Here is a 216970-nt window from a genome sequence, read left to right on the forward strand (position 1 = left end):
AGGCTCCTTTGAAGAAGACACGAGTTTTGAAAATAATAGTTGCAGACAGGTTACTCAGCCTTAGCTGAACACTTGATTATGCAAGTATTTGTAGAGCACCCAGAAGAAGAGGGCATGTTGCTGTCTTTGCTGTGCTCTCGTAGGTGCAGTTTAGCTCAGTACCGAGCATTGCCCTTTCAGCTCCTTGCTTAGGTTTTATGTCCCGCTGCCTGTGAGCTGTCGTGGTGTGTTGTATTGCAGCGGCAGCCAGAGTCCAAATGTCTCCATTGCACAGGTGTGAAGCTGTACTTACAGGTTAAAAACAATCAGAAAATAAATAGCAATGGCTTTTGTGACTTCTGAGATACTTTAAGTATCTGAGATGTCACCTTCCATGTGGATCGAAGTTAGGTCTGGATCAGTCATGAAAATATATTACACGTTAGGTAGAATTCAATTTTGAAGATTCAGACACTAATTACGTCTTACAAAAGTTCTGTATCTGCATCAGGTTACCAGACTTTCAAATGCTGAAAACTTACTTTTGAGCAGAGGTGTTTTACAGAAATCAATGAGATGTGTTCTCTCTGAGCTGTAGCTGTTGAGCAGTGGCTAGGGAGTTGCTCTTTCTCACTCATTTACACACACAGCTTTGTAGCGCTCACTTGGTGTCTTGTTCAGTAGACAGTCACTGTATTGTCATTCTTGAACCATTTTTTCCTCTATGTACTCCTGCATACTTGCTTGAGTGGTTGCACCAGTGCAAACAATTCTTGTGCATCTTAAGCATCAAATGCACTGAGAAGGAAGAAGCCATTTTTTTTCACCAGCATCCTATTATGACATTTCTTAGCCTATACCATTAAGAGCTTGAAATTTCAACAAGAGTTTGTCACTTCATAAATATATAGTTTCAGAAAAAGAAGAATCTATATGCAGCCAAGCAGGTTTGTGGTCCTTAGGCTAGGCTGTTGTTGCAAAATCTTCATTAAAGAACACGCTGTAAATGAAGGCAATAGGGAAAAAAGAATCTTTGCACCATGGATGATGCATAGTATATGGAAAAACACAGTTTAAAAAGATATGGAGATACCATGATCAATGATCTCAAAATATTTGCTCAGCACTGTTAAGCAGCAGCCTTCACTCGAACATATGAAGAAAATGAAAATATCTTCAAGAGGCCCTCGTTGCTCCGTCAGGCTGGAAGAGACAGCAGTGGAACCAGCTCACGAGACATCAGGTCAGATGGTCTCTGCCAGTTGGAATGGCAAGTGATGTATGTCCCATCAGAGCAAATTTGAACATATTAGACATAAGGCCATATTTAAATTAAATTATGTGAAGACAAGCATGAAACTTAAGTCAAACCACGCTCACATCAATACTGTACGTACTGCCACGGGATTGCTGTCTTATGTATGTTAAAGGTAGCTGTGAATCTGCACACTTAACTTTAATCATCTGGATAGGACAGCGGTAACCCAAGACTGTAATCCCTAATGTGGTCCCTCACACACCTTGTGGTTCTGTGTTGAAAAAGGAGCTACAGTGCAAGCTCACTCACTGATCAGTTTAGTTTGTTTATTTATTTATTTATTTCCCTTTATTTCAAAGCAAGCTGGATCGTTAAGGTTAAATAGACTCAGAGTTACGAGATGGAAACCAGCACTGAACAATACACCTGAAAGCTTTTAGGAAGACCTCTTCCTGCCCTCCTCTCTCTCCCTCTCTCAGTGGGTGAAGTTTGTGAACCGTGAGGCTGAAATCACAGTCTTGGCTCAAAAACGATGCTTAAGGAACAAATGCTAAAGCAGAGAGGCAGGAATTCATCAGGGGGAGATTAGAGGGGAAAAATAAGTCTTCTAAAAACCAATTAGATAATGTGGAAAAGAGATGTTGCCAGAAATGAAAGAATTACTCCTCAGGTGGGAATGTAGACATACAGATAAAAGTTATTTTCATGGCAAACGAAATAAGAGGGAATTTTCCAGATTCCTCATGCTAAATGCAAGAATTATCTTACCTTGTTCCTTCAAAGAGACGGACAGCCAAGACTGTTGGAAATGTAATAACGGACTGAGAAGCTCTAGAGATTTGGAAGTAAAACTCTGAATAAACACCGATTAGTAAGCCTCCAATCTGGACAATCTCATCCTCTGCAGGTGAGCTTATATTTCATTAAAAGAGAATAAATATTTGCTGGTTTAAAGACCAAAATACAGAGACTGAAGTGAAGATTTGTATCCTTTGGTCCCACAAAGGAGTGATTATAGTGGGTTTCTGCATTCTCTGGATTGAAAGCAGAAGGTAAAGCAGAGAAGCACTTGTGTGGAAATTGGAGCTGGAAAACTCAGAAACAGCAGTATATGTTTATCCAGAGCATGAGAAATTGTCAAAAAGGAATCTATTACTTGCTTTGCATGAATAAGGGTAGCCAAGAAAGTTGCAGGCCTGGAAATACCCTGTTACATTTGCTTGTTGTTCCCATATTGTTCTGTAACCTACATTCACCAGGAGAACTTTTAAATGTCCACCTAACTCAAAACACTCCTGACAGTACGGCAGGCACTACAAAAAGTATCTCAAGTACAAACACATGCTGTTCCCTACGGACCCGATTCTATGAAATGAGTGCCTTCAGTATCTATTGGCTCTAGTTAGGGTATTTATCAAAGAGCATTTGGCTTGTGGGCAGGATTCACTCTTTTCAGTACGCCTGACCACTGTCATCGCCTCCTCACAAAATGGAGGCATTTGACCAGAAGATACCTACCTTCTGTTGTTTTGTACCGTTAGGCCGAGCTGCTCAAGGTGGCTCTCAGGAGACACCGCATAGTGCTGGTGGGGAGAGGGTGGAGGTCTAAGCCACCCTCTGCCCTTGCACTCTGTCAACACTGGATATTACGTATACTAAAGTAGCTATGACTTTATCATCCACATGCAAATGTATGACAGAATAACTGTTTGTAAATTATACATATTAATTAGAAATTCATGAAGGTGGGAGAGCTGCAGGCAATGAGACAGAGCCATCTACCTGTGACAAAGATGGTAATGTCATAGGAATGCCACTTGTGGAATAAAAAACTTCTCGTTCCATATGGCTTGACATAAAACACCATCCGTGAAGTCTTTTCATTGAGCTTAGTGGTGTCTGAATCAGTCTTTTTACCGTCTAAAGAGTCCTTAGGAATTTTAAAGAACTTGATGAAGCCCTGGAGCTTCAGGCTGTACCTGTGAGAAATTTGATCTTGCAGCACAAGTTTGTAAACAGTTTTGATGCATGCACAATTTATCATTAAGCTGGTTCCCAAGCCAGCCAAAACAGACATTAACACATTTGTTCAAAAGACTTTAAATTGGCTTTAGTTCCAAAATGCTACAATAAACCAAAAATAGTCCTTTTTTTTTCAAGGAAAAAAAAAGCATCTTTACTGTATTTCAAAATTTTTCAACCAGTACATTTTTTAGAATATGAATTAATCATCATTCTGTGGTTAGGGAATGGAGTGACAAGGCATCCAAAGCTGAATTTCACCATCTCTAGTTCTGCTGGAGAACCTCAGTAGAAAACCAAGGAAGCTGGGCTCCTGTCTGGGTTAAGCTAATGGAGAACAAACGTCTTTCAGTGAGGAAGCGCTAGCTGTGTTTTGAAATAGCGCCTTGAAGCACCTCCTTTATGTCCCATCATCTCTGTGTACTGATGCTGTCTTACATTCCCCTCCCCAGACATCACAATGTCTTTGCGGTATGTAAACTCATACCTTTGTCCCAGATACTTCTTTTGCTTGAGACAGAGCATTTATTCCAGTGGAAAGATAGTAGCCAAACGATTCTCAGCTGTTAGCCTTGCAGAGCAATGCTAAACCGAGGAGGTCTGAGGATGCTGGGACCAATCTTAAAGCATGTAGTCACACAAACCACATCCTCGAGTTCTGGGAGAGCATGCTTTCTTTTGGCTGCATCTTCAATGGCTATGTTTTTTTTGTGGCCCCAAGTCTGCTCTCTCTGTGGGCCTGAAAGCCTCTCTTAAAGATGTGATGTTTGTGGAATCTGAGAAGCAATTTTTATCTTGCTGTGGGCTTTCTTTTATAGGAGGAGAGAATATTGCCCCCAAGTCAGTCACTCTCTATCCCATCATATTTCTTCCTGTTTGATCTCTCAAAGATTAAAGTTCAGTATATTTCAGGACAGTTATATTGCTGAGGTAATATAAAATTATTAAAAACAGAGAGAGAGAGAGACAATATTGTGACTACACATCAAAAGCTCTTCAAGACAAAGGAGGGAAAACTGACTTGAAACTGGAATTATTAGAAGCATCTGTGGTGTCCTTTATTTTCCATTTAACAGTGCAACACATTTTGGAATGTCTTAACTATTCAGACTGGCAACCTGGTACTGCCCTAATTTTCTGATTTGTACCCTAAAACCCGTGGTTTCTCTGCTCCTGAAGAGGGAAATCGCAGCTGTTGGTTAATGAGCTTTGACCTTGAGGTACAAAGGAATGTTCTCCAATGCTGCAACCTGCAGCCAGTATGAAGAAGTTGGGTTATTTTTTCCAGTCAGTGGAGGAATTTAAAACAAAACAGAAATATCTATTAGATTCATAAGAAGCACGTAAATTTTTAAGCCACAGCTGGTGCTTGGAGTACAATGTGCATGTGTTTGTTTATATATGTGGGTACACATATCCATACACACTCAAATGTTTTTGGTACTTATTTCCATAGTTAAAAAAAAATAAAATCCAACAACGTTTTGAAACAGTAACTAACAGGAACCAGGATAACATTTATTTCCAGTCACCCTCAGTGTAAACACAGGCGTGTGTACTTGGGTAGATCCAGAGCTGAAGAAGGCAGAAAATGTTGCCTTTATGGTGCAATCTCTAATTTATGTGTCCCTCCAGCAGGAGCGGTGCCAGGTTCCTCGGGGTTGGATGCTGGCTCTTGGTGCAGCTGTGGGATGAATCAGCCAAACGAGGAGCCAGGCTGCCAGAGTGCTGGGGACCACGAGCAGGATAGCCCATGTTTGGAAAAAAGATCCTCTCACGTGAGATCACCTGCTTTCACACATGTAGAAATCTTCCTATTTTAAGGGCAAAATAGAAAAGGACAAGTGTTCATTCTGGCTTCCTAACAGCAGCCATAATGTGCCCTTCTTGCAGAAAGCCCTAAGCTCTGTTTGAGTATCTCCTTTTGGGCGTGCCTGGACCTGGGGAGCCCATTTAGTCTGCAGCATGCTTAATTTGTCTCACTGATGAGGGCTGAGGTAGGAGCTGGGTGTGGGGAGGCAGCGAGGGAGACGGGCATGTGGAGGAGATGAGGTAAAGATGGCTGTGGAGGGCTGCAGGGCCATGACTGCCCCAGCATGGCAGACGAGGGTGGGAAAAGGAGATGAAGGTTGAGGTGCCTCCACAACAGGGGATGGGAGCAGGAATGACCCCTCTGGGAGACAGGGACCCTGCTGGGTGCGGTCACAAGGGAACAGGGCAGCCGTGACCGCCCGATCCCCCTGACAGCACAACATGGCGCCCTGAGGTGGGTTACCTCAGCAAGGCCGCTCCAGGAGGCCCTGCTGTGGAGACGCTGGTTGATTCACCTCTTGATGGGGCACAGGACACAGATGGGACTTCTCCACACCCAGTCCCACCAGGGCTGGAGTCAGGGCTTGGCCAAAATCTGGAGCAAAGAGCAGAGCCCAGTGAGGTGGTGTGGAGAGGCAGCTGCATCCCACACCCCACTCCCGAGCCCCTTCCCAAGCTCTCCAGAACTGACTTACCGAGAAGTGAAATATTTTCCAGCCGAGCTCTGGGTTTCCCCTGTTTTGGTTGCATTCAGCTTCTCACACCCAGGTTTCCAGCAAATGAAGCAAAATCTCAGTCTGTGGAAGTCACAGCGTGTTTTCTTTAAATACTGCTGTCTTTGTTTTTCATTGGTATTACTCAAAATCATTATGCTGAACCAATGTTGTTTAAACAGATTTTGCTGTACATGACTCTGCTCCAGTAGGTCTTGCTTATTCTCAAATTTCGCTGTAAACTACAGGAAATGTGATAAGAATCTGAGCAGAGTCCAAATCACAGTTCATTCCCTTGTGCAAAAATCACAGTGGTTCTGGGTAGTTTCACATCACGAAGCAGGGGTTTAGCTTGGCTCCGGGGTCACCATAGAAAATGTATTTGCTGTTCTGTTGTAGTTACATTTAATACCATATTTTCTTGTCTCTAATACTTTTATGCATCAAAGAACTTGAGTGCATTAGAGATACTTCTTTAAAAAAAAAAAAAAGAAAGAAAAAAAAAAGAAAGGCAACATACTTAAAGGCAGTACAGGTGAGATTTACCCTCTTTTTCCTTGTTTCAGGCATTGTTGCCAGACCTTTAATGAACACTTCCTGGAAAAGTTAGCAGAAATCCAAGGATTCAAGGAGTCTCTCTGGGAAGGTCTGTCATGTTCTTAAAGACAAAGTGTTTGCAGTATCTTATGCAACTTGTCAGTTTATTTCAATTGTTTCATCATTTTTGATCCTTTCAAAAGATTTCTCTGGAAAAAAAATCAGTACATGCAGATTGAAAAGTGCAATAATATTCAGTTGTGTTATTATTAGTTATCACTAAAACACTAGTTTTTAGTGCAACTTATTTAACACACAGCATATTTCTTAGCATGTTCAGGCCGCCCTATGGGATGGATCCACTTCATCTGTCTAACAAAGTCCAAAGCCAGAACTTGCTGATTCCATGTGTTTTGGCTTAACAGCCACTTTCCACAGTGCACAGTGAGACCATGTGGGGCTGGAGCTCTGTGGATCACGGAGAGGGAAAGGGAGAAGCAGACAGACACCTCCGTCTCCTGACACTGGTATCAATAAAATAGCAGATTTCTCCTCCCTTTTGCTGGTAGCAGCTATTCCTGCAGCTCAGCTGCTCCTTGTCTACAGTGCCAGAGACCTGAGGAGGTTGTTACTTTCATTTATGACAATATCTTTTTCAAAAGTTCCTAGGGAATTTGTGCAAAAACGCCTTCTCTAAAAGTAGATTATTTCACTTTATTTAGGTTGCAAGTGTTCTCATTTTTGGAATCAGGGTTTGTCCACACTGGAGTCATTGCTTTAGCTTTACTGCAGTGCAGGCATAACCCAGGTACCAGCTGCATCTGCCAGTACGAGCCTCACCACGGGTGGGCTACGGAGCCTGTCTGGAGGTAAAAGCTCTGCTGAGCAGCCCAAGCTGAGCTCCAGGGTTCTGTGTCGGAGGTGCCGCTGGTAGGTGAGGTAGTCATGACTGTCCCAAAAGCTTGCAGTCCTTGGGAGGACAACTGCTGAGCAGTGCCAGCCTGACTGTTGCTTACTGTGAATACGGATTTCTACACATCAGGGCAGGTACTTTGTTGGATGGCCATGGCTGTCTTGAAGAATATCTGTGCTAGTGAGATAAGGATATTGCTGGACAAGCAGAAGGAGGAAACTGAACAATGAGGATTTTAACATGACTTCACACAGTGACGCTGACTTCTGGGAGAAGAGGAGGATTCAGAACAGTAAGGACCCCAGGCAGATTGTCAGCTGCAGCTGTGGAGGATCATGTTTTTAAAGATCTGTACAGAGTTCCCTGGTGAGCAGGAGCAATGTGAGCACTTCTAGCTGAGAAATGGGTGTTCTTCTCCTTCTGGAAGGTCGTTGCCTCTTCTCCCTTGGCACTCTGCTTGCAGAGCCTGATAGTTCCAGCAGCTCCTGTTAGGGGTTCATGCTGCTCAGAGGGCAGCAGGTCCCGGTGGGAATAGCAAAGCCCCGTGACCAAGCTGACGTGCTGAGGGTGGGTGGGATTCTGAGCCTGTAAAACCACCGTGAGTCCCAGCCGTAACGCAGCGTGTGTGTCTTGTGTGCTAGCATTTCAAAGAGGTCAGATCCAGGCAAAATAGCTTAGGCACATTAGAGAAGACACAAATAAACAGATGGTCTGGACGCTACGTTATGGTATAGCAGGAAACTGCCAGAAATGGAATAGTTATTCCAAACTAGATTCACATAAGCCTTATCTTCAAAAAAGACTGTTGTGGGTTTTTTTTTCCAAAGACAGTTGGCTTCAAATGGATTAGATAGAAAGGTTAAAATTGACTTTGTATATAGGTACAAGTTAGTTTATGCTAAAAAAAATCTCAAATTCTAAGGAAGCTGGCCTTCCTAAGTAGCCAAACCATGAAGATTGCACAAGAAGACATAAATCTGGCGTTTCCTAATTTCTGAGTGCTCAGCCTTGCAATATAAATAATGTTCCTTTCAAACATCGCTTTGTAGGCAATTTCTTTGCAATATAATTTATGTATTTATTTTCTTATCTAGTAGCTAGACTCAGTCCTGAAAATATGCAGACCACTTGCAGAGCAGGATCAAGACTTAACGCTGTTATTCGTTTGTATCATACAAAAGCTGCTGCTGTGCATGGTGCAGTACTTGAATACACTGTACATGCTGTATTCCTCCTTGCTGGTGCAAAAAGAATGGTCACACACTGTTTCTCCTTTATTCTGCCATTGCAGCAGCTTGCAGAAATATGGTCAGAGTCTGGTTTGCATGCTAGTGTTCGTCTTGCTGACTGCAAATGTGTGCTTATTCACTGCCAGCTGCTTTGTGCCTGTTCATTAGCTCCTCAAAATAATGCTGGTTGAAGTGGCTTGCAGAGGGTGGCAGGAGCCCAGCTGAGGTCAGCATTCAGTTCTTGGTTCAATCCCGCAGCAATTCAAAACATTTAGGCTGTTGATATATGAGGTGGATGGTGTCAACCTAACAGCTCTTTGCCATGGAGGAAAGGTCAGACCTACCACTTCACTTTTGCCAGCTCTTGTGCTTGTCCAACCTCTTGATGAGCCAATTTTGCTCACCAAGCTGGCAGAAAACTGTGTAAGAAGGAGGAAAAGCATGTGTGATCGCGCAGGGAAGAGAGCATTCCCAGTACGAGGTGGATGATGGTACTATATGGCCAGAAAGGGGCAGGGAGGGAGCAGGGTCAGCCCTTCTTGTAGAGGTGAAGTTAACAATCAGATTGCTATGGCAATGTCCATACAGGCATGCTGTTAACTAGAAGCTCAGAGGAATGTGTGAATTCCTGAAAAATCAGAAAGAAGGGAATGAGGAAGATAACTGATAGGTCACCTGGGCAGTGTCGCCATGGCTGTCTCCAAGACAAGAAGAAGGGACATCTACAGCAGGTAGGACTTGCTGCATTCTGCTGTTTCAGTGCTTTTGCCATCAAAATAGGGCTGAAATACAACAGGCTGGTTGGAACTGTTGAGCTCTTGTTCTAACCTGGCCATTAAATGTCCAAAAATCTTGGACAAAGATAGAAATATTAAGAGTTTTTGCCAGGACAGATTTCTCTGGGTAGAAAAAAATGGGCATATTTGGGAAACCATACAAATAGTCCTGTAGACGGGAAGTCTGCAAACAGGTTTTGAGTCATTTAAAAATACAAGATATATAGGGCAAACAGCAATGATCTCTAGTTCCCTTAGACTCTAGCAACGAAGTCAGTGTACCTTAAAGTTATACAGCATCTGAACGTTTCCCCTTCGTGCAGAGGATTGCTACAGTGGGAGGCCATGCATAGACCTCCCTGACAATCCCGAGAAATGGAAAGTAAAGTTAGCAATAAGTAACGTTTTACTTGCTATCCAGATGAGGAAAAAGATGCAGTTTTACATTCCTCTGTAAGAAAATGTTAAAATGTGCTTTACATAGTAGCTGTGAATTTTAAACTGCAAACTCTGGGTTGACTCCAGAGCTTGGGCTAACAGGATCTGCTGGCCAGTCTTTTCTGCACGCAGGAAAATTTCTTTTCGCTTCTGCCTTTGTTGACCAGTGGCTCATTTGGCAGTGTCTTAACTCTGATGAAACCAGATGATGAAGTGAAGGGCTGTTATTGGAGCTGTTATTAATGCTAATTTTAAGATAGACCAGCCTACCTTATTCCTTTGATCTTTAGAATTTAAGCTATTTTAACTCATGTAAGTCAACTGCTCAAAAGGTTTGTACCCACCCAGTTCTCTGTGCTTCAGAAAAATGCTTTAAAGAAGCTGATAACTTTACTTTAAAGTAAGGTTATCATGTTGCCAATCTTGATCAAGAGGGTTGGGATGAGTCTTAAGATCTGTGCTAATTTACAGTGTTGTTTCATTCTGCCACGTGGGCCTCTCTGTTTCAGATTTACTGCCCCCCTCCCCCCCTTTTTTTTAAGACAAAAAATAATCCAGATTTTTTGTGGAGCAGTCTTTGCCCTTCTTTATATCCTCATTTCCAGCCTCGCTGCCTGCCATCACTTTGAATAATATTATATTCTCCTCTCATAACTGAATATGTCCCCCAGGTGTATGCATGATTTTTCCAGACAACTTCATATTGATTATGAGTAAAACAAATGGCAAAGTCGTGTACCATTTATGGCTGCCTGCTGGGATTTATAAAAGAATGAAGGAAAAATTGAAAGAAGCAAGAAGATTGTCTCCTTTTTTTTTTTCTTTTTCAAAATACTAAAATTAAAAGGCTACTATGATTGTTCTGGCCACAAAGCAACCAGTTTAACAAAACAGGGTCATGTAATTTTACTAATTATGTATGAAATCAGGGGTTTGATAGCTCATGCATTAGAAAGTCATGTGTGTGTTCGTGTTTCCTAAGGTGACGCTTATGCTTTCAAATCCAGTACCAGAAAATGCAGCATCTGTGGATGCAGCAGAAATGCCAAAAACCAATATATATTTATATAGGCAAGTGCTTTTGCCGTGTGTGAGAAAAAGCCTGCACCCAGAAGGTAGGACTATCTCTTTTTTTTGTTGTTTTTGTTCATAATTAAAAGTTCAGAATTTTTAAAACTCTTAAAAAAGTTCTAGAACCTGTTAAACCAAGTGAATTTGAATGGTGATGCAATTTTAATGAAGAAGTAGTGTTTTGAAAGAAACTATATGGCCTGAGTTCAGGTACCTGAGCTTACAAATGACGTGGTGGTGAATGAGACCAGCAAAATCCATGGGCTCTGGTGAGCACAGCTGAGAGGGAACAGGGAGACGGGAAGCGCTGATATGTTCGCTGTGACACACCAGCTGGTTTCTCGACCCTCCAATCTAAGCACAGTGCAGCCACTCAACAAATACTGGCTTTATTTCAAGGAAACAAACAGAAAACAAAACTGTCTATTCAAACCATTCGGTGAAAGCAGCTAGAAACCCTCATTCAAGTCTTCTTCTCCTTCCCTGCTCAGATATTTCTGGAATGAAGGAAAAAACCTTCTTTCCCAAAGGAAAGTCCCTAAAAGTTCTCCGCCTCCAGAAACGCCTGTTTCTGCCATTCCTTCCTGCTCTGCCCTCAGAGAAGCCCTTTAGCCAGGAATCCCGATCCTTGTTGGTTCCCATAGCAGGGGCACGGTGCTTCTCAATGCAGGGGGACGAGCTCTTCTCCAGGGGTTGTAAAGGATGCTGGTGCCATGCTTTTAGCAGAGGAGCTGACCAAGCCCTGTGCTTCTGTTTTACAGTGCTCAGCCGCCAGAATGGATGGCCTGTAGCACAGAGAAGTGTCAAGAGGCTGCTGATCTTAAAGAAGTTCCCATCGTTCTGGAAGCAGGAAAGCTGTGCTTTCAGGCCACCATAATCACGGGTCAGCGGCCTCCCCGAGTTCCTTCCTTTCCCATGTTTTTGTTGTATTCTGCTGGGGAAAATATATTGCATGTAAATGGGAATCAACCCCAATCTCTATCCAAATACATGCGTAGTTCTTGTTCTTGCCAACGTGACTACTAGAGAGGGGGAAGGAGAGAAAATTCCTTCTCTGTTACAAAGTCAGCACCATTTTCCACTGAACAGATTCACATTATACCATGTAGGATCTGGATGAAAAATGATTTAAAAGAACTTGTGTTCCTTTGCAGAACTCCCTCCTGTTGAGAAGGACTGGATTTCTTCTCTGAAGTTTCACCAGCCAGCTCAAGGGTCTTCTCCTGGCACTGTCAGGTAACAAATTACAATGAACATTGTGATTTCACTGCCACTATTTCAGAAAAACCAACATAAGTCCAGGATGTTTTGGGTCTGTACCCTAAAGTGAGCAATTATTTTCTTTTTCCTGTTAGTGAATATTCTCAATTATTTAATTTCCTATGGAGACATTTGGCAAGCAGTTTCCTTCCCAGCTTCTGCCAGTAACTCTTGTTCCTAAATGAAACAAGTTCTTGGCCTACAGGAGCACAGCCAGGAAATTTGTCATTGTTGGGCCAAGTGATATTTTTATTTGACCTAATCAATGACATTTATTTCAGGCAATACATATTTTAAGATCATTTATTATATTAATAAATAGCATAAGGAAACCAGTGAATTCAATATAAAAAAAATACTAGGTCATTTTCATGATGTATTTCGTTTTGTACTTCTAGGGTTGTACGTGGCATCACTGTTGAAATATTTCTGAAGCTAACTTCCAAACTAGCAGAGGGAGCCAGATTCTGTTTCTCAGTTCAGTTGCCTTTGCCTCCCTCCAGAATTTGGCAGTACTTGGCCTGCTGACAGTTGTCTTCAGGACACGAAGTCCTCAGCCCCTGTAATACTAGTGCAGTGGATTCTTAACTCATTCTATTTCCAGACCGGAGTGATGTGGATGTATCTGGGACGTTAAGGATGAAATCTGGGCTCTGATAAAGTTAAATTCTAATTCACTTTGGTGAAAACAGAATGTCATTGTATAATTTTTGCTCTGCGTCAGAAGGTGCAGGATCGGATTGCTTACAAACCCCAAACAAATAGCTGGTTTGTCTGCACAATACAGTTGATCTAGCTGTGCCTTCAATGCTCAGGTACAACTTCCCCTGGTTTCATCACAAATTCCAAGTGTGGAATGGAAGGAAATTGAAATCTGTAATGGAATTGTTTCCTTTTATGGGCACAGCTTTGAATATTGCTAAAAGCAAAAGGCCTCTGGCAAGCAGTTTTTGACATTTTACAGGAGTACCATGGCAAGGGAGGTTGGAAGGATATCAAAGAGACAAAAATAATGTTGATCACTGAGCGCAAGGCTCCATGTTTTTTCATAACTGGTGTCTTCCTCTCACTTTCATTGGTACTTCCTGAAAAATAATAGACAGTAGCGGGATCACAGGGGATTTCACAGTTCAGACAGTGGGTGACTCAATGTTTTGTTATGTATAAAATTACATTGGTCCAGTATGTTTTGTTTACAATTTAGTCTGCCCCCCCAGTCAACTATTTTTATAGAAGCAGGAGCAATAAGAATGAGATAATGCAGAGCTTTAGGAGGGCGCCAAGTCAGACAAAGCTGGCTAGCTGGGAGTAGACAAGAGTCTGGGGCAAGTTTGCCAGGTTTTTGGTGGAGGCCAGTGAAGGGGATGCAATTTTTAATTTTCCTCCTTCCCATGAAAATATCTTGCCAAATAACCTTCAGCATTCTGAATTGTTTCAAAAGAAGTGCCCTAAGATGGGGTTCAGTGAAGTGATCAGTGCTGGCTTTCGATGTTCTTGGCAGCTCTTAGTTTTATGGTGACTGGGCCTTCAACCAGCCTCCCTCCCACCACCCCAGCCTGCTTGCTGCCCTGGCCCGAACCTCAGCCCAACAAAGGAAGAGGCTCATCCTGGGCTGTTAGATCAGCTCAGCTTCTAGCGGACCCCAAGGCTTTCTGTTTTAAGGATGACGCTCCATGGGACTCTTGCCCTCTCTAAAATGGCTGTGGTCCTGCCCCCTCCCTGACCCGCAGCCCTGGGGCCTGCCTGACCCCGCAGGGTCCCAGCTCAGAAAGCCGAACCGGGAGAAAAAGGATCCTTTTTTGTGTTTTATTTTCCCTTAGTTTATGATGGTTTCCCTCTCAGTTCACAGCAGGATCAGATGAGCCCTGGGGAGGGACAGGAATGCACGGACATAAGCACAGCAGAAGGTGGGGTCACGGCAGCACCGGCTCGGACTCTCTAAAGCTGCCAGGAAACCGAAGGTTCCTGTTTGGCCTTACCTTAAGTAGGTTGCAGCTTCTCTCACTTGGGTTAGAAGAAGATGAAGTAGGGATAGTCTAACCAAGGCAGGAACAAGGCCTGCAGTGCGAATAGCCCACCCAGCAACGTGAAGAGCCATGAAGGAATCATAGTTAAATAGACACTTTGCTTCACTTATTTTCAGTGTTTGTGTAGCAACCTTGAAACTAAGAGAGAAAGCCCATGCAAAAATGCCAAGTAGATTTTACAAAACTCTACCTAATGGCAAAAATATTTCTTCGCTTCATAAGATTTGCTTTTTAAACAATTTTAAGCAACATTTTATTTGCCTTGGCATAGAAGGAGAGGACAGAATGTTAAAAGAATCTTTGCTTTTAGCAGCAGTAATGAGCAGACATACCACTTTCTTGTGAAAGTCATTCCTCTTGCACTCGTTGGAGCTTTGTGCACCTACTTCTTTCTGTCATTGTCACCCATAAGTACTGTAGGAGTTTTAAATGATCTTATTTGAGTAAGTTCTTTTGTGAAAGTTATACTTGAGACTCTGTGTTACAATTCTGTAATTCCCAGTAACTCTTCCCTTGTTCTGTATTTAAGTTTTTAGAGGGATTAGAAGCATTTCATGTGAAGATTACCACAGGACGTGGTCTAGAATAGCTACATCAAAAGCAAGAGAGCGTTTTGAACTTTCATGTAAGTTGATATGCCTGTTTTAAGAAACTGAACATAATGGACTTGATGCTGTCCTCATGTCAGATTTATCTTTGTGTGTCAATTCTGACTGTACCCAGGTTGTTTTTGCAAACCTGTGTCCAAAATTTGCAGTCAAGATTATGTGTTGACGTGAACCCACGTGTGTCAGGACCCCGTGTCAGTTTGCACCTGCTAGGACTCAGGCCTTAATTATGTGATTCAGAATCGAGCAACGCGCTGGCTGCGTGCAAGCCCAGGACAGCCTTGGGAGTCTGAGTTTGAACTGGACACCATCATGTTGAGGAGACATTGATCACAAATATTAAAGCATCGAGAGCTGAGGAGAAATGTGTGTATGTATGTCAGCTGTGGTCTTCGCAAAGACCAGCATTCTTCTGTAGGATTTTGCTGTACCTAAGTTACTAACCAAACCAGGTAATTAGTAATGATTTACGAAGCTTTTTTATGGGCTTATTATTAATCTGGGTCTGCGGCATGAGGGTTTCATTATTATTTGTAGTACTGTATGGAAAACAAATAGCAGGCAATCCCCATTTGGGGTTTTCCTTCTGCCAAGCAACTCAGTGCTAACTCTGTACTGTCCTGGGAGGCCAAATCTGACCAGTTCTCTGTTACCTGGGAGACTGGGCGTCATGGAGGGTGAGGAAGCCACACAAGTAAAGGCAAAACCTCAAGCAGCACCCACCTGTTAGACCCAGGTAGCTGCTAATAAAGCTGCCTCTGGCACCAAAGTCCCCAGTGTGTCTGGGTTGAGGCAATCCCACCAGTGGAAGCAGCTGGGGTTCAGAAGCAGCATATCCAGGAGGAATCACAGTGGAGGCTAAGGGGACTAGATCATTCATCCCTTTCCTTGCCTCACACACACTTACATGGTGTCCACATTGTCTTTGAAGAGGTCTGTTCGTCTGAGGCCTCTGGAGAGTGTCTGAGCTCCCTGGGGTCCTGCAGAGCTTGAGGTGGGGACACAGCTTTGCACAAAGGCTGCTGCCTGCCCTTCCTCTCATCCTCCGGTGGCTTTAGATGTAGCAGAGCTGCATTTACATGGAGCGCAGACTGCTCTGGTCTACACGGAGCAAGTACAAGTATCTCTGAGCCTGGGGAATAATTTTTGACAGCCCAAATAATCCACTCACAGGCAGAGGAGACTGACTGGTTCAACTGTGTGTGTGCTGGGTTGCCACATCCTTAAGTGTAAGTGGACAAATTTATTTCTAAATTACACTAGGAAGTGTTAGGGTGATGTCTAGAAGGCACCAGGGTGATTGCCATAGAGCTCCTTTGAATTTGCCACCCGTGGATGTGAGATCAGATGTACAGCATGGGGAATATATTTAATTACAGTGCTCAGCAGTAAATCGGTTAGGTCCTTGTTGAAATTCATAGGAAAATTCATAGTGACTTATAATAAAATTAAATATGTGTAGCAAAGTATAATAAAAATGGTATTTTATTATCAGCACTGCAAATATCAGCAGAACTTACGCAGTGAATGGTTTTGGAGAATTTAATGGTTGGTCTATAATTCCATCTAAATGTAATTTTCTGTATTTATGCCATTTTAGTTTCTGAAGACACGGAATTTGTGGGGAACTCCTATGGCTAGAAGGCAAGAAGTGTGAAAAGAACAGAAGACTGGGAAGAGTATGCAGAAGTTTACATTGCTGAACATTTACACCTGGGGGCCTTTGTAAGTGCAGTGGCAATGTTCGGGTATCATGGTATTTTCAGATTCTGGATGTTTGTTCCCGTGAATCCTTAAGTTGTAGCAGCCCTCATCTTTTCTTAAAAGCCCCCCCGTAAGTCCAGTGTTCCTCTGTGAGGTGCATCTGCTGGGGGCAGGCTGGGAGGGAGGACATGGGGTAGCCTGGAGGCCACTTGTCCATCCGGCAGCTTCGCTGGGGCTCTCCGTACCAAACACAGCTCTGACTGCGGAAATAATTCCTTGTTGTAACTGTCAAATTACATGCTTCAGTTTCACTGAACATGTGAGCAAGTTTCTTAAATTCTTGAATTCTTCTGTGAGTCAGTTTGTGGAAAAAATGTAGGGAAATCTCAAAGCCAGGATGCTGCCTTGTCTCACACTGGTAAGTAGAGTTTTCTTTCTTATTATTTCTTATGCGGTAACTCTATAACAGTTCAACAAAATCCCTTTTCCCTTTGAATTCCATTTGTTTTCAACATCAATTAGAAAGATAAGGGCTGCTTCATTGAATTTGAAGGACAGCAAGTCCTGGATTCAAATGAAGATGACTTTTTCTTTCACAAGAAGCACCTAGAATGTAGGGTTACTTTTCCTCTGACATAGTTTCCTTGTTTTTATTTCCTTTAACAGAACTCCTTTGTTTTATATGTTTGATAATTGTTTCATTATGCAGTTGCACACCGTCCGACGGGACTCTAGAAAATGCTCCAAACGTCCCTTTTTGCGCGTACAGCTCCGGCAACCTGGACTTGTTTTAGGGTGGTGTCTTCAACTGGAGTGATTTTTTTCCCCCCATTAAATCCGTAAGAACTGGAGAGGAAATTGCGAGGGTGAACTTTCCAGCTTCGGGGAGAGGGGGACAGGACGCTTGGTCGTGTGGAAGAAGCACAGCTCGGTGCCACCTGGTGGCAACAGATAATATGTTTTTAACAGATTGCTGCTTGCCTTTGAACTGCTGGGTCTGACTGATCAAAGGCAGGTCCAAGCGTTAAGCTGCAGGTTCAAACACAGGGTGTCTCACTTTGTGTTTGGGGTTTTTTCCCTCAATTGCAAACAGCTCACAAAACATGCTTGTTTTTTAAAAGCTTGCAGTCTGGTCTTAACTCCTGGCATGGGATTAGAGAGGAAAGAGGCCAAAAATTTGCTGACATAAGTGCAGCAGAAGAAATCTTAATTTCAGTTATATAATAAGGCAAATGTTCGACTTAAATATGTTTTCTTCATAAAATTGGATCTCTAAATTCAATTACTTCTATAAAAGAGATTTGAAATATAGCTTGTTTTTCTGTAATATGCTGTTCACATTACTGTGAGCAGTTTGCCCCTGTTGAGTTTTTACATGTTCGCTAATTGCAGTGGCACTGAGTCAATTCCGACTTCATTAAATCAGTGTAAGCCTTCAGGGACTACTGATTTGTCCTGCTGTAATGAGCAGCTTGTTGCACATCATCCTTAGGAAGAACTGAGCAGTGTTAAAAATGATGGTGAAACACAAGCAAATGTGGAGTTGCAAGGTATAAAAACGTGATTACGATTTGGTGAGCTTTGAGACTTGTGGGGCAAGAAGCAGAGTGGATGGCAACGCAGCACTTCAGCAATCACAGTGGGGATGGTGAGAGGAAGAAGTGGTGCTTACTGTGCAGGGATAAAAGAATAAAACTGAAAACATGTTTTCAGGGAGTTGAACAAGCAGAGAGGACTGCTTCTGCTGCACTGACCGTCATCTGTGTCAGCTGAGAGTAAGATAGAATAAATACCTTCATAGGTATGGCTATCATATCGAGGGCTTCAGTACAGCTTGAAAAAGCCCTCTGAGAAGCTAGGTGAATACTCATGTGGCCAGACATGCTAATCTGCAGGGGTCTGAGGCAGTGCTACAAGACAGGTTACAGCCAACTGAAATATTTCTGCAGCAGCTTGGCCTTCAACCAGCACCAGCATTTGCATGCCCTTTCTCGTGAGTACCTACAAAACCTGTAAAACAAAAACATGCGCAGCAGAGACGTACTTAGCTCTTTTAGATCTCTTTCCTTTTCTCCCTCTGTGCTATAGCAGGCATTCGCTCTGCTCTCTAAAAACCACTGCTGCTAAGATAAGATAGCAAAGAGCATACAGGCAGCCTTTGTGGTGCGTTTTGCCAAGATACCTGAACCCAGAGGTGCTGGGGTTTAACTGCATGCTAAAAGCTAGTTTGCCATCTCGTGGCTGGAAAGAGAACGCCACGAGATACAACCAGATGCTCTGTTTTGATGAGTACTCAGTTTTGTTTCATGAGAGAGAAATCAAACATCTGAGCAACAGCAGTGTATTTAGGAACCGTTTTCCCCCACTACAAATAATTCATGAATGTTCCAGGAAGTGTGAACATAATAAATAACCTCTGAAAGCCAAGGCAGAGTGACAGGTATTAGGCAAGATAATGGGCTGGCCTGTGTTTTAAAGGATATTATTCTCTGATTTTTTTCTGTACAACAGTTCTCTCTACCAGTCCCAGTTATATTTTGACCCAGCATGGGAGACGTGTTGAGAAGTCAAACTAAAGAGTAATACTTTACTCAAGGGAGTGAAAGTGGAGGACATGAGCAATTTTTAAGAATTGTATTTAATCCCTCTTTTGTTCTGCTTCATCCCTAGTACACCACTGCCTTTCAGACTTGTGCTTTTTGTTTGTCAGATTTAAAATAGAAAAAGAGATTGTTTTGTTTGCTAAAACTGGGATGGATGTGGCAAGTCCAAGGACCATTTCATGTGACAGAAACAAAGCTGCATATACAAATGCTTGTATCACCTTTTTTTTTTTTTAATGCTAGGTTACATTTCTTGTGTTGTTTTTTGTTTTGTTTTGTTTGTTTGTTGTTTGTTTGTTCTCTTGGTACCCTTTTAACATTTCTCTTCTTTTACAGCATGTAAGTAATTTCAACCAATTTTGTATTTTTTTTAGACTCGGTCCTGAAAGGCGTTCAACAGTTCATGAACCAGCAAAGTCCTTACTGAATAATTATCTTCAAAATGGACAACTAGCTAATTGTCTCCAACCTCTTAACTTCAGAGTGCCTTAACAGTACTTGCAGAGTTTGCTGTGCAATTAGTGCTGCTCTGGGGCTGGGTCAAAGTTCTCAGCACTTCACAGGATAAAGCCTCTAAGGCCTGTGTCGTTTTCAGCCCTTTATTTGCTGCAGCTGCTCAGTCAGGTGGCTTTTGCATCTTCCAGAGGTTTCTCATTTAAAAATTGTTCTTAGGAGGAGGTCAGAGTAAGAGACCTGTATTTGTGCTGCATTGCTGGCCCAGGATATGAGATGTGATAGTCTAATTCTCTGCTTTGACTCGAGCATGAACTTTGATCTCCAAGACCAAAGAGAGGGGATAAAGCCGAGCACAGAAGAGGAAGGAGTTTTTTTTCTGAGTTTAGACACATCAAGATACAGAGATGTCAACAGGAATGACATCCTGGTCAAAACAAGTGCACGTGCGTGTCCCCTCAAGTTTGGTTCACGAACAAAGAGCGATCCGAAAATCCGACACATTCCTTCTGACAACTCCCACTCAGCTCTGCCTCCAAATGCATTTTGTAAGCACTGCTTTGAAGATCTTTTATATAAAATTGTCTTAAGCAAGTGTATGCTAAATTGATTTTGCCCATCAAGACATATTTTTGCTTACAGATGCAATGCTATCATCTCTCAACTCATCAGGAAGTGAAGGAAACAAACCGCTAGAGGAGTGCTTGGAATGAGCAAAATAGAGCCAGCAAAACACCCATCGTCAGGTGGAGTCTGTACCACATAAATTAATCTTTCCTACGAATATACATGACATTTTCCACTCTTTCTTTCCCCAGTGTGAATCTGCCACAACTTCATTGTAATTTAATGATATCAGGAGTCTTGAATGAAGTGTTTTAATGTTGCCATTTGTGGATTTAACTGTGCTTCCATCAAGGGAAAAAAATCACATTGGAAATTATGGACAGAACAAAACTTTATGGAAGAAAATCAATGTCACTATAAGTACACGTGAAGATCCCCAGCATATTAGTAACGGTCACAGGTAATTTTATTATTATTTTTTTTTACATATTGAGGATTGTAAATAGATGAACTTTTCTTCAGTGAGAGTTGACTAGAAGCCTGCCCTAAGCCAAGCAACAGATCATATTTTTACCAGAGTTTGTAGGTTGGGTTTTTCCCTACCAACTGAAGGAAATCAGGATCGACTTAACTAAAATCTGTAGAAGATTTACCGAAATAGAAGTAATACAAATGAAAGAAGAGCTGGGTTCTACATATCTGAAGTCAGGAGGTGGGTTACATGCTTTTATTAGCATAAGGTTTTATTTACTATTATTTTTTCATTTTCCAAGAGAGAAAAAAAGAACAGATGCAAAGTAGTTAGGAAGAGGTGCTGTTGAAGTACAGCTGTTGCACATTGGTTTTAAATATTTATTACTTTGTGGGAGCACTGTTAATGGCTCTCCAAAATTTATCAGTCTGCTGACAGTCTGCATAGGATTTTTGATATAATTTGTGTTGACCCCATATATTTTTCAAAAATAATGCTTACTCAGATTGCTAAGATCATCAGAAGCCTGAATAGTACTGCATTAAATCTGTTTGTTTTGGATGCCTCAATCTCTAAATTCTCTGTCTCTAAATCTAAATCAACCAGCGCCCTCCTGGCTTTAGCTGCGAGGAGCTGCATCCACATGGAGATCTACTGAAATGGCAAAATTCTGACTGCAGAGACCAAAAAAAAAATATATATATATATATATATTTCTGTAAAATCCTGCACCACAGTCAGTGCAGCTTGAACCCTCCATACTCAGTAAGAGAGGGGCAGGACTTGGGGCTGACAGTACAGCAGGCAGGGGAAGCTGTTTATTGAGAACACATGACTGAGCAGTGAACTCTGCAGCTTGATTACACTGTCTTATAATTGCTTTTTCCCTTATAAGCCTAACTGTTTTCATTACCAGGCCTGAGCTTGGAAAGAAAATAGGTGACACATTGAAACCGATGTTTTTGTCAGTACCTCAGAAGGAAAATCCTTACATGTACTTCATGGGAATATGGGCCATTCTTCACAACCTGAAACATTTTACCACATGTTTTGTGTGTGAAAAATACATTTGCTAAGCTCCTTTTTTTTTTTTTTTTTTTCAGAATAGTATACAAAGCAAGAGTTTAGTGGTTTGGAGCATTGTGATTTTTTAGCATTCAGAGTAGCTGACATCACTAACTGGCTGCAAATTAGTCAGAAAAATGTTTAAAAATAGCACCATTTTCTCAATAAATCTGTTCCTTGTTTGTATTAGAGGCATATGGGCTTACTTAACTGACAAAAACAAATTATAATACTGTTAACACAGCAGAGTCCTAGAGCCATAAAAGAGTAAATAGGAATCCTGCTGACAGAATCGTTAATATTGATAATGCTGGGAGCGGTAGAAAGGATATTTCACTCATTCAGAACAGAACATTGTCATAGGCAGAGCCTCAGATAGAAAGAAACTTTATTTTTGACAGATTGAAAAGCAGTTGTCCAAAATAGTTTGGAAGAACAAATGAAGTTTGAGTTTAAATGGATTAGTGGTCAGATTTCAGAACTGTCAGACAGATGAAAAAATGTAGTTTATTACATTATCCTGCAACTTGTTATACAAATACTTCTCTATTTATAGTGCATGTGAATCAGCTTGTTCCTTGTGTATTTCCAGCAGATGCAGTTCATGTATTATGACAAATCCGGGTCTGCATTTAAAATAAAAAATATGTTTTGGCTTGCTTTAGAAGCATCCTTTCTATTCATCCTGCTGCCCTTCATTTCCTTCAGTCATTATTAATCTTTCTTGTTTCAAACCACAGATGCACCTCACCTCCTGTCAGAAAGACAAACAGCTGATGAAGATGGTCATGACAAGCAAGAAGAACGATGGGAGAGGGAACGGGATAATCTAGTAGCTTGGACTAACTCTCTGTCTAACAAAAGATTAAGTGATTAAATCAGAGAGGCTGCATGTACAGGTAAGTCCTTTATTTTTTTTAAATATCTCACGATTTTTTTCTTACAATTCCTACCAGGCAAATCTTCAGTTCACTGCTTGTTTTGTTTATTTATTTGCTTTCCAGCATGGTGCTTCGGTTAGAGATTGAGTAGGAATGGAATAAGGATCTGTTCTGCACATGCAGGCCTGGCGTTTTATCAGGATTTATGCCCTCCCCTAGTCCTTGGTGGTCTGTTGCTGTAATTTTTTGAATCTTATTACCTAAATAGCTTGGTGTCTTTAGGTATTGTAACCTCTGCTGGTACTACAGCACTGACAGATGTAGGCAAACCTACGAAGAAACATCTAGTTCTGAATGCACAGAACAAAATATCTGTTGAGCGAGATGTTGTTGCTTGTTTCAGAATCAGACTACGTATTCGGAACTGAAAAACCAATAATGTTATTTTTGCACTCCAGCGTTAAATTAGATCTTGTGTTCTTTTGGTCTGTGTACTGTATATGAAATGTGTGAATGTGGCCTATTGTCGTTTTTCTGAAAGAACTGTACTCATCTCTTATCTCTGCCAGGCTTATCAGCTGTAGCCATCACTAAGTAATTAACACAGCTGTTTTTAGACCTATAGAAAGGGCAAATGACATGTAGGTAGACAGGACAGTAGAGATTCCTACAGCTTGGATCCAAGCTCAGGTTTCAAGAGGCAGCCTGGTACACTCATTAAGTAAGCCAGAGCCATGCGGTTACCAAGTCCACAGGATCACATTCACAGAAGATCTCTGAGATTACAAAAGAAACACTTTTACAGTCTTCAGGGCACTGGCTTCTTCACACGTCTGTACACTGCCTAATGAGAGATGTAAGTGTGCTTTAATACTTGTACACTTTGTCCCAGGGAAAAAATAAACCTCAGGACTGGAGCATAATGATGACAGACAAGAGTACTATGGTGTAGGAATCCATTAGAAATGTTGGTTGTGTAATTAAACTTCAAAAATACTTCCTAGCAGAATGTATAGAGATAAAAAGATATGAATGTCAGACCTCTGAAACCTGTTCCCAAGCTGACACAGCAGGCAAGCGGGGCAGCTATCATAAAACAACCCTATTCCACGGCCAGGGCTCTGTGTGTGTAACACACATGACATTTCTTCTCACTAACAGTCATCTTGGGATTTTTATGACTAGGAGGATGGTCCTGAAAGAATAAAAACATCGAAAACTGTATTATATCTATATACAGCCATGCCTGTAGGCACTGCAGTCTTTACGAAGAGAGCACAGGACTGAAGAGTAGATAACCTGTCATCTCTCCACAGCTGTGCTGCTACGATGTGACCGTGATCAAGTCTTTTCACCTTCCTAAGACTTCTTTCTCATTTGACCTCTCCCGTCTGTGAGGGCAGTAAAGGTATACAGTTTGTTTCTTTGATGTGCTCGAATGTTCGCAGCATGCTTTCCATGCTCTGAAAAGATTGCGGTATTTCTCAAGCAAAGCAGGACACTTGGAGCTTATCAATAAATTCACTTTGCTAAAAAAAATTCTCACACTGGGCTTGCAATATGAGGCATTATGATACCTTGTGTGCATCCCAGCCTCTGATTTGTGACATCTGCTTAGTTTGGGCAAGGAAAATAACTAAACAAGGTAACAAGGTTTGGTAAACAAGGGACAAAGCTGCATCCTTTAGAGACCTATACCTGTACTTCTGGAAAAATAATCATTCTTGACCTAAAAATGGCATTCACGGTAGCAGGCACTGAACATGCAATAGGTCTGGATAGGCATTAGCTCTGTCATACAGGTGTCTGAAGGCATGGAAGGGCACCGTGCTGTACCTTTGGTGCCTTTCTAGAAACTGTTCACAGCTGGGAATTCAAGGCGTATCTGCCTGAAACTGCAGCTTGTACTTCAGCCCATGGACGCGGATGATATCACTTAATCCTATTGACCATGTGTGGAAAATTATCTGTAGCTACAACTGCCTCACAGCTTTTCTGATGAAAATCCAGCTCCAGATTTTCCTGTGTGCAGGGTAATGGGACACTGAACTGCAGTCCTTTAAATTTCACACTTCTTTATGGGCTCTTATCTGTGACCTTTGCCTCTTCAACCTGCGTGCGTCTGCTGCGAGGAAAGGCGGCGCGGCGCTCGCGGCGGTTCCCCTAAGGGAGGAGGCTGTTCGCTCGCCATTTATCAAAGGCACGAAGTAAAACTAATTGATCCGCAGATCCCCCCGGGATCTGTTTCGGGGTACCGGTGGATCCCGGGCGGCCCCGGCCCCGCCGCTGCAGCCCCGCTCCGCTGGGTGGCACCGCAGGGCCGCGCCGGGCCTAGGCCGGCCTCGGGGCCTCGCGTCGGCGGCACCCCGCTCCCCGGCGGCCCTCGGCGCTCCCCGGCCTTTCGGGGGGCGACCTAGGGGCTTACCGCAGGGGGATGAGTCCCTTCAAAACACAGTGCCAAACGAGTCGGCTCCATGTGCGTCAGTGTCGTTTTGCTGTGCGCGCTCTGCTTTCTCCGGGAGCTCCCGGCTTGCGCGCTCACCTGCGGAGTGCTGGTAGAAGGTAGGGTGACTTGGTGCCATCCCCTACAAGTGATAAACGTCCATGTGTCACACAGCCCCTCAGAAAGCACCGTCTCTGAAGGACTGGGTGCTGGGCACGGTGCTGGTGAGCGCTGTGAAGCACTGCTGAGGGACACACACGCGACTTCTGGCCGCCACAACGAAGGGCATGCCAGTGGGACAGCAGGAATCCGTCTTATTTCTGCAGGGGTTTCTGGCCCTGTTGTTGCACAGCATCAAATGCACGTCTGCAAATTAGCACAGAAATACAGCAAAGATAGTATGCTGTCTTCAGTCTGCGATACAGATCACAGTGCTGGGGGGAGACACACACAGAGCTGAAGGTGCTTTGTCTCCTGGCTGCTGAACTTTCTAGCACTGTGCTATCCTCGTTCTGAATAACATTCCCTAAATAATCCTGTGAATAGCTGCAGGGTTACATGCAGAGGATATTACTCGCTCTGTGCAGCTGTATCACAATGACATTTCATGTTAAGGACAGGCTGAAAAATAGGTCAGAAAGGGTTAGTGAAGTACAGAGGACCTTGTTCGTAGTGACACCAGCCTGGGGGTCAAGTCAATAAACGATTTATTACCCCTGCTAGCAACTTCCACTGATAGGCAAAGTAATACACATGGCTACATGTGCTCTAGTTTTGTAAGATGTTTGTAACAATCGTGCTCCTTTTATAAATACGCTTTTCTTTACATTAAGGGTGACCTCTCTCAGAGCCTAGCCGTAAGCTGGGGTGACTTCAAAGTGCTGCCCTAGATTAGTAGAAAATTCTGATGGCAAGGGATTGCTGAAAGGCTTCCTCCGGTTTCTTTTCTCACTAGGGGTGTCCTGCGGTTTAACATCCAACAAGCAGGTTGATCAAAGGTATCCATTGAGAAACAACATGACTGGCTCAACCAAGGGGTGAGAGAATGAAAGTTGAAAGATCTCTTTTATCTTGAGCACACTGTAAAATATGTTAATAATTTAGAGCATCCAAGGACAAAAAGATAGCGCTTGAAAAGGAGGGAAAGAATGGCAGAAGTTTATGAGTTGTTTGCGAAGCAGCTAAATCAAACACATCTTTCATTTGACTCTAAGCATAAGAAAGAGGTGTGAACAAATTCTTAATGAGATTGATGCCCAAAGGCAAAGTGCTTTATGCTGAAGTTAGGCTGCCTTTTTTTATTTTTATTTTTTAATAGAAAATAAAATAAGAAACTAAAGTCTTGTGGCCAGATCCCCCATCGTGCTGACTGTTGGTGCGAATAGCCCTAAATGTTGCAAGATTTGCCATAAAGTGAAGCCCAGCCTGTGGGGAGTTACTGCCAGCATCATCAGCCCTATCTTGCCCCTCTCTCCCAGCTGCTCTGAATAGCAACCGTAAGGGCACAAGTCAGCCCTTGCATGCTGCTTTTCTGCAGTGTTCAGTCAGGGATTTTGGAGACTTTTAGAATAGCCCTGAGATAGCCAGAGGATATTTCTTGGATGCTCTGCTGAAGCCACATGGCCTTATACAGCCCCATGTTTTGGGATATGAGTAGGGAGGCAGACATTTTGTTTAATTTTATTTTCCTGAGAATAGCACCCCCAATTCTCATGATAACAACATCCTAGTAATGACCCATTCGGTCATCCTGAATTTGTTTTTTAGCCCCAATACCTTCCACAGGTGTTTCGCTTCTGCTAGAAATGGCTCTGGATCCTTTAATCTGGCCCGTTTAGCAGTTCTGAACACAGAGAGGGCTAAAAAGCTTTTCTCTGTGGAGCTTGGTGTAAATGAATAAAACGGAGCCTTTCAGTGGGTGAATTAAGAACAAATTCAAAATTACTCTATCTAGCTTTTGTCTGTATTTAATCACCCCTTGGATGTAACTAATACTATTCCCTCAATGTATTTGAGTGGTTTAAATAACCTGAACACATACACTTCTTGTAGTTAATGAAAAAATAGTATCAGCAAATACATGATCGGACTTCCTTGGGTGCAAGCAATGTTGTTCTGCCATGAAGGCAGAAATAATCCTAAATAGTTTTGGGGGAGGGTGGGGGACAAAACCAAAATGCTCATAGCTGGGCAAATGAGCCTCCCAGAACCCAAGCCTTTGAAAGCTTTCCAACTATTATCCCGTCTCTGTTGGATATTGTGGCTCTGATGATTTCCGTGTGTCTGCAGAGTAAGGACAGCTGCAATTTAAAATGATGGCACATTAATTGTTAAATTACATCGGAGAGCCCAGGAAATGCTTGTTAGTGCCACATTAAAGCCACGTTAATTTATCATGATTAATTGCACAAGGAATATCAAATGAATTATTGATTGCTCTCTTATTACCGCAACAGCTGCCTGTCATTACTGCGTGTGGTGGTTTGTGATAAGTATTACCCTTGTCATTTTCTGGGCTAAAACTCTGTGATGAACCATAATCTACATTCCCACAGCTAACAGATGCCAATTTTCCCACTTTCAGTGGTCAGATGAGTAGGTATTAAAGTTTAGTGCAGACACGGATTAAATAGTCTAGTAGCATTCGGTATGTTGCTAAGGTCTGAAGAATTATGTGGTCCTGGAGGTACAAGGGGCAGCAAGTGCCCCTGGGCATACCTATTGCTGCAGCCTTTGGAGAAGGAAACTGCTAGGTTCTGTGTGTCGAGGTCAGCCTTGACTTTGACTGCTCTTGCCTTCAGTTTAGTGTTAGGCAATGTGGATCGAGTCTGCGTGGTAAGGCATAGCTGGATATACAGTGATGTGAAATTCATCTGTGCTTGCTCTGACTGGGACGAGGTGCAGGAGCCTCTCTCGCAGCTGGGCACTGTTTCTACCTGTTGACAGCTCAGGCCTTGTGCCCAGCTCAGAGCAGGCAGAGGAAGGTTTTCACCTTGCCTTGCGAGGCACAGTCCTGCATTCACAAAAGGCACCAGCACGTTCTTAATTTCTAACCATAGGTTAGCGTTAGATCAAATTGCTGTTTGTGGTGATTCTCGCCAAACACAGCACCCGGCAGTAACTTCCTCTGGATGCTTCTCTTTTCGCGATTTTTTGTGAGTGAGCTTTGTTCCTAACACTATAGGAACGACTTGGTGAGATGCGATATGTGAGGATTATAATGCACCGAGAGGGTATGACTAATTGCAATGACAGGGCAGAGCTGGTGGATTCATTGCAGAGAAATTAAATAGCACATTCCACACCACTGTCTGATCAGCTGTCGGCAAGGGAGGAAGGCGCATACAATGGGAAAGAAAGGCCAGGCTCCAGAGACAACACCCAGATCCCCTCCTCAGCCAATCACCCATTCATACCGATAATTATACCAGGGTATGTATGCCAGAAGAAGCCGAGCTGACATAATGGCCATTGGTGATTGATTAGCGAAATAAAAGAAAAAATGCGGGAGCAAAGACAAGCAAAAGCATCTCCTTGGGGCAGGTATTCTTCGTGCTGCGCTGAATCTAGCATGTTTTTGTCCTCGTCCACCATTCTAAATTGATTTTAAGTAAAACTTCATTAATTCTCACAGGTCTCAAACTAAAGTGAAAGCCGCAATCTCCAGTGACAATGCATAGAAAAACATTATGTGCTTTACTAGGAAAAGCATTGTCTCTGAAGCTAAGTCATAAGAGGTGAATTAACTTACTCACAGTCACTGGAAGAGGTGGGTACCATTTCCTAAATCATACCTACGGGAACGGACTGCAGCCTCCATCAGCCCTGCTGCTTCTGACACCCCAAGTTGTATCTGAGCAAAACCCAAAGGATTATTTCAAGTTATTGCGTAACAGAACTTGGAGGTTAATAGCTTCCAGGCTGTGGCTCTAAATAGAAAACAAGAATGATGCTGGGTAAATTAAGAGTGGAGACCAATTTGGCAGCTGTTCCCCCTTTCTCTACGGAGTACACAACTGGCAGTCAAAAAAGAGCTGTGAGTAGAGCTGTTGCTGGGTGCTAACAGCAAGGGGATCATTGTTTACGACAGAGCCTCACACGCAGTTGGAAAACATTTAAAATGTGAATGATATTGCAATGTTTTTGCCTACAGTGGAAAGAAAAGTGAAGAAAATTTCAAATATAAGTAATTTACTGAGAAAACCTATTTAAGCTTAACCTGAATTGTTAGCAAATCTGCATTAAATTTGGCAAACACAATCCGTTGCCAGTTAAAGCGTTGAGGGGTTGCCATGCTCCAGTTAGGAGAAAAATACGGATAGGTGGAGTAGCAGCATCCTGCCCAAAACCGTTCGGGTCCGAGGGGGCTGCTAGCTGCAAATGAGCTCTGTCCCTGCGGGCTGTGTATCTTTTTTCACCGTACGCTGCTTCTGCTCTGCCCACAGGCCAGTTCTGGAGGCAAAACTCCACCAAGCAAACAATCACAGATCACATACTCCTAGAGCTCTTGACGTAAAGCCTGCTGACAACATTCAGCACTGCCTCCATCTCAGGGAGTAACGTGGCTGGAGAAAATGGAAAAATTATTCTCTTCTATGTAAAGAAAAGGCTCAGAGGCCAGGGTGTGGGGCTGGGAAGATGAAAGCTCCTTTCTTGGTTCTGCCAGGGGCCAGAAGTGCTGTGCAAGGTGCCTTGCTTCTCTGTGCTGCGTTTTCCCCAAACGCAGGACGTGATCATCACTTTGACATCTCAGGGTTCCTCAGCAGCTGTGGATGAAATGTGCAGCACTGTTATCTGTACATAAACATCGTTGTTTTGACTTGGTGACAGTTATGAAATGTTCTCCAAACTCTTTCTCCTTTTCCACTATTTTATCTGCAGAAATGAGGCTTTAAAAGGGAGTTGATGTGCATGTTTTTGATGTACCATGAGAGCTTCATTTCTTATAGAAGACGACCTCAGTCTCACGCTAACTTTTCCCTTCCTGTATAAGGCTTAAAAGAAAAAAGGAGGGGGGAAGGAATTAAATATTTAAACCTCTCAGGCTCCTTTTCTGTGCATTGATACTAAGGCATGCAAACCTAGACTCTACCTAATGGCATGCTATTTTTAAAATGCACTGGTGGATGGCATTGCAGTAACTGGATCCTAATTGGTGCAAATGGATGTGTTCGCATTAGCCGGGTGGAGCGGTGCCAGGGCTGGCTCTGTTTTGAAGGATGCACCTCGGTCTCTCAAGACGAACAGAACATCTTCCTGTGCCCAGAAGCAGATGACAAAGCACAGACTCCTCCTTTTTGAAATCAGCAGCTGAAGTCCAGTGGAGTTAAAGGAGAGCCAGATTGTACCCAGATGTGCACTGAAAGCTGGAAATGGAGAGGGGCTTCACTCACCCTCACATCCTTGCCGCGTGGCAGCAAGAAGAGGGCTGTAGACCCAAAAGCAGAGCTGTGAGGCGCAGAGCCGCGGCGTGCCAGCCTTCTGGCCCAGCTGCAGCAGAAGTCAGCAGGCACCCTGGGTTCCTCTGCAGCTCCCAGAGCTTGCGCTCTGCTGCTTCCAGTCCAAGTCCCTGGTGCTGCTGGGGCTTCTAATCTGGGTGACCCCTAGGTGGATGGCAGGGATTTTTTGGAACTGATGTTGTCAGAGGCAGCGTTAAAGCGAGAGGCACAGGGAAAAAACAGAGCTCAGAGATGAGGGAACGCAAGGAATGGAGACGTTTCTGTGCCGCCTTCTCAAAACAAGACCTAAGAATGAAGCCCAGCTGCCTTTTCTAGAGCACCACAGCAAGGAGCAGGCTGGGGCGAAGGAGGAGGATTATCTAATCAATCTAGTTGCTTATGGCCCCCACTACCTGGTCAGTGTTTTCTTAAGAGGCATCCTACAGGCTTGAGTGTATTTGGGAAATATCCCAGAGCTTCACCTCTCCCTTCCTGCACAGAAAGCTATTTGGCCATGAAGAAGAGACTTTGGCTTCCCAGAGTCATCTTTCGTCTGCCTGGCTTACAACATGTGGAAAGGAAGAGAAGGGATGTTTTGTTCTGTTCTGTTTTTCCCTTTCCTCCAATGTGACCCCTCCATCATGAGCTTGAAAAGAAAAGGCTGAACTTGTCTACATTTTACTGGCATCTTAGTATTTGGTTTGGTTTGGGTTTTTTTTGGTCCTTCCCTTGTTCTCCATACATGTAAATGTAAAAAGGCCAGGCCTGGGGATACGGTAAGGTGACTTTCCATCTTACCACCTGTATGTCATGTTAATTTAAATCATGTAAGAGAAAATCTTATCTAGACAACGGAAACCTGTGGTCTAGATTTTACTCTACCTCCAGTGTAGAAATCTGCATGGATCAGAGCCATTTTACGTGACCAAGTTAGTGTGCAAAGGCTAGAGGATGCTGCCCCATCAGGATGCTGATCCAGCTCTTGCAAGCAAAAACATCTCACGATCAGCTTTTAATAGCATGCAGCAATTTGTTAACATTTTAAAGAACATAATGTCACGTTTTATTTCATTCCACTGCTTTAATTCCTTCAGTAATGAAGATAGGCTTGTCAGGATGAATTTTTAATATACTGATTTTGGTTGCTTTGCTTTACTTCACGGGCTTCCTGCACCTCTCCGATGCATTGAAAGGACAGCAGTGCACGTTGCTTTTGCTCCTTTACCTGGAAATGGTTGCAGTGACTTGAAAATACGCTCACTTTTCTGATGTATTGTGAAAGCTCACCGACACGATAGTCTAATATCAAGGCTAATGAACGTGAACCATGTTTTAAAAATCTGTTAACCTGATATATCTATGATGCAATTAGAGGCGATAAGGAGAAAGAAGTTTTGGAACCATTATGTGAAAAACTGATTGTCAGAGGAGCTTAGCGGATGAGCTGCCTTCCGGATCATTTTTCCAAGTTTACATTTTCTTCTGTCCCTGCAGCGCAGACCACAGAATAAAGCAGTCAGCGCCGCTACCAGAAATATTCCCCTTTTGTTGCCTGCTGCTTTGGTAAGAGCTTGTGAGAAGTGCAGCAGGGAAGACAAACAAGTTATTACCCGGCCTTCTCGGTGCAGGCTGCAGAGCGGCTGCGGGACACACCTCTGAAGGCCATCTATTCATAGCCAAACGCCACCGAATGCATCTGCCCCTGCTAAAACAATTTACCGCCGCGGTGATTCACGAGCTGAGTCGTGCCACATGTTTTGCTGCTCGCATATTTCTGGGAGAACGGAAGGGAAATTCCTGTTTTTAGCAGAGAAGAGGGCTCTCCCCGTACCAGGCTGGAAATGCCTGTTGGCCCCGCTTCCCGTGCCTGCTGGGTCTGAGCTTTCTTGACAAACGTGCTCAAAGTTTAGGCAAGTCCAATTTTCCCTGGTCAGGACATTCTTAAACCTCAAGCCCTGAAGTACCGATTGCCAGACCCACGGGAGCAATTCTTAATACTTAAAATTGTCAAAGCACAAAAAGCTTTAAAAAACACCAGCTTTTAAGCACCCAAACCACCTTTGCAGAGAGCAGTATAATTTTGGAAACCAGAAACTTGCATCAGCAGAAAGCGGGATCAGTTCTGCAGAGCTGGTGATGTAAACCTGAAGCATCCTCTGTGCCTTGCTGAGGTCTGTGTTTAACATCTAAATGTTTAGATCAGGTTTGCCATGGCCTCCTGAGCCTTTTGATGAGAACCGCATGTTGCCAGCATTATTTCTCCTCCTCTCTCCTGAAACAGAAACTTGCAGAGCAATCACAAGAAGAATTTCCACTGGTTTCCATCTGTTTGGGACCCAAAGCCTTGAAAAGGAAATCCTTTGTCATGGTCTATCGCCTGTCATTTCAAAGATCCTGCAGATTTATCTAAATACACCTTTCATTTGTAGATCTGAAAGCATTTCTGGTTTGGTTAAGCTATTTATAATCTACTGTGAAAACAGAGATGTGATCTTTGTACTGTCACTCAGCAAAATACGCGGAAACGCAGGGGTCTGAGAAACCACCATTCACGTTGCCCTGTCTGAAGCTATTTAGAAATAAGTTCAAACTAGTTATTTAAATTATTTATGAAGCTACTTACAGCAAAGTCCACATAACATTTTCTATAAGAAATATCTGTGTAGACATCTCCTGGTCATTTGGGTTTTTTTGTTTGTTGTGTTTTTAAATTTCAGGTCTTTAAAATAGGATAATTACCATCCTGATAGGTAAGGGGGCTCTTTGGTTAATGCGCTTGTTAGTAGGCTGTATTGTTAGTTGCATCTATTTGTAGAGCAAACCAGCCCCTGTAGATTTTCTATCATTTGTGAATCAAAGCTGCTTTTGATGAATATTCAAATAGGGCAAAAACAATTTTCTAGCAGCTACAGTAAAGGCACATTAGGTCGTGCCATAATAGTCAGTAAGGTCAATCAGTTTTATCTTACTGTTCCTACCATTTAACCAATAGTTGCTACCTCAATTTTATTATTATTATAAGAAGTTTCTCTCTCTCATTCTTTGTATTTCCTGAATGTCTCTGTATGACAGAAAAATGAAAGGCAATCTTGCTTTTCCAAAAGAAATACAGAGAGAAAACACGTAGTAAAGAAAGTCCTTCAGGGCTACTCTGCACATCCCTCTTAAAATACACAAATGGCACAGCTGTAACAGCAGAAAAATTGTATTAAAGACAAGCATTAATTGCAAAACTTCATCTCACTTTTTAGTTTTTTAATGCTCTCTCCTTCCAAAATTAGATAATTAAGGGTGACTAATGAGTACAGGTTTGCTCCTGTATTTCTTAACCGTCCTAACCAGATGCCAGCAGTACCCCAGCCGATACCTGCTGTAATTGCATACCTACTGCATTCGTGGTCTGGATACTCTTTGTGAATAATTCGCATTTTGTCAGCAGATTGGCATGGCTCCATCAGAAAGTTTGGCCTGACCACAAACCGTATTGCAACGCCCAAGGAAGCCGAGCGTCCCAGAGAAACGAGTGACCCCAACGCGTGGCACTGCCTCTTGTCCCGGTGTTCTGCAGCAGCTGGAGAGGTGAGTTAGGGCTGGCCCAAAACAAGCTCTGACAACTCTGTGCTCCGACCTGTGGAGAGGGAAGGTGGCAAATCTCTTCTACTGCTTGGATGTGGGGTGCTGTTTTCTTTGCTCCTTAGTACAGAAATACACTACTCTGAGGAGTATCCCTCTTATCGGAAATCACTGCTTTCCGTTTTCTGAACACCCGTGTATTTTTCTGCACAGCACATCTTCACTGGGCACCTTTACTCTGAAGTCTGCTTTTGTAGGCTGAAAAGGAAGAAATATTGCTGTTGATTATAGCAACAGTTTGCTGGAGTGTAACAAACTGGCCGTGTTTGTGCAGCTGGTCACCTGGTTAGTGGCGTACCTCACATCCCATTTATTGCTTCAGATCATGCTCCATATGTGCAGGGATAACAAAACGTAATCCCGTATATCTGAGGAACGTTTCTGATACCACAGAAGCTCAAGCACTACACGTGGATTACTGATGGCATTGTCTGTTACTGACAGCCTTGTCTATGTAAATGATATTAGGCACTAACAGGGGAAAATGCGTGTGAAATGAAAAACTATGATTATGTTCTTTCTTCATCTGTAAAGTAGTTTAAATAGCATCATTCCAGTCTGAATATGTAATTTGGCATTAAAATCTCATAACAGGATTACCCCATCACTCACAGACCCTGCAAGAGTAATTTTAAAGGAAGTTATTTATATGGAGAAGCCAAGACACTTGCGCTTTTTATGGGCAGATAATGGAGACCGAAGAATGATTTATGCCAAATGGAAACAATTCCTCATAATTGCATGAAGTACTTAATATTCCATCTCCACCCCCGTGAACAGGAAACTGTCTGGGTTTCAATTTATGGTTAATTTGTAATAATCATATATTAAATCTATCAGTTGCACTCTGAAATACAATAAGTATTTTCCCCTGGGAGTTGTCTTCCCAACCTTCACCAACCCTTCACTGTCAGCAGCGTTGCTTCCCTTCCTTACATCATGTTTCTCTATTCGATCAGCCTGTAACCAGCAGTGACACATTTAATTCTGCTGACATTTGGCAATGAAATCCCTGCGCCCTCGTCTTGTCTCCCTCTATAGCAGAACACAAATTTCTGAATACACTGCGTACGCATCCCAGGTAGGGAAAATGCACTTTCTTTGGGCTACGGGCCGGGAAGTAGCAACAGGCATGGTGCGGGGCAGCAAGAGCTGTTTGTTGTTCACAATATCCTCTGCCGGCAGGGTCTGGCTGTAGTGTGAGCAGCAGCGTGGGTGTGCAGGCAGTGGCAGTGCAGGGGGATCCCCGCAGCCAAGCACAGCTGGCACCTCTGGCTTGCTACAGGCACAAATTGCTTGAAGGCAAATTGGGATCTGTTCCCTATCTGGCATAGGTGTCAGGGGAATCATCTCAAAATTGGATTATGTTAAGGTGGCGTGTTCATTTTTTGAAGCTCGGTCAGGATTTTGGCTTGAGCTCTGAATAAAACCCCATAGCCTTTAATGTAGGGGGAAGGCTTGAATCCTTGACTCTCCCCTCCAGCAGACCTTGACATTAACCATCTTCCCCACCACCTCTTCCTACCGCTATAATTACAACCTGCAAGAGCTGGCAGAGTGCATGTGCCCAAGAGGGCAAGGAGCTGATTTTTGAGGCTGCAAGAATGCAAATAGCCAGAAATATCAAAGCTGGAAATGCACTGCTTAGGTTGATCATTAGGGAGAAAAAAAATGCACAGGCTGACAGTGAGGCTTATGGGTTTCTTCTCATAATTTTCACAAGAAGAGAAGAAAAAGAAAAAAAAAAAAAAAGGAAAGATTTTTTTTCTGTTAGAGGGAAAATTAAAAGCCCTGGAAACTACACAGAAGGAAACAGCTCTGCCTTGACCTCAGGCTGACATAAGAGGCTTCCTTTGCAGTGAAACACACTGGATATTCATGCAGTCTCTGCATAAGACTCTGTATTTATTGCAAGCGAAGAGATACGAGCACGGAGCCTGCACGTGGCAAGTCTGGAAAAATCCCGTGTGGATGCTTTGTGAGAAGCCAAGTGGCTGCCAACCTACTGCCGGTGCGTGCAGCTGCTTGCAGCGAGGGTGCACCAGCCAAAGAGTTAACAAGGGAGATGTGCAGGGATTTGGGAGGGCAGAAGAGTTCGTCTGGAGGTTTGACCAAAGGCAAGCAGCAGTCCTTCATCCCCAGACGCAAAACCCCAAAGGCCCAGCCACGCTGCCATCCTGCCCAGCCCTTGCCCGTCGCTGAGTGTCTGGGGCAGAAGGGGCGCGGGGGGCGTAGGACAGCAGCTACGTGTTCCCTCTCGCAGCTGCTGCCAACTTCCTGATCCCATTGACGTGACGAGTCAGATTTAATCAGTCTGCCTAAACCATCCACAGCCCCTGAGGGGTTGTTAAGTCTGGGAGGAAAAAGGGCAGTCCGGCATCGGCGTGCGTTTACAAATAAATCTTGTGCAGCCCAGTGCAAAATGACCAGAGGGTCTGCACCCTTCCCAAAAACAAGATCACCAAGTCCCTCATATACCGTAATTTTTCTGGGTCAGATAAACACAGCCTGAAATCTTAAGGGTTATTTCTGAACAGTCATAGGAAAATCCTGAGAGATAGAGTGTACTCAGTCACAGCCAGATAAGCAATGGGTTTTATCAATGACTTCTTTGTGAGCCCGAAGATACCAAAACATCTGTATTATTTATAATCCCCTGTGGAATGCAACTGGGCTTAGAAATATTTTTCTCTCATCTTTTGATTCTTCGCCAGGAAGATGCTTCCCAGACACTGAAGCTGGTTTTGAGAAGCCCAGCTAACTGCAGGCCAGGGGTCTCTGCTCATTTCAGGACTTGCCTTAGAAAACACCTGAGGGAACCGACCATTTAAAAAACAGGTCGGCTTGGTTTGTCTTGCATTAACCACAGACTGGGAACGGAGCTTTGCGAACCCCGCTGCGCTCGCAGGCGCCCTGTGAAAGCACAGCAGACCCCGAGCCCCCTCCCAAAGCACCCCCCGGGCTGTTTTATCACACGAAGCCTCCCGCAGCCCCGCGCTGGGATGGGGCTGGGAGCAGCGTGGGCGTTTTGTGGTGACGTTGTGCAGTAATTCCCAAAAGCGAGTGTGCCAGCGAGTGTCTTATTAAACACGCACGGGAGATGCAGCCGAATTGAAGAACTCACTGGCAATGTGTACGGACTCGGTAATAATATTCACTGGGAGTCTGGGGGAACTCTTCCCTCCAAGCACAAAGGTATTGGGAGAGGTTGACTTGCAGTAGATGTCTGAGCATAGCGAGCAAAGAGCCAGTGTTCCCTGCAGACCGGAGTCCTGCGTCTTCCTTCTGATCCTTCAGGCAGCTCCTCTGCCCACGGCGCCACAGACAGGCACGGGATGCATTCGCAATATTGACTACACGGGACGCGGGGCATCAGTTTCAGTGCCTGAATCCGGTAGGAATCCCTCGCTGTGAATAATAACGCGGTTCAGCACGACACCCGCAGCCCTGCCCGGTCCATTCCTCACCCCTCCCTTTGCTATTGCTCTGGCAGCTTTTGCAGCTGGGGCTGATGCAGGCTGTGTCCATCTGTTAATGCTATTTCCAAAGGCAGCCGCTTGGCTATGGCTGTTCCTGCGAAGGCAAAAGCCGAACACGAGTCAGAAATACAGCTGTTGTCAGCAGGCTGCCGTTGTGATGAATGAAAACTTAACTTTTCCCGTATGCCGGCCCGTTCTACCCAGTTGCCCCATCTCCTGTCCTTTGCATTCATCAGCCCTTTCATCCTGCTGCTGTGCTGAGGACGCTGCCTATGGTCAGAAGAGCGCCAGCCCCTCGGAGTTCACATAATAGATGTCGACAGGGAATTGAACACCAAAGGGAGGGCTTCAGCCCGCAGCCGTGGCCCGAGCTGGAGGTTTAATGGTTCAAAGACGGGCTCTGCGCAAGGGGAGCATCTGGAAGAAATAACGAGCGGAGGTTTGCGCAGCTGGTTAGCACAGCGGCGCTGGTTGGCATGTTCTGAGCAGGTTGGGCAGTGCTCGTGCAGTAGGGTAGTGTTAAAATTGCCCTCTAATTTTGGCCTGCCCTTCCAAAGCAGAAGTCTACTGGACAACGTGCCTCCTGCTCTGCTCTGAAACCTGCCGTTGGGCTTCAGCTCCTGGCGAGGATCTGTTTGTAATGGTTGGAGCCAGAGTCAATCCTATTATTTCTTTTAGTTATGTATTTACCAAACATATGCAGAAGCAGTTGCTGGAGCAAAAGGTAGGGTTTCTAAATGATGAAAATTGAATTATATGGGCATGCATATGCCGCTAGTAATGTAAGGCACTGGGTTTGTATTAATGCAAAATGTGATATTATAGACTAGTACGTCTATACTTGTACGTAGCGTGCATGTGCACACGTACATACACTTACATATGGTTTATATACACCAACCATAACTTTGTGACATATCTAACCCTAGATCTGGCAAGGCTGGCCCAGGAATAGAGCAGACAGCAAAGGCACGTAGGAGAAGGCAGGCTCTGTGCAGCAGCAGCTTCTCCAGCTCTGCAGCTCTCATGCTCGACCCCTGCAAAACAAAGCTCCCGAGGTTTCCAGCTGCCGCTTTGCGCCTCGCCTTGCTCACCACCTCTGCTGCCCTCTTGGTGGGGAAGCTGGCTACACCTCAGCATAGATTTCAGCATCTATCCATGATGAATTCGTATTTTTCCCCCGTTCTCCAGTCTCTAAATTCTGCGTGATGCTTGCCGGGAGCCCCAGGGCAGCCCTGTGCCCTGGCTGAGCTGCAGCCTGGTGGGGCCCCGGCTCTCAGCCTGCTCTGCGGGCACTGTCCCACGGGCCTTTCGTCGGCCCACGCGGCATTCCTCTCCCGTGGGAGCGTGTCACCAGCTGTGGGCTGTGGGCTGTATCCTTAGCTAGGTACGGTAGCTGAGCACCGTTAGCATTTACAAAGCGATGCTATTTTACACCAACAGAGTATCTGCTTCGTTAAGTCTAAATGCGGGGGGAAGTTGTTTGGTTTGATCCTACAGGCATTGTCTCGCTGTTGATAGCTGTGATCACGGGATGCAGATTGCTATTATTCCCTTCTTGTGGGGAAACTGTGTTTCCAATAAGGAAGTCCCATTGATCCTTACTCCGACCCCGCACATCAGCTGGGTTGTATCCTGCCTGGCGGGCTGTCTCAGCCCCGGTGCCTCTGCGTAGGAAAACATCTGAGGGCACTTCGCTGTATTTATTTTCCCCATCTTTTTTGCAGATGCACCCAACCCAAAATGTGATCTCAATTATTTTTGTCATCATCAATGACAGTTGCAATTCATCATCTAGTTTTATTTTCTTGCACATAATAACTTCTATGAAGCAGAAATACACTTCAGCTGCACATCTGTCAGCAAACCACGGTTCCTTATCCAAGTAAACAAAATAACTTTATTTATTCTTACTAACAAAGACGTTTTCTAAAATGTGCTGTAAATATTTAGAATGAGTTGCGATGCTGTGTGATCTTTATGTGCCTCCCAGATATTTCCATCATTATGTTCTACACTAGAAAACCGGATTAAAATACAAGATCTGCGTCCCACTAAGGGAGCAAATAATAGCATCAAAGCCCTTTGTAGATGCACAGAGTAATTGCTTTTAGCACACTTTAGAAGTAAAACCATTTTAGCTTGACTATAATTGCTGTATATATACTCAAATAAATAATAACCACGTTAACACAGGAAAGAAAGGCTCTGACAAAGCCCAGCATGGTGCCCGGGCTGCTTCACGCGAGCTGGAGGCCTGGAGGCTGATGGCTGGGAGGTTGATGGCCACAAGGCTGATGGCCACGAGGCTGATGGCCATGCTGGCCGTGCTCGAGCCATGGCCAGGTGAAGCCCCTTCCCCATGAGTAGTGGAGCTCAGACCAGGCATGCCCCCGGCCCCGCAGCCTCTCTGGCTCCTGCACGTCCCCACGGTGCGTATCCAGCACCGTGCCTGGCCCTTGTGGCCTCTCTTGTGGGCCCACGTGGGAAGGTCGAGCGTGTGGTGACTGGAAGAGGACACCCAAACGGTTATTGTATCAAAACACAGGACTGTGGCAGAGAAAAGACTAGGATAAAGCATAAATACTCAAAACACTTGAAGCGCTGTGCTTAGGTACAAACACAACTGCCATTTATTCTTGACCTGCACTGAAAGGGAAGCGTCGCCGTTGCCGTTACCGACCATGCAGCTTTCTTACATGGGGATATTTGTGTGTTCTGGGAACATGGGCACCACATCACACCATAAAGTAATGTAACACAGTTATTTTTCACTTCTCCTTTCTTCAAATTTGGCAGCTAAAACCACCATCGCACTCAACAGACATAGATTATTTAATTCACCAGTTGTCCATTGGCTGCATTTCAAATATGTGTGAAATAAAGCCAGGGATCAGGAGCTATATTTTATAGTAAAAAGAAAAAATATAATAACTTTCCTCCCTCACAGTGTTTAAAACCCAGCTATTTCAGCCCAGTGAGTCTGGGACTGAGGCTGACTTCAAAGGTCCCCATTGTCTGAACCGAAATGTAAAATACAGCCAAAGAGCAAAAATAATGACAAATAAGCTGGAGCTTAATTTATTCACCATTACATTGACAGTTTCTCTTTAAATGAAGTGCTGTGGCTTGCATAATCTGGAGCATAGTCAGTAACGAGGCACTAGCAAGTCAGTGCGGGGTTTGTGCTGGTGTCGCAGCGGCAGCGGCCCCAGTAGCACGCAGTGACCCGAGCAGTTCGCATCCTGCACATGGATGGGGTCGAGCCAAATGAGGGAAATCCCTGCTGTGCTCCTGTGTCTTCCTCACAGGGCAGGACTCCCCTGCGGCATATCGTAGGTTTTGTCCGATATGAGGGTTTTTCACATGCTCGAGTGACTGCTGGTGTTGTCAGAGTTCAAATTTTATTCTTTTTCTTAGATGGGAGTAGAGAGCGACTGCCTGGATGGGGTTTGTGCAAGGCACACAGAGATGAGCCTCTGCAAACAGGGGTGGGATACAGGCACAGGTTAGGACCAGACAGGTTTTTGATGGGGATCTGTGTCAAACGGTATGGGTCTGAAGGGGACTGGCAGACGGGCCTGTGTCGGTTTGGAAGCACACAGTAAGCTAATAGCAAGCACGACAAGGGAGTCCACGAGGAAAATCTTTCTTCTCACACCAAAGAAGTGTTGAATTCGGCACTGTTTGCGTGGATTGACAATGGGAATGGAATAAATTATTAAATGGCTGCTCATTAGATGAGCACTAAACTAGGTACTGAATGTGTCAATGGTATTTCGAGGAGAAAATATAAATTAAAGTGTCGTATGAATTAGCTGCCTCCAGCAGGGCTGAGCTGAGCTAGCACAGAGCCTCACTTCTGGCATTTCCTTCAGTCTGAATGTTTATTTTTACAATCTGAGTACCTAGGATGTGTGTACGTGCATATGTGCACAGGCAGAAATATATATGGATTCATTAGTGTATAGATCAGTTAGCATTTCTGTAGTGTTATTGCCGAGGCATTGACCCGGTTAATCACCACAACAGCCCTAGGAGGGAAATGTGTGTGTCTGTCCATTCTGTCCCCCATGTTTTAAATTTTCAACAGCAGCCATGGTGTTGAGAAAGACCCGGTGGGGAAACCCCTGTGAGACCTCACGAGAGGTTTAGGGGCTGCCTGGCCACAGGAGCGTGCCCAGCACTCAGCCCCCAGCCCCTGGGTCTGGCTTGGGTTGGAAATGCTCGTGAGGTCCCATGCAACCTCCTCCTCTGCCTTCCTGAGCTTGGCAGGACTTGTGAATTACTGTGTGTTATTGTTAAATCTGGGAGCTGTAAAAAGGGGCCTAGGAAGGACCTTGAGGTGTGTCACCTAATCCTTTCTCCTGGTCCTGGCCAGGTACAAATGTCTATCGATCATCCTCAGCAGGCATCTGTCTCGCTCACTTTTACGGACCCGTGATGGGATCCACAAGCTCTGTGTCCTCTACTGCCATCCTTCAATTGCATAATATTCGCGTGTTTTTTTTTTTCTAAGTAGCTAATATAAATCTCTCTTGCTGTGAATTAAGCTAATTTCTTCTAGTTTTGTGCTTAGAGGACATGGAAACCAATTGGTAATTGCCTTCGGTAAAGTAACCTACAAGGATTGTTACAGTCTTTGATCTGTCTTCACTTTTTTGTATGAAGCAAAGTCAACATTTCCCAACTGCCCTCGTACGTCTTACTTTAGAAATCCATCAGCATTTCCACTGCTCTTCTCTGAGCCCCTTTCCTGCTGTCAGTTGTGTGGGTACAGAACAATCACATCCATACAGGTACAGCATTCCTGCTAGTGCTTGGCAGACTGAGCTCTTCCATACATTTTATAGCAATTCTGTGCCTGTGCCTGGCTCAAAAGCACTAATGAGCAGTTTATCTCTGTTGCAAAGCTCCCTCCTGCTCTGCCTAGACACTCACAGCCAGTTCTGGTCTCTTCATCTGGCATTTGCTTTTAGGTAAATCTTTGCATATCAGAAGCAGCCCAGCAGAGGGGGTGCAGATCTCCTTTTTAAAGAGGGTTAAGAGATGACTTGCATTGAAGTGCATTAATTGCTTTTTATTCTTGCACCACCAAAATTTCACTTTATAAAAAAAAATGCTGGAGCTGTAAACATTGCCAGATGGTCGCTATCACCCTACGCCACGCATGTAAGAGTTGATTGAAATATTTGCTTTGCTGATGCTTGGAAACAGTCAGAGGAGCTGAGGTCCCTCGGCAGTGTTTAATCAGTGCTTAATGGGGCAATATTCTCTTTGACCTCTGATAGTGCTGCTTGAGCAAGAATTGCAAAATTCAGCCTTTGGAGAACAGCCGAGCGATAGCACAGGTTCTTATTACCTGTCAAAGCAGTGCAATTTATAAAGCAGGCTGAGAGCCGAGGTGAGCCAGAGGGACAAAAAGAGATTTTGAGCTTTTCCCAGAGGCCAGGATGTAATTTCAGGTTTTGGATATATTTGTCCCAGAAAAATACTTGCAGCAATAGAGCTCAAGCTCTCAGCTGAAAACAAGTAACTACCAGGCAGAGTTCTCACGGTCAGCTCTTTCACGTGTGTGTAAGGGAGGTGAGCCTGGCAGAAGCTGTAACTGTGCTGGTTAATTATCAAGGAAAATAGCCCCTGCAAGGGAAAAGAAAATGTTTGGTGGAGTCAAATAAGTTACTACTAGAATATCGCGAAACCTAAACAGATCTGGATTGTCCTCTCAGTAAACTGGCACATCAGTGAAATTATCCACTGGTGCAAATGAAGAGAGACTTTGGAGCATCAGATAAAATATGTCTGGGCTCTGCATACGTCGACAGAGCTCCTGAAGTCCTTGAGATGCTTCCTGGCTAAGTGCTCAGGCTGCGAGCTAAAATAACAGTGGGATAAATGTGAACTTTGTTCGTTCCTCTTAATGGAGAGTTAAGATAACAAGTGGCCCGACTGGACAGGTTCTCAAGTTGACGCTTTTGAAAGGGCAAAAATGTGCTATAACACTGGGCTATGAACTGCAGCGAAACCCCTCCGTGCACTGCAGCTGGAGAGGCTCCTCGTGGCAGTGGGGACACTTTGAACTTTTGTTCTTCGCCCTTTTTCGAAGCTTGTGGTTAAACCACTTGCAATGAACGCGTAGCTCCGGCTGTGCCCTAATTCCCATTGTTGCCCTTTGAGTGTGAAAGGTTCAATAAGGACGGAAAGGAGGGCAGGGTGACAAAGGGGAGGCACGTTCAGGAAACCCCAGTCTTGGAGCTAATCCACGAGAGAGCCTCTGAGCCAGGAGATGCCCGGTGTCGGGCCTGGGGGAGGCTGGCCCAGCAGCTGGGCCTCCAGAGGCTGGGAGGGGAGTTGTGGATCTTCCCTTCCACGTGCGGGCCAGCACCGGGGCCTCGGGAGGCTCAGGACTCCTTCTGCAGGGCTGAGGGCCCGGATTAAACCAGGCCGACCCCGCGCTGGCAGCGGAAGTGTGGATTTGAGGCTCCGCTGGTTTTGAGGCTGCATTCCTTTGAACGGAGGTGATTTTAAACAAACAGCATCTCTCCCACCTCTGGCATCGAACAAAGGGGACTTGGCACAAAGCAAGAGGAGGTGGGAGGAGAAGCGAGCGCTCGGGACAAGCCAGAACGCGGGGCCACCGCCCCCGTCCTGCCGCCCCTTGGCAGGCCCGAGACCAAAGGCAGCCGGCAGCACGTCGGCTTTGCCTCGTCTCACACAAATTTCCAAACGCTGTGTCGTAGCAGGACAGCTGCCCTTGTGTCCCCCCATCTCTCCCTCACCCCAAACTCACACCATTGCTGTCCTCAATCTTACACTGGGAAATCCAACCGGCTGGATCTGCCACGTGTGCTCTGCCCCGGCACAAATAGCTGCAGCGGTGGTTGGATCCTCGGTGCACTCAGCTAGAAAGTGGAGGTGTGTTTGCACAACAAAGAAGTGAACCATAATTGTAGAGCGGGTAAGCGTGTCGGCTTTAATCTAGGTAGGAGCGCTGGCAAGAGTGCTGGAGGTGTGACAGTGCGGCTCAAGCAGTGGCCAGCCAGCAGGGCAGTGAGCTACCGTCCCCAGGGGAAAAAATAAAGAAAGAAAGGATATCTTAAAAATCTGGTCATCTATTTCCATTTTTAACACCTTATTTTCACAGAAATTTCTGAATGCTCTTTATCAGCCAGAGTCCGAGAGCTCCCTGCACAAGGACTTCGAGGAGTGCAGCCCCGGGCATGGCCAGCGGCTCGTGCAGGGCGGGGGTCAGGCCCCGCACCACACGGAGCAGCCGCCGCTCTGACGTTTCAGGGCCCTGCATGGAAAACAGCCATGAAAATGTCCGTCACAATCACCTCTTCTTTCCTAGTGCCAAATCATCATTCTCTAATGCAAATATAATCTTTTCACATCACCAGACGCGAGCCCCTTATTAGCCAGGGCTGAAGGCTCGCACACCACCCACGCACCGCACACGGCAGAGGGCTTGAAATGCTCCAGGATTCAAACAGGTAATAACGAACAGGAGCTGACAGGACTAATGAGTCCACCAACATTTTAAAGCAATTTAGGGTTTGTTTTGTAAGTGCATTTGATACAGGTGGACTTTTTGCTCATTATTTATAATGGTTCCACCACGAAACAGGAATCACAATCTTTCTGCCAGCTAGTAATGGCAGTTTGCACTTTTATGACATCTTCTGCCTGAAGATCTTACAGGACTTTAAGCGCATTAGCTAACTGTGACACCACGCCTGTCAGACAGGTAGGGGAAGGGATAAAGCAGCAGCCAACTTCCCCTGGCACTGCAATGCAGCCGCCTTTGGCTGGCGCGGGAGCGGTGGCTCGGGGAGGGAGTGGAAGGAGGGCATCGGATGCGGTGGGGAACGTAAATCCCTGCAGAAGGAGCTGACGAGGGCAGCATGAGGTAACCCCTGCTGGGATTTGTTCTCACTGCATTTGGAGAATGACCACAAATGCCATGGAGCCACACTGGCCCCGTGGTGCTTAGTTTGGATTTGGGCTTCTTTCGACATGAATAAGGCTCAAGCTCGCTTTGAAAGGACACTTCCTGAAAAAGGCGTTGTCCCGGCTTACAAAACCCCAAATGAGCCCTTTGTAGCTCTCTGTAATATGACGGTCTGAAATACAGAATGCCAAACATAGAGAAAACAAAACAGAAATAAAATTCATACTCATCTCTCAGAATCATAAACTATACCCACCACTGCCCCAACAGTTGCTCTACCCTAGCATTTGGTTTCCCTGCACACACATGCTTTGTTTCAGCTTGCCCGATGGATCCCGTGCTCTCAAGCAGCTCACACCAGCGTCGTGTGGTGGTTGCTTTGTGGTGGGGCAGTGCTTGGTGGTTTCGATTCGCTCCACCATTTGCTGCCAGGACCATCGCAATGTGGGCAGGGGGCTTGGGAGGGACTTCTCGGCCAGGCACCAGACCTTCTGGCTGCTTTTCTGAGCTGGGTGTCAGGTTTTCTTCCCACTGTTCTCCCTTTTGGGCAGCTGGTCCAGAATAGCGTGTCCTGGTGGCTACAGACCATCCGACCTCCTAGCCAAATGTGCTCGGGCAGTTCTTGCCTGCACGTTCTCTGTGCCGGCATTGCTCCCAAACACAAACAGCCCTTCTCTCCTCTCCTGCTCCCCCGCTCTGCCTCTGCTGTCACCTTCCTGAAGTTCTCTCTATTTTTATCCGTTGACCTTGTGCAAGTTACAGCTGAATATTTTCAATGCATTTACAATATCTGCTCATGATATTTTGGAAACTTCCAGGTGTTTTTGGGGAGTGCCAAGCATTATGCCCCCAGTACAGCCCACCTGCTGTCCTCACACCATCACGTCTGTGCCCAGAGCCCTCCCCATGCTGGCCACCTGCCTTTTCCCATAGCTCCTTTCTTCAAGCAGCATTCTGTTTATTCCCATTGTTTACTCGAAAGTTTGTACTATTAGAAATTCCTTTTTTGCTTTTGAAAATGCAATTTGTCTGAACGTCAGACATTAATTCAGAAGTGCCACGGCTGCATTCACACTTCGGGTGCCCCGGGGCCATTTCCTGCCGTGCACGGGCTCCCTGCTGGCACCACGGCTCTGCCACCGCAGGTCTTCTCCTCGTCCCCCACAACAGCCGCAGCCAGCAGATGTGCCGTGGGTGAGCCAAGCACCTCTCTCAGTCCTGCCCATTTGTATGGCAGGATGGGTCTGAATTGTTCCCATCCAGGGAAGTAAAAGCATCCCCAACTTGTTAGGTCTGGATGAGTTTATTTCAAGTTCTAAGCCAACTTGTTCCCTTCCATCTTGCCTGAGCCATCTGGGGGAGCTGATCAGGGTGGAAATCGTGTTTTTCCCCCCGGTGGTCCGAGTTTAGCCTGCCTGCACGGCCTTGGCTGGCTCCTCATCTGCCCGCATGAGCTTTTGCACCGCAAAATAAGTGCAGTGGTGGGACAAGCGGCCAGGGATAAGGAGAAGGTGGGGATGGGTTACACCAGTTTCACCGTCGCATCTCACGCAGGAGAAGTTTGCTGTGGCCAATGTGAGACTTTTCCATGGGCTCTTCATCTGCACCAATATTCAAGGCTGCTTCTTTATTTGCTCCAGATGGGCTGTAATAGTTTCCTATCTTCCTTCTTTGGTCTTTTTATCTTTTATTTCAATCCAAGCAATTTCTGCACTTCTTGCCAAACTATATATTGTATCACATTCTTGCTTTCTTCAGACACAATATCCTCCTTGACCCATGTTGGCAGGTTTCCATCCACCCTGTTGTGTCTGTTCCTTCTACAAACTCTTACTTGAACATGAATAGCAGGAGCAGACGGGATGCTACATCCCCTTCTCTGCCCACCTGGTTGCACACCAAATCTCCTGGGCACAAAGGGACAGAGTCCCACCCCGAAGGCCTGCAGCCTTCCATGAGGGCAGGATTGAGACCACCACATTCTCTTTAGCACCCGTCTTGTTGCATACTTCGCTTAAGCATCTCTCCAAAGTGACTCATCTGTTTGCATGTACACCCAGCCTATCTTTCAGGTTGACTCCTGCAGTTGCCTACTTTGGCACGTGCCAAAACTTTTGAATTTCTAAATTGCTTCTGCTCAGCAAGTCAAGACATTGTTTAAGTGTTCTGTGTAAGTACACAGGTACACTTCAACACCATCTACTTCAGACCAGGAATTAATTTTATTAGTTCCAATTTCTTGTTTCTCATCTTCAACGGCTAGGGAAAAAAATATATATATATCTGAGTATTTCTATGTATTTTTTCAATATTTCCAATGTAATCTCTGTATATGTTGGTTCTTTGAGGTAAAGCTAAGGATAGCCTGCATACAGAAATAAATGAAACTCCTACTGATGAAGAGTATCTGAAGTACTGATGCCGCTGTCTTGTTGCCTTTTCTCAGCACCTCTGAATGCCAGGCAATGCCATGCGACTACAGTCAATTTAACAGATGATGCTGCATTTTGCTTTCAACGCATCTCTTTTCTGTTATATTTTAAATTTATTTTACATGGACAATCCAAAAGAGAAATGAAAAGTGAGCAAATTATTAAAATAGTTGCAAGAAAAAAGAGAGAAACAGTTCTACAGCTAAGTTGAAACTAATTAGACTAATAAATCAAAACTAATTCAAGGAAATCATAATTCTGGGGTAATTTACTATAATGTCAAAGTGAGTGAAAAGATGCATTTGAGTAGTTAACTGGCCCACAGGTTTGTTTTTTATTTTATTTTATTTTTATTTTTTTTGAGATTAATGATGAGCAAGGAGGAAGAACCTGGATATGTATGAATATTTATGAGCTTGTTCCAGCATAACTTGCATAATTTAAAATAAATTTGATATCACTGTGGCAAATACTTAGTACAGAGCTAGTTACACTGGGTGAAGATGTATTTAAACTGACCTTTTTTTGTATAATTGTTTAAAATATATTTACTTTGCACAAGATGAAATGTTCTACCATAGAAGTGGCTTTTTAACCTGGAATAATTTGAGTCTGTTTGTAGGCAAGGGAAATAATTTTATGTTGCTATCTGAGCAGCTTCCACTCCGTGTTCTATTTTAACACATACTCTTCCTATAATAGAAGTGCAATTTAGATTTGTGTAATTGTTAAATAATACATAACAGAAGTGAAAGAATTAATGTCTCTGTGGAGTCAGAGCTAAACAGACGCCAGCTAAAAGATGGACTGTTATCTGTAGATTTGCTCTGATGTATCTGAGGCTGTTGTATCCATGGCCCCATCTTAATTTGTCATTCACACTGGAAAGCAGCTAAAGGGTCTGCTGGGAGATCTTTTCATTGCTGTTGTTAAAAAAGGCCATTTTATTTGCAAGACATTTGTCTCTGCCTTGTTTATAACAGCAGGAGGTATGGCTGCACGTCTATCATACTTTAAAGGGCCATTGGTGATAAGATGATCAAAAGAATGCAGGCTCCTTGCAACCACTTGAGTCCAGCAGGCTATATATATCCAGTATGACGAATGGATTTGTCTACTTTTCTTTCATTTTAAGTATACAGTCATTTCCAATAGGACTGTTGGGTACAAACATGTTCTGCAGAATATATACAGGGGCTACGGAGTGTTGTTAAGTGAATAATTAACTGACAAGGGTATCAGGAGCATTTTATAAATGATTTATATTCCTCTGTCTTTGATGAATCATTAGCAATACATTTTCAAGAGGCTTTGTGGAAATTCTCCACCAGTTTCCACAATGCAGCAATATTATTTTCCTATTAATTTGCTATTAGGTAGAGTTAGGCATACTGAAAATGCCCGTTCTATAACAACTCGTACTAAAGCAATTGGACATTAGACATTGCCTTTTGGTAAGGGTGAAGATCACCTCCATGGATGTATGGAGAACATCGCCTTATGTAGCACTCGTCAGACGCTCCCATCATGAAATACACTGGTGTTTCAAGTGGGGATTGAGACAAACCCCCAGCCGTTCTAGATGCTGTGGTTCCCATAAGGCATCCATGGCTGCAGCGCTCCAAGACCAAGTCTTGCCACTTGCATTAAAGATGATTGATGTTCTGCTGATTGCAGGCCACTCTGAGCCTGTATACCTATATGGATTCCCTCCCAGGAAGGCTAACAGCGCCTGGAATAGCCAAGAACCACTGCAGTATTTCCTGCAGAGCTGCGATCTCATTACTACGTAGCTATCTATCCTTATATCACATTTTTTGAATGTCCTGCTGCAGTGAAACCATGAAAAATCTTTAGATGAGTTCAGTGACATGCTAACAAAGGATTCATTACAAATGTTTGTTTTTCTCTTTTTAAAAAAAATGTGTCTTTGCCAGATTTTTGTCTTTCTTTAATGATGATCTCCCCTTTTCCCTCTGAATAGGATATCCTCCAGGGCCTTCAAACACCTCCAGACTGACCGTGCTGTCTTGACTGTGTACTTTCCAAACCTGCCAACATAGGGAGAAATTATGAGCAAAGTCAAGCTGTGATTACATTATTTATTACATTTGTTGCTACTGGCCAATCTACTAAATGAACCTTTTAAAATGTTATCATTCTCATCTGCCCTCTGACCCTACTTTCATCTTCACTCGTAAGGAGGACTGCAAATAACGCTCTCTGACGTTTCATTCAGTCGCCCAACAAGAGGCATTTCAGGTGAGCTAGATTCAGCCTTCATATTAAGGGCATGAATAACTGGAAAATAAAGGTCTATTGCTTTACCACATTTCAGCTGTTCATTAGGTGGGGGAGCTGAAGTCTGCGATAAGAATCAGCAGGCAGAGCCCAACTGATAAGTATTCTAATCCTGTTGATGGAAGAAGAAAAAGAAAACCAGCTGGGATTTTTCACTCTTTGTTTTTTAATTAAGTCTAGACTGTATGCGTTGTGCAGTGCGGAAATATCTGGAAATATTTATCAAATTGCATTCTGATTATTATGTCAATAATTAAATTAAAAGAATGAGCAGAGAATGGATTTAGGAAAGAAATGAAATATTAGCTATACAGATCCTGGTTGCTTAACAGAATATTGCTGAACTTCAAAGGCAGAAATATTCTTTCTCCCAGTTTGAAATTTATTTTAGCTACATAAAATAAACATTAAAATTTTATTTTTATTTAACTCCTTGTTTCCATGAAACTAGAATTTTACATCACTGATGACAAGGAAGCAATATGAACAAGCTGATTTTGCATCTTGCCCTCTTGGCTTTCCGTTTAAAAAATGGCATACCTGTTTCAGTCTTCAAAAAGATTTCTTCAGCAAATCTTGTGTATCATAGGAAAAAAGTAAGTACAGTTTTTTATGATTTTTTTATGAGGCAATGTAGTCTGAGGTTTTAGTTTTCACAGAATATACACAATTTCATTGTATTCCTATGTATTTCATTTTAAAAGACTATCTTTAAGATAATAACTCAGGCTTTAAACGTATAATGGCTGATGTATGTGTCTAACTTTAGGTTAGAGGAGAATTTCAGATGAGTATCGGTGTACTTTAAATACAATAAAATAGTGGCAGGATTGGAGCTTTGTGTTGGTACTTGCTGTAACAAAGAAGAAATAGCAATGGACAAAGAGCAAGCCAAAAAAACCTGTGGAGGCACAGAGTAGCTCGATGCTAATCAGGTATTCAGAAATCACTCGTCCCCCTGCTTCTTCATTAGCTACAGTACCAAAAGCAGCATCTAATCTAATCACATTTTGAATTTTAGAAGAGAGTTTCTGTACGTGCAATCTGTCGTCAACATTGACAGTGACATTTATTGGCTTTTTCCGCAAAAATCCTTTAACAGCAGATAAGTGACTGGATCCTCTGGACTCATACCAGAGGTGCATGTTTTGACTGTTATTTAACTAGGCTGTAAACAAGCTGTTTAATGAACACGTAGGCTAAGTAGTTTAGAATACATGGTTATATTCTGAATGCAGAATTAAAAACCATTCTCTCTGATGGGTTCTTTATTTTCTTCAGTGCAGGCAGACTTCTCCAGCTGATTGATCAAAAACCGCAAAGTTCAAAGTAAGTGTGTCATTATTTGCTATTTTCCATTAAAATGGAAAATCTTTTAAAGAAAAATATTCTTTTCTTTGTCTTGTAACATTACAAACTGCCAATTCAGGTGCACTGCAGTCTGTATTGTCAAATCTATATTTCTCTCCTTGTTACTGGTAGCAAAATTAATAACTAAGTTAAAATATGATCCTGATTATATCCTGACTCTAGAGTTTACAATCCTGCCCATGGGATACTGGCTATTTGCAGTGATGACTAAGGTCTAAGATTTTACAAGAATAAATTCTACTAAGAAAAAAAAAAAGTCATATATATCATGGTAGTGAGGTGAGATTATAGGGGGTACTTTTTGGAGGGACTTAAAGAAAAGAGATCATAAAATAGTAGTTAAAAATCTGACAAAAGAAATTTTTCACTCTGAAAAATAATGACAAAGAAGACAATTACACTGAGTTTCTTAATTTTGGTATTTGTGCACAGTCTGACACTGATTCTTTCTGATAACTTTCCCCAGAAGAATGCAAATTCTACCTTTTCATTCAGATCTTGTGAGATGCTGATATTGAAACCAGAATACGTGTTTCTGTTACTTCTGTAGGCCCTAAGAGTGGCCAGATTCCAAACCACTGGTTGCAGTGAAAATGTAACTACTTACAGATGGTGTAATTTAGGCATTTACTTAGGTGCACATTAGGTATTCCTAAAAATGCAATAAAAGAAAATTCCACTTACTGACTGCCTAATTTCAGAGCCTGTAACCAGCTCAAGGTGTTCCTGGAGCACAGGCAGTGTGGGTGAGGATGCCCTCGCAGCCCTGCTGCTAAGCGCTAAGGAGGGCCAGATGTTTTGGGGCAGAGCAGGAGCACGGGGAGGGGATGACTCCAGGCCACAGACGAGGGTGTTCATGAGGCAGAAAAGAGCCCTGGATTTTGGCCTTCATTCTCGGGATTGTATTTTTATCCATAGTTGTTGGATGTAAAATCCAGAGGGGAGGAGCAGAGCCCAGCGGCCAGGCTTGGAGTCCTTGCTGCTGAGGGACGTACCCGGTAGTGGATGTGTTGGCTGGAGGGCTGATGGTGCTGCACAGAGAGGGCTGTCACTCGGTGCTGTGAGTGGAGCTCCATCCTGCCGTAACTTCAGAAAGGACTTCCCAGGATATGGCTGAGAGATGGAGAAATACCTGTGTCCTGCTGAATGCACGATCCCAAATGACAAAAATGCCCCTCAGGTACCTGATCCGTGACTGCCTGCATCCCTGGTCCAGAAAGGCTGGTGGAACCTTTCAGAAATCAAGCTATTGATTTCTATTTCAGAAATTTCAAGCTATTTCAGAAATTCAAGCCATGGCAATCCCTGCTTGCAACCATTCTCAGGTTTTGTTCAGGTGCTGGTGCTGAGAGATTTAAACTCCGCTCTGCTCCCAGGAGCACGCTCGGTCCTTTGCCTAATTAGCGAGCGTGTTCCTGGGAGCAAAGATCTTGTCAGCCCGTGTTTACAAAGTGCCCCATCAAGCCCTGTCAGCAGGCCCAGCAGAAGTTATGACTTTGGCCTACAAGCCTGCCTCGCATGCGGCTGGGCCCTAGGTGCCGGCGATATTAATAGCAGTGCAGAACCGTGTGTAAAGTGCCAGCTCAGCACTTCGGGGGGGACTCGGCTCGGGGATCTCAAGGAATCCCCACTACAGGGACAGCTGAGGTGTATTCTGTTTCCCAAGGGACAGGAGAGAGATGGACGGCTCTCACGTTCTCCCTGTCGCCGCCACAAATGCTTCTGTCCAACTCATCTCCCTGTGACAAAGTGACACTCTTTTGGTCCTGTGGGAGGTCATACTCTTCTGCCCTAAAAAAAAAAATCACCTTTTACACCACCCCCCCAGTACGTGCTGGGTTCATTGCCAGTCAGGGAATAACTGCGTGGTGGGCACTGCTGTGCTCGTGCTCGATCCCGTGGCAAGACACGGCCCCCAGGCAAGAGAGAGGGAATCTGCACATTGTCACAAGACGGGAGGCTGGGAGCGCATGGAAGGCGCCCCGGTATTTTTTACTTTATTTCAAATAACAAAAATGAGGTGATTTTAATTTTGAGAGTGAAGCCAAAGGAAAAAGAAAAGAAGAAATGTTTTGGTGCCACAAGTTCCATGACATCAACACGAAGATAAAAGAGGAGATGCAGAGGGAAGATAAAGAGATTAGCCTATCAGAATTATTACAAATATTGCCAGTAGCAGTGCCTGTTCCCAAGGCTGCCTGCCATTTCTCAGGGATAAGATCCAGGTTTTCAGAGCTTTTTTTCTATTTGCGCTGGAAAGCTCCTAGCTATTTTTTTGCTGTAGACTCCAAGATATTCATGCTGAAGGGTTCAGCCATTTCCAAGACTGAAGTTATAGAAAACTATAAACAAAGTTGTTTCCTTGAAAAGAAAAAAGCTGAGGTTGTTTAAGTTTTGCCACACTGGCCAACAGCATGCCATCTGATACACCTTTGAAAACCTAGCCTGATTTAGCCAAATTACAAGTCTCTGAAAAGCTATGTCTTGTGTATAATCAGTGAGTCTTTACTGGAGTCTGGCAGCTCCAAGGGTGGAAGCGACTGCCCTCGATGTGTGGACTGTAGGAAACCCAAGCAGTGACCACAGAGGTCGCAGAGCAGCTGGACACGTCCTTGTCCCCAGCACCCTGCATGCTGCGTGACCGTCCTCACCCTGCAGGGCCGATGGCACTGGCTGCGCTGGTGGCTCACGCAGCCCTGCACCAACCACCTTCCAAACAGCAATAACTCACTTGGAATTTCAGATTTCTTTAAACTCCATTTTATTTCATTTCATTTTAATGGAAATTAAAATTTGGGTTTTAATGGAAAACCAGAATCATCGGTCCCCTCACTGGGTGCTGTGGAAATTGGTGCAGAATTAAGGCTTTGCCTGGAACTGGCAGGAATCTCACAGCATAAAGAAAGCCAGCGATTCTCATAACTAAGGAAGAGGCTTATATTTTTCTCACGATCAGTAAGAAGTCTGATGCTGAATGTAATGAGAGGTCCGACCCTGTACTCTTGGATACCCAGGACTGGTTATTCCAATAGCTGTTTTAGCCTTGTGAAGGTTCATGCGTGGTTCCTGTGGGTCTAACCTAGCATGTGCTGCTGAGGCAAATGTGCACTCACTCCAAGCCAGGGTACTGCTGGCGCAAGTTGATACTGAAATCGGGAACAAGTTTATAAAAACAGAGAAGGCATCTGCTGCCATTTTTAGAAATATTTTTCAGATTATTGTAAAAGTATAAAAAAGTGCAAGTGACACAATATTCTGATTTCAGCAATAATCTCATAAACAGTGTCTTCCTAAGCGTGTTTGATCTTTCCATTAGATGTGTGTAGATAAAAAATGATACAGAATGAGAACAACCACGGAAGAATGAAGATATCAAGAAATGTGAATTAGAAAATCAGCATCCTTTATTTCACAGCATGGGCACATCCTTTTATCCATAAGCATGAGAAATGATAATAATTCACACGGTCTTGATTCAGGACAGAACCACTGATATTCCAAGAATTCTTTGAACACGTTTCAAATGCCGTCTGACTCTCATTCACAATTTGCCAGGGTTACCATCTGGTCAACCACATCATTCCTTAGCGGAGCTGCCTCATGAACTGGGTGCCATGTCACTGAAAGAGGTTATCCCAGGTATTACATATATGCAGTACCTGTACTATACACACACATATATAGTGTATATCTCTATATAAGTATGTATATCACAACTATTCTGTGATGGGATGTTTTATACCCCTATTACTGAAGACGCTTCACCAGCTGTATTTTTGAAACATAAAGTGAAGCACATATACTTATGTACATATATAGAGATGTACAGCTGATGTAGAACATTAACTGACTTCTTCCTCAGTGATTTAAGATTACTGATCAGGTCAGGGCTGGCTCCAGGCGTGGGGTACAGGAGACAAATGCTGAGGATATTGGGCTGACAGAGTTAGGAGAGACTCTCAGCCAGAGGTTGGGCCAGCAGGAACAGGTACCCAGCACCTCAGGCCCCTTCCATCAGCTTCTAGCTTCCATCCCACCCTGTCTTTCTGCCATTCTCCTCCCACAGCAGGGATTTTCTTCCTTACATCACCTTTTAGTTAAAATTTAGTAAAAGGCTAGTTGACCTGAAAGGAGACCACACCAGTCATGCTGTGATCTAGCTATGCTGCTAGCATCAGGCTTTTTCCGTCCCGAGCTGTACAGCTGGGCACAATGCTCACTTTGAAATCCCACACCACACACTTAGAAACTACATAACGTGATGGTTTTCATTAAAAATATTATCTGGTGATGATGGTGTTATGGAAAGAACGCTCTCACAGGCACACTTACAGACCCAGGCTGGGGCGGGAGGAGTGCAAGGCATTTTTTCCATTTTCTTTACTGGTTGTAATCCATAGGGGAATGACAGATTAGGTGGGCAGAGGCTGCACTGGCCATGAGATAAATCTTGGAGTTTACAGCCTTATTGGCCCTGCCACATGATACATCTGAAAATAGGCGAGTATAAGGAGTGTAGATACAAGGACAGGTATACAAATGTTCTCCCAGTCAGAAATTAGTGAAGGATGTTCCAGGGACAGTTCTTTCTGACGTATAACACAGTTTGCAATCTGCATAAACAGAAACTAGGTTTCGAGAAGCAGATTTAAGATGCAATAATCAATTACTACTCGCAATCTTCCCTGCTAAATCAAAGAGTAAGAGATGCCACTCTTGGCTTGATCCTACCATGTCGGTATGTTCAGAAGTAACTCTCACCAGGGAGCAAAGATCAAACTTATGGAGAGAGTAAGAACTGTATCAAAACGTAACACAGAGATACAACTTCCAGAGCAGAAAATATTTAAAAACATACTGGGAGGGGAGTGAAACTAAACATGAAAATCAAAATGAGCAAAGTAAGCTCTTCTGACTTAGCTGTATACAACTTACTCAGGTTAGAAGACAAGTAGAAAAGGAATCAGACAAGCGAGTAAAAGCACATAAATTGGGAGACAGAAAAGGTAGATAGCAGAAAATCAAAAAACAGTAACCTCATAAAAAACTTAAATTTTCTCTATTTTAAGCCAGATTTATACAAAAAGATTCAATTTAGTCTTTGCTTCAAGGTCAGAAAGGAGAGGCACAAATACTTTCCCAGCTCCTTGGTGAGTGACCAACATCCCGCTGCTTTTGCGGGATGCAGCTTGCAGGCTGAACCATCCAAAAAGGGCTATGGACCGGGAGAGAGGATCAGGCAGGAAGCATGGGGCTGCCAGACGAACATTCTGCCTGCCTTTCAATTTTTGGAGTGTGTGTTGTATTGCTTGCAGGTGTGAAGATCAGTATCACCAAGAAGTGCCACTTTCAAGGAGATTTTCCAGAGATTAGACCATGCCTTTCCAACATATGATGCTCCTGACTTGCTAGGAGAGTGCAGGGACTTGCTACAAAGTGAAGCAAGTGCAGCAAGCTAAGGACATTGCTTTTTTCTACAGAGGAGAACACTGTACTCTTACAGATCCGTACTTGTATATATAGCTTGATTACAGTTTTGAAAATATAAATTAAATATTTATCAGTAAAGGAACTTCAGAAGATACATCAACAAAGTCATGATCACTACAGAGAGATATATTCAGTTAACAAACCTTGGCTCAGTACATTTTTAATAATATGCTACAGAAATAGGGCTTTTCATTGGTGTTATCACATGTACCAGCACTTGTTCTGTTACCCCTCCTGGCATACGCTAACCTATCTGCTCACGCTGCTCTCAGGAGAATGCTTACTCCCACCATGGCTCCGGGATTTATACCTGACATATGTTCCTCTTCTTCCCATACCCCAGCACTTAAACTCTGTGTTCATTTTTTCCTTGCTGTTTAGAAAAAGGACATTTTTTTTTTTCTAGCATGGCCTCATTTTTGCAAATCTGAATGGCTAAATTATTTATGCCTGAATGCTGGTAGCACAGCATAGACCTGATTGCATCTGTTTCTTCCCCATCCAGTCCCCTGCTCTCTGGGACTCCTCTTCTGGCCATGCCATGACACTACTGCACCAACAAGGCCATGTCCCTCTTCTCCAAGGCTTATTCTAAGGCAAAAGGAGGCGGATTTAATCCACAGCTGTGTAACCACATAAATGCATAGAGACCAGCCTGGCTTGAGAGACTGCTGGAGCATCAGGTTGTCTGCGTTGGCAGTTTTGGCTGATGTCCTGTGACTCCAATGATCACGCAATTTGAATAGCAAAGGTTTTTTTAGATATCATATTCTTATCCCGCCCCCCTGGCTCTTTCCCTCGGTATTTTGGAGGGAGTTGTTTCCTATTTTTCTTTAAAACTTCAGATGTGTGAAAGCTGATCTAGGAGTGGGACCGTGATGGGTACGGGATGCACACGGCTGTGCTGTGAGCTGGGCGGCCAGGCTGGGAGGCAGCGACGCTGCCACGGAGCAGACGGGAACTCGGGAGCAGCCCAGATTTGCCTCGAGGGCTGCAGGGTGAATTAGGTTAGGTTGTGTATGAAAATGCAAAACCTGTTCAGTTGGTTACCTTGCCGTAAGTAGGATCCTGGGGCTCTGGAAGCAGAAGGACAATTGCCTCATTCATTTCCTGAGGTTAGTTTGTTAAAAAAAAAAAAAAAAAAGACTATTTGTAGCATGAATGTTGGATTTCAGGATCAGGAGCATGAATTTGGTGCCTTGGATAGCTGGAGAGTCCGTGGTGCTGCTAATGCAGCTAGCTACTGACTTAGCTCCAGCTGTAGCCTTGATGGGATAATTTTTTATATAACAAAGTTTACAGAGATGGATTTTTCTTTTCAAACAAGCAGCTAGGGCCAGAAATGAAATAAAAAATAAAAGTGGGTAGCGAAGCCAAGATATTCGAAAACCACTTGGCTTTTCACTATAATTTAAAACCTTTGCGTCCCCCACTAGTGAATCTAATAAAAAAAACATAAAATGTAATATGAAAATGACTGGTGCTAAGAGCGAATTTGGCTCACTCTCTCTATCTCTTGGGCCCAGGGAAAATATTCCAACAGAAGTCCAAGAGCTTCAGCATGATGGAAAGAAAATTCCTTGTCTTTCAGGTAGCTAATGCTACTTTAGCAATGGAAATAAAAGATAGCGATTACAGCAGCTTTGAGAGGCGTCATTTTGGTTTAGTCCTAAACCATAATTCCTGCTCAGGATAAGTGAAAAAAAATATTTTAGGCCCATAAATCACCTAGAAGGACGAAAGCCAAGGATAAACTGATACAGCATTTGTATAGTGAGAATTATATTCCATTTATTAAATCCAAACGAAAGGGGGTTGCTGAATCCCGTAGAAGCCTGGTGGCAGGGGAACCTGGTGCAGGGAGGCACCCATGGGAGCAGAGTTTTGGGTCTGACCCAGCTCCAGCCCTACACAAAGAGGGCCTGGGAATTGCTGTGTTAAAGCTGCCTGAGAGAAGCCAACAAAACAACTGTTAAAGATGGTAGAAACTCGATTTCTAGAAAATAGGATCTTTTGTGCCCGGAGAAGCTGTGGACGCCCCATCCCCAGGAGTTGCTCAACGAGGCCACTGGCCTCTGGGCTGGGCTGGGCGCGCTGGATGGGCTTTGAGGTCCCTCCCAACGCAAACCGTTCTGGGATTCTGTGATTATGGGAAATAATATTGAGGCTGTATTGATTGTACTTCATACACCAGGAGCCGGCAGCATGCACTAAGGGGCAGTCACACGGCTTACACGAGGCACGGCACGAGTAAGAGCATGAGAGCACCGGGTCTGGTGGTGGGTGGTGATGAATCGTTAACTTGTGGAATTTCTGCTGCAGGACACAACGGGCTCTTAGGCAAAGTTATCTGAGCGTGTACCGGGGCCACTTGGCCGCTGCAGGTTTAAATGCGTTTAAAAACAGCGCAGACCCTCGAGGTTTTCCGTCAGGGGTGTTAACGGAGCTAAGCCTGGTGGGTGCCGCAGCGCCTGGCGTCCGGCCTCCTGGGCTGGGGTGCCCGGCGCTGACACGGGGAGGAGGGCTGCTTTAAAACAACCAAATAAAAGGCGAATAACAAAGGGCGCCGCCTTCCCAGGTCGCGGCCCCTCAGCGCGCTCCCCGCGGCCTCCTCAGGCGGCGCGGGCGGGCGGGAGGCGGCGGCCGAGGGGAGGAGCGGGGAGGGGAGAAGGGGCCCGGCCCGGCCCCGCGCTGCCCCCGGCCGCCTCCTTCTCCCCGCCGCCACTCCGCTGCCGGCCCCGCCGCTGCCGCTCCTCCCCTGCTCCGCGGTTTGCGGCTCTCCGCCGCCGCTCTCCCTCAGCGGCGGGGCCGCGGCGCGCAGGGTTCCCCGCAGCCGGCCGGGCAGCGGCGCCGCCGTCCCCTTCGCCGTCCCTTTCCCCCTCATGGCGGCCGCCCCGCGGCTCTAGCGAGCCCCCCGGCCCGGGGGGAAGTTGCCCTCCCGCCGCGGCAGCATGGCGCGGGGCGGAGGGCGGCGGGAGGAGGCCGCCTCCACCGCAGCCGCCTCAGCCGCCCGGGGCCGCCGCAGCCCGCGGGGCCGGGGGCCGCTGGGCCTCGTGTGCCTGGCGCTGCTGTGCGGGCTGGGCGCCGCCGAGGCGGAGTTCGCCATCCTGGAGGAAGCGCAAGTTGTGGCGGCGCAGATGAGGAAACTGGCCGCCGAGGAGCTGGGGGTCGTCACCATGCAGGTACGGCCCGGCCGGCCCCGCTTCTCCTGCCCCGCCGCCCTCCCACGCGCCTCCCCGCCGATCCCCGCGCTGCCCCTTTTCTCCCTTTCTCTTCCCTCTTCGCCTGCTCCTTTCCCTTCTTTGCGAACTTTCCTTCCCTTTGTGCGGCCCCGGGCCGCCGGGGGCTGCTTCGCTGCCGTCCCCGCTGCGTTTCCGCGGCCCCAAAAAGAAGGGGCCGAGCCCCGCGGGTCGCTCCCCGCGGCCCCACACGCCGGCCCCCGGGCAGCCCCTGCCATGGGGGGAGCGAATTCAGTTTGAAAAGCCTCCCGCGCTGAAAGGGAGAAGCTTTGATGCGGTCAGCGGGGGTCTCTACCCAAATGGCCTTTTATCTGCTCCAAACTGGCCCCGTCCTGTCACCTCCGAAGCATCTTTGTGTGGGGCGGCCTCCCCGGGCCGCGTTTTGTCCAGGGAAACGCTGAGGGAACGCTGCTCTTGTCCTCGAGGCTGGGAAGACGTGGGTTGAGACGGCTTCGCTTAACGGGGGAGGTTATTGCTGTACCCAGCTCAGGAGAGTCGCTTTTTTCACACCCTGTGCATCCCCACGGACGTATTTCTCCTCAAAAGATAGGAGCGTAATCCTTTAATGCTGGGGTGCCGGGTGGTGGGAAGTAAGTCAGTGTAATTGTATTGCTAAATGTGGCCTGGCGTGTTTTAAAGAAAATCAACTATTAAAAACACCTTAATATGATCATCTTCAGTGCATGTTGTCTTTAAAAAAAGCAACTTGCACAGCAATATACGTGGGTACCTTGCACACCGCGCCTTGCAGGGATGAGGGAGAGCCCCATCTCCCTGAGAGTCGCTTGTCCTGGCCAGGGAACCAGCTGGGTGCCGGTGCACAGGGATGCAAATAACGTTAGAAAGCCTTATTTACTATTACTTGGCTATTTAAGGCCCCAAAGTAATGTAATGCGGTGAAACTGGTAGTTAAACTCTGAAAACCCTTTTCATACCGAGCTCTATTTTTGTAAGCTTAATATTTTGGCTGCCTGAACTCCCATCAAGCTAACGTGCAGCCTGTCCTGTGCTCCCTCCTGTAACATTATTACAGCTGTTTAAGATTAAAAACCGGTGGAAACGAACCTCCCCCGATTTTAGAAGCTTCTTTGCTGACCTCCCGCAGTAGAACAAAAAATGTTATGACATGTGTCACTGCAGCCCGTGGTTCGTACTTGATTTGAGGGTAGAATTTGCCTAAGCCTGCCCAGACGGGGCCGGGTGGAGCTGGCGCGGAGTTCCCCTGTCCTCCGCTTGTGTGGGGCTGGTGGTGAGCGTGGAAACCATCGGAGCACAAGCGGGTGCTCTGCCCAGGCATAAGGGATGCTGGTGGGATTTCGGAAGAAGGGAGAGGGCTTTTGTGCTTTAATTGGATCTAAACCGATGGGTGTTGCCCTGGCTTTGGAGGCAGGTCCAAAGTCGGTGGGGAGCCATGGGGACAATGGGTGGTTGGTGCTTGTGGCTGCGTAGGGCAAAGGGAGTGAAGGGGCAGAGGTGGGAGACATCCATAATTGCAGGATGAAACTGGGGGAGATGTTTTGGGGAGGTAGGAGACAGGTGGCTGTGGTAGTGAGAAGGAAGGTTAATATCCAAACACTTGGCAGCTGTGGTTTTATTCAATCCTATACGTCGTAGAGGGGGAAGCGGCAGGACCGAACGCTGCTCTTGCACCCTGCCGTCACGCTTTGGTCCTTCTCGGTTGCAGCTCCCGCTCCGCGGGTCCCGGTGATAGGCAGGAGGAGTGTCACCAGCCGCTGGAACGGGACCTGCGTGGGGGAGAGGGCTGTGGAGGAAGGGTAGGTCTGAGTCGGGGAGGAAACGTCCAGTGGGTGGCGGAGCAGGTGGAAATGCTTACTTAAAGAGAGGGAAGGTGAGAGGGTGGTTGGGGCGTGTCTGAGCTCAGGGAAGAGTCTGGGAAAAGAGAAGATTGTAAAAGGAGCCTCCATAAGCGAGGGAAGGGAGGACGAGGGGGAGCCTACAGAGGAGACGTTAGAGGAGCAAGTGGAAGAGGTAAGAGGAGAACCCCCAAATTTCTGAGCCTTACATGCCTGTGAAGAAGGGCAGGGTGTAACGAGTATGGAAGCTGGGAGTTGGAGAATACACTGGATTTCTGCAGGAGCAGCAGTCAGCGCTATAAACAAGATCCGTCTCGTCTGCGCAGTGTCTCCTTCCTGTCCTGCATTCTCCTTTACCAGAACTTCACGTAATTAGTGCAGCAGTAAGACGAGCTTGGTGTTTTTAACCTAATCGCATTACTTTGCCCCGTTGGGAGGAACAAGATGCGTGTACGTCGGCGTTGTGATACCGGCTGAAGCCACGGGAAGAAGGAGGATGAGAGATTTCTGATGCCAGCATCGCCCTGACAATTGTTTTTGGCACTCGCAGCTCAGCTATTTATAGACGCCTGCTGAGTGTCTGACTGGTGCTTCTAAGCAATGCTTTTTCTCATACCTGCGAGTGCTCCGGTTGCACGTGTGAATTTGTTCCTCGCTGGGGCTGCGCGGAGCAGCTGAGGGTGCAAAACCGCGGGGCAGCGGTGTGGCAGCGAGGTGTCGCACGGTGTTCGCCGGGTGGGAGCCCTTGTGTGCCGCTGGGCTGGAGGTGTGCGGGCTGCTGCCTCTGCTGGGTGTTACAGGTCTCGGTGCTGCTCCTGGAAAAGACGTGGTCCGTGACGTCCATCAATAGCCTGACTTCTCTCCGGCACCTATTTATTGCCGTTCCTGCTCTGCAGGGCAGTTCTGCAAGAGCCGCACTCAGTGACGGTGCCGTGTTTGAACGCCGCGTGCGTTTCCTTTCGTGCATCGTAGCGTGGGTTGGTGTATGTGCAAATGTGTGCCCGTCTTTCTGCCCGGGGTGATCTGGTTAAGTTTCCCCCAAAATTCATCAGCGCTGCTCCCAGTCTAACCAGAAGCAGCCACCCCGCAGCCTTTCTTTCCTTGCTGTGCGGTGACAAAGGCAGGAGGAGAAGCCTCCGCTTGGCGTGCGGGTGGATGGACGCGACGTAGCAGTGCAGAAGACGTTTGCCGTTTTAAGATACAGCGTTATTGTTTGTAACTGCCCGTACTGAAGTACTCCAGTGCCTGGGAAATGAAATCCAAAGGAAGATGTCTTTGTGGCAAGATGCCTTACTGGTGCGTGCCCCCCAGCTTTGGTGGGGCTGGAGCGGGGAAAGGCGCTGCTGTGAGGGGCTCGGGCTCTGCTGGCTTCGCCCCGCAGGCAGGATCCTGTCGGGGTGTTGGGAGAGAACCACGCAAAGAAACGGGGTCGTGCACCAGCAGCAGGACGCAGGTACGGTACCTGAAATTACGCATAACCGTTATCCTCTTTTTGGTTAGTGAGAGCGCGTGGGGATGGTGGCCCTGTAGTTATTGGGAACAGATTTCAGTTTGGCGGCAGACTCCAGCGGTAATTACAAACTGAGCACCTCCTTGTGCTAAAACTACACCAAAAATGGGGGCTGTGTCGTGACCTCGTCTGCCAGCGGTATTTCCCTCGGCTCCGTTACCTGGCCAGGCTTAGCCAGGGCTCTGTGACTCAGTTGAAATTACCGAGTAGGTCGCTGCTTGAGCCAACCAAAATTCTTCAGCCGGGAGGTGAAGGCAGGAAAAGAGTAAGTGGGAACTTTTGCGAGCGTTTTGTTTTGGTTTTGGCAGGATTTAACCCTCCAAGCGGCACGGGGCGCACAAGGTGAGAACTATTGAACCGCGCTTTCTTGGTAGCGTTGGGCAAGGGAGCATCTCCGCCTACAAAATGGGGATATAATGCTTTCGGTGAGAGTTGAAAGGATTAAGCAACGCTTTGAAGATGAAAAGCACTGTTAAGTGCATTTATAACTTTCAAGATACACGCCGCGATGTTTCTAGCCAGATAGTAACAAAAGTTATAGGCCCAGAGGGCCTTGAATATTTCTGAAGACAGCTCTGCCATCTGAATCCTTTACGCTCACTCCATGAAGGAAGCAGGGCCCTTTCTCATTGTCTGTTGGTTGGAAGAAATAAATGGGTTTTGACTGTGAAGATAGCCGCTTGCTGCCCATTTTTTTCCATGCTGTGGTGGGTTTTGTTGCTCTGTTTTTGTTTTTATATTAATACTTGCTCAGATGACGTAGCGACATGTAAAAATAATGAACAGCGTAGTGCGTGCTTCTGCAGCCTGACTGGCAAATGTGTTCTGTTTATTTTGCTAATACCTCGCCCAGCCGCATGTTCTTCAAGACACACAGACTGAACGCGGACCAGAACGGTGCAGCAACGCGGAGATGTCCCGGGGTTCCTGCGGGGAGGATGAGGTGACACCTTCCTTCTGAAAAATCCACATTCTTTGAAGATTTCTGGGTGATGGCAAAGAGTCACAGTCACAAGAACTGTCTGCTTATTTAATCTCTTTGAAAAAGAACACTGGCAGAGTACAAATATATTTTTTTTTCTAGTGGGATGTCCTTCTGGTTAGTGACAGTGGATTTACAGCTTGGCAGAGAGAAATCCCATTTCAAGCTGCACTGCAGACCGGTCGAAATACCAGAGCCTTGGTTCTCCACCCCTGAAATAGGGGTTTCATACACTGCCCCTCTAATTTCTATAAGCATTTGTAAATAAATCTGTGGGTGACTGGGAAGTTCTTGTGCAGCAAGTGGTGTAAAATGCTGCGAGTCCTCAAGCACCGGATCCGAAACCTGGGCATCTGCGGACAATTTAGAGCCCTCGACCAAATGACAGCACGGAAAACAGCTTCCATTTTTTTTCCTTTTATTTTCACGTTGATTCCAGCTTGTGAAATTGAAATACAAAAGGGGAAAAAAAAATAAGGAAGGCTGATAAATGGTTGAGTAGATCCTTCTTGCAATTTGGCAGTAGTGCTCGCTTTAGTAATAATTACAGGGTAGAAATCAGTGGAGTAAAATCTCATCTGGTTTACATGATTATGTCTTGGTTTGAATCCAGCTCCGCCAGCCTTTTTCAAGGCTCTGTGAAAGCCCGAGACTGCAGCAGTTTTTCATCCTGTTCCACTTGGATTCTTTTTTTATTTATTTCCAGCATGAAACATTTCAATAGATCCAGAGAGGTCCTGGTGGAAGCGCGGGGAGGACGGCGGCGCGTAGGAGACCGAATCTGAATTTTTAATTAGGCTTTGAGTTGTTTCTTCAAAGCGGCGAGGCATCGTTAGCGCTGTAAGCCTGGGTGCAGTAGCGAAGACTGACATTTTGCTTCAAACAGGGAGAACGCAGCTGTCCTGCGCAGATAAAAGTTGCCGGATGCGGCGCAGCAAGGTGGGTCGGCAGATAGCGAGCTGTCCCCCTGCACCGCCGCGCCGAGGACCCTGCCAGGTGTGGGGGGACGGAGGAGTCGCTAACAGGAAGACGTCCAAGGGAGCCGTAAAGCAAGGGGGAATCTCTCGGCTGTGGCAGGGCTGATAACGCGTAGGTTAAGAAGGCAGGAAAGTAAATACAGCCAGCTTTTTTTCGTAGGTTCCTTCAGCAGCGGAGGTGCCTAATGGTCCTAACGCAGCAGAAGCTGCGGTGGCACCGGTAGCTTGACCAGGAGCTCGTGAGAAGAACTTTAATACTTATTGTCAAGTAAAATTGAATGCTTTTCACTTCATTTCAGATGGAAAGGCAAGATACGCTTGAGAATAGAAGATATAAAGTATTGAAGGATTTTATTTTGTTTGTCAGTAGTTTTTTATGTTCATGGATAAAAGGATGTATTAAGTATTAGCAGAGTCTTTTATTTAACAGTTACTCTTTTCTGTTTATCAGTTATTGATGAAGAAATTGAAGGGGGGAAAAAAAGCTTGGAACCTTACCAGTTGTGCACACTGCTGTGGGGGAGTGCCCGGCTGTAAGGAAGTGTCCCCCATTTCCCCGTTTCCCTTGCCAGGGCCACTCTGTGGCCTGAACTCGCGGCTGTGATGCCGGGCTGCTCGTGTGCGATGCTGACTGCTCACGGCAACCTGGCGTGCGTCAGGGTGCATGGGAAGCTCTGCTGGGGACTTCTGTAAGGGCTCGATAACGTCCCAGGAATGATTTATTTCCATGTGGTTGAATAGAAACCAGTCACTTTGGGTTTTTTCTCTTTCTTTTTTTTTCCTGAACATGGGTAATATAAGTTAAAAATCTGAGTAGCGCATTTCGTGTGTCAGTTTTGGTTTTGTATGTCAGAAATTCTGGCAGTTTGAACTAACAGCTGTGCTACCTCTCCTTGTATCGTGGGCTTAACACAGAATAAAGCAGAAAACTGTGAAGTACTGAGCATCGGGCAAAGCAGAGCGCTCTGCAGTCGTGGCTTTCCTGGAGCTTCTTGTTGTTGCATAATGCGCAGCGGTAGTGAAGTCTGAAGGGATATCCTCGTGCTTTCTTTCCCATGGAAAACGGAATTTAATACTGATATTTATCCAGCGTCTGTCGTTCAGTCGTGCCTTTTGCAGCGTGGAACAGAGTACGTGCGAAGTCATTGCTGGGATCCTGCTCTGTGTGTGTCCTTCTCCGGTACGGGTCTCTGTGAGGTGCTGTGCTAATTTTGCAGAGAATCTGAGCCGACTTGTGAAATAACGATGGTGACACAAGTCAATGGTAGTGGTTTCCGGGACCATGGAAAGGTTTCCCGGAGTCACTTATATCAGCTGTGGGTGAGGTCTCTCTAGAGTCTCCCGAGTGATTTTGCCAAAGTCTATTTGCACAATTCCAATCGTTAGTAAAAACAAACTATTACCTCTCCTTTTACCGGCTTCTCAGCCAGGAGCAGCTGATAAAACCAACTTTTCACTGGCGTCGTTTCCCTTTAAACACAGCTTTGCTCAGTTTTCGCTCTGTGCTTCGAGGCTGCAACCGTTCTCCTAGCAGAGAAGAAAAGCCGTAACACGCTTCTGAGAAAAGCTGCAATTTCACTTGCAGCAGTTCTGTGGGGCTGTCTAGCGAGTGCTCTTTGTCCGTTTTTGGCCCTCTTTCGCACGTACTCCTGCGATGCGAGAGGAATTTTTGGCTACGCTCACGATTGTCACAGGTGGGAATGAGGCCAGGGAAAAAGCCTTGAAAATAGACACATCTGGAGGTTCCTGTAAAAGCTTCTAGAAGCTGGGACTTCTTAAGCAGAGTTTCTTGTGCATGTGCCCTGGTAGGGCTGCAGGAGGATTCCTGTGCTGCTTTTGTGGATTCCAGACCAAGAAAATCCCCTGGAAGCTGCATTTCCAGAGGCCTCCCTTGGCAGCTCAGTGGGTTTCCTACAAAGCTTGCTTTGCGGCCACAAGGAGGATGAATGGAAGAGGCAACGTTACGCTCCTTATTCTGATGATTGGTGGTTTTTTTACACACCTATCAAGGCTGGAATTTGGTTGTGTGTTGTTGCTTGGGGGTGTGTGTGAAGAAGCAGTTAATCTATTTCCTATTTTGTTGTTAATGAGCGTTTATTTGGATTAAAAGTGGAGCTGTGGAAACCACGTGCCACCTGGCTCAGCCTCTGTAACTTTTCCAATTCTGATTGCTATAGCCTTAGCAGCATGTATAGTGCGAGCTAAATAATTGTTATTATTTTGAAAATTGTTTTTAAGTCGAAATCCCTGCTTGCATCCGCAGGTGAGCTGAGCGGCACAAGAGCGGGGTGATGGCACCACGACCCTTCGGTGTGGTGCCTTTGTGACCTCCCTGTCTCCAGTTCAGCTCCTGGTTCGCTCCCTTTCTGCCAAGGAACTATGAGAAATATTTCCTCCTGGGCAGTACTTTCACCTCAGGAGCAATATCGGACGCAGCAGGGGGAGGTGTTTGTGGTGTTGGGGTGGAGGGGAGAAGGTACAGATTGCCCAAAATAATTGTGGTGGGAGCCTGCTTGCCTGGAGCGAGCCGAGGCTGGGAGCCACGGCCGGAGGCAGCTCAGCAGCCCGCGGAGGGCTGCCCCGGGAGCAGGAGGGGTTTACAGCTGGAGTAAGAGGGGGAGCAGCTCGTGCTGATTCACTGATACAACCTGTTGGCTTTTCAGGTGCTGAGAGCACGCTCCTGGCGCGCTGGGGACTGTGGTCTCCACCGTGACGCCGCAGACCTTCCTGCGGCTTTGGGGGACTTGTGTGTATGGGGGCGGCTGCTCTGCATGCACAGGAGCTGCCCAGTTCTTGCCCAGGCCCTGCTGTGCCATCCCTGCTCTGTCCTTCCCCTGCTTCTCAGAGTTTATCCCATCTGTCCCTTGTGGTGGCTCTTCAGGTGCCGTGATTATCACAGAAGCTGCCGAGGAAAAGACAGGTACAATTATGCATTGTTGTGCTGAAAAGCTGTGTTAGCAACGTGCCTCTTAAAGATATTCTTTTGCACTTAGAGGCTTCTGAGCTCTGCGTTGCGTTTTATTTGCTGGAAAACAAAGGAACCCGAATTACGTGGGCCAGGAGCATAAGGTCTCACAGCAGGCTTTCCTACAGCGTGTGAGCAGCATTCGGTACTGAAATGGCTTGGAAAGTCTTATGGGGTGGATGACTTTGGTTTTAGAGACCTAAATACCATTTGGGCAAAAAAGCAGGTTCTGTCCACGTTGCGACAAGTGTAATACACGGGAGAAAAGTCCCCTCCAGTGGATCAGAAACTGCAGTTGAGGTAATTGTACGTGGTGGAGGCTCACCCGGTGCGAGCTCTGGAGGCTGAGCTGCCAGCAGCCGGCACAGGCAGGCCGTTGGCCAAACCAACGCTTCACGGACAGAACTTGTGTGTTGCATGACAGGCATGTGAAGGATAAAACAAAAGGATATTTAATTTAGGAATAACACCTTTAACAATTTTAACAATGAAAGGACATTTAATTTAAATATGCTGCAACCGTGGGCTAGGCGTTCAGACTTCCTTGGACATATTTTTGCCCAGGGAATTTGATGTAACGTGGGTTTTTTTAGTTGCCTTTCATTTCTCGCCCTGGTGGCTCCCCGGGGCTTGCCTGGTGTGATGTGGGATTTATTCCCTCGGTCTGGCTTGGTGGAGTTCGGCTACAGGAAACGATGTACGGGGCGAACTGCTCTGTCTGGTGCTGGCAGGAGGACGGGAGTGAGCGCTGGGGATGGCAGACTTGGCACGTCCCCCAGCTGTGGGCAGGCACCTGGTTTTAAACCGCAAATTTCAAAGTCTTTGGTCTGTTAGATTAAAATTAGAAAGTGTTATTCCTGGATACGGTCTCTTGTATTTTGCTTGTAGGAGACCGTGATTTAAAAAAAAAATCACATTTGGAAAAAAGTTAGTAAATACATCGCAGAGGAGGATGAAAACAGCAATCTTCAAGCTTTTTTAGCTCTAGATTAGCTTCGCCGATGTCAGGTTGGCAAGCGACTAATGGCATTTAGAAGCCTACCTTCCCTCATGCGTTACTGCTTGGGTGTGTGATTTGCAGTAAGGTGAGGGCTGTTTCTCTTGTTTGTTGCTTAGTTTTGACTGAAACGGAGCTATCGCTTCAAATTGTAATATCTGGTGCTTTTACAGCAACGTCCTTCCCCTTTGATTCTCACAGTAGTTTCGGGTGTTGAGTTTGGTGAAGGGAACAGAGTGCAGTGACTCCTCTGGCTTTCTAGGGGGTATTTAATGGTTGCTGAAGGCAGCGGGTGGAAGACCCGGCTGTGTTTGGCTGAGGTGCCTGCGCTGTGCTCAGCTCTCGGCTGGGAGTGTGGCGTTTTATCACAAAGTTCCAGTCAGTTTTTAACAATTTAGATACAGACCTACTTACAGTACGGTATTTCCATTAAAACTTGTGGATGCCAGGCCAAAATGAAAGAAAAAACCTCAATATAACCCTAATAGCAGATATCTACCTTGATAGAAATGGCTAGTCATTTGTTTCTGTCTGGTAAGGAATTGGACCTAATGAATTTTAAAATAGTGCTTCATCATGATGATGTAAGTATAATTTTGCATCCCCCTTCATATTTATGCATTTATTCAGTAAGTTGTTTGCTGTGGGTCTAGAAATACCTCAAAAAAATACATTCAGGACCCATGAAAAAGCAGCATTTGAAAGTCTGAGGTTGCAGTGACCAAGAATAGAATAACAGCCTCCAAAAATAAATGAAAGCCAACATCCATAACCACAGATCTCGGTGTTTGAAGTGGAGGATTTCTCCTGAAGGAGCAGAGGTGGGAAGGGAAGGCTTCGAGTCGGGCCCGCAAGGAGGGAACATGGACGTGCTCTGGGAGGGCGTGTGAGGAGCGGGGCCTGCTGCCTCGTGCTCTGCTTCACGTGTTGTCATCTGAATGCTTTGGAACGGCTTGAAAACCCGTGAAAGGAAAAAATAAGCAGCTAGGATAGGGTAAGATAGTCATTATAAAGGTTAGCAGAGAAACGGGCATTGTTTTGGGGTGCTTTGAAGATGTAATGAAAGCTGTTGCCACCTCTCAGCCAAGTTAGAAAGGGCTGCTAGGCTTTGATGTGCGCTTGGATAGCTGAGGCTTCTTCAGGCTCTTAGCTGTTTTTTATTCATCTACGCTTTGCTATGGGTTTGATACAAAAAGAAAAGTTCTTGTGTATTCAGGGCCTTTGGACCCGAACCTCGGCCCGTCTGGAAGCGCAGGTGACAACTTGGGTTCCCAAGAAGTGGTGCTCGTGTTCTAAGGCCCTAAGTCTGATTGCCTGTGTGTCCAAAAAGATATTTAAAATATTAAAATCTTACTACAGTAAGTCTGTGGGCTGGTCGTGTGGCTAGCTGCAGATCCTGCAGAGGCCGTTATGTGAGGCTGGAGTAAAGCCATACCCACGCTGGTGAAGACTGTCAACTTGTGGCCTTGCTTTGATGCAGAAAGGAAAAAAGGTGGATTCTTTCTGTTCTCCCCTTTGGGTTGAAAAAAATAACTTGTTTTTTCCCAGGTCTGGCAGGAATTTTTTATCTACCTGAGTTATTCAAACTCTTGGGAGATCCCAGTGGGCAAAGGAAAGGGAGAAGAACGTGTAGGAAGGGATGTAATGGAGAAGGCAGGTAAGATGGCTGTTTACTGCTTTGGTTTTGGTGAGAGCAGGAGCAAATGCTAAGGAACGAAGGGCAGCTCACCGGTTGATCCTGGAGCCACCACAGACAAGCAGGATCCACATCAGTCTTTTTTTTGAAGCTTCCCGTTGCCAGCCTGCCAAAGCAGCGATGATGCTGTGACTTCCCCAGAGCGTGTCTTGGGACGACAAGAAGTGACCGGAGCAGGGCGGGACACCCCAGTGTCCTCTTTTCCACTGTGCCCAACGGAACAGGTCAGTGAGAAGTTGCCAAAAGCACTTCAAGAAGGGAGGGCAGGGACTGCACAGGTGACTTCTAGCGTACCTGCAGCACCCCAGCTTTTGGCGTGTGTTCAGTCTGAGCGGTGGTGGCGTGCGGTGGGGTTTTGCGTGACACAGCTGTCACCCCAAAGGCCCTCGAGGCAGAGGGTACCGATATCCTCCGAGCATCACGTTTGGTGCGGGGATGCTGTTAGGGCTCGACTCCTCCGTCTCATTTCCTATCTGAACAGCGCCAAATGCGGCGGGATCGTGGCCGGAGGTGCCTGCGTGTCACCAAGTAAAGAAATCAAAGCATTAAAACGTACAGAGTATGACTTGGCTGTCACTTGTGGGTGCGAGACCTGTTTGAGTATTACTACAGAGGAGTGATGAAGCATTCCCAGCTACTCGTTTTAAACCCCGGTTTTCTAGTAATAGACTTAAAAATCTTATTGTGCAGTTGAGTTAGTGACTGAGTCTTCACTTTATAATCTCTTTATAAAAATGTATGCACATTAACAGGACGTATTTAATAGACACACTGCCTAGATGAAAGGGCGCTTTGTGGAAGGAGGCTTTTGTGCATTTCTGGATCTCTCAGCAATTCCTGCGGAGCTTCCCAAGTCTGGCTGACACAGAATGGCAGAGGAAAAGACCTTCTCGCTTTCAGCTTGAATGGAGAATAATGGGGAGCGAGAGGGGAGGGGGAGGAACCCCGGCTCCGCAATGCAGAGGTGATTGGTATTGGCACTCATGAGCCGAGCATTTAACACTTTTAGTTCTTCCTACCCCCAGCTGGGGCTTTGCATTTGCAATGAGCTCGCTGCTCTCCTGGCAGTAAAAGTGGGTCTGAGTCAACAATAGCAGCTTCCCAGCCCAGGGAAATTGAGACAACTTTTCTCAGCCCAGGTACCCCCCCCACACACTTCTCCCCCCCCTTTTCTTTTTCCTGATTAGGTCCAAGGATTAGGTTTGTCTGTAGTGGCCGTTTTACCAGAATAGCATTTTATTTATTTCTTTTTAATTGAGATCTGATGTTATCTTTCATCTTCTATTTAATCCATCAGCTGGATTTCGGTATTTTTTCTATCTGTGGTGTACCACAGATTCCTGGCAAGGAAAAGGTTTTCTTTCACAAAAAATAAGGTTGCAAGCACACAGATGCCTTCAGTTTGACCTGGCAAACGTCTTCACGAGAGCAAGAATCTAGCAGGCATAAAATTAAGTTCCCACTGAAAGCTAGCAAAAAGAACTAAACTTCAATAAAATAAATAAAATCATGAACTGAAGCTTTCTGATAAACACATTTCCTTTTGCAGTTGCTGGTAATTTATGTGCTCTGTGGGTTACTGATTCAAAGATCATAAATCCAATTTCTTTAAGTGATTTATTCTTTATTGACGGCGCCGGATGCACGGGGGATCTTTCCGCCTATCGTGCATCCCGAAGTGAAAAGCCGTCCCAAATTTATACATCACAGTGATTAATATTTTATTAACGCCTATACATATTCATTATCTAACCCCGCCTACTCTCGCTTCTCATGCTAATCAGTTTTTTGTGTCCTGCGCCTGCGCAGATCCTCTCAGTGGTCTTGGGCAGGGGTCGTCGAGCTGTGGTCGGTGGTCTCAGAGAGGAAGGCCATAAGTCTTCCTCACAGTGTACTTTTCACCCTTGGTCAGGATTCTGCTGAATTAGCTTTCTTCCTAACCGCAAGGACTGTTTTTTCTTCGAATCTTCTGCTCATTATTTTCTTATCTTGGATTCCAATGTCTTGTTCGAGATATATTGCCCGTATGTCCTATTTTGAGATACATTGTCCGTACATCTGCTTCCTGCCCTACACCTAATGTTCTGTTCTCCTTTAATAGTTTCATTCTTAACCCTTTCTTATCTGGAATCGCCTCAGCTTCCCTAATCAATCCCCCCTTTTCTTTTCCCCATGCAAATTCTTTTGCATTGCATGCCCTTATCATTAGCAGTATCGCAGTAACATACATACAAATATTCCTACTACCAATAACATAACCAGATCAGTAAAAACTTGTTCTAACTATTGAAAGTTGGGTAACCATGAGGTTAACTTATTCCATATTTCCTCAAAGCCCCATGAAATGTTATCCTTACTAATCTTATACAGAACCTTTGTTTGTTTCTATATTTCCTCTATGTCGGTAGAGACCTTTCCGAATACAAAAATTCTTCTTCCCAGCCTCTACGATATGTATCCCTCAATACCTTGCCATGTACTTTCGTCAGGGAAGCTAATATTGCCATTCGTTGTAACAATTTCCAATTCCAAACAAGTATTACAAAAGACAATATTAAACTTATACCAACTAACATCAATAGAACAATAATTGGGTGACACAATGTGTTCAAAATCCCAGTTGCAGTTGGCGACCATCCAAAGAGTTTGTCCCACCAGCTATGATCTGTGTCTTGTTTTACTCTTTGCAAAACTCTGTTTATTTCTTTTGTATCATGGTGGACAGTGATTAAAGTCTTCTCTCCATCTTCCTGAATGCCTTTTAAAATTTTGATCAGGTCTTGGTGTTTAAGTAATTGCTTCACTAGCGTGAGGTTCATCCCAATAGGTGTGGGTAATAACTTGTGATACATTGTGTGGTTGGACTTGATCAACTGGTGGGATACCACTGGTGCTGAATATAAAAAAATCACACCCGATGATTCTAACAAAGTTACAAATACAAAAGTTAGAGTGATTTTTGCTAGGTAGAGTTATGTTTTCCTTATCTACTTCTACAAAAGCACAAGCAGTTCTTAAACACACACAGCCTTGACCAATATATACAAGCACCGTCTTTTGACTAGTATTTGGATGAATTTCAAAGTGGCAAACACCTTGCTCAGTGTCAAGACAGACATCCTGAGCATCAATTGTGTTGCTCTCACAAATAAATCCTTGTTGTTCCCGGGTAACACATGATTTTAGATTCACAGACTGCCATTTCCCGTTCTTCATCCGGGCCCAAGTTCTATGCTCCGAAGGATAGAGCACTGTTTCCTCATGATTTAACCCTAGTGCAACAATGGGGTGGATAACATAAACTGTAGCATTACGTATAGAAAGCACAAAGGCAGTAGCCATGTTAATAATGGGATCATAGGTAAAATTTACCAGAGTCCACCAAGATTGGAACTTCTTTTCAAAATCATTGGCATTGTCCCAAACAATCTTTCGGACTTCAGCCGGAAAAATGCCTTCACTTCCTTCCCTAATGATCAAGGCAGCCGTTGCCTGCATCCATAACTGTACCTGTATACAACTAAGAGCTAAGGATACATTATCTTGGGCCATACTAAGTGCATCTATTATTAGTCTGTGGTCCTGGTCTTCAGCCTTTTCCCATATTGGTAACACCTTTGAAACTTGCCATTGGCTAGTTCCCAATGCCAGTAAGGATGATTGCAGGGGCTGTTTTAGTTTTGTCTGTGGCTAGCTTATTCATGGGCCTGTTTCATAAATTTTGGGTTCCAGCTTGACTGGGGCTTGGGCATAGGTTGTAGGGGAAGGAAGTGCAATAGGGGGTCTCACTGTCCAAAAACAGTTAACTGTTAATATAAAATTATACCAACAATCTAATTTACCTGGGCGGATACAACCTTCTTGTTGGCCACTTTTGGAAGTCGGTTTTACTAAAATCCCAGTTGCTTTCTCGTGGGCTGTTCCATTAATCATTCGGCACCCTATTTCAATTTCGTCCCCTACAGTTCTTTGGTGTATCCACCCTTCCCCTAAATTTTGCCATTCTGATAATGCATGTAAATGATCACCATTTGTTCGCCAAATAACCACAACAGCTAACTTTCCATTAATGCTCTTATCCTCTGTGGTTACGGCTTCAGACCAAGGCCACCCACCATTCTCTATCATCATAGAAGCACCTTCCAATTCTTGAATCACAATTACAACTATAAGCCACAGAAATAAAACAATTCTGTTAACTAAATTTCTGCTAACTACATTACTAAATACTCCTGACCATAGTGTCTTCATTTCGCTTGACTGAACTTTAGTTTCAGTTCACCGTCACCCAGCGTTACTTTCCAGGGGGCTTTTGGAGCTTTCTTCACTCTCGAATAATGGATCCAGGCCGTTTGCTCCTTAATCTTGATGGCGGTATGTGTTGTCAGCAGCACCTGGTATGGTCCCGTCCACTTTTCTTCCAAAGGGCGACCTGCAAATGCTTTTACATACACATAATCCCCAGGTTTAAAGGGGTGGATTGGTTGGTCCAGCCCTCTAGCCCTGGTTCCTGAGACAACTTTAGATATTTGATCCAACTGTTTTTGGAGTCCTATTAAATAATTACACAAGTATCCCGACCCCAGTTGCGTCAGGTCCTCCCCGCTGAACAAAAACTGATAGGGTCTTCCGTATAATATTTCAAAAGGGCTTAGATTTTCCTTTGTCCGTGGTTTTACTCTAATTCTAAGTAAAGCCAAAGGGAGAGACTGAGGTCATGATAAATTAGTCTTTTGTCCTATTTTGGCTATTTGTTGTTTGATTAGATGATTCATCTTTTCCACTTGTCCGCTTGCCTGTGGTCTGTAAGGGGTATGGAGTTGCCAGTCTACCCCTAAGACCTTACTTACTTCTTGAACTATTTGCACACAAAAATGAGAGCCTCTATCCGAGGACATTGCTGCCGGAATTCCGAAACGCGGTATTATCTCATTCAGTAAAACCTTAACCACTTCTCTTGCCTTGTTGGTTCGACAGGGAAAAGCCTCCGGCCACCCGGAAAAAGTATCTGTCAAAACCAACAAGTATCGATACCCCCCTTTTCTTGGCAGTTCTGAAAAATCTATCTGCCATTGTTGTCCTGGATAGTTTCCTTTACTGATTATTCCGAACTTTACCCTATTTTCTGTATTAGGGTTATGATGCAAACAAATACTGCATTGCTGGGTTACTTGTTTTACCGTAGTATACAGATTTCTTCCCACCAAGACTCGACTCAGATTTTTATATAAGGTGTCTGCTCCCCAATGAGTCTTATTATGTTCTGCCATGACCATAGGCCATATTAAATTAGAGGGTAGTACAACCCTATTATCTTTCAGGTATACCCATCCATCACTCCTTGCTTTTCCTCCCAGGTCCCCAATTAACTTTTGATCTTCCTGTGTGTACCTAGGTTCCTGTCCTTCACCTAAAGTTTGTATTTTACCGTCTGGTATTAAAGTGAGCGCTTCTGCCTCAGCCAATCCGGCCACCCTTTTTGCTTCTTGGTCAGCCAATCGGTTCCCTACCTCGAAGTCAGCGGTTCCTTTTTGGTGTCCCCGGCAATGTATAACAGCCACCTTCTCTGGGTGCTTTACCGCTTCCAACAACTTCAAAATCTCCTCAGCATATTTTATTTGTTTTCCTTGGGCCGTTAATAATCCTCGTTCCTTCCAGATAGCCCCATGTGCATGCACCACACCAAATGCATACTTAGAGTCTGTCCAGATATTTACTTTCTTTCCTGCTGCTAGTTCCAATGCCCGCGTAAGGGCAATTATTTCTGCTTTCTGAGCAGACGTCCCAGGGGGTAATGGTTTCGACTCAATTACCTGTTGAGTGGTCGTCACCGCATACCCTGCTTTGCGTTGTCCTTGTTTCACAAAGCTGCTTCCATCAGTATACCATGATTCGTCCGCATCTTCCAAGGGCTCCTCCTTGAGATCTGGTCGGCTAGAATACACAGTTTCCATAGTTTCGATACAATCGTGGACCACTGGCTCGTCAGGAGCGTTACTAAGGAAAGAAGCTGGGTTCACAATGTTAGTAACCACAATTTCTACGTCATCTTGCTCCACCAGTATTGCTTGGTATTTTAAAAATCTTTGAGGGGATAACCAGTGTGCCCCTTTCTGCTCCAAGACTGCCGAGACAGTGTGTGATACCAGCACGGTTATCTTCTGTCCCATAGTGAACTTCCGAGCCTCCTGTATATTCATGATGACAGCGGCCACCGCTCGAAGGCAACCCGGCCAACCTTTACTTACTTCATCCAGTTGTTTAGAGAAGTAGGCCACAGCTCTCCTGTAGGGGCCCAGCTTCTGTGCCAGCACCCCCAGAGCCATCCCTTGTCTCTCATAGGAGTACAACCAAAAGGGTTTAGACAAGTCCGGTAGACCCAAAGCTGGTGCTCGCATTAACTCCAATTTAAGCTTCTTAAAGGCAGCCCGTGCTTCCCCCGTCCAGACCAATTTTGATTGGTTATTCTTGATGAGGTCATATAGGGGTTTTACGATTAGTCCATAATTATTAATCCATAGACGGCACCAACCTGTCATCCCTAGAAAAGTTCGTAATTCCTTAATGGTCTGTGGTTCTGGAGTACGGCAGATAGTTTCTTTCCGTTCTGTTCCTAACTCCCTTTGTCCCCCTGAAATCTCAAACCCCAAGTAAGTTACACGTGACTGAATCAGCTGAGCCTTCTGTTGAGAGACTCGATACCCATTCAAACCCAGAAAATTAAGGAGACTTATCGTCCGTTGCATGCAGCTGCTCCTATTCTCAGTGGCTATCAAAAGGTCATCAACGTATTGCAGCAGAACTCCTTCGGTGTTTGGGGCCTCCCAAACCTCAAGCTCTTTTGCTAGTTGATTCCCAAAAATCGTGGGGCTGTTTTTGAATCCCTGCGGCAATACGGTCCAGGTCAATTGAGCCTTTCGTCCTGAGTCTGGATTTTCCCATTCAAAAGCAAAAAGCTTCTGACTTTCTGGGGCTAAAGTCAGGCAGAAGAAGGCATCTTTTAAATCCAGTACGGTAAACCAAACTAAATTATCTTTTAATTTAGTCAGTAATGTGTACGGGTTGGCTACCACAGGGTGTATATCTTCAGTGATCTTATTTATAGCTCTTAAATCCTGCACTGATCTATAGTTCTTCCCATCTGGCTTCTTAATTGGTAGTATAGGAGTATTATATTCAGATTCACACTCAACCAGCAGTCCATGTTTTAAAAACTTATCCACTATCCCCTTAATTCCTTTCCTGTCTTCTAATCTTAGGGGATATTGCTTAATCTTAACTGGCCTTTCCCCTGGCTTTAATCTCACCACTATCGGGGCTGCATTTTTGGCTCGCCCAGGGATGTCAGTAGCCCAGACTCCTGGGTAAACTTGGTCTAAAATCTCCGAAGGTACTTTACCGATGGGGTCTGCTTGTATCAGCGTTAAGCTTAGCGCGGTTATCAGCTTTTCTTCTCTCACCTTTAACCCCACCTTCCCTTTTTCAAAGACAATTTCCGCTTCTAATTGTTCTAGTAAATCTCGCCCCAGCAAAGACTTCGGGGATCCTGGTAAATATAAAAACCTATGTATTCCCATCTGTTTCCCTAACTTATATTTTAAAGGCCTTAGGAAAAAGGCTTTCTCGTGCTGGCCTGTAGCTCCTATCACCGTCACAAAATCCTCATCCTCTGGTATCAATTTCTGGTTTAACACAGAATAAGTCGCTCCTGTGTCAATTAAAAACTCCACTTCCTGTCCTGATTTCCCTAGCTTAATTTTAACCAGCGGATCTGCTAGGGTAGAATCCCCCGGTCCACTTCATTGGTCGGGAGATACACTAGCTACCATCAACCTGTTCTTCTCCCATTGTTTCGGACATTCCCTTCTCCAATGACCCACTTCCCTACAATATGCACACTGATTCGGTCTCAGGGGAGGCTTTACTGACCTTCCCCTTATCCCATTCCCTCTTCCTTTTCCCCGAAAAGGTTCTTCTTGCCTCTGTAAGGCCGCAACAGTTGCCGCAGCAATAGCCCTACCCAGCCTTTGTTTCTCATTCCCTTCTCGATTCCTAAATACCCTCCATGCCTCTTCCACCAGCCTTTCTAAATCTCTCACATCCGGCTCCTTCATTTTCTGAAGCTTCCGCCTTATATCGTCCGCAGACTGACCCAAGAACAATGATACGAGCTGGACTTTACCTTCCTCAGAAGAGGGGTCTATCGTTGTAAATTTTTGCATTGCTGTCCTTAGTCGATCGAGAAATTCTGACGGGGTCTCAGTTTGCCCCTGTTTTATGGTATATAACCTAGACCAGTTTACAGACTTTGGTATCGCACTTTCCAAGGCGATTCTAATCCATTCCTGATATCTTTTTAATAACCTATAATCACCCTCATCATTATAGTCCCAGTTTGGGTGTACTCTGGGCACATATACCTCCACAGTTCCAGGTAAAACTCCTGACGTTACCTGGGTCTGTACTTGAGTTTGTGCATTCTTAATTACCAGTTGCTTTTCCGTTTCCTATAATGCTGCCAGCATTATCTCTATATCTTTCCAATCGGGATCTAAATTCTTTACAATCAGCTCAAACCTCCGGGCCACTGATTCTAGATCATCCCGGTATCCTTTCACAGCTTCCTTCCATGAATCTAACTCAGCAGTTGTGAAAGGTACTTTTATCCGAGCTGGTCCGTTAGCCCCCATAGCCTGTCGTAACGGGGCTTGAATAACTGGCCCGACCTTACTTCGGGTTCGAGCCGTGATCGGGGTAAAGTCTCCATTCCCCCAACTCTCATTTTTCTTATCTATTCTGCCGTTTCCTGGGCTCGCCCCCACGCCTCGTTCTATTATCTGGGGCGAGAGGACATAATCCTCCATTCTCTCCTCTGACTCATTCAATTTCAAACATCTCTGCCCGATACTGCACGCCGAACAACATCTTTTCATTTTTCCTGCCCCTTCCTTCTTCATATCCTTTTCTATTGCCAGGATCAAAGGATCCTGTGGGGCTAAGTTAATTCCACACTCCTTCTGCCATTCCAGGTGGTTTCTCAAAGTGAAAAACATATCTGCGTATGACACCTCATCCCACTTTCCTTCTCTCCTTAGAAACAACATTAACTGTAGTAAAGTATTATAATTTAAGGTTCCATTCAGTGGCCATTTTTCCTCACAATCCAACTTATAAAGTGGCCACCATTGATTACAATATTTTATCAACGTTTTCTTATTTTCAATTCTACCAGGGGATCCCCCTATATTTTTCCAATGACTCAAGATACATCCCAACGGGCTTTTCTTCGGAATCCCACTACTCTGCTGCCCCCCCATGTTACAGTTCAGAATGTTTCTTGTTACACAATACAAGCCGGCAGCTTTCCACAATAACACCAAGATCCTAGTAACGTTATAAAGAGTATAATCAAAATCCCAAAGACAATAGCCAAGGTCAAGTTCCACATTTAAACACAACGTAATACCAACCTCGCATGCAAAGGTTACTTGTTTCCCAACAGCAACTGAGTGCTTTCCAAAAAACCAAATGCCGTCTTGCAGAAAACTTTTACTTTCCGACTTACAGACGACCCCAACTGACCGGTCAACCAAATAAACCAAAATAAAGAATATAATCACTTACAGTGATGGGGTCCGTGTCTGCCTCCGCAGTGATCCGTTGAGTCGAGGAGTCCCTCCGGGAAATCCCGGGGGTACCCTAGGGAGTCCTGTTCCCAGCGGGTCCTGCGGTCCGACAGAGAAGAAGTCCCATCTGGGGTGCCAGATTGATTCAAAGATCATAAATCCAATTTCTTTAAGTGATTTATTCTTTATTGACGGCGCCGGATGCACGGGGGATCTTTCCGCCTATCGTGCATCCCGAAGTGAAAAGCCGTCCCAAATTTATACATCACAGTGATTAATATTTTATTAACGCCTATACATATTCATTATCTAACCCCGCCTACTCTCGCTTCTCATGCTAATCAGTTTTTTGTGTCCTGCGCCTGCGCAGATCCTCTCAGTGGTCTTGGGCAGGGGTCGTCGAGCTGTGGTCGGTGGTCTCAGAGAGGAAGGCCATAAGTCTTCCTCACAGTGTACTTTTCACCCTTGGTCAGGATTCTGCTGAATTAGCTTTCTTCCTAACCGCAAGGACTGTTTTTTCTTCGAATCTTCTGCTCATTATTTTCTTATCTTGGATTCCAATGTCTTGTTCGAGATATATTGCCCGTATGTCCTATTTTGAGATACATTGTCCGTACATCTGCTTCCTGCCCTACACCTAATGTTCTGTTCTCCTTTAATAGTTTCATTCTTAACCCTTTCTTATCTGGAATCGCCTCAGCTTCCCTAATCATTACAGAGAGAGCTTCACCTTAATCCTGTTGCAAGAACGACGCGTTCCCAGGAAATTCATTCCAGTTGGAAAACATCTCATAGAAGATACAGAGATTTTTTTTTTCCTTTTTGAACAAAGGCCATGCCCTTTTAATTAAGGTGGTGATGCCACACAGATGGGATTGAAGTCCTTTGGAGTAGGGGTTCTAATATGGTCAGGTGGCTGTCATCTCTTCATTCTTTCATTCATGAACTCAAGCAGCTTTCAACACATCAGCATTGGTCTAACTTCATGTGTTTTTTTCCTTTTTTTTTGAGTTTTCATCTATAACTGCAGGTATTGCTTCAAGTTCTGAGGAATCCCAAATTATGGCTGAGGGAGAGCTGTAGGTCAGTGTCTGGCTTGAGTGTCTGGAGGTTGCCCCAAAGCATAAAGGAGTTGTGACATGGCTGAGAGAGAAAGCTGAGGACTGGGGCGCGCCCAGGTAGCTTCATGGAAGCGTGAAACTAGTAAAGAGGAGCATGCATGGCCAAAGTGAGCACGAATCAAGAGGTGGAAGCGGCAGTAGGCTGTGCTCTCTCCGTGTTCCCAGATGATGTGACGGTGCTTCTCTCAGGATAAACTAAGATACCATGCACTGTTGTCATTGTTGTGAGTGATGATTTTGTCTTAAGAAAAAGTCAGCCAAGTGACTCAATACCTCTTTGCCAGCAGCCCCAGCGTGAGGATGTAGCTTTTCTTTCGGTAAAACCAAAAGCATGCCAGCGTGCTAATTTTGGATGAAGGCGTTATCTCTTTCAAGGTGTGCCTGGATTCATTTCTGGTGCCCCTCATTTTCTTCAATGTCTTCTTGCCAAAGAAAAGATCTTGCTGCAGCAATAGTAAGCTCCCAAATCCTTGGTTTAATTCATCTTCCCAGAGGAGGGTCTCTGTCTGTCTGTGTTAGATTCCATTTAACTGTTCATTTGAAAACTTCTTACATGGATGTATGTGCAACCTTACAGCATTTGTTCCTCTCTCCCTCTTTCATCAGAACAAAAAAAAATCTGGCAAAGGACTGAAGTCCCTAAGGCATTGATTTTTTTTTTCCCTTTATTACCTTTATTTACCACCCAAGTTAGAAGCTCCGTGGTTTGTGAACTCTCCCATGTGTTTCAGTTTTGAGTACTGGCCTTTGTAAGACAGAATGAACATGGAATTTTTGAGAGCACGTTGTTGTAGTGGGTTAACTTAAAAATGAAATGAGTTGATTTCTTCAGGGTTCAGAAACCGGAGATGGCCAGCACTGATTGCAGTTTCCCCGGTAATGTGGATGTTGTTAACCTGGCAGTTTTCTACCACACAGTGGTCTGGCTCTGAATTCCTCCTGATTTGTAGTTCCTTAAAGCCATGCCGTTATTAAAACGAGATTAATTGAATTGAGATTAATCTCACAGACGAGAGCTGCGTGGTGGTAGATGACAGGCAACTTTGGCGTTCAGAACGTGTGGGAATTAAGTCCCTGCTGGTTAATATTGCAGGATCGTTGGCTGCAGCGCCGAGCAGGGATGCCCCAGCGATCGCAAGCAGTCAGCTCGCTTCTAGCGCGATGCATGCGGGCTCCCGAGAGAGGTTTGTGTTGCTGGCACCGGGTGGGTGCAGGCAAAGGAAAACACGTGCTGCAGCGCTGCGAGTCGCGCTGCGCCCTGTGCTCCCCGTGTGCGGGGGTTCACACCGCAGGTGTGGCGCTAGCCGGTACCTGGAGCGGAGCCGCTGGGTGGAATTTGTCGTGTTTCTGCACTCGGTGTCTCTTGTAAGCTTTTTGCGGCTTACCAGTCCGATGCAGCTCTTGTGTAATTCTGAAATTCGGCAAGCTTCGAGCTGCTTTTGCAAAAGCAGGAGGTAATAGAGATTGTTAGTTTCCGAAGGGAGGTAGATGGAATAGGTAAAGCACGCGAAACTGAAGGGCTGTGGTAACAAGCCCCTGCACAATTATGTAACGCCTTTGTGTCCTCCTTGCTTAGCGGAATGCTTAGGGAAGCACAGGGCGTGCTGCCGTCGTCCTGTGAGCTATAAAAAGCACACGGGCTCTGAAAGCGGAAGAATTTTTCTGTTAAAATGTCATTAATTTCATTGCGTATTCAGCACAGCGAAAAGCAGCTCGCGCAGGTATGACTTTGGTGCAGGCTTTGCCTTTTGTTTTTCGTTTACTTCAGTTTCTTCAAGGGATGGTTACATGAACACTGAATTGAAAAGCAGGTTCCTGGTTTGTCAGGTGAGTATTGCTCACGGAGAACAATTTTTATATCTCCTTCATGCTTTGCAGAATGGTGTGAGCGGTGTTCAGTATTTTTGCACGACAGAAACTCCCACTATGATTGTTGTTGTTATTTTATTTTTGGGACTAAAGGCTGGAACAGGAAATGACCACGGCCCCAGTTTCCATGGCTCCCTGTCACTTGAATCCAGTCTTCAAGAAGATGAAAGGCCAAGGCAGCCGTTTGATAGTGGGCAGCTAATTGGGTGGCTGATAGAGACGGGGTTTTGTGGGGGGGGAAAAAAGGAGAAAAGAAGTAGAGCAGCTGTGTTTCAGGACATGTGTATAATCCCTGATAAAACCCTCCAAGGACAAGGAAATAGAGTAGTGCCATAACGAAAGGAAAATTAAAAATTATGGGAAGCATAAATGTGGCTTTGGGGGTCGGGGGGAAGCTGGAATTTGAAATAAAAACCTACTGAGCCAAAGGTGCCACTAGAGGTTGGCTTGTGAAGGGAGAGTTGGAGAATCTCTTGCTCCTGGCAAAATGTGGTGGTGGTTTTTGTTTTTGTTTAGGCAAATTCCAAGAAAATGGAGCATGATTTCTCTCCCCGTTTCCTTCGCTGAGTTCCTGCGGGTGAAGCCGTACGCCTGCCTGCTGGCGAGGGCAGGGTGCCGCTGGCTCTGCCTTCTGCTCCTCCTGCGGCTCAGCCCGGGGAGCCCATGGGGTCCCCTCCTGTCGCTGCCGTTAAACATGGCCCCCTACAGAACTACCGTGTGGAAGTGGGACTTCTTTGGAAGATGGGTTTAAATCTGAGAGGTGCCTTCTGCTAGCAACTGGGGTGCTGATCGGGGGTTAATGCAGCTGTAATGGCCGTGGTGGGCAGCAGCCTTCCGACACGTGGCAAAGGTTGTTGGTTGTTTTAAATAGAGTGAAATACTTGGCAGAAAGGCTTTTTTGATGAATTGTTTGAATTCAGGTAGTAAAGCAATTAACTGTTAGATATTCAGATGGTTTTAAGTTCGTTTTATTTCTGCCACTTGACCATATGGTGCAAGTGCATGTTCTTGGCATAAGTGGATCACAAATGAGAGTGCAGGTCCTGCAGTCCCCTCTCGTGTTCGTTTTGCCCTCTTCCCTCCCACTCAGTTTGAGAACGCTGACTGTCGGGGAACTTAGGTCTCATCCAAAAGTGGGCGGTTTAAGTCAACAAACCTACAGGCCCGTTACTCAGTGGTGTCCAGCATCTGCTCTTGATTTGAGGGACAAGTCCTGAAGGAATCCCGAGAGGCAGAGTAACACAGCGGGATGTGACTGAGAGCACAGTTTCGAAGTGAAGTGGTGCTCGCTTCCCCTAGAGCTCCTTCACGGACGGTGCTCTTCATTTGCTCTTCCTCGGAACAATGCGGTTGATTACTTTTTTTAAACTGCGAAGTTTTCCTCTAATAATGCAGCAAGAGGCTAGGTTTTAAACCTTGTTTTAATTCCATAAAAACCTTGACTTACAATCGTTTTGAATGAGTTTTCAGACTTACTCCGACGAAGCAGGGGGCAGACACCTTGTTGTGGGTTCAGCCCTGGGCAGCGGCCGGGTACATCGGCAGCTGACGGCGCGTCCAACCTCGCGGCTGGCTGCCGCGGGAGGAGGAGATGCTTCTCTCCTGCCTCATCAGGTCTTGGGGTTGCAACGCTGCGGAGCAAGCCGAGGAGAACCTGCTTTATTTTCACCGGGGATCTTCGGACTGACTCATCGTGCAGCCTAGCAGCGTGGTTGCAGAGGCAAACCGTGGTGAGGAGGGTTACACAAGCAGTGGAGCTGGGGCTGCCTGCCCAGAGGAGAGGGTTTTGCTTGCCCCTCCGCTGCCACCAGGCACGGGGCTGTCCATGGGGCTCCTCGGGCTCTCCCTGAGCTGGCTGCACCAGGAAGACACAACCGCAGTAAAACACGACTCCTCTCCCTCACCCCAAGATCAGATTGGGCTTTCACGAGTGGTTGGATGGATTTTTATGGCTTTCGTCTTCTTCACGAGGTGTTCTTCTGTCCAGATGGAGAAGCTAATTGCCTTATCCAGTCTGTCTCTTGCTGCTCTGCCTGGGTTACCCTTATTTTCCCATGAAGTTTTGAATACCTGGAAGGTAAAATTGTTGTAGGAATGTTTAGAGGACACTGGTGTCTTGGGACCTCGCTGGTCCTGTAAACGTTTCCAGCTGGGTAGTGCTGTTACCATGCATTGTTTCATCCTTCTGACTTTTTTTTTAAGTGCAGAATATGCCATCTTGGTTGGCATACTTCAGACTAGAGGCAAATAGTCTGCTTTTTTATCTCATGTGTATCAAAGCAAGCCTTTTTTGAATACAGGAGATTAGGATCTCACCAGCGAAAGCTATATAATCCAACCAGTTGCTGGTCTTTCACAAAGACTTCAGTGGTTTGTGAGCCTAAACATCTGCTGCACCACGGGTAAATGACCAGCAGCGATGGGTCTGGAGGAATTTGGCACAGCTCTGCCTGGTTGAGGTAAGACCGTTTTGCTTCACCATTACGTGCTCGTAACTTCTGAAACGGTAAGGAAGCAGCTTACCATCTGAAACAGCTGGTTTAGCATAAATAAATAAAAGCCTTAAAACCAGCCCGACTGCTGCCGTTGGGCAGCTCCTCTGCCTTCCCGGACGAGCATTTTATTAGGCAACAGCTGTGGTCGCGCTGCCTGAGCATGTGCCAGTTTTTCTCTTCAGACTAAGCCTTGGGGACTGCTTGTTAGCTCCCCTGCCTGTCTGCGAGGCAGGAGAATGTAAAATGAATGCAGGAAGAGCGTGCTGCGATCCGACACGGCGGCCGTGCAGGTGGGCTTAGGCGATGCACAGAAATGAAACCGCCGCGCTAATCGCGCTCCTCACCGGAGGGCAGCGGCTGCGCTGTGCAGCGTCAGGGTTTTCTGGGGTAATATCCTGGTGGATTTCCAAACTCCCTCTGCTCACAGAGCCTTTAAGGTTGTGTCTTGTGAGATTTTGGGTGAGTAGTTTGAGAGAATGTTGAGAAAGAGACGGCTGTGCCCCAGCTCCTGCAGCTGGGAAGTCCTTCCCAAGGCACGGGCGCAGCGCGGGTTGTGCTGCTGCTCCCGTAGTGTCATTTCCCAGTTGCAGTGCTTGTAGCTGAAACTGCTGTGCGCTTAGAAATTGCAAAATCCGATCTCTTGCCTGAGTCATGGCATGCACGCTGTGAGAAGCTGAAATAAAATCAAATTGATCCAATGTATGTGGGCAGAGAGTGGCGTGTTCGCGTGCGGCCGTGACAGTCCCACGGCTCCCGCCTCCCAGCAGCTCATCCATCTCCCCCATCCCATTCTTGTAGCAAGCCTGTTTTGCTTGCAATTATATGAAAACCAACCTGAAAACTAAAAATGCCAGCAATGTGTTCCAGAAGCAGCGATTTAGTTATAATTTTGAAAGTCAATGTTAAGAAAAATGAGTATCTCTTACAGATGCTGTAGCTGGAGCCCTGTTAAAATGCACTTATTCTCGTGTGCTTTTTCTGGAAAGCATTTGTCAGGCAGGGAATAAGGAATCTTTTCTTTGCACCTTTTTCACACATTTATCTGTGGGACAGGAAGAACAGCATTTATTGACCTGTTTGTCTTGCTATTCGGGAGGCTCTAAAGCAAAGCGGAGACTGAGCAAAGTACGGTTTAGCTATGGGGAAGGTAAAAGAGGAGGTGGGAACCCGCGTCTTGTTTTCACCGGTACTGCTTTACAATGTTGCGGAGGTGCGGGTGCCTCCAGGGGCTTGCAAATGGGCTTTGTTTGCATTGTAAATATCTTGTAGGCTTCCAGGAAAGTGCAAAGCAATGAGGAAACGAGCGTTGGACTTCAGAACTGCCTGATCGACTTTGTTCCATCAGCTGCACCGCTTCCGCACACTGATGACTGCTGTTTCTAGCAGCCCTCTTTCCTGCAGCGTGCTGCGTGCCAGCTTCTGGATCTCTGGCAGGCTGGGGGGCCGTGCCCTGCTGCAGCAGCGCGAAGGGAGGCGTTTTGTCCGGCACTTTGCTGCCCACAGCTGGGTGCGGGGAACTGCACCCTTTGGGTCAGTAATAACCGTGCCATTGTCACGTGCCAGTCTGAAAGAATTCGTCCTTCAGAGGCTTGTTCCCGTGCACAGCGACAAAACAGACCGCGCGTTGGTTTGGGCGGTTTGAGCTCACACTGCTTCAGTCCGAGGGCTGCTTGTCAGCGTGCAGCACGGCAGGAGACGTGTAAGAGGACCCCTAAGCTTTTCATCCGCAATTTTAGTTAGGCTGTTGGCGGACGCGCCGTAGGTACGTGTGTTGCAAAACACGCTCGGCGTTGAACAGCTTCTGTGCATCTCAGGGCGCCCCGCTTAAAACGCTGTGGACGTGCAGAGATCTTAACAAGAACTTTTGGCGTGGCTCGGATCGGGTAGTGGTGTTCAGAACTTGCAGAATGCTTTTGTCTGAGCTGTGATCAGGGAAAATAGACGGTGAGTGGGTTTGTGACAAAGATCTACAGAGCACCGGGGAAATAATTTAAGGGATCCTATGAAAGGTTTTAAAGGCAGAATTTTGTTCTGTTACGTCAGAACGAAATAGCACTCGAAGGCTTATCACAGGTTTCAAGGCTGAGTTTAGACTTCACAGTGAGAGAAAAGACTTTTTAATCCTGCTTGAAGTGCGAGCCCCATCCATCACAGCTGTGGTGCTTCCTCCAGGCCTCTTGCTGGGCGGATCTGTCCGGGTTCGTGGCAGGGGCAGATCAGGAGGGCAGGACAGCCGATGCTGGGGACCTGATTCCCACACGTGTGCCGTGACCTAGCTCCAGCCCGATCCTGTGGACTGAGCGTGCAGTAGGTTAACGTTGGCAGCGATCTTTCAGCTTGCTTTCATCCAGAAAGAGCTCAGGGAGTGGGAGGGTGGACCTTGGAGTTATTCTTTGTGCTGAAAACCTGCGTGAATGTTTTCAGAATTGTTTTGAAACGTAATCCTTAGACTTGGTGGCGTTTTGAGGGGCTGTAGTGCTCTAGGATCAGCAAGTAAACCTCCCCGACCGCTGCGGAGCTGGCCAACGAAACCAAACCCAACACCATCCAGAGGCTGTTGCCAGCTTTGTCCTCGGCAGAGCTGGTTTAATGGAATAAATACATCGGAAGTCCTCGTGAGCGTTAAATTTTGTCGTGCGGTCTAGACTTTGCAAAGGATTGTAAGGGGGTTGCTCTGGTTTTCCTGCTTTGAAGAAAAACTGTGTCCTCGCTGCCGTGGCTGAAAAGAGGGGCGGCTTGCAGCAAGGCGGCAGCTTCTCACATCGCTGTTGTGTGAGTAGTAGCTCGGGGTTCTCAGTAGGGGGAAATCGGATGCAAGTAAATGAAAAAATATTGAGTTAGCACAAGTAACTAGTGATGACTCTGGTTATCGAATAGGAGACCTTTGTAAATTGTTTTTAAACTGCTGCGATTGTTGTTCTTCGGCTGATGCACTCGGATCTCTCTTGGCCATAGGGCGGCTGCTTAGGAGGGATTTGGTTAGCATTCCACTTCCTCACGGCTCCATGTGAAGGTCACCACCTCGTAATTCTGAACATGTGGAATTAAACGCGTGCTGCGGTACGTTTTCTGTCCGGATAACTTATGTTTTTATTAGATAATGCTCCTGGTGGAAATTTGGCTTTGTGCGGGGAGAACCGGAGCGCGGAAGCAGCTGGCAGCGCTGCCAGCGGAGGCGTGCGGCTCTGACAGATGCTGGCAGATGTCAGGGAGCCCCAGACGTCGCCGAGGAGTGCTGAAGACACGAGTATGAATCGATGGAGTTCACTTCATACTCGGTGATACTGTTACGATTGCCACATAGTAATTTTAATCCTAAAAACCAAGTGTGAAAGGCTGTGAATCCGCCGCGGGAAGATGCAGGCGCTGCGTTAATGCCACTTCTTATTCATCTGCTTCTAAGTCTCAGGGTGAATTAGGAAAAACCTGTTGTTGAAATATTGATTTAATGTTTTGTCAGGCACTGCAGAGAAAGGACCTTACCTTGCACGGAAAGGTGATCTTTTCAGAGCTTTCAGAAGATTTTTTTCTTTAAAAAAAAATAATCAATATTAAATGACTTATTTTTTGGAATCTTTAGTTCTGTCCCTGAAATACCTGCCATCACTTCACTGTACTGTGTTGTGTTACCTCTAAATTAGGAGGTGAATCATATTTTTTGAATATTTTGAATTTTTTATATTCCTTGATATCTTTGCTCTTGTAACCTTGCCCTTGTGCTTGTATCCTTGCTTTACTTAAGACTGAAAAGGCGTAGAAGAATTAAAGTCAGGCAGGGAGGCGAGGCAGAAGCCTGGGTTGCAGTGGTGTTGGAGCAAGTTAGAGATACCTGGAGCTGACAGGTGTAACAAATGTGGTGAAAATACTCGTTTGAACTGTATCATGGAAGGCTTTTGGAAATTAAAATAGAGATTGCATGTCGAAACAGGGAGGTGAAATGAAATTGTGAGTATCAGCCATTTATTGATTAAAGTTAAAATCTGTTCATTAATTTATTAAGATAATATATCAGTATCAATGCAATGAAAAATATCTTGTCCGATAAATTACGTTTTCTTTCACTTTCTGGCTGTCAAATACAGATCCCAGGGCAGTAGTAACCGTGTTTGACATCAGGAATATTCATTCTCGGAGAAGCATTAATCTGCCTCAGTTGTGTCCGCATTCAAAGCACCGCTAATGCCTTTATTTCTCCTTGGTGTCAGAACTCGCTAATCCTGATACAAAAGTGGATTACAGAGTCATTTCTGTGTGTTCAGACATATGTGCAATACGTAGATAATTGCACGGAAAAGCAAAAGAAAAGGAATTTGTTTAGGTTGCCGAGTTGGAGGCTGTCTCTGGGCAACCTTAAATGCGTAATTCGATTGCGGGTTTGCCAGACCGCTGTTATCTCGCTCGGGGAAACGCGAGGGAAGCTCTGGCCTTTCCTCGTGCTCGCTGGTAGCACTGGAAGTAATGCAGCTGTCAGAGCCTCCTGAAGACCATAGTTATCTACGTGTAATGGAAAACATCCGGCAGTGACAAATAACGAGGTGGGCAGCCGCTGCTTTCCTGGTTTCTCCTCCCAGCCCTAGGTGCTGCCTGGGCGCGCTTCGGTGTGGCGTTGAATGCCTCAACCAGCTGGGCTCCCACCGGAGCGGGATGTCGATGCCCGTTAACACGGCTCACCCAGTGACCCTAAAGACTGGTATTACCATCTAGTGCTTTAAAAGTTTGGAAATTACGGGGTTTAGTAAAACACTGTTCTTTCTAATGCAAGTGTAGGCTTTTCATTGATTACTTGTGTTTCTGAATTTGGATAAAATTTTGTCTAACAAATAAAAGCTTGGAGGATTTACGGGAAGTAGAAAGCTATTTTGAGCAAGAAGCTGATACAAAACACTTCAATTTAAAATATTTTCCAGTCAAAGGGGTTTTCATGTGCATCCTCAAAAAATTAAATATGAATGAATGTTAGGAAACCTTGAACACTATGAACCATTGAGATTTTATAATTCCAAGAGCAAATGTCTGCCTAGGGATTCTTGATTATTCTTAATGAAGATGACACTGTATGTGTGATCAGCATGAGGGCTGCTTAAATAAGAGTGTTCATGTAAGTGGTTTCTTCAGAAGGAAATCAGAGCAGAGATTTATTCGGAACAAACGAGCAGTCTTTTCTCCAGAGGTTCAAAAATACTTTGTCTAAATAAAGTTAAACACGAATTGAGACTTGCAGAAAGGTCAAGCAATTCTCTTCTCTTTTGAAACAGAAATTGTTTTAATTGTGTTCATTTGACAGGAGCAATGGAGCTCACTTGATGGTTTGTCTTTTGTGGAAAAGCAACTTGTAGTAATATTTACAGAAGGAATGAAATAGTAATTGCCTTTGTCATTGTTTTAATTTTAGCAGTGTGTGTATGCATGAGTCCTTTTTGATCTTTCTAATAGGTACAACCCAGCTGGCAATGACATCAGATTATAAAAGGAATTAATATTACTGTAATGCGTTTCCAAGGCTGTGTTGTTTTGTTTTCTTTCGCAATTTGGTTCCTTCCAGTTTAACTTCCTTTTTACTGTGGAAATCCGCTCCTGAGCTGTGGTGTTCGCTCCATTCCTCCTGCCCTCACGGTGCTCTGTGAGGTTGGCTGTAAATTGCAAGGCTGTGTGGATGTGCAGGATCCCAGGACTGTGCTTGTAGGTTTGTAGCGATTGCCTTGCGTGGTTTCTATGTGTTTTTTTGGGTTGCAAGACTTAAACTTGATGTCAGTCAAATCTAGTGACGGACAGGGATGTGGGAGCCGCCAGCGCAGCCTCTTGTCCCGCCGAGCGGTGCTGTGCCGCTGTGCTGGTGCTTGTGCTGGTCCACCTTGGGCTGGCTGCGTCTTGTGTGGACGTGCTTGCTTTTCGGTAATCCACAGAAGCCAGTTCAGCTGAAGTATTAAAAAAATAAAAACCCCACAATTTGTATTCTTGCTCCTTTTCTTAGCGTTTTCACAAAGAAGTTGAACTTTCAAAGTAAATCGGAGTACTCTTTTCAAAGGGCTGAAGGAGAACAGACACTGAAGATTGTCCTCCCTTTAGGTTAGAAGAGGAATTCAGGAATGTGCATCTGTAAGCTTTGGTATAAACTAGAAGAATTAGCCTTTACCTTTTAAATATTTATCTCTTTCAGTAAGTAGGAAGGAATCATGCCGAAATATATTTGGTTTACCTTTAATACCTAAATAATTTCTGCTCAGCATTATCAATTTGCACGTTTGGTGCACTCATCAAATGACCAGTATTAATTACCCTAGGACAAGTATATTTTGCAAAGACTTGTTAAAACCAACACAAAGCCCAAAGCAATGACAGCTTACGGAGGCTCGTAGCAGCGCAGGCCTGCCATAGCTGAAAATACTGTGTTTCTCTTGAAAACTGCGTGGCGAACAGTGGCGATGCCGGGCCGGTCCTGGCAGAAAGCTCCTCCTGCTGAGCTTGTACGGCTTTCACGTGAAACTGCAGGAATCTGACCGCCCGGCGCTGAGGATCTGATATGTTGAAATAGTTGCAAGAAGCCACTCCGCTGACTGTCCAAAAAGGGGCATGGCTGGAAACGGGCAAATCCTGCGCTGCAATCGGAGGTCTTCAGAGGGGTGAAACACTTGCGGAGATTTGGGGCAGGAGGGAAATCCTACAAATTTCAACTGCTGATTTGTAGCATCCATTTTCAAACACGGAAATAATTTGGGTGCTTTCCATCTCTGTATTGCTAATCAGCAGCTCATCGGAAGAGTGCATACGCTGATTTTTAAATTGACATTCAGCGTAATTTCTTGCTACTGAGTGCTTGGAAGATAAGTGTATTTGTAATAATTTCAGAAAAAAGTATCTTTTTTAGAAGGTCGGAATGATTATTTTCAGTTATGAAATACTCTAGATAGTGTCACTCAAAGTGGAACTTGTTTTCATGGTGTGTATTTATTATTTTTATTTAAGGTGATAAATACTGGTTTGCTGATATTCATATAATTAGAACAGTGGATTAGAGAACCTGCCTTGTTTTCAGACTTCTTTTCCATGAGCCTTTGTGCTACATAGTATTCTGTTCTCAAAGCATGATTTTTATGTTAAAGTTGCTTTTGTGGCAAGAAGCAGAACCTGACCAGGGCTTCAAAACGTAAAAAATAGTTAGCTAGGGACTCCCTGATACAACAGAATGTGTCAGGCGCTCTTAGAGACCAGTATAATACCTACAAAAATTTGTGTTTAAATGCTTAAATGTCCAACTGCGGAGTCTTTTTAACTAAAATAACTGTGCCTCCGTGGATAGCGTGGACCTGAACATTAAGCGAACTTGAACTTCCTGGTGCTCGTCACATGAGGAAACACGCACACACGATGTATTGCGTGTCTGTACTGGGGAGACCCAGTGTAGAGGTGGAAAAGAAGGGGATGCCAAAGAACCATAAAAATAAAGTAAGGCCACAAAAAAAAAAAGTCAGCTCCTTCTGTCGGTGCCAAGCTCTCCTAGGGCTGGCCAAGGCGCGGGTCACACAGCCCCGACTCGTCTCGCGGCTCCGCGGCTCCATCGGCGAGATGGTTCCCTCCTGCCAGTCCCCGTCCTCCCCTCCCGGCCTCTGGTGTCCCACCCTTGGCCTGCAGCCTGCTTGGTTTGTAAAACAATGAGGGGACGAGATAAAGGCCTGCGCTTTGCAAAGCATCAGATAATTTTTGCTCCCAAAGGCTGGCTGTGGCAATTCTCCTGGGCTGCCTTGGCGTGGGTTTTGGCTGCAGGGAGGCCGTGCTACAAAAGACTCTGAGGCAAGTCCTGCTCTTCTTTGGTGCTTTCCCTCATTAAATCTTGAGCTTTCTCTCCCGTTTTTGGGTTGGAAGCTGCTCTGCTCTTGATTAACACTGGAGTTTTTGTTGTGTTTTTTTTCTTTCAACCTCCCCCCCCTTTCATGTAAATGATGTCTTACTTTTTTACTTGCTTTTTTTCTTTTTTAATTAGAAGAATAAATGCTTGCATTCATGCACAAATTGCTTTGAAGTGCCGTAGGAATTCAATTCATGAGCCTCTCCTTGGTCTCAATTTTTAATTTCTCTGTGAGCAGATAACATCTAATGGCTCAGCTCTTTCCCGAAGACTGCGTTTGTTTTCTGCGGGTTGCGCTGCCTCCTCCTGTGCCCTGAGATGAGTTAAACGCGAGCAGGACCGCTGAGCCGGCCAGCCTCCGCTGAGCGCGCCTGCCAGGTTTTGTTTGACGTCGGGGTGACTCCTGCTGGGCTGCGGCCCTCACAGAGCGAGGGAAAAGCGGTCCTGGAGACCTCAGGGACTCTGCTCAGCAGGAGCAGGGCTGCTGGGTGCCCTGGGTCAGCTCCGCTGCTGCTGGTGTCCACTATCTCTGCGAGGCAGCTGACCTTGGAATGAGCTCTAGCGATTCACTTCGATGGGCTCTGGCACTTTCCTCTAGAAGTCTTCTTCAGTTTGACCATCCTAGCAAGTAGTTGCTACTTTGCACCCGTACGTTGTTTTTTGGGGGTCCAGGATACAACATTCACCCCTGGTGTAGGTCTGTTCAGCCGTGTTGATGATGTCTGGTGGTCTTCTGGCTCGTGAAACATAATGGAGAGAGATTGTCAGATAAGTAATCTGTTAGTGAGCTTGTTCCCTGAGCTCATTCACTCCTGGTTGGAAAATGAGAAGAGAAATGGGATCTTTCCAGTGCTGCTTGATGAGTAATTCTATTTTCCTTAGCACTTAAGGAAACGTTTCACTTTACTTAACACTCAGAGAGGACCGGGAGATTTCAAGTGCCAAAGCTGGAGAGAGAAAATTTCAAGTAACTTGTTTCTGCTTTTGTAAAAATCTGGTGATTGAGCCAACATTTTGGTGTGGGGATCGTGGCTGTGGGACTGGCACCGTGTCCCTGGAGAATCCCGGGATGGCTGCAGTGGGATGTGACTTGTAGGGTTGTTGGAGGGAGGGGGCTCCGCAGCCTCCCTGGGCAGCCTGTTCCAGTGTGGGACCACCCTCGCAGCAAGTGAATATTCTCTTGTGACCAAGTGGAATTTCACTTATTAAATGTTTTAATTTGTGCCTGTTGTCCTGTTCCCTGGGTGCCATGGAGGAGAGCCTGGTTCCCTCCTTCAGGGGTTTGTCCACACGGGTAAGATCCCCCTGGAGTCCCAGCTCTCCCAGCCTCACCTCACGTGAAAGACGCTCCTACCCCTTAATCATCTGGCCCTGGTCTTACCGGGGTTATCACAGAGGGTGATGGTAGAATGAAAGGTCTGCAGAGCCTCTGTCCGTCCCTCAGGTCGGCGCTGCCTGAGCTCTGCCCCTGCCCGTAGCCTCGCTGCGGCCTCCAGAGGAGGCTGTACCAGGCGGGAGGAGCACCAGGCGTTCTCCAGCCGAATCCGGTGTAATGAAAGCTGCCCCGAGCACCTCTTCCTTGAGCCCGATCCGGCTGTCTCTGCCCCAAACGCCATCTCCAGTGGCTGCTTTTAGCAGAGCGCAGCCCTTCTGCCCCTGCACACCTCCGGCTCTCCCAGCCGCTGCGTAAAGCAGGTGAGACTGGTTGGAGAAGTGTTTCGAAAGGCTCCACCTGCAAGTGGGCTATTGCCCCTAGTACATGAAGGAATTACTTCTTTCTAACCCATTTTAATATATATATCTATGCCATCCTGTAAGGCTTTTTTAACAGCACTATTTTCTAGCTGCAACACCTATGAGAGCAGGCAGCTACATGGAAGCCAGGAGAGGAGTTGAGCTGCAGCGGCTGGAGGTGACAGACCTCGCGGGCATCGGCCGTGCGCTCCCGGAGCACTTCCAGAGGCTTGTCCTGCTCACCTGGGTCTGACGGCCAGGGCTGCTGTGCCCCCGCTGCTGCGCCCACAGACACGGCCGGGAGTCAGTGAGCACCAGGACGGGGCTGGCCTCGGAGCTGGGGTCAGCTGGAAACATATCAGTTACCTGAAAACAACTTTACATCCAGGTTAGAGAGAGCGATTGAGATAATGAAGATAACGCAAAGCGTTTATCTCCTGGAGTTAATTTTTTATCTGCTTTTGAAAGCAGTTGGGAAATTAAACAGTGTAAGGCTTCAGGAGCATGAGGAATTCTTCCTGCTCCCTGCCTCTCAAACAAGGAAATGGGTGGATTATAGCAAAGCAAAACAACACAAATGAGATACGGAAATAGGTGATTTTATAACTTCTGCTAATGAATCAACGTGGTAATCGGAGGGTGCTCTCGTGCTTCTTATTACAGACACCGACTTGGACAGGAAAGCACTTGTGTACGGACAGTCTGCTTCAGGTTGTTACTGATAAATGATTTTTCTCTTGGAAAAAGTGTAGTGTCTTGCTTGGAGACAGCTGAGATCTGGCCACAGAGCATGTTTAAAGTTTTAAAGCTCATCTCATTGTGAATGCAGGCAGTGTTGGAGGGTTACCGTTCAGAAGCGCTGCAGCAGCTGTTGCAGGGGCAGGCTGCTATCAGGGTGTTTGCTCCGAACGCTGGTGGCTCTTGCTGAGAGATCCTGAAAAATGACGCTCTCGGACACTGAAAGAAAACAGTCTGTGATTGCGTTGGTATCAGCCCATCCATTTTATGCACAGAAGTTCAGTGTGATGATTTATATGTTCCTATGTTTAAGCTGGTCGGTTTGGGACTTTTTTTTTTCCTGGCTCAAGTAGATCTCCTTAATGCGTTGCTCTAGCCTCAGTGTTTCTGTGCTGCAGCGTTTGTCCGAGCAAAGCCAAATAGCTTCTGCCTCGCTTGTGTTAAACACATCAGGAAAAAAAATCATGTGCTCTCGGTTTCCCATCCCACCCTCCCTCCTTTTTTTTTTCTTTTGACTTCACTGTAAAATTACACACTGGAGCGTTAGGTAAATCGATCCATGTTCTGCATACTTGCCGTATCCTGAGTTCACCACCGATCGGACAGGCGCTGTAAGGATACTAAAATGGTGTTAAACTCCTCTGGCTATAGGATTACATCTATTTACCTGTATCGGTCTGCTGCTGAAAAGTTGCACCGTTTTTAGTCAGTCATTTCTGACACGAACTTCAAACCAAACCAGGAAATGAAGCCAGAGTTCTCCCCACCGAATGAAGTTTCAGTTTAATTTTGTTCCCAGCAAGTGCTCACCTTTGTTCCCCGAAGGGCGGGTGGCACGGAGTGAGGGAGAGCTCTGCTCTGGGGCTGCTGCTGGCTGGGTCAGGAAGAGAGGATGACAAATGGGGGCTGGATTTTAAAATCCTGATAGAGCAACCTAGGGGTAACTGCACTATTTGAGCGATGGGCGCAACATCTAGACAAATACTGCCTGAGGAAGAACAAGGAGCACCAAGGCAACTTCTCCGTTGACTTAGGAGGACTGAAAGAAGGCAGTGAGTTAGAAAATGTTCTGTAGGAGTACCAATGTTTGTTATTTTTACCTTAAAAGTAATTATTAGAAGTGCATTGCAGTGCTGCACCGTGGTGTCCTGTGTGCCTAGAAGCAGGCGGGTGAGATGGCAAGCTGCTCGCTCGTGTCGGCGTCGGATCGTCTCACCCGGGGAGCAACGGAGAGCTCTGCCCGAGCACTCTGCCTCTGCAAGCCTCGTCCTTGGGAAGAGATCAATAAAAACGTCTTCTGGCCGTCCTCCTGGGAAGATAAAAGATAGCAGCCCTCGTCACTGTCAGTTCTTAAATCCCTTCCTGGAAGGCTGCGAGGCAGTGTCCCGTTCAGGGACAGAGAATTGCGGAGGTGCAGCTTTTATGGGTCTTCTCAAGCTCTCAGGCTGCAAAACTTGAAACTCAGATTCAACGTTTTGCTGCATTTGTGTTGCTCAGGGTTGCTCTGATAATTTCAACTCCATTTGGTTATAGACATTTAATCAGTTTTAAATATTAATCAATTTTAAATATACTGGGAACATGAAGAAATCCATGTAACTATTATAAGTTTCATATCCTAAAGTCTAGAAGGAGGGATAAGTGCAGGGAGAAAAAAAATCCAATTTTATTGAGAAGACCATCTGCTTTATATTTTAAGGTTGGGTAGCATAACTTTCCTTTTTCTGAAATACTGCCATTGACATTGTCATGAGTATAACTTTAGTCAAGTTACATTGGCTAAATGAATAATCTTTTTAACATGTGGAACTAATTTTCCTAGGGTATTTTCCCCTCTCACTCTCTTTTTTCCCCACCTCTTCTCCATTCCCTTGAAAAAGAAGAGGGAAAAATCTGCTGGTGCCTGATTGCGTTTTTGGCAGATACTCAGTTTTCCATAGTTTTCCCTCATTGTAAATGCCAGAAGTTTTCCAGGGAAACACGTTTACAAGAACTGTACTAAACTCTGACTGTTTCCAAGCAATGCCCTAACTACCTCGCACCCCCAGTTCTGAATGCAGCTCTTGAAATGATCCGAAAGGCTTTTATCAGCCACAGGCTAGTGGTGGTAGGTGAATTATAAACACTGGCTCTGTGACGCTTTCTCCCCTCAGAATTCAGATCCATCTGCAAATGCACGCACGCTCGCATTTTGAGTACCGGGAGGGTCTGCGTTCGGTTTGCTTACGGGAAAGCTGTGTTAGATAGTCTGAGCGTTTCCTCACAACTGAATATCTTCCACCAATTCCTCCCCATCGCAATTAACCTAGCGTGAAGTTTACGTGTAAAATAGCAAAATCACTTAATAAAGCTGCCAAAGGGATCTTTTCGAAGGGTGGTGTGGTTTAACGATGCTCCACCGAGGAAGACCTGTGAGCGTGGACTGATTTTTGCCCGCTAGCAACACGCATTTTACTTGGAAAGGCTCTGCAGGTGCTGGCATAGGAGCAAACGATATTCTTGCACTGAGCGAGATGGGAACAGGCATGGGATTTCCACGTGGTGTCCGAATGCTGTTGTCACACACTGAGCCCCAGGTAACTGCTTAGGTGCAGCCTGCTCTATCTTGCCATAATTTTGCGATCATTTACCGTACACATTACTGTGAATGGTTGCAGGTTAAGGATGCCGGGGGATCTCAGCTGTGCCCGGAGCACCCCTTGCGCGGTGGGCTGCAGCAGCCTGCCTCGGTACCAGCTGCACGCAGGGCTCTGGCGCGTCTGCCTCGGGAGGGATTACCGGGAACTTTTTGGTCCCACGGAAGCATTTTGCAGCTTGGTGAACTGGTGATGGCCCCTGCGAGAGTGCGAAGGAAGATGTACGCTCAGGCCTCTGAATTCAAAGCCAGGTGTTTTATTTACTCTCCAGTTACGTGCTGGGCAGTGAATCAAACCGCAGGGTCCCGGCGAGTTACTCTCCAGTCCTGAGCAGCGTTACTGGGAAGATTTCTTGTACCCACAGAGCACTATTGCGTTCTGCTCCTCTTCCATGCCATTTAGTTCCTCAAAGCAAGAAAACTGGTGGGCACCAGGCAGTGCCTCAAGGTTTCAAACCTCGTGCTGTATTTGAAGTGGGGGCATTGCTCTCATCGGAGTTTGCCTTTTGCTATGACTTCCTCCAATTTAGTTTCATATATAAATATATATATATATAAATTTCTTGGAGGAAAGCATGAAGCATATCCTTGATCTCATGGGAACCCACTATTTAATGTTTCTCAGTTTTAGAAAATGGTAACAAAACATAATGTGATACGGCTTCAGACGCTGCAAAAACAAACTCCAGAAGAAGCCACAGGTTTCCCTCATAACCGTCTAGCTCTGCGAGTTCCATCATAAAAAGGATTTGTTATATATTTGTTTGCTCACTTTAAAACATTAACCTTTAAAATAAGAAACAGACCCTGGTTAGTTGCTACTTGAGGTTAGCAAGTACAGCAGCCCCGCTGAGTTAATACTGCTTATATTTGACACGTGTACATTTTGCTACTGCTGTTCCGTATCCGTTCTTAATACGGTCATTTTTTCATCCTGCATGATCCAAATACGAGGTACCAGCAGCCCATGTCCAAAATCTGCTCAGACTTTTTTTCTTTTAAATACCTTTCAGTATAGATGTTAAAGCAGCCTCAATGTATTTACAGCTCAGTTGATGTTTTCCTGATCTTGTATTTGTTTTTCCCAATGCTCTGGGTTTGTAAAAATTCTGTTTTTGTTGGTGGGGAGAGGGGTTCGTATCTCGCCTGGCAAATAGCGATGTGCAGCTGGTTGGTGGCTCTCATGAGCAGCTGCTGCTTGTGTTTGGTTGGGGATCTTGGAGGCTTGGTTTTGGGGGTTGTTGCTTTTGTGTCGTTGTTTGTTTTGATGCAGTGGTTGTGCTTTTTTGTCAAGTTGGGGGCTTTTGAAGGGCTTTCTTGCTGCAGTGCGTTGCTGCTGAGTTTGTTCTCACCTCAAGGCACTGAGGAAACACGTTGGTTAATATTTCGCTTTCTATGTTAAGCTCAGTTTAGTCACTTCCCGAATTTAAAACTACAGATTGTGAATGTCCAAAGCCTCGTTTCAGTACGCTGTGAAGCTGAACCCGAGCTGCCCCTTATCTCGGAGGCTCGGCAGGAAGCCTGACCCCTTTCTAGCAGCAGAGGCTGGCTGCGGCGCTGCGCCCATTCGTCACTGTCAGACCGCACCTGTGGAAGGCATCACGACGGCGGCATCCCAAATCTTCCCCGTCCCAAGGGGTCCCCCACGGACCCCTACCCTTGGAGCCCCTGGTCACATCGTAATTTATCTCGCTCATCGAGCGCTTGTCCTCAAAGCTGAAAGCGAGGCAGCTGGTGGCACCGAGAAGCACTCGGTTACATGAAAGTCATTAAAGCTGGGTGCTGCAGAGGAGTATTTTCTAGGAAGTTGCAAGTAATTTGAACCAGACAGGTAATTAACGATCTTAGGAAAGCAAGGGTCTCTAATGTGTTGAAATGTGTGTTTGTAAGACAAAACCCAGTCCCTCTGAGGACTCCATCCCGGCTGTGTTCACCCTCAGCGGGCTGACGTGGACGCATCTGCACCTCTTGGTGCTTCTTGTCTGGAGCTGTCGCCAGTGGGCAGAAATCCTGCGGCGGTCCCTGCAGATACCATGATTGATTAATTTTTGTTTTTATGTATTTATTTTCCCTTGGCTTCTGCTCGTGTCGCTGGGCATGAGTGCCACGCGCAGTGAAACAGCGGGCGGTGGGTGCAGCCAGCCCGGCGAGCGTGGGCTCCCGCTGAGCATCGCGGATGCTTGAAGTGACTTGGAAAAGGGAAAATGCAAACTACGCTTTCCCTCATTTCCAGTACTGTAGCCTGGCCAAATCTAGAATTACATGTCACTGCTGCAGCTTTCCTTCAGAACAAAGTGTGGAAAATGCAGATGATTTCGAACTTATGTAGGTTCTGAAGACGTTTTCAGCTTTGTTTGCTTCTTAAGGTTGTGTTTGAAAACCGGTGCTTTGTGGTGGGAATGAGGTGAAGGTTGCTTGCCGTTCCGGGTAATCTCTGGCAGCATAAAGGGAGAGTGGTAACAGCGCTGGATTTTAAACCATCCTGAAATTTAATTCAGAGTTTGGATCAGAAAACAAAAGCTGCTTTGTCTTTGTGTGTGTATTTATTTATTTATTTAAAGTTTATGGAAATCTGCTTGATGAAACCAAGCCACCTGAGGGGCTGAAATGCAGTGTTTGCTCATGCCAGGTGTGTTATGGCACATGGGGACGCAGCATAGCCATGAAACAACTGTTCCCAAATCTTTAAAAATGCTACAGAGGAATCGGGAGTGGACTGACGAGCTTAATTAGTGCCACGGCCAGACTTTGGGGAGGGAGGAATTAAAAAAAATGAAGGCATTTTTCCTGAGGGAGGGAGATGACGGTGGAGGAGAGGTGTGGGGAGGGAGCCCTGTCCACAGGATCTGCCCTCTGCCACCAGGAGCCGGTGTCTTTTACAGATGTGGGGTTTGAGGGAACTTGAGAACCGCAGGGAAAGCGAATGTTTTTCGCACAGGTGAGCGGTGTTCAGCAAGAACCTGAGTACTCCGGACAACGATACACTTAAAATAGGTGGTGATGACAACCCGGGGGGGCAACCTGGGAGGGATCCTTCAGGCAATTTGTGATTGTGCAGCAGGCTGGGATGGTACCGGCTGCAGGTGGGGTGTGACGGGGCTGGGTGATGGCCGTCGGGGCCTGCTCTGTGTCAGGTGGGGCCTGGTGGAGCAGCTCAGCCGGCGGCCATCTGCTCGGCAGGCCCCGCTGCACAGCCGGGCTGGGAGGAACGAAGTACAGATGCTAACAAGTGGCTTCTCTTCACGTTCAGCCTATTTTTGTCCTGAGCAGAGGGTTGTGGCCAGGGTTAGCACCTGTGTGGCTCGTGCTCCTTGTCCACGTTGAGTTGTTGGTGTCTGGGGTTGGTCTGTGAGGGCGCTGAGCCGGCAGGCTCCTGCCCACCCCTCTGCACGCACTGAGCTTTTCAGTGAGTAGAAGACACAACATTTTGAAGAATCATAGAATCATAGAGTATCCCGAGTTGGAAGGGACCCATAAGGATCATCGAGTCCGACTCCGGGGACCACACAAGTCACATGGTCTAAAATTTTGGGTAGACCTAAGCGCACAGTCCAAACACTTCTTGAAGAACGTGTTTAGATTACAAATCAAGCTAAAATAGGTTGAAAGCTTAGCACAAGTAAATTCCTGCTTGTGTTGTGACTCTATATAACTGTGCATGATGGTCTCTGTCGTCATTTTGGACTTTGGGAAGCGCAGCTGTGCTCGAAAGGCGCGGAGGAAGGGGTCAGCTCCGTGCTGAGGCCAGGAGGGCCCATTCTGGTAGCTGACAGACTGCTTCCTTCTCGCTCCTTTTGATGTCTGCAGACTAAATGCTGCGTGGAGAGAAAAATTCAATTCATTTGAAACATTTTGCATCAAAATGACATGCTTTAATGTATTTTCTTCTGATGTTTAAATTATCTTTTCATCTCATGAAGGGGGAAGGAAAAAAAAAAAAAAAACATGTTTGTAGTTAAAGTGCCCAAGCAGAACTTTAAACAAAGGTCTGGAAGAAGAGGAAGTCTCAACGTACAGGCAGCTTTTAAGAGCAGATTTTTTTCCCCCCCTCCTCCTTGGCTCTCTGAGACTTGTAAACTGAGGAGATTTATTGCTGCCCTTCCAAATGCTGCTTTAGAATTAAGAGTTCAAATTTCTGAAATTCCTGGAGCCCTCAGGAGGGAGAGGGATAAGGGAAAGTGATGATGGGAAGCGCAGCGGAGCAAACTGAAGGGTTTTCCGGGCTGCCTCTGCCAGCTGTGGCCGCGGGTGTCCTTCCTAGGAGGAAATCAGCCAAACCTGCGTCAGGAAAACTCTTGGAGTTGCTAACCGATGATTACGCTGTGTTTGGAGGAAATTGAGACTTCTTTAGTATCTGCAGTTATTGCCAATAATTTTGTGATCTGATTCTGTCTTGGTATCTTGCTGAAAACACAAGCCTTAGCAATTTCACCAGTATCACGTCAAGGGAAGGACACAAAGCAATGGGTTTTTTTCTGTTTTGTAGTGTATAATCTTAAATATCCTCACTTTATTACTAAAATAACATGTTTTGAAACCACGACCTGTTATGTTTTTTGCCTTCAAACATGAGAACAGATGCTTCATGCAGATCCAGGAGCAGGTACAGGTGAACTTGATTCCCCTTAGGTAGACCTGGCATTAGAGACTTCCAGGTGAAGTGCTCTATCTCTGACACAGATTTCCTCACGTGCACCTTTTGAAACCGCGTTAATGTGACTTTTGGGGTAGAATGTCTCTAATGCATCCTTTCTGATTTTTTTTTGCAGAGGATATTCAACTCCTTTGTGTACACGGAGAAAATATCGAATGGAGAAAGTGAAGTTCAACAGGTAAGTCAGACCCCCCTGCCACCTACTGCTGCCCGGTGGCACAGACAAAAGCTCTGTTTTGCTTCACAAACGCAGTCAGCTTAGCACTTACAGTTCTGTCTGAATTTATTGTGGCCACTTTTCTAACATGCAACACCAAGGAAAATAAGTGGAATAGAATATAAATGGAAATGTATTGTATGAGCTGACTGTGTATTTGACAGTTTTCTTTTGTCTTGGAAAGCCTTTCCATCTGCTTTCTGTGGGTCCTTCCCTTCGGAAACAAAAAACAAATGCAGAGGTGGGGCCCTTGTGTAGTATCTCACGTTAATTGACTGGTTTTCACATTGGAAGTGTCTCTTTTAAAACTGTTTTCATTTGAGGTGAAAACACTAATATTGTTTGTAAATGTGGAAATGGTATCAATTGCTGTGTGTAAATATGGGACAGCTGCAGCCTCCTGTAACAGTTGTTTTAGGATTTTTTGTTGTTTTATGTGTTTTCTTTCCCCATATGAGATCACATTTGAAGATGTGGGGAAAATAAACTTTCAATTTAACATTGAGGTGATGTATCTTTTAACATGCAGGCTGTTTGCATTTTAATGCATGTATACCTTTGGAAAATTAGTGGTGGATAAATTTCAAGACAGACCAAAGAGATCCAATTTTCATCCTTAAGAAATGAAGGTACCGGTTCTGTACTCTCCCACTTGCACCTTCATTCGGAACATGATGAGTTTTGGTAGCAGTGTCAGGCACTGCTTGGGGGCTGGAACAAAGAACTGTCTTTTCCTTCCAGTTGAAGCACAGACTCATTTGTACAACCTTCAGCGAGTAACCTGACCTTCTTAGACCTCTATCAAACCAGTTTTAATGTTCAGCGAAAACAAAAGTGCCTCAGAGTGGAGCTTTCCCTGGGGAAAGGGGAGCTGCTCTCTAGCTGTGCAGGTAGTCAGATGTGCATGTGAGCTCTGTTGGGTGTTTCCTAGAGCATATTGTATGTGCACGCGTGCATTAAAAAGAGCCATGTAATAGCAGCAAATTTATGTTTACTGTAAAATAGTAAAATTGCCAGATACTTCTTTTTTTCTCCAAGGAAAAAGTCAAAGCAGAGTTGGATCAAATGAGATTTTGAATCTCTGTGCGATGTATTTAAGCTTTGGGTGAGTTTGAAAGAGAGAGTGGGGCTCAGCTCCTCTGCTCTTTCCGAACAAACACAGTGGCTTTTGATAGGATTATGATCAATGTGGGAGCTTGGTTAATCTGCAGAAATTGGGGGAGTGCAGGAAAAGTTCCAGAAACGCTGGGTTTCTGTTAGACAAAAACCGAGTCTTTGGTGTAGGAATCCTATACTAGCACTAAACTGCAGTGTGTAGTAATGCTGACAGACAACTGTGATAATATACGGCCGTGTGAGTAATGATAAGGGGTTTAAATTAGGCTGTTAGAATGACATCATGCAGATTTTAGGATGAATTTCTTGTCTGTTAGCTAAAAAGTGGTAAGGTTTGCTTAAAAAAAAAAAGTTGTTTGCACTTAACCTTTGGTACTGCTTGTCTGTGTTTCAGATTTTTGTTTGGTGAGATACAGATGTATGTAAGAAACGATAGGAGAAACTAGAGCAAAGACTTAATTCTAGTAAATTACCCCAATGCTGGCATTAACAATTGCTTGACCCTGTGGATAATGGTGTCTCAACCCCTCTGATGGAAGTTAAGCATTATGGGGGTTTCTCCTAGCTGCAGTCAGCTAAGGAGCATTGATTCAAGTTTTTCTGGAGGTGTGGTCTTGTTGTGGGACCCTGCCCTACACGTGCAGTTTGGCTGCAGAAGTGGAACTAAACAAAAAAAATGACAAAAGCTGTTTTCACCTAAAGCTGAGGGGAGGGCGCATGGAGATTTTGGATGCCCGAAATGGGATGCTGTGCAAGAAGCCCGCTGCTGGCAGGGCACTGCACCCTCACTTCTGCTGCCAGCTGCTTTCCCTAGGGGCCGAGGTCGTATGCATGGACAGGAGAGAGGCGCTGGGGCACGCGCAGGTGTGCTCGCTGCAGAAGAGGAGCTGTGGCGTGGCCTCACAAGTGTCAGCCCGAAACCAGCCCGACATCTCCACCGAAGGCTTCGCTGGCTTTGACTCAGCGATCGGGTTTTCACAAGTGTTTCTGGGTGGTCTGCACACCACAAAAGGGCCATGTGGGCTAGATTATACGTATCAGATGGCTCTTGAAAGCCAAAAGTGTTTTCGGGAAACCAAGAAACCGAATTAAAACTACTTTGAAGTTTTGACTATAGATTCTGCCCTTAGAAAAAGGCACTGCTTGTCTCTCGGTCACAGATGGACGTATTCACTCCAAGTAGATACAAATAACTGTCTAAACACTGTAGGTAGTGTGATGAATTCTGAGCTGTCAGAGGAGAAAAACGAGGCCCCGGTGAAGCGTAATTACTGCGGTTAAAAGCTCACCAGTGAAGTGGATAGCAGAATAATTGAGCACTTCTGTCTCATTAATAACTGGGTCTTCGAGCCCTAATGAATCACAAGCGATGTAACCGAGTTTTATGAGTAAGAGTAGAGCATCGAAGGGGATCATCTTGAGCAAATGCAAACAAATGTAAGCAGATTTCAATCCCCTGTCATTTTTTTCCTGCTTTTGTCATTCATTAACATTTTCTTAGCAATTGATACCCGAAGGCAATTAATTACGGTTATGTCAGCTGGGATTTTTGTCTGGCAGGCCACTGGATTGTTGTGTGGGTTGTATTTTTATATTCCAAACTGTGTAAATAATGACTTCCAGTTTGTTGGGAAAGTGGAAAAACTACAGCTGTTGGCCTTCAGGCCGAACAATTTAATGCGCTTGGCTTTCTTCGTGCCACACAGGGAGAGGTTTACCTTTTGACGTTAATCTGCTTACACTTTTAAGGTCGAGAGTTGTAGGACTGCCATCCAAAGTATCCTTTTTCACTTTGAACAGGTTATCAAAAATGGGATGACAGTTGCCAAAAATAACTTGAGTAGCTTTCCTGACAGTTATTTCCGTAGCAGAGAACTCGTACACTAAGAAAACTGTAGTGGTGTGAACTCATGATGTAAGAAGGTGGAAAATGGTTAGTTTTAGTCTAGGTTAGCCCTTTTTAGGGAAGGCAGCGTGTGTTCAGCATCGTGTCAGACGTCTGGGTTCTGCAGTACAGAGAGCGTGACACTGGAAACCAGAGAGGAAGGTGGACGGCGGAGCAGCCCCAAGCAGGTGCGTGTTGAGCGGCCTTATGCAGAAAGTTTTGTTGCTTGAGCTCTAGCCAGAGAACTGAGAGCGCAGCAGCCACGATACCAGCACAAATCCCAGGGGCTGCTCCAGGGAGCTGCTTCACCAGGTGGGTCCCCTCTTCCCCGCTGCCTGAACCTTTCTGTCTTGCAAATTATTCCAGTCTCAAACTGGGTTACTCAGTTCCCTTTTGATTGTAGTTGTGGGCTAGGCTAAAATACCTCTAGGCTCAAAACCAGCCTAGGAAATGATGCATGGTAAAACAGATTTATTTAATTTTAATCTTCCTCCTAAAGGTGGCCATGTCTCCTCGTCCTTTCTGTCCTGATGGCACAACCAAAGTCAGACAGCAGCACGCCCATCCCGAGCCCTTAGCCCTTCCCTGCCTCCTGCAGCGGTGGGACCGCGGTCGGGCCACACAGCTCCGCAGGGACGTCCCTGCAGAAAGAAGTGTGTGGTTACGTCTTGTGGTTCCACAGAGCCTGCCCGTGCGCCCCTGGTGACTGCTTTAATCGAGATGGCCAGTTGTGAGGACACACGTGTCCTTTGAAAATCACCCTGCTGGAATATTCCTGGGCATAGTCACTGAAGTTTGAGGTCTGGGAAGGATGGGGACAGAGGGAAGCTTTTAATTTGCAATAAGTAAATGCGCTAGCAGTGAGATATGTCTTCTGTCACTGGGTTTTACCTGATTTAATAGCTCCTACTCTTTATGTAACTTCTAAGTGTGGAGCTGGAAAAGTCATTTCCTTTCCTGATAGCTCATCCAGAGCATAATTATCAGCTATAAAAACATCCATAATAACCTAGAGAATCAATTTTGTGTAAAGCTGCTAGGAGCTGCTCAGGAATTGAAGGAAGTTGGTTAGGAGGCTCAGGAACAGAATTTTAAGGCAAAACACATATATTTGCACGTATACATGTTTGTTTCTAATAGAACCAGGTTACCTAAAGGATTTTTTGATGAATAGCGTATCTTAAATAAGTAAACCTCTGAAAAACCTCTGAAAGCTGAAATCATCAGTGGCTTGTGGTTGAATTGATGGGATTATGTCTGCCTCAAAAATGCCTTTTGGAGAAAAACAAAGCGTTCTCGTTAGAACGGCAGAATATATTTTTAATTCAGAAATGGTGCTCGTTTTTCAGAGTTAAAGCTCAATCAAGTGGTTGAAAAAAATCAGACATCAAGTGAAACCCGTTACCTAATGTAAAGCAAAACTTCTATTTTGTTGTTTACTGTGTTGCAAGGCACACCTAACCGTATTTCTTGTTAATCTGCTGGAGAACTTTTCATCCAAGTTCGTGGATCCCCTGTTCACGGAGTTCTGTCTGCGTTGGTCCTATGCTCCCGGTGGACGGTGTTATTTCAGATACTGATCTTGCTGTCGTGCATGGGCGAGTTCTGGGAGGCGCGTGTTGTTCACACTTGAGCTGCAATCGTTAGAAATTGGGCACAAGTGGGGTACGGCTGCTGGGGCACTCTCGGTGGTAGGACACCTTTCTGAGCTGCTCTTAGATACGTAGCGCCGCCTGAGCGAAGTGCACGCGGTCCTGTGGTTGTGAAGGGGTCTCAGGGATGTGTGAGGTGGCAACTTGCACAGAGCTCTCTGGTGACTGTTATCAAAAGAGCTCCTAGAGAGGTCAGCTTTCCTTCTGAAAATACAGCAAGGGATGGACGTGGAGCTGCCCAGACCCAGTCAGATGCAGAATTTGGGAGAACTCCCTAAAGATTAAATAGCCATTTTGCAAACTATCTTAGCTTTTCGTCCCATGGAAAGCATTAGACAAATACAAATCCCAGATGATGATATTCTGGGTTCCTTTCACTGGATTGTTGTGCTGTTTGTAAATAATGCTCGGTGTGTTTCATTTTTCCTACCATCAATTGAAATGCTGCAGTTCTGGACTTGGCTTCTGGGAGTTTCATCATCGCTGCTGCTCTCCCATTTGTTTCAGTGCTCCTGGGCTGCTCTCATCTTCTGGATTCGTGGAGGACTTCCACACAACCGGTGCAAAACGGGTTTTTGGAACTATTTTGAGAAAAGGAACGGATTTCGTAAACAATTAATTGTTGGTGAGACTGCTGGGGACTCCCCGTGGTTCTTCCTCTGTAGGGTGGGAGAAACATTGCAGCACTGCCTGCTAATGACCCGAGTGGCAATTAAAGGACAGCCTCTGCAGCCTCCCGATGTTTTAGCACGTGACTTGTCTCGTGTCACTTAGGGCATGGCCCTAGTTGGCAGACACGGCTCAAATTTCCAAAGGAAACGAGCACGGTGAAAAATCAAGATTTTACTGTTAAGCATGACATCTCCCTGGCTGGGAGCCACGATATGGTCACAAGATGTTGAATTTTACGTCGGTTAATCATGAGGCTTGTGATTAAAGACAATCTGTACGGCGTTTAACATTTTTCCAGAATAATTTAGGGAATTGTGGCCCTTTCTCTAGCTTCTGCTGTGGACCACATTTGAAATCCCTTTCCTTTGGTATATCTTGGGAAACCTTGCTAAAATTACTGGAGGATGGAGTGCCTCAAATGAGTGGTGTTCCCTTTGAAGAAATGTGTATTGGAAAGTAGTTTCCTGCCTCCTGATGCAATGATCTAGAATATATTTTCATTATCATCCAGAGAAGGAAGAATGATTTGAAGTTAATGCAAAGGTGTACGAATAACCTGGCAGTGGTTCTGCGTCCTTTCTGGAGACAACAAGACCCTCTTCGGAGTCTGTACAGAAGCAGCGGCTTCTTCAGGAGCCCAGCAGGCTGGGAATAAGTATGGGAAAGACCTCTTAGAACAGGGCTCTGTGGATCCATAGTACCGTGATGTGATGCAGCAGGGGGGTGCATGATGGCCGTCTTTTGTTCCAGATTCTGCTGGTTCATAAATGGGGTTTAAAAACAAAACCGCTGCCTGAACTCGTTAGTGTGTAAGCAGCGCTTCCCGAGGAGCCCGGCGGCACTAAATCCCCCCTGTAAGTCCGTTAGGGCGTCCATGCCTGTCAGCCTCATTGATACATATTTTATATACAGTCTTCGATAACATGAAAAATACCTTGGCTTTTGAGATGCAGCCAGAACTAAAACCTGACCTCGGAGCTCTGCTTTCCCTCAGCGCCCCCTGAAAAAGGAAGACTTCAGAGCAGCGGGGCTTTGAGGGGAGCGAGGCTTTAACAAAGCTCCAGGGAGCGATGCAAATGAGCAAAATGTCTCTGGGAAAATTAGGGAAGCTCCCTGATGTTGTGATGAAAGGTTGTCAGTGGAGATGGTGACAATTGAAGTGCATTACCCATGGGTGCTGCTGTAATAGGAACAGGTGTTACTGTCCAACCTGTCTGCAAACTGAAAGGCGCTGGCTGCACGCCAGCTGCCAAAAAGGGGGGAAAAATAGAGCTAATGGCTGCATTGTTTGGAGCGAGCACTCGTTTCTTGGTAGCCGGTTTCTTAAAATTAGGGAGAAAACATAAAAATCTGGCTTGGAAAAAGAAAAAAAAACAACAAAGAAAAACATGCAATGAATGCTGAGCAAGGTGGGTTTTTCTCTTTGTTTTTAAAATGAAGTGAAGAGCACTTTGAGAATTGACCCGGGGATAATAGAATTTTATGTCGATCTCAAGGTATCCGAGTTTATTTCAGCCTGCATTAAAATGGGTGGATTTGAGCCCTTCTGCAGGAGCAGGAAATGTCTGTCCCAGCCGGTCCGCGCCCGTGGGTAGCTCTGGCATATGAGCTTCCATCCCCTTTTATGTGCTTGGTTAAGGACACAATTTTCCATTTTTGCCTTCTAAAATATGTTAAATAAATCTGTTAGGATGTTTTTGTGTTTCAGAGCTCTGTCCCTCTGTCATTTGCCCTTTCTTTCCTTCTGTACTTTTGAGTTTTGGCCACAGACGTGGCGCGGCTTCAGTGTGCACATCCTTCAGTGTGCAGCTCTGGGCAGCTTGAAAGAGGCAGGGCGTGGGCTGGAAAATTAGCGAGCGATCTCTGGATGAAAGATTTTTTTTTTCCTTTTTTTCTTTATTATTTTTTTTAATTTAGAAAAATAACAAGCTGATTTAAGGCTGCAGCTTTTCTTCTGACAGGCGCTAACAGCCAAGTGCATCCCTTTGCAAGCTGAATAATGTTCCCGAGCTAATGATGTGTGTGTGCATGCATGGGCACGCCGCGCCGAGATGAGGAGCTGGGAAACGTGTGTTAGTTTTTGCTGCTGGTTTAATCACCCAGAACTGGAATGACTGTGCACTGTCCTGGATGTTAGGGTGTTTTGTGCTCCGGTGAAGCCCAGCTATGGAAGAAAAATCAAGTTAGCTTTGTTAGGCTTCATGCGGATTACACATCTCGATTTGATGACTTCGAACCATTTGAAAACAAATTTTTCAGCTGATTGGTGTGTTGTCCTCGGAGTCTTAACGTGATTTGTGCATGGTGATGAATTTTCAGTGAAAAAACCGCTTTTGGATCATCTCGTTGTTAATGGCGTGTTTTGAGCCAGCTGGTCTTCATCTGTTCTGGTTGTTGGGAGCACATCCTCTTGTTGTCAGGGGGTGGTGGTTTTTGGGGTGCTTCGATGGGCCAAACTCTGCCCTTCCTGCATGCCTGTGCCAGGGGCAGGCTGGTTGGATGGGCAGCATGGGGGGGGGCTTTGGTTCCCTCGCTGCTGAAACAAACGTGACTGAAGCGTTGGAGCCCGTTTAATAAAGGTAACGCAATGACTTTGAGCCACGTAGCGGTCCTTAGGTGGGAGATGCAGTTTAGGCACGAAGCATTTGCTTTTTATCAGCTTCTGAGGTTCGGGCTCTTCTGACAACAGGTTGCTCAGATCCTCAGACTCTGCCCGGCAGGGTGAATTCAAAGGGTGCGGGGAGCTTTCATCGCGCAACCTGCAAGGCGAAAGCTCGTCAATAGCTAAATCTCGCCCCGTGCAGCAGGAGTTTATCAGCGAGAGGCAGCGGTCGCAGGCAGGCCTCCTTGTGCTCTCATGTTCCACGGTAGTTTTGCTACTGCTAATGAAGGACACGCGGTTCCTTTTTCAGCAAACTTAAGCTCTTACCTCATTTAGAGCTTTCAAATAGGGAAACCAAGAAAGAAGTGTATAGATCCAAGTATCTGGACTACATAGTGCTTAAGCCCAAGTGTTTCATTTGCCCAAACTAAGAGGGGGAGCTTGGTCACCAAGAAATGTAAATGCTGCAGTGTATGAAATCTGCCTTGTGTATTTTGGGGCACTGCTGAAGACGGTGCTTCCCAAGGTCGTGTTAAGACATACGGTTGGACAAAGAGAAAGTTTGCCTCAAAATAGAGAAGAGAAGGAACCACCCAGCAGCTTATTATCTGACAACTGGGAGCGATTTAACAGCGTTGGATGCCTCGCATGGGGGAGACCGTTGGTAGTCCTCTGGTGCCTTGGCAATAAATCGTTGCAGGAAGGTAATTAGGTGTAATGCTGCAGGTCATCCGGGCAAGGTTCTGCCAAACCCGTGCTCCTCAGAGACCTGCTGCTGAACTGCTGCGTGTGATGGGAACGGTGGAGGCCAAGTCATGGACCTTACCACTGTGGGCCTCGTTATTCGCATAACAAAGTAAATTGTGGTGAAGTGTCCTGTTAGTAACAGGTAGGGGAGACGTTTGTCAGCCAGGGGGTCTGGCACAACCCGCCACGGGTCTGGGCACACAAATGCCGCAGCACCGCTTGATGAGCCCGGCGGAGTTGGGGTGTGCAGGAGGAGCACAGCAGGACACGTGGGAGTTGTGAACTCACGAACGAACCGCAGCCCTGAAAGTTTGCAGAAACGCAGGATGAAATATTTCCGAGTATTCAGCACCACAGCATGCTGCTCAGAGAGTATTCTCTTTCATTTCGGGTGCACGTGGGGGGTGACTGTGTAGGTGTGAGAAGCACGCCGAATGTGCCGGCCCAAGTTTTCTGTATGCCCAATCTATTTTATTTATTCCTAACCTCGAATGAAAGATGGAGCAAAACCCCTAATAAACATTCCTCGTACGGCCCGATGCTCCCTGGTGGCTGCGTTTGCTGTCACGTCCGCTCAAATAACAGCCACAAATTTTCCCTTCCAATTTTCCTCTGCAAGTCATTAGGCAAGCTGGCCGCGAAGTGCCTCGCATGATGCACGAGCAAGCTCCTGCCCGCAGCAGGGCAGCTGCAGGGGTCCTGCCCCGTGCCCCTGCAGCACCCCTCGCCTCTTACATTTGGTTTGGAGTCGCTGGGCACGGGGAGAGCATACCATAACCATAGCTCCGGTGGCACAGCCGCCAGCCCCACGCTGAGTGTTTGCACAAGTACCATTGCTAGATGGAAAATGTATTGATTATTTTGACATTTTAAAATAAATGTTTGAAAGACAAATTTAAGAAAGAGGCTAATGTGCACAAATTAGCTATTTCTAAAGTTAGAATTAGTTTGTAATAGTAGCTCATCTTTGAAGGTCTGAGAATTGTTGGGGCAGGACGTCAGCCTGATTGGTTTTACTTTCCGAAAGGAGAGAAATGTGATTGCCTGCTGTTACAGGTGGTAGTGCAACCTCCAGACCTTGTCCTGGTTTGTGAGAGGCTGCCTCCGTCACAGGGAACCCTGACGACAAAAAGCTTGTGGAATAATTCTGTCTGTGAGACGTTGCCTTCTTTTTCCTGTTGTATTATAATAGTAATTACAGATTTTTCATTTTATTGTTATTTGAAGTTAAACTGTAGTTAAGTAGCTGTAGCCTATGGCAAGCCACGGTGAGCTGCTGGATCTGTAGGAGCCTCACTTGGGAGATGCTCGGCTCGGTCCCGGCAGCACCCCAGGAAGGCAGCAGGAGAGGCAAAGACAGAAGCAAGAAGTGGGAGGGTTCATTTTGCCCAAACCACGGTGAAGAGAAGTACGTGAAAGGAATTGTGAAATGCTTCTGCACCGATCAACCTGCCTGAGGAGACCGCTGATCAAGAGAAAATTTGCATGGCAGTATTTGGAGTTGTCAGGGTCCTGAGCTTGCTCTCCTAAATAGGTTCAGTGCTCTGACGGATGTGCTGTTGTCTGTTTGCTCCTGAAGCTGTACGATATTTATCTACGTTTTCACAGGGGGTAACATTAGGGGTATTATTTGTGGTATTACTTAGGAGTCCATTTGTGGATGTTAGACCACAAGTCAAGCTATTTTAGTCTCCATCGTATCCTCGTCAGACCTTGCAAGAGCACCATGTTGGAGCTTCAGCGCTGAGCGCATTAGTGCAGGTAGAGCCCTATCAGGGTGCCAGTTCGGTGAAAGAAAAGTTTGATATTATGGAAACTTCACTCCTCGTGCATGCAAAACTCAGGGTTCAAGTACTAGATGGTAAAATTATTATATATACTGCCTTCTTTGGCCGATGTTATTAATTACTTGACTTCACAGTACCTTGAGCCACCAAAACAGGGAGTACAGCGAGCAAGGCGGACAACTGTTAGCTTTAACATATGTGGTTTTTACTTTTTGTTCAATTTTCTTAATAAGCAACATGGTATTGCAGAGAAACTGACTGAATTTTCATCTTTCTTTTTATTATTTTTTTCAGTTGGCAAAAAAAATCCGCGAGAAGTTTAACCGTTACTTGGATGTCGTGAATCGAAACAAGCAAGTAGTAGAAGCGTCGTATACCGCTCATCTCACGTCGCCCTTGACTGCAATCCAGGACTGCTGCACTATTCCACCATCTATGATGGAGTAAGTACCGATTTCTGAAATTACTTAGGTTGCCATTTAACACGTGAAGAAAAAGATGAAGGTCTGTCTTTTGCAAAATAGCACTTATTTTCTGTTACTCTTGTTAACCGGGAGAAAACAGGGAAAGCAATACTGCAAAGGTGCTCCTTATCCTGTCTCCTCCTCTGCTCCTGTGTTTCTAGTATACACATGTTTAATGAGGAGCTCTAAACAAGGACTGGGCTCTGCTATGATAGATCGTAAAATAAAACACAAACACACACAAAAAAGTTTATTTCATGCAATTAAGGGTTGAACAAACTTTTCTACGAAATGAGCCTGTCTGTATCCAAGATACCTGTTTTGCTCTGAGACACTACTTAGGCTGAATAACTCTTCTGAAGCTGGTCATGGGACTTTTTTTTTTTCCCCTTTGAAGTGCAGTAACCAAAATCACAAGCTGGTCAGTACATCACATGCTAGAAGTATTGCGGTACAGCTTAATCAAGTTGACTTGCTGCTGCTTGATACACGGATTTACGGAAACTGAGAACATTGCTTGAAAACCGAGTTTGTTCATTTTCAGTTTGTTTTTTAAAGAGCTTTGAATAGCCCAAATCCAGGCAGTTGGTTGTCTTTAATCAACTTGTATTATGTTGCGTGTTTACAGAAACATCTTTGCGTTTCCTAGTTGCAGGAAGGTGTGATGGAGTGCCTGATTTTTCCAGTAACAGTGTAATTGTTTCTTTTAAACAATCAACATTTTAAACACTTCACTTCCGTATGTGCTAGAAAAGAACAAGAGTAACTTTCTCACCATTTATTATACACAGTAAACTTTGAATACAGAGTATGTTTTCATTGTTTATATCTCATTTCTGATTTAAAAACATTTAAGGGAGGCAGGTAATTTGGGTAATTAGTGTTAAAAGTTTTTTCAGTAATCTAACTTTTTAAGACAGCTCTTAATGACAGCATTAACCTTTATTTATGTAAGGTTTTAAAATATTCACTGCGTTCAAACGTGTGTTATGAATCCGTGTTTGAAGAGAGAGGCTGCTTTTTTGGGTTTTATTTGTTTTGCTTGGCATGAAAGGAAGAAACCTGGATAGGGTTAAGCCTCAGGTGGCTCTGAAGAAAGCAGTACCTTGCTGTTTGGTTGCGGCTATGGGGTAAATCTCATGGTCTCAGCGCAGTTCCTGCTGGACAGAGGGGCTGCATAAAATGCTGGTGTACCTGGTGCTAAATGGCCAGACTTCAGGCAGTGTTAGTAGGAAGGTCAAGAATTATTTGAGGATGAAAACTTTTCGGGTGCCTGGTATCTCCATGCAGGAGCCGACCATCAGCAGTAACACATTCAAGCGAGGGGTGAAGAAGGAGGAATGAGGAAACTTATAACCTCCCCTGTCGGGATGGCGTAATTTTTAATAAAAAATGAGAGCTCTGCTCTTAGTCTGGAAGCTTCCATGAATTTCTTTTCACTTTGTCCTCCAAAATGGCTCAGGTTGGAAGGCCTTCAGAAGCGTCCTTCCCGATGGTGGACTTGAGTAAGGAGCCTTCATAGAAAGAAGCTTAAAAAAATGAACTGGAGGTGACAGCTGGCAAAGCAGAGACGTGAATTTTCTATTTGCAGAGCTCCTCAGCTGGGCTTTATAATGTGATTTCCATTATTTAGTTACTTGGCTTGATCAGAGTAAATCTGTTTAAGTGGTTACCAGATCAGTCTGTCGGCCTGCAGGATCTTCCGGACTGTGCTTCAGCAAGAGCCAGGCAGGTAGTTCTGATGGAAGAACTGCAGCGTAGCAGCCCACTGGAAGTATATCCACTGCCATCTTTAGGAGGTTGTCTGCAAGTCGTACAGAGAGAGAATGTAAAACCACGTTTTTCTGGTGAAACTGAGCTTCCAAGTTGTGAGCATCATGCTTTGTGAATTGGCCGATTGCCGTCTCGTCAGTCGTTGTCTCCCTTCCTTCTGCCTCCCCTGGCTGTTGCTCTTCCCTTCGTTTTTCTTTGTTTTGTGGGTAGCCTGTTCTGGTTAAAATTGTCTGGAACAAAAGGTGATGTTGATATTCAGGTGGCATTATTAGGTCTGGTGTTTGACCCAAGGATGCTAAGGGGAAGGTGGAAACGTTCCCGGGGGCAGGAGGTGGTTCCTGATAAGCCCAGAGGTCGCCTGACACCGTTCCCCTGCCCTGACTCTCCAGACAAGAGATTAATTTCTAATACATTGAGAGAAGCTTCTTTTTAAGCAGAAGCTTTCCATCAAAATAAATAGATTATTTCCTGGCCAGAGTCAACATTGTCCTCTTGGACATCTTCAAACTTCGTTAAAAAGGGGAAATCAGTGAGCAGGGTGAGTGTCTTTGCAAGGAGACATCTGAAATCAGCAATAGTTTTTCTTTTTTTTTCTTTCTTTATTTCTTGTCAAAAGAGCTATATACTGACTTTTTTAACAGAAAATAGTGAAAGTCAGGAAACCTAAATTAATGGTTAGATTTTTGAGAACAGGGACACGTGTAAGTAGTTGCACATGGAGTTGGGAGTAGTTTTTCAACTTCAGACCCAAGGATCTCCCACCGGGATGCTGTGGTGGTATTTTGAGAGGTACTGATTGACCTCAGTTCTTCTGCCTTTGACGTTTGGGCTGACGTGGTCCAGCTACGAGGAGGTCAGTACTTTGAGAAGTGAAGTTAGGTACAGTTTTGCTGGTGACAGCTTATCCTTGAAGCTTAAAAGAAGTGCGTTAGTGTTAGGCGTGAGCACTGTTCCAGCAACAATAAACGTAATAACCTTTCTGCTTGGTTTAAAGCCTTTAGTAGGTGGTGCTGTAGAAGGGAGAGCATTGAAAAAGAGCCTGATTTGTCTGTGCTGTTTAGGAGATGGTTTTCGATTGTGACTTGAAAATTTGTGCACCCTTCGGGCTGTTGTTTTTCTTCTAGGACAGTTGTGAAATATTTTGTTACCTCTGCTGGACCCCGTGTATTCCTTTTGTTGGTTAGAGCGGTGTTTGTCCAGCAGCCTTCTTCACTTGAGTAGAAGTTTGGTGCAAGCGCAGTGTCGGAAGCACGTTACCTGCAGGCTGTGTTCCTTAGGCAGATTGAAGGGCCTGTGCCGGGATCCTTGAGGCTTTCTGTCCCGTGTTCAGCCTCTAAATACACGCTGACACTCCTCGGTTTGAGGGCAACTCATGTTGGCAGGTGATTCCTGCGTTATTCCTTTACACTGCTGCGTAACTTACAGAAATTGCTTTGGGAATGCAAGGAGTTTGGGTTGGGGAAAATTATGTGGAAGGTATTTATAATATCTGTCAGTTTGACTTTCTTGCTGTCCTGTGTGCCTGTCAAAGTGGGGGAGAGGCTCCTCTTCCACTTAACTCATTCAATCACCAACATACAAGATGCCCCTCCATGAAGGGAGCTGATCTCAGTAAAAACTCTCGTATCTTGTTTCTTTCCGTCTGGTCAGAAAAAGAAGAACCTGAGCTTTTTGACTGAAGTGAAAAAACTCCTGAAATGTCCTTCACGTTAGTTGGTTGCATGCCCCTACCCATTAAAAGAAGGCGGCATAACTGGGAATCGTTCTGTTGGAAAGCCGTACCCAAAGCTATTAGAGCAGTATAATTTAAAGTGCTTTTCTCCACGTTTTTCCTCCAAGTATCTTCATTTGTTTTAAAGTTTTATTGCTGCGCGATTTTGTTAGCCTGTTAAAGCCTGTATCCGTTGGTGATGGTGAAATATGTAGAGAGAGGTTTATTGTTTTACTCTTGAGATTTTGGAATGGCTTGGCATCTTTATTTAGTTTGTACTTGCTATTATTAACAAAATTATCCATGTGTGGCCTTGTGTTTGCTTGTATTCATCCTGAAAATCTGAGCGTTGGCTTAGCAGACGGTTTGTGTTGCTGGAGATAAGCTGTGAGAATACCACACCCAGCGCCTATAAATAAATGATACCAAACAGGACCAGCAAAACACGAACTGGAACAGAAAATGAACTTGGCCTTTAGGTTGCTTGTTTAGCGGCGTAGTAAGATATGACAAGGAGAACAATATTTGTTTTATTGCCGTTGTGCGGTGGTGGCTCCTGCAACGAAGAGCCCCAGTGAATGCGCTTCGTGCAGCTGTGGTTCCAGTTAGAGCAGCGGAGCAGAGGCTGTGTTTTTTCTGCAGTTTTCGCTGTTTGTTGCTTCACGTGCAGCTGTTGGTGTTTTCAGTTCTACTCAGGGTTTGGGAATGGAAAAAAGAAGATGGCAACGGCAGGAGGGATGACAGCTGAGAAGAGCAACCAGAGAGAGGCACTTCGAGCACAGCGGCAGACGGTGCAAATCTCCCCTCCCTGCCCTGCTGCCGGGGAGGACGGAGCCTGGAGCCTGGTTCCCCTTCCCAGGGCCACATGCCACGCGGAGGGGCACCTGCAGCAGTTGCAACGAGGCAGCACACTCCTGCCAGGCAGGGTTGGGATGGGTAAAGTGCTCCGGGCTCTTAGCGAAGCGCGTAGGTAAACTGATGGGAGATAAGGAAAATGGATGTCAGGTGACAGGCGTCTTCTAACCCTTGAAGAAATCCCTGCTGGAAACGCAGGGCTTCGTGTTCCCTCACTTATTGGGCTGCTGAAGAAGCCGTGAAAACAGATTTCAGGCAGTCTGCAGACATTCCCTTTCAGGTTCGAATTGGGAGGTCGTTTACACGACAGTGTTGTAATTAAAGCATCTTCCTGCTGAAGAGGATAATGCCTCCGTGTCTCTGCTCATCAGGGATGCCTCTGTCCCGAGAAAGCCCTCGATGGGTTGGGAAGTCTGGGAACTGGGATGGCCTGGTGTGTATGGGGGGAGATGGGGCTGCAGCGGGCAGGGAGATGTGCAGCTGCCGTTGGGCTCTGCTGAGTGCCTGCTGCTGCCCTGCCCTTCGGTGGGAACCCACGGGGTTCTTGCCAGAAGTGGATCTAAATAGGGACTTAAGGGGCTGGGGGAGCTGTTCGGGAGCATTCGCTTTCCGCGTGGTTGTAATTTTGCAGGTCTGTGGTGTCTGACTTGGGAACGGCAGCTGGAGCGGCTGTGCTGGTAAAAATGGGGTTGGGCTGGATGGCTGCGAGTAGGTCACGCAGGCGACTTATACTGGAGGTTTGCAGGTGAAGGAAAATAAAGCTCTGCAGAGAAGGAAAGAGCGTGTCTGACAGCGTGTGTAATGCTGGAGTGGCCATCTGCCAGGAGTACAAACAGCTTTTTGTCCTCATGCGTGCAGGTGGGGCGTCCCCCTCGCCCTTCGCTGCTCCCCGACACTGCTGGTGCTCGTGGAAAAGCGTCACAGTGACCTGGAGAGGTGCGTGGCTACGCATTTAGTGCTTCTGCTGCTAATGTACGTGGTTTGAGGCAGCTGGAAAGCTATTTCGGTTCTTTGTTTAACAACGTGGACAAATGCTTAAGGAATGCCTTTATCTGAAGTTGTGAACGGAGCAGAATGCAGAAATATTTGGTGGTGAAACACGGCTGGGCAGCGCTGCCTTACCCGCGCTAATCGAGCTGTTTGAGGAAGCGACTTTACAAACCTATTTTGGAAAATCATTTACTCCCGGACCGCGATAGCGCCCTCAGAAGTGGTCTGCCTTTTTCCTTTTTTAAACAGATGGTTAAATATTTGCTAACGCGCTTGGGTTTTATCGCAGCTCTTTCGGTGTTTATCTTTGCTCTCTGAGCAGTCAAGTGGGAGATAACGGGGATCCATTCAGTCGCTGCAGTATCTTAAGAGCTGCTCTTCCAAAGGAGAAGTGGGTGGGCCGCACTCGATGAAATTTAAGCTGTGTTTGCTGTTCCTGCAGAGTGTCAGACTGCAGCAATGCATGTGGCTTTCCAGAAGCTGTAGGGAGCATGCACAGTGCCAGTCCTGGTTTTGTTCAGGAGCTGCAGCAGGTAGGTAGGAGACTCCTCTCGTGGACAAATTTCTCTCTATATACAAATAAATACACTTCGACTTTCTCAAGCAGGAGTTGAAATAATTCGAACAACCTATATGCCATAAGAGAGTGGTGAACTGAATCATCAGTAGCTTTTTCTTGAATTTATTCATTAAAACTTTGTTTTTCCAACGCTCTGTTTAAATAGACGGTTCCTGCTCTACCTAAGTACATAAGCACGTAAAATATGAGTGCAGATCTTGCCTTACTCTCAGGAAAACATGCCTAGTGGAGAACTTAAGAGGAAATTCTGAATTTTCAGTGAACTTACCTAATTTCATTTGCATACCGAACCCATCCTGAAATTCGTATAAATGGCCTGGGACAGAACAAAATGAGTCTCAAAACAACGTGGACCCCGCGGTGGCTGCTCAAATGCCATTTTTGTGCACAGCTCCTTCATTTTTCCCTAAACTGCAACTGTACAAAAGAGGTTGATTTACACTGCAAATTCAGGCTGAGCAAAATCCAATTGGAGCTCACTTGAGCGCTGTTTTGATGTAAGATTCAAAGCTTCTGCAAATTTATTTTATCTTCTGCATTTGCTGATCTCCTGCTTGTAAATCCTGTTGAAGGAGAATAAAAATGAGTGCAGCCTGATGGGAATTAAATGTCTGAAGTTCAAAGCAGTTTGCACATCAGAGCAAACGTCAATCAAGTGAACATCTTGCAAGCCAGGCAGGGAGCGCGTTTCTCCATGGGGAAGAGATCAAAGTGGGAGTCGCGGCTCTGTTTGCTCCCTCGGGATGCAGTTTCGATCAGTTGTTCATTAAAGTGAATCCAGAAGGAAGGGATTTTTAGAGAGAGGCAGGGAAAGGGGGATGGGGGGAGCAGGGCTGTTCTTGAATCTGAATTTCAGCCAGTGTGGGGGTTTTCTTTTTTTTTTTTTTTTTTTTGGCTCTTGTTTAAGTTTATACAAAAACTAATTACATCTGACTGGAGAGTTGTGGTGGTGTTTTTGTTTTTTTCTTCTGGTAAGAATTTTGGAAGACATCCATAAGTTTTGGATGTGGTATTGGAAATTTTTGGGCCAGGTTCCAACCGAGGTCTCAGTCAGACAGCTGGTACTCACTTTGTCCACTTTGTCATCTTTTCTGCTGGCAGAAGTGAGAAATGCTGTTAAAATTAAATGAGAAATACTGTTGAAATTCAGTCTCTTCTGTACAGAGAAGGGGTGGTGATCGATGCTTGTCTGCAAATCCTCAATCGCTAATTTTTAATAACTTCTTCCAAACTAAATGATGTGAAGATTTGCAAAGCTCCTGCTGAAAATGTGCATCGCGTGCGTACATCGTAGGGGAGGTAAAGCCAGCAGGTAGAGCGGAGGAAACCAGTGTTCACTGCAGCGAACGCGTTGCGGTGTTGAGGCTTTGCTTTAATTGCTGTTGTAATGGTGAGGATCATCGGGTTCTTTAATAGCACCTTCTTAATTGAAACAACGTAAAGGCATCCAAAAGGAGCACGTGAAATTTCCTGGTCCTGGCACCCCCGCTAGCGACGGGGTCTGCTCCCCTCCAGCTCCGTGTGTCGCAGATCAGGTGCATTGTGCAAGGTGCAAAAACCCCAAAGGCAGCTTTAGGGTGGGCTGCACCTGAGGCCAGGCGTGGAGCAGATGTCCCACACGGCTCAGGCTGGAGCAGCCCGGCGCTAGGGCGGCAGCTCTGAGGGCTGGTGTTAATTCGTGGCGTTTAATAGAATTCTTTTGTATTTCATTTATACCCCTTTGACATTAACTTTATCCTCCTGTTATATGTGTGCTGTGGCAAGAGAAAGGAGGGCTGGCCTAGGCTGCAGTAACTTTTCCCTTTCCTTCCCCAGCTCTGCTGCGGATTATTTAGAATCTCTTCCTTCGCTTTCCTGGTGGCAGCACAGGACTCCCCGAGAAGAGCTGAGGGCCTTGCCTGTGTTGATCTTTTGCACGGCATTATAAATCCAGATAAATGCAACTGCTCCGTCTGGTAACTTCAAGCTGGTAGTTTGAGCGGTGTAAGAACTGTACGGCAGGGTGCACATGTTGTTTTCAGTGAGTGTGAGAGGTGATTTTTGCCATAAAATAAAATCAGGAGAAGAGGAAGACTCCAGGTGATTCTGAGTTAAACCCCAGCATTTATTGCTGGTGTTCTGAGACACGAATGATGTTAGTTGCTAATGAGGTGGGCTGTTGCCATTGCTAATAGATTTTGATGGGAGCACTGGGGCAATTAGCTAACATCCTGAAAAGTCATTATCCTTCCCTGAGAGTTTGTTCCGTAGTATTCCTTGGAAATATTTCTTTAGCACTGAGATGTGTAATTTGCAGTCTCTAGCTCTTCCCCAGCTGGTTTTGCCCAAAGATAAACGTGTTCTTTGGGCAGCCCATCCTTCATCAACTCGTCTTAATCCTGAGATTCCCTATCCAACAAAAAATCAACGCAACTTTTCCTTGCTTGGTAGGAGCTGAAAAAAACATTGGTGCCTCAGTAACTCTGTGTCCATTGACAGTCTCATTCATCCTTTTAAGACTAATACAATTACTTTAAAATGTATGTAGAGTTTATGAGTATTGATTAAATCAGTTTTAAAGCATGCTAGTTTAAGGAGATACTTTTTTTTCAATGAGATTTCTACATAGCAGTGAAGATCCTAAAAATTAAAGAGTTGTCGTCAATAATGCTTATTTTTGCATATTCCGAAGTTAAGTTAGAGGGCTTCTGCAAACAGAGCCACGGCTCTTGTGAGCTGTAGCCATGTAAAACAAAACATTTTGTGACTCTGCAGAAGTCATAATATTTAATTTGATGTTAAGACCGAAGAAGTCAGTGTCTGACGTTCTGTTATGGATTTGCATAAGAGTAATTATTTGTGGTTCAGGAAGTTATTCAGGAGCTGAGTACCAAGTTCTCAGGAAATGACTTCTCTACTTGAGGGGCAAATTTCTAAGTATGGGGAAGTCTGTGCCGCACTCTCCACTCAGAAGTTAAGCCTCTGCTTTAAGCAAATAATTCTTCCCAACCTGAAGTCTGGCTGTGCTGGTGTGAGCGATGCCCAAAATGCCAACTCGTGACCTCTGCGTGCAGCAGCCGTGCTGCTTGCAGTGAGCTCTAGCCCCCATTTCAATAACATCAGTTTGGTTCTGTGATGATAACGTTTCTGAAAGTGGATCCGGTCATGTACAGAAGTGGTGGCCTTAAGCCTACTAACATTTTTTTCTTTTCCTTAGTCTCTGTAGATCTCTTCCAAGTCATGAAAGGTTCTGCCGCATCCTGCATGCGAGGGTCCCATAGCCAGGAGATGGGGCAGATCCTGCATCTGGCGGACTTGAGGCAGCCTCAGCTTTGTTCCTTTAGGAAGAAATTACTTTGAATTGGGCTGAACAAAAAGATAGTGGATTAGGAGAGATTTAGTTTGCTTTAAAAGGCTCACTTCCTGTGGTCATAACTTGATATTTCCTTGCAGTAACCAGTTCCATCTGTCTGTGGGCTCAGTTTTTGTTTCTGTTGATGGTTGTTTTAGCGGGATGATTTAGAAGCACGTTGTGTCATTATCTGTTGTGCCTAGGAGGCCCAGCCATTACAGCACGCACCCTGCAAGTTCAGAACAAGAAAATCCATCTCTTCCCGTTCTTGCTGGGCGGCACCTTGCTTGTTGAACTAGTTACATCTTCCTGGATTTCAATTTCTTAATGACAATTTTCAACCAGAAGAGCGCTGCTTATTGTCCTCAGCAGCGTTACCCCCAGCATTTTGGGCTTCCACCGTGTTATAGCACGTGTGTATTTGTGTGTGTACGTATGTTTATATATGTGCGTATACACGTGCATGAAAAAGTAACCTCGGGTTAAACATCTCTGTGCAGTTGACAGTAAGCAACTAAATGAAGTGTGTATACGACATGTACGTGCTTTGATCTAAAGGGATGGCACTGGGTGAGGGTTGTGTACGTGTATGTAAGCTATTGATGTGCCACTGGTGTTAATCAAGTTAGTATCTTCTGACACAGCCGTATGTCCTCTAATGTGCTATTTCAGCCTTGACAATATTCAACAACCTCCTGTTCTGCCCAGTTTCTCTCCAAGACGGTGTTCTTATCAGCCGGCACTCCAGCAAGACAAGCCAGGCTCCTCTTCCAAAACATGATTTTCTGCAGGCCTCACTTGCAGTTTGTTGTGATTTCTCAGAAATAAATTGATGGTAGGAAAAATCTCTGATAGGAGGTAAATAGTTTTGGAGGTCTGTGAACAATGAGACTGTAAGTCAAATGCCGTCAAGAGTTCAAGGTCACAGGGATATTAATGAGCAAAACTGGCCTTATATAAATGATACAAAACTGCCTTTAAGTCCTTGAAAGCTTCAGAAATGTTTATAGTTACTTAAAAACCTTTTAAACCCTTTTTATTTTAATTTTATTAAGGCCTTGGTTTAATTAGGTTTTGTTGTCATTCAAATTACGCACTGAACTACTTTTTGCATTGACTCGATGATCTTGATGGTCTTTTCCAACATAGATGTTTCTGGGACTAGAATTAGGGATGTATTGGAATTATTTTGCCTAATGAAATGTAACAAAGCTTCAGACTCAAATTCCTTGTGCTCCTCAGAATGTAAATCCTCAAATATTGCTACAGAAAATGGGTTTGTGTTGATCTGCTTCTAGATTTTTTTCCTAAGGACGTAAAGAGGAAATCCTCTTCATAGGAGGTATTTGGTTTATGTGTTTTTTTTAAAAGCAACAGAGGAAATATCAGTGCTGATGAAAGGATCTTAGTAGCAAGAAAAAATCTGGTGCGACGTCAGGAGAAGACACCTGCCGAGGGCCTGGGTGCTCTGCCTGTTCCCAACCTGGAGCCTCTACAAATCTAGATGAAAGGGCTCAGTCTCCCCTGATCCTATCTTTCAGGGAGTACTGAGAGGAAGAATGCAACGTATCATATTAGGGAGCAGATGCAATCCAGCTGCGATGAGTTTATCCCCCCTGCTCTTGGGTTTCACAATTTGTCATGGACCCTAGAAACATGTGTAATGTTGGAGTTTCCAAACAAATAATTCTTTTTCATTGAACCTTCAGAAAGATTTATTTCCACTGTAAATGCTGTGTGTGTTTAATAGGTAATGTCTGCTCTGCTAATCCTGCTGTTGTCGTTCCAGATTTGATGGCAATTTTAACACCAACGTGTCTAGAACGATTAGCTGCGACAGACTGTCCACCACTGTCAACAGCAGAGCCTTCAATCCCGGGCGTGATTTAAATTCTGGTAAGTAGTATAGCTTGGGTATTTTCCTTCTCTTGTAGGTTTTTTCCACTAGACTGTAACATTTCCTTGGCATGGAGAATTAGCACGGATTGCCATAGCAACAAGCTATTTCTCCTTGAAACTGTCACAATGCTCTTAATTTGAGATTTCATGATGGAAAGATGATACCTAAAGTATGCCCTTAGTCTTAAGGACTTTATAAAAATGTCATGAAGATTTTATTCCAGCCTACCGTGGATAATTTTGTTGTGGTTTATGCACTTCTTTCTTTTTTCTTCCAAGGCATTTTCCTTCCTAAGCCTGTCTGCTTTGGCATCAGTAGTGCCGGCTCTTGATGGGGCCAAGCAGAGAAGTTTCTCTGATCTTCTTAGCTGAGTTCAGCTAATGTGAGGCTGTGTTTGCAGTGACGTGCAAAAACTACAAAATAGAAGGACATTCTAAAATATTTCCTTTCTTTGTCTTCTCAGGGCATTTCTATCTTGACTGTCAACCTGTTGTGTTAACACACTTGAGGAGCTGGAAATATGCTTCAAACCATTAAATGCATGTGACTTTTCCCTGAGCAATCAAGCTTTTGGTTCTGCAGTGTGGCACAGTTTGCTTTTTTCTTTCGATTTTCATTTTTTTACACGGTCAACTGAAATTAATACGTGGTTTTCAGGTTCTTCTTTCATGGCTCAGGTTTTGCCCAGCTGTTTTATCTTGCTTTTCAGCTTTTTATGCTTAGTGCTGCAAATTAGAGAGCACTATAGATTTTGCTTGAGGATTTCACTTAGCATAAATTTCTTTTTTTTTTTTAACAAATGATGCAGATTCCAGAGAGAATGTTTTTTATTTTAATTCTCATGCATCTTTTGTACCAGACCCAGAATTCTATCCTTACCACACACAGAACATTTGCAAAAAAAAGGATAGAATTGGATTAAAAAAAAATATGTAGATATATATGCGTAGCCTCTCTTACCGTATCTCTTCTTGTAGCTTTGCATTGTTTCTGCTTAGTTACTGTCTTAACAAAATTGTTAACAAAATTACTGTCTTAACAAAAAAAAAAAGCCCCCAGAAGCCCCCATAGGTTCCTTTTCATCCCATCCACTGTATGCTTGAACACAGGTGCTGGCCAGACAAGCTAATTTCCTGATATGTCTCATCACTGTAATTTGTGCGGTGTTTCCCGTCCTGAAGATATGCAGTCTTTGTTCACTTACTGTGTTCTACTGGACTTCGTTTTACTTGCAGGCTCTCTTTATAAAAAAAAAATAAATTAAAAAATAATAAAAAATAGTAATTATTAGTATAGTAATGTTTAGAATCACATTCAATTGTTCATTAAGCAGAATAATTTTTGAAAGCAGATTTTCAGGCAATGCAGTAAAGGCAAACTACTGAATCAATCACTTACTGCTCCTTTGAAACAGAAAAGCCATTCTTTTATAGTGCAGAACATCCATGTAAAAGAATGCATTAAAAAATATCCCTTCTCCTGGAGTGGTGGAAAACAACCTAAGTCGGAGTTTCCCTTGAGCATTCACGTTTGTTTTGAATTTTTACAAAAACAAAGTGAGCGCAAGTTCTCGCTGTCCTGACTCGCTGCTGAGACTCGAGTGCCTCCTCTGCCCTTGCCTCTGTCTCGAAAGCTTCCCGAAATGGCCTTGGCAGCACGGGGCAGCACACAACAAGGGCATTGGAGCGATGGTGAGAGCAGGGAAATGCTGCAGGACTTGGTGACAGTGAACAACTCTCCTCTGGCTTTCCTCTTAGCAGCTCTCAAGCACGGCCTTTGGTGGGATCTTTTCTACTAGTGAGGAGATGCCCCTGGGAGAGGAATGGAACGGGAAGACGGGGCTGGTGCTGAAAATGGGGCAGAAACAGGTTTCTTTGAGAACCACCAGCTGATGCTGAGTGAACACCGAGTTAAGTTCTCTGTAGGAGAGCTGCAAGCAGTAAGCACCCCTAGTCCCTCGCCTCCTTTTCCGGAGGTGTTTGGAGGTCCGGTAGGGGAGGTTTCCCACCTTCCTTCCCCGTTCCTCAGGCGGGAACACCTAACGTGCCTCAGCTCTGCTGCCCCGGCTGGGAAACACGGGGCTGGCCTGGCTCTGGGCCGGCGTGGGGCTGCCATCGCCTGCTGCCCAAGCAGCACGTCGCCTGTCCCTGCCAAACTGTTTGGGTTTGGGAATAAACGGGGTGTGGGGAGGCCCAGGGGCAGGGTGGTGGTGTCTGTTGAGCGGGTGGAGGGAGCTCTTGCTTGTGTAGTCACAGGCCACAACCTACTGTGCCAAAAAAGCAGTCCTGCCCCCAAAATTTACTGTCTTGTAACAACAGATGCCCTTAGACAGGCTGGGGATGTAAACAGACCAGGGTTCTGGTTGGAGAGACAGCTGTGCAGATTACTGCAGGGTTAGAAATGTATTTTAAAAGTACTTCCTTTGTGTCATCTCTCTCTTGAAACTCGATTTTCCATCCTGGCTAGTGACCCGGCTCTGTAGGCCACTTGCCTTAGAAGGTGCACCTAAGACAGAGCACTTGGTCTGCGCAGGAGCTGTTTCTGGATGAATCAGTGCATGCAAAGTTGTTGTTCTAAACTAACGATCTCTTCGAAAGAGGATAAAGGTCAAACAAGAGAAGGTTTCCCTAATCTCTTATTTTCCTTACTCCTTTCGTAGGGGTCCCCACACAGAGCTAGTGCGGGCTATCTGTTGCACTTCGAATCCAGACTCCTCCTCAGTCTGAATTATTTTCCTGCTCTAAAAAGCTGTTTTGATCATGTTTTTCCAGGCAGGATGGGCAGCCCACGGGCTTCCCCAAAATCCTGCCATCCTGCCTTTTCCCCTGGATACGGCATGCTGGGGATGGACCCCGAGCTTGTCAGCCTTCCAGAGAAAAGCTTTGCAAGCCTTCTGCTGCCCCAGCTCCCAGAGCAGGAGCTCCTGTACCCTGCTCTGGTTTGCTCAGGGTTTCCCAAACGAGGCTGGCAGGTCCGGCAGCCAGGTTGTCCTCCTGACCGGGTCGGTCAGTTCATTCTTCATGTAAAAAAAATCCCCGTGGGTGTCCCTCTTTGCCTGCGTGAATTTTGCAGTTGAAATGATCCGGCCTATAAAAAGCTCTCAGCAAAATGTAAATTCAGCTCTGCCGCGCTGGGCCTCGATGTCAGTTCTTTAAATGTTACTCTTGGCTGGCTCCAGGCAGAGCGTCGGAGCGCGGGGCTGGCGTGGCGGAGCTGGAGGTGTCGGGACGGGACGGGATGGAATCTGCACCGCAGGCTCCGGGCGAGCCGCAGGACCCGAGCCTCGGAGAGCCCGTGGTGCGGCCAGCCAGCCCGGTTTGTAGTCAGAGCAGTTTGTTAAACGGGGGAAGTGTAGCTCGTGAAATTTGCAAAAATAAACACTTTTTGTAATTTTCGATTGGGCTTTTATAACGTAGAAAATAAACATGATCTTGGAGAAGGGAGGAAGAAGAAAAAAATAGAAAAAAATCTCCCAGCCCTTAAATTCCACTTCTGCTAATTTTTTGTGAGATAAGATGATTTGGTGGTGATGGTCGTCATTTATTTTTTTTCTCCTTGAAAAGTTTTTGTTTTATCTTGGCTTGAGTTTTCCATTTGGATTACCTTTAGCCATGACTACAAAATAGATGAGGAGAGAGTCTTTATTCTTCACGGGGAACCACAGGCTTCAGTCAGTCAGATTAAGAGATCTGCCCTCACTCTGTGAGTAGCCCTTTATTTATTAGATGACAAAACTCTGCCCAGAGCCTGTGCGTTATGTTATCAGATTGCTTGCTCTTTATCTTCTTGAATAAACAAGGAACCAGTAAATCTTTCTTTTTCTCAGCCTCCAAAACGTCCAAATGTCTGTTTCAAATCAGGCAGCTTTAGCAGAGTGCTTTTCCCCAGGAACATGCAGGGATGGGACCACGTTTCCCAACAGATTTTGTCTGTGCCTTATTCAAGGTCCTGATCATGTAAGACGTGGAGTGCCTTGGTCATGCTCCGTACGTTGCTGTACTTTGAGCTGGTAGCTCGGGTGAGGTAAAGGAGTTGGGAGCCGTTTGGAGGGGGTGGTAGCTCACGGCTCAAATCCTTTTAAAGCTCGGAAGCTGGGATCGCTCCTTCACGTGATGTTTGTTACTTCTTTGCCCTTCAGAGTCCAAACAGCTCCCAAGGAGCGAGCTGGGCTCAGTCCTGGCTCGTGCCATCAGCAGAATTTTAATTGGGTTCAAGCTGCAGGCTTTTATTTCTGGAGAAAATGCATGAGGCAGAATGCAGCTTGGCTCAGAAAGTCCCGGCTAAGTCTTGTGGGTCTGGGGAGTCAGAGGATGGCTTTACTTGTAAACTAAACACGTTCACTGTCTGCTGCTGTTCCACAGCGTCACTGAAGTATCTCCGTAACGATGACTTTTAACAGAGGTTCCTCTTGGAGAAGAGCTGCAGCGTGTGTGTGTTTCACTGAAAACTCAACTTCTTTTTTGTGCCTGGTGAGCACTGTGAGGTCTGCAGCTCAGTAAATGTAATGCTGAAGAAGAGGACTGTAAGAAACTCTTATAATGAGCAATTATGTTCAGCAGTTCCTTTTTTTTTCTTTTTTACTGACTGTGCTTTTCTTTGAAGATTAATTAGTTAATGATTTGACTACGCTTTGAAGATGTAAAGTGGTATCTAGAAGTGCTAAGTGTTATCATATCGCATTCCCTTTGAAGTTTTATAAACTCTATCACACAGGGCTTTCTCTCTAAAAGTCCTTTTTGCTTTGTTAGATATTTATAATTAGAGAGAATGATCATTTCAAATGCTCTCATGCTAATTCTTCCCAACTTCTGTCTGCGGCAGCGTTTGGGGTCAGGTGGTGCCGCATTGTGCGTGGTGAGGACGGGGACGGAGGCTCCGGGGCTGCCTGCTGGTGGCAGCCCGTGGGCAGGTCCCAGCTGGACATTTGTGTCCCCGTCCGTGCCTCCACGTGAGGGACACCTCTGGGATTTCTGGGTTAAGCTTAGACCTCCGGGTTCCTCCCAGTAAGTGGGATATCAAGGCTGGGTCTTTGTGGAGCGGGGAAGTTCATTTTAGAACTGCAAAATCATTGGATGTAAAGCAAAGTAGTTTTTTTGTTACAGTAGGGAGATAAGTGGCTTGCTGTACGTGCAAAAATAACTTGAACCTGACCAGAAAATGAAAAATTATATTGGTGTTTGAGTTAAAATGGTAACCACAGGTCTTAGCAAGCCTACAGAAGCCTAGAAAATGAGTAGCGGTGAAATGCCCTGCGCACGTTTCTGCTGCTGCTGCCTGCTCGGACAAACGTCGATGTTAGCCCTAGGCTGGGCAGGCAGCTCACGAGGTGTTTTTTGGGGGTCTTTTGATTGTATAACCTGTCCAAAGCCTGGCTTTGCTGCAGGGATGAGGCGATAATTAAGTACAGGCAAGCAGCTGAGGGAGTGAAAAGTTTAGGGGAGGGGAGGTTTGTCAAAAACAAAACAAAAAAAAAAGAGAGGCAGAACATTTGCTGTGTGTCCTGGCAGAGACCAAGAAATGATGAAGTATCTGCAGGGCATTGTTGTGACTTCAGTAGATGGAAAATAAGAGTGCACCTACAGAGGAAAAAAAAAAAAAGAGTATTTTTCAGCTTTTGCTTATCTGATGGGAGTTTGTCTCCTGTGGTCATGGGAAAAAGAAATAAGCAACGAGTCACGATAAAATTGGTAGTGTCTAGGGAAGGCAATATTGACCTGATGTACTTGTCAAAGGAAGCATGAGCAGAGGAGGAAAAGCAGACGGAGAGCACTGAGGCTGCGAGGAATTTGTTAGGGGTTCAAAACCAATTGTTTTATTGGGAAAATGAGCATCTAAGCCCACGTGCTGTCATGGGAAAGTAAATACAAAGCATGGCCTTGTGGGAATGAGGAGTTTACCTTCAATATAGTAATGATTAAAAAAAATCCTTGTAATTATAAACTCCTTTATTTTAATGCTCTTGGTGAAATTAAAATGGGCACGTTGTTTTAGCCAGGCTTTGAGTGCTCAGGTACCTGATTTGAAAATACAGTCTTCATACTCTGTAAGACATGAGAAGAATTTAAATGCCAGAAATTCAGCCTCTTTATGATGGCAATTATATTATAAATATATAATGCTGCTAATGAGCTAAGTTCAGCACTGCTGACTTCTGAGGGCAGGTTCAGCTCCCCTAAGCCTGGGGTTTTGGCAGCTCAGCGTGCAGCCGGCAAAGATGACCCAGTGAAGAGCCCTCGGAAGGTGCCACCTCGGTCTCAGTTAGTAAAAGCAGTCTGAGCAATTAGCTTAATGAGACACCTAGATCTCCCAGCGGTTACAGGAGGGCGAAGGAAGTCTGGGTCAAAGTCTTTCAGAAAATAAAACATTGTCAGGTGATGCTGAGAGGCAGTGTTGTTTAAAATCGATTACATTTTGATGTATTTAAGAACTGCGTCTATATATTTCCAAGGTTTTGGTGCTTTTGGGGAGGTGGTGCTGTGTTGTTGGTTTTTCCCCCTTAAGTGTTTCTTTGCAGCTTAATAAAAGGCTACCAGATGCTTCCCTGGATCCCCACGGCTGTGGCCAGGCATCATGCTCCCATGCGTGGAGGACAAGGCTGAAACACCCTAGATGAGCTTGAAACACATCCCGGCTTTCCAGACAGGACTTTGGAAAGGAAAAGAGGATGGGTGCATGCAGGAGGGGACTGGGGAGAGGAATTGTTGGTAGGCCTAGCTATAAAAGCTAGAAATTCGGTGTGGTTTTAGGTTTATTTCATTTGTAATGGAAAGTGATTTTTTTCTTAAAATTTCCGATTTGGCAGTATTAACATTTCACTCAGCTTTGTGTCCCTGCCACACAGAAACTACTTGTCCGTGACAAAAACCTGCTTTTTTACAAAACAGAAAGGGCACCGATAAACTGGCATCGTCTCAAGTGTGACACCAGCACAAGGACTTGAGAGAAATTTGTAGAGAGCTGGAGTGAAACAAAAAACATTTGCAAATGCGTTTGACTTTTGGTTGCAAGATCACAGATGCTTTCTTTGAAAGTGTGAAAATGAAGTGGAAAAATGATTCGTGCTCCCAAGAGCATCACCAGGTTGATGTTACCTGTGCGCAGGGGCAGAGAAATGAGCTTTTGACATCCTGGTGGGGATTTGGAGCCTTGTTCTTCTGTTTCTTCCTGGATCCTCTTCGTCATCTCATAAGGCAGCAGCTTCTTCGGAGTGAAGATTGTGCAAAGCTGCCGCTTTGGGCAGAGGCCAGCGTGATGCAGCCACGGGCTCGCAGGCACAGTGGAAATGCAAACAACTGCAGCACAGGGTGATGGGGGGTGGAGAGATAGTGGTTTTTATGGGGTAATTGCACTGAGCTGAATGCTGGGAGAACGTCGGGGCCACAGCCAGCCTGGGAAACTCGAGAAGGTGCTAAACTGCTGAGGATGGGAACTTACACTGGGGCTGCCTGCGTAGTTTGTTGTAGAACATCTGGTTAGGGTTTGAAATGTGCCCTGCGGTGGTTTCCAACCCAAATATTGGGGTATTTGATAATGAATGAGATCCAGGAGAATGAAGCTGTCTGGCCTATTTTCAGTGGCAGCCCAAAGGGGAGTGCCAGAAGTGAACTGCTCAAGGAAAGGTGAAGAGCGGCACAGCAGGGCTCCCTCCGCCAGTCCTGCCAAGTTCCTCAATCAAAAAACATGACGGGAGCAATGACAAGAAACGTGTTTTGTTTTTTTCTTTTTAGCACATTTAGAGCTATAAGGTGCATTTAATTGTTAGATGAAAATTACAGAATTCAAACCTTTGAGTTTTGTTTTCAGCTTGCAGCAGCAGAGATGACTTCCCCTAGGTAGAATACAGTCCTGCTTGCGCTGTGTCGGTGAGCGGTGTGGGCCTCCCGTGCTAGTGACTTTCCCTTCCCTCTCTCCTGGGAACATTTTTGCTCTCACTCTAAGGGACTCAGCAAGCCCACGGCTGCCTAATGTCACCCGTGTGGCAAAGCTGGCGATGGCTTTGGTGAGCGCTGTCCCTGTCCTGCGGCCAGGCCTGCGGGGAGCAGCGGAGGTGGCAGCGGGGACGTCCCCGTGTCACCGCAGGGCAGAGCCCAGTGCCACCTCTGCAGCCAGCAACTCAAAGCTGGTTCTCCTGACCTGGGCTCTCGGTGCTCATGATTTCTGCGATATCCTTACAAGCCGTTCGTTTAGTGTGATTTAAATATCTTCAGGTTGTTAGCGTGAACAGTCTCAGCCCCGGGGAAGCTGCTTTACTTGGTCGTTGGTTTTGGCGGTGCTTTGTGTTTTTACTGATGCAGTCGGTTTTGTTAATGCTGCTGAGCTAGAGCTTTCGAGTGACTTTGTGGGTGTTAAGTAGCGCTTTCTTAAAGATTATTTGAAAGGGAAGGTAAGCGCATTTTAAGAAGAATGAATGTGGTCTATAAACTACAAGAGGGTTTGAGATCTGTGCTCCCCAGTTACGTTCTGAACTCGGTTCGTGCTTGACCACACCACCTGGAAACGTGCCACGTACCTTCTTTATTCATAGCTTTTATCCATACACTGAGTAATTAATAATCACCTGGCACAGAGGACTTTGAGAGATTTGGAGGAAAGTCACTGTGTAGCTGCTAAGAATGAATGTTACCTTCATTCTTTCTCTGTTTTGATTTTGAAAATGGGAACCTGGTGGTGATGCTCGTGGTGAGTTTGGTGGAACCAGCATGGAGCCACCAGCTGCCAGGCAGCACTTGGACAGGATGGCTGCTGCATAACCCCCAGGGGAGATGCTGTGATTTTCCTGAAAAGTGGTTATTTCTCCTAACAAGCAACATGAGAGCCGGCAGCCCTGTCAATTATGGCATGGGGATAATGAGAAACTTGAAGAAATTCTTCAGCCCTGAGAGTGGCAGTTGTACCTGTCTACCCTTCACAAATGAGAGCATGATGAACAAAGAAAGATTCTCCCTGTTCTTTAACCCTTTCAGCTATTTGTTTGGTGAGGTTTTCATTGATCCACATTTGTTTGTAAAACTATTTTTCCAAATGTTCATGTAGACGTTTTTAAACAGGTGATGTTAGTAGCTTGGGTTACGGGGCTGTAAGCTGCAAACCTATTTTGTATTTTGGAGTTATTTCAGTGTAAAGAACATACTACTTTTAAACGTTTCTTTTTCTTTATGAAAATTCCATATGGACATTGTGTTTATGTGTAAATGTATGTTTGCATATATGTTATATATAGTTGCCTTAATCTCTTCCTTCTTTGCTCCTGCCTTGGCTTCTTTCGTCGCAGTTATGCTTCAGAGGTTCAGAAACACTCATCCCATTAAATAAAATCTATCAAGTCTTATGTTAGGTTTCTAAAAGACTTCAGCTGTTTGCAAATCAGACATGAAGCTCTAGCAGTCCTCAAACAGAGCTGCTTGGGACCCTGGTTATTCTTCTCCAAGTACATATGAGAGAGGCCTTTCATTAAACATGGCTCCAAGTTTGACCTCCCTTCATAACTCTTCTTCATTTGTCATTTTTCCTGTCCAACTTCCAGTTCTTGCTGATAATCTGAAGTCAAACCCGGGAATTAAATGGCAGTATTTCAGCTCAGAAGAAGGCATTTTCACCGTTTTCCCAGCCCACAAGTTCCGGTGCAAAGGCAGCTACGAACACCGCAGCAGGTACGACTCGACTCCTTACCGTTTGGGGAGCAAAGCACAAAAATTGCATTCCCCGAGTACTGATTTCTTTCCAGTGTTTTGCTTTTCCAAGACAACAACATTCCTGAGTAACTTCTGCTGGGGTCCCTTGGTTTCCTTAGGTTTGTTTTTAAAGTGCTAGATTTCACTTAAGAAAAAGAAACTTTAGAGTACAATACAGTTGCCAACAGGTTCCTCGCCTCTCTCAAATCAAACAAGCTGTACAGAGCAGTAACCTGTAAATTGAAGGTCAGCCCACAGGCAAAATTTGGTTTGTGTTTGACTCATACTTGACCCCTATTAGCAAAGCAGTAAGCACGTACTCTGCTGCTGAGGCAGGTGCATCGCTTTGGGGAAGGGGGCTGGAGATAACAGATGGGAAAGGCCACAAGAGCGCTTCTGGAACCTCCCCCCGAGGTTCAAGTGGCACGTCGTGGGTAGCAGGGAAGCAGCAATAGTGGACGCTTTCTGTTTCTACTGAGAAAATTGTAGGAAAAAAGGATCAAATGGTGACATGATTTTCTTATTCAGGGTAATAACGTGCCTGTTCTATCTGTAGGCATGCAGCAGAGCACTTGCAGTGTGGTATTTTACCCCTGGCGTTTGCTGTCAACGCTATGGGGATTGATCAAGACTGAAGGGTGGATTCTTCTGAGAAAGTGCAGCAGCTTTAGTCACTATTAGGTCACAAGTTAGCTAATTGTACCAGCTAATCAATCTGTGCGGGGGAAGCATTAGCCCATCCAAGTACGTTTCCACAGAGCTGAATGCACAGAAGCTGAGCAGCGCTTTGGTTTCTCGACAGTGTTGAGCAATCAGATGTTTACTGGTGCTATCTTCTATGTATCATCAAAGCTTGAAGCGTCTGGGCTTGATGAAGTTTCCTGTAGTCTTGGAAAGGTGCGGTCTGAAGACGTGAGAGCTGGGAGTACCCGAGTCTCCATCAGAATTTTGACACTAAAACCATTGGCGATTTCATACGTATCACCTAATCTTGGTCTTAGCTTCTCCATGGATAAATTAGAGATATTATTTTTCTGCTAATATTTACCTTACAGGGTAGTTTGGACAGATTAATTAGTTAATACTAAGTGCTTTGAAGATCAAATGCACTATTTAAGTTCTAGGTATTAATACCAGTGTAGAGCTGCAGGCTGTTCTACAATTAAGAACAGATTTGTGCCACTTGTATACTGCAGTGCCTTGTCTAAAACCTTCTGCATTTCTTTATCTGTTGATACGATTGCTGTGGCTGTCTTTAATATAACAGAATTTAGGTTCCAGAGCCCACACTTGACTCTTAAGTAGTTTTTGGGTCTGGACTAAAGAGGAAAAAGGGGCCTATCTTTTTTTTTCCCCTTCCTTCTTGCTGAGGATCCTCCTAATTTCTTCCAGGTTGAAACCTTGGCGAGAGAGCTCGTGAAATCTTTCTCACATACCTCACAATATTGAACTATACCTGAGCAGCGCTTCACTGAAAATATGTTTTTTGATGTTAGCACAAACAGACGCGTGGCAGCACTGAGCCCTGACCCAGGTTTGACGCAGGTGGGCCATGCGGCTCAGAGCTGCGCATACCCGAGGGGATGTGGAGCACAACCCGTGTGAAATCCTCCAGGGCTCCAAGAGAAAAACTTTTCTTGGCCAGAAGCCTTCTCTTATTAAAATAAACCAAGCTCCCTATGCTAATACAACTCTGCACAGCTGCACAGGTTTTTACTTGTCATGTAACCAGCAAATACCCACCATTGCACTTACCTTTCCATGTGAGTAATGTTCCCGGCACCCAACAGTTATCATTAAACAATTCGTGCTTATCGTGCTCAGTCCAAAGCCTGCTGTGAACAGTAGTCCCAAACACTGCCACTGCTTCAGCAAAATTTTTTATTTCTAGCTGGAAGCAGCTGCTGTGCTAGAGGGAGAAGGATCTGACACCTGACTTGGGTTAAAGTCAGAGGGAGTGAAAGCAAGGGCCTTTTCTTTAGGTCTGGATTCCCAGCTGGTCTTTCCTGGTAGAAGTTCTATAAAATCAGAAATTCCTTTTGTAAGTTATTGTTTCTACGTGGGGCTGTTTTTGTTTTTAGTTCTTGACTATTTTCACTTGTAAACATCTTAGTGGAAATGATGACTCACGGCAGTGCTTTGCGTCCCGTTCTCCTGCAGGCCCGTCTACGTTTCTACTGTCCGACCTCAGTCCAAGCATATCGTCGTCATTGTGGACCACGGGGCTTCGGTCACTGAGACACAGCTTCAGATCGCCAAAGATGCTGCTCAGGTTATTCTGAGCTCTATAGATGAACACGATAAGGTGAGCTTTCTGTAAGTGATGACCATGGTTCTGCTGGTTTCAGCCATGCTTGATGTTTTCAGCCCAAGCAGTGTTTTTAACTTGTGGTCCATGGATTCATGGAGATCTGTGGTCTGCTTCTCATGGGTGATGAAGAATCAAACTCACTTTTGGAAGCCCGTGTTACTGTGGAGGAAGCATTTGGGGATCCAGAGGCTGAAAAAAATGAAATCCACTGATTTAAGGCAAAATCTTGTTTCTGAATAATCCTTAAAGGTTATCGATCTTGGCAGAGACTTTAGGTGATGGTCAGCAGTGAGATTCAGTAGGCAATTGGAACCATGCTCGGAGCTTGACGACTGAAGTGTTGCTTTGAGTGACTCATTTTGCCTCTGAAGCTGTCCTCTTGCCTGGGAAAATGGAAATGATTTATTCTGCTTTTATACTGGAGCGATCTGAAATGTAATTAGTGTTTGGAAGATTCCCAGACAGCCGTGATACCAGCAAGAAAAGGATAAAGCAGAGGGCCAAGAAATCTGTATTGTATTTCTTGTTCTGCCATATACATTCAACTTGACATTGAGAAAGTCACTTAACCCATCTTTTTTTTTGAAGTAGGAATTACAACACGGGCACAAAAGGTGCTTCTACAAGTCCACAAGCAGTCCCCAGTTTTGTCTCCACTTTCAGTAATTCTCTGTTAGTGGGACCTTGCTTGTTCTTGCTGCTTGTTTTCCTAGTTGGAAGGGAGTTTTAGTCAAATTACACTGAAGAATTACTGGTTACAATCTTTGCCTTAAGTAAATAGTATAGAAAAAACACCTCTAACTTCTTTGCTTTTAGAGAGTTTTAATGCAGTATAATAATGCTTACAGTTAACCAGAATTAATAGTACTTAAATTTAAGTGTCAAACATATTTGTCTGAATACAGACCTGTAATGAAGAAAATGCATTTGAGAGAGAGATTACTTGGTCAGTAGCTCAGTGGTTACGGAACCTGTTAAACGAGTAAATAATTGCTGCTTTATTCTGTGACTTTCTTGCATCAGTCATAATTTAGAATAAAGTATGCCACTCATTTAATTAGATTGGTATGTTGTATGTATATTAATGCAAGTGTTACCACTACATGCCTTAACTTATTTACAGGATAAAAATGGATGGTAGATTTGGGTCGCTTTGATTAAAACATTTTAAAAAAATCATAACACTTCTGTGAAAATTCTGTAGAGGGTTTTCTTTTTTTCATTTTCTGTGCACCCTCCACATTTCTATAGACACCCAAGGATTTCCTGGAAATGCTCTCCACTGATTTTGTTTTCAGATATCTCCAGTCTGCTTAGGTTTGTGCCCTGAACAGAGCAGAGCTGACTTCATCTGAGAAACAAAGACCGAAGTCTCTTTTTCTTGAAATCACCATAAGTCTAATCCTTTTCAAATTTGATGGATTTATGCCTCAAGCATTTATTTCTTAACAATCGAATTTAAATCCACCAAATCTCTTCAGTTGGCTTATCATTGTGTTTTCTATATTGGTATGTAAGGAATTATAAATGGTAAGGTAATCCAATATAGTTTCTTCTCTTTTAAGATCTCTGTGTTAACCGTGGCAGACACAGTAAGAACCTGCTCGCTGGATCAGTGCTATAAGACGTTTCTGTCTCCTGCCACTAGTGAGACAAAAAGGAAGATGTCCACCTTCGTTAGCAGTATAAAGTCATCTGACAGCCCTACACAGCATGCAGTAGGATTTCAAAAGGCTTTCCAGTTGATACGAAATACAAACAATGGCACGAAAATCCAAGGAAGTAAGTCTCTTGTTGTGTAATCCTGATTATTTCTGAGGCTTGCAGTTATATTTTTTTGAGATTCTCACTTTGACAGAGGCCAAAGGAATGTAGTGTCTGGAATATCCACCCCCCACCCAAAAAAACTCATGGCTTTTATTAAATAGCATTTACTTGATCTGAAATCTTCACAAATGGCTGTTGAATGTCGCCATTCCTTTTAAAGTTATTCTACTTGCTGACTTTCCTCTCATTTAAGCTATAATATGAAATTGCAGGAGTGCATTGCTGATAACAGAATTATGTCCCAGAGGTATGCAGGGGTCCTTTCAATGGAAATTGCTGTTGCTGCAGGTTCACTGGCATATTGCTAAAATGTATGCATGCGGGTAATTCCCTTACTGGAATCCTAGGATGTGGTCCTTACTTCTCAGGGAAAAGGGTGTTTTCAGAATACCAGTTATGGATGATATTTTATGGAATCTGAGGTTGGCCTGGCCAAATTTTTTCTTCATCTAATATCCTCCTGAAGTTTGGTGTATGCATAATGGGCTTTCTCCTTCCCATTCCCCAAACTGTTTTATTTTGTATGTTTTTTTGTAATGGGGACGTGGTGAAAGATGTGGAAAAGGTGGATGTGAAATCGAGTGGCACGCTTGCTTACCAGGAAGCCAAGGAAAGGCAGCTCTTAAGGCTGTGCTCGAGTGCTCGCGGGAGTCAAGTAGCACTGTCGGGCCGTGGCAGGGTGGAGGGGGCAGCCTCATCGCTGTCATTTTAGCCAATTTGTTTATGTAACGCAGATCCCATAGCCTGGGCCTGGGCCTGCTCAGACGATTGCAAATTTTTCATTGTCCTGGAGGGCAGCAGCTCATATTGCTGTACAGAACGGAAGAAGGTTAAAAAGAAAACCCCAGGGATGAAAGTGCTTTTGAAAGACTAAGGAAATGTGCTCCTATTTCGGGTCACTTTCCCTCAGTTTATAAAATGGTGCTTTTGCTATTAAAGGTTCATTCAACTTCTGAGCTTTAGGCCATAGATAAAGTGAAGCATTTATCTGTCTGTACATTGCTTAGCTGAAAGACAGGGTTGTCAAGGGCAGGTTTTTACCATCCTCTGGCAAAATGATGAAAGGGGTGCAACTTTCTAGAGAGAAAAAAAAATCTATGGCTGCTGAAGCTGGCTGGGATAAGACGTATTAGTCATGGGTAGTTATTCCAAGAACATTGTCTGTGAATCTTACAACATCCTCCTACGTACCTTTCTGCTTGGCATTGTTTGTGTATTAGGATGAGAAGGTTTTGGCGTCCTCTTCACTAATGTGGAAGAACACATTTTTACTAGGTTTCATTTAGAACAATTATTTGGGAGCAGAAGTATGTAAAATTAAAACACAAGGTAAATACTATGGATTTTGGTTTTCTCTAAGTAAAAGATCTTTGAAGATCTAATATGAATGTAGCAAGCTTCAGAATTCGTAGGGTGAGACACAATAGATTTGAGAAGAGGATGTTTATAAACCATGATTCGTTTTCTTATAAATAATCTTTTTATCTTCGAAAACATAAAATAAAGCTAGAAAAAGCATTATTCATTTGAATGTTAATTTTCTAACATCCTGTTCCTGAAGAACAATGTGTGGGTGCGTCAGGGAAGCTATTGAGATACAACCTTGCTATTGAATTTGCATTGGAAAAATTAGAAGGGAACTACTGGTATGTGATGGAGGAATTGTGCTGCTGAACACGTCAGAATTTCCTGCCTTGTGCCAGTTCCTACTGCAGTCCTGCTCAGCAGACCTTCATCCCAAAGTGTAAGAAAATGCTGTCCCTGAGAGCCAACACTCCTTGAAAACTCTAGGCAAATAGGTAGTCTGTCTATATGTGCGTGTGTATACACACAGATAGATATGTTAAATCAAACATATATGTTAAAGAAGTGTTAAAAGCACCGTGCCCAGGCTGCGATATAAAATATCTGTGCTGTAGTCTGGGAAACAGATGAATGGTTTTCCTTAAATACAGCTAAAGCTGTATTAATATCTGGCTTTGCTTTTATTTCTAGCTTTAGCTTCTTAAAAAATACAGCAGAAATTCCCCGCAAATAAACAGCTCCTCATACTCGTTTGTTTCATAACCCAGTTCTGGCTGAAGGTCTTCTCAAGTCAGGAGGACAAAATACACAGGTCAATATTCATAACTATTTAAAAAATAAGAGATAACAGATGGGACAACAAAGTTGGCATGCAACCAACAAGCCTCGTGCTTCAGATTATGTGGTGTTGCATGATCACTACAAGTGTCTTAATTATATGCATAAAACACTTCTAACACTGAGATGATGAAATCAGATTGCGTGTAAGCAAAGACCGGGATTTGCATGTTCAAAGGCTTTGAGGCAGGCCGTTCGCATGGAACATACTCGGCTTGAAAAACGTGTTCAGCTTCATGCAAAGTGAGCCGGAGATGAAGGGCTGCGCGTTGCGTTGCGCTTCTCAGGCATTACGCTCTGACCTACACCGCGGGAAAGGTAAGGTGCCCTTCGTCCCCTGGCATCCTCAGCTCCCGCGCTGCCTGTCGGTGGCTGAAGAGCAGCAGCGCTGTGCCAGTGCAGGGTGGGGGCCCAGCAGCAGCGGTGCTGGACCCCTGCATGGGGCGGGCAGCAGCCACAGCCAGGACAGCACCACGCACTTCTCTTGTAGGAAACGCTCAGATGCTGTCCTGCAAGGCACACAGCTCTGCAGAAGTGCACGAGAAGAGCAGGGCTCAGCAGGTGAAACTTGCGGGCTTTTTGCTTTTGTTAAGTCCTGTCCACGGAGTCACAAAAACCTCTGCAGCACGCTTTGTGCTCCTGCCTCGTTGCAGCCAGGCCAGACTGTGTCGGTGGGGTCTGCTCTGCAAACCCCATCAGTGTTCCTTCTGGGTAGCTGGGAGGCACCAAACCAACCAGGGGTTTGCTAAATGGTGTGAATGGACATTTAATAACGAAAGATGTAATTCATAAGGCTCCAGCATGTTTATACACTGTAGATTCCTGTGGATCTTACAAATGAAGCTGTTGGCAGTATATATTTGCAAACAGATGTAAGGACTCTTACCACAATACTTTACTGAGTTAAAACTCTAATGCACCTTCTGCTATATCCGTTTTAGATACTGATATGGTCATAATTTATCTCTCGGCTGGGATCACATCGAAAGATTCCTCAGAAGATGATAAAAAGGCTACTCTACGCGTCATCAACGAAGAAAATAGTTTTCTCAACAACTCAGTAATGATTCTCACTTACGCGCTTATGAATGGTGAGAAATGTTCTCCTTCCAGTGGATGGAAATTCCCTTTCATAGCACAGCCAGTTTATTAAGCTCATCCGAGTGTAATTCCACGCCCTGTTGGGAGCAGTTTGTTAATGGATTTTGGTCCGTGTAATCCCCAGGCCATATCCAGATGTTGCCTCTTTAATGTATAAAACCCTGTGCCACTATATGCTTGTATATCAAAGTGCAGCTGCTCAGGATACAAAAGATTTTTGCCTAGAATGTCTAGTGGTAATCAGACTGAATTAAATTTGATAACTATTGCAACTGTAAACCTTCCTGGCGTTGCCAGTGTTTCTTGCTCCCACAAAATGAGCATACATGTGACTTACATTGGAGCTGTTAGCCAGTGAGCATGAATGTAACATCAAACAACCTGAAGTGTTTTGATAACTTAGGACCTAACTTGAGAGTGAAGATAAATATGAAGATCACCCGCTCAGTTTGGCTTCCTCCGTTTTCCAGCAAAGCTCTTCACTAAGTAGGCTACATGTTGCATTACTGAAAATGGCACACAGACTCTAGCCAAGGAAACTAATGCTTAAGCTAATATATCATTTTACTGTACGTTTAAATAATCATTTGAGTCCTAATATGTACAAAAGTCTTTGATTTGCTTGCAGGAATTGAGCCTGGGACTTATGTAAAACGTGAGGCTTTAATGTTTAAGCTAAAGAACAAAGCCTGTTATCTCCAGGGGCGTATAATATGCTCCGGGTTCTTTACGTGGACTAGCCACCAGTGGAGAACAAAGAGCCGTCCTGTGGATTTATAGGTCACATAAGTCTTTGTTAAAAGAAATCTTTGTTTAAAGTGGTGGTATGAACAGCGTGTTGAATTTTTGTGTGCTGTATGTCAGAGTATGTGAGAAGTAACCTTGTTACATTTTGTACTAGCTAATTACTTGCTTGTATTTATGGCGCTTTAGAGTAGGATGCACAATTCTTGATGGACAGTAAGCTTCTTTTATCTCCTTCCTTATATTTCTTGGTTTCAGAGGGAGTGACAGGTTTGAAAGAACTGGCCTTCCTGCGAGACTTGGCAGAGCAGAACTCGGTGAAGTACGGGGTGCCGGATCGAACAGCCCTGCCGGTGATCAAGGGCAGCATGATGGTCCTAAACCAGCTGAGTAACCTGGAAACTACAGTTGGCCGATTCTATACCAACCTCCCGAACCGAATGATAGATGAGGCAGTCTTCAGTCTGCCTTTCTCGGATGAAATGGGAGATGGTAAGTGCTTACATTGAAACTGGGTATAAAAATCTAAGAGATTAGGTTCCCTTTTGCTTACGTATTCCCAAATATGCTGTAGTCTTGTAAGGTGATGCTTCTGGGCATGTTTCCAAGGCAGATGTAAAATTAGCCTTTCATGCCCATAGGCTTTTTATCTGCAGAAAATCTAGTTATGAAAAAAGGGGTAATGGGACATGGAGGTAGATAGATTTAGGTTGGATTCTCAGGGGTGAATTTGTTCTCATGTATGTGAATATATATATATATATATATATATATATATATATATAGCATCCCTGAATTTAATCTGTGGAGAGAAATTCTTTCTAATTGAGCAAAGCAATCGTGTCACGTTGAAGTGACGCCCACAACCATGCTGCACCATTGCAGGGTTCATTATTTCAGTACTTGCATATGGCTTGAGGTCTTACAGTAGACTCAGAGGATTGCATAGTTTCCCACAGTGGAAGAGAGAAAACTTATCATCACCTGAGCCTCCCTTTCCTCCTCTGCTCTGGAGCCATGAACATGACTTTTGAGCCATCGTTGCTGCTGCAATTTCCTTTTTTCTGTCCTGTCTGTGAAGATGGAGATGCCAGGCACTGGCAGTCAGACCCCTGGCAAGAGAGGGAAGGCAACCAGCTTAACAATGGCATAAAGAGATTATTAAATGCTGTCCAAAATGTGCTGTCCTTAGCTCTTCCTCTAGCTTCAGCAGAGCTGGGCTGCCCTGACAGCCAGCTGTCCGTGGCCCCGAGCAGTCTGGCAGCAAGGCATACATCGAATTTAGTGGAAGCCTGCTGTCAGTTTTTCCCTAGACTGTGATTGCATCCTGAAGAATACATTAGTGCAGCGGATGTCTGCAGCCTGGTTCTCCCATCAGTGGCTAATTTGTGTTGACATGGTGGAAGGTGTGTGGATCTGCCCTTTTACCTTAAAACTCGATGCCACGTTACCAAACACAGTGTGTTCAACTTCATCTGATTTCACTCCTACAGCCAGATAATGGAGAGAATCAAGGTGTAGGCATTGATGGATGTCAGTGATGGCTATCAGTGTATGTACCTGAGAGGTCAGAGCTGTAGGGTTTACCCCTGCTTGGCCTTGGGTAGCTCACCTGACATATCTCTAGGACTTTCTGTAAAGAGAGGTGAAAGACATGACGATGATGTAAGGAGATCACACTGGTGATTTTATATTGCTATGACAATGTACAAATTCTGTATGTGTTCATTCAAGACTTTGCATATTCTTAGTGTTGGCTATTACCTAGTAGTTAGGGGTTATGTTGAATGGTTTTCAAAGGCGCCTGAGTTTAGGTTTTGAGTCCCAAAAAAATTTAAGACCATTCCCGAGTAAATCTGCTCTGAGTCAGAATGCTTGTTTCTTGCCGTGTTTCCTAACCTCTGTAATTAAGCTTTATTATTACTCTCTCACAAAGCCATATCCAAGTATAATGGAAAATGTGAGCATCAGAAGGATTAGAAATGGTGCAACAGAGAAAGTTTTGCTTACATAAGCTTTTAAGTACGCTTCAGTATTTATGCATGCAAATAAATTGTAGATTGGTTCGAAGGAAGAGTTTCTAAATAGCAATGGCACAGAAAGTAGGAGCAGTAAGGTATTACCTAAAGTTCCTACCTCAGGCACAAGAGATGCTTCTCAAACGATCGTGTAATTACAGGTATAATACCCAGTACAGTGTCTATATTGGGATTTAGTTAAGCAGAGGAGGTTTAATATTCTGAATATGCAATTAGATGAGCAATAATTCATCCCTGTTGTTGCTTTACAGGTGTGAATTCTCTGTCTCCCTTCCTCCTTCCTCCTTTTTTGCAGTTGCCTTAAATGATAGCATTGAAGGAACAAAATAGTATCTTGGCTTTTCATGTGAATGATTCTTATTTGTAAGGCATTCATTTGTAGGCTGAAAAAAAAAAATCAACAAACCCAAAACATTACATGTTCTGTGTATTTTAATAAATTGATTAAATGTACCTTAGGTCACTATCAGCAACAAAAAATAACTGGTGAGAGTAGCTAAAAACAGCCAGACACAACAGATGACCTGCTCAGCTTCCCCATAGGTACACCATTTTTTCCCATATTTCAGCATGTAATACTGTATGAAATTTAACTGCATAACATTTTGAAATGATAAAGCACATGCTGTTACCTCTGCCAGAAATTAACTGGAGATTGCTGATGTTTTTCTGTTATTTCTATCATTCTAAGGCCTGATAATGACTGTAAGTAAACCATGTTACTTTGGAAACCTGCTGCTGGGGATTGTTGGAGTAGATGTTAATCTTGCATATATCTTGGAAGATGTCACCTATTACCAGGACTCCTTGGGTTCCTACACGTTTCTCATCGATAACAAAGGTAACTTTTTGGTTAAAATAATCTTACTCCCACTGAGGTCATTAGCTATGAAAAGTAAATGCTTAATTCTCATGTATCTAAATTGTCTATAAATATTGAATGGTAATGTTTATTAGAGGATTGTGTGGTGTTTGGTTAGTTTTGCATGAGAGTTGCCAGCCAGCTAGAGGCTGTAGGTGGATTCATGACACGAAATTTCAGTATTGGAGTTTTGATGTGGAAATGTTTATTGCTGCTGAAATTGTTGTTACGTGTTCCTGTGTGTAGGGCAAAAGGCAAAACTGGTGCATACCTTTGTCAACTGTTTTCTTCTGCTCCCAAATTGTTTTTTATTGCTTGGTTCTTTGAGCTGTCTTTTGTTGGCAACTTCAGTAGTTTTTGCTTTGCAACTTCTTTGATGATAATATTGCTTGTTCACTTCTATTAATATGTACAATTTGAGCAGCACCTGTATGTAGTTACTGTATTGTTTTTCTTTTTTCCCTATAAACATTCATTCTGGGCTTCGTTATCTTAATGCATTTAGTGCATGTCTTTGTCTTTATTTTTTAGGATACACTCTGATGCACCCATCCCTCACCAGGCCCTACCTGCTGTCTGAGCCACCGCTCCACACAGATATTATACATTATGAGAACATTCCGAAATTTGAGCTGGTGCGGCAGAACATCCTGAGGTAAGCGATCCGGAATGCAAATCCAAATGAGTAAATGAATTCTCATTAACATGATCATTAATACAGGACTTTCATTGTGTCCGTTACCTTGCATTACTGTGCTTACAGCTGTAATTGGGTATCTCCTAGTCTTAATCGTGTAAGAATTTTTTTTTTTGAGGGGGTGAACTTCCTTCACCTTCTTTCCCTCTATGTCTGATAGACTTTGGAGAAATTTCACTTTTATGACCAACATTGCAAATCTTATACTTCACTTCCTTCTTAAGAACTGGCATGTTGCTAAAGTAGACTAGTTCTCGTCTTCAGGCATGAAATTCAACATTTCTTGCCAGGAAGCATAGACAAAGATACAACACGATATATGTAAATGTAAACCTTGCTGATTCTGGAAATTACATCTAATTTCAAGTCTGCCTTGCCTTTCCTAGTTTAAATTTAAAGTGATACTAAATGAGGACCATTCCAGTATTAATAGTGTGCCAGGAAAAGATGAGTTGTGGTCATGTGCTATATGAATGTACAGAACAGAAATTGAAAGGCTTCTTTTTTCTTTTGTTGGAAAAGACAGATTTGACTCAAAATGTGGTGGTACACAAGTACACTTTCAGCAAACAATCTTTCTGTTCATTGAAGACAGGTAACAGTTGACCTCTTCATATCTTGTGATATGTTTTATAAGCATACTGCTTAGGAGCTTTCTCTGTGTTTAATAAAGCGTTGGATGTTGTTTTTGCCAATGTAGCATTCCCCTGGGCAGTCAGATCATTACGGTTCCTGTGAACTCCTCACTGTCTTGGCATGTAAACAAACTGAGAGAAATTGGGAAAGAAGCCTACAATGTCAGCTATGCCTGGAAAATGGTAAGTGCTTAAAGTGACACTGTTGCATGTTGGCATCAAGTAAGTTAAAGTATTGAAGAGTAGATTAACATATTGAATATAGTGAAGCACGAAACGTTACTGTTGAGGCATGAAAGGTTTCAGTTACTCAAACTGCATGAATTTGTTTTTTTAGTAAAGAATGAGTGAAATTACAGTTTCACGTTTGTTACCATGTAAACTTTAGAGACATGTCTGTATGGACATGTGTGTGCTCTTTCTCCATGACGGCACCCATTTCCTAAGACGTGATGTACAGTTACAGGGTGACTGTGCCCTGCGTTCCCAATGGAAGTAAATCTGTGCGGGGCTGAAGAGCATACTGCGTGCTGAGTGATGTGTAAGGAGGCCAAGTACAAAAACAGGGCTGAGGCACTGTATGGCGTTAAGTCATTCTTTTGTTTATTACTGTTGTTATGTTTGGAGCAGAGTGGTGTTATTCATTAATTAATTTAATAGGGAAAATGTCAGCTTCTCATTCTGATACTATCTCATTGCAGAATTATATCAGAAGCCGTTAATGATGTTTGCTGTAATTTAACACTTTTCTTATTAACATTAGTTATATAACAGCTTTCCTTGAAGCTGAGTACAATGTATATGCAACAGGCTATGTTACCAGTTGTAAGAGCTTTAACAGAGCTTCTAACAGCCGTCTTCATTTCTTCAGTTCAGTTTTTGAACATATCTGAACACTAATCTTGACCTTGGGGTTAAAATGGAACCTAAAATTAAATTTAATCCAGGTGACTTTTACTGATGCCAGAAATAATTGGCTGCTTCTATGTGCCAGCAAGCTTAAGAGGGTGCCTGTGGATCATTTCACAGTATTAAGTTAAATAAAACTTTAAAGATTAAGCTGAGCAACTTTAAGAGATTAAACCTGTCATTGGGTAACAGAAATTCGCAGAAGAGGTTGTCTAATGTTGTAATGCCACATTAAATATCAAACACCCATACAGGGCAGCTGGGCAGCTCCAAGTTTTGCTAGTCTGAAGTACTAGAGGGTGCTTAAAAAAATATAGATAGATATGCAAACCATGAAAGCGTGTGGCACATGCAGCACACAATTAAGTGTGGCAATGATAAAATGTTATTCTCTGGAGTTAAGTTGCCAGTATTCTTCCTAATGCGAATACCAGTGTGTTTTTATCATGTGAGCTTGGAGCCTCTCTGTTAATGACCCTTCAATAAGTATCCATGACCCGGTGTTAGAAATCACTGCTGTCTAGGCAGTGGAGGGGAAGGTATTACTGACTTGTCTGTGTTTTGCAGGTCCAGGACACCTCCTTTATTCTGTGTGTCGTGGTGATACAACCAGAAATACCCGTTAAGCAGCTTAAGAATCTCAACACTGTCCCCAGCAGCAAGCTCCTGTATCATCGACTGGATCTGCTGGGCCAGCCCAACGCCTGCCTGCACTTCAAGCAGCTGGCAACCTTAGGTAAAGCTCTCGTAGTCCTTCTTGACGTCGTGATGCTGCTGGGGAGCGGGGCAGCAGAAAGTAAATCTCTTCTCACAAAATGCTGGAAATACTGTCCTCTGGAGAGACTTTTTTCTCCTCCAAGGCTGATTAGAAAATCAGCCTTACGTGGCTTTTTTGCTCTTCAATGATCACAGCTAACTTGCTCATTGGAGAGCACGTGTGTGGGTGAATGCAGTGGGACTGCTCATCCGAGCAGGAGGTAACTACACTGTCAGTCCTGCTTGATCAAGTTCCCAGAAAGTGGAGTGGGGAGAGTGAAAGATGTCGCACCAAGCTTAAAACTAACTGCTGTTCTCTTGGCTGTAAAGCGGTTTATTGGCACATAATACATCCTAAGAACATATACCTTTTATATATCTATATAAATTGCTAACATTTACATTTAAATCTTAATCTTGGTGTTTTTGCTAAAATCTGTGCTATTTTATAAGAAGTTCTGCATTAACTGTTTTTGTTTGTAGGTTTTAAGGTCTTATGATGGATTAGAGAGACAGTAGTGATGTTTTCTTAGCAATAATGCAGTGCCACAAACAGTGAAGTGAGATTAGACTGGAGGAGTAATGGAGGAATTTGACAAACCTATAGAAATCACTGTCAATTGTTTAAAATAGTGGTTTTTTTTCTTTCTTTCTTTAATGTGGTGCCTAGTCTTGATTGTCTTCTATCCAGAAAGACAAGATATAAATGGAGAACATCCAAAAACCACAGTACTAAGCTGACAAGTGGAAAAACCTCATGCAAAGCAAAATGTAGTCATATCAGAATATTTGGTCTGGGAAGCAGATGAAGGACTATAATAGAAGTTCATAAGTTATGACTGCAGTACATATGGTTGCTGGATGTACACTGATGTGTTTTAGAGGAATGTGAATAAAAGCAGATCGCTTCACTTACTCCAGTTAATATTTTCTTCTGGAGACCACTGCACACTGAGAATTGGGTTACATGGGTCAAATATTCAGAAAAGATGTTGTTCTCAACCTTCAGCCCTGTACCATCATCATGATTTTTCTTTTAAAAAGAAAAAGCTGTCTGGTATTGCAGTTATGTACAATGAAAAATTACTTGCTGGTCTGTTCTGACAATCAACCCTGCCAGCTATATATTTATCAGTAAGCTCCCTCCTCTGTATTTGTAATTCTCTGATTGTTCATTGTCTAGAACTGAAGGCTCCTCTTGTGTCTTCCTCTGCCATAGCCAGCCTTAACATGGAGAAATAATTTCTTCTTATCGCAAAATCTTTTTTTCTTAAGGGAAACCAACTCCTGTAGTTTTTTTCAAAAACCAACAATTCAGAAATTGTTTAGACTTTGAGAACAAGGGCACTAAAGTCTACCAAATAACACACAGAGATCAGAGTAAATGGATTAATTTTGTCACTTCTGTGTTTGAAACAAGAAAGGTAGTTTGTGAGCGTTTAGCGTGGTCTGTTGGGTCGAGAGCTGGCTTCAGAATTGGGAGTTTGTGTTGTGATTTATGTTCTCCACTGCCTTGTGTGAGAGTCGAAGTCCCTTAGCATTTCATATGACTTGCCATATGACGCTGCATCATTCTCTCCATTCTTAGCCTGTTTTATGTGGCATTTTGGGGTTTACGAAAGCAGATAGTTGACATTGGGCCATGCTTTCGTAGCGCTGAGTAAATGCAGGACAACTGTTGGGTTCCTCCAGCTGTTGCACTACTCCTCTGTTTCCTTTTGAGCGTTTCCATCTCTGACTCTTCAGTGGCTTCCCTTTTTTCAATATCTGCTTTTTTTTTTTTAAACTTCACAACTCTATTCATGTTACGGTAAGACATTAAATTACTCCACTGCTGCCAGCCTGTTTTCCCAGTATTGGCTTCCCTTGCTGTACACCTTTACACTGTCCTGAATGGCCAAAATCCCATTTAGCCATTTCTTTGTTTTCATTAAGATCTCCTTTCAGGTGTATGGGTAGCAGCATAGCAGATCCGATGCAGTGAGCTGGTATTAACTTTTTTTTTCTCTTCAATTAAGGCTATTGCCAGAAGCAAAGAATATGTTGTCTACATTCTGGAAGCAGCGTAGCCCAATGGGCCAGAGCTGTGCCTAGATGACTGTGAGATCGGTACTTTGTCAAAAACTGTATCCAGCGCTGTAGAAATGTTTGTGCAAAGTGAGTTTTGACAGGGCCTAGGGAGACAAGCTGTGCTCATAAGTGTCCTGGTTTGGGTGGAGAGCTTCACACTTCCTCACCGCACTCACAGCCCATTCATTACCCCAAAAAGCTGTGTACTTTTCCTGCTGACGTGTGGGAGAGTGGAGGAGCAAACTGGAGTAAAGAGCACGCTGGTGTAATTCCTTCCATATATCCTCAGATAGGACACCAACATCAGAAGCCCTTTCATGATATGAATGTATTTACAATGCAATACGTCCAATTCACTGTCCTTAACTTTTTTTACTATTTTGCTCTTTTTAGAAAGCCCTACGGTAATGCTCTCTGCGGGCAGCTTCTCTTCTCCTTACGAACATCTCAGCCAGCCCGAGACAAAGCGGATGGTGGAACATTACACGGCGTACCTCAGCGACAACACGCGTCTGATTGCTAACCCTGGCCTTAAGGTATGTCCTTGGTGTTGGCCACTCTTCTGTCCCTGCTTTCCTCCCATCCAGGGCTTCTGACTCGACCTGCTGGATTGTACAACATTCATCCCAGAGGGGACTACCTGAAACATTTATTTCCTGGTGCTCGCAGGGCTCTGAAGTGGCATTGTGGTTTAGAGTGGTATCTCCATGCCTGGAGAGACGGCCATGGGCCTCAAGGCCCACAGGAGCAGAGAGAGGAAGGGGAGGGCATCCTTCCCCAAGAGGTGGAAAAAAGTTGATAAGCAGCTATTGAAATGAATGTGAGGAAAAATAAAGCTGCAGAAAATTGTTAGTTGAAATTACCTTTGTGTTTTCTAGGCATATAAATGAGAAAACTATTTCTTTCTGCGAGCAAAGCAGCATTTTTATTTACCTGAATTAAAAACGCAAGTGCTGAAAGCCACAGAGATAACGACAACGATATTTCATTATAATAAGTTTTTCCTTTGCTCGGAATGTGCCAGATCCGTCTGATGTGAGAAGACTTTAAACAAGTAATTGAGTTTAGATGATCTCTGATCGCGCTTTAGGAAACCCCGCGAGCAGCTTATTATCTTTTCATGCAAGTCTTAGAGGAACCCTGCTAGGTCTGCCTTTGTTTTGCAGTTCTCTGTCAGAAATGAAGTAATGGCTACCAGTCACGTCACAGATGAATGGATGACACAAATGGAAATGAGTAGCCTGAACAGTTATATTGTGCGCCGTTACATAGCAACCCCCAATGGGGTGCTCCGAATTTACCCCGGTTCCCTCATGGACAAAGCATTTGATCCCACCAGGAGACAATGGTGAGTTTTAGGGTCCTGTTATCAAAGCTTCGGATAATCTGGGAGGGCAATAAAGAAAAATATTTGGTATCGATTGCATAGTCTGGGTTTGTTACGGTCAGCTGTGAACTATTTAACTAGAAATGTTTTCATCGTGGGTAAAAGGTGCTTAAATGCAGCTAATTAAAACCTTTATTGGTTCTAATTTCAAACCATTTTATTTTAAAGGATCATTTGTTTCATATCCCTGCTATAGCAGATGGGAATATAAATATTCAGAAAATGAGCATCCCCTTTAGGGATTAGCTAATTCAGCCCTCAGAAGTCTTTTCAGCTCCTCGTGCCATTTTTGGTTGTGAATATTTTAGTCATCTTGTTTGTTTGTGTACAGCGGGTTCTTCACTGCTTCAAAATAGGAATTTGCTGGCTTGGCTGCGAGCTATTAATTATGCACTAGCATTTGATTTGGGAAAATATTTGTATACATTACAAATGAGAGCCTGAGACATGAGAGCCGTCTGGAGTGTGTTTTGACGTGCGCTTTGTTGAAAGCAGCCAGCCAGGTGCTGCCGCACTGTGACTCGGAGCAAGCCCATGAAAGGCTGCGAGGCACGAGCTGAGCCTGGCTCCCGGCCCTCCAGCTGTCCGGGGGGGGCTCTGAATGCTCCTGGCATCGCCAAGCTGGAGCTCTCCTGACCCACGTTTCCCCTGAAAGATCATTACCGTAGTTCTTGATTACCTTTTCTTTAGGTTTTCTTCCTCTTTGTTGTTGCTTATGGTTTTACTGACAAATAAGATAGTGGAATATTGCTCTTCTTTTGTAGCGAGATAAATGGGGTGCATTCATGTTGTAAATGAGCCGACTGTACCTTTACAATCCCTGGTTTCCATTTTAAAGGCCTTTCTTATTGTTTTTATTATTGGTTGTTTTTTTTTGTTGTTTTTGTTTTTTTGCTTTCATACTTCACTGATTTCCTCAAACCACGTTTTTAAGTCTCCACATGCAGCATCAGATAGTGTCTTGTTTTTAAATAGGGCCAAACGTTAGTGTTTTGGGAAGAAGATGCAAGCAAAACAGTAATAAAGTACAAGTTGGCTCAGCTGCTTGCACAGAGCAGCACAAACTTGCAAGCTAGTACAGTGGGGCAGAAAAAAGCCAGGTGATAGCTTCTTCATGCATAAAAGCGTTTCCAACAGTTAGAATGTTTTAGAAATTTTCTTGTGGCAGTAGGAAGATATTTGACAAGGTTGTGGATTATTTTACATTGACAATAAGTTTTAAAAGATTGTGATTTGTTACTGCTTTCTGACATCTTTCCAGATTTTCATGTGTGAATTCTGCCGGTAGGATGTACTTTCCCCTCTGTTTGCGATGTCACGATTTTGATTGTATTTCCTTTGAGAGTCTGAGACTCCACTGACACCGCATCATGCGTTATTGTGGGAGAAAAATGTCCAAAATGACATTACACATATTCTATGCACAAGTAAATTGATTTATTTTTTTTAAATGCAGTTGTGTCTACTGAGGAACCATTTATTGAGCTAGTCTCTTTTACATCTGGGTCCTCGTCATGCTTAAGTACTTGGTTAATATTAAGAAGCATTAATTTGGCAGCACGTTGTTCACAGTGTGCAGAATTCAATGCTTGTCTGTGTTTCTGCAAAATCTAGGATACTGCCTTAAAGTTTTTAAAGTAACTGTTTTTCACTAATTGCAAATGTTTCTTTTGGCTCCCCTTAGGTACTTGCATGCAGTGGCTAATCCAGGACTAATTACCTTCACTGGTCCCTACTTGGATGTTGGAGGCGCAGGCTATGTCGTTACCATCAGTCACACAGTCCATTCTTCCAGGTAAATTGTGTTTGTAGGTTTGTGTCAAGTGAGAATACTCTGAAAATCTTCTGAAAAGATTTGTTTTAGGTAGGACTGAAACAGGCTGGGTGACTCCTGTGTGTTCAAGAACTGAAAAACAGCCTGTTTTTTAAGTGCATTTGATGAAATGTAATCTAACCTTGGGTAGATTCACTGGAAATAGGATATTGACGTTGTGAAGAATCCCTGGGATATGAATAAGTTTATATTCTGGTTTATTTATTTAATATATGAATAATAATAGCATAAATGAAAGATTGATTGGGTGGGTGAGAATGTGCTTCTGGATGACCATGAGGAGAAATTTCATGTGTACAAGATGAAGATCTAGGAGAGGGAGAAGGACCACTTCCTTGGGCAGTTTGTGATCTGTTCCCTCTCTGTCACTAGTCAAATAGAATGATCTACTTTCTTGTCAAGACAGCTAATCTCTAAATTTCTGGAAGTTTCCTGAAGTTACACACACACAGAAGTCATATGTACCAGGGTGATGTTCCGACAGGGATAGGTGAAAGCAGGTCTGCTGAGCTGCCAGTGGAGGTGAGTCCACAAGGCTGCTCCTTAAAGAGCTGTTTGTGCTCCAGAAATTCAGAGAGCTCCTCGCCTGGGCTGTTTAAATTTAGCATTTCTGTAGCAAGTTGTTCAGGAGGAAGAACAACTTGTGGAGCAGCCCGTAAACCTTGAGCTGTACTTGCAGGACTGCAGAGAACAAGTCAGAGTGAAAGCAGCAGCCTGTGCCTTTGGGGTTAAAGCACCACATATAGCTAAAGGAACGTCACAGCCAGATGGGAGGGAACATTTTCATAATTAACATCTTCTGTGATTTGAAAAAGGAAAAAAGGGAACATTCTAATGTCTCTTTGTTCAAAGTTGATGAAGAGAACCTCGGTGTTCCCGTTATTCTCGGTGCAGTTAGTATTGCTGCCGTGAAGTGGAGGCTGTCTGTCTGGGAAAACCTTCTCAGTGCTGAGGTGACCCGTTCCTCAAGGACCAGACCTTCAGTGTTTCACCTCTCTCCTGGCCAGGCCCCCAGCCTAAGGCTGTGGTTCATTCTGAGACTTAGGATGCTTACAGGAGTTGGGTTGGTAGAATAGGTACTGAAGCTTTCTGTTACAAGCGCTCCCAAGATTCAGAAATATTGGTACTCCGTTGGGTTTTTACATGGAGGCTCTCCCAAGGTTTTCACTGAGCACGTGGCTTACTTGCACGCTCTATCTAACAGATACAGATCACAAAGCCAGCAAAGCTCAGTTTTTTAGTTCTTGGATGCATCTTTTAGACACGGTTTTTTAGTTCTCGGACACATCTTGGCTTTGTTCGGGGCTTCCCACCGCACAACATCTGCCTCTTTTTTGTCAGGAGCGGTATCAAGCCAGATGCCTGTGTGGTGCCTCTTGCAGAGTTTTATTCAAGGGAAATAAGCACTTTTGTAAGACGAGAAGTGCTCTTAATCCAAATTCTGATTTTTATCTAGTAAGAGATGTTTCAGTTGGCATTAAAAACTTAAAGGTTGCGTGGGTTACTAGACCATGATTAAGGAAGAGTTAAATGAAGTTTGGCAGATGTGAGTGTGATTCCTGGGTAAATATGACCTCTGAAGCTTAGAGTCACATGCAGTTATAATCTCCCCCCCAAAAAGGGGGGCGTGGAAGGGGATCAGTGGAGTTAATACACATACTTGTTAGAAACAGCTGTGCAACAACATCAATTTGTCTGGAACTGAAGTTTATCTCGCATTGCCATCTTGTGTGTATCTTCCTTCTTTTTTGGAGTCTGGGGATAGAAGATTCATGCAAGAAGTTGCTTAATACAGCTTGCATCAGTAAACCAGAAGGAATTAATACTTAATAATGAAGCTACAATATTTACAGCATTCCTCATGACTTTTTGTCTCTTAGGACAGAGGGCTAACTTCATAGCTTGATGCCTTGTCACAGACAGTTAAATGTGTCTGTGCTGCTTCACTGTCACTCTTTTTCCATTCCTTCTTCCTGAGATGGATAATACTAAAAATAAATTCAATACCATTTTTTAAAGCTACATCTAGAAATCTACAAATTAGAATTGACTACATTAAATTTCACTACATCTTCACTGTGCCTCTTTAAAAGCAAACAAACTTCATTCCAGTAAATGGAGTTGGTTTTATATGCAGAGGGGGTTGCCAGCAGCCTCCACTTCATACAGTCCAGCTGCGCTGTTCACTTCTCTTCTAAACATTTTTATTCCTATCTTCAGAGATAAAACTATTTTAAAGAGTAGATTAAGTAGCATGTCAAATGCATCTCCTATGTCACCAGTGTAAGGCCTACGTATGTGCAAAATAGCACGCCCTGCCCTTTGCGGATGAGCTGATGGTTTACGTCCTTCAGGGAGGAGAGGTAACGTACTCTCGTCGTGCCAGCTCAATGAGAATGTGGCTGTTAGAAATGTGACGGGATTGCCTGGTCATTCATTCCAGCCTCGGGCTACTACAGGCCGCTGCAAAATAGGCAGTTTACAAAAATAATTGTAATAAATATTAGGTATTTTTCCTCTGTTATTGCATTAGAAGGGTTTTGTTCCAGGGCCTCGCTGCTCTGATGCCCAACTTCCCAGTGGGGATTTGCACCTTAATTAATGTGCATCCGGACATGTCTCCTGAGGGGAAGATGGGAACTTTCTGGGACAGAAAGTTATGGAAAAATAACAGCGTAATTGAAATATAACTTCTCTTTGGAGCTGTCAGCAGCCAGATGGTTTCAGCCAAACGTCAAGGCTGTGCTTCTTCCAGGAGAGCTCTTGCAATTACTGTACTGATGGTGGGGAAAGTTAAAAAGATAGGACTGAGCAAAAGTTGTACTTTTTTACCTTTGTAGAGCTGCAAGAAATATGCTTCTGTACATCAGCCTGAGACTGCCTTGTGGTCTTTCATTTATCAGTTGCCAAGGCAACTGTGTATATTCCTGGACTGAGGCACAGAAATAGGAACACAAGCACATTTTCAGTGTGGGCAAGATATTGCAATGCATAGCAGCTCTTGCTGCCTCTGCTTGTAAGCATCCACAGAGACTTCAGGTTCTGCACTTTTCCTGTGGTTTATTGTTGCCCTGCACCGGGGGAAAAATACGGGATCAGAACATTTGTTACGTTACGGGGATTGAAATGTCACTTGGCACTCAGTAGGCAAGTGGGAGACAATGTGAGGTTAATCACTGAATTACTCGTGTTGAATTCCCGCTAGTAGGGGTAGCTGGCCTGGTAATAGCATGCAGTTTCCCTACGTGAGGCATTTAACACAGTGCTCGTTAAACAGTGCCTGATAGAGGTGCTGGAGCTTCGCTCCTCTGCAGGCAGCTGGTGTACGGATGGATCTGAGCCATGTACGGATGGATCTGAGCTGGTTGTTCACGTGCCAGGGAATCCAGTCCCCTGTTCAAGTAGGGAGCTGAGCAATTAAAATATTAATTAATACAACCGTTAAAGCCTTTTTGCTTTTTTCTCCTCGCTTCGCAGCGCGCAGATGTCTTCGGGACATTCAGTGGCTGTGATGGGCATTGACTTCACCCTGCGGTACTTCTACAAAGTTCTCATGGACCTGCTCCCCGTTTGTAACCAAGACGGAGGAAACAAAATAAGGTAAGCCTTTTCTTTCAGGTAACACCTGTCCTCAGAGATTTTTGGTTTTGTTTTTTATTTGACCAGGTGACCCAGAGGTACCTTCCACCTTATTTTACTCTGGGATTCTGTTACCGTTGGTACGCATTCCCTGATTCACACTAGAACCTTGTGCTGGTTCTCATACAGATTATGTGGACGTTTTATTGCTCAAGATCAAACTAAGATCATGAGCTAAGAAAACAGTCTGCAGTAGTACAAAAAAAGAAAGATAACTGATTTCCATTTGTTATATTTAGGCTTCACTGAAATCTTGGGGGGGGAGATCGATAGTTTTCATTAAATGAACACACTTCCTCCTTCTTCTGTTTGTTATGATTTGGGTTTGTTCTAGATACCTCCCTTCTGGAACACTGACCAACCAAGTTCTTGTGAGCAGTGATTATTCATGTGTAATAATGATATATTATCTCTAGTTATTTTAACTATGATTATTAAAATACACTTTCATTATATTTTTAAAAAATACCTAGCACAGCACTAGTTGTAAAAGGTCCAATTGCGTCCGGAGTATCTAATGTTAGTTTGACCTACGTGTATCTAATTGTTCTTCCTCCCTTGGTTGTCTTTGAAGAATCACGGGGGAGGGAGGCTGTAGTTTGGATCTGGAGTAACTTGATAATGTAGTTTGGGCATTGTTGTTTTTTCTTTGTTTTTAAATCTTGAATTTGGGAAGGGAAGTGGTTTTCTGTCATCCTTCCAGTTATTTTCTGGTTTGGTTTGGATGTTTTTTGTATATCTTATTACGTTTAAAAAGCATATCAGGATTTCTGGTTTGGCATTCTTTTTTTTGTTTTTTTTTTTCCTCCAGTTTATTCTTTACTTCAGAAGTAAAGAAGTTCTGTACTTTATTCTGTTCCTGTATTCCCTAAATCAGGATTTTCAAGCATTATCATTAAATGCTTTGTTAGACCATTCTAATGTAGAAGCTGGATCTAATGCTTACAGCCTTTGCATAAATGCTTGCAGGTATCAGGGGATATCAATTCTAACTATTTGGCAGGCATTTGTTTGTTTTTAAGTGTATCTCTACAAAGCTTTTCTCTGCAGTCATTCTGGGGTAGTCACGAGCCCGCTGGTTTTCCTGTTTCCTTTAACATCTTTTAGGAAAAAAATAGAAGACACCATCCACAACATGAATTTCTAACGCAAAACCCCAAAAGATTGAGGGAGTAAAGATAAATATATGAAAGAAAACCAAGAAAAAACTACGAAAGGTTTTCATGACTCCTTTGGGCAGTGTCGGGCAGCCGCGTTGCCCTCCTCCCGTCTCCCTCATGCCGGCAGCGGCTCTGCGCAGCTCCCCGGCCTTCCCAGGGCCGTGTCTGTGGCTATGGAAACACGCAGCCCAGGGCTGCCGCGGGCAGGGCAGGCTCCAGCCTCGCAGCACGCTGCTGTCTGGCTGGGGGCACGGATGGGGCATCGCTTCCCTGAGACCACGCAGGAAACTACCGGGAATTGCTGCAAAGGGAGAGGAAAGGTTGGGGGGGCTGCGAGCGAAACAAGTCGTTTCTCTCTCTGTTAAGATTTAATTCTAAAGCAGGACGTCATTAAACGAGTCTGAAACCTCTGTTTAATCAGTAACATGGTAGATTAATGAACTCTTAAAACTTTTCAAGTTCAGTATGCTTCCTTTAGTTCAGGATCTTTCCAGATCAGACATGACCATGCACCGATCGGTTTCCCTTTTTGTTGCTAACCAGTTCAGTTTTCAAGTTCTCCATAGCCCAGGCTTGCAGCAGCAGTAACAGGCTTAAGAGCTTCAGGGAAATACTGATGCAGCCTTCAAAACTGTTTTCCAGTGAATTTGTTTAATGGCCCTGTTATTTTAATAAACGGAAGCCCTTAAAAGCTCTTCCTCCAGCTGTAAATTGAAGATCGTGCTTTATTTCACCGTGTTCCTGTAATGCCCAAGGAAGCTGAACGGGTGGGGAGACTGACGGCTCTTGTTTGTCGCGGGCAGGTGCTTTATCATGGAGGACAGGGGGTACCTCGTGGCCCACCCAACCCTCATCGATCCCAAAGGACATGCGCCAGTAGAGCAACAGCATATTACGCACAAGGTCTGGCTCCTTTTTTCTTGATCTCTTCCTCCCTTTTTTAATTTCTGAAGTGATAAGGACTGTAGAGAAGTTGCTGTTTGTACCTGATTTAAAAGGCATAAAATACTGCGTTTCTCACTTAGGAGCCGTTGGTAGCGAATGACATTCTTAACCACCCAAACTTTGTGAAGAAAAACCTCTGCAACAGCTTCAGTGACAGAACAGTTCAGCGGTTTTATAAATTTAATACCAGCTTAGTGGTAAGTGTGTTGTTTGTTTTTATTTATTTATTTTGCTTTTGAATGTGCATTGGTTGGGTTGGGTTTCTTTTGGTGGAAACACAAAGCCTTGCCAGGATCAGCAGACGAGTCTAAGCCAGCCTTCTGTGTGGATTGGCCTCTGTTCCCCCCCTCCAAACACGAAATCAGTGATCTGAACCGCACAAATAGTTCTCACATGAGAAGTCAGTTGACACACAAGGGATTATGGATGGTCGACTGTGGTTGCTGTCAGCAAAGTCTAGGCCAGCATCAGGAAAACGAGAGAGGTTTGCTAGGCAAGCAAACAAATGCATTTGGCGATGCAATGTGCGCGAGCATTTCCAGGTTATCACTTGTCAAACTGCAGTCTGGAGACCTGAATTCCTCTTGTGCTCAGCCGTGCTTCGAGGTCCAAGCCAGGGGCTGTCATCTCTCGCTGCGTGGTGAACGCCGACTGCAGTGTAACAGGTCCACCCTTGCAAGATTACTGCAGAATTATTCAGAAGACGTTAAGCTCTGTGGGAGAAGTTGCTCTTCAAATAATACTTTTCAATTATTAATGAGAAGGTGGGAAACGAGTGTCAAAAATATTTGAGAGTTATGTCAGAATACATTGATTTGTGTCAGGTAGGCTTAAACATTTGCCCTGCATTTGAAATGCAAAGCAAAGAGCGTATTACTCTAAAGGAAATTGTATAGGACAGAGCAAAACCTTAAGATTGCGCTGTGCAAATCGGAATCAGAAATTAGCCTGCCTACCAAATAGATCGCAGCTGTACAGTGCTGTGGTGTATGGGTTCTTTATGTACGTGTGCCAGCAAGTTTTCAACAAGTCATGATGGTGTCTCCCCGTCGGAGCTGAGCCTCGTAGCGGAGGTCACGGAGAGCTGGCGCAGTGGGACGGGTGGGGAGAGCAATGCCACAGAGTGAAACGTAACCTGCTGTCAGCGGGATGTCAGGCTCAGCCCCGCCGCTGCATCTCATAATGTTTACAAGCTAAGCATCTTTTTTCTATCTTCATCAAAGTCTTTCCACCCAGTAGCAGCTTGGAAGATGTGCAAAACTCAACAGGTTGAAGAACAACTTCATAAGCCTCATATTTGTAACAGCAGCTCTCCCATGCATTTTCGTTCCCTCGGCTTTGTGTGTTTCCCCGGAAGGGGGAAAATCTTCAGCTGCATAAAGAACAGGTTTCTTGGTATATCATTAACACAGCTTTTTTTTTCTTTTTTTCCTAGGGAGATCTGACAAACCTTGTCCATGGCAGTCACTGCTCCAAGTACAGGCTCACAAGGATACCGGGCACCAATGCCTTCGTGGGAATCGTCAACGAGACCTGCGACTCGCTTGCTTTCTGTGCCTGCAGCATGGTGGACAGGCTCTGTCTGAACTGCCACAGGTCAGCTGGAGATCCAGGCATTTTGTAAAGTTGATAAAAAGTTTTTTAAAACGTGTTTATTTTATAAGCTAAACAAAAATGTGCAGTGCAAAACTAAAGAGAAAACCAGTTAATTTACTCGTGCTGCTTGTAGGGGTCATGGTGGTTTAGCATTCCTTTAATCCATAGTGTCACTATATTAAGAGTAGTTTGTTCTTGCCATGGTCGTAAGAGGGGGTAAGAGAAGAAGGGATACTGGACAGACAGCTTTCTCAGTGGTGAGCAGCTGCACGGTGGGGTTAAAATTCGCGAGCCGCCTGATGCGTTGTTTTTGTTTTCTGCCTCTGAAGAATGGAGCAGAACGAATGCGAATGCCCGTGCGAGTGCCCTCTGGAGGTAAACGAGTGTACTGGCAACCTCACCAACGCCGAAAGCAGGTGAGGACGAATGTCCTGTCTCATGGGACAGAAGTTAAAAATGAGCGTTTGTTCATGCAACTAGCAGGTGGTACGGGAGAGAATATACAGTACTTTTTAGTATATTTAAACAAATGACAATGTAGTAGGTAAAATGATGTTTTTCATGGATTGTTACTTGACCACTTCTTATGTTACAAGGCTTTACTTTTTGCCCCAATATAGGAATCCTAGTTGTGAAGTACATCAGGAGCCAATGACTTTCACAGCGATCGATCCAAGCCTCCAGGATGCTCTCCCGCAGTGCATTAACACTCAGTGCAATCAGAGGACAGAGAGCGGGTAAAGTGCAGTTCTCCCTTTCTGAAGATACATGGTGTTCTTGAAATAATTAATATTATTCCTTTAAGTGAAAATAGCTCCTCCTTACACGGTGTGAAGGAAGAAAAAAGAAAAAAGGGAAATATGATACCAGAATGAGATATTATAGCAAACACCAGTGATGACATTATGTTGTAGTGCAGGAACACAAGACCTCGCTATTTCTGTCTGAGTCACATAACACCATTAATAACAAACAAATGGCTTTCCAGTCACACTTCATGACTCTATGAAGAACCGAGGGTTGTGCAAGTACAACATTTGCTGTTGAAAGGACAAATTCTTCTTTTTAGTAAAACAGATAGTACTGCTATGTTTGTCTGCCTTCTGGAGGAATATGTGGACTGAAGTGTTCACAGAAAGGAGACAATACATTAACAGTGGTGACTTTGGAACATGCTAGCAATGTTAGCTGCCTGTCAGCTTCCTGTGTCTCTCTTCTACTCTTGGCGTTTTGTGGAGATGCTTGAGGGCTTATTTAGTTTTGGCCAGTTTTGAGTGGTCTCTAGGGAACTGAGATTGCTAGAACACATCATGCTCTGACCAGACTTTTCCAAATCCTTTCTTCTGTCTTCCAAAGGATTGCAGAAAAGGGGTGGAGCTGTAGTCAGACTTCACTATGCTGAGAAGTGTCTTATTGGAGGAGTTACAAATAGGAAGTTCTCCCTTTGCTCAATGCGAGGGAGGGAGGAAAAAAAATGCAAATCAAACAGGCTTGGAAGCTCAAGATACAGCTCCCCTGTATGGCTTACCTTGTTCTAACTGACCATTTTAGTGAGGAGTTTTTGTGGCCATATGCTACATAATGTGAGAGTTTACAGATGACTTTGGCCTCCCTTTGTCTCATCATTCTAAAATAGGCTGAGCTGTGTCAAATGAAAAGTTCTGGACTTGGCAGTAAATGTTTTCTTTCGTTCCTAATTTTCAGGGATTGCTTTGGTGTCTTGGACTGTGAGTGGTGTATGGTAGACAGTGATGGGAAGACCCATCTGGATAAGTCCTATTGTGCCCCGCAGAAGGAATGCTTTGGTGGCATTGTGGGAGCCAAGAGCCCGTATGTGGATGACCTGGGCGCGATAGGTAACTGATTTTCTGAACAGTCGCTACATTAACTCTTTTCATTCAATAGCATTAAGCTTTCAATGTCGGAGCATGCTTCAAATTAATAGAATCATAGAACGGTTTGGGTTGGAAGGGACCTTAAAGATCACCCAATTCCATCTCTAGTCATTAGAGATGTTGATTTAAACCTTTCTGCAGAGCACTTATGGGTTTTTTCCCCCTATGTTTTGTACCTTCTGATTTAGGAGATGAGGTCATCACTCTGAACATGATAAAAAGTGCACCAGTCGGACCAGTGGCTGGAGGCATTATGGGCTGCATTATGGTGCTTGTCCTAGCAGTATACGCCTATCGCCACCAGATACATCGGAGGAGTCACCAGCACATGTCACCTTTGGCTGCACAGGGTGAGCTGATAACTGTTGAGAGAAGTAGTAGTTATGGGAATTAAAAGCTGAAAACAACAACAACAACAAAAACGCATGCAGAAAAAAAACTTTTTTTTTTTTTCTCCCCTCAGTGCTTCGCACCATTTTATTTCTCTCTTGCCAGCCTCTGTAAAAGGTCACGTCCAGGGCGCTTGTGTATTGCTGCCCTCTTCTGGGTGTAGTCCAACCTGCTGCCTCCAGAGGAAAGTCTGCCCGAAAAACTCAAAAGCATTTCCTATCAGGAAGCTGAAGTTATGATTTTTCCAGAGCTAAAATGATAAGCCCAAGTTCACGGCTTTGGGGGCCTTGTCATAGCATGCTGGTCATCTATGTTTATTTCTGCACCGGAGTGATGATTTTGGGAGTATTACAGTTTTCACACCCCTTCTGCTTGGGCTGTCCGGGACATGTTTGTTGTTTTACTTGTATCCCTGCTTCTGTTCCACGTGATGTCCTTGATCACAGACATCAAAGAGGCAAAACAGAGCAAAATCCTTTCTACTGTGGCTGCCTGGATAGAGCATAGAAGCTTTTCTGGAGTCACAGAGCCCTTATAAACTTGAGATGAGAGGATATTTTTGTGACAGAAGCACTGAAGTCTGAGAGACAAAACTGTATTTGGGAGAAAATGTTGTTGAGGAGTGATGGTGGTTAGAAGGTTACAGAGGGGAAAGTGTGATTGGTGCTAGTCACCTGTATGTTTGATCACCCTGTCTGTATTTTGAATCAGTTCTCTTTCTATAAAGCCTGTTCCATTCAGGGATGTGGCGTGTATCATTTTCGTGGTATCCCTATGCCCCATCCATCTTGGAAACAGAGCACACCAAGCTGCATCTCTTCAGGCAGTAATACAAAGTGATTCCACTATAATACCAGGGTAACAGCCATTAGTAAGTTGATCCAAAATTTTTCTCTTAACAGTTGCATTTTTCTGTTTGTAATGGTGTGTAGAAATGTCAGTGCGTATGTCGAACCTGGAAAATGATAGGGACGAGAGAGACGATGACAGCCATGAAGACAGAGGAATCAGTAAGTACTAAATCAATTCTCTGTCAAAAATATTAAAGTAAATGAACTATTTGTTTTCTTAATAAGCTAGATTTTTTTAAAAAGGAAACTCCATGCTGATTAGCCGTACAAAATGACTGGACAGTGTTTTAACTTCAGTTGTAACTTCCAGAGTACTTACAGTCTCATGCTGAAAAATTGCATTTTTTATTTTTAAAAGATTATAATCTCAACTGTGTGGAGGAAGTTTTTCTCTTTTGCGCCCCCCCCCCCCCCCCCCCCATGACCATTTCCAACAGCAGCTGAGCTGCAGCTTAGAAATTACAATTGTGACAATATGCAAAAGGTATGCAAAGCTGCTACCTTTGTTCAGCCTTGGCAAGGAGAGGCCAAGTCTGGCATGTACCTTCAACAAATGTGTCAGTAAATCTGACTTGCATTGAATCTGGGGTGCTCGTTCTTCTTTGTCAGTAAAAGTGGCACTTTGAATGTAATGCTGCTATATTGTAAAATGTCACAGGTGTACCTAAATTTTGGGAGAGCTCCAGATTCAGACCAGATCCCTGCCTCTGATCCCACACCAAAACAGTACCTAAGATTTGAAACTGTCAACACTTACAGATTGGAAAAAGAAGCATACCTGAGCTTCATGGCTTGCATCTACTGTTTTTCCAAGTCCTTCCTTTAGCGTGGATAAGTTAATGCTGTTAATTCTTTCAAGTTGATGAGGTGGATCAGTTTGGATCTTGATCTATCCCACATTTAGATACCATCTCTTTACTTCAGTCCTCTGACACTTGACAGTCTTAATTTAGTCTTAATAGTAGTATTTGGGTAGAATTAGTTTGCAGAAAGCCTGTTTCACTGTGCCTGATTTGTCCCACTGATAAAATTCAGTAAAAGCACTCTCATAAAAGTCAGTTCCATTTCTTTTTCTCCCCCAGTCAGTAACACTCGGTTCATCGCAGCGGTAATAGAGCGGCACGCCCACAGCCCGGAACGCAGACGCCGATACTGGGGTCGATCGGGAACAGAGAGTGACCACGGTAATACCTTAAAATCACCATCCTAATTACAGGTTAATGATTGTGGTTATTCAGATGTCTAGCATGTTGCAGATAAGGATGCCAAAAAAAAAAAAGAAAAAAAAAACCCTTGCACGTTATTGCTTCACAGTTAAACAGTTTTGACACCCTTCATCAAATGACGCTGTCCACCGAAGGAGCTGTTTTTGTCAGAGCGGTCGTGTAAGAGCAGCTAAATGCTGTGCTCTCCCTGTCTGATCCTTGGGTTCTGCTGGCTTCACTGGGTGACCAGAATTCAGACTAACAGAAATGTTGCTACGTTTACCACACTGGTTTTCCACTGCCAACTCTAACAATCTAGATGTTCAGTAGAGATAATAAACCTCTCCTACTCAGTGAGAGAAACAAATCCCTTGCAATCAAGTCAGCATCTCTGCTGCTTTTTGTCTTTGATGGGACATGCATGTCTTTCATAAAATTCCAGCAACGTGCTGGATGCCTGCATTTGTTAGGGTAAAAAAAAGCATGGATTAGAGGTCAGTGACTCCGGTGCCTCCTTAGCCTTTCTGTTGCCATTCAGTCAATATCATCACCATTGATCATCACCTTATGTCACTGTTAAGCAAATATCAATATTAACTGTGTACATGGGTAGCAGTGAAGGGTGTTCAGCCTTGTGTGGTTGTTCCACACACAGGCCCATACGTACTGTTTAGGTTCAGAGAATTTTAATACATCTCTCATGCCCTGAGGCTACTTAAGTCTTAAAAGCAGTTAGAAGGTGTTGTGCTGTTAACTCATGAGGAGAGCTTAACAGAATTTAAGAGAAGGGCAGTTACGGCAGTCTGCTACAGACAACAGCCTGCCATAGTGGGTGTCAATTGTCTGGAAGACCCGTTCAATTTTAAGACGGTGGTTGCACTAATGGAATTACTGATGGACAGGAAATCTCAGTGCCAAAACCGTGCAGTGTGAATGAACAGATGTCTGAGAGACAGTCTTGCTCTAGGAGGCATTATCCGGGATTTGGGGTCTGATTACCTGCGCTGAGACAGATTTGCTAGACTAATGCTCCTTTTGCTCCATTTCTTGTAGTCCAGCAAATCCTTGCCGTCTTCCCTCGTTAACATGTGAGGGTTAGCAGGGTTACTGTCTACCTGTCTCTGGAATGTGCACTTCTGTTTTCAGTCTCTGTAATCTGCAGAGGCTGAAATCTTCTGCCCAGTCTTCTCCCCCAGTTCTTCTCTGCCAACTAGAAGCCATGACACAGACCATGGAATCGTAGAATTGTTCAGGTTGGAAAAGACCTCTAAGATCATCCAACCTTTAACCTAGTGCTAAAGTCTACCACCAAACCATGCTACTAAGTTCTAAATCTACGTGTTTCTTGAAGACCACCTCCAGGGATGGTGACTCATTGAAGTGAGAACCAACTTCGGCTACTTAGCCTGATATTTCTTAACACGCTGCTTCTAGGTGTCTCAAGCTGAAAACTTGACATGCTCAGAAGCACTAGGAGTTGTTCAGCTCTTAGCCAAAGTTTTCTCAGAAGGATTATTGTTCTAATTAAAGCAAGATCTTCAAAGAAGAAAACTTCTGTTTGCGTTTCTGCATTTAGAAATACTGAGGTGTTTTTGTTGGGAACACTGCAAACTGGTTTTGAGTGGTAACAGCTGGTTTTAGTGGTAAGTCCAAACCTCATAGCAACTAGCACCTGCTTCAAAAGAAAGGGGCAGGTCCAAGGGACCTGTCACAAGATGGCTTTCTCACTGAGAAAGCACAATCTCGTCTTGCAACAGCTAGCTGTTAGCTAACTCTCTAGCGACGTAATTTCCCTAGGATAACCCTGTGAATGCACTGCCTCGTTACTCACAAACATGATCTGGCTGGTCTGGTTTGTTTTTGTTTTAACTTCTCAGACTTTGGTAGCAGGTTATTTTAGCCAAGGAAGAGCCTCAAGTCAATTATGCTGTGTGTGCATGCTTATCTGGAAGAGTCAGAACTATTTGGCTTAATGGGACTGTGTGAAACACTTCCATGTGGATTCAGTAGATTTCTTCAACTGTGTGGAAAGATCACCAGCATTGAAAACATATGTTTGGTGTTTGCAAATAGACCACTAATAGGTGACAAGTGTTCTTTCACTTTTAAAAATACAATGTTGTGATTAAATGTAATATGAAGAGATGATCTGAGTAAGTTTTGCTACTTTCAGTGCTTTTCCTTACTAGGAAAGTTGCAGTTTGATAGTAACAGAGGTAGTGGTAGTAGAGTCCACTTACTTCTTTTCAGTTTGTAAAATCCAAGTAATATCTTAGAAGATACCATCCCCACCCCACACCCAAAAAATCCTTCTACTATGTTTTGGTTTTAAATTCAGTGCTAGCAATTCTACCATAACAAACTGTTGAATGCACAAGTGGTCTTGCTGCTAGGTGTTGTACAGGCGCTAGGTTCCAAACGTGACAGGAAAAGGGATGCATTTTGTAATTACAGGAGAAGGTGGGTTTTTGCGTTGTTTTCTTTTAATTGAGGCAGCTACTTTTTTATTCTCTATAAAGCACCAGCTGTGCCTGATTCCATGCAGGACGTGGCAGTCAGCACTGTGGATGTTGACCTTTTAGTCTGCTTTTAATTCTCATCCCTGCTGTTTTATGTTCCAGGCTACAGCACTATGAGTCCTCAGGAAGACAGTGAAAATCCTCCATGCAACAACGATCCGTTGTCAGCTGGTGTTGATGTTGGAAACCATGATGAAGACTTAGACCTGGATACCCCACCTCAAACAGCTGCCCTGTTGAGTCACAAGTTTCACCACTACCGGCTGCACCACCCAACTCTTCACCACAGCCACCATTTACAGGCCGCAGTCACGGTACACACTGTGGATGCAGAATGCTAATGAACAACAAAAGAAAGAAAACTTGTGAACAACGATCCATGCAGCACTGGGCAGCTTCGTTCTGTGCTTTTTACCAGGAACAATTTAGCTAACTTCCTGAGTAAATTGTTAGGCATAAAGCTTTACATTTTTATAAATGTAAGGTTGGCTCAGAACTGGAAGGGAAATGTGCTTGATGAATGGACCTGCCATAACATTTAATAAAATGGAGCAGGAGGCACATTAGACCTCCAAAAACAGGGATGCAAGTTTATACAGCAGCTGAAGCTTTGGAAGCCCTGTTATGCTGAGCCAAGAGAAGAGAGAGCTTAAAAGAGCCAGAGATGATTTGGTTTCCTTAACTGGAAGAGCAGAAAACTCTGCAGCTGAAGACTAAAAAGGTGCCAGACAGAGAGGGCGGGGGAAAAGCCTGTCGGGTTCTCTGCAGTTTTTTCGCTTGTCGAAAGTTTGTTGCTCAGACAATTGCTGTATGGAACCTGGGACAATGCATCTCAAGATTTTTAAGTAAAGGATTATTTTTCTACTATTTATTGAACTTGAAACTTTGGGGGGAGGGAGAGGAGAAAACATGTTAGAAATTTTCAACAACTACCACATATATTCTCTGATGGTGAAGTGGTTCTTCTGAGGAAGACGTCTGTTTCTTATTAGCTGATATTCATCCACTGCCCCACTCTGCAAAAGAGAAAATGAAGAAGTAGTCTCTGACGTGTTTACATTATGAATGCTTTCTTCTCCACAATTGTTTTCTGTTAATTTTACAACCGGATTTACATTACAGTATTTTCTTCCTATTTGCAGAGGAGAAATCCTGTACTTTGTTACTAAAATTCTGAGAATTCTGCCCATAAATCTCTCCATCTTAACCTCTTTGGTCATCCTTAAAGGTTTCCTTTTTGGAAGTAATAAAGGGTTTATTTAGCATTGGTTACTGGAGAATTCCAAATGAAATCTGTGCCATTTTTGTGTTTCTTTAGGAAACTGTCAGGATCAGAAGTAGGGATAAACCAGTGTTTTGTACAACTTGGGTTACTGTGGAAGGTATCTTTTTGAAATCATAATTATAAGCTGCTGCTGTTTGTCTGGAATTTAACATTGCTTGGTAATTCAAACAAAGATTAATCAATCTGTCTACAACACAGGGCATCATAATTATAAATTAGTTTTAAATCACAGTGTTGTACTTTAGATTCACATTTTGTGATTACAGTGATATAAAAACATTCTTGCACTGTGCATATGATAAACATCCATTTATATGTAGTTTTTTTAAATCACTTGTTTTAATTAATATGGTACTTAATACTGTATTATGTAAAAAAAATGGTTCTTAAACATTACGGTAAAATAACTATATGTGTGATATCAGGATACCCCTTTATACTATGTATAAATTTAAAATCTCTAGTGAAATAAACTGTATATAACGTATAGTTCTGTGGATAACTGGCTAGATTGAAATTATTCGGTCTCAATTTCCTTCAGTTTTCTTGCTGAATGGGTGCTGTAGCAGGAATGAAGCATTTGATCAGGTTCCTCTTGGTTTTATCAGCTATCTTGAAAGATCTAAGCTTTACATATAAATGACTGTATTGATGTGTGATTTAAAGTTTTTTTTCTTTTTGTAGCCTGTTGGTTATTGTTTGGGAAGTGAACAATTTTGAAGTGGTCAGTGACTCTGTAGGCTCACCGAAGCTAAATGTTTATTTTTTCATGTGCGTTACTGAAAAGTCAGTTGCATTGGATTTGTCATTCTGTTGTGTTTTGTGTAAGAGGGGGTTGCGTGTTTTTTTTTGTTTCATTTGGTTGGGTTTTTTTGCTGATGAGACAGCTGTACAAATCTATTAAGCACCGTTTTATGTTTTCGAAGGGCTGAATCTGATGTCCTGTAACAGTTTATGGTTCAATCTGTAGACCCAACTTGCTAGAATCTCTAATTTTGAATCCAAAATGACACTGGCTGTTGGGCACTGCACAAACTGGTTGTTTTTTCAGGTTTGACTTTAAAAGAAAATGAATTATCTTAATGTCACTGCTTGACCAAACAAAAACATGCGCAGCCAAGAGGCAAAATTTGTAAGCATGACGGGAAAATAGCTTTCAGTGTGGAAACTGTTGAACTATATGTAAGTTTAATAGGAGTTTGTGTAAAACACCAAGCAAGATGCTTTGTTGATGTGTCCTAGTCCTGCAGCACTCATGAAGGTGATTGCATTAAAGTTTAGAGGTAGATGAAATTTGAAGTTCTAGCCAGGACTTTATTTGCTTGAATCTGTGAATGTAACAGAAGAGGGCTTTCAGCCAAAAGTTGTTGCTACGTGACAGTGTCCCTGGAAGTTACCGACTTGTAAAACAGAATTTAAATTTTATCTTGTCCATCTACATGCAAAGGAATCTCACTGTGCTGCTCAAGTTCTTGAAATTAAGTATTTGTTCCCCAGTCATAATTTTTTTAGGGCAAGCAACATTAGAATTGTTCCCTTGCATGTAATACAATATTAACAAAAAATAAAGAAAAGTGCACCTCTGGCTAGATCTGCACTTGTCTGCCTGCTCTGATGCCAGTCTTAATTTATACCAGGTAAGTTATGGAGCATGTTTGTAGTGCAAAACAAATCATTGAGTCCCTCTCTAATTAAACAAGAGTGTTCTCCAGATTGTATTGAATGCATTACTAACCTTGCAACGTCCATACCCAGCCACATGGGCATATTCTGTACTTTTTTTTTAAGTGTGAGAAATCACAGTAGTTCAAAATGTTAGAAAGTAATATGAAAATAAGTACATAAAGCGTAGAAGACAATAGGTCAAAATGCCTTTCTTAAAATACAAGCAAACCCAAATTAATTACTTCCTTGACTAAAATACTGTTTCAGTGGAGAGATTTTGGTGGTGGTGTTAGAATTATGTGCTGGGTATAAAGTGTGTGCAGTGCTCTCTGCAGCCCTGCCAGAAATATATCTAAGTGTTATATAACGTTGCTCTTTGAACAGCTATCAAAAAGTCCAAGCCATCAAAAGCCCTTTGCCTTTATCTTGCTTTTTATTTTACCTTTATTTTTTTTATGAGCCACATCTCATCGTTGTTTCATCGCTTTTGTTCTAGGACATACAAACTGTTCCTGATTCATGGGGTCTGGACAGCCTTGCTTACGCTTGAGGTAATGAGAAGAGACGAAGCTGTTGCTATTGAGGAATAATTAAGGAAAAAATAGACATCTAGAGGTGTGTCAGATCACAAATTCAAATGCTGACAGCTAACCTTGTTACGGCAGGAATACATTTAATGTTGATAAAGACACTGCTGTTCGTTGACGTAGTCAAGGTTTCTAAGAAGCTGCATGATAGCACTACCAGTTTTATTGCAGGCGTTGCTGCCATGGCCTTCCTTCCCCATAATTATTTTATTGTGTTGACTGAGGAACAAAATGAGCAGTTATTTGCCTGACGTGGATTTGTATCCTGTATCTTCCTTACCTATAACTGGTAGATATCATGACCATCAGTTTGTTACTTGTTTCATTTCTGAAACTTAATTGCCTTATTTTCCTGTATGTTTTCTTTCATTCTTCCAGGAAGTTATTTTGAATGTTTTTTTTTCCGAGATTACAATGAGTTTTGCCTTTGGTTTGCATTCAGTAGAGATAAATAGACTTAATGCTTTCAGTCTGGGAGCACTGAAGTGTATTGACTTTTCCTATATGTAACTAGCAGGTCATCCATCCACAAAACCAGCTAGCCTGCATAGAGATGGAAGCTGTTCACGTGTTCAGAATACGCTGCTTCTAAATGAATTGAGACTCTTTTTTTAATTTGTTTACATTATTGGCTTGATAAAAATGTGATTTGGAAAGAAGAGTATGTTACATTTGGCTCATGAACACTTTATAAGGCCACTTACACCATGAAGTATTATCTTTACCCTTGCCCTTTGCAATGAGAGAGGACAGGCAAGAATTCATCAGATGTTCACATGGGCAGCAGTTATGACTATAACTGGTCAAAATGAGATCTCTAGCTTTCGAAGACTTTATTCTGTAAAGTAACCCAGAAATGGTGATGAGGAGGGAAAGTATATTTGTCAGAGTAGAAATTTATTGCACAGCTGGCACCAAATAGGGAGGAGAGGAGAAAATAGGGTGCGAAAGTCCTGGGTCAAGTTAAGAGAGTGCAGGTAATCTAAAAGGCTGTGTGCAAGTATAAAGATCAGTTTGCAGCATTTGGGGCTCTTACATACCAATTTCATTTGTTTTCCAAAAAAAGAATCCCAGCTATGGCTGGGATTTTCAAAGGAGCCTGCACTGAGCTTTCAACTCTTTTGTCATTCGGTGATGTTTGGAATATTAATCCCTACAGCAGTTAATTCAGTAACTGTTGGGTTGGTTTTCTGTACAATGTCCCCTTTGCCATTGATCCTAACTATGAAAAAATAATAGAAACGTCAAGAGTATTTCATACTACTTATTTGCAGAGTGTCTCTGTGATGGGACGTAATGATTTTGTTTCCTTGATGTGCTCTGAACTGAGTCACGGAAGGACCTTGGCCCAGAAGGGTTTGTGTTCCTGAAGCCAAGGCTACAGTGGAATTCAGACACTTAAGTCCAAGAGTGAAGTCCTCCAAACCCTGCCTCGTTAGCAAAGTGCCAAACATAACTGGTATGTTGGCCAGTGCTTGCGCAGAATTGCTGCCAGTAGAAGAGCCTGATGCTTCCCTGCCCCTGCACGATTTACACTGCCTGCTTCGGATGGTGCTTTTTGAGGCTGGGGTACACAAAACCTCTGCCTGGGAACTCAAAGGAGCCTGAATTAGCAGGAATTTAGAGCATATCCAGCACGATGTGAACAGCAGTTTCCCAAAGTGACTTACTGACTTTGCATAGCAGGCCTGCACCAGGCACAGGGTAAACCTCTTCTACCTCTTCTGCAAACTTCAACTGAGATTTTTCAGTGACTAGTTGATCCAGTAGTATATTCAGGGGGAAAAAAGCATCCCAAGTACAAAAGGAAGAGTTTCCTTCAAATGATAAGATCTACTCTGTTTTAACCAAGGCAATTTTATGCCCATCAGAAAGTGACAGTTGATAGCAGTTAGCAATACTGACAGCCTGAGCGGACAAGTACAAATTTGGTGTCAGGCTGAATATTCATAAGGTCTGGAACTTTTACCTTCAGCTCAAAGACAAATTGTAATGGCCTCATCTAAGTTCTGTGGAAAAAAATTAACTTTTTATTCCTGGGCTGGCTTCATCAGTGGTAGCAGTAAATGGCGCTGCTCTCAGAAGTTGGGAGCCGGCAGTTACCATTATGTTTTGTTTTGTTTTTATTTTATGTTTTTATAGTTGACACTGGCAAAACCACCAGCTTCTTGGAGCACTGCCTGAAGAACTGCTCTCCACTGTTATTACCACTAATGGAACAAAAATAATGATAGCGAGGAAGGGAAACTGTTGGCCAAAAAGCATAGTCCAGGAGCCTTTCTACCGCACCCTGCACCTGGCAGCAAAGTGTGAGGGCATGAGTACAACAGCTGCTCCGCCACTAAAGTGAGTAACCTCAGTCTCCAAGACCATCAAGCCAGCTCTTTTTACAAGCGGTATGTCTGCATGAAAAAATGTGAAGAAAGAGGTATCGCCGTGCCATACAAAAGCTCTTATAAAACTGGCAGGCTCTGCTCTTTAAGTGCAGGCAGCATCACACCCGTTGAACAATGGGCTGGCCTTAGATTAGACTGCTAAATATTTCCAGTTTGGTCAACATCGGTGGTTTTACTAATTTTAAAACTCTTCTGCCACACCTAGAGGTAATAAAAAATCAGGCACTGAGATAGGTTGGCACTGAGAACAGCAGGAAACCGGGACCTTGGTCAGATAGTTTTAGTATACTTATTTTCAGTTTTCCAACTTTCTGACAGTTTTCAACATTTAATTTGCTTCAGATATCAGTTCTCTTGGTATACTGTATGTAAATCACACGCAACTGGGAGAGATTAAATGCTGAGTAATTAAACTAGATAATCCCTGCAAAATAATATTAACCTCTCTGAGTGTGTTTATTTCATTTGCAGCTTAACTGAGGAAATCTCTCTAAGCAAGCCAAAACATGTTACTGTTCCAACCCCTGCCAGGGAAGCTAGATAACAGGAAGCGGATGGGTTTTTTTTGCTCCCCATGAAAGCAGAATAAACGTGTAGAAGTTAGTTTGACACTTCGGTGTGTTTATAGCAAAAAGTCATGCTGCATGACAGTTTCTATGGAAACCTTTTTATAACTGAATGGCAGAACACTTTAAACTCTCTTAAATTTTTTAAGAACACGTTAGGAAAAGTGTAGCTTGTGTTATGTCCCCCATGCCAGTTTTCCGTATTGAACAAGTTGCAGCATTTTTCAGGACAAAATATTGCGGTGGTGTTTCAAGTCTCCAACCTCTACTAGCAGGGATAAATCGCTGGCTGCTTGACCACATCCAAACAAATGGCTCATATGATGCCCGTTTCACTCTCAATACATACCAGCGATTCAGTCATTCATCTCGAAGATTTTCTTCAAGTTTATAATTAGCCAGGTCTGTAGGGGCTGTAAAAAAGACGGTATGGAGATGAAGTGATTTACACTAGTGAATGCTTTAATTCGGTATTAGGATTGCACTATTTTTTAATGTGAAATGGTTTCATATTTTCCTGTGAATTATCAGCATTTGTTTCTGGTTCCTAGAAAACAGGCGCTTACGGAGAAGCTGAAGCAGAATGATTCCAAACTACGACTTGTAGCATATCAACAGGTCAGCTCATAAAAACACTCCAGGAATGAATGCTGGGTGGGTTGTACCTGCTTTTACTAGAAACCCAAGGAACATCACCTATTTTTTTATACTAAAATTGCCAAAATATACTTTCTGTCAATGAGTTAAATTTGAAATTGAGTCTGAATGAGGAAAAATAAAGCCTGTGAAGGCGAGAGTGGTGATTTAAAGCAGGAGGAGAGTTGTTTTAGGAGGAGGTATTGCAGAGGTTCCAGCCTTCAGGGCCATTTATGGAAGAGGACCGGACTAACAGTTGCTTGATCGTACTGTCTTTCATTCTCAGTTATTATACAACAAGCTGGATTTGTTTTGTGGCTTATTTTGAGTTTTACTATGCTTTTACTATCTTTAAATATAACCTTCACGGTGATTTGCTAATGATACGCATGAAGCAACAAAGGTTATAAATTCTACTGCAAAGACCATGATTCCGAAAATAGCCCATTACACTCCCCTTCAGTGTAATGGTTTCCTCGGAACAGTTACTCGCTTTATAAGTTATAGTTCGTACTTCTTTTATCTTTACTGTTTATTTGCAGACCACTGTTACAGAATGGAAACTGAGATGTTGCTAACCAGTTCTGTTACTGACTTAATCCATCATTCCTAACGCGCTTAGGAGCAGTGTTATTACCAAGTTTAATAGCTATCAAGTCCCACTTAAAAAGAAAATGTTCAGCTGCAGGCAAAGTTACTCGGCATGTTTTTGTGTCTGTGTGGAAGAATGTTTCAGGAGTTCAGAAACATCCCATTTTTGGTCATACACTGCAGTACCTGACAAATTCCTCTGAACGTGTGAGCTCCATGTGGTACAGACAAGGCACCCCGAGAGGAGTGCGAGCAAACTGAAAATACTTGTTTGTTGTCCGCATCTCTGAATGAAGCATGTGGCTGCTGTGATCTCTGAGGCAATCTGTTGCCCATCTGGCATCTCTTAGACAAGGGATTGTCACAGCTGGTGAGTTGTGATTTGATGGACCTGAAGTCTGATCCTGTATTACTGCAATTCCTAAGTGCTCGGAGAACTAAACTTTATTCGAAATACCTCTGGTATTAAAATGAGCTTAGCAGCTAATTGGGAAGACTGACCGTGTCATAATACTTGTCCCAACAAAACTGCAGTCTAGACATGCTGAGTTACTCTAATGGTTAACTGGTGAATTAATTGTACACACGATACAAGCAAAGCACAAAATGATGCTGCAGCTGCAGAGGGGTGTGGTGAAGTTTTTGCTTCATCGCAATACCGACGGTATCGGTTGCGTGCTGTGCTGTGCTAGGTTGGTAATTTGATAAGAAATTTCATTTGTTGCTTAATGAACCACACAGTTACTGTGTGACAATGATACACTGAGAACGCTGAATGTATTCAAATTTGTTAGTAAAAGGGTGAAAGGAACTCCTTGTGGCACCTCTGGTATGCGTTGGAGGTAACTCAGATGTAAGATGAACATGTTGATTGAGTGCCTGTGTGATCATGGCTGAACTAATTGTTGTTAATAATATTGTTGACTAATATTGTTGACACTCAAATCTACATCTTTGGGTTTCAAAATTGTAGTTTCCTGATGAAACAAAAGGACTATCTAGAGATTGAAACAGTGGGGGTAATACGGACTAGAGAGAACAGCATTGTTTACACTTTGCTCACATGAAGTGGTGCTAGCAATCGTGGATTTTAATGGACGCTGGAATTTGCAGCAACTGATGGATTCCAGACCCTTGTTGCAGGAAAATGATTCAAATTGTTTCAGGTTTTAGAAGACTGTTTGTATTTCATATAACCAAGAAACCAACTTTCTAAAGAGCTTACAGATACATTCCCAGTATACCCCATACTTGAGAACCTAGCAGAGGCTAAAACTTTGGCTTTTATTTTATCTGCAGAGATCTGAACCTGTTTGTACATTTGAACATGGACGCTTACACCTGAATACATCCGTAATTCAGAAAGGACGTTTGTGCCACAATTCTCTTTTAATGCTCTCGTCCCTTAAATAAATAAATAAAAGGTTTGTATTTCTTAAAAGCATGGGTAAGTTAATTTTCAGCTTAGAAGAGCTACAAAAGCAACTCCTGTGGAAAGGTACACTATTCTTAATTAACAAGGAATTAATTAACAAGGAAGTGAGCTACAAATAAATTACTGCAAAGTGGTTTATCTCTAATAGCATCAAGCTAGCAACCAATGTTACACTTGCAGATCACTCTACTTTTCCAGTATTTAAGTGTTTTTTGCTTATGCAGCAAATTTGAAACCAAGTGGAAGTTCATTAGCAAACTGAAGAGTTTTAGAGTGCAAAACAACATGTAGGGTATTGTTTTGAAAGCAACATAAAGTAACTATACTCATACAAACATTTGCATACATATAGATGGATGATCTGTAATCAACAGCAGGAAATTCTTTAAGGAAAATACATACATGCATCCTCTGCTGAGTACAGCTGTATTGGTGGAGACTGTTACCGCTTGCATTTCATCATGGGTTGCTCAGCACCACCCTCCTGAAGAGGTTTCTCGGTCCTGTGGATGCAGCAATGCAGAGGCTCATGAGAGGGTTCCCTAAACTGTGTCAGTTCTCATGGCAATTGGTAGTAAGGACTGGTAAAGCTTGCAGGTTTTCTTTGCTGGCAGTTACAAGGAACAAAGCTGAGAGCCACAATGGCTGATCTGAAGAGGTAGTGGCCAAAATCCGCTCAGGGGACAGAAACCTGTGACACCCGCCTGGTCTATTGGAACTTCTGGCAGAAACTATATGGTGAAATGGTAGGATTCCTGAGGGCAGAAGATTAACTTGTGAAATAAGATCATTGCGTATCTAATGTATTGATATTTCTGTGGAGATTCAACGGAGGCTGAGCTGTTGGTTTGCGCCATCTCTATTGTGTTAACGTACCCACAGGTGCTCTGTCAGGGCACCAAAGGATTTGGGTGTTTTACTTAACTTGGATTGTTGTTTTATATCAAATAACATTTTAATTCTCCAGGTACCTGTTGGATGGTGTGTTGTAGTTCAAAACAGGCATGACATTTGGGTTCAAAAAGGAATATTTTCTTGGATCAAACTGGTTGTTGCTGCTGATGCACGTTTAGCTGATTTTAGTTGTCACATAAGGTGCTGCACGGCCTCCTTTCCTGTCCCTTCTCATGGACCATCCCCATGGACAACGGCAACGTCTTCAAACTTTTCTGCTCTCGTCCTGCAGCACTTTGTAGCTGCCTTGTAGTGCAGGCAGTTCCGTAGCCTACCTGTGCAACGCGAACTGCCTGCATACAGAATGAACTGTGAGCACTGCAAGGAAAAGAAAAAAGGTGAATATTTTTAGCTGTAAAATACAGTCTTTTAAATAAGTATCTCTAAGCAAGAAAAATGCTTACTTTTCTCTGGAGCTATTTAGAACTAATAGTGCAGTAGGTTTATTTTTGCTGTTAGAACTATTAACTTCTGAAATACTTTTAGCAATGCACTTCTGACTTGCATTCAGGTACACCTGCAGCCTATCAAAAAAAAAAAAAAGACAACTTTTGAGAAGGTAATCACTATAGGTAGGATTAATTATCAGTAAAGCACGGGTGATTCAGTGTGCCCACATTCAAAAATTAATGGGATAATTAATTACTCTATTTAGCTTCACTAAGCTGTATAATGTTTGAGCAGAACCATAATTTATACTCTGGTTGCTTAATCTGGCAGGTATTTCTGAGGAGGTAGTTACGTGTTGCAGTATTCTTAGCAAAGTGATTCGACAATTTATATCACATAATTTACGATATGACTTGGAAATGTTTCGAGAAGACAGTATCACTTCTTGAATTTCAGAGCTTGACCTGAAAATCAATTTGTAAATACTTACTAGCAGTCTTTTCAGTCATTACTTTCTCTTTTTTTGATCTTTTGCAAGGGTAATTTTATAGTGGTATTAATAATTAATACATCCATAGGCATAAGAAACCTATACTTCAGCTTATACTCATCAGCCTTACCTGATTCTCTAGATCAGCTCTCACTAATAATGTGTTAAAATATTTTTTCCTGGTTTGTGGTTTAAGTATGAAGACTAAGCTAATGTTGTTCAGACAGGCTGAACCTGGCAGCTCTAAAACGCTTCCATGATAAATACATGAACTGTTTATAACTGTCCTTCATACTTTGGATTTCCAACAATTGGTTAAACGTAATGCAGATATGTGGAAGGAAAAGGAACACTACCTGTTTAAAGAAATCAGGGAAAAGGAAACTTGACAGAAGCTTGTTAGCTCTGACCATTTCTTTTGTCAGCAACAACACCAAAAGAAAAAAAAAGTACCTTGAGTGTTGATTGCTCAGTTGTTTGAAAATTAATTTTTAAAAGTAATGAAGGTCCTATATGCTTTGTAGTCTTAACTTGCAAGCTTTGGTTTGGACCAAAGCAAATTTCTAAAATCACTATTGGTATTTGCCAAGTTTTTGTTTCCTGTAGCTGGTAATCCAGTCTGTAAAATGGCACTTCAAACTTAGGAAAATCTAATTCTGGATGAAATTATTCTCTGATAAGGATGTGTGCACGTATACCCATTTTAACTCAAAGCGTGTTTCCAATTTCCTTTTTAAGACTACTGTTTTTCAGTTTGGATTTTCAGGTTTGGAGATTTTCTTTTGCTCTTTGTGGTCAGGCTCGTATCTAAAAATGGATACAACTATTTAAATTATTCTTCATTCATTTATAGCTATGATGACAACGTTAAACAGCTAAATTTACTGCATTGTAAATGGCTTTGCAAGTTGTTATGGAGAAATTAGGTTTCCAAGAGAACACTTTTTTTGATGCACCAACGAAGACCATGAACTGTTTTTAAAGATGGAGGCTTCGTAGAAGGCAAACCTTCTTTTAGAGTGACCTCCCGAACTACTTTCCTTCGGGAGGGATGTTGCCCTTCGCTTCTTTGCGTGAGCGCTGCCGTCTCTGTGCCTGCACGGCCCTCATTACAGCGCGTGCCTTGCCACAAGAGGGTGACTTTTGCCACAAGCGCAGCACCCAGGGTTTGGTTTACCCATTTGGATGTTTTGTAATTTGTTTGGTATGTTTCTGATGAAGAACAAAATTAGAACGAGATCATCTTGGGCTCGCGCGCCCGCTAACCCTCTACCCGCTGATGGAGAATTCGTGCCCGTCCAACATCTGCTTTATTTTGGTGTGGCCCTGCGGTTCGGTGTCGAAGGCAGAGTTGTATTGGAGGAAGGTAGCAGCAGGGGGACTTTGTGGACACGATCCCCTGCGGGGTGATGAACCCCGCAGAGGCAGGGACGAGCCCCTTCGTGCCAGGGCTGCTGCCCAGGCCTCGGCCTCTGTCTCCTCGGGCTGCCCCTGTCACCACGGCTCTCGGAGGCTTCCCCCACACCCCAGCACCCCACGGGCGTTCGCCTCCTTCCCCAACCCCTGACTCAAAGGTGTTAGTGCGGGACGGAACTGGGCCCTCTGCACCCACGCTGCTCAGAGGGCTCGCGCTTTGAGGGGGGGTTGCTTCAGCTTCCCCCCTCGGGCAGCGGGGCCCGCGGCCCCCTCACGGGGGCTCCGCCGCTCTCGGCCTCCCCCGCCAGGGGCAGGGCGAGGGCGGCCGGCGGCGGGGCGGGCCCGGCCGGGGGCGGGCAGCGCGGCGGGGGCTGGCGGGGGCCGCCCGGGCCCCACCGGCGGCCGTGCCCCGCGGCTCCCCCGCCGCCCTCCCAGCGCCGCGGCGGCTCCCCCCGCTCGGCCGGGCGGCGCTGCAAGATGGCGGCAGCAGCCGAACGCGGCTCGGAGCTGCCCGCGGAGCCGCCGCCGCCGCCGAGCCCCGAGGAGGTGGCGAGGCGCTTGGCGATCACCCGCCGGGAGCTGAGCAACAGGCGCAAGATCCTGCTGAGGAACCTGCCGGCCGAGAGCAGCAGCCAGGTGCGGCCGGCGGCGGCGTGGCGGCGACCGGGCGAGGGGGGCTGCGGTGGGAGCCGCTCCCGGGGAGCCGGCGTGAGGGAGAGGGAGGGAGGGAGGGAGGGAGGCTCGGGGCTGGCCGGGGCTGCCGCGTCCCGGCCCCGTCGCGACCGAGGGGAGCCCCGGCGCTCCGCCCGGGCTGCTCCTCTGGCCGCCGATCGGCTTTGTTACCGCCGGCGGCTGGGGGCGGCCCCGCTCTGCCCCCGGCCGGAGCCGCGGGCTGCGCATCCCCGCCCTGGGGGCTCCGGGGGGCTCCGTCGGGGGGTTTCGTGTGGGAGCGCCCCGCCAGCCCCGAGTCCTGCCCGGGGGAGGTGGAGGCGGCTCCCACAGCCCGCTGGTGGCAGGGGGAAAGCGCTGCGGGTCGCAGGGGAACATTGGCGACCTCCTGAGCCTGCGGCACGCCGGTCAGCTTCGCAGCGATTTAGTCGCTTTGTCGGGTTTTGGCCACCTGCAGACCGGTGGGCGCGTTGAACTCGTGCACGAGGTAAAACCTGTAATTACAGCTTTTGTTCTAAGCCGCTCCCCGGGTCTCTTTCCCTTTGCTTTCCCGAGCACAAGGAATTTTGTTGCCCGCGGGTAGGTGCAGCGAGGATTCACGGGGTTCTCGGCAGCTCCCGAAGGTCCGCTCGTTTTGGGGAGACTCTGCCAAAGATCCGCATAACTCGATCCAGAGCCCCAGGCGTGCTCACCGCCGTGCTCCGTGCCTTCGTGCCGGGTGCCTTCGGTCTGCATGGCCGTAGGTGGTCACCGGCTTAAAAATGCTGATTTTGCTGTGACCCAGCGTGGTGATTTACACGTAGAGCCTCGCTGCCACGCGTAGCGACCTCACGAGCTAATCGATAAAAAGTTCTCGCTAACTCGCAACTTGGAAAACCTCGCTTGCCTTCGTCTTCCCTTCGAGGAGCTGCCAAGCATGGCTGTTGGCACAGGGGCTTGCTGGTGGATCCCCAGCTGCTTGCTGCCCGTGGCTGGCACGGCATCGCTCTGTCGGACGCCCGAGCGGGTGTGTGACTCGCTCCTGTTCCACACGGCAGGTGCTGAATTCACCTGAATTCACCTGCATTCACCTGTGATCCAGTTAAAAACATGGCTCGTGTATGCAGAAACCATCAAATTTGGTGTTGCTTGGTCAGACAAAGACTGCTGCAAGGAAGCATTAGCATGAAGATCCAATTCGGCAACCATGCAGCACTGTGGGAGTTTGCCATTTTGTTTTGGTGACTTAAAAGTAGCGCTTTGGTGGCTTTCTCTCCATACGTAAGGTTCTAGCATTCCCCTGCTGCTAGGCTATGGCAGCACCACCACATGCAGACTCTCAATTACAGTTGGAAAAGGTGCCAGTGTGATTCTTAACATCATCGAGCTGTTGGTGTTCATGTGCATAGGCAGCATATTCGTGCTGTAGAGAGGAAGTTTCTGTCCTGGAGCAGTTTTGGAAAGGAGAAGTATGTTTGTGGTCAGGCACGTTAAGTATACCTTTGTACTTGGCTGTCAGCTATTTCCAAACGTTACCATGAAGCTTACCGTTTCTTGAATCAAACTAATACCCTTGGTAAACTGTGCCAGAGGTGTTTTCTCTGCTGTCGTCTTCTTGAAATGATTGCTTAGACAAGAGAAATCAGGTAACATACTGCTCCCCTGGCCAGTTTATTCTCCAATAAGAAAGAGATGAGCATCATGAAAATGCAAAGTCTTCCAGAATGGGATTTTATAAACGTAATTATTAACCTCTAATCACTGGGACATTGGGTTTGCTGTCATTTGTTGTTACTAGGTGAAGATTGAAGCCAAGATTTACCAAAATAGTTTCCAAGTGGGAAACAGCTTTTTTGCTGTTAGCAATATGATTGGTGGAGGTGATAACTTTTTTTCGGAAGGTTCAAAATGACAACCAAACTCCATTTTTTTCAGGTGAAATTAAATAACAAACATTTTCCTTTGCCAATTATAGCTACGTATTAACTTATTTATTTGTTATTGGAGCTATAATCTTCTGTTACCTTTAGAGGTTTCTGACAGAGAAGCAGAGCACCGAAGATTTGTTGTCTCAGAAACCAAACAAACAGATCTGGAAGTGTCAGAAGCCTTCAGCACTTCAGGTGCTGGGTGGCTGTAGCGAGGGGGCAAAGGTAACCCACGCTGGAATCTTGTTAAGTGGGGTTTCCCTCAAAATGCATTTGGCAACATCTGTACTGCTAAGGGAATCCAGAACCTGTTTTCAGGAGCAAGGGCAATCTGGAGAGGGCATTTTGCAGTTTGTTGAGCCAAGGAGATCAGCATTCCCTTTAGGACTTTCTTCCTTGAGTGGCAGTATGTAATAGGTCTGATGGGAGAACAAATTAAGTCAGAATTAACCCAAGAACGTTCTTTCTGCTTTGGGTTTTATAGCTCAGTTTGCAAATACGTACTTGCAGGATTAATACTGTTACAAGCAATTCTCTTGCTACAGCCACCGAGAAAGGTATTTTTGCAACAGACCTGTGGTAAGCATTTTTATTACTACCTTCACCGTTCTTGCAAGCAAAGTCTCCGTTTACTGTTCAGCTGGCAAGTTACTCAACTTGGTAGCGCCCTGTCGCAGTGAAGCCTTCCAGGCGTCCTGGCGAGCGCCCGCGTGCGTCCCCGTCCGATTCCTCCAGCGCGGCGCCTGGCCGTGCACACCATCGACCACGGGGCTCGGCAGCCTGACGCATGAGTGCTGTCACCTCTCTGGGGCTGAGATGAAGCACGTGGAGAGCCGTGCAGCTATATACATACTACTTTTTAGGTTGCTGGAACTATAAAATTAGATAGAAATGCGCTTTTATTGGGCTGACTGATTTCTGTCCATTGGGTTAGTGCTGTCAGTAGAACAACTTGCCAGATCATCTCTTGTCTTAAAAAATGTTTTCCTCCCTCCCTCAATCAAGTGTTTATCATTGCAGCTATATGAAAGCTATGCTGAAAATGTGTTCAGCTGGCCATCGTATTCCTTGTGGAGCTTACCTGCTCACGTCAAGGATGTTGCGCTGCATACCAGCCTTCGGGTACAGGATATGCTTTCCAAACCACGGTCCTCTCTCCTCCTGCAGCCTTTGCAGAGCATACTCTGCTGGCTTCTATTTCTTCTTGCGATAGTGGGGAAGTGCTCTCATCAGGGTAATCAATTTGTGTCTCCATTAGTATGAAGGGCGTTAGGCAGGATCCAAGGAATCCTAGGGGGGCAGCGGTATGTGATGTTCTACGGTAAGACAGGCAAGATCGTCCCACTGGTGTCCGTCTTCTTGAAATGTCAGCTGGTGGGTCTGTCCTTCTCAGCGTCAATATCATCTGATGCAATGCTGTGGTAAGACTGAGGTTTGTATCGAGGATCTTTCTAAAGAGCCTGGAAGGTAAGCTTGGTTGTAGTTGTTTGTTTTGCTCTGGTCAATGTTTGGTAATCAATTGGCAATCCCACAGCTGGATGTCTCTTGCAATTGCCTTGTGCCCGTGCCTCCCCGATGAATTGGTTAATACATTTCAATAGCAAAGAACACAGTTGCATGTGATGTTGAAAGTGCAGTGTCGAAAGGCAGGTATCGCAGATTGAAGGCTCCTGGAACTGTCAAAAAGCTGCTCCAAGTGCCCTGGGAGGCAGGAGGACTTTTGGGGGTGGAGGGAGATTGGGAGGGAAGGAAGTGATAACAACTTCTCTCCGTCACTGAAAGAGACACCAATAACTTCAGGATGTGTAAGTGAGGTTGGTACCATACTAAACCAGGGAAGTTTTATTTCGTTGGAGTATCATATGGCAAATGAACTTCTGTGTGTTTTGTGTTTTTTTTTTTCGCGATTATCCCAACGGATTAGAAGAATTGTTTTTAATTTCCCCAAGTCGTCCATTTTTCAGAGTTAGTGGTTTGTCATCTCTGTCTGATTAACTTCCATAGAAGCTGTAGCTCACAAATGTGATGGAAGTCAGCAGTCTGGTTCTCTGGCATACCGGTTAGGATCTCATGGAGTTGCTTTTAGACGCAGTAGGACTTGGATTCTCTTTCTTGCTGGTCGTTGCTGGGATTTCTAGCAAAATCTCCAGTCTTCACTGCTAAGATCCGATGACTGACAAGGGCTGTTCACTTTGTGATTCCCCTCTTTGCAGGTAAGGAACCTGTGCTGCAGAAGTTGCGCTTGTTTTCAATAAGCTTTCTTCTGCCCCTTATAATCTTTGAATGCAGCTGTGTTATAGTCACAATTCTGCTTTTCTCCTTTAATATTTGAGACTAGAAGATGAAGGGAATGTTCTACTTTAATGTAGGTCATGAAGTAAATTAGGGCTGATTAATTATTTTAATGCCCTGTAGTTCTTCTTTGGTGTGGCAAAATCTAAAGAAAGATGAAACATTTAGGTATTCATAGGAAACTGGTGCAATTCACCCAGAACGGGGATTTATTTTGCGTTTTGGGACCTGATGTGCCTGTCCAGGTTTTTTATTGGTGTTTGTTCCTGATTAAAAAACAAACTACAACTTAGAATGATGCTATTTCAGAGGTTTTATTCTTTCTGTCTTGATTAGCCACAGTTTTTCCATGTTCCTTTTTAATTGAAAACCTTTAATGAACTGTGGTGATTTGAGGAAACGCTCTTTCCCGATCTGTTGTATGCTGGACTTTTAAGTGGAAGCGGCCTTTGTGTTTCAGATTGTCCTTCGTCACACTGACTGCACGTGAAAGGCTTATTGGCCGGGTAGTGAGTAGCCCTCATGCCTTAGGATGTACATGCTTTTTGATTTTCTTTATTGCTTTTCTTTTGTTTTGTGCTCTTCCTCTCTCACATTACCTCTGCAATGTCTTTGTCATCTTTCATTTAGCTTCCATATAACCTGGCATACCCAGGATGATGAAATGGGTTTCCAATCCCATAGTCTTCCTCTTATCAACACACTAATGTGTTTTTGGAAGACCAGAGAATTACCTTTTTCATTCCCATTGTAAGTCTGCTAAGAAATTGCTCTTCTTCTGTCTTAGTGACAATATTTTCTTAAATTATCGTATGAAAGATCTTTGCAGGGTATGGTCTTACAAATGTGAAAGTCAGTTCTCAAACAAAAAGATGCCATTGCTTTAGTATGGCCTAAAGACAGTTTATGGCCTAGAATCCCAGGCTAGGTTTTATTTCCAGTTTCATAGTTTGTGACCCTGGGGCAGTGCCGAGGGAACGTGCTGAGCAGAAGACTCAGGGCCCACCTCTGTCCTCTCTCCCTGGATGCCGGGTAAAGATCTGCTGCACATCCTGGGCTTGATCCTACAGCCATTGCTCACAAAAGAATAATTTTCTTTAAAACAATTTGAAAACTGGAGAATTTTTCACAGAAGAGAACGTATGTCACCATGAGTTTATACGTGCAGCTGGCATGGTGAGCCCAAACTTTGTCTGCACCTGTGCTTGGTAGGAGCAAGGGAGGCTTCATCTGGCAGTCGATGCCCAGATGGTGAAAATTTGGGGATTTCCTACCTCAGGAGTCACTAGCAGACAGGGGATGTTTAAAATTGCACCTTGTACCAGTCCTTGTGTGCTGTTCTCCAGCCCTCTTGTTGGTGCTGTGCACTGCACTTCTTACTCTCCGGAAGATTCTCTGTGATTTTTCCTCAATAATAGAAAATTATTTTAAAGCATGTTGCTCTTCTCTTGCTTAAAACTTTTTTTTTCTTCCACAACAGACTTTATATATCTGTAGTGAAGTCCATGCGGCATGTCATGGACTCGATCTAGTGGTCTAAAACTGAATTAAATGAACTGTATCGTTCATAAACGTAATGCTCTGCCTCTTTCCTGCGCTCACGGTGCAAATTGCCAGGCACCCTTGGAGCTGTTAAACGCTTCTGTTGCCAGAACAATGTAATTCAGTATTACATCTAGAGAGAGAAAAATGCTTGGTTTTGGGGTGCTGTAATCTTGCATATAGTATGTTGATCCAGGTGGTGACTATATATTTTTTGGTTTTTTTCCTTATGCTGTTAGATCACCTGGTGTGACCAGGTGATTTTAATAGAATTAATAGCTGAGTTTATTGATTCGGTAGGTAGGGCAAATGTTCCTGCTAATGACTCACGTTGCTGTTTAAAGAAAAAAAAAAATCCAGGTCATAAAGCATAAAGACGGATTGTCTCTGAGGAAGGCATTCTTTCCCTTTGAGAGATGCAAATTTCAAATTGATAATATGTGGTAAAAAGTCACGCTGACGTTTTTCTACCCGAGACAAGACAGGACAGGACAGGCCAAGAATTAAAGTATTTCAAGACGATGTTTCTTGTGGCAGTAAATAATACATTTTGGAAGGGTATCCAGCCTATATTTACTTGTGCTTTCTCTTAACTCCCCTTCAATATATTTGGTTTTTCTTTTCCTGCCCATCCTTAAGTACGAATGGATTACTGTGTGGTTAAGATTTTAATTTTTACGAGTGCTTAGACTAACTAGCTTTTGAAGTCCACTTCTGAGAACTCGTAACGGTTACTGGGGGGCCAGGGTGCTGGCACTGGAGCTGCCACGGGGTTCGTGACGGCTGTAGCTCTTGGTGTAAGTGCCTCCAGCTCGTGCTGCCCGAATCCTGTAAGCTGGCCTGGCGCTGGGGGTGGCAGCGAGGCCTTCCCGTGATAGAGCACCTTGCCCTTCTGTTTAGACGTCGCAGGACACAGTTAAATCGTTGCTTCCGGTGGGTGTCAGCCCCGTTTTTTAGACTACTGGGTTAATTCGTTTGTAGCAGGAGACATTTCTTCTCAGAAAGAGCAGTCAGGTGTTGGGATGGGTTGCCCAGGGAGGTCATGGAGTCGTCATCCCTGGGGGTGTTCAAGGAGAGGCTGGACGTGGTGCTTAGGGACAGGGTTTAGTGGGTGACATTGGTGGTAGGGGGGTGGTTGGACCAGATGTTGGAGGGCTTTTCCAGTCTTAATGATCTCTGACCGGGGAGGGAGGAATCCTTCAGGAGAAGCAGTTTGGTAACCGCCACATGGAAGACAGTTGGAAGTGCTCAGGTGCCCTGAGCCGGGTGGCTGCCAGGAGCTGGGCCCAAGCCATGGATATTTGCTTCTGCCATGCTCAGGGGACAGCCACAGCCGTTGGTTACATCCCATGGGGTCAGGGCCTGCCAGGCACACACCCCGTTAAATACATTAAAATGGAAATAGTCTTCATTCTTTTCTAGCAGGCACCAGCGTTGGAAGGTAAGGGTGAGATTTACAGAAGCGCCCGAGTCGCTCTTTTAAATAAGACGCGAGCTTAAAAGTTGGCTTCGTACTTCTGAAAATATTATGAAGAAACTTAGTCTAATGTACACAGATATGTAGATATCTGTTTAATTTGAAGGAGTATATATTTGCTTAAGAGTCGACGTGCTGTGTTTTATTTTTGTAAATTGTCTCAAACTGTCTTTATGTGAAAAATGCCCTCGCCAAAATAATACCCGGACGCAGTCAGGCAGTTGCAGGTCTCAGCCCCACAGCGGGAGTGCAAGACGCTAGCAGTGTGTGCCGCGACCTGGGCAAACCGCTGTTAAAATCCTTACAGTGGCCTTTTAAAGTGACTTAGCTTAAACTAGGTTATCGTTTTAAATCTTCTTTTTGTTCTCATAATTTTTAACATGAAGACCTCATGATTATCCCATGAAGATAAGTTTGCTACAGGCTATTTTCCCTCTCAATTAAAATTTCAAACAGTTGCTGGGAAATCATCTGGCTCACACAAAAGACCTTCAAGAGAGTGTTACGAGCCATTTGAAATAGCATTTCCTGCTACTTAACCGCCAGATCAAACTTTCAATGTTACTCTTGTGGTATATGAAATAAAAAAGGGTGACTGTGTCCCCCTTTTTCTAATCAGGACAGGAACAACTTATGTGGTGTCTTTGTACGGTTGAGCTGTACGACTTCACAGAAAGTGTCATTTCTCCTCAGTATCAAGGACCTCGAGGACCTCTCGTTAGAGAGCTGCCCTCAGCCAAGTCATGTTCCTGACTCGGGTCTTCGCAGTGTGCCTGGCTTATTTTGCTTTTCAGAAACCATATCCTTATCACGTCTGATTAGGGTGGCTGGTAGATCGAGAAAACAGCCATATTTTATTAATGCAGTATTTGACAGCTGTTAACTAGTGAAACTAGAGATTGGCGTCCCTTTGACTAAAAGGGGTGCACCTGATACCAGTCAGAGAGCCCAATTAACCCAGGCTGTATATCGCTGAATTAGCCCACTGGCAAGTTGACTGGTCTGCTGGAAATTGGCTGAACTGAAACTTTCAGACAAAGTTTGTTGATTACTTTGATACTCAGATGGTCTTTTGCTATCACGTGTGGGACTTACCCAACTGAAATATAAACATGCCCGAAGTATTGCTCTCTTCCTAGGGGTGCTTAATGTCCATCTCTGCATTCTTGCCACTGAGCTGATAATAGTTCGTGGGTTTTGTGGGGCACAGGCACGTGTTTTGCTTGTGTTGGGGAGCAGCTTTAGCAAACTAACACACCTCTTGCACTTGTTCCTACCCCGCCTCTCCCACTCCCTTGCTCTTTCCCCATTAATTAGTGGGAGCAAATAATGCCGTTGGGGTTGATTCTTCATTGGACACCTGTGCAGTAATTGATAAATGATACTTTCTGTGGGGTATTCTGGGCAGGATTCACTGCTGCTTGAAAGAATATTCATTATTAAAAGAGCGAAAATCTGCTAAAGTGAACTTGAGCAGTTAGAGGAAACTAAAGCAGCTGTTTTATTTTATTACAGTGTTGCCTGTCCTCAATAAGTTGCATGATGTGATGTTGCTGATATCTCATCTGTGTGGCGTTTTAACTCTACTAGCTGTACTTTTGAGAAATAGTTTGGTGGGTTTTTTGCTATTTAATGAGCTGTGATGTTATTTGTCTTTATCAAAAGACAGTCAGCAGGACAGTCTGTTGTGCTTATGAGACGTTGTATAATGAAACGTAAATTAATCACATTCAGTAAGCCAATTCTTTACATGAGATAAAAACATTGCTGTAGTAGTATAAGCAGCTCTTCTGAAAACAAATATTTGATAGTGTTTCTATGGTAAAGTTTTGTGTTTATGGGGAAAGTTTTTGTTTAAAAAGTGAAGCTAAATTTATACACTTATTTATTTGGTCTGGTGAATTATTTCTCTGATGTTACTTGTACTTTTCTCTTTCAGGAAATCCATGACTTATTTAAAGATTATGAAATAAAGTACTGTTATGTGGACAGAAATAAAAGAACAGGTAAGAAATTAAAATCTTCCAGTGTCACACATTTCAATTCTGTGGTGAAACTAGTGAGGAATATTGTCTGCTATGCATGAAGTCATTAACTTGTCTGCCGGCATGTAGCCTGATTGCCCCTTGGCTGTATGCTTTGTCAGCCTCTTCTGAAGCCAGTGGAGAATTGGAAACTCTTTTGATAGTAGTGAGAAGTAGGTTGGCCCTGTATGGTATCTATCAGGCATATTCCCCTCAGTCAGTGTCTCTTTGAGACTAATCTAACCTCAACTGTCCAAATTCCTTTGAAAAACTAATCCTGAGGCATCTCTTAGGACAAACCTTCACAGGTGCATATGACTTGATCAGAGGAAAACGTACCTAGCTCCAGATGCATTTGTTTCAGGTAACATGAGCCAGAAGTAATTTAAAGGAATACTTAAGTCTTTGAAGGAAACATTGCCCTGCATTAAGTCTTGTATTAGCTAAGTCAGATCTTCCATTTACAAATCAATTCTCTACATTAGGGGAGTCACGGATTTTTAGCACTTCTGAGTACAGAGCTGGACAAATGTTTCTCTACATGATCCTGTACATCCAGATTGCCATAGATATTACAGCCTGGATTACCTCAGGAGGTAATCTTGGATTGAAGGACAAATGTGGTGACTGTGGCAAATTGCTGTCAGGATTTTGCTAGGATAATGATGTTTCTGACGCCTGTCCTTGTAAGACTGTGTTTGGTGTGATGGGAAATTTTTTAAAATACAGCTATTAACATCTCCTGGGTTACAGCATCTTAACTTGATGATATACAATCAAAGAAGTTCTTCTGGAGGTTTTCACAGGCCCACCTCTCGAGCCTGTCCATGTCCTTCTGTGGCATCCCTTCCCTCCAGCGTGTCGACCACACCACACAGCTTGGTGTCATCAGCAAACAGGCCGAGGGCGCGCTCAATCTCACTGGCCACGTTGCCAGCAGAGATGTAAAATAGTACTGGTCCCACTACTGACCCCTGAGGGGCACCACTCATTCCTGGTCTCCACTTGGACATCGAGCCATTGACTGCAACTCTTTAAGTGTGACCATCCAGCCAATTCCTTACCCGCCGAGTGGTCCATCCATCAAATCCATGCCTCTCCAGTTTGGAGACAAGGATGTCATGTGCGACAGTGTCAAAAGCTTTGCACAAAGCTACAGGGATGACATCAGTTGCTCTTCCCTTATCCACCAACACTGTAAACCCGTCATAGAAGACCACCAAATTTGACAGGCATGATTTGCCCTTAGTGAAGCCATGTTGGCTGTCACCAGTCACCTCTCTCCTCTCTGTGGTGATGGCCATAGATATTGTAGCGTGAACTACTTGCGTAAGGAACTCCATTTGTATTGACTTTTTTTAGATACACTTAATGTCTTTTTAGTTTGATGGACATAATCAGAACTTGTAGAGCTCTGAAGACCTTCCCAATGAGATCTTGTAAAATTTTCCAGAGTAAAAATAATGTTTTCACTTGATTACGCAAACTAATTTAAAATAGTGATAAACACAAGGAAGAAGTCCTTAATGACCTCAGAACATTTTGAAAAAGCATTTTTATCTTAAAAAAGATGAGTCTTTTTAAAATTCTTTTCATATATCCTTATATTCTCTGTAAGTATTCCTACATTACCAAGTATTATGCTGTTACAGAAATATGTCAAAATGCTGGATTGCAAAGGAAGTAATGTAGATAGCCCAGGAGTATTTTAATCTGTCTGAGAACCAGATTGTTGATTTCCATGCCTTCTCATCTTTATCTGATTATCGATACATCTCTTGAGTTACTGCAAATTGTAAAATGCACTGCAAATGCATTGTTTGTGTGTTTGTTCAAGTTAATTGCTTCAGGATGTGTAACAACATCCCCTTTGACTAGAACAGCAGAACTGAGATCTCAAATATTACATGTTTGCCACCAAAGTTTTACTTGCTTCTTTTTCTTTGCTACAGGATAGGTACAGTTACAGCACAGATCAGAACTTGCTTTAAGAACCCTGTGAATGTTTATATTTTATTTAGAAATCTTCGTTTTATATTGTTTTAACTTCTAGTTATTTAGACATGAAAGAAAATAGCATTTCTGCCTCTGAATGGTGTCATCTTACAATTCATTTGCTTTTTTCACATGTGCAGCGATGTTAGTGGAAACGGATGATTAATAGGTGATCTGGAATAAAAGATGTTTTCTGTTTAAAGAATAATCTTGCAACCAGAGCTTCCTGGAGTTGAATTTCAGGAAGCGATTGTATTGCAGTATGGTAGGTTTTGCTGTGACTAGCACAAATCTACCCGTAGTCATGGTGTGGTAATTGATAGCAAGGAAAGCAGAAAGCTAAAAAAAAAATATGCTCTGTTTAAAGGGGAAAAAATTAAAAAGCATTGTGTAATAATTGTACTAGGACATCTAATTTATGACAAAGAATTCCATGCTGCTGTTAGGTTCAGGATAGCTAGAAATATTCTGTGCTTTTTGGCTTGTGTGACTCTTATAAAAGTGATAATTGTGTACTGAGGAGGAAAGTATTGTTTATACTTGTTTCTGGACAACTGAGACTCCAAATTTGGGTGTAGGATAAGCGCAGTTTTCAGGCTGTGGTTTCAGACACGTTTCTTGCACTGAACAGTATTGTTGCTGCCGACTTGCAGCATATTTATTTATGAATATTTATTCAGTGTGGCAGACACTTAGGGGTGGCGTTTGAAGAGTTGAGGGTGAAGCCTGAGACAAAGTGTGAAGGGATAACAATACCTTTTGTGGGTTACCTTTCCAATTTAATTTTATTTTCAAGTTAGAATGTTTTAGCTTTTTGAGTGCTTCCCAAAGAAATTAATTCTAGACATGTGTAGGAGCGGTTTAATATTTTATGCATACAAAGGATTGAAGTGTAAATATGGCCTCAGGGCTGAACAATGGGTATTATTAAGTTTCCATTGGTCTCTGTGGGAGAACAGCATACAGGAAATCAGCAGGAAACGGCTAAAAGATACTTCAGCACAATTCATAGTGGTTCTCATTACATTTTATTAAGGTTACACAGACAAATTCATATAGCAAGTGTGGGGTGTTGCAGAATTCTTGTCCGCAGCTGATGGCGCCATCTGCTCATCTGTAGGACTGTCCTGTAGGATGTTAACGCGTCTCCAGCAGTGAATCAAAGAGAGGTGGCCAGCAGCTTGGTATCATGGGCTCGTGTCCATGTCCAGCACTGAGGCTAGAAAAGAAGCAAGCAGTAGCACCAAGCCAACCCCTGTGTGTTGTGCCACCCACCATCTCACCAGCCCCACTGTGATGTGGCCGTGACATCACCAGGGCCTGTGCCAGCAGCACAATATGGGAAGGGGTTAGGAGTTGACCTTCCTTAGCATATGGCCATGGAGTCCATGGATCTGTCCTGTAAAATGTTGACACGTCTCCAGCGACGCGTCTCGTGTCCATGTCCAGCACTGAAGCAAGTACTGGCAACAAGAGAACCAAGTATAACACCAGGCGTCTCCTGGGCCCGCCATGTCACTAACCCCACTGTGATGTGGCCGTGACATCACCAGGGCCTGTGCCAGCAGCACAATATGGGAAGGGGTTAGGAGTTGACCTTCCTTAGCATGTGGCCATGGAGTCCAGGGATCTGTCCTGTAAAATGTTGACACGTCTCCAGCGACGCGTCTCGTGTCCACGTCCAGCACTGAAGCAAGTACTGGCAACAAGAGAACCAAGTATAACACCAGGCGTCTCCTGGGCCCGCCATGTCACTAACCCCACTGTGATGTGGCCGTGACATCACCAGGGCCTGTGCCAGCAGCACAATATGGGAAGGGGTTGGGAGTTGACCTTCCTTAGCATGTGGCCATGGAGTCCAGGGATCTGTCCTGTAAAATGTTGACACGTCTCCAGCGACGCGTCTCGTGTCCACGTCCAGCACTGAGGCTAGCAGAGAAGCAAGCAGTAGCACCATGCCAACCCCTGTGTTGTGCCACCCACCGTCTCACCAGCCCCACTGTGATGTGGCCGTGACATCACCAGGGCCTGTGCCAGCAGCACAATATGGGAAGGGGTTAGGAGTTGACCTTCCTTAGCATGTGGCCATGGAGTCCAGGGATCTGTCCTGTAAAATGTTGACACGTCTCCAGCGACGCGTCTCGTGTCCACGTCCAGCACTGAAGCAAGTACTGGCAACAAGAGAACCAAGTATAACACCAGGCGTCTCCTGGGCCCGCCATGTCACTAACCCCACTGTGATGTGGCCGTGACATCAGTGGGGCTGGTGCCAGCAGCCCAGTGTGGGAAGGGGTTGGGTGTTGACCTTCCTTAGCATGTGGCTATGGAGTCCAGGGATCTCCTGTAAAACCTTGAGCCGTCTCCAGCGGAGTGTCTTGCTCTGTCCTTTTCCAGGCTTCTCTCTGTAATTAATAAAATAATAAGAGAAAGCAACTGAAGGGGAGCACCAACCCTCCATTGCCACGATAGACCTTTGCCCTCTCAGCCCGAAGTTGTCTGGCTGCTCCTCTGCCAGACTGACCAGACTGGCCTGCTGCAGCCCCTTTTATAGCCGCCAGGGCTGGCCGCATCACGGGCTCCCCCTGTGACATGGCCGCCGCCAACATTCTGTCCCCTGTGACATGGCCATGGCATCACCAGGACTAGTGCCCCCTGAAGAGATGAAACGGTTAAATAAAATAAAATAAAAGTATAATAACAAACAACAGCCGCTTGTCATTCTGGGGAGGGAAATTCAGTAGCTGCAAGATCGGTTTGAAGGTCCGCAGCTCAGCAAAGGTTAAAAGAGAATCAAATCCTGCAGGTACTACCCACTGCCACGTTTTAAAGATTTGTGTGGTACCTGCTGCTGAGATTTGTGGGCCTGAAGGCTCAACTCCAGCAGAAAAATGTTTATTGTCTGGAGGTGATGCTGCATGCTTTGGGTCTGAAAGATGTCCAACACCCAACCCTGTGTCTGCAAGTGGCTGACGGTGCTGAGGATGTCTCAGCCAGAGCTGTAAACTTGCATCTTTCTTTCCCTTACATGAACCAAAGATTTTGCCAGGGGCTGTCCCGTGCTGCGCGCTTGAGTGGGACTCAAGAACAAAACCCATAGGTTATCTTCATCTGCTTGATTCACTGCAGACTGTTACATCCCCTATAGAGGAGGGCAAGAAGATGGCAAGAGGCAGCAGGCACAAAGCAAAACACAGCGGGGTTTCCTCTGAACATCAGGAAACATTTTGGTTTTCCAAACTTAATAATTTAGTAATTCCAAACTTATTTTTCTGTGACTTCTATTGGTGGGTTTTGGGTTGTTTTTTTATAGAGGCGAGGGGGGCTATAGTGATTATTTGTAAAGTAATAAGCGATGTAACTTGTTTTGGTCTCTTACAGCATTTGTTACTCTGTTAAATGGAGAGCAGGCTCAAAATGCGATTAGGAAATTTCACCAGTATTCTCTTCGGGGAAAAGAAATATCTGTGCAACTCCAACCAACAGATGCTTTGCTGTGCATCACTAATTTGCCCATTTCATTTACGTTAGAAGAGTTTGAAGAACTTGTGCGTGCTTATGGCAACGTTGAGAGGTGTTTTTTGGTGTATAATGAAGTTACTGGCCATTCCAAGGGCTACGGTTTTGTGGAATATATGAAGAAGGACTCTGCTGCGAAGGCGAGACTGGAACTTCTGGGGAAACAGTTAGACGAGAGCACTCTCTTCGCTCAGTGGATGGATGTGAACCAGCTGACCACAAGTCTTATTCACTCCAAGTGCCTTTGTGTAGATAAATTTCAAAAAGACTACGCTGATTCAAAAGAACTGATGCAGGCTTTCTCACTGAAGTATAAACCTGTATTCTGCCAGGTATGTTGAATATGTATCTTTTGGAAGACCAAGGTCATGATTTAAATAGTTCTGTATTGGTGTACTTCACTGCTTGCAATCTTATCCTTTTATTTTCCACTTAAGTGGTGAGTGAGCATGCATCTGCATTGCAAAATATGATGTGGTACAAATGTTTTATTGGTCCGGGTTCACAGTGATTGTTACATGTCATCTGGGAATTCTGCAGGAGACCGCTCCTGTTAAGCACCAGTAAAATGTTTATAGCACATCCCCTTCTCATGTATTTTATGGAAAATCATTTTAGAAATATTTTAGAGAGCTTCTAAAGTAAATGTTGCTGATGGTTTTATTGCTCAGTAAAGCAAGCCAGAGTGTGTGAATGCTGTAAGTGCGACAGTTCAGGGAGATCAGGAAGAATATATATATATAAAATTAACACATTTAAGAAACCTCTGCAAATATTTGATGAGTTTTTCTTTAACTGGGGAAAATGAGTCACTGGGCTTGATGGGGATAGAAGTGCTGCATCTTTTGGAAAGCTTGCAGGTACAGAAGAGGTAGATCCTTGCTAGCCTTTGCACACATAAAGGTTTCCTTTCTGTCTTTATGGCTTGTGAGATACTAGACCACACATAAAATGTTTCTCATAGAAGTGCTGCAGACAAACACACCTAGACAGACAGTAAAAAGAAAGCTTTGTTTGTGGTCGCAGTTGGGTATGATTTCACTTGTTTTTTGTTTTCTTAAGTATCTGGGAAGGCTGCTTAGGGATTAGCTTCAAGGATAAGTAACCAGAGACTTTCAGCATCTAAGACAAGAAGGTCTGTCGGGCTGTCTGGCCTGACCCACCTGTAGGGCAGCACGTTTTCCCTAGTGCTGTTTTGGAGCCCCAGTAATTTGTTGTCAGCTAACCATATCCATATACTTGCTTGATCCAAGTACATGGGGAGATGAATAAATTGCAAGTAATTCTTTCCAGAAACTGCCCATCCCTTGTTATTTTGTACTCGTGTCTGTTTCCCGGATTGAATGTATCTGACTTCTGCTTCACTTCACTGCTTACTAGGGTAAGCAGCCAGTGCTCCCCAATATTTTCTTCTGAAAGAAGGTATTGCATGCTGTAATGAAGTCACTTGCCTAATCTTTTTTTAATTAGCTAAATACATCGATGTTTTAAAGTCTTCTAGTTTGGGGCATTCTTCCAGCTGTCAGATAATCCAGAGGCTGTTATCAGCTTCCCCAGCAATATTTATCAAGATATGTGTGTTCTTTAGAGCTCTTTCTGGAGGTGAGTCTTTAGCAATGGCATTGAAGATTTGACAACCCCTCTTTTCTTGAAAATCTCTGAGATTTTTATTTCAGTTGTTACTGTAAGTTTATGCAGCCAAACTGTTGGGAATAGGCTGTGGGTTTTTTTCCAGTAAAATCTAGAGAGGTTTTTACTTTTCCGCTTCACAACCAGTGTCAGTGTGTCATTTCTGATCATTTTGGGAGTGGATATTTCTGCCTAAGCTTTACTCCCTCCCTTTTCACTCTCATTTTTTTTGTTTGATTTAAATCTGCTCATTCTGTTGTAAAACTCTGCAAACAAAGGACAGAGCATTGTTTGACAAGTAAGCCTGTTTCCAGTCTGCTTGATTGATCAGTCTGGCATCTTCTGTTGGCACTAAATGTAGCCACAGACTTCAGATTCTCCTAAAAGGCAGTATATAGCAGTAGAATTTGCATTGTTACATGTTTCAACAGCTATCATGCAGTCTGATGAATGACATTTTTGTTATTGTAGTCTGAAAAACTGAACAGTAAAGAGTTTATAATTCTTATCCTGCAAAAAAAAATAATTAAAAAATGTAGAACACAGCTGTATTTAAATTCGTCTTCTCACCCTTTTTATTCTGTAAAATAACTGTTAAATATGTTTCACAATGCAGGTTCTCCATGAGATTACATGGAAGTTAAAGTGGTAATTCAAGTAGACACAGCATGCATGCCAAACCTAATATGAAGTTATGATACTTATATTTAGCACATTTGAAAAAGAAACATACTAATTTGGGTAGGCATTAACATGGTACGTCAACTTTTAGCAAAGTATTTTGCAGAGGATAGGTGAAAATATTTCAAGACGGTTCCTGAAATTCTCCGTTTCGCTCAGTGTGCTGTGAAATGTTGTTTCAGTTTGCTCAGGATGAAGACAGCTGTATTGGTGACTTTGCAGTGGTTGAGTACGAAACTGCAGAGCAGGCTGAGAAAGTACAAGAAGTCACCGATGGCATGATTATCAAAGGGAAGAGAATCCAGGTGTCCTACTGTGCTCCAGGAGCGCCAGGCAGAAGCACGTTAGCAGCACTTATAGCAGCACAAAGGATGGTAAGATTTTGCAAATCTGTTTTCAGAATGGGTTTGTTATGCCTTGAGCAACATGTATTGTGTCAAAGGGATTCACCACTTTGCATTACAAAAACTAGCCAAGCTTCTGGAAGCCTTAGCTGTTTGGGGTTTTTGTTTGGTTGTTTGTTTTTTATCTAGTCAGCCTAACTCAGTCTCTTTCCTAGGCTAAAGAAGGCAATACACTGCAAAGAGGAAGGCTGAAATATGGTTAGAAGATATTACAAAGTTATACTTGCATAGCTTTGGGATTTTATTAAAATCAATTTTCTGCAAGAGAAGTTGTACTAGTTCAAAAGAAAAGTAAATTGAGGTGGAGACATTTGATGAGCTAAAACAGAGTTTTAGTTTTGGTTTAAAACAGGCAAGAATTTGTCAATTTTAAGATAAATTTCAAGATAGGAGAAATAGTTTAATTTCATGCTCAGTATAGAAGAAAGCTTTTTATACCCACTTGTCATATCAAATTATTTCCTAGAAAATTGGATTTGATAAGTGTTACAAGAAGCTGTCTTAAAAGTAGAAGCAGAACAGTTTCATTACTTCTGAGAGCTTTAGCCCACATCTTTATAAAAGTGATGCATGGTGCTATTACAAGATAGCACGAGTTGTTGTTAACACTGCGTTTCATATCCTCCTTTATTGATAACACTCCCTTGGTTAAAAGGGAAAAAAGAAATGCCTCTCAGGAAAATAATATGCTTGAAGTTTTGGAGGAGTAGTTAGTTGTTTCCTTTGAGGGAAAAGGAGCAGGGAACAGGGAAGCAGACGGTTGGATTATTTTTTTGTATAAAAAGAAATATGTACATTAACGTCACACAACTTTTAGCTCTTTGTGATCCGAGAAATAATAATTTGTAGTGTGTAAGTTGCCATGTTGACCTATGATTTATACCTTTAGCTACTCCAAAAAATCTTGGAGAGAGGGTGAAAACATCGAGATGCTGTTAAATATATTAGGGAACAACAGAATTAGGGAGCAACAGAAAAAGTGTGAAAGTAGAAACGTAGACAAGGCAAAGAAAGACAGGTGAGAAAGACAACATGCGTGTTACCTGAGGAGAGGTAGTGCTGGAAAGTATTGTCAGTTAGCTCTAGAGAACAAACGTGGAAGGAGTTAATTGTTTGGGTTGGCATGTGGATGTTCAAACTTCAATCTTTATGATACCTTATTCAAGGAAATTGAATTTTTCCAGGGATGTAAATGCGTTCTTTGTTATCTTCTTTTTGTAACATTTTTGTATCTCTCAATTTGAGATGAGAAACAATAGAAAAGGATTGCTTCCAGAGCCGAATGCAGTGCAGATTATGAAAAGTTTTAATAATCCAGCAATGTTGCAAATACTACTGCAGCCCCAGTTGCGTGGACATGCTGTTAAACCTGGTAAGTTGTTTTACAAAGGGGTTAATAAAGAAACCCTGTTCTTAGTGAGACAATGCTTTCTGCAAAGGAGAGAAGCACCCATACGCTTTCAAAATCTGTGCAGACACTGTTTCAGTGTGTCTGTGTAGATACTTTTTTACATTTTATAAAAGCAAAAGCAAGAGATGGTTTGATAGGCTATTGTGTCTGGGTAGAAGATAGTGTTACCTATAGAAATGTTCTTACATTAATTCTGTGGTCTCTCAGTGTCATTTAGAATTAGGCTTAAAATGAAATGTCTTTTGCAGATTTAATTAAAATTGCAACTTTAAATCTGATTTGGGATCTGAATTTACAGTCCAAGAGTCTCTCCTCTTGATTCCAGTTTAAAGTTATTATTCTCTTGTATGCTACCATAGTTGTACAAAACAGTAAGAACAGCATTAGCCCAAAACATTCTCTGCCTTCCCATTAGGATGGATGTGAATAAATGTTTTAAGCAATCATCATATTCCAGATAGTGAAGGTATTAGGAATAGGCGTGGAGACGGATAATTTGAAGACTCAAGTGGAGGACAGCTAAGTTTGTGATGTAAATACTGTATTGCTTCTCGCTTTTCCGTTTTTACAATAACATCAGAAGATACAAAGACACTGTGTGGGAAGTGACTATGTGTTTCAAAGCACCTTGGCTAATGCCCTGGTCTGGCAATCAGCTGCAGGCATTTCTGCCTTGGAGCTAAACTGCCAGCTTTAGAGGAGCTCCAGGAAAGTACTTTTGATCTCTAATGCGTTGTTAATTGCAGATCAAAGCTGGCTGTATTGAAAAGTTTCATTATAATGCCCCATAGTATACTGGAAAGTTTTGTGGATACCAAATCTAAAAAATATAGAATAACTATTATAAAGATCATTACTTGCCTAACTTATAAAGTCACTGCAACTCTTTCTTGTTTCTAAAACAGTTCTTGGAGCATCTGCAGGTTTTCCTCACCTTATAAATACGGCAGTTGGCCCTCCTTTTTTACAGCTGAATAAAGTTCATCAGGTAGGCATCAAAACAGCTATTTCTGGAGATCTCAGCATGACAAAATATTTTAAAACTTTCAAAAAAATGCAACTAAGAGCAAGTGAGCTTACTAAAGCAGTCTTTTAAAAAACACACTCTATGATGAGGTTCCTATGGGGGTGTAAGAGCAGCAGACTGTGCTTGCTATTCACAAGTGACTTATTTTACCTTACCTTAGCTTTTTACTTGCTAACACCTGCTGATGTAGCAACAACTGGAAAAAAAAAAAAAGTCAAGCTACTTACACGTGCTTCATACAGAGACTTAATTGTTTTATTTTATTCAAGCCAAGAATTTTAGCATCAATGTTTTCATTTTAAAGCTCGAAAGAACCAAAATGTGCTATATATGCCATAAAAATAGTAACTTGCAAATGTTAGCTCTTAGCAAAAAAAATGAACAAACAACAACAAAAACAAAGCCAAAACAAAAGACTATAGGCTGCTTCAAGTGTTCTCAGAGTATCTGTAATTCAGTGTAAAGTTGATGGGATTTCCATATGGACTCTGGAATTTCTGAAAGATCCTATAAGGGATATTGGGGATGAACTTGTCCTAGGAAGTGGTGAGGAGAACAGGCTAATGTGGCACCCATAACCACAGAAGTTCATTTGGCCAGTAGCCAGCGTAGCTTCCACCTTGTGTTGAGGTTCTGTCAGAGATTTCTCCAGCTCTGCAGGAGCCAAAATATGCCATTAATGTTAACGGGGGGATATTCCTAAGTGTCTTTGAGGGACTAGTCAATTGCTTTGACTTAACTATTTCTGATGTTTCAGAAATTCCCCATCTAAAAATCCACTTCGTTATTAGTTCTTATTTGTGCTGTTCTTCTGCAAACATAGACTTAATAGATCTTTAAAAAGACTAAATTAAAATACGGAGTTACTCATTATATTAGGTACATTTAGCTTTTCTGTTTCTTCTCTGCTAAAAAAACGCAGGGTGAATATATCCATTATGCATGTGAAATATGTTATTTAATTTTCCCCCATCAAATGAATTGCTTTTGTCCTCTTCAATGAAAAAAATATATCATCATTTGCTTGTACTTCTTGTATTTAAATGACATTTTCAATTGGTATATTTAGTTGCTGGGGCTCTCTCTTGGAGAATCTATGCTTCCTTGGAAGGCAATGTGAATGTTTTCTAATCACAGCTGGAGAGAGGCATGTTCTACAGAGCTAACAGTGTGATTGATGATGATCCAATGTTTTTGGCTTAGAGTACTGTAGCCAAACAACTTAGTTCTTTCTTTTTGGATAGACTTACTTGTCTAATTCACTTCCAGGAAGCCTCCTGTCATTTAATTAGCTCCAAACCTGATCTAATAACCTGAATTTTACTGACAGTGATTTGATTATCCCAGATCCTTCTATTAGGCACATTTTTCTGTTATTCGGTGACTTATTTCAGAGTATTCTCTAAAGCCAGAGAACCAGGTCACTGTTGTTACTGTCCCGAAACTCAGTATACAGCATACAAGAACAAACAGTGTCTTGGCTTAACTCTCCCCACCACCTCCTCAGACACACACTGATTCAGCTTCCTGTGTATCTTGCTTTTGCTGTTTTATGTTCAAAGTTTTGTAAAGTAATTTAATGAATATAAACAATATTTTTAGAATAACTGTGCCACAACATTATGAAATAACTGATTAAAAAAAAAGAATCAACAGAGAAATTTGAACAAGTAGGTTATTCATCCAATACTCTTTCAACTCTGGAGGTAGCATGACTTTTAACTTTTCTTTTAATTTCTCTTAGTTACAGCGATCATGTGCCAATACAATGTGTTTTGAGCTGTTGCAGTGATGTTTTCCTGAGTCATTCCGCTATTTACTAAGTCTTTATTAACCCAGAGACTTTCTTCTGAGGAATCTAACCAATCTGATTTTCTAGTCTTTTATTTCTGAAAGTTTTGCAGTTGAACTTTTGTGTATTTTCTTTATTGATATAACCAAGTTTAGAAAGAACATGCATTAGTGACAATAAACAGGCATGGCTAATTTCTACCGGAAATTGCTAATACAATTAAAATAGCAGGGGCATAACTGATGTATATATGGACCTTTGTGTTAGACTGCTTGTTTCTGAGGCCAGAATCCAGCACTGCAGCTCATCAGATTTTGTTACACTCTGATTTGGTGTATTGTGTTAGGTTTTAAAGAGTTAGAAAACCTCTGAAGGAATTTGTTTAAGAAAAGACCACGTTAAAGGCCTGGAGAGCGTTTACCCTTATGAATTTGACCCTACCACACAGAGATACCTAGACATGAAAATATGTGTGAGGCGTGTTGCAGGGGACAATAAGATCTGCAAAGCCGTACATCCTGAGAGCTGCCATCTTTTTAGCTTCTTTACCTGGCTTTGGTGACCTTTCCTGTATAGGACATTTCAAACCACAAGGAAGGCTATACTGGTTGTGATTTGACGTGGTCAGTGCACTGCCATACGAGAAGGTTTGTAGAGCAACTAATGTTTTGTCTGGCAAATCACTCTCAGGAGCTGCTGCCAGGAAAACGGTTTCAAGCCTGTGTTCAGCTAGCATGAATCACAACGTGCTTTTGTGATACAGAGTGGCCGTAAGTCTTCTTTTGAGCCCGAGCACAAATTGCTGAATATACCAGTGGCAGAGTCTGACCATGGTGCCCCAAGGTTGTTGATGAAGTGTCTCAATTGTGGTGGCAACCGATGGGCCAGGAACTTTGAATGAAAACTATTAGTATTTGGTAGACTTTATAAATCACAGTGCCAACAAATTGTCAGCTTTTTAATGTTTCTGGAAGAGAGCTTCATGTAGATAATTCCAAATAGAAGAGGGGATAAAAACATATGTGGATATTCCTCTTTGAAAGTAATGATACTGTTTGGCAACTGCAAAGCAAGGGTTGAGAGTCCCTGCCAATTGTAACAGTCCTGGAAACTGTGTAGATGTTTGACAGAGATTATGTATTAGAAATGCAATGCAAGACACAATGCAAACATTAACAAACAATGAAGTCCTTATTCATACAGCTCATAATCCACTGAAGTCCTTGCGTCTCATCTTTCTTACTGGCACGCTGTAGGTAACTCCCATATCTCTGCCTTGCCTAGTCTGTCTGCAGAGGCTTCAAACACATCTAACTTTCCCTGTTGGCTTAGATGCAGGGGCTTCAGTGGAGTCTGGATTATATTTGGACTATACTCTTGATCCTTTAAAAGCCATCAGAAAACATTTGTGGTTGTGAGGTGAAAAAAATCTCTAGGAGAAAGAGGTTGAAAGAACTCAAAGTCACTTGCTATGAATGAATCAGGAATTTAATTATGTGGAAGAAATAGTTACGTTCCTTTGTTGCATTAATTCAGAAAGTAGTTTAAATTTCTGTAAGCAGTATCATCTGAAAATGTTTCAAGAATACGTTGTTTTCCATGACTGTCAACTGACACTTCTTTTATTAATTTCACAGAATTCAGTTCTGGGCAGTGCATCTAGCTTACTGCTGCAGAGCCCTGCTCACCTGCCATTGCCACAGCAGCAACTGATGAAGATCGAAAATGTCCAGGCCAATAGTGTAAGTTCATCACTTTAATTTTGGCTGTCTTTGGACATTCTTAGAACTGATAAACAATTGTGGTGTGTTTTTTTTTTTTTCATCTAGTATAATTTAACTATTTAGCGTATGTAAAAAATAACTGAATGTGAAAGTTATAAGAAATAGCTACAGACATTATGTTAATCGTTTACACGGTTTTCTATTCTTCCTTATAGAAACCAGGTTTGCTGGGAGAACCTCCAACAATGCTACTTCAGACAGTACTGGGAATAGGGGTAATGCCATCAGTGACTTCAGGCATGGGAACCCGTGGCGAAGCTCTTAAGTGTAAATGACATTTTATTTCATACCAAATCAGTAAAAATGCTCACCTTGAAATTAAACACCTTACTTCCTCCCTCTTTACTAAAAGCAATAATGTGTTTGAACCTTGTTACTGCACAGGAAGGTAAGCATAGAGCTAGACAATAAAGCAAGTCATGTAGCTATATAGTTAGGCAAGTTAACAAGGCACATAGCTGTATAACTGGCCTTAGCCTGCTCATCTGGCAGGCTGTTGCCATCTGAACTTGAAATGCCTTGCTTTGTTGTACCTGACTTATCTCATACTCAGGGAAGAAAGAGCGCACTGTGCCATTTGTTGAATACTTGCAGGTATTTGTAAAGTCCTGCTTGCTCAGTTACTACCATGCTAGTACATGTGGAATATGTTTTTATTCAGGATCAAAATTTTGGGGTTTGTTACTTCAAAGAAGATAAATCTGAGTAGCTGGAGACGTACTGCAAATAGGGTTTCTTAGCATTCCGTTTATTAAACTTCAATGTCTGGTCTATGACAGATATCAATTTTGAATGCAAATTCTTGCGCCAGTGATGCCCTCAATTTTTATGAAGCAAGATGAGTTGTGATACTGCTTAGAGCATCACTCTTGTTTCCTCCACAGAGATGTGTATTCAGCAGTTCCACAAGCAGTTAGGTTAATGGTAGTAGCCAGTAGCAAGGAAAACCTTTCTTCTGGGGAAAAAAAAACAAACTATTCTGAATGTCTAGAATTTACTTTTAGAGGATACTTTCTAGCTGTTTAGTTTGTAAAGAGTTTTACTAATGCAAATTGAAGTCAGGGGTTTTCCCTGCTTTCCAGCACAGGACCCTCTAAGGATGTTGTTCAGAGGTTTTTTGAAAGTTAGTAACTTTCTTTTATAGTTTTCTTTAGTTTTCTTTTACAGAATTACCTTTAAATAAAGTTTGCTCCTAGGATGGTAAAAGAACAAAAACTGTCATCAGAAGTCAGTGTTCTTGTACAGCTGTAAAATAGATCGCTAAGTGTTTTTTTGCATCACTTAATAAAAACCACAAACAAAATGTACTGATAAATCTTGTCTAACAGAAAAGTTTCTCCATTTATGGTTGACTGCAGCATCTAATCTGCCTACAATTCAAACAGCAGCAGCGGCAGGGATGGGCATGTTGCCATTCTTTCCGAATCAGCACATTGTTGGACAAGCTATACCAGGGCAAAATAACGCTCCAGAGAAACAATCAACTACCGAAGCGGTTGTCTCGGGATCACAGCCTTATCATCAGACCCTAACAAATCTTCCTGCGGGAGCCTTGCGGGCTGGTCATGCCAAACAACAAAATCAACTAAAAAGCACTGATACAAGTTTGGGGGTAAGGAACACTGAATGTAATTGGTTCCTTTTCTTGCGGTACTTTTCATCGTTTTTTCTTGCGTGGGGATTTGTTTGTTTGTTTGTTTTTGAATAACCTTTAGAGTTAACTGTAACTGCTTATTGTATTTCTTCACTAAAATTTGTTAGATCACAGGATCATTCATGAGACATTTTAAGGTCATTTCAGTTGTGAATTATAGAGAGAGAACAATAATGCTCTTTGGTGGTCCAAATGAATTAACAAAGGAATCTTTTACAGTGCTAGAGGGTTTTTTTTCCCCTGTGTATGCCTCATAGTATTTGATGATGAAATTATCTCAAGGGCAGTGTCCCTTTTAAAGACTGAAAATTGAACTTGTGGTTGAATGACATGACTAATCAGGAGCAGGTCTGCTGGTACATGGGGCCTTTGGGTTTCCAGATGGTGCATGTTGTGTGTGTGTGTGTGTAAATAATCCACTTTTAATCTGTACACATTCAGGCATAGCTGACATTTTCTTAGTCTAAAATCAGTTTTAATATTTATTCCCGTGAAGGCAAGAGGGGAATGGGATGGGATTGAAGTTGGATTAAAATGATCCATTGAAATTTTTTCAGCATGTCCTGTCACTAACAGAATTTGGTCTGTGCATTTACTTTTTTTTTTATTATTATTAATAATATGCATAAATACTTTGACAAGTTCTTAATTGATACCAGATCTGAGTTTTCCCTACATGTTTTTGGAGCACCTGAAGTGATTAGATTATACACAGTAGTGGTGCCTGCGTTTGCTAGACACCTTTGATCCTACTTTAGAAAGTATGCTTCTTAAATCACTTTTCATTGTAACGAAGTGGGATTTTACCTATGGATAGATACACTTGGATAAAATACACAGTGTGTCTGTGTATAAATATATAAAATCAGTGTTTTATTTCTGCATTTCATTTAGTTAAAAAGAAACGTAATTAAACCACTAGAAGTCTGGATACTCCATTTATTTCTATGAATATATACGTTGTTTATCAGGAAAAGTTCTTTTTGGAAATCCTGGTAGATGTTTTAATTGACTCCTTTTCTGCAGCAGTAGACAGATGTCCCAGTTAGCAAAAATCACTTCCTTTGCAAGGCATCCACAAGCCCTGTCCTGATACTGAACAGTCGTACTATCTCAAATGCCTGTTTTTGCATCGAGAGAGAGGATTTCAGCACTCTGAAGTTTTTTGTGTTCAAAAACCATGCTCACAGTTTTTGAAAAGTTGATGATTTAATGCTATTTTACTGAAAATAGCATTAATCCATTAAAGTAATGGAGTTTTTCTTTAATGGGCTTTGAAAAAATGAGCAGACTAAGCGTAGAGTAGAATGCTTTGTAAACATCTTTGAGCTCTGTTATTTCAGACAAGCTATGTAACTTGCCATAGCTACTTATTTCCTCCATATTCCTGATGTTTTTTCTAATGCTGTGCATAAATCTCTTGCTCAAACGCGTAATGTAATGTTTTGTCTTACCCAGCCACTCAGTTATTGAAACCAGCAGCTGTTGGCAATGATTTTTCCCTTGGAATGAGCTTTGCTTTTCTCTCCCATTACACTCTGTCTATAGCTACAGATTTTCTTCTCTTCCACAGAGAACTCTTCCCTGTCAAGGGGACATAAGCGGGTAGTGTACCCTTCCTAGTCCCTCATAGGAAAACACTGGTGGTTTGGAGAAGTGAGTCAGTTCTGATGCTTCATTTCCACTCATAAACATTTTCCTCTTTTAAATAAGGGTTTATAAATAGAGTGATTGGTAAGATGTGTTATAATGGCAGATCGCAGATGGTATCATTTCTCCAGGCCAGGGTTCATTTGTCCTTCATTTGCTTGTGTCTGGGGGACTAGAGTTGGTTTTGTCCTGGCCATGTACAAAATGCTAACTACGTGCATCTGGAGGCATTATGGTGGTTATTATGCATTTACTTGAATGTAAAAGGGTTTTTTTGTTGTTGTTTAATATCCTTTAGTAACCTACAGTCTAAAGAGAAACATTCCTACAAAATCATTTGTCAAAAAAATGTAGGCAACGTTTCCAGATAGTTGTCCCCAGTATTTATTTTAATAGTTTGTCCTGTTACATTTCAGAGGGCTAGACTTTTTTCAAAATCATGCAGAGATACTTATCTTATTTCTGACAACTCTTGTATGAACATAATGCACACTGATCTGTCCAATTATTTCACAGGCTCCTTTGAAAAAACAGACTTCACTACTAGGAGAACCGCCAAAAGAAATACGTCTTAGTACCAACCCCTACTTGAATTTGGCAAGTGTGTTGCCTGGTATATGTCTTCCAGGTAAGCAAACATTCGTCATTTTTAGCTGGAAATTTCCTCAATCCAAATGTTCTGTTCGGCAGGTGATTCCAGTGACCACAGCATTAATCTTTAAGCAAATACAGAATTCTGTCTTAAAATTACAATGTAGTATATCCTCATAGTTAATATTTTATGTGAGAAGGGTAGATTTTCAGAGCTGATGGGCTAGCTTGATGTAGATAAACTTGTAGAAATCCGTTCAATTATTTGTAGCACAGTTTTAAGCACGTCCTAATCTGAATTAGCGAATTTCTGTCGTCATCCCAGGATATTGCTATTACATTAGTGCAACCTAATTTGTGGAATTTATGTGAGCTGTGTATATTCATTGTGTTACAAACAGCAATTGCCAGCAAAGCCTCCAGTCCACCACAGCAGACTGGACTTCCAAACAACATCGTGGATGCCGCTGTTTCTCAGGGAGCTACATCACAACACGGAATGGAAAGTTATTTTAATTACTCCCAACAGCATGGAGAGTACACCCAGGTACGTCGTTTTGCTGCACTTTGTTTTGAAGCCTGGTTTGTTGCTCAGAGCTCTGGTAGCAGGATTGTTGGCAGGCTGCTCAGAGATCCCTGCCCGAGTTGCTTGTTGTTTTTCTCTGTGTACCTTTAATGCACCTCTCGGTACGCGTGGTCTGATAGCCCTTCATGCAGTTGAACAGCATTGCCCAACATCACGAATCACTCTTAAGGAGTCCTAGGCTTTCCTACAACCGAAGCCCACCCTTTTTGTTCAGAATGAACCTTGTAAGTCCTCTTCGCTGGTAGCTTATCTCTTTCAGTGGTACAGAATAGATTTAGCACAAAGTATACCTGATGTCACTCACAAAAAGCCCTGGTGCGTTCCCTGCTGTGAGGTCATAACTGCTGGAAGATTGCTTCTTCAGAACCTGAATTCAGTACAGTCAGCTGAAATAATTATTCTCTTATAAATTCCAGCTTGGCTTTTGTCTATTTTCAAAACCACAAAGTTTTTCTCTTTCCCTTCCCAAGATAGTTTTAAAGTTTTCTTGAGCTTTGGCTAGATCCCAGAGAAGAGTGTGTTCTGTGTACCAGAAGTTCCTGTGTAGCTCTGGGAATTTGTATAGCCTCCGCCAGCTGGATTCACTGCTTGGGATTTCTTCACCGTGTGTACCGTTTGGTGGTCAGAGCATTGCCATGAAGGTGATGGGCTGCCCCTGGGCTGGAGAACGTTTTGTGGTAATACCGAAAGCAATGCAGAATCACAGCAGGGCCCCCCCGAGCAGGGCCCAGGCCCAGGCGGCCCCGGAGCTCCCCCCGAGGACCCCCAGCACCTCCCAGGCCATGCCCAGGGCCTCCTGTCCTGGCACCGTGGAGCAGAGCCCAGCCCCATCCTCCCCGCACCTCCCGTCAGGTGCTGGTGGGCACGGGGGGATCCCCCCGAGCCTCCTCTCAAGATCCTCCAGAAGGATTTCACAGACATTGGGATGCTTTGTGAAACATTTCTATATTTCTGTTAGCCAGTGTAGAAATGCAGTATACAAATACGAGAACTGGACTGTAGAACAGGTGCTCTGTAAAAAATCGTGGGCGTGCTCCGAGACACCCACCCTGACCGTGCTTAGCTCTCTTCCTGCCCTGTCCCAGCTTTCCCTCTTCCCCAGAGTCTCCTGATCTCATCCCACAGCAGGCAGACAGAAACGCTGTGCTCCCCTCTCCTCTCCTGGGCTGATGGTGACGAACCCTGCCTTGCCCCAGGACTTCTGGGGGTAGAGCAGGGCTGCTGTGAGGGTCGGTGGGGTCTGGAGGACAGAGAGCAGGCGTGCAGGTGGGCACGGGGTCGCTCTGTGTTAGGAGGGTGTCCCCTCAGCCAGGAGGGCTGGCAGGGACGGGGTCACTGCGCGGCGTTCGCTGCAGTGGGGACCTTTGGTGGGCCAGGCTCCCACTGAGATCGGGTCTGGTGACAAGCGTGGGTCAGAGGAGCAGGAGAGGTGACCCGCGGGCGGTCGTCGTGTGTATCATGCAAGCACTAACGTTGTCTTGAATATTTTTGTTGTCTGATTGTTGGCTTTAAGTTCATTTTGATGCCTCCTGGAGGTAGTTTGCATCCCCAAATCCTTGAAGTGTGCTGTCAAAAAGTTAGTAGTATTGCAGTATTAGAGTACTTAGCGTTACCTTTAGTATTAGAGGCACGAAGAGCTCCAGAGATGTCACGTAGGTGTAGAGATGCCTCTTGCCATCACTCACCTCCATTTGTGCTGTCCGTGTAACAGCAATGACCCACTGCAAGGCAGCGGTGCCTCGGGTGTCTTTATGCACTTCACGTAGTTTTAAATGTTTGGATTGAGTTTTATCGTTGATGTTAACCATGTTTTGATGCTTCGAGAGCTTTGCCTTTTAATTCATTCTTATGTCCCATGAGGTCATAAGAAGTGTTTTAATTTAAGGGGATCTTAGTAGACAGCTAATGGGAAGAGGTTTTTTCCTCCTTTATAGGAGGCTGCTCAGCAGTGGTATCAGCATTATGCTCAGGCATATAACTCTACCCAGGCAAGAGTCGATGAATTTGAAAATGAAGCCTCTGAGGTGAGAACGAATTTTATTTTCTTCATGTCTCCGTTGGCTGTTTCTCCCGTCAGCCCTACGGGTGCTTTAGGACTCCGGACACTGCTGCACTGTGTTGGTACCGGGAGGGCGGCCCTGCCCCGCTCCCTCTGCAGGGCGCCCCGGCACAGCCACTCCCCAGGATCCGTACTCACGTTGCCTGCTGTTCCTCTCCTTAAATCCCTCCATCTGAAGTTACCTACTCCGTTCAGGAGGATATTAAAATACTCCTACCGAGAAACAGTAGACCGTAACGTTATTTCTCAGGGTGTCTGTTGAAGGACTGCCCCGGGCCATTTTATAGCCCTAGGTTTGTGTGAGCAATGAGGACACTTTTTTTTTTTAAAGGAATTGTGTAAAGTAAAAAAAAAAAAAGAAATCCTACCTTTTGCTGAAGAACTTGCTGAAGAACTTGCTGCATGCCTGAGCTGCTGTGAATTGTGCACTCGTGTTTTTAGCAACAGAGTGGGACTCAGATATTTTTCTACCTGCTCAGTGCTCATTACTGTATCGAGTAAACGTGAATGCTTGAACCTATTTTCTTTCACATGCTGGTTTATCACGGATCCCGTTCTGCATTTAGGAATCTACAGGTGGATCTTACCCAGACTACAGTACCTGCTTGCAGGTCATGCCTACATTTTACAGTGGAGCCCAGGGATCATACCAGCCAGGCAGCTTGCAGCTTCCTCCACAAAACCCATTAAATAAGGTGAGAGGAGATCCCGAGCAGAGCGGTTGCAGATGCAGCCCGAGCTACAGCTGCTGGCGGAAGCGTTCCTATTTGTCTTATGCTGCCACCAAGTGGCTAAGTGGTAAAGGAGAGGGTTTTGGAGGCCCAGCTCTGCCGAGTCCTTTCCCCAGCCTCAACAGGAAAAATAAAATGCTTTTTGTAGACTTTGGACCCGTGACAAACTAAGGCAGAGCTTTTCCGCCGTGTCACAGCCAGTCAGGATCCAGAGTAGCTCGGGAGCACACGCGGCTCCTGGTGGATGTGATGGATGAAATCCGTGGTAGGGCAGATCCCTTTGGAGCCTCCGGCACCGAAGGGATGAGTGCCCACCAGGCACCAAAACCCGCAGGCAGGGATAGGTCGGACATTTGTCAACAAACTCCTGGGAAAGATCGTATCCGTGAGGGCGAACCTGCAGAAGTGCCTCGAAGTAGGCAGGTGAAGGAGGTGAACAGAGGGTGAGGAGGTGGTTCGCGCTGGTTTCGGGTGGCTTTCGTCTGACGTGCAGACAGGGCCGTGTTTTGCAGTGAGTGCCCCTGGGGTGAAAGCTCTGGAGTGGAGTGATTAGGTTATGGCAGCGTGCGGGTGGGTCACCTGCAGCCGGCACTCTGTAATAGTGTGAACCACGGCCTGGGAGGGAAAACACGGTTAAATAGCTTGCACTTGAAGTGCATAACGCATCAGATGCAGCCTGCCTCTGTCAGACTCCGCGAGCAGAGCAGTGTTGGACCCAGCAGACACTTGGTTTTCATTAGTAAAAGAGCCGAGGGGTGAGGAAGGGCTATGGGGGGTGAGGACCAGCTTCGAGGAGGCTGTAGGGTTAGACCAACCGGAGGCCGGTTCAACAGGATGGGAGCGAAAGCTTTCTTCAGTCTGAGCGCAGGTCTGCTCGCCTCCCGAGTGGCGGCGAATCCCTGTGGGGGTCAGCACGTGGTGCCCTGGCATTAAAGTCCTCGCATCTCACACTTGGCGTGAGATTCCCCTTTTTTTGGAGGAGATACACAAGGAGCAGGCAGCTGTAGGAATTCACAGCCGGGTAGCAGACGAGGCCTGGCTGGAACCGGCTTTGAGATGTTTGGGGATAAAGGTGGGCGAGGCCTGAACGTGTGCAGCCTCTGTCTGCGTGCTGTGAAGGTGTGCTCTGAGCTCCCCGGCAGCTCTGATACGACTGGAAACTGGAGAATTGTAACGGCATCAGAGAGAAGTTTGGGGTGTGAGTTAGCTGCTGCCTTCCAGTTTATTTCCAGTCTGAAGAGGAAAGCTTGCGTGTGAAGGCGATGTTGAGCAGCTTGCCCTACAGTTTGTCTGAGTGCCAGATTCCACAGGAGGCAGAACGAGAGCAATCCCCTGGCACGGGCTGAACAGCAGCAGAATTTGCCTTAACGCCAGGTACTGCGCTCATTCCTAGAGTTAAAAGAGAAATCTCAGTGAGGAGGGCAGGCAGAGAGGCCCGCTGTGCTTTTGTGTGCGCTCTCCTTAGCCCTGCAGTGCATTTTCCTCCCGCTGCCCTGAGCTGTGTGGCAGAGGCTCAGAGGAGCGGGGCCTGTGTAGGAACCACAGCACCGTGTGCAGGGGCAGAGCTCGCGGCCGGCGGCCCCGCAGCTGCTGGAAGTGCAGGACAGAGGAAGGGGGAAAACCAGAGCCTTTCCTCAAGCAAATTCCTACTTGTGATAATGACAAGGGCTCTCCAAAATGGAGCTGGACATTTGCAAAGGGTAACTCGAGCTGCCACTGTGACCTAGTAAGGGGAGCCTCAGAGGTTTGTTGAGGAATGCTTGGCTCGGAGGCACTCGGTCGGCCTGGCTGTTCTTTTGATAAAGGAATGAGTTTCCCGGTTTGTGAAGCGTGTTACGGTTCCTAAAATATTCATCCCAACATGAGCCAAACCCCGTATCATCTGATCCAGGAGCCAGACTGGACGCAGACTGCTCGCTGTGCTCGAGCAGGATGTGAACGGGTCAGGGCCCGGTGCTACTAGGGCAGATAGGGCAGGCTTTGAGAGCAAGGTGAGCATCTGAGCCGTCTGGTAATGAAATTAGTGACATGCTGGGGGAAGAGAGAAGTGGTTAACGCTCACCAGTGCGGGTGGTGAGCTCTCTGTAGCTTCTGTTGCTGTAGGTGCCATGGATTTTGTAATTCCCTGCTCCGATGCCTCCCAAAGGGGAATTGAACGTGAGCCTGGGGTGCCCCTGTCGCAGGGCACTGGGGCAGAATCAGGGGAGCTGCGCCCTCACCAGAAACCCTGTTGGGGTCTGCCAGGACTTTGTGTATTGGTGTGAGGCATTTTGCTGAAGTTTTGATGAAACACAACTTTACTGCTCTCTTCTCGTCGGTACCACGCGTAAATTCATGCCTGCAAGCGGCAGGTGGCCGCCCGTAATCCCCAACACAAACACGCTTTGGAACGGCCGGGAAACAAGGCCTTAAAAGTCCTGCTTGCAACGATAGCGGTGCCAGGGCAGGGTGACCCGTTCAGCTCTTCAGGAAAAGCAAGAGGAGCACCGGGTGGCCCACTGGGGACCTGCGTGAGAGGGTGACCGTGCCTGGAGCTGCCATGACACCGCAGGGTGACAGCATGGCCACCGAGCTGCTGCTTTTTACACGCGCATCGTGGAGCACGGCCACCTGGCCCAGCCAGCCCCTTGCCCTCACAAAAATGCATGCACAGCAGGGCACCGGTGCTTTTATGGTCGGTTTTTTAGGGAAAGGGCACAACCACTGACTCATGCGCTGTGTATAGCTGGGCTGTAAAGCAGGAGCGGGGCGTTCGGAGTTGGCTGTTGGCTCCTGGTCCTTGGTACTTCACAGACTGGAGCTTTATTTATTGACGCTGTTGCTCTGGATCATGTGTCACTTATTTTCTTCTTGCCCTTAGGTGGCTCCATCAAGAAGTGAGAAGCGAGGCTCTTCGTACCTCATTTCCTCCCCAGAAGCTGGCCCGGTGGAGTACATTGGCCAGCAACCTCAGGGCTCAGCCGTACGTTACGCAGAATCCTCTCTGAAAAAAAAACGCGTTTATTGAGACCTAACTAATCCGTCCTGCCTTGACGTGCGAAGGCAGGCTTTTCATACCTCTCCTATTTATTGCTGCCTTAACTTCAGACAAATTTCTTTCTGCGTGGGTTATAAAAAATCCCAAGAGGAACAACGCTGTGTAATGGGCAAATTCGCCAAGTAACCCGTACGTATTGATCCGACGTTAGCCATTTCTCCGTAATCTGCCTTGCCTTTTGAAGGGATGGAATGGTGTTTCCATTTTTGTCTACCACTGAAATTAACAGTGGGCTGAAACTGACCAAGAGAAGTAACTTGGTAATTGTTGGTAGCTTATCAGCTGAAAGCAATAAAAATACTGAGGAGGGAATCATGAGCCTTTCTCTAGTCCTCATGCTGAGGAATTTAAAAGACAAAGTCTTAATAGTAATTTTTTTCTTATTTTTTTAACTCAGAATGTGGGTTTTTTTTCAAGCTTACTTATCCCAGGATTAAGACTTCTGCATTTACAACCTTTATATTTTTAATATTTCCTCTTAATCCTGGAGTGGAGGTATACCAAATGTATCACTAGAGTCGCTGTGATGTTTTCAATAAATGTTTTAAGTAAGATGCTGTACTGTGTGCTGCCTCACAATACTGAATTGTGTTCGGATAGGTGACATCTCAACGATGGAGTAACCTTTATCTGCTTCTAGGCAAAGAATCCACAGCTTTTCCTTGGAGTAAGTAATTTAGTTTGTGAATGGAGCCGAGAATAGAACAGTGTCTGTGGAGTCTCCTAAAATCTCTGAGCGCAGTTGGTTTGCTGTTCCTGCACCCATCCTCCTCCCAACAGGACCGTATGGCCGTAGGGCTGCTGGAAACACGC

The 216970-nt window shown here is 44.3% G+C and overlaps 2 protein-coding genes and 1 long non-coding RNA gene across 12 annotated transcripts; 2 read left to right on the forward strand and 1 right to left on the reverse strand.

Moving 5' to 3' along the window:
• Positions 1-59598: 59598 nt before the first annotated feature.
• On the forward strand, positions 59599-171062 carry CACHD1 (cache domain containing 1). Of its 2 annotated transcripts, XM_083845687.1 has the most exons (27): positions 59599-60108; positions 103937-103999; positions 114794-114942; positions 125993-126099; positions 135627-135753; positions 137935-138079; positions 139651-139867; positions 142996-143145; positions 144158-144391; positions 146630-146779; positions 147332-147455; positions 148198-148315; positions 149609-149777; positions 152261-152403; positions 153034-153215; positions 154939-155049; positions 158566-158688; positions 160691-160790; positions 160913-161029; positions 162268-162428; positions 162758-162844; positions 163049-163165; positions 164133-164284; positions 164512-164673; positions 165646-165723; positions 166647-166748; positions 169391-171062. In XM_083845687.1, exons 1-27 carry the CDS (start codon positions 59878-59880, stop codon positions 169627-169629), a joined length of 3858 nt encoding a protein of 1285 aa, XP_083701813.1. In that variant the 5' UTR covers positions 59599-59877; the 3' UTR covers positions 169630-171062. The 2 variants fall into 2 exon arrangements, with proteins under 2 accessions (XP_083701813.1, XP_083701814.1); XM_083845688.1 differs by lacking the exons at positions 166647-166748; positions 169391-171062 and having other exon boundaries at positions 59600-60108; positions 165616-165723.
• On the reverse strand, positions 72705-81447 carry LOC310903083. The gene is made up of 2 exons (XR_014587264.1): positions 80577-81447; positions 72705-75547 (listed from the first exon to the last, which is right to left on the reverse strand). It is a non-coding gene; the product is annotated as an uncharacterized lncRNA (long non-coding RNA).
• Positions 171063-172742: 1680 nt separating the features above from the next.
• On the forward strand, positions 172743-216709 carry RAVER2 (ribonucleoprotein, PTB binding 2). 9 transcript variants are annotated; one of them, XM_083845698.1, is made up of 15 exons: positions 172743-172789; positions 176339-176405; positions 191526-191592; positions 196984-197453; positions 199614-199805; positions 201081-201207; positions 202152-202234; positions 205703-205807; positions 206005-206116; positions 207208-207461; positions 209670-209781; positions 210146-210291; positions 212265-212354; positions 212956-213084; positions 215981-216709. In XM_083845698.1, the coding sequence occupies exons 1-15, from the start codon at positions 172758-172760 to the stop codon at positions 216125-216127; spliced, it is 2133 nt and encodes a 710-aa protein (XP_083701824.1). In that variant the 5' UTR covers positions 172743-172757; the 3' UTR covers positions 216128-216709. The 9 variants fall into 9 exon arrangements, with proteins under 9 accessions (XP_083701824.1, XP_083701823.1, XP_083701820.1 ...); XM_083845697.1 differs by lacking the exon at positions 172743-172789 and having other exon boundaries at positions 176274-176405; XM_083845694.1 differs by lacking the exons at positions 172743-172789; positions 176339-176405 and adding an exon at positions 182073-182335.
• Positions 216710-216970: the final 261 nt, after the last annotated feature.

This window comes from Anser anser (genome assembly GCF_964211835.1).
Source record: "Anser anser genome assembly, chromosome: 8".
NCBI classification, from domain to species: Eukaryota; Metazoa; Chordata; class Aves; order Anseriformes; family Anatidae; genus Anser; species Anser anser.

What these genes read in the sequence shown, in the direction of transcription:
- RAVER2 (XM_083845694.1), top strand. Translation starts at nt 182,177, where the DNA reads ATGGCGGCAGCAGCCGAACGCGGCTCGGAGCTGCCCGCGGAGCCGCCG. An exon ending in ATAAACCTGTATTCTGCCAG is followed by an intron (nt 197,454 to 199,613) that starts GTATGTTGAATA and finishes ATGTTGTTTCAG; the next exon opens with TTTGCTCAGGATGAAGACAG. An exon ending in AGCTGAATAAAGTTCATCAG is followed by an intron (nt 202,235 to 205,702) that starts GTAGGCATCAAA and finishes TTAATTTCACAG; the next exon opens with AATTCAGTTCTGGGCAGTGC.
- CACHD1 (XM_083845687.1), top strand. Translation starts at nt 59,878, where the DNA reads ATGGCGCGGGGCGGAGGGCGGCGGGAGGAGGCCGCCTCCACCGCAGCC. An exon ending in GAGAAAGTGAAGTTCAACAG is followed by an intron (nt 104,000 to 114,793) that starts GTAAGTCAGACC and finishes TATTTTTTTCAG; the next exon opens with TTGGCAAAAAAAATCCGCGA. An exon ending in CACTTACGCGCTTATGAATG is followed by an intron (nt 143,146 to 144,157) that starts GTGAGAAATGTT and finishes TCTTGGTTTCAG; the next exon opens with AGGGAGTGACAGGTTTGAAA.